Source organism: Euprymna scolopes, chromosome 17 (genome assembly GCF_053919585.1).
Source record: "Euprymna scolopes isolate OS-2025 chromosome 17, ASM5391958v1, whole genome shotgun sequence".
NCBI lineage: Eukaryota > Metazoa > Mollusca > Cephalopoda > Sepiida > Sepiolidae > Euprymna > Euprymna scolopes.
The window spans coordinates 78,270,490-78,531,137 of NC_136498.1; the positions used below are offsets into that span (position 1 = coordinate 78,270,490).

Consider the following 260,648-nt stretch of genomic DNA (forward strand, 5'->3'; position numbering starts at 1 on the left):
CTAATGTTTCTTAATATCTCTGTCATCATTTAGAGATAGTTGCAATAGTTATTGGATATGGTGGACAGTAGAATAAATTCTCATAGTAGTTGTGACCCAACGGGTCACAGATAGGTCTAGTAATAATTGACTAACTACTTTTAGTTTATTAAACCCACAAATGTTGCTTCTTGCCAAATCTGGTGCAATTTTGTCAATTAGTTTTGGAGCCTATGTAAGCAATAGACAGCCAGACAGAAAAATAAATGGTCAATTATATTATAGATTATTATTTCCTTTTTTTTTTTATTGTGTTCGTATTTTGCAGTCTCTTGCCAAGTTAAGTCTTATCTGTAGGGGATTGGCCAACAGTAAATGTTTACTTCAAATGCACCAAGATTTGTAGAATTAACAAAGTTATCCACGCCAACAAATGAGACTATCCTCCACTTTATAATAAAGACTGGTGTGTGTGTGTGTGTGTGTGTGTGTGTGTGTGTGTGTGTGTGTGTGTGTGTGTGTGTGTGTGTGATGAGACGATTCCAAAGTTTTTCCCAATTCTAATGCAATTATCGATTCTCTTCTAAATTTCTGATTCTGATACAGTTATTGATTCCGATTCTGATTCTCTTAGAATTTGTAATTATTAAATTAAAGATTTGTTGTTTTTTTTTTTACATTTTCAAATTACTGTAAAACTCTGTGTAATGTCCACATATATTTTTGCAAACATAAAATATACACTTGAGATGAGGCTTTATGATTTGTGTATTAATTCTTTTTACAGGCTGTTATCCTCATCTTCATAGTTGTTGTTTCGGCCAACTCATCCTCTGGCCTTCTTCATGTGGTTATGCTGAGTCTTGTAACTGCATCACCAGTAATTACTGCCTCTCATAATTGTTGTTAATCACCTGAAGAAGGGCAGAGGATGAGTTGGCTAAAACGTAGTGAAACAACAACAACTATGAAGATGAGGATAACAGTTTATAAAAAAATGAATACACAAATTATGAAACATCATCTCAAAGGATTAAAAAAAATAAAAATAATATATAATACTATTTAGTATGAACTCGACAATGGAAGACAAGAAAAGAACACAAAATTGGATTTATAAGACCATAAAATTCAACCTTTGGAGACCGTGGCACAGTGGATAGAGGCATTGAGTCTTAATGTTTCCAGGTGAGCATTGAAGATAGCGGTTTCAATCCTAGATAAAGCAGGCTAGAGGATTAGTTGACCAAAAACGTGATGAGACAATAACAACAACAACTATGGAAAGCAATAATTACTGGAGATGCAGTAACAAGTGTAGCAGCCGACACCCGCTACATCACAGGCAGGAACTACTTCTCTCAACGAGATGTGAAATCCATTTTCTCCCCAGCTTGTCCAATCACAAGCCAGCTCTCTATCACGTGACAGAGTATATAAAAGACGAAATCTTAAACCATTAATTCTCTTTCTCGCTGTTAAGCCCAGCAGTACACATCGCCGTGAGTACAACAAGCTAACAATGGCTCTCTCCTAACTATCATTTATTTCCACGTGCTGTACCCAAACGAACATTCTTTGTTATGCTAAAGACTACACACACACACACACACACACACACACACACACACACACACACACACACACACCTACGCTTTCTTACCACAAGACACTAACCCTTTGGCCTGTCTCTACTATCGGGCGCACACACCTGCATACGTAAACACACTGAAGTCTTTGCCTTTCTTCCTCTTTTAACCAGTTTCCTTTGTACCAACGCTACTAGCTATAAACACGTGTAAACAGAACTGAACTGTTCTCTTCTTCAACCAGCCGGCATGATATTAATTCTATCTTTACTCAAGAACACTTCAACCTACTAACCTCGCTTATCTCTTCTACTAACGCTTCTAACGAAGATAACAAATAAAGTTTGTTTGTTTATTAATATAGAATGAAACTCCATTGCATTGTCCCTTATTCTATACAAGACTCAATATTCCTATCCCGTTGTGGTTAACAACCTGAAGAAGACTAGAGGATGAGTTGGCTGAAACGTGATGAAACAACAACAACTATGAAGATGAGGATAACAGTCCGCAAAAAGAATGAATATAAAAATTACACTTAGGAAGGAAGGAGTATATTACACAAGTACACCTTACTAAATATATTGTTCAAATGTTTTACTTATAATTGATTGAAAATTGTAAGGCATCTAAAGATTTATTTTGATTTTAAAATAAAGCCGAATCCTTTCTTTTTGATTGTTACCTAGTACTTTGGAAGGATTACAAGACGCGTTGGATCTCGTTACCTCCTTTCTACCAGGAGTTTCCATTTCAAGATTTAACATTCATTTTAGATTTAAAGTACAATATACTTTTTTCTGCCTCAATGTCCATTTCCCCTTATTTTATGTACTTAAAATGTTTTAATAATTTTAAAAACATTAATTTTTCTATGTTTATTGCTTTTAGCAAACAAGATGCAAACCAATATAAACATTTGCTAACATTTTTCCTCTGAGGAGATGAATAAGCATCGAATACTCACGAGTTAAGGAAATAGATTTATTAAATTGTATTCTTTGTTTTCAAACAATAAAAAATTCTATATTTGAAGATTAACCTTTTCAAATCATACAATTTAAATACCTAAAATTTGATTCATTTACTCTATCTTGTATATTGAGCAATTTTATTTAGCTGGGATTGTCTTATATAAAATACTGCCCAGGTGTTGGAGGTGTGTGTTGAGCAAAAAAAAAAAAAAAAATTGGTAGTAGGCAGACAGGCTCGAACCCATATCGCAAAGGAGGAAAAGAATGTGAAAAAAAACGTGAAGTCTTTGCTGTTGACAGCTTTGCAAACCTGAAGTGGCGAAGATTTAAATTAAGGCTAGTCAATCGAAAAATAGGGGATGACTTTCGGCAAAAAAAGCAAACCTTTCCTGTAGAAAAGTGCCCAGTTGAGGGTGGAAGAATTAATGTTTTTAGCCAATTTTTTGATATTTGTCATCCAAAGGGTCAAGCTTCAAAACGATACTGATCTCATGAAAATCCGTCGCCTCTTCGAAAGTTTTAGGCAGACATACAAACATACATACATACAAACATACATACATTTAAACAGAGATGAGATGTATATTATAGATTACATCTAAAAATATTTTGTAAGACCAAAAATTACTGGATTAGCATATCAGTAGATATATTTCATTTCATTATTCTGAAGTATATATATATATATATATATATATATATATATATATATATATATATATATATATATATATATATATATACACACCTGTGTGTGTGTGTGTGTGTGTGTGTGTGTGTGTGTGTGTAAAATATCAATTTTACAAATATCTCCTTTATTTTATTTATTTATTTATTTTCATTTATTTTTAAATTATATTCGCCTTTCTTTAATTAGATTCGCCTGATGAGATGATGAACATCGATGAAACGTAGATCGATCTGCATCGGGATTTTCTGATGTTTATATATATATATATATATATATATATATATATATATATATATATATATATATATATATATACCATAATAATTAAATACCTACAGACACTAGTGTTTCATCCTTTGGGGAATCTTCAGTGCAGGGTGTCACGATTAACACCAGTATATATATATATATATATATATATATATATATATATATATATATATATATATATATATATATATATATATATATATACTTTTTTACTTTTTTAATCACTACTATATATTGGGTACAATATAATAATCAATTGGGAATTGGCTCTAGGATAAATAAATACAAAATCTGCATAAATTAAAATATACATTCAAACATATTTTATGAGTGAGCAACACCAGGTTGATGGATTTAGAGGGAGAGGTCGACCATATAAAACATGGGGTCAGTTAGTTAAGGATGATCTTAGGAAGTTGAGATTCCGATCAATCCTTGTACAAGAGGCCTGGAGAAGAGCCATCATGCAAAACTGTCCAACCAATGTTAGCATGGAAACAACGTTAAACGATGATGCTGGTGATGACTTCTTTCTATGCTGATTGATAAGATTTTTCTTTTTTTCCTTTCTTTTTCTTTATCGACTGATACGTCTTTCTTTTTTCTTTCTTTTTTCATTTTTAAACTGTCCAATTTGAGACATTTTCTCTTTTTCTTATTTTTTCTTTTTACATGGGAGTCACTACTTATCAAGGTCTGAAAGCCACTCGAGGATAGTGAGTGTAGTGTCTGAGACAGCAGCATATTAATAGTTAGTGGTGGAAATAAGGTAGAAATGGATTATTGGAGGGGGGGGGCTCAACAAGAACCTGTTTACATTGGACTTGAAGACGACCATATTGTAGTCAGCTGGAAAGCAGGTCAGCAGAACAGAGTTACACAGGTGGGCAGTTATAGGAAAGAAGCTTTGTTTATGGAATTTTTGTTTAACTTTAGGAACAGATAAAGAGCGGGGGAAACTGTTGATGGTTGTTGCAGCTAGATGAATGTTTTGTGAAAGTTTGGTAAAGGGAGACCATAGATTGGAGCTCAGACGAGCACTTGCTATGAAAATAATGATAAAGCAGAAACAGGCTCGCAACGTCTCTTCTGTGGGAAAAAGGTTGCAGCAAAGATAAAAGGGCATCACCTACTAGGTTTCAAAGCTGGTTTTGAACTTTGTTAAGGCATGATAGGATGATCCAAGCAGCTCCTGCTCAGATAAGGCAACAGCACTCTATTTTAGGACGTATCTGGCTGTCATACAGGTAGAGGATTGCGTCAGGAGTTGGATACCTTCTGGAATGGTAAAATAATGCAATCATTTTTCTGGCAACCTTGGTAAAAAATTTAATTGTCTTTTATTTTACATAACTAATTGAGACATTATTTTGTATGAAAATGAGTATTCATATAGATATTAAGTAAAAGACTCCTAGATGATGCCAAGTAGTTACAGCTAGTGTTAAATACAAATAAATGTCTGAATAAAAAGTTATAGCATCATTGAAGATGTGATATGAACGAATATAAAAAAGTTACTTACTTGTATAAGATACTCTCTTTCTTTCTCTATTCTTTCAACTTACCGTTTCCTCTTTTTTACTTTTTACTTCTTCCTCTGTCTATATTGAGTGAAAAGGAGATAGAGATAAATCATTCACAGCATGGTGTCTCAAAAAAAATATTATTTCACATAAAGGTGTGAACTTCATAATTTCTAGCTAAGAAGAATGATTCCTACTCGTTTGAAACAGATTCTTTCCACACGGCCGATTCTTTTACAAGTGAAGTAGTTTATTCCAATACAAACAGTCACTTGATAATGAAAAGGACAGAGAGAGAGAGACGAAAAGAGAGTTCTTCTGACTGATACGCTCACGCATTGATGCTCTATGGAGATGACAATGACAACAAGCATCTAACAAAAATGGTAGAGACACACACACAAACACAAAATGGTACTCTGAACAAACACATATATACTTCTAATGTCATATCTTCTTCTCAAGATATGACTTTCAAATATTATAGGGAAATGAATTATCTTTTAATCCATTTTCTTAAACATACATCTTCTCACACTCAAACCCAACAAGGCACAACCAAATATAAGGACGAACTTTCAATTCAATTCTCTTTGATACACATGTCTATTTTTTCCTCACTCTAAATAAATATGAGTTTCTTAATGTTAATCATGTTTCTTGTTCTTCTTGCATCATATATTCTATTTACTTTGTATTTCAGAATATTATTTCCTTTATAGTGTTTCCCTCTACCAACATTTAAAAAGGATTACTCGTTACATTTCCTTAAAGTGTACGGTAGTCACCGAGACAACAGCGTATTAATAGTTACTGGTGAAAATCGGGTAGAAATGAATTATTGGGGGGGGGGGGTCAACAAGAACTTGTTTACATTGGACTTGAAGACGACCATATTGTAGTCAGCTGGAAAGCTGTCTTCTCCCTCTACACAACTTGACAGATGGAAAATTATCATACACTCCCGTGCTGTTGATTTCTGACATGATTTGAAAATGTAATCTTCTGTGGCAACATTGACAACCAGGGTTATCTGTCTGATATCCCACATTGGTGTCTCGTCCAAATAAGGATCTACTTAACCAAGCAGTGAGGTGAATTTAGCACTTGCTAAATGGTGACCTATCATCATCATCATCACCCCCCCCCAAAAAAAAGTTGTTTAACATGTAAGAAGGATTTGTGCAAACATGTCTATTTCAACTGTTGTCCTGCGTGTTTGTATGTGTGCGAATTCAGAAGGCATTGTCTGTGTATATCAGTTTGCCTCTGTTTTGTCAGTGAGAGAGTGTGTGTAAGAACTTGTATGTATGTGAGTTCAGTGAGTGTATATATACTGTTATTGTGCCTACAGAAGTTTGTGTGTCTTGTGTCTACCACAACGTTTGTGGCCCAGGAGTCCGAGTCTATTTTTGTGAGGGCCGTTCTCATATATATCAACTATGAAAGAAAACCAGAAAAGAGAGAAAGAAAGCTGCGTGTTTGAGTTTTTATAGTATGCCCAAGATTTGAAATTGAATATTTTTTGTGTCATGATTGGTTGAGAGAGTGTCTCTATGAATTTGCATGTGATTGTTGTCGTTGTGCATTCAGTAGTTCATAAACGTTTCACTATGATCTCGGCCCATAAAGATGAGATGGTGTGAACTTGTTTTTGTGAAGATTGTTCTCATGTGCGTCGACTGTAGAAAAAAAAAATCTAGAAAAGAGAGAGAAAGTTGCGTGTTTGTGTTTTAATATTACGCACAATTTCTGATATCGTGAGTGGTTGAAAGAAATTGCTGATTTAAGCGTTTGTCCAGTTGAGAGTTGATACTTAAAAACAGCATCGCTTAGCACAACTGCCTTGCATAGACTCCATATAATTTCCCAACTTTGTTTTTAGTAAGAAGCATGACATTATGAAGAAAACAAAAAAAAAAAAAAAAAGAAAGAAGAAAAAAGAAAGAAAGAAAACAAGGAAGCCTCCAGAGCTTTAGTGAAACAATAACTTTTGTTAGATGCAGGGGCAGAAATCTGGGACTTACTCTTGTCGGATGTTAGAATATAGAAATGATGTATACTGTTGAGTTCGTATGGACTTGCCTCCCCACCCACGGGGGCAAAGTTAGACACATGGTCCACTTTTAACATGAGGAAAATTCAGCTCCCAAAATGCGGCACTCTGAATTGGAACAAAAATAAAAATTGCCTCAGTCAAGAAGGAATTCTTCTTCATTGATCAAGGAGAGAAAAGACTAAGTGCAGCAGCAGAACAGATACTACACTTCGTTCCAAGCCAAAATGCGTTTCATCTAGAATTTAAAATGATGAAATTTAATAAATCAATTAATTTGAATAAATTCATATAATTATTAATTAAAATATAATCAATTAAAATATATTTAACTATTAACTAGTGTTGCTTTGAAGTCTTTTAATTTGGAAGTCATTTTGGTTTCATTTTTTTTTTTTAATTTTTAACCAAATTATAAATTTTTTAAAAATAGGATATGGAATATTAAATTTAATTATTACAGTTTGGTCTGATCACTAAATTATTAACTGAAGCAATTTGTTCTAAAAATATAATTGTTGGGTATTTTTCACGATAGACGACAAAATGAAAAAGTGGTCAAAAACAAATATATATGAAATAAATGTTACCAAAAGTAAGATTAGTTACTTTTCTACCGACCTAGGTAAGGTTTTTTATTTTAACTTATTTTAAAGCATTTATTTCTTTGAAACACAAGTTGTCTTGAGTCTTAGAACAAGAGTTAGAACAAGAAAAAATATTTGACATTAGGCAGTCATCTGAGGAGTCACAATAATCGCCCAAAATTGGAAATTAAATAAAATATTGGTAGAACATTACATTTGCGCATGATTGGTGATATTTATTGGGTGGGTTTCTATCAGCATTTTGTTTAATTTTTTATTTTGTGTGATCATCAAGACTCTGCATATGATCATCTAATGTCAGCCATTTTTTTCTTGTTCTAACTTTAGACTTGCCTCTTCTTGTGTTTCAAAGTAAATAAACGCTTTAAAATAAGTTAAAACACAAAAACATATGTAGGTAGAAGAGTAATTTATCTTATCTTTAGTGACATTTATTTGTATATATATTTGTTTTTATTTTTAACAATTTTTTTCATTTTATTGTCTATACTGAAAAATGCCCTGACTGTTTGTTAAAGTAAGGTAATGTTTTAATCTCTATTTATCAAATTATTGAATGTAAATATTTTTCAAAACCTTCATAAAGATTTACTAAGCATTTTTAAGCTAGTTTAAATGACAGCTTAAATGTTTTCAAATTCCCTTTTCTTTTCAACTATTAATAAAAGATTAGAATGACTCGTTTATTTCTGAAGGAACCAATACTACATTGGGATTTAATTTTGTAACTAAATTGTTGTTTTTAGTTGAAGTGGCAGAGGTGTATTATAGTTAACAATGCAAAATAGGTGAAAAAACAAAACAAATGATAATTTTACTTTTTTAAACGTGTTTCTAATTTCAGAATCTGTATCAGTCACTACCTTGGATGCTTGTAATAATATGGACGAGTATTTTGAAATAAAAAAGAACTGAAAAACATTTTCAGTAAGTTAAAAATATACAGATCGGTCGAAAATGTAATTTTTATCGTATTGTTGATAGTTATCAGGTGTATTTTTGTTTAATTTTCGATTTTTTAGTTGTTAAAAATACAACATTAAACGAGTAAATTACGGCAGTCATTTTGAATCCCTCCAAAGAAACGATACAAATTTAGAAATTAGAAACTCTTTAAAAAGGTATTCAAACTGAAAAGCTATGCAGGTTTACATTTTGTCATGTTTGGTAAAAGTTATTTGTTGTAAAATTTTTCATCCTTTTTGCGTTGTTAACAATAATGTACCTTTGCTAAGAGGGAATTCTGGAAATACATTTTTCTTGTCAAGAACATGTACCAATGTTCGACAAGATAAACTTAGAAAATATAAAGGATATTATTGCATTTTCCATTTTAATACATAATTAAAAAAATTAAATTATAATTACAAAAATAATAAAAACAACAGCAACAACGATGCATAAGTTATACAGTTGCGAGAAACGCACATATACACAGACAACAATTTTATTAATATACAAAGTTCCTATTTAAAAAATCACTGTTGAAATATTTTCATTGAATGTTAGTGTTAATTTTCAACAAAACTAGTTCTCACCAAGATGATTTTGTTTACAGTGTGTGCGTGTGTGTGTGTGTGTGTGTGTGTGTGTGTGTGTGTGTGTAATGCTTAACTTAATATTTAAAAAGTTGGAAACTTATTTTTTTGTTTTTGTTCGTTTGTTTTTATTTTATTTTGAAGGTGACCAGTGTTTTATTACCAATCTGATCTTCCGTACTTTTCTTGGTTGGGGAGGGGCAACATTTTCCTTTGCATTCGGTCATTTCCGTTGTTCACTGCGCAGGGAGATTTGTTGTGACGTCAGCCGTGAAAGTTTGCTTTAGGAGAAGCGTGTATTATTACTGTCTTATAGTGACGTTATCTTCGATTGTCAGAGGTACGTTTCATTTTTATTTTAAATTAATTTGTATCATGCGGTTATTTTCTGCGAAATGATAAAGCTAATCGTTTGTTAAGACAGTCAGGAATCGAATGGGCCGACTGAGGATTGTCTAATGTGTCAGTGTTTTATTAATATTTATTTACTCTTATTGGGGTCTTCGCTTTTGAACGGCCATGTTTTATAAGTTGGAGGTTTCGGTTTGGATATCTATCTCGTATTTACACATTTCTATGGGAATCCTATGTAGAATTATCTATTTATTTATTTTTTTTTGTTTTAAATTATAATATAGATTTGGTAAAGAAGTTGTTTATTATCGGAATTTGATTTCTGTTTCCGCTGTCTAGTCCTTTGTGGTTTGTGTTAAGGAGTGATATATATGTGTGTATGTATGTATGTGTGTGTGTGTGTGTATATATATATATATATATATATACACTATTAGTCTATAGCTCAGAATATACCAGATAACTTTATTTTAACTTTTTTCGAGCCTTTTTAAAATCTGACTTTATTAATATATATCGTGGTGAGTGAGTCTCACAGAAACGTTTGTCTTATTCCACCGAAGGAATTCTTCAGGTTACATATATATATACACACACACATACCCTTCGGTATTGTTTATTTCACACAAATGAAAAAAACAATTTCGTAGGTTTATCCAATTCAGATTTAAGTTACTTGTCATGAATTTGTAATCTCTAGTTTCTAACAGTAAGAATATTTCCTGATCTAAAATAATTTATTGACAATATATCCGTTAAAAACGCCAACGTATTTACCAAGATAATAATTAACTACAAAATCTTTATATTAATGAAATTGCGTGATAACTTCTCTTGTATCGCTATCCCTCTATTGAATTATTTTTATTTACTATTTATTGAAATAAAAAAAAATAAAACGAAATTTTAAAAAATCCTATTTAGAAAAAAAAATATTTTAGTGTATTCGTAAACAAGTAAGTATTTTAATCTTTTGTTAATAGTTGAAAAAAAAAGTAATTAAATTCGTGATTTTTCGAAATTTGGAAACATGTAAACTGTCGAATACGAAGCAATTTTTGGCTTTAATTTCTACGTTGTTTTGTTAACAGAATGCAAGTTTTGAAAGCTTTTTATAAACGATAATTTTATAAATAGAACTTGAAACACGACCTAAATATAGTTTTCTAGCAACTTAGTTTTTAAATTATATGATAGCTGAATAATGCCGTAATAATAACTTTCACAAAAAAAAAAAAAAAATGGATGAAACAAAAATGCATTTAAGACAACACCCGGGTAACGCCGTATAAATGTAATTAATATGTAATCTTAGCAATAACATTTCTGTATTATTTTTGATAATACTATATAATATATTATTGCTTTTCGATTATAAAAAATGTAAATAATGTTTGAACAGCAAAAAAAAAAAGCAAACAAAAAAAAAAACAATTCTAATTTACTTGCGACGCAATAATTTTTAAGCGTTCGTATCCGTTGGGTCAGTATTTGTTTATATAATTTCTTAACTTTTATATTGATTGATTACCATGATTTTGGAAGAAAATATTTATTTAAAAATGGATGACATCATAAATGATGACTGGTAGTTTTTGAGCGACTTAAAAAAACTAAAGCTCATTTTGTGACGTCGCCCATTTTCTAGTAAATATGCCTATTAATGACATCTTTCCCTTCTATCTTTTAATTATTTACGTCATTCGCTTCCTCTCACTTTTTTGTCTTTTTTTATATAATTTGCCTTTTATTATGTCACCTGGTGTGCACGGTGGAAGTATAACAAACAAGATCCAGTTTTGCTAGTTTACCCAGTGCACTTTCACCGTAGTAGACGATACGTAACCATTCAGTTCGCGTGTTTTTGTTGTTGTTTGTTTGTTTTTTGTTTTTTTTATTAGATTTTCACCCCAAACAAGGCATTTTGCCACTTTGGTGTAGGGAGCTAGGGACATAAGCTACTGGAGTACTATGTAGGGAGTTGGGCAGTAAGATGTTACACTTGAACTTCTGCATGTCAGTACAGTTGGGGAAGCAGGGAGCTGGAGTAGAAAGCTCTCCTACATAGGGATCTCCTCTCCATTGTGTAGGAGTGGTGGGATTTAGCTGCTTGTCGGGTTTGTCGAGGGTATCGTGAGGGCACAAGTGCTTGCAGTTCGTCAGAACATTCACTAAATACTTATAAAATACTTATAGAACAAGCAGAGGGACGCAACATTTCGTCGGTGGGACAGAGGGTGCAGATGAAGATGACAGTTCAGGACCTATCAGTTGTTGTGACAAGAGCATTTAAATCACGTTTATCGAGACAACAACTTGTTGTCTCGATAAACGTCATTTAAATGCTCTCGCCTATCATTTTGTGACGTCATCCAGTGTGCATGATTATCCCCAATCATTTAGTGGATTAAGGCAATATACACGACGAGGAACAAGATAACACGATTTATAAAGTTTAATTAATATAATAGACTATAGAATGGCACGTTCGAATAGTAGACGACTCGTGACCCGAAAAGACATCATTGAGATAAAGGATCCTCCCAATTTGATAGATTTATATTATTTCAATGATCATGTTAAAATGAGTAATGGCATTTCATTCAGATTGTATCCTTTCAGCGTTCCAAATTCCTTTTCAAAAGACTATAAAACTTGTACCTTTTTGTTTTTTTAATTATTATATTTCACTTTAAGATGTACTGGCGAAGTATATATATATATATATATATATATATATATATATATATATATAATGTGTGTGTGTAATCTATACTATCAATTTTTTCCCCAGAGAACTTAGTATTTCGTTTAGTTAACTTTAATGCGAGAAAAGAAAATTGCCCGTTTGAAGGTTTCAAAATTACTTTCGAATTTCGAAGTGTTATGTAAATATAAATCAACCATTTTATATATATATATATATATATATATATATATATATATATATATATATATATATATATATATATATATATATAATGACTGACACATGGTTACGTTGTGATACTTCAAAATTTTAAAGTAATTTTAAACCTTTAAACTGATAAAAAGTACTGTCTAATCCTGAATTCAATGTCAAGTATTCTATTTAGATAAAACGTCACGGTTTTGTGTGCATAAGCCAAAGACGCGTTAATTTTCTCGCGCATTCCTGTCTTACTCAATAATCAATGTTTGTGTTGTAAATATAATTTACATTATAAATTAAAATCTTGTAAAACGAAAATTTAATGCACTTCGCATTTATTTTAACTTAAATCACCTGTCAAATTGGCACTGGAGTTATCTCCCCTTGATTTAGGTTTTGTTTCGTTTTTTTACCTCTCAGATGGCGCTTTCTTGTGAAACGAAATCGCCAGGTTTTTTTCCCCTACGCAATTAAATTAAACTTTAAAAAAAGAAAACCTTCGAACCACATTTTTTATTTATTTATTTATTACTAAACCGTAGAATAAATGGTGCTAATGCACTTACTGATCCGCGCTATTTTTAAATCGTATTTCCAAGTTTAATTAAACTTTTATGATATGTTTTTTTTATTCAATTGTAAGGTAGGTATAAAACACCCTCCCCCTCCCCATGTTAAGAATGGCTTTTTAAATAATAACGTTATCATTTCAGCACGGATCAATAAGTGCATGAGTACCGAATAAATTATAAGTTTATATGTTTGGAATATTTCGCTCGGTTATAATTTTCTTTCGATCACGCAGTATGTTCATATAGACATGAAATCGACATACGAAATACCTACATTGACCAACTAACAACCTGGACCCAATACTAGAGATAAATGAGATTTCATTGATAAACTAAAGGGTGCGTAGCTGAAATCATTGATAAGAATGTTTTTATCTCTGGACATATTAGTTTTCGTAAATAGTAAACAAACGCTATTGATGCGTTTTCAGTTTCATCTGTCTCCGTTTGAGTTTCGCAGATCCATTTACGAAATTAAAGAGATTTATTAGGTCCATAATGCGCCCCAAATAAGAAATAACAGATTATATCAAATGTTTCTTGGCTATCATTTATCATATAAACCATAGATTTTGGGGATTAAAGAAAATTATTGGCACTTGTGGATTTTAACATTTTTTATTTTCATTTTAGGAAAGTTCCGTCCGTAGCGAGGGAAGATTTTACACCCCCCCTCCTTTGCTTACCTAAATTAAGATTGGCTTTCTAAATTTGCACGGGATGTTAAAATGCACAAGTGCCAAATTATTTTGATTACTAAAAGACTAAGTAGTAAAAACTAAATGTAAAAAAAAAATAATTTTCGTAATTGTGAATACAGTACTAAACCCCAACTATCGAAATAATATCGGAATAAATTTGAAGCATCAAATATCCACTAATTCCGTCATATTAAAAAGCTGAGGTAAATCTTTTTAAAATAGAAAGGAAAAATAAAAAAAAATTCTTTAGTCAACTTGATGTTTCTTTACTTTCTGGTAATCTTCGGCACTTCTCTACACTATTAGAATGAAATTTCGGAAATCGTAATACTGAATTTCACAGGTAAACAATATCTATGTATTCCTCGTATTTTTAAGATTATTATATCCAAAAATTACGAAAATCGATGAGGTAGAAAATTATTAAATAAAATAAAAAATAGAATTTGATGAAAAGTAAAACGATCGTAAACACACGGGAGAATTAAAAAGGGAGGTAATTTTCCGTTTCATTTTAACAAAATGGCCGCAATTTTTTGCCTGCTAATACGATTAGTTTATTTATTTTGTTTAATAATTCAGTAATATTCAGGTAATTTCGACTGCATAATTTGGAAGCTACCATTGTAATTTATTAGAATTGACAAAAAAAAAAAAAAAAGAAGTGAAGCATGAATGATCCCCCCGTGAGTGCACAGTGAACGAGGCATAAAAAAAAGACTAAGTTCAGCACACACACACACCCTCTTAACCCCAAAAGTCCACTAGGGCACGTAAAATCTTGGTGAAAATGAAAGAACGGTGCATTTTAGGCCTGAACATATGTAAATTTGAGTTCTGCACCATGCAAAAAGAGAAATGACTAAGTCCATCATTTGCCCCCGCCCCCTTCATTTAGCCCCAAAAGTCCCCAAGACTTTAACATATTTAAATTTGAGTTCAGCACCATACAAAATTGCTAAATATACATACACAGAAAATTTCGGACAAATGTGGTAAAATAGTCCCCAAAACGGAGTGTTTTTATTAGCCCTAAAAGAGCCCCTGGAGCACACCCAAGAATTATCTCGAAGTATAGACAAAGAAAATTATATAGAAATCAGTTAGTTACAACTTTTCAGAAAGTTTTATAAAAATCCAAGGCATCAAATTTTTTTAATAAACGCAAAAGTGTCAGTTTTAGCCATTTTAACCCAAAAGGCACCCCTTGGGGGGACAACCAGAGTTTCCTGGAAAATGCGTTTTGTTAGTTTTTTTACTCATATCATGTTTAATGTTTGTACAAAATTTTAAAAAATTCTAAGCCGTAGCTGAGAAAAGTGTGGACAGACGGACAAGGGTGAATTTACAGGTCCACCCTCCTTTTGTCGGGGAATCAAAAATCAGTAGAAACCATTGTTTTTTTATCTGAAAACTCCATTTATCGACTACAAAATTTCGTCCTAATAATGTAGAAGCGCCTAATCTTTCAATCGTTTATTCCATTTATTAGCTAATATGTTTTTTAATTGCAAAAATCTAGATTTTATGAACTTAGTATTTACTTTCTTTTTATATCGATATAATTTATTGAATTGTAGTGTCTGCATGTTTGTTTGACTCTCAGAGCTTTTAAGCCCCCTATAATCATATATAGGCTGTCTATAAAGTTTGTGTGCACTTTAAAAAATTATAACTTCATTTGTATTTGCAATAGAAATAATCTGTAAAAAAATGTTGTAAAGTTTCATGTTCCTAGTTTTAAGTATAGTTATTGAATAGTTCTTTACAAAATTTACTACGGAAAAAAAAAATTTTCTAAATCAGGAATTTCCTAAAAGATAGATCGAAAGAGGTGGACCATTTTATTGGCCTCTGTGGGGAGAATAGAGAAGGCTTACCGCAAAAAGTGCTCATGTCTGTCTGTCATGCGGACTGAGAAGGAAAAACGAAAAGATTCAAGATGGCGACCGTGGTCTTGTAATACCCACAGTCTCAAACAGTTCTTGAAAAATCACATCTCACACGTTATTTTGAGGTGTGCCCGGGCACCATAAAAGCATGTTGGGGGGCAGGGGGGGAAAGTAGTGTTCAAACCTGTGTAGAGTGAACATCGTCAGACTTTTTTGAAGGCAGTGATATTGTAGTTGGTCAAGAAATAAGCCAGCAGAACAGTGTTCCATTGGCAGGCAGTTCTAAGAAAGAAGCGTTCAGACCTGTGTAGAGTGAACATCGTACGACTCATACTTTTCTGATTCAAGCTATTTTAACTTTTTTATTTCGTCATGGACAGGTTCGACCTAAAACTGATTGTAAAGTTTGATGGCTCCCCTGCCGGCCCCTCCGTAGTCAAGTGGTGGGAAAAGGCCAAGCGTGTCTGCAGTCTATGTCAAATAAAGGATCCAGCACTAGTCATCCCGCTGAGGCTCACCAAATGAGCGTATGCCATCTATCAGCAGCTTGGAGATGAACTTGGCCTGGAGGAGGTTAGACAGGTACTATTCACAGCCTTTGCTATGGACCCCTTTGTTGCTTAGAGGCAGTTCACCAAACGGCAGCTTGGGCCAAATGAGACGGTGGATGTGTATCTGGCGGATTTAAGGAAGCTGGCCGTGCCGTTCGGTTGAGCGAGCGACCAAATATTAGGATGCACCTTTCTGGTCGGACAACACCAGCCAACTGCTGTGAGCATCGTCAAGGATCAGTGAGCTGGGGCTAGACGAGTTGCTGGCCAGAGCTCGGAATATTCTAAAAGATAATGCGGAGCCGGTTTCAGCAGCCGAGGAAGCACCTGCACCATCAACAGAAGATGTGAAGTGTTATAGATGTGGCGGGCCAAACCATTTTTCCAGAGACTGCCAAAGCAGTGTGAAGGATGCGCCTGACTGAGGGATGCGAAGACGTGTGCGTGGCTACCGGTGCAACAAGTTGGGCCACGTAGCAAGAAGTTGTCCGGGAAATGGGTAAGGGGAGTAAGCTATAACCCAGTCTTCTCCCCAGATCGCTGTTAAACAAGGCGCTACCGGCGGTGAGCGTGTGCGTCAATGAGCATGAATGTTTTGCGCTCGTAGACAGCGGATGCACGTAGACTCTCGTGCACAAGGCATGCTGTGATATGTGATACGAGATGAGGCTGCTGGTGGAGGCTCTCTAGCCTCTTGTGGAGTAAGCATCATCCGTGTGAGTATCAGCGATGAGTCCTCAGTAGCTGTGCGAGCCCTGGTTATAGACATGAACTGCTTGGTTACGACCTGCTCCTAGGAGTTGACGCTACTAAAGAATTAGGTGCCGTCTGTATTGACAATGAGGGTAGGGCACGGTTCACTGAAGCAGGTCTCGCTCTGGGCGCAGCCATGGAACTGGAGCAATCTGAATTTCGTGCTGAAATTGCCCAGCGCACAAAGTCTTGGACAGTATCCTGAAAATGGTTAAACGAGCAGCCGCCAGAGAAATTGTACAATAGTGTGCTGGAATATAAGATTTCCCCCCCGGAGCCCGTGCGGAATACAGCAAGTAACTATGGACTTGGATCGATAACGGGTAGCTAGTTCCTTATCTCTAGAAGGAATTGGATCCCTCAAAGTGCCTCATCCTTTTAATGGCGGTTATCCAGCAAAACAAGCAGAAGGTGAGGCCGATGCTCGATTATCAGGAACCGAATGAGCACGTGGAACCTTTTACAACTCGCGCATACGTACGTATGCACTGAAAAATTGAGAGAATGGTGGCAAATGGGATCTAATGTATCTTTATTAGATCTTCGCAAAGCCTATCTTCAAGTGTATGTATACCAATCACTGTGCCACTACCAAGCCATACTTATTAAGGGAAAAAGGTATTGTCTAAGCCGCATGGGGTTTGGACTTAATGTGGTGCCATCAATTATGTAGATGTTGATGCCGTCCTGGCTAAGAATGAGTGTGTACAGCAGGCAGCATCTGCATATATGATGTGTACATGGACGAAGGAATTATGGATGCAGCGCATGTGAAGGAGCATCTCTGCAACTTTGACCTCCTCGGCAAGGAACCGGAAAGGCTACAGGATGGTGCATGGATGCCTGATCTGTATGTCTGGAAAGAGAATGACGTCCTATGTTGGAAACGAGGGAATAAGGTCCCAGACATGCCCCACGTTGCTATGCAGCGAAGCATATTTTATCTGTGGAAAGTTAGTTGAGCACCTCCCTGTGGACAGCTGGCTTCATGTTGCAGTGGCGTTCATCAAATGGAGAGCGTCTGATGTTACCGCTGGGTGTGATGAAATTCATGATGCCCCTCTCAACACTATGGTTGGGGAGGTCCTTACCAGGTGTGTGAGGAAGACCCAGCATGCGGCAGATGGTGCGTCGATGGCCGAGACCTCAGTGTCTGGGTTGATACAAGCTCTCTTGCCACTGACATGTCGTTAGTCCATGATGGGACCATAGTGAAGGATGCTTGCTGGCTACGACCAGAAAAGGACTCCCAGCATATAAACCTGGAAGAGCTCAATGCCTTAATTGAGGGGATAAACTTGGCAATCCTGTGGAAATCGACTACCCTGCGACTATTCACCGATTCCGCCTGCATTCACAAGTGGATTTCAGATACCCTTACCAGGCGAGCCAGGGTGCAAACCAAAGCCATGAGCGAGATGCTCATCCGACAGCAGCTTGACACAATCCTAAGACTGGTACAAGAATACACGTTGTCACTCGAGATGTCCCTTATCAAATCCAGCCTGAACAAAGCAAATTGTTTGACAAGGGTACCCCAAACATAGCTTGATGCCACCAAGAGAGCCATTGAACCCGTACAACTTACCTGCACCACATCCGTGGGCTCCGTTTGATTTAATCGAATCAAAGAAGTCCACCAGCAAAGTAGGAACCCTGGTATCAAACGCACCTTATATTTCGCTAAGTTGGTTGATTCAGGAGTGCAGAAGGCAGACGTCAGGAGAGTGGTCAAAAGCTGTGTGGCAATCCATCGATCCAGCACCCGTTCACTGGGAGAAAGGAAAGCTGGAGGTGAGGGACCACTGGAGCCAGCTGGTGATATATATCACCCACCACAACGGCGAGGATTTCCTGACTCTCATTGACTGCAGCCCATCCAGGTTTGCAATATAGCGGCCACTACACCAGCAAGATACAGCCACCATCATCTGTCAGTTAAACAGTGTTTTCCTTGAACAAGGTCCCCCAACAGAGATACTAACTGACAATGGCACTGCATTCACCAGTGTTCAAAAAGTTTGCTGATGGCTGTGGAGTACACCTGTGGTTCCGATGTGCCCAAGTACCAAGCGGAAATGAGGTCATTGAGCAGAACTACAGGACTGTCAAGACCATTGCAGCCAGAACAGGCTGCACGGTGTCTGAAGAGGTCTACCTGTACAACACCACCCCAAAGGATGATATCTGAACCTCCATGGCACTGGCCGACACATTGTACAGGTATCACATCAGGGTATAAAGGCATAGAGACCAACCCGTTGCCCAAACTGGAAACAAACCAGAGATAGACTGAAGAAAGGGGATGTCGTCTGGATTAAAAACCCATGTGGCAAGTGTACAACAAGGTATGGAATCAGATGTGTCACTAAGGTGATCAGCACACAGGCAGTGCGAGTCGACGGCGTGCCCCATCACGTTAGGGACCTGTGGCTGGCAATGCTGTTGCAACAACCGCTGGACGACACGAGCGAATTATAGTTGGAGATCAGTGAGGCATCACTCTAGTTCACACCAGCTTTATCCGAAAACGACTCAGACATCAGTAGCCTCCCAGGGAACGCAGTTTTTTTCAACCCACAGACTGCGGACGGGAGCGCAAGCAAAGATGAGCTGTGCGCCAGTTCCCCCTCTTCAAAGAAGCACTCGACAGAGGCAACCACCACTTCTATACCATTGCTGTGATCATGAAATCGGGAAGAGTGTGGGGAAAATAGAGACGATTTAACGCAACTTATGCACTTTTGTTACCGAACTGAAATAAAAACGTTATTATTTAGAAAGCCACTCTTAACATGTGGAGGGGAGGGTGTTTTGTAATTATTCTGTACTTTCAACTTAACAATTTAATTTAAAAAAAAAAAAGAAGATATCGTAAAACTTGAATAAAACTTAGAGTACTATTTAAAAAATAGCACTGTAACAAAAGGGCATAAGCACCAAAATAATAATAATGATGGCAATATCATGTTATGGGCCGTGAGCTTTAAAAGGGTCATAGGTTTCCTGATTCAATACCGGGCAATGATGGATCTTCGTACTGTTTATTTATAAAATTCAATATGAAAAAAATTCAATTATTTTTTTACTTAAGTCGGTCGACTTGATTCAAACAAAACCAAATTTAATTTTGTACTTTGAATGAGTGTTTGTTTTCGCCTGTGTCACTACACGGAAATAATATTACAAATCTTAAATGTGTCAAACATTGTTTTGACGATTTGATTGGTAGGTGGGGTTTTCCGGATATCAAACATAACCTGCACAACAACACACCTTTTTTTTATATTTACATTTAATTCTTCTCTCTAAGCATGTCTGGCACCGTTACTACCAGGCCTTCAGCCGAGGATCAAAGTGTATTGTCTATTATGTTCAAGGTTATTTAGGAGGCCACACTATCTTTTTTCATTGAGGGCTTAGTTTATGGCCAACTTCATTAGAATGCTAAGGAATAGCTAATTTTGCCCTCACCCAAAGTGCACCGTTTTGAGGAAGTTGGATTGTCACAAACTAACTTTGCCAAGCTGGTTCGTTTGTTTCAGTTGTTTTATAGTTAAGTTTAATATCTCGTCTATTTATTTCTATTGGTTTTCACTCAAATTTTGAATAACATTGATTGTTGCTCGTCAATTCTGTTTATATTACCCAAAATGGCTGCCATAGAAATTTTATGAGAGGAAAAAAATATTTTGAATGAATCAATTTGATATTTCACTAGAATAAACAGAAATAAACATTAAACCATTTCTTGGAATTTCATATAGTTTGGTTAACGGAAGAAAAATCTAAAACAAAATATGGATCAAATAATTTTTCACCAAATGCAAGAAAAGTTAATATTCTACCGACCTGTATAATTTTAAAGAGTGGAAACTGAATGTTAAGATTTAATATTTCTGTATTTGCTATTGTTACCTAGTCAAATACAAGTAAATTAAAAAAGGCGTTCGATTTTGTTTGGACGTGGCTGCTAATTTCAGATTTAAAAGGTAGTAAAAACAAAATGACTTACCTTACTACTAACTCTAAGTGTCAAGGGGGGAGGGGTAGCCGGAGTTAGGGTTAGTGGTAAAGTAAGTCTTTTAAGAAGTGAAATACCTACACACAGTTATCATTTTGGATTTTTTACTTTTTTCAAATTGTAGCATACAGACAAAATTTTACATTGAAATAAAGTAAATTTTAAAAACTTTTAGATGTTTAAAACAGGTCAGTAGAAAATTTTATTGCATTAGGTAACAGTTATTTGTTGTATGTTTTATTTCCGATTTTCATTCTATTAATCATACTACATGATTAATAATTTCTTTTATTAATTTATAATTAATTATATTGTTGTACGATTTTACCTAGTATTTTTTTATGGAAATTACTCCAAACAAGGCATGAAGCCACTTCATATAAGGAGCTAAAAAAAATTACATCATAGTCAAAAACTAGCACACGATACATGTTAGATGGGTAAACTCCAACACAGAAAACAGAAATTGGACACCTTTTTTTTATCATCACCATCATGGACTTAGTATTTTAGTTAGGTATATTCTATAAAAAATTTTAAAAATCATGAAATATACCTAAAAATTTCATCATTTCTGAGAAATTTAAAGCCATCTATTTGTATTAATTTTAACATTTTTCTGCAGAAAAAAGGCTAAAATTTATGAAAAGTTAAGTTAACAAATTTAATTAGGTTAAAAACTTGATTTAATTCTTAGTGTATTTTTACATTCTTTTGATAATCAAATATTGATAAATAGTTAAATAATTAACCAACTGAAACCAACATTTCTATTAATGACATCAACAAAATTTCAGCTTATTCATTTCAAAACATAACATTCAAAATGGAATTTGTGCCTACATCAGGGACGGGTTTTCATGTGGCACACATCTCCAATGACGACCCTTGAGTGTCCTTATTTATGTTTCCATGTTGCACTTATTCACAGCACTGCTTTTATTTTTGTTCTGTATCGTCCCCAATGGAGTTATTGTCATTAAGCGAATCTCCGAAAAGATTGACAAGATTCTGTCAATTTATTCTTCTGCTAACATTCATATCTGACCCTAATGTTTACAATGTAGAAATGACTAGTTTATTCCGACAAGACAAACGAGGAGGGAAATTTTTCTAATGACTTGCATAAAAATAGAATCACATTTTCCACATACTCAATACTGATGAACAGTTTGCAAGCCCTCTTGATCTTTTCCTGACGACTTTCTTTAGTGCTGCCAGATCAGACTGTCTTGAAGATATTGGCTTCCTGACCTAAATGTTTTTTTTTCTTTTCCTTTTTCAAAACTTAATTATGTCTGCAAAGCCAAAAAGGAAAACAATTTTCCTCTGCAAAACACCCAAAACATGAATAAATATTTAAATAAATAATTTGCATTATAAAATCTTACAAGATTTTATAAATCAAAATGACTTGATTTTGCATTAAGTAACTCGAAAAGGGTTGATATGTCATAAAACATAACAACCAAACAATTTTCCCTGAACACCATATATCTACTGTTCTATTTCCTCTAGGTTCTTCTAATCAATCAACATCTCCAGTAAGAACACATTTAAGTTCAGAGAAACCTCTCCTGTCCGTTTCCATCACAAAGTGTATCGATACTCACTGACTGATGGGATAGCTTCAGATATTTTGTCTCTGAAATTCTTTTGTATTCCATTATCAGAAAAAGTGTGTTCTGTGTTACCTCTGATATGTTTGATTGGTTAATCATTGGTATTGAGTTTTATATTCTCTAAAAAAAAAAAAAATCTAACAGCAACCAAGCAACCAGTCAGTATACACTTCTGAGTGTGGCTCTCGCATTGCTTGTCAAAACCAGTATTTCAATTGCTTTCAACAAAATAGATGCTCTGAAAACAAAGCCGCCTTTTAAAACAGTTGCAAATGAGTTTATAAAAAATACAAAAGTCCTATACAAAAACTGTTAAATCCAGAGTTGGCTTTGTATCTCATGAGATAATAGATATAAGATTCCTATTCCATTGTGAATGATGTAAATATGATGTCCTTAGCATCTGATGGAGCCAAATAGTAAAAATCTTTGTCCGCTCTGCATTGCAACCGCTGACAATGCAGAGCTGACTCAAGCCTTAGCACTTTCAGCTTCAATAACACAAAGTCAAAACTAACTGTTATGTCAATGGGAAACAAAACTCCAATGAATCAGTTATGTCATTCCTAAGCAACTTCAAGACCGAATTAGTTTGCTTGGATGCAAAATTGTATTCCGGAAATAACTGCTGTGGACTCGATCCTTGAGTAGCAAGTGATAGTGAACAATAGATAAAAATGGGAAGAAACTCCTCCCCCTTTTCCCCCATGTAGTTCATATATGTGAGATCAGAAATTCACGTCCTTCACCACCTCAGGTCATATTAATATAACAAAATGAATATACAACTTCCAATTTCTGCAGACTGTCTATATTAATAAAATTGTATGACCACTTGTACGATTTGGCATAATCACATTGACACACCAATTCCCGTTACATCACCAGAGTTAAGCAACGTTGATCCTGGTCAGTACTAACATGGATGACCACTTGGTAATACCAAGTGCTATATGTGTTCTCCGTTTATCTTGGTGTTGTTTCTAGCTATCCTGGGTGTTTCCTTTTCACTAGACTCAAGCAGTACTGACATAGGAGAGGAATAGTTAGGGATTTCACAGTTACATGCACAGCCACTTTTACATGGGCTATCCATTGTTTCCCATGACTGAACAGAGAGCATGAATAATAATGACTTCTCCTTTGTCAGTGTGCATTTGTTTCTTGTGACTTCCAAAATAGCATGGTAACAAAAGTGCGTAAGGTAATATGATGTTATGGGCTGTGCACTTTAAAAGGGTCATAGGTTTCTTGATTCAATACCGGGCAATGATAGATCTTCGTACTGTTTATTTATAAAATTCAATATGAAAAAAATTCAATTATTTTTTTACTTAAGTCGGTCGACTTGATTCAAACAAAACCAAATTTAATTTTGTACTTTGAATGAGTGTTTGTTTTTGCCTGTGTCACTACACGAAAATAATATTACAAATCTTAAATGTGTCAAACATTGTTTTGACGATTTGATTGGTAGGTGGGGTTTTCCGGATATCAAACATAACACGCACAACAATGCACCTTTTTTTATTTAATTTTAAAAAAAAAATCTTTTTTTTATATTTACATTTCATTCTTCTCTCTGAACACATCTGGCATCATTCAGCCAAGGATCAAAGTGTATTGTCTGTTATGTTCAAGGTTATTTAGGAGGCCACACTATCTCTTTCATTGAGGGCTTAGTTTATGGCTAACTTCATTAGAATGCTAAGGAATAGCTAATTTTGCACTCACCCAAAGTGCCCTGTTTTGAGGGAGTTGGATTCTTACAAACTTACATGTTATTTACTATTAATCTATTATTTGTGATTTTATTGATTTTAAATAAAATAGTTAAACAAGTTTTTACAAATACTATTAAAAAACGTATTGAAATGAGACAAGGTAAAAAGTTCACCACAACATAAGAAAACAAATGCCTAATTAATAGGAACTCTTTTCTTTTTGTACATTAGATAATAAATATATGGCCAGCTTCTCCTTCCTTGCATTTGTCATGCAATCAATATTCTATCAGCCTTCTTGCTGATTTGATACTTTTTTTTTTTTTTCTACATAGGAGTCACCACTTATCAAGGCCCAGAGGCACTCAAGGATAAGGGTTAAAGAGTGTACAGTAGTCAATGAGACAATATCATAGTAATCGTTAGTAGTGTAAATTTGGTAAATTGGATTACTTAAGGGGAACAGCTCATCAAGACCTTGCTTGTGTTGAACTTGAAGATGACCATGTTGTAGTCAGCTGCAGTTCTAAGAAAGAAGCTTTGTTCATGGAATCTACATTTAGGTTTAGGCACAGATAAAGATTGGCGGAAAATTAATGATAGTGTTTTCAGCTAGACAAGTGTTTCCCATGAAAGTTTGGTGGAGGGGGGCATAGATTCTAGCTCAGACGAGCATTTGCTATAAAAATAACAATAAAGCAGAGACAGGCTTGCAACGTCTCTTCTGTGTCAAAGAAGTTGCAGGGAAGAGAAAAGGGCATCCCTTACTAGGCTATGAAGTCTATTTGAACTCTGTCAAGTCAGGATAAATAGATGAGTAGCACACCTTTCCTTAGTCGATGAGGTATGGGCGAAGAGACTGACGAGGGTTGATTACACACGGCACTGACGATCTTGATGAAGTCTGAATGTGGCCTCCAAGTTCCATACAAGTTCAGTTCTACTAAAGAATGCTGAGCGTTCTTTTTCACAACATGAGCATGGACAATCAAAATTCTGATGTTGAACTTAATACAGTTGCTGACAGTGTCTTCTATTTATGTCATAATGTGCGCTGTTCAGACTATTCCCACTTGCGCAAAAACTAAAAGGTTCCATTTCAAAATGTATTTGCACAAATAATCACAAACAACTGTAATTTAAACCTGCTCGACATGCATTCCTCTCCCCCCAATAAGTTCGCGAGAAATTTCGAGTGAGTGACGTGAAAAAGAATGCTGTTCACTCTACACTCTGAAACAATAGAGAAGAGGGTTCGTGAGCTTATGTCGTAGGTGATGAGAGGAATATTTACATTAGCTATCTCCCCAGCCTATGGCGAGTTTTTTGCGGGCACAACAAAAAAATTCTGTACAAAAGTCCTCTGGAGCTATATACACTACAATGTTGACTGGTGATGAAATCACTAGTCTTGGTTGCGCCGGGGCCGCAACCTACTCGCTGGTGCAGTTTCTGAAGCACCAGAAGCGTTGTGTGGCATCAGTCAGCTCAAGGCCCTGGGGGCCTTCTTAGCAATTGCATGCATGTTCTTGGGGGTGGTGTTTCCAGCTCCAGCGTTCTTGGGAGTGGTCGCATGTGTGACCGGTATGGAGTTCTCAGGAGTGCCAGAATCTCTAGCTGGGTCAGAAGCATGAGGAGTAGCTGGAAGGATCTTAGAAGGGCTCATGGCACGTCATAAAAATTTTTATCGCCGGACTTACATATGGGACTATCTGTTGGATTACCAGCATGGACTTCTGGCAGGGTGGCAGGAGAATCCTCTGGCGCCCCTGGTAGGGTGCTGACAGAGGCGTCTTCCGGCAGCCTGGTGACTGGTAAGGACTCTATCACGTCTTCGCTAGTTGTGGTCCTGAAAGGCTTGAATTTCCGAAGGTGTTGTCGGTTTCTGAGCGTAAGTCTCTCAGAGCCATCTATCTTGACCACATATTGGTGAAATTGTCTCACCTCCACAACGGTGCCTGTTCGTTCCCAGCGTTTAGGGTGATTTCCAGTTAGGTTTTGAATATACACGTGATCCTCCACGCTTAGAGGGGGCAAAGATCTTGTATGCTCGCTCCACTTTTCATGTTCAAGGGAATGACGTTTTGCTAGTACCTTCTCCATGTTTACGAGCGTTTCAGACCATGTGGGGTGGAGGCAGTACCGACCCATTGGAATCAGGATGGGATCTCTAATGGGTCGTCCGAAAACTATAAGAGCAGGGGATGCCTTCGTCTCTGGGTTGATGGAGTTGCGGTATATTAGCATCGCCCGTGTAAACTTGTCCACATTGATGGACCCGCCTGCTGAGGTGTTATCCATCAGCATTCGTTTGACAGTTTTGACTGCAATTTCTACTCTGCAGTTGGCGTGAGGGTTGGTAACAGAGGTGGGGCGATGGTGGACTCCCCATGATCGGAGGAAATCCTGAGTCTTCCCAGGAGTAAACTGGGGTCCCCCATCGGATGTCAGCTCCTTAGGCACCCCAAAAGTCAAAAAGGCTTCTCTGAGATGCTTGATGAGGCTATCTGCGCTGTTTTCTGCTTGAAATACCATCGGCCAGTTGGAGTACCGGTCGACCATCACAACATAATCATGGTTGTTGTGTGTGAAGTAGTCGCTGGCGATCTTGTGGAATGGGTACTCTGGAGGCGTAGCGTTAAAAGGTGGCTGCATAGCATTAGACATTGCAATCCAATGGCAGTGAGTGCAATTATCCCTGACACGTTGTATGTCGATGCTGATATTAAGTAAACGGAGTCAGCCGCACGGGCACACATGAAGCTGACTCCCTGGTGGGCCGCATGCAGGGCCTCCAATATCTCTTGGCGTAATGTTGCCGGCACAATGATGCGGTTGCCGGCAAGGATCACGCCATCAACGGTGCAAAGGCTGCTGGAGATGCAGTGGTACGGCCGGAGTGCGGTCCTTAGCTGTCGGCAGTCCAAAGGAAATCCGTCATGAATCAGTCGGTGTAATTCCTGTAGGTCTGCGTCCGAAGATGTAGCTTCCTGCACCATGTCCCAGGAAACCACATTAGTGACTGCATAGAGAGTGTTAGACATGGATGCGTGTATCCCATCATCCTCTCCAATATCTGCGGTGTCTTCTGGGCTAGATACATCATCTGCACGGCTGGCGGTGGCTGGTGGGTACCGGGAGGCGGCGTCAGGTCCCAGGTTCTTCTTTCCAAAGATGTGGATGACTTCAAAGTTGTAGGAGAGGGTCTTTTCCTTTAGATTCAACAGACGGCGATTGTCTATCTCCATCAAGGAGCGGTCATTTAGTATCCTGACCAGCAGCTTGTGGTCAGTAGCCACAGTCAAGTCACGGCATCCGAGGATGTAATACCGTGTTTGGTGCAAGGCGTAGGCAACAGCGAGGGCTTCTCCTTCAATTGGTGCATACCTGGATTCTGGCACGTGGGTGAAGCGGCTACCCACCAGGCAGAGCTTCCAGTCCCCCCTTGCAGCACACAGGCGTCCTGGTGGCACAGTCACAATACTTCTGCATCATGAAGTACCCGACGCCGGTGACCGACCAATCGGTTAACAGACAGGTTGGGCGGGATGGCTGGAACAACCTCACTCCTTCCCTTATTTCCTCTATGATCTTGAGCTTAGACTTAGCGAATATTTTGTTCTATTCCTCTGTCCACTGAAATTTGGTGGATGGTTTCAGGAGATGCCAGAACGGCTGCATGCGCTTGGCCATGGAGAATGCATATGCTCCTTGATTGACCAATCCAAACCAAACCCTTGTGCCAGTGATGTCCTTCGAGGTAGGGAAATTCTGAATAGATTTCAGTGACATTAGTGAGCGTGATCTGGAGGCCCGCAAAGACAACAGTCTCGTCGGCGAACTGGAACTTCTTGGGGTTGAGGTTAATCCCATTTCTGGCGCAGAGGTCCAACCACTCGGACGCCTGGAAGAATGATGCCTCAACTGAGTCAGCCCACATGCACGTGTCATCCACGCACTTAACCTTGTTTTTGAAGTTGCCGATAATAGCATCAAATCGCTTGTTGTAGCCATCACCACTAGCAAGGAAGCCCTGTGGTGCAACCTTGTAATGATAACGACCCCATGGGGTTATGAAGGTTGTAATGTGGCGATCTTCCTCTCGGATGGGAACAGAATGGTAACCATTCCAAGCGTCGGTGACGGTCTTCCACGTGTGCTGGAGGACACGATCTGCCAGATGGAAGGGACTCTCCACGTGGTGAGTCTGCCTCACGGACCGTCAATTCTGTGGCTGCAGATCCACTGTTCTTCTAGGGGAGCCATCAGCTTTTGCGGTCACCACCATGTGGGAACACCAGATGGTTGGTGTGTTGGGGCTGACCTTCTCTAGGACGCCGATAGTGACATCTCTCTCAAGGTCATTATACACCTTATCTTGCCAGTGTAGTGGGACCAATGCAGGCTTGTGAATGGCGACTGGCTTTGCATTGGGGTCGATATGGAGCTCCAGCAGTTCACACTTCATCATGGGAAGTGGCTGGTGCTCGCATGTATTAAGCACTGTTGATGAAAAGAAGTCAAGCAGCCATTGCTTCAGAATGGGCACATTTTCATCGGGGGGGGGGGCACAATATCTGTTGGAAGCTTTGTTGGTATAGGTGGTGGTAAATCAGTGCGTTTTGGGCACGAACACTGCCTATTTTCATCTTCCATTGTAGTCAGGGAGTCTTGAAGCCAACTTACTGGCACAGTTGGGAAACTGGCAGGTATGGCTCCTAATACCACTTCACGACAAAGGAAAGCTTTGCTGATTTTCCTAGACACATATAACAACTGCTTTGTTGTTTTTGGTGTGCCAGATACATCAGCTGTGGATACCTCCATGAAGATACCTCTTTCAACCCCTAGATCCTCCTCGATAGCTCCTCGCATGGACAATTTGACGGGGAATATGTCAGTCTTGGTGGTGCCCATCTGATGGGTATGATGGAACTCTAACAACCAGAATCCGCCACCATAGGTATTTCGATTGATGTGGGGTTGAAGGATTTGAGTGGGCAGCCAAGCTTCTTGTGGTCATCTGGTAATGGGGTTAGCTTCACCGTCATCATTGGGTGGGGCTTGGAAGGTCTAGCAACCCATTTGCCTTCATATGCATGATGTTCGATTGGCTTGCAGCTGTTAGTTAAAGGTTGATGAGTCTGGACGGTATAAAGTTGGTTAAATAGAGTGCCAGCTTCGTCATCCCCCATGTGCAAGGCGTTATTACTGTACTTGGGCTTAACCTTACAGCGGGGGTTCTGAGAGCACCACCTGGAAGATCTGTCTCAGTGGCCCCATAACCCGCAGTTCAAGCACTTACTGCAGTTGGTCGCAAAATGGCCTTTTACAGAGCACTTGCTGCATGTTATAGACCAAGCACTGCAGGACTTGACTCTGGAATTCTGGTCGTTCGACTTACCGTGCTGTAGTTCTCCGCAGGTTCAGCACTTGCTCTGCTTGTTGCTGCGAGATGGTTGTGACTGGTAGGGTTTGTCGTTGCCATGACTCATGGCGGCGGTAGTTTTCCCAACGGTTGCCCTGGTGGATTTACCCTGTTCCTTCTGAGCTATATAGGCAACAGTTTCCTCCAGGGTTCGGTCAGAAAGAATCTCTTGATCAGCAATACCATGAATAAGATTATCCCTAATAATCTCACTGCTGTAATTGTAAGTGTGGCCACAGCCCGGTTCCTTACACTTTGCTGTGTACTGGCATAAGGCAGACTGACCCCTGAGAGCATCAAGGAAGGTCCTGATAGGGGTGCCAGGGGCCTGTGTCATCCTGAGTTTGATGCAGTGAACCAGAGTGCTCTCTTCCCTGACTGCCAGTCGCCTTATAACAGCGAGGAGGTCTGCCTCGGTCATTGATGACACATCTTCCTACAAGTCTCTCAAGAGGTCATTCATGAGGTCCTCATCACAGCAGTGAAAGAGGGCCGTGGCACACATAGCATCAGTAATAGCCATGCCGGTCTTATGCATAGACCATTGTCGCTTGAAGGACGACCATTGATCAGGAGTGCTCCCGGCACCAATGGATGGGAACTTAAGCTTAAGCCTGGGAGCTGCTGGTTGTTGGGGGTTGGCTATTGGGGCTGGATGGGCAGTTTGGGCATGAAGATTCATGGAGATAATGAGCACGTTACTGAGGGATTCAGGGGGTTTCTGGGATTTCCAGCCACATCCAGTAACTGGGCAGATGACTTCAACTTTATCGCTTATTATTTATCCAGGTGGAATGAGTTGCTTTCAAAAGCGGCGAGATCCTGACGATGTGTAATCATAGATGAGTAGCACACCTTTCCTTAGTCGATGAGGTATGGGCGAAGAAACTGACGAGGGTTGATTACACATGGCACTGACGATCTTGATGAAGTCTGAATGTGGCCTAAAAGTTCCATACAAGTTCAGTTCCACTAAAGAATGCTGTTCACTCTACACTCTGAAACAATAGAGAAGAGGATTGGTGAGCTTATGCCTTAGGTGATGAGAGGAGACATTTACCTTAGCTAGATAAGCTGCTTCTAGCAACCCCTGCCCAGATGTGGCAACAGTACTCCATCCTTAGATGTACTTGGTTCTTATAGAGGTAGAGAATTGTAATTGTATCAGCAGTGAGATATCTACTCGAACGATAGAACGATCCCACCATTTTTTCAGCAGCCTTGGCAATGGATTTGATGTACGATCAAGAGTAAAGGTCAGACTTAGAAGTTTGTCAAAACATGGAGCCTCCCTGAGACGAGAGCCATTCATTTCAATTGATGGCAGATGGGGATCGGAGCACTGAGGATATAAAGATAAAAGCATGGTTTTAGAAGTATTAAAAGTAACCACTTGGCAAATTTCATTTTTTTAACTTTCACACTTTTGCACTGATTTTCCTCGGATAAAACCCAAATATAAAGTTTTGCAGGAGTTTGAATACCCTATATATTAAGCTTCATGTCTATAGACCAAAACTAACAGAAGAGTTTGGTAAGCAAAATATTTTAAACAAAAATGTATACAGAAAGAGGTTTGTGTTTACTGTAAGTTTTTTATGCAAATATTATGCAAGTATAAATAATGTAGAATATCTGCATGAATATAATTACACATAATAGTTAATTAATAATGATCATCCTGTAAGAAAACCAAAAAAAACTAATAGGAAATTAATTAAAATGAATGTTTAAAAGAATATGCAAATTAGCTGGAACTTTTCCAGATAAATGCAATTCAACGACCATATATAACAATGTTTATTCTTTTTAATAAACAGAAAAGAGGTTCGCCTTTTTTCTTCTTGGCCTTTGGACTAAGATCAGTTTTGATCGATGTAGGGGAAACCTTTCATACCAATTGTCAGTATCCAGTTCCCCCTTGGGGGAGCTGGTCCCCCTCCCCTTCACTCTCCACATTAAAAAACAGCCTTGTGCCTAATTTGCTCAGTAGGGAATCAAATAAATACACAATTGTCACTGTCGGGGGAACTGGTATCCCTCCCCTCACTTTCCACATTCAAAAAAGGCCTTGTGCCTAATTTGCTCAGCGGGGAAGCAAATAAATAAATAAATAGAAAAAAAGGGTTTTAATATGAATATCAATACACAAAAAAATCCTAAATTTATAAGAATATATATATATATATTTGTATCTTATAGGATGCATTTCTAAATTAACTGATTATTATGAAGTTTGGCATAAGAGATTGCAATGTGGATTATAATTAGTTTTATGTAAAGTGACTAAAATTCAGCCGTGTCTCTGATTTAAGCTTAAGCATTAAATTTAAAACCTATTCTAGAATAAAAAATGATGTAATGATTTTGATTAAAATTAAAATAAAGATTCTAAACATAGGTTTAATATCATATCTTGATCTGAATCTTTGTAAAGGGACATAAGTGGTGCAAAAATCGGGAATTGATTTTACCTGTCGTTTACAAAAAGGAATCCATCAGAAATCTGAAAGTTTTGTATTACTGTTATAATTTTTGACTGTTTAAAATATCTCAAACGTCCCCCCTCCCCCAATTTTTTTTTTAAGCTTTGACTCTGACTTTAAAACCTTTCTTTTAGTGGTAATTTATATTATATTCAAGCAACTTTGTGTGTGAGTTCGTTCCTATGGACTTGGAAATGACTGAGCTGATTTTTGAAAAATTTCACACAAAGGTACTTGATGTGTCTGAGAGTATTCTTGCATAGTTTTTTTTTTTTTTTATCAGCATGCATTTGATAAGTATCAATAATCAGAAACATCTGATTAAAGAAAGAAAGTTCGATTTTAACGAAAGTTAACACTTTTATGCAACCTAACATCATAAGTGAATTTGAGAAGTTTTATCATTGCGCAAGCAGAAAGTCCTAGCCTATAAAATCAATCATAAATTCTTTTTTACAAGAAAGGAGCACGTTCAAAATGAATGTTTTTAGAGCACAATTTAACCATGATACTTGACTTTTGCATTTTAAACTTAAAGTGAAACCATTATTTACAAATAATTTTATAAAATCAACAGTAGGCTCTCTACAGTGCAATGTAGACTACAATGTATTGTGGACTAAGTCACTGCAGGGAGGCATGTGAAGCTTTCATTTGGTATGCTGCTGGAGGGAGGTCCCTAATTATAGCAGGCAATTGATCAATTTGAGTAAAAAATTGTCAATTTCACCAATTTCGATGAGAAAAGTTTGGGAAGGTGGAACATTTGTTTATCCTCATTCAATCCTGGACAAGGTCAGATCTCCCTGCTAGAATATATATATATATATATATATATATATATATATATATATATATATGATCTTTCTTTTCAATTTGACACTTTTGTTTTGTTTTGTTGTTGTAATGTTTAGAATAGCTGTCTAAAATCATTTGATATTTACTTGACTTGAACGCTTTGTACTGATTGGATCAAATATTCAATTTTGATTGGTTAAAAACCGATATAGTGAACCAATCAGAAACAATCTCTCCTGGAGTTAGATACCTGTTCATAAATCTTATTTAAGGAAGTGCATCCATGCTTTTCAAGCAGTTTAGCTGATGAGAGGGCCGTATTGCCTAACGAAAATTTGCCACTCTGAACACCAATACTAAATAATACAAACTGTACTTCAACCTGCATACATACTTAGAATAACCTTTTCATAGTCTAAGCTTATATTTTCTTTGTCTTATCTCAAGGACTTTTTTCATTAAGACTCATGAACATTTTAATAAGTTCTTTAATAACACGATTTATTAAAAGATGTGAAGTTTATAAAAGACTTTGTGTCATTTAATTGCGACTAAATGTCTTGTTTTACATTTTTTTTAGTGAAGAGTAATACAAAATCCAGTTGATTCTTTATTTCCTCTTTTTATTTCTAATTACATGCAATAGTTATTCTCTATCGCCTTTAAAACTCCACATTATAATTACATATCCCAACAAGCAGACTTAGACCTATTAGTAAGCTAATTACACTGTCTAAATGTATTATTCCTATAAATTGAAATTTTAATTCAATTGGTCATCTGTTTTTAATGTTTACTAGACCCTCTGAGTTTAGACAGTTCGTCTAGTGTGTGTGTGTGTGTGTGTGTGTGTGTCAACTGGTTCTCATTAGATCACCAAAGTTAAGAAACGTTGAGCCTGGTCTGTACCAGATGGGTGACCATTTGGAAATACCAGGCACTATATGTAGGAGAACCGTGACACCTCTTTGCAAGAATTGCAAAAACCTTATGTCATTGTCTTCTCCTGAATGGGATATACATACGACTGGGGACCGTTTGTGAATTTAATATCCCTATGACACTTGGAAAAAAACAGGTTTAATCTGCCTAGGATGAATGCTGTCTTCTTTATTTATATATATTTCTTGAGTTTATATGAAACTGTATTTTTTAAGTGTATATTCCTTCTAATATGGTACACATCTTTTTACAAATAATAAGCTCCATGAAGATATATTTCGACCTTCAGAGCAAAGTATATTTCATTAACCAAAAAACAGAATCGGTCCAATCATATTTTTGTTAATTATCTTATTTTTAATTATTTTACTTATAGGCAAATGCCTGGGAAAATGTAGGCATCTGTATGTAAGTAAAACAACAAAAAATATAATTAAAAAAAATATAAACAGAAATCATGATTGGACTGTTTTTTTTTTTGTTTTTGTTTTTTGTTTTTTTATTATTGAAATGTAACTTAATAGTGTGTGTGTATATATTGGTTTACATAGACGATCCATGACCCTTTGGATCATGGGTCATTTACTTCTCTGCTTTAAGGGATGACATCAACCTTTTTGTGATTTCAGCATTTATGATGTCATGTCTTCAACCTTTTTTTACTGGATGACATTTCTTTGTGATATTATATAAAGGAGTTGTGTCTGTGTTTTCCAATTCTGTTTTAGAGGATAATATTCTTTTTGTGATATCATGTAATGTACACTGAGACAAAAAAATGTTAACATGCAAATAAGCAACATCCACAAAGTTCCAAAAGTAAATGGTTTCGCACGCCGCGCGCATATGTGTGCGCATGTGTTAGGATTAAATTTCTTTTTTACTTTTGAAATAAAAAAAATGTTGATTTCTGCCTTGATTTGATTTTATCTCCCTTTCTTCCTTTCTCTTATCTTTCTTTTCCTGTTTTTTTTTTCTCTCTTCCTCTCTCATCTTGCCTTATCCACTGTTTCACCTCTCTCTGAAGATGTTAATTTTGCAATACTTTAAACGACTCATAATTAAGGGAGAGTAGAGGAGGTTGAAAAATTGTTTCATCAAGAATGACTTTCTGTCTCCTTTTCTTCTCGTATGTGTACTAGGGTCTTCCTCTTAGTGTTTTGTCTTGATTGTAATATTTTCAACTTTTATTATGCACAAAAAGAAAACGCCTTTCTAATGCACAAAATAAACTTTGAACATTTGTATTGGATTACTTAAGAGGATGGCTCATCAAGAATTTGTTCATGTTGGACTTGAAGATAACCATATTGTAGTCAGTTGGAAAGCAGGAAAACAGAACAGAGTTCTATGGGCATGCAGTTCTAAGAAAGAAGCTTTGTTCATGGAATCTACATTTAGGTTTAGGCACAAATAAAGAGTGGGGGAAATTATTGATAGTGGTTTCAGGTAGACAAGTGTTTTTTGTGAAAGTTTGGTGAGGGGGGGAAACCATAGATTGGAGCTTAGACGAGAACTTGACATGAAAATAACGATAAAGCAAAGACAGGCTCACAACATCTCTTCTGGGGGGAAAAAGGTTGCAGGGAAGAAAAAAAGGCATCCCCTACTAAGGCTACAAAATCTACTTTAAACTCTGTTAAGGCAGGATAAGCTGCTTCTAGCAGCTCCTGCCCAGATGTGGAAACAGTACTCCTTGGATGTACTTGGCTCTTATACAGGTAGAGAATTGCATCAACAGTGAGATATATACTGGAACGGTAGAAGGATCTCACCATTTTTCCAGCAGCTTTGGCAACGATTTGATGTACATGTTCCATCTCAGACTAAGAGTAAAGGTCAAACTTAGAAGCTTGTACAAAACATGGAGCCTCTCCAAGACGAGAGTCATTCATTTCAATTGATGCCAGACAAGGATAAGAGCGTTGATGATGTAAAGATAGAAGCTTGGTTTTAGAGACATTAAAATTAACCAGGCACCTCTTTCCCCATTGCACCACATGATCAAGATCAGAGGAGAGAGAATCAGAGAGAACTTTGAAATGTTGCCATAGATGGTAGTGTCGTCAGCATAAATAACTACAAATGATCTTAGGATGTGATTTGGGAGATCATTGATGTAGATCAGGAAGAGAGTTGGGTCCAGGATGGACTCCTGAGGGACTCCAGCATTAATACTGTGAGCTTCTGATATCTGCTCATCAACCACTACTCTTATGAACCTATCCAGAGAGAAATGATTTAATAATTGAAAAGACATTTCCAACTATACCGTAGCTGGAGATTTTGTGAAGTAGACCTTTTATGCCATATCCTATCAAAGGCTTTTGCTATGTTATGGACAATTGCTCCAGAAAGGAAGCCTCCATTGAGAGATTCGCTAATCCTATGAGATATAACTGTAAGCACATCTGCTGTAGATCTAGCAGAACGGAAACCATAATGCATGCCACTGAGGTTATTTTTGCTGAGGTGGTTGACTACTTCTCTATTTAACACAGATTCTAGCAACTTACTCATGATGCACAGGAGACTGATTGGTCTGTATTAAGAGGGAGATGACCGATCACCTGAATTTTTAAATACAGGACAAACTGATGAGATTTTTTTCAGGGTGTTGGGAAGACAACACTTGAACAGCTTTATAAGTATAGGAGCTAGTTCTGGTTGAAGCTTTTTCAGCATTATAATAGGAATGCCATCAAGGCCAGTTGTTTTACTGAAATCGAAGTTTTTGATTAGCTTGGTAATATTGTGTACTAATATTTGTATGTCGCATAGCATATTTACAGACATAGGAGGAAATACGAGGAGTTGGCAGTCGTGATTCCATAGGGTAGAATTAGCTGCAAAGTTTTGGCAAAGAGTTTGGCTTTGTCCAATGCTAACGAGATTACCTCAGGTTCATTGATGATGGTTGGAATAGAGCACACACTTCAATTCAGGACCCTGTTTGTTATTTGCCAAAATTGGTGGGAACTAAGCCACTGCTCAGCAACTTTGGACTTGACAAACTGAGCATACAACTCTTTCATGCTCTTTATTACTCTTTCACAGTAGTTGCTGGCAGTCCTGACAGCAGTTTTAGTCTCAGTACATTTATTATATTTGAAGCAATGGAAACAGTGATTTCTGTGCGCAATGGCAGCAGCACATTCTGGAGAAAACTACAGCTGGTTGTTAAGGTTTTGCTGGAATTTTGTTGAGGTTATGAAGCGGTCTATACCTACAATTAACCATTTGACATTAGCTTTTTTGTTTTTAGTTTGTGAAATAATGAGAACTCTGTTAAATCTCATTGGCTATTCACTTGCATTTCTTGGATTAAGGGAATATCAGTTTCCGGTATTTTTCGAATGGTTAAAACAAAACAAGATGGCATTAACCCAACAGACATACGACATCGATCATCAGATTATTTACATCACAAAATCCTGTATGTAAACTGGTGGCTTCCTATTTCTGTCTTCTTTCTTTCTTATCCTTCTTCTATATAAAACTCCTAGACACTTACAGGATGATTACAGGACACATTATTGATTGAATAAAGTGTTTTTCTCCTATATAACTTTCACTTCACCAGTTTAAATGCTTCAAAATTACTTTTGATTTTTCTGAAACATACATGCATAACATACTATCAGCAAGGTTTTCGGATTGCTGCCATCGCTTGAGCAGGCTTTTGCCCTTATTAACAGAACGTAATTGGGCATATTAAGAAATATTTCCAAAACCAAATATAAATAATAGTGTTTTTAGAGACTATATACTTTTACAAATTGTGCATAAATAGATATGCCGGATCACATTTAGGCTCTTACCATTTTACACATGCATATTTATGCAGAATACAGACCATGCTGAAATACTAATGCTATTATTTATTGACCCAGTCTTAACATGAGAGGCACTTAACAAGTAAACAATACTTCCATATGCAGTATAAGTACAGTATGTAAAATATGGCACGGTCTGTATTCTGCATACTTACAAAACACATGCTGCGATATAACATCTACACCAATGCATTAAACACTACATCGGTCATGGCCATCATTTTCCAACACGTGACGATTATGACAGGCAGCCAGTGTCTACAAGCAACCGCCTCAATAATAATTGACAGTGCCCGCCACGCCAGGGCCATCAACTAACAGTAATGACCTAAAAAGATCATTATCCCCCAGTTACCGCAGAAAAGTCATAGCCGCTACTAGATGACAGTACACACCACCGGATGATAGTGATCGATACTGTCCGCTGTGCCATGACAGTTGTAAAGACAAGTAACTGCCCTATAACAACAATAATTGCCAATTATGACAACCAGTGGATTTTGTTAGCTAACAGATGCTTTCATTTTGACCATTGCCACCAGTGTCCACAATGTTTTGGAGCTGAGAATGACTACCACTAGCAACCACCGGCATCTATCTGTGTTCTGTTAATATTTTTTTGCTGTTTATCAATAGTCAGTAATTTACACGACTCTCATATGATAATGCACTAGATAATCAAAGGTTTTTTTTGGGGGGAGGGGGGTACTGTAACTGTTCCGGCTTTGTGTCGTATTTCCAATAGGCAACGCCTGTACATGGATCCTGCTAGTTATATATCTATAATATAAAGCTGTGTTTGTCTGTCTGTCTGGTCACGAATAGGCTCCTATATGGTTGACTATTTTAAAAAACTGATTACATATACTGATAGAAGATGTATCGAGACTCAGGAATGGGTATGTTTGATCTGGCAGAACGGTGGTTCATTAAAATTGTGGGATCTGTCTTCACACCTGGTCCACAAAGTATGAAAATAAAAAATTTAAAAATTAAAAAAAAAACGTTTACAAGTGTTTTTGATATAGATGTACATAAGAATACTTTGATAAGTATGTTTTAACTTAAATAGGGTTTGTATGATAAAATTGTGGGGTCTGCGTTCGCGCCTGGCCTCCATAGAATGCAAATAGGCACAAACTTAAATGAAGACTTTTCATATCTATCTGCGTAAGTATACTTTGATAATTATGTTTCAGTTTGAAGAAATATAGTATAATAAAATTATGGGGTGTTCGTTTGCACCTGACCTCCATAGAATGGAAATATGTCACAAAGTTTAACAAGGTTTTTTAATATAGATCCACAGAATATTGTGATAAGTGTTTCAGTGTGAACAGGTATGGTATAATAAATTATGGGGTTTATCTATTTTATTTTTACTTTCATCATATTTTGCTTTGGTTTTGATACCCTCAAATTCGAAGCTATCTCTTTACAACACTTTCTTTTCATAACCTATCATACTTTCATAAATCAGAGTCCATTTTGCTATTTTTGAACCCAGTCAACGATGGGTACTTTTGTTAGTATATATATATATATATATATATATATATATATATATATATAGTATATTTCATCAATTTACAAAGATAAGTTATTAATTTTAGATTGAAAATAATAATAAAAAAACAACTAGTCATGCAGATTTATTATCTGCATAGACTTAATGTCTTTACATGAGACACTGAAAAATTTAAACAATTCACCAATTATTCAACTTTGCAATCGAATCAGTAATCTCTGCAGCATAAAGACAATCATCCTCTGTTGGACATGAGCCATGTGGGCATTTGTGGAAACAAGAAAATGAATAAGACTGAAAAATAATCACTACAACATCTTACATTAACACCCAAATTCAATGTATAGGCCTAAAACCGCAAATTGAAAATATCATAACAAATGAATGGCAAACTCTTTGAAATATCTGCACAAAGAATAAACTGGGGGAAAAAATCCAACCAACGTTTACTGAGAATTATCACAGTTAAAAAAAAAAGAGTGAGAAACCAGAGGGGAACATCTTGCCCCACTCCATATGCGCCATACATGTGTGATGCAATCATGTCTTCTTAAATGAGAACATCCTCTAATCTGTTTGTTTCCATTCTCCATTTATAGTTAAACATTCATTAGTTTTGATGAAATCCGTTCTAGACATTACCAGCTGGGTGGGGAGCTTTTGACTAGGAGCAAAACATATCTGTTCTCATACTGCTCTTCATCTTTTCTGTCCTTGATCAGTAAAGGAGAAATCTTAAGCTGAGGCATTTTGTGTGTCTGAGGAACGGTCTCTACCAAACTCCTCTCAATTTTTGGTTTACAGACTTGAAACTTGATATATAGGGCATTTGGACCCTATTTTGGTTTGATTTTTAGTCTGTAAAAATAGCTGCTAAGGGGTGGAAGTTGAAAAAAGTTGAAACTTGGCAAAAATGGTATTCATCACATGTGCATTTATATAGTTAAATTTTAATGTTTTCTTATCTATCAGATGATAGTTTAGATGGTAATGACTAAGGCTGGAGTGCTAAATATTTTGGTTTTGATTCGAACTGATGGCATCCAAGACATTTTATTTTTTTTAACTTTTGAAATCAGTACTATATATTGGATACAAAATAGTAACCAATAAAAAATTTGCACTATAAATAATGAATACAAAATCTGCATAAATTTAAATATCATATTTAAATATATTTTACGACCGGGCAACATCAGATGGCCTTCTAATATAATATAAAACCCACGAAACTTATTCATGACATTTTTTTTATTTATTAATGATTCATTAGTTCTCAAGGCTAAAGACTAATTGAGGATAAGGGCGAATAAGATGGCTAGATTATCAGTTGAATGATGAAGAATGTTATGAAAGGATTGAAAATGATAAATGGAAACAAAATTTGATTTATTTTTATCAATAACAATAGATCTCCTACTGTTGTCACATGTGAAGTAAATCTTACTGTAAAAACCGAAACGATCGAGATTAAATTTACAAAAAATAAAATAAAATCAGCAAATACATAAGCTAAATTTTATTTAAAAAGCAAATATAAAAATTAAGTTTTACTTAAAAAAAAACAAAAACAAAAAACAAAAAAAACCGACTCCACTCTTGTTTTCCTTGGTCTTTAAATAAAACATCTGTGTATTTGTAGATTTTAGTCACAAAATTCTTAAGAACACGGGAATATTTTTTGTGTCTATTAAAAGTGACAGAAATTCTTTTCTTTTATTTTTTATTATCAGTTATCCAGATTAAGCCTTTTTTACTCATAAAAATGAAATTGCATTCCAGAATTATTCAAATGAGTTGGACACATGCATGTTCATGTTTATCATATAAATGAAGGAAATCTGAACCGCTACTGAATTGAGTAACGAAGATTCCAGCATTCTCTACCTCCATCTCAGACTTAGGGTTAGTGTTGGGGTTAATGAAAAGCATATTTCTATCTTTACCATAAGATAAATTTTAGAGAATTGTCAATGTATAAGCGGTGACTAATTTGTTTACACTTTAAAAATGAACAATTTTGAAAATGAATTTTCTAATTGAGTTTTATTTTTAAAAAGTAAATATTTTAATATTTTGAAAGAAACGGTTTTTTATTTATTTACATTATTTTTAATAAATTGACATAAAATAGGAACATTGAACAGGTTTTTAAGATTTGCTCTCTTCAACATTTTCTTGGAACTTGTGATGAAAGAATGGCCAAGTTTGCACTCAACACTAGCTCTAATATCTTCTGCTGATGACACCACACTCCTCATCACTTTTCTTGTATAAGTTGAAGCCTCTTGTAAGAAATGGAGTATGAAAGTGAACTCGTCCAAATGTAAAATCTTTTTTCTCACTTGAATATAATATCTCAATACACAAAATGATTGAAAAAAAATTTTGTTTTTCATCTGAGCAAAAGAATTAACAGAAGAATAGGAATAATAACTTCTGCAATTAAATGTCTAAAAGAAAAGATCTGGAGTAGGAAGGGCATATCAACATCTTTGCAGTTAAGATTTTATAAATCACTGATAATTTCTATTGCTTCATATGGAAGTGAAACATGGACTATATGGACGGAATATTTGTTTCTGAGAGTAACTTTGCAAGATAGACTAAGAAATACAGATGTCAGAAAGAGACTGAATATTGTCAAATCCATCAATAATGTTGTTCAAAAATAATAAAAAGTGATTAACATGGTTTGAACATGTTTCTTTGGCTACCAGACTCTAGCTATATCAAGAAAATTTCTCTGAAAAAGACCAAAGACTTTAACAAATTGTGGAAATAACAGGAAGTAAGATGAAAGAACATGTAAATACTAGAATTAGATAAATTTAAGTTTTCAATAAGTTTTGTGTAATCTGTTTAATGAAATCAGTTATGAGATATTTACTGTATTTATAGAAACTGCTGGATGAAAGGCTAGTGTAAGAAAATACTTATGGATACAATACTATTATTTGTAATAATCACTCCTTGTAAACAAGAATGCTTAGTTAGAAGCTCATTATTGTGGCATTTGGGATATATGTGTGTGTGTGTGTATGTATGTATATATATATATATATATATATATATATATATATATATATATATATATATAGTGGTGGAACGGTTAATTGGAATCGTTAATCATAAGAATCGTGTATTTTGGGGGGAATCGGAATCGCATTGTTAAAAAATACCTTAGATTTCTGATTCTTTCATTTCGATTCTCTTATATTTTTATGTTGAACTGTTTGTTTGAAGTGAGATTAATGCTGTCAAAAATTTATGATAAAAACGTCATAGAATTTTTCATAACAAGAATTTTATTAACTATTTAAAGGTAATCTTTATTTATCTTAAAGAGTTTTCTTATTCCGTCACATATATAGTCACTGTCTGTCTGTTTTGAAACTTCGAGGCCCATTATTAGTAATATGTTTGCACTGTTGCAGAACTTTAGGGGTTGTGAGGTAACATTGTTTTCATTTGTGAATGAAGTTTATTTATGTATAAAACAGCCTAACTATGTCAAGTCCATGAAAAAGTTGATGAATATTTAACCCTTAGAGAAAAAAATATTTTAAAGTGCTCTCATTGTGAGTTAATCATGTTAAGAATCGGTGGTTTTTCCAACTGGTGACTAAAAAAAAAAAAAAAAAAGTGGGAGTACTTCTCCACTTTATCGCCGAAACTGGAGACGCCATTTTATTTTGCGCACCTGTTCGTGAAATCCCAGGGAGAAATCAGTATTTTAAACTATGGCCGAAGCATGAAATAAATAACAAAATTAAACTAGATAAGGATTTTTCGGTTTCATTTAAATTAATTTGTTGTTGACCTTTCAAAGTTGCTTTAATTAAAAAAAATGTTTCATTAAAATTAATTTGTTAAAAAAAAAAAAACATTTTATAAAAATCCAATGTTGCTTCCATTACAAAATTGTTTTATTAAAATTATATTTTCTTAGGCAAACTTTTCAATAAGTGTCAATATTTTGATAAATTTTTTATTTTCTTGGTTTTCAAATGGCGCTCACCCAGTTTAGACAATTATGAATGTCATTTTCATTTTCTGTTTTTAATCATATATATATATATATATATATATATTAGCAAAAGTACCCGTCATTGACTGGGTTCAAAACCAGCCTACAGAAAATGGACTCTGATTTATGAAAGTATGATAGGTTATGAAAAGGAAGGGTTGTAAAGAGATAGCTTCGAATTTGGGGGTATCAAAACCAAAGCAAAATATGATGAAAATAGGATAAACCCCATAATTTATTATACCATACCTGTTCACACTGAAACACTTATCACAATATTCTGTGGATCTATATTAAAAAACCTTGTTAAACTTTGTGACATATTTCCATTCTATGGAGGTCAGGTGCAAACGAACACCCCATAATTTTATTATACTATATTTCTTCAAACTGAAACATAATTGTCAAAGTATACTTACACAGATAGATATGAAAAGTCTTCATTTAAGTTTGTGCCTATTTGCATTCTATGGAGGCCAGGCGCAAACGCAGACCCCACAATTTTATTATACCATCCCTATTTAAGTTAAAACGTACTTATCAAAGTATTATGTATATGTATATCAAAAACACTTGTAAACTTTTTTTTAAATTTTTTATTTCCATACTTTGTGGAATAGGCGCTACGCAGACCCCACAATTTTAATGAATCATCATTATGCCAGATCAAGCATACCCATTCCTGTGTCTTGATACATCTTCTATCATTATATGTAATCAGTTTTTTAAAATAGTCAACCATATAGGAGCCTATTCGTAACCAGACAGACACACAGACGTTCAACTTTATATTATAGATATATATGTGTGTTTCATGAAAAACTTTCCCGTTTTCATTAATTAAATCGAAACATTTCCAATTAAAGAATTACAGATATATGTTCTCTTTCACTTTCTTTATTAGTGAAGCTGAGATAAGTAGGTCCCGCAGACGAGCCTTGTTCTGGCATTCAGAAAATTTAGGTTAACAACCGGTGAAGCTACCAAAAAGTAACCCTTTTGAATGAAGATGGAAATAAACAATATTTTTAAAATTAATTTCTTAATTTTACTTAAAAACAAAATGTAAACATATATAAAAATATTTTAGAAAATAATTTCTTAATTTTAAATAAAAATTGATTGTAAAGAATTTAAAACAAAAAATATTGAAAAATATTGCATAGTGTTTACATAGCTGGTTCTTTGGGATAATAGGGGCTCCTAAAACCTCCCTTCCAAAACAAAAAAAAGCTTTAGTGTTTTTACTATTTACACTAATATATATATATATATATATATATATATATATATATATATATATATATATATATATATAATTATAAAACTCAAATGACTTGGTAACGAGTAATGTAACCCACTTTCTGGTTTACGACATCCGGTTGCGCATGCGTGCATAAACATTAACCCATAACCATGTAAACAAATAAACACAAATCGCTTCTTTTGCAGATTTTGACCTGCACACTGAAATATTAACGTTATTATTTTGAAATTATTATTAACATGGGAAGAGTGGAGGTGTTTTTCAACTATTCTTTATTGCAACTATACTGTCGCTATTTTCTTACAACTAAACAACTTTAACCCATTGACAAATATAAGAACAATTGTAGTAAAGCCAAAACTACTACTACTACTACTATCTATCCATCCCTTTTCCTTCCTTCCTTCCCTCCTTCATTTTTTGTTTACATTTCTAGATACAAAATAGTTGTGTGAGAACGGTGAATTTGTTGACACATTTACTAATCTGTTTCAATATTAGTTTTTACTGCTAAATGACTTTTGTCGGCGTTTAACTCGTAGGAAAATAATGTTTAATTTTCGGAAAAATAGGTAACTTTACACGAATAGGGAGGATTGTTTTTTTCATGTTTGAGTGATCCGTCCGTGATTTTTCATTTTAATATACTTTCATAGAAATGTTTCTGTTATGTCAAAAAAAAACTATTTTCTTTACATCACAAGTGTCACGCTCATACACAAATTCCATAGCTAATATAACATACTGACCCAACGGGTCACAGGTAGTCTAGTATATATATATATATATATATATATATATATATATATATATTTGTAAAATTAGTGGGAGAAAAAAGCCCATTGGCACCAAATCCAACATGGCTGAAGAGCATCGATAGAGGACAGTCACATACTGTTTCAGCTTTGTTGGATTTATTCTGAACTTCTATAATGCACATGTATATATTATATATATCACGTGTGTTGTTTTGAAAAACCGCACATTAGGTGAAGTGCAACCTGACCTACAAAAAATGCCTGAGCAGCCACATCGGCATTCCTCTGTAAGAATGCTTCAGGCAATTTAAATAAACTAACCCATTCTCAGAAGGCATATAAAGTCTGGGAGGGCAAACCTAGAACTGAACAAAATCTTATCTCAACCCAACAGCAACAAGGCCTATATTGACCTGATTGTCAAAGACGTATATCCTGACTGGTTAAAATTTGCGAATCGTGTCTGTTTGCATGTCAGCAAGTAAACTGGATGATGTCACGAGTAGCAAATGACCTAAATAAAGGTTGAATGGTGAAAAGTAATGTGAGATGGCGTAAAAAATTAGGAGAAAAAGGAAAGAGCAGAAAAGCAAAGCAATATACATTTACTTGAAAATGAATGACATCACAAAATGAGCAAAAGTTGTATATTTTTTTTTATGTTACCATAATCACCCTCTCACAAAAAGGAGAATGCAATCTCTGGGAAGATGGTATTCTGATCACAGAACAGATATAACACTATTCCCTCAAAAGGAGGATAATTTCATAACAGAAGATATACTGCATTACCTTCCCTGAATTAAGCAATGAAAAGAGAGTATGTTTATTGTATTGAGCATTAGTACAATTCATAGAAGTGATAGTAGAGTTCAACTTCAAACAGCTAAATCTGCATTACCAACAGATATAAAACATTGATGATTTAGTGCTTGCCTGTGGTGGAAGGTTTACTTAAGTTGGAAACTGAGGAATTCTATGGAAAGTAAAGGTGTGAGAGTGAATGCTACCAAGACTAAAGTGATGATCATTAGTTTAGATGTTGGAAAGTCTTCAGAAAAGATAGTTTCCTTGAAAAAAAAAAACTCACATTAATTACATTTTCTTTTGAGGAAAAACAGATACTGTTACTCATAGAGGCAGCAATTTTGAAAATGGTTGGTCTATAAAAGATTTTTGCACACAATTTTTTTTATTATGTTATGTATCCACATAAAATTTTGTAAGGAGTAATATTTATCAATTTTCAGTATTCACAGCATAATCACGTTGACACACCGGTTCCCGCTAGATCACCAAAGTTAAGCAACATTGAACCTGGTCAGTACTAAATGGGTGACCATTTGGGACTTTCAGGTCCTGTATGTGCTCTCCGCTTATCTCGGCATTGTTTCCAGTGGTCCTGGTCTTCTCCTTGCCACCAGACTCAAACAGTGCCGATTCAGGAGAGGTGTGGTTGGGGGATTGCGCAACCCTTGCCTCACAATTACACGCGCTACTGCCCCTAAGGGGGATCCCTTGTCTTTCAAGACTGAATGGAAGCATGGGGCACATGAGTAGAGACAGGATATATATGGCAATTAAGCTATGCAAAAAATTCTTTGTAGCTTAATTGCCATATATATTTTCAGAACTTATACACAGCGGTAGGTTGTAATAATGAAAAAAGCAACACTTTAATCATTAAACAGTTAATAAATTGTTTTCTTAACTATTTACATCAGCTGAAGTATCTGTTGAAAGATTATAGTTTTAAACTTAAAAATGTATTTTTCTTTATACAAAGTGTATCAAAAAGTATGCAGCCCTTTAGCATAAAAACAAATTTTTGTATATTTCACACATTTGATTTAATCAACTTCATAATAGTCCCCCTGAGAGTTCATACACTTTTCCCGGTGGTTCTGCCTTCTGGAATTCTACGGAGGTCCCATGTTGGTTTACTTATAATTTCTTCTCACAACTCTAATCACTTCCATTTCAGTGTGGGGAAGAATCAAAAATCACACATTGCTGAGTAGTTGTTGAACAAGATCTTTGTTCTTGACAAGAAAGCTTGCATTCTGTAGATGAGCGACCACATCATGAATTTCTTAATTCTTCACCACCTACATGTGTAGCAGATTTTAGTGTTGAGAAGTTGAAAGATTTGAAAATCAGAAACCTGCACAAAGTTAACTCAAGTAAAATTCATCAATTCCCGCAAAAGATAAAAATGATGAAGCAGCAAAACTGAAAACTGTCAAAAGTATATTAGCTGAAAAATTTAAAATAAAAAAAATAAAGTCAAATGTGTAAAGTAAAATTTCATTTTTTCCAAAAATATAATTTAATAAACAGTTTTTAAATATTTTATTTTTAATATTTTTTAAAGTTATTTTACCAGTTCAATATATTTCATAGTTTTTGCACCCTTAAATACAACCCTTTGCTGTGGCTGAACAAACCAAACCTGTGACAATATACATTCACATTATACCCTCTGCATAATCGCATTGGTGTTTGCTCAGAAATGTACCGGTGATCTCCTTTCACATTGTGTTCTGCAGTCCTGCCTCAAAATTTTTTGAATGGACATGTGTCAGTCACATTTTCGGAGTTCTGTATTGGTTAACTATCGTGATGTTCCTAATTAACTTAGAAGCCTCTATCTATTGCTAACGCTTTTATGACTATGGCTTAAAAAAGATCATATTGTAAATCTTCATTTTTAGTTTGTTACTAGCAGCTCAGCCCAGCTTTGATTGGGCTCTATGTACTGTTCATAACTTTATGTGTATATATATATTAAAAAGTTTGACTTATGTCCAGGTAACCTACATCTAAAATTTCAACTGTTTAGACCCAAAATTGGCAGAAGATTTTGGTAAAATCTGCAAAAGTCAACTCTTCAACTTTGACCTCTTGGCAACCAAATTTTCGTCCAAAAACTGATTAAAAAACTTACTGTATGTCTGAATACCCTTTATCTAAAATTTCAAATGTTTAGACCCAAAATTGACTGAGATTGCAAAGGTCAAATATTTTGAACTTTAACCCCTTGGCAACCAAATTTTTGGCCCAAAACCGATTAAAAAGCTTTCCCTATGTCTAAATACACTTTATGTAAAATTTCAAATGTTTAGACCAAAAATTGGCTGAATAATTTGGTAGAGATTGCAGAGATCAAATTTTTTAAAAATTTGACCCCAATTTTGTCCCCTTAACATTTGTTTTGGGCTCAAATCAAATTAAAAAGTTTGATCCATGTCCAAGTAACCTACATCTAAAATTTCAAGTGTTTAGATCCAAAATTGGCAAAGGACTTTGGTAGAGTTTTCAAAGGTCAAATCGTTTAAATTTGACCCCTTCACAGCCAAATTTCTGTCTGAAAACCAATTTAAAAGATTTCCCCAAATCGCAATACCCCTTATGTCAAATCTTGAGTCTGTAGACTAAAGAATTATGTAAAATTTGAAACTCGTATATCTTCTATCTTTCAAACGTTGTATTAGTAAAGCAGTGAACAACACTAATTTTCCCCTCCCCCAGTTGAACACTTAACCAGTTTATCTTTACTGTGTTTTTCCTTGATGTTGCCAGATTCAAGAACAAGAATTCATCTGGTCTAATGGAGTATCCAACTAAATGTTGTTACTTGAGATAACATCACTAGATGCACCATTCCTCGTATGAGCGAGTGTATAGTTGTGTCAAGAGTATTTTGGGATTCGAAAACCTTATTTCTAAAAGTGAACTTTAATTTTCTAAAGAGCGCATAATGGAAAAGTCCAGAATTGATATACTAATTTCTTTCAGTTATCTAAAAATGTATCAAAGTTTTGAATAAAAAAGATGAACAGTAAAATTAATAGAATCTTGGTCACTGAAATTTAACCAAATATTCTCTCACTCTTTCATATATAATCACTATCCTCTACCTTTAGATGAGTAGCACATCTTTCCTTAGTCGATGCGGTATGGGCAAAGAGACTGACAAGGGTTGATTACACACGGCACTGACGATCTTGATGAAGTCTGTGGCCTCCAAGTTCCATACAAGTTTAGTTCCACTAAAGAATGCTGTTCACTCTACACTCTGAAACAATAGAGAAGAGGGTTGGTGAGCTTATGTCCTAGGTGATGAGAGGAGACATTTACATGAGCTAACCCTAACCAATGATCTGTTAGTATTTGTTATTATCATATTCAATGTAATTTTATTCTGAATATTTGATCAGTTTACTTGTAGGTTGAAGTATCATGTCAGTTTATCCTAATAAAAGCTAAAGATACTAAAGGATAGTATCTAGTGGGAATTCAAACTCCAATGTCTGAAAAATTGATAGAAATCTCACGAGTTTATCAAAATCTTGGGTACAATACGTAAATTACAAAATTTGTAAAATTAAAAAGAAATTATATCTGTTTAATGTAGATGAGAACCTTCAGCTAAATTCTTCCATGCGTTTTTTAGGTGATTATGTGTGAACACTTTTTTAAAAAAAACTATTCTTTTAGAATTTCAAATGGGGGATTATTTTCACATATAAATTTAACATAAAATGATCCCCTATTTCTGGCGATTCTAACTTTTTAAGTCAGTTAACTAATTTTTTTATCTCTAACCCTAAGTCCAACTGGTAAAGTTATTCAACCACACAAAATTGCTTTAGAAAATAAAATATACGGAATTTATCTCCAGTAGCAAAAAGAAAATGAATTGGTTAACAGTTCTGTCCTAAAACGTTATAATGGTCTGGAAATGGAGTAAGAAAATTTTCAAAATAGAATTAATGCTAAAGTGTAATATCTGCTTTGAGACTATATTTTATCTTTTTTGTCCTTGGTCAGTGAAGGAGAGATCCTTCTAGACTGAGACAATTTTTATTTTTATCACAATTTTTGGGAAGCTGGATTATCTCAACATTAAAAACTTACCGTGTGTCTAACTCTCACAAGGGGTCAATTCAAACACAACAAAGCAACAGCAGATTCAATAGTGAAAGAACAAAAACAACAAATATCTTATACCAAACGTAGTAGAATTTAATTATCTACCGACATATATACTTTTAACTTGCTGAAATTGTTTTAAAATTTTCTTTATTTCAATCTTTTTAAATTGTCTGTATAACACACTGGAACTAAATGGCCGCTTGTTGCTTAAGTGTTAGTTGCTTCATTCCTGAAAAATTGTAAAAACTATAACTACCATGAACCCTAAATTCTTAATCCTAACCTACTAACGAATAAAATAGTTTTATAACTGTTAGAATGAGACTTCTTTCGAACTAGTTTGTTACTGTAAAATTAAAAGAAAAGAGTTAATGTTAGAACATTAATAAAACAACTTTATTGATCAACTTTGTTAAAAGGCTAGGATTAAGAAAGGGTTAGTATCAAAGGAAGTTCATTTGTAGAGGCAGTCTTGTAGGAAGGCGTTCTGTATTAAAGTCCATGTGCAGCGGAACCCATGTTGGCTTGTTTGTCTTTTTGTCGCCCCAGGGCCAAAAGGTTCGAGCGAAGTTGCACCCCCAATAGAGGAGTGCATTGTCAGGCAATGGCTAGGAAAAAAGAGGGAAAAAATGCAATGGATTTAACCTATTATATATTTAGTCATGTGATCAACTCGCCTGAGAGATGACCTCTGATTAGGCAATCCAGAAAGGAAGTTGACCACTACAACCAATCAACAATGAAATCTTATGCTGCAAGTATTTACTTTTGCTGCTACAATACATTTACTTATGTGGTTTACTGTTTTGTCTCTTTGTCCACAGTCCACTGTTTTCCTGGGTTTTGTAATGTAGTTAGTTCTAATGGCAATGTTCTGTGTACCTGTCAGTAGCGATTTCATTTCTCTGTTCATGTGTCCTTTCCATAGCCTTATCTAAATGTTTTTGTGATTCTCTTTTCTTGTCTATGTAGTTTTTCTCTTCCTACTTTTCTTGTCTTTTTGTTTCTGGTTTTATAGTTTCCTGTATTGTTCAATTTGATGGTGTCTTGCTGTGGTGATCAATCTTTCTGCGTTTATGTATTTTTTCAAATCGTTTTTATTTTTTGTGTGTGTCTTCCAGATAGTCTTCTACACTTCTTCTTCCTTCGTTCCTTTTCACATAGAGGTTGTCAGTATCATCTTTCAGATGTAATACATTTTGCATAGTCATTAGTTTCCTTGTCTTCTAATCAAGATGTTCAAGTTCTTTAGTCCAGCGTATGAATGGTCCAGAGTATTTATTAGTGCTACCCAGATATTTATTTCTTTATTTCTACTATATAGTTTTGTTTCTAAGAGTTTTCTTGCTTTTTCTCTGATATTCTTTTCCAATTTTCTCTTTCATTTCTGTTAATTTGATGGTGCCTATTTTCAGAACTCGCAAATATTTGCAGGCATCATGTTCACCAAGGACCCCTCACCTCCTCTTGCTCATGCAGTTTCATGCCTTCCAATGTCTCTAGTTTTCTCTTTTTCATCTCTAGCACATTTTATTATTATACTAAATGCGAATTAATCTTTTCCTAAGGCTTTTTTTCCTATATATTCAATCTTACAACACTCATGTTAAAATATTTGTCAATTTTGGGATTGAGTTATGTTTGAAAACATTTCCATTTTGATCGTTTTAATTAGCCATAATTTGCAAATAATTATTTTCTGTAACCCATCTCTTACTATTTTTTTTATTCATCACTTTCACCCTCTCTCAATATATGTTGTGATTAACCCCTTCCACCTCCCTGCTTTAATTCTATACGTCATTTATTACTCACTTCCATAACTTTCTCTTAACAACTAGCAGGACCCATTAACCGACATTGCCTGGTGGAAGCATACTCTCTTTGTAAAAAATTAAAGTGTGGTTGTTGCTGTTGCCCAACCCCAACCTTCTCATGTTAAGAATGGCTATCAGAATAGACACCCCATTTTGTTAGGGGGGGTATCAAAATGTTTGCTACAAATTTAACCTTGATAATCATTGTCAGGATACCCACCTGCAAATATTATAAACCAACAAAAAAATTAGGGGGTGGCTGTGTTGGTTGGATAGAATTAGATTTGTTCATATATACAAATCTGGTGGCCATTGATTTAAAGTGCATAATACAGGTCTTACAAAACTACTTGTATCTGCCAAATATAAATTAGATTTTCTTAAACAGCATAGGTGAAAACCTACAAAAGTCGTCATTTTAAAGAAAAATGTGGAGGTGGAACTCAGGTAAAAATTTACCTATAAAAAAAACAAAAACAAAGGTAATGTATGTGCAGTGTCGATACAGAGTCTGGAAAAGTAAAGTAAACAAAATACTCCACAGAAAGTATAAGTTATCTAAAATAAAGCATAATGACTATCAGAATAAACACCCCATTTTGTTGGGGGGGATGGGGTGTCAAAATATTTGCCCCAAATTTAACCTTGATAATCGTTGTCTGGATACCCACCCGCAAATACTATAAACTAACAAAAAAATTGGAGGGTGGCAGTGTAAAAGAAAAAAAAATAGCATTGTGTAAGGTTCACTAAGCTGCTCTGGAATCAAAAAATAAACAATGGTACCTATACATATTTTTTATTTATTTTTGTTTTTCAGAGTTTGTTTTTGTTTCAGGGTGGGGGAGATAGTGGCGTGTTGTTAATGTGTGCATAGGTAAGTGTAAGGTTATCAGTATATAATTTTCTGTTTATGAGCGGTTATGTTTGTATTTGGCCTTTTTATTTTTTGAAATGAGTTTTTCTTTTAGAGAGTGCCGCCATATTTGAAAAGTTCCGGAGCATTCGTTTATGTATTAAGAGGTAGATTCCAAAATAATTGAATTGTCAGCTCTCAGCATATGAGAAAGGGCAATATTTGAGAAGGGAGAATTTATTATTTTGGAATCTGGAAATAGAAAGATTATGTTATGTCTATGAGTATGATCCAATTACAAATGGTACAAGCACAATATCTGTAGAATGTGTATATTTCCTCCCTGTTTTCACTGGGGTCGGTAGGACTTAATATTTAGGGGAGAAAAATAGGAACTATTTCCTCTACAGATGCTGGTGTTGCTCCTAGGATGAAATGTAGGATTTTAGTATAACGACTGAATGTGTCTAAAATGTTGTTCTAAAGTTACATACGATAGTGGCGAATAGTCTGGACATAATAAATTTGTATGTGGCATCTGTTGTTGCAAACCTACGGTACTTTGTCCAGTGGGGAATTTCTGCAATCAAAATATTATATATGGAGATTAAAAAAAAAAGTAAAAATATTGGAATAGTTTATTGTAAACAAGAAGTAATATCATCACAGTCAGCAATAATTATTTAACTCCTGGTAGAAAAAAGAGAAAGAGCAAGCGAGCAAGCAAGCAAACAGAAAGAGGCTAATTTTAATATAATTGTAACTCTCACTCCCTCACCTGTGAATTGGGTAGTGTGCTGAAAAAGTCAAACTTATATATATATATATATAAGTATATTATGAGTATATTATTTAAAAAAAAAGAAAGAAAAAAAAGATAGACAACTTTGACTCCAAGCACCTGTAAAAATTAGCACCTCTGCATATACAGCTGTATATAAATCATACACCTGTATATGCAGAGGTGTTAATTAGTTTGGAAACCGCAGTGGTTGAAGTTTATCTTCATGTCCAATCCACTGATTTAGAAAGCGATTGTTCAAATAACTTTTAACAATTAAAACATAATGACAGGTTGCACCATTTTTGAAACATTGTGAAACTTGAAAATTTTGTGTAGAACAGTTTGATCATTATTCTCTATGAAATTTCATTTTTAATTTTATCAAGGTAGGTAATTCATGTACACTATATCATCTGCATATTCGGTTTAACATCTGTTTTACATCCAGGCATGTGTTGGGTGGCTTTTTGAAATTGCTTATCAAACTAATCAATCTCAAACCAGTTTTTTTTTTTATTTATCCCTCTTTATTTCTTCTTCCCATGTTTTCTATGGCCTTCTGTGAACTGAACCGGCCACCTTAGTCATTCTACATCTAACTCGAGCACATTCTTTCAATATGACCAAGCCAACAAAGTCTCCTGCTATGCACACATCTCTCTATATTGTCCAGATTTAATCTTCTTCAAGTTCATCAGATTTAAGCCTGTATTATAATTCACATTACACATCCATCATATCATCCTCATATCATTTCTTTCCATGTAAAAGCATGTCCTCAACTTTCATTGGCCAAGTTTCACTTCCATTCATCATTATATTGCATACACATGCCTGATAGATAGTGGTAACACTGCTGGTTAGTAATGACTAGGGCTATGACAACAGCATATTCTTTTCATTGTTTTGACTCTCCAGTATATATCCGACACAGACAACTGAGAACCACATCACTCTATATAAAAGCATATAAGATATCAACGGATACACACTCGAGAGTCAAAGCAATGAAAAGAATATGCTGTCGTCCTAGCCTTAGTAAAGACCCAAGTTTTCTAAACTCACTCCATCCACACCTAATTCTTTTAGTCACACAAGTACAAGTACCTGCTCCTTTTCGTGATATGTTATTTAAATTTCATTTTATCATAAATTGTTTTCATTCAAATTTTAAACTGCTACTTTTGTTCAGTTTTTAAAACTTATTTTCTTATAAATTATGAATGATTTTTATCTTCTGAAAATACTTATTTATTCAAAAGAGTTTGTATAGTTAATCTTCTTAAAATCTATTGTATCGTTTCATTCAAGGTGAAGTATTTTGTTATAATCTTTTTTTTTATCATCATTGTTGTTCTTTCTGCCAATAATTAACATTTTTATCTGTTATCTCAACAGTCACTTTGTCATATATGTCAAACTGGATCAATAAGTCTGCAGTTGATGGATCTATCAATCATATTCTTATATAAAATCTTTTGCGCCATAAATACTTTGTCAATTGCACTCACTGAAGCCTTGATGGTTGAATTTTGTCTGTTTTTTTTTTTTGTTTTTTTTTTTTTAAGTGCATTTGTATGAATAAGCCTGGTATGAGTTTTTAGACAGCTTGATTCTATTGTTGGTGTTTATTTCCCTCAAATCTTTCAGATATTTATAGGAGGCACAATATGAAGATTATCAATGTTTATAAGTTTAAGTGGTGCTATAGAACCAACAGGATTCGAACTTGGCACACCCAGCTTATCAGTCTGTCATTATCCACTTGATCTTTGCTGTCAAGCCTACTGCATAACTTTCATGAGTACTTTTAGCAAAGGTATGAACCCATCTATCATCACCTCCGTTGTATAGGATAAATCAGATTCTAAATCAGTGGTTCTCAACCCATTCTAGTCATAACTCACTCAGTGGTTATTGCTTATGGTACAGTCATGATAACTTGAGTTCTTATTCTTCACTTCTCACTCGTCCCTCAACTTAATCAATCTAAGTAGCATGGATAATACTACAGCATCAAAACACTAATTTCAGTTGTAAATCAAAAAAATAATATTATTATTTGGATTAGTTCAATAAATTATTTTTTCAATATATGCAATAAAATATTTTATTAGTGAACAGATGTACAATTAAATGTGACCATTGTAAAAGAATAATTTTTTAAAAAAGCAAAGAAAAATTGAAAGACAATAGTTGATATCAAACGTTTGGATGTATTCAATCTAAATCTTATTTTGGTTGAGGCCGCTTTCAGTCGAATGCAATGGTTTTATGGTCTCTTTGTGTCAACTTGCTTTCTTATTCTCTCCATTTGCCTTTCAGCTTAATAAACTTAAAGAAATACTCTGTATAATACTTTGGCATGAAAATATTAACTTTAATTGTAAATCAAAGAATAATATTTGGATAAATATTTTATTTGAATGAATTCGTTTACCTAATATATGCAATGAAAGATTTTATTAACAAATGTGACAATTACAGAAAATTAACAAATTACAAAAAAAAAAGTGGGAACAAATTAATGAAAACATACCATAAAGAAAAGAAATTTCAAATTTTAAAACATTTCAAAGCAAAAGCAACCATCTTGTAGATCAAAAATTACAAAATAGGATATAGTAATTAATATTTAACTTAAATTGGATATTTTAAGTTTGAGTTATAGAATGCTAACAATATTTTGTGTGCCTCCTTATTTTTTTTTATAGCTGTTTGGCTGAATTTTATCCCCCCCCTCTCTCTCTCTCTCTCTCTCTCTCTCTCTCTCTCTCTCTCTCTCTCTCTCATTTTATCTTTTTTCCTTTGTCTTTTTCTCTCTGTCTTATCTTTTTCCTTTTATGACAATTATCAATGAAAATTGAAAATGTTAATTTTGCTGTGAGGTCTAAGACTTCAAATGATTCATGAAATAGGGAGAGAGCAGAAGTGATACATAATTTTTATTTTATTAAAAAGATAGCAAGTGGTGGTTTGTAAAATATATTTAAATAATTTTAATTCATGAAGATTTCGTATTATTACAGAGCTAATTCTCTATTGAATATTATATTGTGCCTAATATATAGTAATGATTTCAAAAGTTTAAAAAAAAAAAAATGACTTGAGTGCCATGAGCTAGAATGGAAACCAAAACATTTGGCGCACCAGTTGCATCACCAATTAATGTAGCTATCGAGAGATAGGTAAGAAAGATTTTAATATTAAACAACTTGAAGAAATGAATTGAATTTGAGCAAAGTAAAAATATGTCATCAAATTGAAATGAACATTTTGTATTTCAATTTGCTGATTTGTACATATTATTCATCCATCCAAACAAAGATTTTACTTGTTATAAATTGTCCTTGGTATATGATTACTATTTCCTGTTAATTTCTGTGTTATGTAACCAGTAGTTTAAGGGTTTAGTGGTTAAATATTTACTCACAGACAGACAAACACACATGTACACTCAATGTTTTTTTTCTTGAATTTTTAAATTTTATTTTTTGGATTTTTGCACTGCTATTTTTCACACATACATGCTGTGACAGTCCCTTCCTTCCCCAAGTTGGGAAATTTATCTCAATTTCAACTTCTTTTCACTTTGGTTACTCACATCTCTTATGGAAATCTTTCATATTTTTTTTAATCTAAATATGCGAAGCTCAATTAAAACATAAAGCAACAAATAAGTATTAACTCTGTTACTGCTATTATTGCTGCTATTGCTAGGTATGTAAATCATTATTTTTGTATTCAATTTTAAAATTTAATATTTTTACTTTGAAAAATCAGTATTACAATTTAGAATTTTTAGAAAGTTTTATTCATAGGATGTTTTATTTGAATAAATTAATTTTAACATTGGTTAGGAAACTCATACTTAAATTTAAATTGGTCCTGGATATGACCTTAAACTATATCCAATGGTGAGGCCCCCAGCTTGCGGGCTTTGGATAGTGTGGCGCCACCCTTTAATTGGCATTGCTCCCAGGTCCACTCTGACCCGGAGTGGTAGTACCTGTTAGGGTCCCAACTATGGATTAAATAGAAACCGACTTGAAAACAACAAATATATTCTATAAAAACATTTTTCTTAAATCTTTGGATTCGGCATTAAATAACCTGAAAAGGGTTGATATGCCGTAAAACAAAAACAACCAACTTAAATTTAAATTATTGTCCACTTAGGTCTTTTTTTTTTTTTTTTTTTTTGTAACAATATTTCAATATTTCATAATTTGTTGAATAGAACATAATATTCAACATTATGATGTATTAATCTTTTATTAAACTAAATGTATGGCTTTTAAAATGTTCAAGAAAAATAAAATTAATTTCATGAAAAAAAGAATTTTTTTATTTTTATTTTTTTAGAATCCTTTGAGATGAGGCTTCATAATTTGTGTATTTATTTTTTTGCAAACTGCTATTCTCATCTTCATAGTTGATTTTGTTTCACCATGTTTCGGCCAACTAATCATCTAGCTTTCAGGCGATTAGCTACAATGGCATAGGAATGCTGAATCTTGTAACTTATCTCCAGTAATTACTGCTTTCCATAGTTGTTGTCTCATCACATTTTTGGCCAACTAATCCTCTGGCCTGCTTGGGTAGGATTGAACTGCTACCTTCAGACAATCTTCATCTGGAACCAGTGACTCAATGCCTCTATCCACTGTGCCACGGGCCCTGAAAGCTAGTGGATGAATTGGTCGAAATGTGAAACAACTATGGAAATAAGGATAACATTCCACAAAAGAATGAATACATACAAGAAAAGATTTATTCACAAAAGTTAGAACATTTTTTAAAAACTGACATAAATAGTGAATTTTAAATTTTATAAGATATTTTAATTTATATCAAAATATTCCTGATGCTAAACTGAATTAGAAAATGTATAGTTTTAATCAACCAGCATAGTTTATAGTGCAGAAAGATGAATATAGTGAAATTCTGTTCAATTTCGACTTGTTTATTTTGTTTACTTATTTTTTCCTCTGAGCTCATCAACTCTAAGCCCGTCTTTAAAACTCACACTACACGTTCATCATGTCATTTTCATATTATTTCTCTCCATGCAATGTATGTCCTCAACCCCTGCTGGACAGGTTTCACTTCCATACATCATTACACTGCGTACACATGCCTGATAGACTCTTTCCTTGATAGACAGTTATAACACTCTATTTATTAATAATGGCAGAAGTTCTCTGAACCTACTCCATCCACTCGCAATCATACAAACACCTGTTCCTGTTTGTGCTTTAGTAATATCACCAAAGTAAAAAAAACTTTAAACAATCTCAATAGTTTTGCCATAAAAAAAATGATTTCTCCACATTTCGGTTCACATCCATTTCCATTGTCTTACACTTTTTGAACACACTCACTGGTTATCATCTCTACGTCTACAAAGTATTTTATTGCATTTCTTGTGCACCCAGTGCTTACATGTACCACACAAAATGACTTGCACCTTATATCTCTCTATACTCTTACAAAAAGCAATCATTAAATGCCTTTTCATATTTCTATATTATTTTATTTATTTTTTCAGTGTTGAAAGTTGGACTTCATCACTTATTAGTAGATAATGCCACTATTTGGAAAGTCTCCCAAAAGTCCACAGGAGTTGGTAAAAAGCCTAAAAGATGCGGTTGTATCGTTATCAAAGGAATCTGGAAGAGGTGATAAGAAATCAGATAAAGTAAGTTCAAACTTTTTTTTTTTTTTTTTTCAACAATTTTCATTTGAAGATGCTGTAAAACAAAATGTCTGTACTTATTTCTAGAAAACACAAATCTGACGCTTTTTTTTATCATAGTAACCTATGATTTAATTAAAAACACATGAGAATTTAATTTTTAATTGAACTCTCACAATGTGTTTTTAGTGAAATCATAAATTGCTATGATTAAGATGTACGAATGTTACAATCGGGACAAAAAGTTTGTTACCAATTCCATCATGTTATATATCACATGATAATGGAATTGGTAACAAACTTATATATGTGGTGTTGCAGAAAAATCCAGAGCTATATCAAGATCACCGCTGACTTGGGCTGTCGTAAGTTGATAATCTGCTGAACAATTAAGGACATTGACTACTCTCAAGGTGATGACTTTGCTGAACAAGCTCAAACACAAGTCCACCAGATTCTTCTAATCAAACAACAAGCGCATCTACATAGACATTGAGGAGGGTCTCCATTGTGAAGCATATAGTCTTTATTGTCATTTTCAGCGAAGGGTGTGATGGTGGTATGATGCGTTTGTCCTTTTTTCAAAAGAACTTGAGAATCCTTGCTAAAATCTATCATGTGCTGACGGGCATGGTGAAGACCTGGATGGATAAGATCAATACCGGATGCTCCTACGTTTTCCAGCAGGACTCTTCTCCTACACACAAAATCAGACAATTAAGGCATGGCTGTTTAACAATTTTTGTCACCGCTGATCATCGGACTTGTTATGGCTCTTCTCACTTGACTGCAACTCCCTAGACTATTTTTTATGAGGCAAAGACCAAACATGGCCACAACATATTTGACTCTCTGAAAACTGCATTCATGGAGGTATTCACCACTACAGAAAAAGACATAGTTGCCAAAGTGTGTCACTCATTTAAAAATTACTGTCTATGAAAAAATAACACTGCAGTTAATTTTTTTTTTCTCCATCAAACTTGGATCAGTTTCAGGACTTATTCTGGCAATTTTACCTCATTAACGTGCCTTTAGCTGCGATCATGTCCTCAAAGCAGATATTAAACCGACCATAGGTCAGATTATGTGTCATCAACAAAGTTCTCTGAAAGTAGGGTCTTGCTGTGCAGATGCCAAGCCTTGTTGCTGTGTGTATGGCCCACTTGCAGCTACATAGTCAATGCAGAGTTTCAGAACCCAGAAGAAATGGGTGGCAAAACTCTGGTTATCACTAGAAATGTTGTCTGCATGACTTTGAGCACAGGTTTGGACAAGACAAGAAGCCACCTGTTGTTCTAAGAGTTTATCTTTTGTTCTTGGAAAAAGTTTTTCTTGTTGTAAAAGAACCAGTTTGTATTTATCCATTATGCCATGGATCCTTGCAACTTTGAGTTTGATAGAAAGATCCTCAAGTTCGACAAAGTAAACCTGTAGAAGGTTGGACGTGACATTAGCTGAAACGTTATGAGAATAACATTCAAAATAAGAACAGTTTCAATAATCCAAATAATACTAAATTTATCTTGCTGGATTTTCAAAATCAGATCCAGTTGATATATAAAACTTTGCTTCTGATAAATCAATTTTAATTTGTTATTGTTGTACAATGTTATTGGCTATATGATACAATTTATTTCAAAAGTGACTATGTAAAGTTATGAATGTAACAACGCTAAAGACCATAATTGTATCAGTGGAAGCTTCGTCTGCATGATTTTGGGCATGCTTTTGAATGAGGCAGCAAGCCACTTGTTTTTCTGGGAATTGATCTTCTGATCTTAGCAGAAAATTTATTGTTGGGGAGGAACCACAGCATACCTGGTGTCCAGATGTTTCAACCTGATCAGTGTTTTTGTATAATTCAGTCACTTTTCTGCCATGCGTATGAAATCTAACACATTTCTGCATGCACCATCAGCCTAACAAGCTTTTCATCTACATCTTTCTCTCTTGCAATCGCTGCATTGATTAGCTGAGTTCATTGTCGATGATCTCATTAACTCCAGTGTGCTGATGGTGTAAGGTTGTCAATCATGAATCTTTCTCTTTGATATTGTTTTATAATCCAATCTTGAATCTTTGTTGAATTCCTTTGACCTTTTCCACAATCCTCCTGCTGATGCTAAAGAAGTCTAAAATCTTGTGTTTTTGGCTTAAATTCCAAAGAGAACTCTGTGGTATCTTTCGCAAGTTCCAGTCTCTGTCCCTTTCTTTTTTTTTTTTTTTTTTTTTTTTAACAAACAAGTCCCCACGTATCACCTGGAAGCCACTCAAAGATAAGGGTTAATGAGTAGTCAAGGGAACCATGTCATAGAAATCGTTTGTAGTGGAAATTTGGTAAATTAGATTACATAAGGGGATAGCTCTTCAAGAATTTCTTTACGTTGTACTTGAAGACAACCATATTGTAGTCAGTTGGAAAGTAGGAATATGGAACAGCTCAACAGTCATACAGTTCTTAGAAAGAAGCTTTGTTCATGGAATCTATGTTTAGGTTTAGGCACAGATAACGAGTGGGGGAAATTATTGATAGTGGTTTCAGCTAGGCAAGTGGTTTTCGTGAAATCCCCCATCCTCCCTACTCTCCTGACCTTGCACCCTCTGACTTTCACCTCTTCCCAGCCATGATGTTGATTTTGCACGGAAAGCATTTCCCAGATGATGCCGCCTTGATTTCTGAAGTCACGTTGTGGTTGGAGGACCAACCTGGGGTTTTCTACAAAAACGGTCTCCAGAGCTGCATCAAACGATGGGAGAAATGCATAACTCTTGGCGGTTCCTATGTAGAGAAAGACTAATAACTGTGCCAAGTTTCGTTGTTCTACTGCTATTGGAAGTGGGTCAGGTGCATTACTTATTGCACACCCCTCATAGAAGCTTGTCAAAGCATGCAGCCTCCCCAAGATGAGAACCATTCATTTTGATTGATGCCAGACGGGGATCAGTGTTGATGATGTAAAGATAGAAGCTTGGTTTTAGATGCATTAAAATTAACCGGCCACCTCTTTCCCCATTGTACCATGTGATCAAGATCAAAGGAAAGAGAATCAGAGAGAACTTGGTCGTTTACGGCCTTTGAAGTGTTGTCATAGGCAGTAGTGTCGTCAGCATAAATGTGTACAAATGATCTTAGGATGTGATTTGGGAGATCATTTATGTAGATCAGGAAGATAGTTTTTTTTTGTTTTTTTATACATAGGCATCGCCACTTATCAAGGCCAAGAGGCCACTCGAGGATAAGGGTTAAAGAGTGTACAGTAGAGATTGGACAATATAGTAATTGTTAGTGATGGAAATTCGGTAAATTTGTTAACAAGTAGAACGGCTCATCAAGAACTTGTTTACGTTAGACTTGTAGACAACCATATTGTAGTCAGCTGGAAAGCAGGAAAACAGAAGACAATTCCACAGGCGTGCAGTTCTAAGAAAGAAGCTTTGTTCATGGAATCTACATTTAGGTTTAGGCACAGATAAAGTTTGGGGGGAATTATTGATAGCGTTTTCAGCTAGACAAGTGTTTCTTGTGAAAGTTTGGCGAGGGGGGACTATAGATTGAATCTCAGTCTAACACTTTCCATGAAAATAACGATACAGCAGAGACAAACCTGCAACTTCTCTTCTGTGAGATAGAGGTTGCAGGGAAGAGAAAAGGACATCTCCTACAAGGCTACAAAGTCTATTTTGAACTCTATCAAGGCAGGATAAGTCCTTTCTAGCAGCTCCTGCCCAAATGTGGCAACAGTATTCCATCCTTGGACGTACCTGGCTCTTATATAGATAGAGAATTGCATCAGCAGTGAGATATCTACTGGATCGATAGAAGGATCCCACCACTTTTCCAGCAGCCTTGGCAACAGATTTGATGTACGTGTTCCATTCAAGATCAGGAGTAAAGGTCAAGTCCAGAAGCTTGTCAAAACTTGAGGCCTCCCCAAGACGAGAGCCATTCATTTCAATTGATGCCAGATGGGGATCAGAACGTTGATGATGTAAAGATAAAAGCTTGGTTTTAGATGCATTAAAAGTAACCAGCCACTCCTTCCCCCATTATACCATATGCTCAAGATCAGAGGAGAGATAATCGGAGAGAACTTGGTCGTTTACTGTCTTAGATGTGCTACCATAGATAGTAGTGTCATCAGCATAAATGTCTACGAATGATGTAAGGATGTGATTTGAAAGAATGATTAATATAAATCAGGAAAAGAGTTGGGCACAGGATGGACCCCTGAGGGACTCCAGCATTAATACTGTGAGCTTCTGATTTTTGCCCATCAACTACTACTCTTATGAACCTATCAGAGAAAAAAATGATTTAATAATTCCAAGATGGCGATCTTCAACGTGCTGTCATAAAAACGTGTTTTCCGCTGTAAAAAAAAAACTACTTGATCAAATTAAGTGTATTGGGGATATAACCTTTTTTTTCAATATTTTCATTTTTTAATGTCTTTATCAAACTGTACAAGTGCCGAATTTTACATAGTACTTTATCCAGTACAATAATGGTCCTGGATATGACCTTAAACTATATCCAGTGGTGAGGCCCCATCTTGCGGGCTTTGGGTAGTGGTGTGGAGCCACCCTTTAATTGGCATTGCTCCCAGGTCCACTCTGACCCGGAGTGGTAGTACGTGTTAGGGTCCCAACTACGGGTTAAATAGAAACCGACTTGAAAACAACAAATATATTCTATAAAAAAAATTTTCTTAAATCTTTGGATTCGGCATTAAATAACCTGAAAAGGGTTGATATGCCATAAAACAAAAGCAACCAACTTAAATTTAAATTATTGTCCACTTGGGTCTTTTTTTTTTTTTTTTTTTTTTTTTTTGTAACAATATTTCAATATTTCATAATTTGTTGAATAGAACATAATATTCAACATTATGATGTATTAATCTTTTATTAAACTAAAAGTATGGCTTTTAAAATGTTCAAGAAAAATAAAATTAATTTCATGAAAAAAAAAATGTTTTTATTTTTATTTTTTTAAAACCCTTTGAGATGAGGCTTCATAAATTGAAAACAACAAATATATTCTATTAAAAAAACTTTCTTCAAAATCTTTGGATTCGGCATTAAATAACCTGAAAAGGGTTGATATACCGTAAAACAACCAACCAACCAGTACAATAACAGGTTCTGTTCAAAATTGTGTGCAGATTTCCGAATTTGACAGAAAGATTTTCGAGTTTCACCAGAGACACACCTGAAAAAGTTTGGAGATTACAACAGGCGAAACGTTTTGTGAATCACACTTAAGATGAAAACAGTGTGTGAATAATTCAAAGAAATTCTGTTTTAATTGTTCTAATTAGCCGTCATTTATAATTAACTGAATAATTTACTCCTCTATCTCTTAGCTATCTTTGTATTTTTCTTGCCATCTCCCACTCTATGTTGATTTAACCATTCTAACGTTTCTTAATGTCTTTGTGAACATTGAGAGAAAGAGTGATGTATGTCAAATAGATACTTCTATATAATAAGAATAGTAATTCTTCTATGTAATTATAAGGGTAATATAAAGAGACTTGTTAATTTTTTAGTGATGAAGAATGTCCAAAGATATTCTGTTTCATTTTTCTTTCAGTCAGAGTTCTCAGAAATCAAGGGGCCTTATACCTGGTGCTAACACTTGAACTCTACAGAGTGGAACGATAAAGAAAAAACTACAGCTTTCTTCTAAAGCTTTTATTGAAAAAATCAATATAGGTAGTTTGATTATGTAGCCGCCTTCAGCCTCAGTCACCGCCTCCATATGGGTCTGGAACTGGGAGCATGCCTTTTCCAAAAGTGCTAGTGGGAGCTCGTGCATGGCGATAATCAAGCTGGCTTTGGTCATGTGGGAGGTCATGTTGGTGATTTTCTCGACTTATGACCAAACGAAGTAGCCACAACGGGTTCGGATCAGGAGAGGAGAGGGAGTGCAGTAAGAGAAGCGTATAAAGTTGTAGCACTTATTCTGAAGCCAAGCCTGGGTTTCTTTGGACTTGTGGGCCGGCACCAAGTCCTGCTGCCACACATAGGGTCTGCCAACGGCCACCTGATTGCATCAGGGGGTCACCACACTCTTCAGCACATCCCAGTACACTTTGGTATTTTCAATCCAACTTTGAAAATGTGAGGTGGCATGATGTGGCCTTCACTTGAAACCAAACCAAAGACCATAACTGTGGCTGGAAGCTTTTTTCATCACTCTGGGCACATCTGTTATTTGTGGCAATCCAGCAACGTATTTTAGGGGTGCTGGCAATGGTCCTGTTGACATAACTTGGATCAGTAGAGAGCATGAGTTGTACAGTGACGCATCTCCGATCTCACTCGTTGAACATTGTCACTTTCAGACATGATAGAAGGCTCCTATCGCTCTTAGGATTTGTACACAACTGGCCAACTAATAGATGGTCTGCAGCAAAAAGAAAACCAGTTTTCATCAAACGAAAATGGAATCCTGTCGTCTTTTCTAGGGTGACAATTTTATCGTTCCACTCTATATGAGATACACAGATATTCGAATATTCCATTAACATTCTTTATCTCTCAAACACTGAGTTTGTAAAGTTTGTAACATAATTTTCCTCTCCCAGCTGACCATTTAAATATGTTATTGTATATATTTCTTGTAGTCTCTTGATCTTACTGGATTCCAGAACAAAAATTCATCCAATCTGGTAGAGTATCAAGCTTTGTGCTATTGTGTAGCTAATATTATTTGAAGAAAGTGTACCATTCCTCATAAAAGCCAATGTTGGTTAATCATATCGAGGAAATCATTTTTTTGCTGCAAATACTCTTATTTTAAATATTTAGCCCAGGTTTGCTTTCAGGGAAAAGTATCCTCATGCCAGGTTGTTCTGAAAAAACCATACAAAGAGACTTTAGATACCTGAGGATAGTGTCTAATAGGCATTCAAGTTCTCTTTGAATTTTCAAATGAAATCAAAGTATCAATAGTGCTGGTGATCACACATATTTTTTTCTAAATAACTGGTCACACGTATTTAAAAAAAAAAAAAAAAAAAGCTGGTTTTGCTAGTTCATCACTTAAAGTTTGCTACTTGAAGTACTTGCAACATTAATTTAAAATAAACGTTTTTAACTTTATCATGAACACATCTTTCATTTATTTGGTTGGTTGTTTTTGTTTTACGGCATATCAACCCTTTTCAGGTCATTTAATGCTGAATCCAGTTATTTTGAAGAAAACTTTTTTAATAGAATATATTTTTTCAAGTCAGTTTCAATTTAACCCATAGTTGGGACTCTAACACGTACCTCCACTCTGGGTCAGAGTGGATCTGGGAGCAATGGCAATTAAAGGGTGGATCCACAGTCTCCAAATCCCGCAAGCTGGGGCCTCACCATCGGATATAGTTTAAGGTCATATCCAAGACCGTTTTCCATTTAGATAAATATTTGAGTAACTATATATGGGCTAAGATCAAAGTGTAGTATCTGTTTTTCAGATGCTGCACTTCAATTTCTTGTTCTTTCTCAGTGGAGGAGCAGTCCTTCATGACTGAGACAATTTTTATTTTTGTTCTTTTTCTCCACGTTAAAAAACGACCCTGGTGTCTAACTCTTTCCCGTGGGGAGGCATTGTAAACAGGAACTATAAAAGAGAAGAAAATAAAGAAGAAATCAATTTGCCTTTTCACTTGAAATTTAGAAATAGATTGCAACATTTTGAAAATCAAGTTAGTTCCTTTCAAGAAAGGAACATTTGAACATACATGACTATTGAACAAAACAATATTGCAGAACAACTATTATATTAAAATCAGAACAATAATGATATTTAATTAATAAAATCTGTTTTTCAAAATCAGTATGCAAATTAGTTAACCTTGCTGCTGATATCACATATACATAAGCAGTATATATATATAAAAAAAAAAAAGATGTATCCATTTTGTAAAGTTTATTTCATTTGAAATAGGGTGTTTTGATTTTACTATGAGCAGAGAAATGGGCACAATTTTGACATTTATTCATTTAGATGTTCATTTTATTTTATTTTTTTTATTCAACTTTCACCCCAAACAAGGCACAGTGCCACTTTGAAGTAAGGGGCTACTATCAGGGACATAAGTTGCAGGGATATTAAGGGAGATGAGCAGCAAGATGTCTGTTCACATTACACTTGAACTTCTGCATGTCAGTACAGTTGGGAAAGCAGAATCCCGGAAGGAGGTTCCAAAGTCTAGCAGTTCTGCGGAAGAAACTATTGGAGCAGAAGGCTTTTTCACGCCTAGGGATCTCTACTGTGTAGGGGTGGGATTTAGTTGCTTGTCAGGTTTGTCGGAGGTATTTATTTCAAGGGGATACAAGTGCTAGTAGTTCGTAAGAGCATTCACCATTAAAATACTTGTAGAACAGGCAGAGGGATGCAGCATTTTGTCGATGGAACAGAGGCTGAAGGTTAGATCACAGTTCAGGACCTATCATGTTCGCAACTTTCTTTTGAACCCTGTCTAGGATTGAGAGACTAGTAGCAAATGCACCAGCCCATATGTGAGAATAGTACTTCATACATGGGGGAATGGTGGCCTTATAGAGGTACAGGATACTTTCAGGCATAAGTAGCTTTCTAGCACAGTCGGGAGAGCCCACCTTCTTCGCAGCAGCCTTGGCAATGCTCTCAATGTATCTGTTCCAGTTCATGTTCCCTGTGAATGTTAGACCAAGGAGTTTAAAGGAAATACTTTCAGGTAATATGTTTTGGGCCATTTCTATTGGTGGTAAAAAGGGTTTCTTGTAATTATTGAAGGAAACAAGCCTAGGCTTGGCAGCATTGAATGTGACCATCCATTTTTGTTCCCATTCCACTACAGATTGAAGGTTTTCCGCTAGTGTTTCTGCCATTTCCTTAGATATGTGTTTATTTGTTTTCCCCTCGTGCCTGTTATAGAGAGTGGTGTCATCAGCAAATATAACCATCTCAGAAACAATTTAATTCATTTATGAATGTTAGGAATAATAAAAGTCCAAGGATAGACCCCTGCGGTACTCCCACATTTATATCATGTTGTTTAGATGTACGAATGTCGAGGATTTTTCTCTTACTTACTTAAAAAGTCTCGAGTTGTAAACCATGTTTAGTTTCAGAACAGTTTCCGATGGTTAGTTGTCCTATACTAGCCATGGAGGTGACTGGTTCTCAGACAGTTCTTGAGTTGGAAGCCACAGAGCAAAAGATTCTTCCCGTGTTGACACAAAGAAAACATGCGAAGTTGCTACAGAAAAGGTTTAATTTTTATGGAGCAATTCTGGTTTCTGATTGGTTGGTAGCAGAACGTGAATTAATTTGATTTGTCAGTTCCTAGCAGCATCATTTATAAATAGAATCTCCCCACCATACCCCCATTATGAGTCAAAAATATTGCAACAAGAAGGATTAAATTATGTTATGTATTCTCCCAGTGATTCCATATGATCTGATTTTCTTGAGAAGACCATCGTGCCATACCCTGTCATAAGCCTTAGATATATCTAGGACTACCGTTCTACCCTCCCCCGCTTTGCCAGTGAATTTAGAGATTACAGTTTGGATATCTGCTGTGGCTCATGCTTGCCTAAGTCCATATTGTTGGTCGGTCAGAAGTTTAGCAGCTGATTAATTATAGACTCAAATATTTTTTGGCAAAAAGTGTGGAGGGGGGCTAATGGGGTGATAATTTAATGGGTCAGTTCTTTCGCCAGAATTCTTGAAAACTGGTACCACAGAAGCAGTTTTCCAGAAGAGAGATGCTGATCTAAGAAATCTATGTCTAGTAATAATGTATATATATTATTATACAGTGTTGATTTTAAAGATGGACATGATTTTTATAAGGCTCCATGAATTCAATTTTTTAATATTTGTTTTGAATGACTAAATTCAATTTTTTTTTTAAGTGATACAAAATCTTTGTCATTAAGTGATGATGGTGTTAATGTTCTATTTTCAAACTGTTTATCACCACTGACACCACAGATTTTTAGAGTATAAATGACTTAAAAAAAAAAGAAAGAAAGAAAAATGTTTATGCTCTTTAAAATCACAATGCTATATATATATATATATATATATATATATATATATATATACATACTAACAAGGAGGTGCCCAGTGTTGCCCAGTTGTAAAAAAAAAATTGTGACTGGATGTTGATCGGTTGTAAAAAAAAAAAAAATGTGACACTGGGGATGGGGGCATTGCCCAGTCATTAAACAAAATTGTGAGGGGGGGGTGCATAAAATGCACTTAAATATGATAATTTATGACAGCAGGGTTGGGGGGGTGGTCATCAGCCAGAAGCAAAACCGAAAGTAAAATTTTGTAAGCATAAAAAAACAGATGCGTACAACGTGCGAACTTACAAAGCATAAGAACCATAAACGAGCATCCTATCCATCGGACTAAGATTCTAACGATGCTATCACATTGTAAATTTATCTACTTAAAAAGAAAGAAACTCGTGTTTGTGTATGTGTGTTAAGGATTCAGCGTCGTAGCAAAGATTTTTACATGACCCTCCCTTTAAATAAAACAACATTTCTACATGAAATAATTGACTGTTTTATTCTAATTTTTTTTTATATTATTCAAGCCAGAGCATGTATTTGAATTCCCAACTCCATAGCCATAGAGTATCCATTTTCAAATCAATCTTTATTTTATAATAAAAAGTGTTTGGAATGAGGGAATAATTTAATTAATTTTCTAATAAAATATAAGTTTTGTTCTTTTTCCAAAATATTTTTAGGCATGGTGTTGAATTTAAAAAAAGAGAAGGTGGGGCAACAAAACCCATTGCTAATGTCTCCAGAAAAAAAAAAATGGTGCCAGGTGTTGTTGCCAGTAGTTGTGGTGTGGAAGTTGATCTTACTGTTGATTATTTTTCCAGTTATTTAGTCAGCATTTTAACATTTTCAAGAAATTTCTTTCTCTATAAAAAATGGACGTTAGTCATTTATATAATATATTATTATATATTTTATATAATTTAAATAATATATTTATTTATAATTTATAATTTAAATGATATATTTTATATAATTTAAATAATATATTTATTTATAATTTAAATGATATATTTTATATAATTTAAATGATATATTTTATATAATTTATATAATATATTTTATATAATTTATATAATATATTTTATATTATTTAAATTATTCAGACTACTATCACTTCACTTCAAAATAAAATTCTATTTTTTAATGCAATTACATGTGAACACTATATAAAAATTGGCAGAAAGATGAAAATATCTCAAGTGAAGACCGTAATTTACCGTATATGTGCTTCCGGGTTGCACAACCACTGCATTTATATTTGCCCTCTATCGCCCCCACAACAGCGGAGTTGCTCTCTTTAAGAGCATATCTGAGAAAATTGACCACATCCTGTCTGCTCATCCTTCGGCTAACATCCACATTTGTGGTGACTTCAATGTCCGCAATGGACTCGAACAAGACAGATGATGATGGGAGGTTGTCATGATTTCGCCATTGCCTATGACCTCACCCAGATTGTTCACAAACCCACCCGTGTGCCTGATATTTCCGGTCAGTACGCTAGCCTTCTAGACCTTTTCCTCACAACTTCCCCTAAGCTATGTTCATGTTCCGTTCTCCTCTGGGATCTTCCGACCACTCGGTTGTATCAGTTAAGATAAAAATGAAATGCAATAAGTCTTCACACGTACCTCTCCACCATACCGTATATCAATACTCTATGGCTGACTGGGATAGCTTCCGTACATTTATATCTGATCTACCCCTGCATTCCATGTTTAAAAAGGATGTGTCCTCCATAATATCAGACCTGACCTAATGGTTAATTATAGGCATAGACCGATTCATTCCATCCAAAAAATTCCAACAAAAACCTAACAGTCAGCCATGGTTCTCCCCAGAATATGCTGCTGCCATCACACACAGAAATCACTTTTTCCATAGCTACCAACGTAGTAGATGTACTGAGACTAAAGCTGCTTTCAGGACTGCCAGCAACCACTGTGAAAGAGTAATAAAAAATGCAAGAGAGCTATATGTTCAATCCGTTAAATCCAAAGTAGCTGAGCAGCGGCTTGGTTCCCACCAGTTCTGGCAAATAGCAAACCGGATCCTGAACAGAAGCATGCATTCTATCCCAACCATCATCAATGGACCTGAGATCATCTTGTCAGCATCAGATAAGGCCAAACTATTTGCTAAGAACTTTGCAGCTAATTCTACCCTATGTGACGAAAGCCATCAACTTCCCATATTTCCCGCTGTAACAGACAACATGCTATGCAACATACAAATATCTGTGCGTGAGGTCGCCAAGCTAATCAAGAACCTTGATTCCAGTAAAGCAACTGGCCCTGACAGCATTCCATTTATAGTGCTGAAAAAGCTCCAACCAGAAATTGCCCCCATACTTACAAAACTGTTTAAGTATTGCCTTAAGGAGAAGTGCTTCCCAACACCCTGGAAAACCTCATCAGTATGCCCTGTATTTAAGAATTCAGGTGATAAGTCGTCTCCCTCTCAGTACAGACCAATAAGTCTTCTGTGTGTCATGAGTAAGTTGCTGGAATCCATATTAAATAGAGAAGTAGTCAACCACCTCAGCAGAAATAAGCTTCTTCTTGACAGGTAATATGGTTTCCATTCTGCCAGATCTACAGCAGATGTGCTAACGGTTATATCTGATAGGATTAGTGAATCTCTTAACAAAGGCTTCCTCTCTAGGACAATTGCTCTTGACATATCAAAAGCCTTCGATAAGGTATGGCAGAAGGGCCTACTTCACAAAATTTCCAGTTACGGTATAACTGGAAATGTTTTCTCAATCATTAAATCATTTCTCTCTGATAGGCTCATAAGAGTAGTGGTTGATGGGCAAAAATCAGAGGCCCTCAGTATTAATGCTGGAGTCCCTCAGGGGTCCATACTGGGCCCAATTCTCTTCTTGATCTACATCAATGATCTCCTAAAACAGATACTTAAATCATTCGTTGACATCTATGCTGATGACACAACATTCTATGGCAACACATCAAAGGCCGTAAATGACAAAGTTCTCTCTGATTATCTCTCCTCTGATCTCGAGCGCATGGTACAGTGGAGGAAGAGGTGGCTGGTTACTTTTAATGCATCTAAAACCAAGCTCCTATCTTTATTTCATCAATGCTCTGATCCCCATCTGGCATCAATACAAATAGATGGCTCTCGTCTAGGGAAAGCCCCATGTTTTGATAAACTTCTGGGCTTGACCTTTACTCCTGACCTGAAATGGAACACGTACATCAAGTCTGTTGCCAAGGATGCTGGAAAAATGGTAGACTCCTACCGCTCCTGAAGATATCTCACTGCTGATGCAATTCTCTATCTATATAAAAGCCAAGTATGTCCAAGGATGGAGTACTGCTGCCACATCTGGGCAGGAGCTGCTAAAAACAGCCTATCCTGCCTTGACAGTGTACAAAATAGGCTTTGTGGCTTAGTGGGTGATGCCCTTTACTCTTCCCTGCAACCTCTCTCCTACAGGAGAGACGTTGTGAGCCTGTCTTCGTTTTATCATTACTTCCATGGCAAGTGCTTGTCTGAGCTCCAATCCTCGCCAATCTTTCACGAAAAACACCTGTCTAGCTGAAACCACTGTCAAAAATTTTCTCCACTCTTTATCTGTGCCAAAATGTAGATTCCATGAACAAAGCTTCTTTCTTAGAAATGCACGCCTGTGGAACTCTGTCCGTTTGCCTGTTTCCCACTTGACTACAACCTGGATATCTTCAAATCCAACATAAACAAATTCCTGATGAACCGCCCCCTTAAGTAACACACTTTATCAAATCTCAACACTAACGTACTGTACACGCAATAACCCTTATCCCCGAGTGGCTTCTGGGCCTTGATAAGTGGTGACCACCTTGTAAAAAGAAAAATCAACCCTAAAACAATTACTTTAAAATTTAGGGTAGAGGATCAGTTTCATATATAAGTTTAACATAAATGGTTCATTTCCAGTCCACTCTAAATTTTTTAGGTTGTCAATCAAATTTCTTTTACCTCTAACCTTAACTCCAACTATTATTCTTATAAGACTACAAAGTTGTATGCCCCCCCCCCCAAAAAAAAAACTTGCTGAATTTATCTCCTATAGCAAAAATTTGTTTTGTTTAATTGCCTTAAAATGCTAGAATGGCTCGGAAATGGGGTTCATTTTACGTTAAATTTATATGTGAAACTGACACCCCCACTTAAAATTCGAAAAAATATTTTTGCCAAGTTTTTCAAGATGTAATTGCGTAAAAAAGTAGAATCCCATTGGGGATCTGATTTAACAGAGGGTGTTAATCTACAATAATACCATAATAATAATGATGATACTTATAAGTTGTTGAAAAGTAAAATTATCTATTTCTAAAAAGAAAAAATTTCAAAATTTTACTGTATATTAAAATAAAAGTTAAAATACAAAGCAAAAATTAATTTAAAAAAAAAAAAGTTAGTAATTAATTTTTAATCCATAAAAAATTATATTTTTTAACATCTAGACAGATCTTTGTTGACAAATTTTCATTGTTTTCAATGAAAGTTTTTTTCAGTCTGTATTGTTTTCGATGAAAGTTTTTTTTCAGTCTGTACTTGTTTTCTTGTTAGTGTAAGGAAAATGTAACAACTGAACTGCCAAACGGTTTCAATATTAACAACCGAGAATCATTTTTATTATTAGTCTTTAATTTTATTGTCTTCTGTTGTCTTTATAGTTATAAATATTTTGTTTTACAACCAGTGGAAACTTAAAAATCTAACCATCAAAATCAAAGTATGGAAACTTAGAATCAAAGGAGAATTGACCCCAAAGTGTGTTCTTACACAAAGCCATAAAAATCTTTAAATTTATACTTAATTCAGCTCTATAGGAAGCCTTTCAAAACGTCCAAAGTTTTTTGGCTTTGTTTCACACTTTTTGGCTACCTCTTGTAATGTTTGCCAACGTTAAGGGACCAGATAAAAACCCACCATATAAAAAAAAAATGAAACTGGTAAAAGCTAATAAATGAATAAAAAAAATTTGTATGTTTTACTTTTAACTTAATTATCATCAATATTTGTCAGTATTTTTCTTGATAAAAATGTTCTTTTTAATTTTTAAACATTTTTCTGAACCTTGTAATTCAATTGCATTCTTTTTTAACTTGCAAATTTATGCATTTTTTTTTTTTAACTCCAGTAAAATAAATTAATGTCATATTTTGATGTTATAATTAATTTTTAGTTTAAAAACAGTAAATATTTATTGTTTTATCATTAGTGCCATCAATCGAAAATTTATTTTATAAAAAAAATAATCAAGATTCGTTTTTGGAATCAGAAATTAGGTTCAAATTATTCTGAATCCAATACCCCCAAACGTTCTGATATTTTCAAATTTTCAATGCGCATTAACAGTCTCAACACTTAAAAATAATCTTATGCAAAACATAGTTTTGACATAAAATGATCAACAACAGTTGACCGTCTGTAAAACCTAGCAGACAATTATGCCTTTAAATAATCATGTTTCAAAGTCAAAGTATAATTTCATTAATAAAATGTATTATTAAAATATAAGCATGTATTAAAAAAATGATTTGTTATTATAAAGAAATAAAATGCCTGGATTCAAGCCAGCTCATAAGGCATGCAATGGTGCCGATTTGGATATTTGTTTGTCAACGTTTTTGTTGTTGCCAATTAAATGTGATTCTTCATTCCAAGCAAAACTGGCAAACTATCAATAGTCTGTCGACTTCTGTTGTTGTTGTTGTTCGCCTTTTTAAAGGTTTATAAACAACAGATTATCTCGACTGACTCACCTTGTGGTTAATTTGATGAGAAAAGTTTCACAGTGAAATGCTTGTAATTGGCTCAATAATCTTTTATTAATAACATTGTCCGACCACTTCTCGTATGTCGGGGGGGGGGGTCTCATGACTATGTAACTTACACATTATTTACAATTAGTCGATTCTCTATTTAAATAAAAAAATTGTGATAGCGTAGCGTAAAGTATTAAAAACTTTTAAAATTCTGTTTAAAAAATAATTTAATCTACTGAAATGAGATGAGGTATTAAGTTCATTATTAACAGAGAGATAGAGAGAACAAATGCCTAATTCGTGCCCATTCTCTTCTAGCACATCACAAAAAGTATCTGGTCAGGTTCCCTCTCCTTGCATTTATCATATAATCATATCTCTCTTCATTGGTCTGCTTGCTAATGTGGCTCTTAGCTTCTGTCTTTTTTAAGCGAGGTATACTTATATGTTTATGTATCCAGGATTCACTCCTAAACTAATTAAGTAATAATTATGAATTTTGGAAGACAGTTGTTAGGTACAAGGGGCCTAAATGTGAGCTAGATTTGGTTTTATGGAAGGTGGGTAAAAAGGAGGTTGGAAACTTTTTGTGAAAATTCAGAGTTTTGAGAAATCTTAACAATTCTAGAAATCAATAAATATTCTACAATTTTCAGTTCCATTTGAAGTATTTTATTTAAAAATTCAAATATTTCAGATTTGTATTGAATTTGATTCATGGTCATTAGGCTCTAAGCAAGATTCCCTAAATTTGAATTTTTTTCTTGAGACTCGATTAGTTTAAACCTTAAATTTTAGATATTTTTTTTAATCAAATTAATGCAATGAATTTTGATCATAATTGGGAAATTTTATTTTTTATTTACAAAAAAAGAATCTCTCAAAATCTGAAAGTTTTGTGTTATTGTTATAATTTTTTACTGTTAAATTTTCTATAATCAAATTATTGTAACGGATTTTGATTATAATTGAAATAAAGATTCTACATATAAGATTTAGTCTGAGTATATTTTTATTTTAATCACCATAAAGAGACCTGTTCAAGTAATTAATTTTACCTGTCCTGAGACGTGTATTCTAGTTCTTTATAAATCTAAGAGTTAAAACAGAAAGCAAATGTATTTATGTGATTGGGAAAAATAAAAGGTGAAACAAAAATACATCTAAAAATATTTCTCAAGCAACAGCGGGTACATAAAGCCAATTTTGAATATCTTAGATGTTCATATATGTCAGTTGTTTTGACCAAAATAAAAATGACGCTTGTATTTCTGTACAAATTATATCTGCTTCGAAAACACTGTTGAGTGGGTCAACCAAAATGTGTGAACATATAACAAAGAATTTCTATCTCTCTCTCATTTCGGGGGGTGGGGGGTTCTAGGAATGTTAATGATCCTCGTCAGATTGATAGACTTATTAACTCGTTTCATTTTCCTCTATGACCATTCTTTCCCTTTGCTAATTTAGCAAATATTTCTCTTTTTGATGACATAATGTTCGCATATCATGTTTTCCTTTTTTTCTTTTTTTATGATGACCTATGAAAATTCCACAGATTATTTCTAATTCTATATTTGTATTGATCACTACTTATATTTTAAAGATGAACTATTCATTGTTTGCGCTTCTATTAGTAAATATTATTTGGGCTGGGTACTTTTTGATCATGCATTATATTTCAAGAGAGGACAGAACAGATTAGCATTGGGGGGGGGGGCGATTAATTAAAAATTAACAAAATTCTAACTTTTTATAGTGTCAGAAAAGTTTGAGCCTAATTTCTGATTCCAAAAACGATTCTTTTAGTTTGTTTTTTTTGATAACTTATATTTTCTGGAACAAATGATAAATATACAAATATTGATTTTAAGACTGAAATCTAGATATCATAACAGTGAAATTAGGTTAAAAAAATCCCACTAGAAAATGGTATGGGTTTTTACAGTAATCCAAAAATTATATGTATATGTATAAAAGGCTATATGTCTGTCTCCATATTTTTAAGCTCTATCTCTTCAAAACTAAAAGTCACAGAGCGGCACTAGGGGCCTCAAATGATTGGATTTTTCATACACTGTTCTTTCATGGGTTTTTAGCAAGTCAAAATAGATTTTCAGGGGTCAAAAATGGGTCAAAATTGAAAAAATCTGTATACATTTTGTACATTCATCTTAGTTTATTTTTAATTTTTATCAGTTTATATACGTGTCACGTTGCTACAATGGTAATGTCACCAGCCTTGAATGCTACAGTTTTGCTATGGGTTTTGGTTCTAGCTAATGGCACCCAAATACTTTTTTTTTTTTTAAACTTGAAATCACAACTATATAATAATATATACAAAATCTGGACAAATTAAAATATCATTGCATATTTTCCCCTGCTAGTATATATATATATATATATATATATATATATATATATATATATATATATATATATATATATATACACTTGTGCCCGATATTATTCATAACCCCTCTTGAAAATTGAGTTTATTAGGTGTAACTTTGTAAGAATTTATTGTTTACGTCCATATTGATACATATTCTTAATAAACCTCTTCTGATCATTTTCGTCATTTTAAAATCTCGGGATACTTGTAATAAAAGAAATATACAGCTATTTATAAAATCTGCAATGTTCAAAAATAATCATACCCCCTTATTTTTCAGTATTAATCGAGTTTCTGACTGTTTGTTTCCTGTTTGATTCTTATTTTGAATGCTTTTATACAACCTTTGATTAATTTCATTTCGTTTTTTGCATTTTTCAGAAATTAAAATGATATCAACTGAAAACCAAAAAAAGAATAAAAATTATTAGAATGGGGAAGAAAAAAGAGCTTAGTAATGATCTTAGGACTAAAATTGTAAATTCACATAAGGATGGTTTAGGTTACAAGTCAATTTCCAAGAAATTTGAGGTCCCTACAGCAACAGTACAGAGCATCATCAAAAAATTCCAGAGCCACCACACAACAAACAACTTGATTGGTAGAGGAAGGAAAAGGAAACTGTCTGCTAGAGCCACCAGGAATATTGTAAGAAGTGTTAATGCAAATCCAACCACCACTACTAAGGACATTTTAGAAAATCTTGAGTCTTCTGGCATAAAAATATCAAGGCAAACATTACAAAGGACTCTGCATGAAAATGGTCTGAAAGGAAGAAGACCAAGAAGGACTCCATTGCACACCGGAAAACGCCTTGCAGCACGTCTAAAGTTTGCTAGGACCCATGTGAATTCTCCAGAGTCCGTTTTCTCAAGTATTTTGTGGACTGACGAAAAAAAAAATTGAATTGTTTGGCCATATGGATGCTTCTTACGTTTGGAGGAAGAAAGGAGAAGCTTACAACCCAAAGAACACCATACCCACGGTGAAACATGGTGGTGGTAGCCTAATGTTTTGGGGCTCCGTTTCGGCTAGTGGTCCAGGTAGTTTGGTCAAGATAGATGGAACCATGAAGAAGGAGCAATATTTGGAGATACTCCAGGAAAACATTAGACAGGATGCGGAGAAGCTCCATTTAGGACCAAACTGGGTCCTTCAACAGGATAATGATCCAAAACATACTGCCAAAATAGCCAAGAAATGGTTTGAGGATAATCACATTAATGTTTTGGAATGGCCTAGCCAGAGTCCTGACCTGAACCCTATCGAAAACCTCTGGCACATATTGAAAACTGAGGTTAAAAAGCGGAAACCTAGAAATTTGAGGGATTAAGAGAACTACTGCATTGAAGAATGGTCAAAAATCAGTGTTGATGCTTGTAAAAACCTTGTTGATAAATATCCAAAACGGTTACAGGCAGTTATTAAGAATAAAGGGCATGCTATTGACTATTAGTAAGAGAGGTATGAATAATTTTGAACTAGTGCCATTATTGTTTTTCTTAGTATAATGCTTCAAACTTGCATAATTTATTTATTTGTTGAGTTTAAATTAAATGCTTATGCTTGATTTATTGTTTGAAATCCCTTTAATATTGTCTATCTTCTGGTTTGAGCAATATTCTTATAGAAATCTCAAAGATCCGAGGGGTATGAATAATATCGGGCACAAGTGTATATATATATCAAAATAAGGTGAAATGGATCACAGATTTTTGAATCTATGGTATCAAGTCTTACAAAATATTTTTAGGAGGTAATATTTTTATATAAGATAATCTCAGTCAAATAAGAATTGCTCAGTATACTAGATAGAGCAAAATAAAATTTATAGTTTTTTATATTTAAATTTCATTCAGAAAAATATCATTTTTCAAAGCAAAAAATTTATTATTTGAACAAAGAATACCATTCCAAGTACACAATTCAAATTTAAATTGTATTCTTTGTTCAAATAAATAATTTTTTGTTTTGAAAAAAATTATATTTTTCTGAATGAAATTAAAACATAAAAAAACTATAAATTTGAAATTAATGGAATCAAGAAATTTAGAACAGAATTGGTAATTGTATCAGAATGGGTGAAGGGGGCGTATTGGGAGCATCCTATCATTAAAAAGATATTATAACACTTTAATCCTTGCTCGAAAGTCACAGTACCAAGCATATTTTATCACATCAGAATTCTATTTTTTACATTATATTAGATTTTGGAACAATTAATTTTAAAATGAATAACATTCTTCATTTTTGACACTTAGCCACAAAAAATAATCAGCAATTGCTTTTTATATTTCATCTTTGTTAATAGGATGATCTCTTTTTTTTTAAATAGTTGTAGAAAGTGATAAGATGCATAGAAATAAAGGTAAATGTAACAAAATTAGTTATTGGTTGTGTAAAAGTAAGCGTAAAAATAGTTTAAACAAGAAAATGGAATTTCCCATGTGAAATCAAATTAGAAGTTAGGCTGACGTGTAGCAGAAGTTACGTCATGGGATGAAGTATATGGTAGAGAAACTTTTAAGAGTTCCTGGCTCTTGGTAGTTAGATATTAAAGTGATCAGACATCTTTTTTAAGACTTTCACCAGGGTTTGGTCAGGAGTTCATGTGGATCTGTTGTTAAGGACTATTAAAAATCAACTGAATCAGAAAAAAATAATGGAGTTATTTGTTGTGCTTTTTTTGCTTTTTTTTTTTTTTTGCTTCCATTATTCCAGCAACAAAGAGAATGATGGAAAAAAGATGAATAGCTCTGTGATTGTTACTGTCACTATTACTGGGAAATGTCACTATCCATTGGGCCAACAACTCATGTGTCTGTTACAGTATTATACATTATACATGCATTTATTAAAAAAAAGTTGTGGATTTTTTTCCCCCCTACGTTAACTTTTATATATTTTATGATGTTATTGTGTTATAGTATACAATCTGTTGCTTTGTATGGCTTCAGATGCTGGCTGTCAACAAAGGAAGCAGAAAGAAGACTTAGTTAACGGGACAAAAATGTTATGTTTGATCTCCAGTCTAACTAGACTTGATCATACTCGAAATGTCAATATTTGTTATTGTTACGACAATGTCGGACTAAAATAAAGGAAAAGCATAGATGTTGGTATGAGAATGTTGGATATTTTACACTAAAATCTCAAGACAGATTTCATCCTAAGCAAGTTTTTGACTGAGTATGGTAGAGGGAGAAATTTGGTACGAACCCCGCTGTGCTGGATAAACACAAAATGATATTGTTTTAAATTTTAAACTCAAATAAAAAACACCAAATGCTATTTATGTCTGTCATTGACAATGGCTCGGTAGTTCATAGTTCAAGCAACATATTTGTATGTTACTTTTTATTTAAGTCTAAAAACATTTGTGTAACTCAAGGTTAAAAATTAAATTAAAATGGCTTCTTTTTTTTTTAATATATAATAGCATAACAACTGGAAATAGTCCCATCCGGTTAAGAATGTGTTTAACAGTCGGCAACGAATTGTGAAAATTAGTTGCCCATCTATTTGACACATATGAAAAGTGATTTCTTTCATTGAAAATTTTGAATTTTATTTTTAATACAAATTTTTTTTTATTACTAGTGGGGGGAGGGGATTATTTTAATTCATACAGATTTCATGTTTATTATTACAGAACCAATTCTATATTGAATATTATATTGTACCTAATATATAGTACTAATTTCAAAAGTTTTTTTTTTTTGAAAAATTACTTGAGTGGCATCAGTTAGAATCGAAACCAAAACATTTAGTGCTCCAGACATGTTCTCTACTACTTGAGCTATTGATAGATAAGAAAGATTTAAAATTAAACCACTTCAAGCTGTGAATTAATTTGTGCGTGCGCAAAAGTAATAAAAATATGTTGGCAAGTTGAAATGAACATTTTGCATCTCAACTTGCCAACATAGTTCTGTACATGTTATTCATCCATCCAAACAAAGATTTTACTCATTATAAACCATCCTTGGTGTGCGATTACTATTTCCTGTTAATTTCAATGTTATGTGACCAGTAGTTTAAGAGTTTATTGGTTGAATATTTTCACATACACACGCATACACCTACTGTTTTATTTATATAGATAATTGGAATGTTTTCTTCTTGCTCAAAAGAAATATTTTTAACAAAGCTCTTCTCTATGTTAAGTATGGCTTTTAAATGATATTGTTTAGAAAGCCATTCTTAATATGGAGGGGAGGCTTATTAACTATTCTATACCTTCACTTAACTGTTTAAAAAACAAAAGGAAGCATGCTTTTATCCAAAAATAAGAATAGTTAACGGGGCCTCGGGTGAGAAGTTTTGCACTTCACAGCGTTCTGCTGAACACATAAGAAAGCTAGAAGTGGACATTTTTTAGTGTTATTCCATTAAACCATTTTTCTTTGTTTTATATTGTTTGAAGTTAAATTAAATCGATTAATATGATCACCAGAAAGCCTCACAACAAAAAGTTGTGTACATTGCCAAGTGTAACTCTGTAATAACTAAGTTCAGTGACATTGACCCCAAAAGTAACATTGTCTATAAAGAGGCAAAACAAATGCAAAAGGAAGACTCAAGATGCTAAGAGTGGGAAACGCATTAAGTTTTGTCTAGATAACATAGGGTTATTCCAGCCCAATTCATCCAGCCCCGACACACCCCCTCTTGGATTTTTTTCATATTTACACCATACAAACTTTGGGTTAAAACTAAGAGAAATCTGCAATTTCAGCCCAGTTGGATTTCAGGAACATATTTTTTTTCACAGTTGGTTTCGGCCTGGAAATCAAAAATTGCTATCTCATGACGTAGAATTTTCGACCCCCGGCGTTTTACAAAATTTGCATTTTTGTTGCAAAAAATAAAGCTCTGGAGCTAAATATTCACACATATAAGGTTTTGAGGGCAAGGAATCCAAAAATCATGGTTAGAAAGATGGCAAATGAGAGGAAGTACCTTATTTTTACCATTTTAGGTGGTGCCGCAGCACTTTTTTAGAGCTTGTTTGGGGCGATATTTTATTGAGAAAAAAACATAACTGTGGTGCTTTGCCAGACTTCTCCTTTGGATTTTTAAAGTGACAATGGGTTGGAAATTACAAAAATCAAATAAAACCTTTCGGCATATTTGACATTTCCAGACACTAAAGCCTCAAAATTGGCATTTTTATAAAAATTTAAGGATTTTTTGGTGAATTTGGCAACAATCTAATCTTAAGTTATGATCAATATCTAGAGCTGAAAAAAGACTTGGATCGACCCATTATAGCCCATTTTCATAATATAATGTCAAATTACATCATATAAAAGGATATGGACCCCTACTTCACAGTCAAAATGGACAAAAAATACCCATACCCTCAGATTTGGCTGTAATTTGCTGTGCAGATAGACAATATAGAAACTAAGAAATCCTGAAAATTTGAGCATCTAATTCCAAGCGGTTTCCGATTTAGAGCATTTTTTGTTTTCGTTTTTGCTGCATAATGTGGCGCCCGGGATAAATTTTGTGATGTCATTTCTTTGAATATTTTCTGATTGAAAGATCCTATGGCTCTGAAAATTTGCACAGGTAAGTATTTTGACCCAAGGAATCCAAAAATGGCATCAGATTTGCTAAAAAGTGAATCCTTATAGAGATATTAAGGGTTTTTGGATTTTTTACCCACATGCCCCAAAATCCAATAAAAAAGGGTGTGGCTGATATGGTAATGCATTTTTTTTTTCATATATTTTTTCTAGACACAATAAATTACCGCTGGACCAAAAATGTTAAAAAGTTCTTGTTCCGTTCACTCACAGTTTCTGTTGAAAGTCAGGTCTATTTTCGATGATAATGAAAAATATTCCCTTCCCTATTAGATGTAATAATTAATTTAGACATTTGCTAAACTGACATCATACCTTAATTTTGGAATAAATTTGCAAGTAAGCCAGATACTAAAAAGTTCTGATAACAATTTCAACAATTTCACAGGCCTACAGTCTTCAAAATTAATTGATAAGGGTTGAAAACACCAAGTTATGATAAAAGTATGCTATTTTTTTAATAAGAAACTAGTAATAGGATGGTAAAAATCTTAAACTTCAACAGATCTCATTATGCATCATTTCAGATGACCTTGAGCATGACACCTGTTTTGTGCATGAACTGCAAAGAATGGTGATGTTGTACATCAAAGAGAAATTTCCCTGGATCAAGAGTGTAGAGTACTTCAGCGATGGCTGTGCTGCCCAATATAAAAACTTCAAAGCATTTATTAACCTTTGCCATCACTCATCAGATTTTGGAATTGATGCAACTTGGGCATTTTTTGCAACTAGCCATGGCAAATCACCCTGTGATGGAATTGGTGGGGCTGTCAAACGCAAAGTTCTCCGTGCCAGCTTGCAAAGGCCAATAAAAGACCAAATACTCACTTTTCATGCTGTTGCAGACTTTTGCAGATCATCGATCACTGGTATCATGTTTCTAAAGATCGACAAAGAAGACATGGTTTCAGTTCGAGAGAAACTTCAAATGAGATATAAACTGGGAGATACTGTGCCTGGTACAAGGAGCTGTCACTATTTCAAACCAACTTCTCAGTTTACTATTCAGGGCAAGCAACTGAGTGCTGACACAACGATCTTTATCGACCATTCTTTCCTGGACATGCCTACGCCGCTAGATGAAACTCTGGAGTTGCTCAAATGCAATGACTACATTACTTGCATTTTTGATGGGTATTGGTGGTTAGCATTGATTGAGAGTGTCAACAGGGAAGAGAAAGATCTTACTTGCAAATTCCTGCATCCACATGGACCATCACATCAATTCCACTGGCCAACTAATAGGGATAGAGGCTATATTCCACTAAGCAAGGTCGTTATGAGAGTGCAGACCCCAAGTATTTCAGTGAATGGTAGAACATATTTCATCACCAAGGAGGAGAAAAATAAGACTCAGAACTATTTTGACAGATTAAGTCGATAGTTGGAGTTATAACAAATGTCTGTTTTATATTTGTTTGACAGTTTTTCTTATGATAAACTAGATTATGCATCAGTCTTTTATTTTCGACTATTTTTTTGTCCATTTTGACTGTGAAGTAGGGGTCCATATCCTTTTATATGATGTAATTTGACATTATATTATGAAAATGGGCTATAATGGGTCGATCCAAGTCTTTTTTCAGCTCTAGATATTGATCATAACTTAAGATTAGATTGTTGCCAAATTCACCAAAAAATCCTTAAATTTTTATAAAAATGCCAATTTTGAGGCTTTAGTGTCTGGAAATGTCAAATATGCCGAAAGGTTTTATTTGATTTTTGTAATTTCCAACCCATTGTCACTTTAAAAATCCAAAGGAGAAGTCTGGCAAAGCACCACAGTTATGTTTTTTTCTCAATAAAATATCGCCCCAAACAAGCTCTAAAAAAGTGCTGCGGCACCACCTAAAATGGTAAAAATAAGGTACTTCCTCTCATTTGCCATCTTTCTAACCATGATTTTTGGATTCCTTGCCCTCAAAACCTTATATGTGTGAATATTTAGCTCCAGAGCTTTATTTTTTGCAACAAAAATGCAAATTTTGTAAAACGCCGGGAGTCGAAAATTCTACGTCATGAGATAGCAATTTTTGATTTCCAGGCCGAAACCAACTGTGAAAAAAAATATGTTCCTGAAATCCAACTGGGCTGAAATTGTAGATTTCTCTTAGTTTTAACCCAAAGTTTGTATGGTGTAAATATGAAAAAAATCCAAGAGGGGGTGTGTCGGGGCTGGATGAATTGGGCTGGAATAACCCCATAGTCAAGCAAAGAGCTTGGCAACGTTGCTTAATGTGCATTCCCCTAGAACTCTAACCATTTAACAATAGAACAACCAATGCAGAGCCCAGCACTACACCTCAGCCAAAGCATGATAGAAAATGCTTTAGACAAAATGAAGAGTGGCAAAGATGCAGGACTTTCTGAAATAGTCTTTGAAATGTTGAAAGCATCTGGTAGGGTAAGCATTCTAATCCTGTCAGACAAAGCAAACGCTGTCATAAGAGAAGAGTGTGTGCCTGAGATGAGTTACATTGTTAATTGCTATAAATGGAAACAGCATGCATGAGTACATAGTAATTATAGAGGCTTGGAGCCTCTAAAACAGCAATGAAAGTTGTTGTTCTATGTGTCCAGAAGAGTATTGAACGCTGTGCAATACAATCTAATGTACTTATCCTAGATCTGCAAAATGTAATGATTTGAAGGATAGGTTAGCTCTGAAACCCCAACATTAAGTGTACAAGATATCTGGAACAGGTGTGGCCTATTGAGAACTAGATTATAACACTCTGGAAGTTGTCAACTCTGTTACCTAGGAGATATACTGAGGACAGGGTGTGGATGTGAATGATGTACGGTTACAAGAGAAAAGGTAGAAGTATTGTTAGTTGTTGTCTCTGTTAACCATACCCTTCTGTGTCTGGGGTAAATTGTATAACATTTATGTTAAAAACATTGTGATATATAGCAACGAATGCTGAGTCCTTACCCAGTCCTCTCTCACCCCACTGCAGCACAATGGCAGAAACATGTAAACTTTGGCCAAATCCAACACCTTAGGTTGGACTATTTTTTTTAAAGCAATACATTTATCCAGTAAAGGGGTTAAGGAGGAATTATGTTGGTAAAAGGTCATGTAGCGCTTTCGTCCTTCTGGATAAACTGTTGCAGAAGCATGGATGCCTACAATCTCAAAAAGGAAAACTTGGAAACAAATGATTGGACAAGACTATACAGATTGGAATTTGAGGACAGTCGGCATGCTGAAACTTGGAGAATGAGTTTGCAAAATATCTAAAAACGTCTGACTTGCTGACTTGGGAAAAGTGACATTAAATGAGTAGAAAGAGATCATTGACAATAGATAACATGAATTACATCTACATTTGTTCAGTAAACAAAAATTTACATTAACATTTTTTTAGTAGCAAGATTTTTTTAATTTCAAGCAAGATATTTTAAATTTCTACATGTTGGTACACTTGGGAAAAACAGTCATCATCATCACGAGACCAATAAGGTTTTTGATAGTCTCTCATCACATAGTTATTGGTGACTTGCCAAAAAACTAAGGTGTTGGGCGCCATTCCTGATCTATCTGATGGAACTGTTATCACCTGTACATGATTTGATAAAGCAATACTTCTTAATTAGCACTATGCAGGTACAACTCACTTGAGCGCAACGCACTATGCTTTGCTAGTGCATCTGGTCGCATACCTCTTCCATGGAAGATCTCCACTATACAAGTGCAAACGTGATCAAAGTTATCTATCGTCCAATTTCTCTGATCTCTTAGCAAGGTCATGGAGCACATTGTGAACAAGTGCTTAACTTCTCAACCATCTGTCTCAATTCAGTTTTCTAAAATTGCACTCTTCTGTGGAACAAGCAACCTGTCTTTATCAGCATTTGACTACAAAACATGAGGCTAAGAAATGCACAATTTCAGCATTTTTATATCTTACCATCACATTTGGAACTGTTCCTTATTCGAGCCTGCGGCCCTGTCGGTGGAGCATTAGAATACACCGACTGCCCCCCTGCAGAGGGTAAAAGTCCCCCAATGGGGGTCCTGGATATGCCCTTAAACTATATCCAGTGGTGAGGCCCCAGCTTGCGGGCTTTGGGGAGTGTGGAGCCACTCTTTAATTACCATTGTTCCCAGGTCCACTCTGACCCAGGGTGGTAGTACCTGTTAGGGTTCCAACTATGGGTTGAATAGAAACTGACTTGAAAACAACAAATATATTCTATTAAAAATTTTTTCTTCCGAATCTTTGGATTCGGCATTAAATAACCCGAAAAGGGTTGATATGCCATAAAACAAAAACAACCAACCAACCAATCATTCGAGCCTGCAACAGAAACTACCCTCATTTGGCGTCCAAAACACGCTCTTTTCTTGGATCTGCAACTGTTTGTCTGATTGGCTGCAGAGAACTTTGGTCGCTAGTTGTTTTGGATGAGCTTCCTGCCTCAGTTGAGGTGCCACGGGGAAGTGTTATTGCGCCAATGTTATTTTTGTGTTCCCAAACTCTTATGTTGATGACACAAATTTCTGTTTCACACCCAGACCCTTACATAGTCTCAGTATACCTGTAGTTGCTGCTTGTTTTTGTATCTGAGTGGGCAAGAGAATGTGGTATGCTGTTCAACCCAGCAAAAACAATTGCGCTATTGTCTTCTAGATGCCTCTTTCCTGTCCTTATCCATGGAATTTGATTTCAAGATACATTTATGCCATTCTCAAAATGTCATAATTATCTGGGACTAATAATATCTAGCAACCTCAAGTTTGACGAACACTTGTCTTATATATCCAATATGGTTAATAGGGAACTTTACATGTTGCATATCCTAAGCTACCAAATTTCTCATGAATGGCATTTGCTGACTTGGCTTTACAAGGCATATGGGTCCCTAGTGTTTGCCAAAATTGGCAGGGTGTTCTCTGATTCTTTTGACCATCTACAGCATTGTGCCATCTTCTATATATATAAAAGCGAATATATATATGTATGTGTGTTTGTGTGTCCGCTAAAAACTTTCGACATGCAGAACAAAAATTTACAAACTTGGTATCATATTGAAGCCCCATCCTTTGCCCGAAAAATTGGCCAAAAACGTTCATTTTTTCACCCCGAAATCGACAATTTTCGACAAGGAGGGGGGGGTCAACAAAAACGGTCCTCTCATAACGACGACCGGTTCTACGCATGCGTCAGATTATGTCATGACCTGATTTACTTTAAATAGTTGAAGAACTGACTAAATTTCATGTACGTTGTGTTAGCTTAGTTGGTTAGCGCGTTGGGTCATTATCTAAACGTTTTGGGTTCGAATCATGGTGTGAGATGTCTTCTTTTTTTCGATTTTTTAAATTTAAATATTGAACCAGTGTTGTATAAGCCATTTTTCATGTAACGTTCGTTTTTCTGTTTTTTTTTTGTTTTTTTTTTTTACTTCACTTATCCACCCCTGACCACACACTCAAAAACACCCGGGTACCCACCAATTTTTTAAATTTTAATATCGAAACAGGCTTATTTAAGCCATTTTTCACATGTTTTTTTTTAACGTTCGTTTTTCTGTTTTCTTTTTTGTTTTTGTTTTTTCGATTTTTACATTTAACATCATTTGTTTGCCTTATGTTAGTTTTTTTTGGTTTTTTTTCGATGTTTTGATCTCCTCCCCCCCGTTTTAACGTTCGTTTTTCTGTTTTCTTTTTTTACTTCACTTATAACAAACAAATCTGGTCATTGACCTCATTAAAAACAACTGCTGAATAGCTATTGCTTACGTCGTCGTCGTCGTAACGCTCCACAAAATCTTAACTCTACGACTTCCATGTGGGCACCTGTCAATTTTGTTCTTACTTAAATAAATTCAAACATCTTTCAGTAACTCATTCTGGCTGGCCGAACGGTTCATGTTTTTTTCACATTTTATATTTTATTTTCAAACTTCGCCTAAGGGCTTAGGGTCCGATCCTACCCGGTTTCTTTTTTATTTAAGAGCACACACACCTCGAAACACCCAGGCAACGCCGGGTACCCCCGCTAGTCAAATATATACTACATATTCTCTGCTACCACCCTGTTCCCTTTGGAGTGTATGATGTGTTTCGATAAGAATTGCTGTCTACTCACTGGAATATGACAGTTGCATCAGTTGCTTACAGATTATTTCATGGTTTTTGCCCCACCGTGATGCTTAAATACGGCTGAACAAACCAAACCTGTGACGATATACAATCACATTAGATCCACTGCATAATCACACTGGTGTTTGTTCAGAGATGTAATGACAATCTCATTTTGCATTGTGTTCCGCAGTTCTGGACGTATTGCCTCAGAACTATGTGAATGAACATGTGTAACAGCACGGGTGTGTGTATGCAAATGCATGTGAAATAACATCATGGTAAAAAAAAAAAGAAAAAGACTATAAAAAGGAAAGAGAGAGCACATTAGAGAAGACGATCACGTTCGAGAAGTCAGAGAGAGGGAGCACAATCACAGTTTATTTGGGGAAAGTACCAGGAAATAAATGTTCTTGTTATAACACAAAAAAGGGTTACTAAGTTTTATGCATTACCTAATTAGCTAAGTGTAGACTCTGTTTATTGTTAATGGTTTTTATGACCATGGCTTAATAAAAAAAATGTTTTTTTGAAAAGTGTGGGACTTATTAGGCTATAAACTTATTTTTGCATTTGAGAGAGATTAGGGGTTGGTGCACCAGCCTAAATATGGTAACAATACTCCATGCATGGGTAAATCGTGGCTTTATAGAAATATAGGACATTGGCATGTGTGAGACATTTTCTAGCCCAATAGAAGGAGTCCACCTTCTTGTCAGCAGATTTGTCAGTATCTTCTATGTATTTCTTCCCATTCATATTATCTGAATTTTAGGCTGAGGAGTTTAAATGTTGGACTTTCATAAAAAAGGGGTTATAAGCCATGGCAGTTGATGGTTGGAAAGGTTTCGTATTATTGTTAAACAAAAAAAAAGCTTTGTGTTTGAAACATTAAACATAACCATTCATTTTACATCCCATTTTTCTGCAGACTGATGGTCAATTTCTAAGGATTCAACAATTATCTTGGGTGTGTGTGTTTGATTTGCTCACATGTCGGAAATAGAGCATGATGTTATCAACAAATCTCAACTCAATTGCATGAAAGAGGTCACTTATGAAAATCAGGAATAATTATCGAGTTCTGGGACACATTTGCATTAATGTGATGTTGTTTAGATATACAGCCAACAAAGACAATATGGATCTTTTTACTAAGAACCAGATTATATTAAGTACTTGTACATTAATACTGTACAAATGAATTTTCTTGAAGACCTTCATGCCAGACTATATCAAAGACTTTGAATATATCAAGCGCTATTGTCTTCGCTTCATGTGCCTTTCGCAGTGCATGATATGTTATTTATTTACTCTCCAGGAGACTAGACACAAAGTCAGGTATGGCTTTAAAAATTCAACACACTAAGAAAACTCTAGCTTACAAAAAATGCCTGGGCAATCGGCATTCTCAGGTAGAGGTGCTTCAGGTGATTAGCAATAAACTAATCCCTTTTCAAAGAGAAGTTAAGACCTACGAAAGTGAACATCTCTTAAAACTGAATAAACCCTACCTCAGTCCGGCAGCAACAAAACCATTGTCAACCCGATTGTCAAAGACGTATCTCTGACTGGTACAAACGACACCTACTCATCTGTGGGAGGTAATCATAGGAATGATATGTCGATGTTGTTGGTCAGAAAGAAGTTTACCATTTTTGAAGTGGTAGATCATCACTAGGGCTATGACAACAGCATATTCTTTTCATGGTATTGACTCTCAAATATATATCCGATAAGACACAATTAATCAACCGAGGAGCACATCACTCTATATAAAAGCATATAAGATACCAACAGATACACACTCGAGAGTCAAAACACTGAAAAGAATATGCTGTTGTTCTAGCCCTAATTATCACTAGATTGATTAATCAGTTAAGCATTTTAGCAAAGTTCAAGAGGACACTTTACGGGTCAGTTCTTTCACTAGAGTCCTTTAAAACTGGTACTAGATTATTTTTAAGTTTAATGAAGGGTGTTAGATGATAGAAGTATTTTACGTGTTCAAGACTCTTGGACAGATACTTAATTGCAATGACATCTGTAAATTTCTAATTTTAAAATACGGCATTAAATGAATTTAAAAACTTTTCATGTTTTTCACGTGAAACATTACATGCTATATAAGATAACTTCCCGTTTGACAACAAACGCCACTCACATTGTTTCTATGGTTTTCTTATCTTTCATCTTCTCTTCTGTAACCATGTTATCATTGTCTCTCTCACAGGCGCCAAACGAGGTTGGGGGGGGGGGACACACTGGTTCACAAGTGTAAAAAATAAAATAGAACAAAAAACAAAGTCAGACACATTCTGCAATTATCAGTTGCACTGTGTGTATGTATGACATCATTGACCCTCTACATGCTAAGGTCCACAGCTCTGTCATCTGCCAAAGCTGTGTTCGTTAGCTGACATCAGCTCGTCTGGACCTGCTCCAGACCACAACTTGCATTTTGCTGTCTCCAACTGTCTTCAAACTGTTGCAAACTCAACACTATCCATAAACTGTCCCAAACCTCATTGCCACTCCCAAAACTCTAAATATATTCACCTCTATTGTCCGGTCCTTTTGATTCCCTTACTGTCACACCTTGATCAGCAGTACTATTTGTCTACCTTGGTGAATTACTTTCTATACCTTTGTTCTGCTGATAAACTTGTTTACTATTTTCTTTTTTATTTTATTTTATTTTATTTTTGTTTTTGTAATACTTGAGGGGGGGCATCGTTAATATCACAGCAGTATGTAATTTTAAAATTTGTCGGTTAAGTAATATTTTAGAAGATGATAATTGGGTAGATATCAGATATAAATTGACAATTTTGCTTTAATGTCTCATTATTGTTAAATCTGCATTAACCTTTGTTTTCTCTTTATATTGCAGGCTTCAGAAGAAGTATCAAAAAATCTGAGTTCAATTCGCACAATGTTATATGGAAGTGGGGACCAAGAACCTCACACTGAGCTTGTGGCTCAATTGGCACAGGAGATTTATAACTCTAATATGTTATACCTTCTTATTCACAATCTCAATAAAGTAGACTTTGAGGTAAGTCACTTGTATACTCTTGGATGTTTCGCATTCATTCTCTACTTTTATCCGTCATGTCTTTAATTTTGTTATTCTTTTCTTGCTAACAGTTTGTTCATTTTATTTTTAGTTCACAAATTGTGTGATTTTTTTTTTTTTGTTTTTGTTTTTTTGGTTTTTTTTTGAAAAGTAAAAAACAAAAGAAAGCTTCTCCAATAAAAGTTGCATTTCATACTTTTAATCAAAGATGGTTTCTTGTTAGATGACCAAAGTTAAGAAATGAGTGACCATTTGGGAATACCAGACTTTGTACACCCTGTCAGTGGGGCCACAAATTTGCCAGCTACAACCTCATGTAGAGAGGTACCACACACCTCCTTTCCAAGACTGGTGCTACCAGATCAGGCCGTCTAGTGGCGTCCTGGGATGAAATGCACCTACATTAAACTTCTGTTTTTGTTTTCTATTCTCTTTTGTAAAACTTAATTATATTCTGCAAAAACAAAACCAACAGCTCCCTTCCCCCTTTTCACTTCCCCTCCTTTTTTTTTTTTCCTTCCCTACTTCCCAACTCCGTTGGTGGAGCATTAGAATACACCGACTGTCCCCCTGCAGAGAATAAAAGCCTCTCAAAGGGGTCACCTGTTGGCCGTGGGTGGCAACCCGTAATGATTCTGAAAAGGATCCTGGTGGCTGAGCAACTGATATCTAGGGAAATTAAAGATATCAGTTGCAACACTCCACTTTGGCGTCATACAAGGCTAGACGGGTGGTCGGAGGGGCCCGATCCGATCAATCGGCTAGTTACGTCAAGCCCTAACACATCTTCTACTTTTCTATCAATTTCCTCTAAACTGTAACAAATACAGTTTTATCCTGTACCACTATAAACTATATACATATTTTCCCCTCTTTTCCATGTGTTAGAAGGCGGTGGCTAGGGTCAAATGTGCCAAATGATTAAAGTCATGACATGGCTGTATAGTGCCGGAAGTTACCACAAATGACTTGGATTGTGTAACTAAAGGATTATGTATGCTCATGGCTCCCATTTGGAACATGTATACTGTTTATGTAGTCCTGGCATGACAAGGCGAATGGGTTTCCCCCTTAACATGCCCCAATATTGGACTCCGAGGTGGGTGGGGAGCATAAACAATGAATTTAATATATATATATATATATATATATATATATGGACAAGTATAAAAACTCCAAGCGCCAACATGTCGACTCGGATAGTTCAGATAATGAACTACATCAAACATCCTCAAAATCTATTGTATTGGAATCCACCAAAGAAACCAAAATAACTGACTTATCACCGTTAATTATACATAAAGTTATATCGGCATATATTACCCAAAAAAATGTAAAAACTTTAAAAAATAAAACCCTACTGGTGGAAGTGGAAAGAGAAAAACATGCCACTTTTCTCCTAGGAATGAAAACTTTCCACAACATAAATATCAAAACTTATCCACACAAGAATCTGAATACATCCAAAGGTGTAGTAAAATCGAAAGACCTATCAATGTGCACTACTGAAGAGATAACAAAAGAACTTAAAAACCAAGCAGTAATAAACGTTAAAAGAATTACAATAAAAAAAGAGAATCTGACTATACATACGAACACTTACATTATGCAGTTCGATAGACCCACTATCGCAAAAGAAATCAAAATTGGGTTCAACGTTGAAAAAGTTGAACCCTTTATACCAAACCCACTTCGGTGCTTTAAATGCTAGAAGTTTGGGCACCATGAGGATGCATGTAGGGGGCGAGCAGTGTGCGGCAGATGTGGCCAGAGAGATCTAGACCACACTGTCAATAACTGCAATCTTGATTGCAAATGTTCAAATTGTGGAGAAAACCATCCTGCTTATGCTAAAGTATGCAGAAATGAAAAGAAAAGAAATGGAAGAAAGAAAAGGAAGTAGTGTCAATAAAACATATCAAAAACATCTCCTTCCTCGAAGCCAGAAAAATAGTAGATGGATACATGAAGGAAAAGACATACTCTCAAGTCACCTCAAGTTGTATATCATCCAACATCACTAACCAAGACTCCAAATACAAAATACTAATAAACAAATTGTTACAATTGGGACCAAATGACTGGCCCAAATTTATAAATGAAATCAAACCAAACATATCATCAAAAATTAATCATCCCATTAAATCATCAACTAATGTTACCAATAAAACAAATTCTCAACCAAAATCAGAACATTCAAGAAAACAAAGTCAATCAAAAGAAAGACCACAAAAATCACCAGTACGTTGTGCAGATGCTGAAAAAGACGAAACTAAGGAAAAAAAAAATCAGTTAAAAGACAACACAGGTCACCAATACGTCTTCCCCGTGGTGAAAAAAAACACACTTGAAAACAAAAAGAAAATACATCTGCCAAAAAAACAAAATAATATAAAGAAATTACCACAAACAGAAGCTACTACTACTACTATTACTACTACAACTACTACTACTACTACTACTACAAATAGATTTACGGAATTAGAAGACATGGAAACTGAAGTTACTCCCCAAACCAAAAAACAAATCCTCATGAATTACAAGAAAATCCAATGGAACTGCCGTGGATTGAAGGCAAATTACAATGAAATTTTATTGTTGCAAACCAAATTTAATCCTTTCGTTATTTATCTCCAAGAAACCTTCCTTAAGAATGAGGACAATTTGAATATAAAACATCAACAATATAACTACATTCATAATACAGGACTTAATAATACTGTAACCCTTTTCCCCCTCCCATTGCAAAACCCAATCATATTCTGCAAGGCAGAGAACAAAAATGACAAAATCCACTATAAAACAACCAAATCAAAAGCTACGAAATAACGATTGAAAATACAAGGATCTTGAAGAATAAAAATCTCATAAAATAACTGGATACAACATCGAATACTATTCCCAAAATAACTGGATTCGGCATTAAATAACCCACAAAGGGTTGATATGCTGTTAAAAAAAAAAAAAAAAATCCTCTCCAAGAATGGGACATCTCTTGGTTGTGGGTAGCGACCCATGATGACTTAGGATGTGATCCTGATGGCTGCTCCATTCTTCCATTTCGGCTCTTACTTTTGCTGGTCATGCTTTATGCCTTAAGTTTATCTCAAACTGTGTTATTTGATCTGATTCTTCAAAACTTTCAAAATTTTGTTTCTCCTTTTTATCTTTCTCCCCGAATCAGTACTAGAAGGCTGTGGCTGAGAAACAATCATGTTAGAACAAAGAAAATTACGAATCCTATTCTCACTGTGGAATTTCCTTCTAAGAGTAATCTGATGCCACCAGATCAGCTTGTCTGAAAATATCAGTTTCCTGAACTAAAATGCACCAAACATTGATGCTGTTTTTTTTTCTCTTTGCGAAACTCAATCATGTTCTGCAAAGTCAGAAGAACACTTTTTCTCTAGAAAATAACCCAACTAAACAGCATGAGTAAATATTTGGAGGTATAAAGAACTTGAAGCATAAAAACTTTTTTCCTAAATCACTGGATTCAGCATTAAATAACCTGAAAAGGGTTGATATGCCATAAAACAAATCCAACCAAATCAAACAAATCGATGAGCAATATATTCTGAGAATATAAATATTAGGTTGACAAGAAAGTTCTTGCAGAATTTTTAATTTTGATTTCAAATGAAATATTTTCAAATAAGTTTTCGTTATAATACATTTATTTTATATATCATTTTAAAGAGCGTTTTTCATTCTATAAAAACTGCACTAACCCTATGTGGGTTGAACCGGCTTACTCCAAAGGAGGAAGTTGATGGGAATATGAAATTCACAAACAGTTCTCAGTCGTATGTTTTTAGCTGAAATATGTTCATCTGAAATTAAAAGTTAAAAACCGCAAGAACTTTATCAACCTAATAATTACCCTACCTATATAATTATATTTGATAACTTTATTCAGCATTAAATAACTCTTAGATGGTTGATATGCCATAAGCCAAACCAGACTTTGTCTATGAAAAGATACAACAACAATACCTTCTCGCAAAAAATAAATGTTGTCAAACTGTGGACTGTGGTTGAGAACTGAAAAAAGTGGTTACCCTCTATAAAATGGCAAACATTTTCAATATGAAAAACAAAGAGTCGTAGTACACAACATATTAGATGAGATGAGCAAGAATACAGTAGCGGTCATTATTTAAAGAATGGAAACAAGATATAAATCTGTGTATTACTTAAAAAGCAATACATGATTAGCAATTAAATTTTTACAGAATAATGATTAGAGTGTAATGCATAAATATTATACAATATTACAAAATTTTACAAAATAGTCATCTTTAAAATAAAGATTAAATTGGAACAAAGGAAATAAATTACTAGACAAAAGTTAAGGAACAATCTTGTTAATACTTGATCGTTAGCAAAATATTAATAAAATTAAAGTTTTGGTAAACATCATTTTTTCAATGACTTCTCTGCATTGGTGACCACATGACCTAATTAATTTCTTGTAAAATCAGCAGTAATTCTCTCTCATTCATCTTTTGATAACTCCCATATGTGATTCTGGTTTTACAGGTTTCTTTTTCAAGCCTTTTTTCCGATTATCTTCTAAACATTTCCTATTGGATGGAGGTCGGGATTCTGGGCTGGTCGCTTCATTAGAACAATTTTTTGTCATAACCTAAGCGATAAGATGTATTGTCCTGCATAAAAATAAGAGATTCACAAAGGTTATGGTGTAATCTTGGTACCACATGCTATTGAAGAAGGCTTTTGATAGTCATGTATGTGAGTAATAGGACAAACTCTTGCAGATAGAATGATTCCAGACACCATCACACTACCACCATCAAACTTAAGTTTTCTTGACACATTGAGAAAACAGTTTTTTGCCTGTTCTTATGGCATATGTAAGTTTTACTCTCAAAATCAAATATATTAAACTTGAACTCTTCACTGAAATAAATTGTATCCCATGTTCCCTTGCATACTCCAGGCATGACCTTGAAGTTGGAATACGGGAATGCAATCCTGCATTATTTAACCTGCAAGCAACTGTTTTCCTTGAAATCTTGTCTGTCTCTTCATTAAATTTACAAACAATTAATGTAGCAATTTCAAAATGGCTTTTTGTAGATATTTTAACAATTTTTTTAATCTTTTCTTTGCAATGTTTATGCTTTTGCATCTAACATTTTATCAATTTCCTACCCGTTAATTACATAGTATGAACAATACCAGAAATGTCTAAAATGTAATTTCTCCTTAATAGTTAAACGATATGTTGAATTTCTTCAAAAGAGAGTATTTTGCATGTAGAATTTGCCAAATTGCTGAAAAATAAATGATAAATGAACTTTTACTTATTGAAAAGTTCCATAGAGTTTTTTTGATAATGTAAATAAAAAGTTTTTGCAAATTATTAACACCATTCCTTAACTTTTTTGTCTGGTAGCTTATTTCCTTCATTCCATTTATCTCTTTTCTTTTTTTTTTAAACTATTATGTAAAATTTTATAACTGTCAATGCTTAAACTCTAATCTTTATTTGGTAAAATTTAATTGCTAATCATGCATTAATTTTAAAGTATTACATAGATTTATCTCTTCATTGTTTCCATTTCTTATATTATGGCTGCTACTGTAGATTTAAAATAAGTTAATTTAAAATTAAAATGTTGAGAAAAGCTTTCTTATAAGATTAATAATTATTAAAATTTTAATTTTCCAATCAAAATTGTTTTTAAATTCAATTTTTAAAAATCCTCAAAAAATCATGAATTATTTCCTTTGTTTTGATTAACAAATAAAAACAAAACTATGTAAATAATTTGTTAAATTATACTGGTCAAAAACAAATTTGTTGTTTGCATTTTTTCAGCTGATTCAGGACAAATCTGATGTGCTGAATCTAAAAATCACATTGGTTTATCTCAATCGGGTTAAATTTTTTAGCTATGGCCATATATTTTTGTATGCATGTGTGGAGCATTTTAGAAGAAATTAGTGGAGGTAGAATGTCATGTTTTGATTGGAAATGCCAAGAATTATTCAGGTTCAATAGTTCTGGGCGATTATGTTGAAAAGGGATCAGTTGAAAACCTCAAAATCTTATTGATAGCTTGCAAAGAAAAGAGCATCATTAACAATCCTCTGATGGATAGACAGAATACTCTCCACCACTGCACATCAAACTCGGCTTAATCAAGCAGTTCATCAAGGCTTTAGACAAGGATGGTGACTGCTTCACTTATTGTGCCAGGATTTTCCAGGATTACCCATGGGGATGTTGAAAACTGGCATCTTTGACGGTCCTCAGACCCAGCAGCTCATCAGAGATCCAAAATTTGAAACTCAATGATCAAAGTGGAACTGGAAGCGTGGAAGACATTTGTTCTGATAGTGAAGAATTTTCTTGGCAACAATAAGGCCAGAAACTACGCAAAACTTGCCAACAACATGCTGACTTCTTTCAGAAACCTTAGCTGCAACATGAGCGTCAATATGCATTACCTATTTTCACATATGGACCGGTTCCCTGAGTGATGAGCAAGGGGAGAGATTACATCAGGACCTGAAAGAGATGGAGACCAGGTATCAGGGTTGCTGAGACACAGTCATGATGGCCAACTACTATTGAAATCTGAAGATAGACCTCTCTGCTGTTGAGCATTCCAAGAGTTTGAAGAAACGAAAGTTTAAGCCCTGAAGCTTAAATAATGGTGAAGCAACATGCGATTGACGTTTACTTTTATCAATGCCCACCATTCAGTTTACAGTAATCGAGTTTCTATCAGCTAATCAATATATGTTGTTGGCAAAATATTTGTGTTGACGAAAATCAGTTGATAATACCACAAAAATGTAATCGATTTTTTTTTCCAAATCAACTTAGCACAAAAACCTGATCTGAAGGCAACAAATTGATTCAATAGTGCAAAAAATACTGTAATCAATTGTAGAAAGCTAGACAACATTCAAAAAGTAAAAAACTGTTGAGCAGTGTTATATGTGCTTGCTTTAAAAAAAGAAATAAAAATAAAATCTTATTAAAAGTGATTTAGAGTTAAGATGATTTTTTTTTTTGTTTTTGGTAATTTTTTTTTTATAGCTAACTTGATTTTATTTTTTATTTTAAGGGTCGAAAAGATGTTGTTGCCATCTTCAACAACTTATTGCGGAGACAGATAGGTTCCAGGACACCCACAGTGGAACATATTTGCACGCATCAAGAAATTTTATTTGAACTAATGAAGGGGTAAGAATTTATACTATATTTTTAGCGGCACTATCGAGTACAGATTTACAAAATTCCAATGTTGCTGTTAGGTAGTTTTACAATAACGATCATTATTTATTGACGCAAATAAATGCAAAAGTTTTTTTTTACTTTTATCATTCCTTTTAAAAGTTGTTACTGTTATTTGAAGCAATTATACAACACAGTATTTTGAAATACTGATGAACAATCCAAAGAATTATTTATATGAATAATTAGAATAACTATTTTTTAAACAGTTCATATTAAATATTAATGTTTGCTGTTATATATTCATAATCTTATTGATATATATATATATCTGCAATAGGTTTGTAACCGCAATAAAATAATTTAAGAATAGAATAAATAACTTAATGAAAAAAAAGCTTTTCTTCTAACATTAGAATTCTTACCAGCAGCCAAAAGAGAAAAGGAAAGGGAACAGGTAACTGGCTAATTGGCCGTCTTACTCACTTTCTCTTTCTCTCCTTCCCCTCTCTTGCTCTTTCCTGTTAATAATGCCATATTTTTCTCAGGTGAATTAATTACATTTTTTTGGTTTCATTAGGAACTTATATAAAAGATTAATAAATTTTAATCAACATTACCAAGATGTTAATATTTATCTATTTTTATAAATGTGAAATTTTTATGTGTTCGTAAGAAACTTATGAAATATTTATTACTAGCAGTTCAGCCCGGCTTTGCTCGGACCCTATGTACTGTTCATAAATTTGCTTGCATATATATATATATATATATATATATATATATATATATATATATATATATATATATTAAAGTTTGACTCGTGTCCAGGTAACCTACATCTAAAATTTCAAGTCTTTAGATCCAAAATTGGCGGAGTTTGGTAGAGTCTACACAGGTCAACTCTTTCAATGTTGATCTCTTGGCAGCCAAATTTTCGCCCAAAACTGATTAAAAAGCTTGCTGCATGTCTGAATACCCTTTATGTAAAATTTCAAATGTTTAGACTCAAAATTGGCTAAATAGTTTGCTAGAGACTGCAATAGTCAAATCTTTTGAACTTTGACCCCTTGGCAAGCAAACTTTTGGCCAAAAACCGATTAAAAAGCTTGCCCTATGTCTGAATACACTTTATGTAAAATTTCAAATGTTTAGACCAAAAATTGGCTGAGTAGAGACCACAGAGGTCAATTTTTTAAAAACTTTGACCCCTTAACATTGATTGTTTTAGGCTCAAATCAAGTTAAAAAGTTTGATCCATGTCCAGGTAACTTACATCTAAAATTTCAAGTGCTTAAATCCAAAACTAGTGGTGGAGTTTGGTAGAGTTTTCAAAGTCAAATCGTTGAACTTTGACCCCTTGACAGCCAAATTTCTGGCCGAAAACCGATTAAAAAGATTTTCCTAAATCTCAATATCCCTTATGTCAAATCTCAAGTCTGTAGACTGAAAATTGACAGAGTAGTTTAGTAGGGAAATGTACACACACAGACACACAATTTCACTTTTATAGATATATAGCTTTAAAATTTGGATTTCAAGTACTGAACATTGCAAAACGATATCAAGCTGGTTTTACCAGCTAGTATTTATTATATTTATTATCTAGTATATATTCTCATTGGTGTTTACTCCAATAAATTGTTTTCTTTCCAGAAGGGTGCCTATATATTGTATAATAAGAGATTTTTAGTCTTTTGATTTTTTTGAACTTTAAAAGATTTCCATTTCTTTAAATCAATTTTTTTCTACATCATATCCTTTTTATTCCGAGAGGGAGGGGGTGGGAATCTTCAACTTTTTTTTTTCCCTCTCCAAGGAGCACATATCTGTCTTTAAGCTGTCTGGTGAATTTCCACTATTCAGAGAAACATGTGTAAGACATACATATGAATAAAATACTATGAGTGTAAAATAAGTACATCTTTTGGTTTTGGAATGATAGCTAATGATATATATGTAAGATTATAGTCATCTAACACACTTCCTAACTTCCGGCATGGCTGCTACCGGAAATGGTTACAAGGCAAATCAGTTCCTTTGCTTTTTTCTCTCGCGTCTATATCTCCTCTGTGCATGTACTCTTTTTTAATTACGTTTTTCTGATTGTTTAATCATTGAAATTACGTTTTTCTGATCATTTAATCATTGAAAAGTTTTTTAGTCTTGAAATAAGTTTTTTTTTAGAATTATTGAAAACACTTTTTAAAATCTTTTGGGAATATTATGTATTGGATAAAATTTTTATGATGCTTGAAATTTTGTTATTTTGATTTTAATTTTTTCATTTGTTATTTTGATTTCAATAATTTTATTTTTATTCTTTCATAAACATATTTATTATATAAATTCAAATAAAAAAGCTTATTTTTAACATTAAAAAAATAACATTTTTATAATTTTATAAACATATTTCTTATAAAATTTCAAATAAAAATTTCTTAATTTTGTTAATAAAAGTGCAAATAAAGGCTAACTGTGTTATTTTTATTTGTATAATTTTGTTTATTTTTATTACATACTTTTCACTAATGTCTTTTTCTTATATCTTATTTCAATAAATCACTTCACAAAAGAAATACTGAAGAACAATAAAAGTGAAGGAACTGATTTGCCTTGTCATCACTTCCAGTAGCAGCCACACAGGAAGTTAGGAAGTACATTAGCTAACTATAACCATATATAATATAGTCAACCAGACGGCTGTTTCATTGTATCATGATGCTATAGTATGACACAACAAGTGTATCCATGCTAAGATTCAAAACTCCAGCACCAGATCAAATCTAATTGTATTGTCAAGCACTAACCAACTTGCTACTAACACAAGAGAACTCTATTCTTTATAAAAGAATATTGTACCATTCATTTACTCCTTTCTTCCATTTTATTATGTATATCAAATTGATGAATGCTTAATTTCTTTTTATCAGCTATGAACAACAAGAGGTTGCACTTAACTGTGGTATGATGTTGAGAGAATGTTGCCGTTACGAAGCCCTTGCCAAAATAATGCTTTATTCTGAAGAATTCCATAACTTTTTTAATTATGTCGAAGTTTCAACTTTCGACATCGCTTCAGATGCCTTTTCGACTTTTAAGGTAAGAAAAATTTCCTACTAATAACGATTAATAAAGTTGAGAATAAAAATTTGATTTTTAAAATCTTCTTTATAACAAGATTCAACAAAAAAAAAAAGGAAAATGCTGTCGGGCAATCATAGCAGTTTGTAGTTGAGCTTAGTGTTAGGTTGTTTAAAAAATATCTAATGGAAAAGTATGGTGATCAGAAAAAAAAAATCTGTGGATTATGAGCATTGAGGTAAGGTTATGTTATGGTTCTTAAGAAGAGAAAGAAAAAAGTAATTATTTTCAATTTTTCAGAAGTTCAAATTAAAATCATTATCATATTCGCTTGAACATCTGTTTTACATGTTAACTTTTTGAAATTGATTTCCAAACGAATCTATATCTGCTTTTTTTTCGTCCATTCTTATCACCTCCTTACATGTTTTCCTTACACTTCCTCTGTGAACTGAACCTGCTACCTCAACTGTTTTACAACAACTAGCCCAACAACTCTCATCCATCATCATCATCATCATCATCATCATAACATGGTAGTCTTCTCGCAGATCTCTCTACACTTTCCAGATTTCATCTTCCTATGAGGTCATTAGATCTAAGTTTGTCTTTACGACTCGCATTACAAATCCTTTGTATCATTTTCATATTTCTCTCCATGCAACGCCTGTCCCCAACCCTCACTGACCTGGTTTTGTCTTAGAATTAAAAATAATTATATACTGAGAAATGTAAAGTAGTATTGGTGACTTTTAATTTTGCAAACAATAGTGATAGGATGATATCAATATCTTTTCCAAATTCTGATACAATTACTGAATCTGTTTTGAATTTAAATTCCGATTATTTTTTTTTTTCAAATTTCTAAGTATTTAATTGTAAATTTATTTTTTTTTTGGTTTACTGTAAAGAGTCGTGTAATATATGCATATATTTTCACAACCGTAAAACTACACCTGTGGATGGGTAGAGGTGATCTGTAAATTTTATTTTTACTGGCAGTTTAAAATTAGTAAATATTTATCTTATCATTAGTACCAACAACTAAAATAAAGTTTTACACAAAATAAAATATTTTTATGATTGATCACACCACTAATAAAAACAAATTACTTTGTGAAATTGTGAAACACATTTGAAAAAGCTAATTCTAATATTTTATGTTAATGTAAAGAATACATTTTAATGTGGAAAATTCTTTTTAATGTTTAAAAATATAACATTGCTTTTAAAGGTTTATCTTTGCAGACATCAAGAAAAATTAACTCCTGCTATGATTTTAAAAAAGTTTTTTTTTTTTTTTTTTTTTTTTTTTAATATTTTTCCTATGGAATTAATTTTTACTTTTGATTTTCATTTTTTCCAGGAATTACTTACAAAACACAAAATGTTATGCGCTGACTTTTTGGAGAATAATTATGATAAAGTATTCCATTCCTATCAGTTGCTCCTAAATTCTGAGAATTATGTTACAAGAAGACAAGCGTTAAAGGTGAGTATTGGGAGGAGAGGAGGGGGGGAGCATTTTTTTTTTTTTTTTTGCACTTGTCATGATTGTGTCATCTGTTTTAACACTCCACTTAATAAATTCCAGGCCTGTCATATAGTTCATGCGATTAATAAAAGAAAACAATCAAGTTTATAAGTTCATTTATAATCTTCAAATAACATGTCAAAATGTGAATCCAATCAAATTATTAGTTTACAAATTACAATTATTTAAGTAAAGCTACTGTTGCAAATTTTCAAAACAATGGAAAAAAAAAAAAAATTTTGTGTATTGATAAAGCGTTGCTTTCTGATGGGGAAAACTACTGTTCAAGCAAAGCAATGGCTTGCTATGTGTTATTGAAAGTTGATAAAAAACGTGTCAATAAATCAAAGCATTATTTGCAACTGTTTCAACTAAAAAAGAGTTTTTGCATGAATATGTTAAAGTGGATGAAACAGTGATCCAGCACACTTCTAGAATTTGTCATTGAGCTGAAGAAGATAACTCCATTTTACTAAGAGATCTGTTTATTTTTTTCATACAAGAATTTGGGACGCTAAAAGGTATGCAACTTTGAGGAATTGTAAAAAAAAGAAGGATGCAAATACTTTTTTTAAAACAAAGGATGAAAACATTACAAAAGAATTTTATTAAAGAAAACTACAATCAGACTACTTTTCATTTTTTACTATTAATGTATTTGGAGGAAGAAATCACCCAACATGGACAACAGTGAAAAAGAAAATGGATGATGCACAGTATCACAATGATGGCAAAGCCACATGAATTGTGCTTCAAATTGATTTTGCATCCAACTTTTACAGACCTCAGGAATGTTCTAGGGAAAAGATTCGTCTCCAATGAAGAAGTGATATTGGAAACTGAGTTATTGTTAGAGAAGCATTGGAATTAGTGTATCACCCTAGTAAGAGATGATGTTAATGAGTAAAGTTTTATTATTAAAACATTTGGAGTTGATTTTTCAGCTGATTATTTATATAATGATGGCCATCTTGATTAATAGTGTAGCCATTATCAAGAAATGCTAGACATTTTTACATTTTTGTAATATTTTTGGAACAAAATAACTAAAAGATGACATGAAGAAAATGCAGAAACTGATGAGAGTAAATAGTTGCCGGGCAACCAAAGAAGCACATTTCATCCTTGTTTATCCTAATGCAATATTTGACCTTTGATTTCTTCATTGATTTCTACTTTCAACTGGTTAAACAATATTTGCTTGAAATCATCCAAAATTACATCATATTAAATTTTGATTAATTATTATTTTTTTTTTTTTTCATGTAAAAACTCGGAAGTGTAGGGTCTTCAGGATAAATTTTATAATTTTTTTTATTACTTTCAGAAACACTTGAAGTGTTTAATAGTGGTAAACTATGATAGCTGTTTCTGTGTACTATTAGTGAGTTTGAGTGCTGGAGACCATGGGCGATTGGAAAACACTGGAATATTGAAAGTAACTGATTGGCATCATGATTTGTCATGAGCTGATAATGGTGATATGAAAGCTATGGCAATTAGGCAGGATCAAAGCAGACATTCTGACTGTATCCGCACAACAAAATCTGTAGCAAAAATATAAAAGAGCGACAAAATCCAGAGAAGGCAATGTGTATATTGGGAATAGAGATGGGCATTAAAGTAGTGACTATTTATGAAGAAAGTGCCAAACAAGAATCTTTGTTATTCCTCATACAAGAGTTGCAAGGGCCAACTGTTCACCATCAAGGTTCAAGAGGCTTTATGAAAAGCAAGAAACTAAGGATTCAGAAGACACAATTCAGATAGAGATATTGAGTTGCCGTCTACTGTTATCAAGTGTTGGGTGAAAAGAGTGGCTGCAAGAAGACCATACATCTAGCAAAACTCTGCTCTGTATCATGCTTTCAGGAAAACCCAGAAGTGACTGAAAACTTTGATGACTTTACCAGTCGCAAGATCTGCACTCTCCTCCATCAACTCATCTGATGGATTAATTATAAATCAGACTCTGCTGAGAAAGACACCAATTATACCACTTGCAACGCCAAGGATAAAACTGGTGTTCAAGCGTGTCTCAAAAGATACCATCAAGGCCATGTGCTCCATGTCCTGAAGGCCAGAGTGGAGGCTTCATTAAATGCATTATATCACTGTATTCTGCCGATATATCCTCTAAGAGATGCACATTGAATTTTGACAATACATCAGTTATTGGCCAACATATGACGTTTCTTCTTTCCTTCTTTGTTAAATTTATCTTGAATGCCTTTTATAATTTCAAGATTGTTTCTACTTTTTATTTTTCCTTTTTAGTTATTGGGAGAATTGTTGTTAGATCGACACAATTTTACTATTATGACTCGTTACATCACGAATCCAGATAACCTCAAGTTGATGATGAATATGTTACGTGAAAAAAGCCGCAATATACAGTTTGAAGCATTTCATGTTTTCAAAGTAAGTTTGAATTTTTTGATACTTTGATAGAATTTTCAACAATTTTTTTTTTTTTTTTTTTTTTTTCATTTCATTTGGTTCACATCAAACAAAACATACTGCTACTGAAGTATAAAGGGCTACTGATAATAGTTATAGAAGCCAATCTGGGTTTGGAAGTTGAGCAGATAAATATTTGTTCATATTACATTTAAATTTCTGCATGTTGGTATTGTGAGAGAAAGAAGGGAATTCCAAAGGCAAGCAGTCCAAAGAAAGAAGCTATTAGAGTAAAAAATCTTCTGACATCTAGGAACCTCTGCAGTGAAGGGGTGGGATTTTTTTACAAGTTAAGCAGGTTGGGTAATTATATTAAATATAAAAAAAAAATTTTATTTAAATAATCTGGGCGATAGGGGTCAAATAATTTCATTAGAAGAAAAGTATTAGCCAATTAAAATATTTCGGAATTAACTGTATGTATCCTTGTAACTTTGTATAGCACTAAAACAAGCCATTTGTAACATTCGATAAGAAAAACCCCATCAGTCCCTACCAGATGGTTTGTAATCTTGATTGAAACCAACTGAGCCTCTCATTAACATGTAAGTATGTCTCTGAGCAGTGGTGGCAGCAGTAGTCATTGTAGTGGAGATGGCGATATAGCAGTAGACAGTGATATTCAGCTTTTTTTCTGTCATGATGATAGTAGTTATCATCTTTTTTTCATTGTAGTTGTAATAATATAATTTCATAATCATGTAAATGTATGATCACATTGACACACCAGTTTCTGTTGAATTATTGAAGTTAAGTGGTGGTGGTGGTGGTCGTCAGTATTAAAATTGATAATCATTTGAAAATATCAGGTGTTGTAGTTTGGCCTTGTTTCTAGTCATCCTGAACATCTCCTTGCCATTGGATATAAGGAGTGCCAATTCAGGAGAGAGTTGGTTTGGGATTGCGCAACCCTGGCTGCACAATAACATGCACTGTAACCCTTACAGTGGTTATCTATTATCTCTTAAGACTGTATGGAGGTTATGATGGATGGTGAATAATGTAACAATTACAAAACACCAACAATATGCTTTGTTCCAAGAGGTGTCCGAAACCAAGCAGCTCATGTGCCAAAAAAACTTTGCCATACTCTTCACCACATCTCACTTTGTACATTGTGTCTGCAATGTAACTTCCTGTAAACATCGCTCTAACCTCAAACAGAAAATTTCTTTTTCTTGTTCTAATCTTACATGTGTAACCTGACGAAGACTCCAAAGAGTGTTCACAAGTACGTAAGTGCAGTTCTAGGTAGTTCTGATTTTGGAACACTCAAAAAAAAATTCAGCCACTTGGCCTTGATCGTCTTTACGATGACAGATTTTGATGCGCGATTCTAGTTATTCCTTTTCCACAAGTGGTCCACAAGTAAAAGAAAAAAAAAACAAAGGAAAACAATTCAAAGTTTCCAGGGAAATAAGTGTGGCGCACACCACACGCTGTGTTTCTTTTAGATCCGCAGATCATAGCCTGTTCTTGGCGCTAGGGTAGATGCCTTTTCCGTTCGCTGTCTCCTGTAAAAAAATAACTTAAGTGGACTGTTCAGCTTAAAAGTTAAGTTAAAAATCCTGTAGACAATAAATTAAAACTCCAGTCGTTTGTTCTTGTTTTTACAAGAATTATATTATCACATAAAACTTCTAACTACAATGTTTTGGTATTATACAGTGAAATTAAATTCAAAATACATTTTTCCAACAACGCAAATATTTACAGTTGAATGTTACAATTAATTAAAAAAAAAAGAAAGAAAAAAATCTATCTGCGACAAACAATTTGTTTCTTCTTTTTCTCTCTCTATCTTTTTCTCTCTTAGTGTCCCTATTGCTTGGTGGTCAGTGAGAGTGAGAGTTAGCGGGCAGTGTGGGGGAGGAGGTATTGGCAGCTGGGAGCAGACTCTGCCAAAATTTGCTTATCCCAGTGTTTTTTATATCGGGTGCCGCCAATCAGTAATCACTACGTAATAATCCATTCGTCATCGATTGGTCACTGCCAGATTATGGAATCATGCAATTTTCTAACGCCAATTCTGGTCCTTGACCTCAAAGGTTATCCCAACTTTCAGTGAACCCAAAACAATAAATCACTACCATTCTCTTGAATTACATGATTTGATTAGCGAAACAATATTGGTATGAAAATATTATCAACCTCAAATCCACTTAGCTGCAGTTATTTTTCCTTGTTTTGGTTTGAATCATTAACCAAACAAATGAAGTCAGCAAGGCAATCGGAATTACCCGGGATTGTTCACAAAATGAAAATTCTAAGTTAGCATTATTATAACTATTACTACTGTAAAATCTGACCATCAAGGTGGTTGAGTCACACATGGAAATTTCTATTTTTAAACTTATTTCTACACCCGTGTCCATATCTTGCTACATTCTTCTATGTTTTCATCGTCAGCCACTTGTGTGGAATAACCAAATCTTTCAAAAAAACTGTTTGATGTTATTGAAGCAAACTATTACAAATGTGCTGCATAAAAAACAAACAAATCTATGTTTTCTATTTATGACCAATCAATTTTGGCATAACAAAGACACGACTACGGGCTGCTGATTCTCTATTCAAACAACCTCGGTCTATTATTCAAGGAAACTTTGATTTTTATCATCATTCAGGCGATCTGGGTTCATATCACAAATATTTTCTTTTACGTTATGTAAATTTATTATTGTGTTAAAAAATTCAAATTTAAAAGCAAAAAGCCACTAGTAAAATTTAATCCAAACATTTTTGTAAATTATTTTTTTTCTCAAGCTTAAGAGGGAATACTTAAAAAAAAATCAAGAGTTTATCTTTGATAAATCTATATAATTATAAAACTCAAACGACCTTGTAACCCAACATCCGGTTTACGACTTTCGGTTGCGCATGCGTATATAAACAAATAATCAACGCGACAATAAAATGTATTGTTTTACTGTGTACATTTTCAAGCGTCGCAATTGTTTTTTTTGTTTTTTTTCACATTTAAATTATCCAAATAAACAATTGTTAATACTTTCTGCAATTTTTTTACATTGTTCATTTCCATATTACGTTTAAGTTATTTTAACGCAATTTTCTTACAAATAAATCTACTTTAACCCGTTGACAACCATAAGAGCATTTTACAATGGCGATTTACCCACCGCCTTCCTTTTTCTAAATTTATTCTCCATTTTTTAATACACCTTTCTTAAAAACATTCATACATTTTCTTCTACACTACCAACATAAATAAATAACCCCGAAAATGTTTTTTTTTAAATTTGTGTTACAAATAAATAATCAATGCAACAATTAAACGTATTGTTTTACTGTGTACGTTTTCAGCGTCCCAATTGTTTTTGTTTTTTTCGCGTTAAATTAAGATATATCAAAATTTGAATTTAAGTATTATGGTATCTGTTCAGTGCAAATTTACCTACAAGTATGGCAAACCACTTATAAATTCAATAGCTGTAATTTTATTTTTCAAAAATAAACAATTATAAACAGAATGACTCATAGAATATTCTTTTTTCATTTTAATATATTTTCATAGAAATGTTTCTGTTGTGTCACAAAAAACTATTTTCTTTACGTCACAAGTGTCACGCTCATACATTAATTCCATAGCTAATATAACATACTGACTCACCGGGTCATGGGTAGTCTAGTATCTTTTTAGGTATTGACCTAAAAAAATATGTGGCAAAAATAAACTCTCATCTAAAAGTTGTGACTAAATCCGTTTTATTTATTTCAATAATACTGCAAGAAATATTTCCGATACTTTGCACTGATGCTGTTCTATGAAACAATGAGAACATGGCTGTGAATTTAATAAAAGTTAATTTTTCAATTCACATCTGAAGAATTCTGTAGCTGAAATATGAGGATAGAACTTTGAAAGATTTAAAAATATGTTTATGAACGATTTGAAATTTTAGAAATGTGAATGCCTAAAAAAAAAAATAAACAAAAAATGTTTTAAATGTTCAATATTAAAATTAATTTGGAGAATATTTTAAATTTTCAGTATATGCTTCCAAAACACAGCTTCCATGAAAGTGTTCATTTTCAATTTGGTATTGTGTGTTTTGTACAAATTAAAAAGATCAGTTATTTTTGCAGGAAAAATTTTTCCAAATGTCCTCTAATAATTTTCTTTCTAAATATGATGTATTGCCTTTTAAACCTTCTCTTTAGTTTGTAAAATTATATTGAAAAGATTTATTTCTTTGATTAGAGGTTCATCATTCCTTCCAAGTCCTTAAAAAATTATCAACTCTGTTTTTACCCATTTTTAGGTTTCATTATTCGATTTGGTTATTAATATTGTATGAAATTCTTTAGAAGCAAAGTTGCCTAAAATGCAATCATTTTTATTGTTATTCTCATACAATTTTATAAAAAAGAAGTTTTGTTTTTATGAAAATCTAATTTCTATTGCAAATTGTAAGTTTTTCTTCACAAATTACATAATTTGTCAAATGTGAAAAAAATTTTAAAAAATATATTTTAGTGCTTTTTAAATTTATATTAAAAAACAAAAATAAAGGAAAATTTGTATAGTATGAGGTACATATGTGATGAAAAGAAAATATCATACACCAAAAATCAGGTAAATTGATCAAGTAGTTTTATTTTTATAAAATAATTTTTAAGCAATTAATGGGAATTCATAGGCATTACAACAGAAATCTTGCAAGTTAGAATTATGTTGTTATCTCCCTTTTTCCTTGAAACTTGTCAAAATAGCATTACGAGACAGTTGCTCCTTGGATAGCCATAAATAACATTTGATTTTCTTATTTAAAACGAACATTACTTGATTGATTTTTATGATTTTTGGAATATGATATTTTCTTTCCATCTCTGGTACGTACGTCATACAGATTTTTCTTTATTTTTATTTTTTATATAGGAGGAATACAGGACAATCACTAGTATTTTAAATATTGAAAATCAAAATTAATATCTTGTTTCCTTTCCCCGTTTCAGGTTTTTGTGGCAAATCCAAACAAACCGAAAGCGATTCTTGACATTTTACTCCGGAATAAGGAGAAACTTGTGGATTTCCTAACCAAGTTTCATACAGATCGATCTGAGGATGAACAATTCAACGACGAGAAAGCCTATTTGATAAAGCAAATAAAAGAATTGAAAGCTGCTGAAGGTTCTTAACAGGAGCTCACAAACACACTGATTACAGTGGGTGGGGCACTGGATTCTATAGAAAAATGCTGAATGACCGGACATGATGACCACTGTTCTTTTAAACTTGTCAGCTGTACGAGAGAGAAAGCGAGAAGATGCTTAGCTGATCTCAAGATAACAGATTTTTTTGCCTGTCATTTGAATAAAATTTAAATAATTTTAAAAAAATTAACAAAAAAAATACCTAATAAATGAAATAAATAAAAACCAACCTTGGGATAGAGGTCTTGGGTAAAAGTGGTCTATTCCAGTATTGTCCAGTCTATTTGTAGAATTAAAGAGTACGTCTTTTGAGATGTATGTCCTTAGTGTAACGGTGAATGAAAGTTGTGTGGTTGTTGAAAAAATGATGGAATTGTGTGTGTGTGTGCGCGCATGTATGTGATTGTATATGCATATATTTAAATATAAATATATCTCTGTATTTATATATGAATACATATACGTGAGAAAACTTTGGTCTATATGTGGTCATCTTTAAAAAGAAATCGATCCCAGGTTCAGTTAAAGATAATCTCAGCAAAGTTCAGGGTTTTAAAAGACTTTTCATAAAGGCAAGCTTTCTTACTAATCTAATGAGAGTAATAATTAAAAAAAAACTTCTTCAAATTGAATTGTGGTAGATCTTCCCCAAAACAATATAGATATTTTTTTTTGTTTATTTTATTTATTTTATTTTTTTGTTATGCTTGCTAAGTAAGCTTTATTTTTGAAAAGTAAGATGCTAAAATAGGTAAGTTATTTATTTATTTTTTTAATTATTTCAGCTTGCACACCCACCCACACCTGATTTCTCACAACATGGTGCTCTTATTCCTTTCGACTCTGAATCATTTTTTTTTTTTTTTACGGATGCCATAGGGATTAATAATTTTAAGTTTCCTTTAATTTATAAATAAGCACAATTTTTTTTTTTTTTTTTTTTTGAAAACATTTGACAGTCAAATTTTCAAAATTAAAATGAACAAATTTACTTGGAATGTTTTTAGCTCAGACCTTAACTTGTTAATGAATAAATGTTACTATTAGCGACAAATTATTTTTAAGGAAACCTGGTTTGTACATTAGTCAAAAACAATATTGCTTCTATTAAAAAAAAGTTTAATATAAGTTATGAGCATTTCAAGTTTCATAATTATTGGTTGTGAGTAAATAAGGTGTCAGACATTTTGTTTATTGACAGGAAGTAATGAACCAAACACTTGATTATTTACAATCAATAGTTAGAAAACTTAAAATGTTTATACCTCCAATTAAATTTTTTTTTTACTAATCTTCCAATTGTATTTTGTTTAAAATAATTTTTGTTGCCAATAGTAATTATTACCTAATAATGCTCTGTATCTTGAGTCCTTTCTCTTATTATAAAGTTTTGTTTTTTTTGTTTTTTTAGAAGTCTATTTTATAATACAACGATGTTTTTAAAGTAACAATTGAACTAGAATAAGTTCGGCTGTCTACAAAATATATATTCAATTAACTTTTCAATTTTTTAAATAAATACCAATATTTTTTAAGCTTCTTGTCACCTTTGATTTCTATTTATTTTTAATTATTTCTTTTGCAATCTTTTTTTTTTTTTAGATTCCAAGTTATTAATTTCTCTCTTTTTAATCTCAATAATAAGGCAGGTTTTAAGATTACAAACTAATTTATTTTAATGTTTTTTTTTTTAATGAAATTTGAATGATTTTCAAATGTATGGATTTTATTAGCTCTGCAATCTTTGGAGAAATATCAATTCTCTAGTAATCAAATGGTTTTGTTTGTCCCCCCTCCCCTTTCCTATGCATTCCAATGGACACAATGTTGATGTGTGCCTTTTTATGTCATGTTCTTGCAAACAATTTTTTGTTCTTTATCATTCATAGGAATTTTCTCTTAGAAAAGTCGAGATACTTTTAAAAGTTCATGTTTTATTTATTTATTTTTTTTGTTTTTTTACTCATGAAATCAGGTGTGGAATTTTATTTATTTAAAAAGAAAAACAAATATTTTTATTGCTGTCTTTATAGACTAAATTCACCAGCTTACATTAATTGAAAACAAAAAATTGTTTAAAGTTTGAAATGGAAAATTATAGGTAGATAAAGCCAAACATTTCATAAAGTTACTGTATCTTGTTTTATTTTTTGTTTATTCCAGTTAAATTTGTTAGTTTAGAAGATTTAGGCAATTCTACTTTTGTTAATCATCTTACAAAAACCCTTGTCACCCATCCCCTCCCAGAATGCTGTTTCAGATCTGTGATTTAAAAATAGACAAAATATTTTAAAAACCTGCATTTAACGTTTTTTTTACTTATCATTTATTATTATTTCTAATAACTTTTGCTTTGCATATAATTTTCACTTTATTTCTATCAAATGTAAAATCTTTTATAATTTTTTTTTGTTTTGTTTTTTGTTACACTTGATTCTTCTGGACACGCAACACAACTACCCCACCCCCACTCCCCTTTCATAATGAATTCTGTTTCTGTAATTTATTTTTTCAAATTGATGACTCAAAACTCTTAAGTTAATCCAAAATGATTTATCCTGATGCCAATATTTTCTGCTGTTATTTTCCAACTTCGATAAATAGAGATTGCTAACAATTCGACACAGAGTTTTATGAAATGTTAAACAAATTTTCAGAAAAAGAAAAGAGAATACGTTAAATCCAATTCTTGAGAAAAAATCCTCATCAAAACCTTTTAGAATGCACCTTGTTCTACTTGCATTTGCAAGATCTGCCTTGGAAAATGTGAAATTTTAAAATAAAATATGCTTTATTCTAATCGACAAATATTCAGTGTTATTTCTTCCATTCGAAATGAAATCTTAATGGGGACAGTATCTTGCTTGTTTCAGATAATTTTTTTTTTTAAAATAACCTTATTTAAATGTCAGATTTTGAAAGTTATTTGAAGTATTATTTTCACATTAAAAACAATGTTTGTATAAAAAAAAAAGTAAATTGCTTGAAGTGCTGCTGGTAAATAAGTAGACAGGTATTTATGGAGGCTGACTGCGATGCAGAAACATTGTATGACTGGCGTGCTTTGTCATCCATAAAAGACAGGTTTAATCAAAGTTGGTAGAATGCATTTTAACACTCGAAGGGATAAGATCATTGAGCAACAGAAGTCAGTATTGGAAATGGTATTGTCAGATGAAGTTCCAGTGGCGAACATCTTGCTTCCGAGATCAGTATTAAAAACGGTAAAATGTATGGTAGTTTGCTCAAAGTATTGTTGTAAATAAATGTATAGGTATTTATGAATGATGTTTGCAATGTAGAAACAGCCAGATCTGTAAAAAGATATTTTTCAAACAAATAATTGAAGACAATATATGCAGTATTTTGGATTCTTGTCCAGAATTCCCCCTATAAAAAAATCTATATGATGTATGCACTCATGGCAGAACAAAAATGTTATATTCCAAAAATTATATAAATTGATCAAGCAGTTTTATTTTTAACTAAGAAAATCAAATTTTATGAGTAAGCAAAAAGGAACTGTCTCACATCACTATTTTGAAGCAAGGACAGATAACTCTACAATAATTCAAACTTACAAGATTAGCCTTATAATGCCTACAATTTTCCATGGATTGTTTTAAATTATCTAAAAATTATTTTCTTTATAAAAATAAAACTTGATCAATTTATGTGATTTTTGGGATACAATTTTTTAATTCCACCATGGGTTCGTACATCATAAAGATTTTGTTTTTTAAAATAGGCAGAATTCTGGACAATCAACAAATTTTCTTTAAAAAAAATTGTCTGTTTATTTTTCAATAAATATTTTCACGTGTTAGCAATGTCTGCATATATGAATTAAACCACATTTTTAGAGAAAACATCTTTTAATAGATAGCCATTCGATGTTATAACCAGAAACTAATTATCTACGGGGTTAAAATATAGGAAGATACGAGGGGTGTGCAATAAGTAATGCCCCTGACCCACTTCCCATAATAGTAGAGCAACGAAACTTGGCACAATTATTAGTCTTTCTCTACATAGGAACCACCCAGAGTTATACATTTCTCCCATCGTTTGATGCAGCTCTGGAGACCGTTTTTGTAGAACACCCCAGGTTGGTCCTCCAACCACAACGTGACTTCAGAAATCAAGGCGGCATCATCTGGGAAATGCTTTCCGTTCAAAAACAACTTCATGGCTGGGAAGAGGTGAAAGTCAGAGGGTGCAAGGTCAGTTGATGGGGGAAGATTTTATAACCACACACCCGTGCTTCTGATCTGGCGAGTTGTGAACCAGAGCGTTGTCCTGTAGGAGGAGGGTACCTTTGCTGATCTTGCCCCGCCTCTTGATTTTGATAGCTTCCCTTAATTTCCTCAAAAGTGAAGCATAATAGGCTCCTGTAATTGTGGTACCCTTTGCCAGGAAATCTGTCATCACTACTCCGTCCTGGTCCCAGAAGACTCTGAGCATGACCTTGTCAGCGGAGGGCTGCACCCTTGCCTTCTTTGGAGGTGGTGAGTCCAAGTGTTTCCACTGCATTGACTGGGCTTTGGTCTCTGGATCATAGTGATGGAACCAGGTTTCATCCTGTGTAATCAGTCTTTTGAAAAACTTTGACTCATCTTCTTGGCACATCTCCAAATTTATCCTCGAGCACTTAACGCGTTTTTGCTTCTGGAATAGTGTGAGCAACCTGGGAATCCATCTGGCAGACACCTTATGAATATGCAAATGGTCATGAATGATAGTTTCCACAGACCCTGTACTAATCTTGACATCTTGGGCTATTTGGCGAATAATTATGCGCCGATCTCCCAAAATGGCAGCCTCAACTTGACAGACAGATGCCTCATCAATGGCAGAAGTGGGGCAAACAGGTCTGGGAGCTGTTTCCACAGACTTCCGGCCATGTTTGAATTCCCGATGCCAGCGTTTAACAAGGTCATATGATGGGAAATTATCACCATAAGTTTCTTTCATTTCATCAAAAGTCTCTTGTGGTGTGCGTCCTTTCAAATACAAAAACCGGATCACTGCTCGACATTCAACAGGCTCCATTTCACACCTGACTCAGTTAAAAAACCTGTAAAACAGAAACCACAATTAGTTCAGAGCTATAATTTGCCACATAACCTGTAGAGATATAAATCATTGCACATGCAAAATTTCAGTTAGATCAGACAACTAGAAGTGGGTCAGGAGCATTACTTATTGCATTACTTATTGCATTACTTATTGCATTACTTATTGCATTACTTATTGCACGCCCCTCGTAGACTCAGTTGGGATTTGAACGTGTGCACCATCTTACCACTTGACTTAATGGTTGAATAGTTAGTCAGAAATCAAGTGTTGAATCTCAATTTTTGTTTGTGTATTTTTCTGTTTCATCTTCGTTTATATAATATAGAACGCGTTTAAAAAAAATATGTAAATGAATAAATATGAAAGTTTATTTTTTTATTTATCACATCTATATTATCATCAAAATGGTTCACTGTTATTCAAACACAGTCTTTGGAAATACTAGCAGAGAGACCCAACATTGTCTGGGTTCGAATGATGATCAATTAATGTTTCACAACTCCATATTTTTATTGTTATCAAAATCAGTAAAAATGCCTATTTTTCAATCAAATCAATTGCCTGCTCGTTTGAAGCCCATCGTGGTGCACCAGGAAAAGGCTTCAAGTGCCTCTCCGCACTGACTTAGTCCACACTACATTGTAGTTTGCATTGCATTGTGGAGAACCTACTGTTGATTTTATAAAATTATTTTATATATACAATGACTTGAATTAAAGTTTAAAATGCAAAAGTCAAGTATCATGCTTCAATTGTGATCCAAACAGAAATATTTATTTCAAATGCATCTCTGTCATATCAAAGAACCTGATGTTGATTTTTCTATGTCGGGCCTTTTGGCTTGTGTGGAAATAAAACTTCTCAAATTCACTTGTGATGTTAAGCTCTGTAAGGTGTTAACTTTGGTCAAAATTATCTGTTCCTTCTTTCATTGGATTATTTCGATTATTGATACTTAATGAAAACATTCTGATACAAAACCTTTCTAAGAACACTGCCGGGCACATAAAATATCTTTGTGTGAAATTTCATAAAAATCGGCTTAGCCGTTTTTGAGTCCATAGGGAACGAACTCAGATATATTCACCGACAAAGTTCCTTTTATATAATAGATATGTATGATAAAAAGTTTATATTCCAAATTTCAAAATGTTTTCATCTTACCGTTTTTTTTTTTTCAGCATATTAAAATGTTCAATTCTCGACAGCACCTGTTTCATAGTGCAGAAATAATCATATAATTATCATGTCAATTTTTTAATATTTTCTGCCCTGACTAATCAAAAGAATAAGAACTCATTAACGTTAAGAAGAAAAAAAAAAAAAAGAATTCGGGCAGGGTTACTTCAATTTGAAAAAATCTGAAGAGTAGTTGCATTGTTTTTATATTTATACTATTAATATATATATATATATATATATATAAATATATGTATGTGTGTGTGTGTTTCAACGTGTTTTTTAACATGTTTTATTAACTACTTGTTCTTATTATAAGCTCTATTTCCTATTTGGTTTTATCGAGCTTTTACATCTGGCTGAGATTACTTTATAAATATTAACTCTTCAATATTTATAATATACTTTAGTTTTGCCATCTTAGATTATTATGGTAAACTTAACTGTAATTCTTATTTCATTATATATATATTAGAGAGAGAGAGAGAGAGAGAGAAAGCGCAAAGACCCAAACACAGCTATTAATATGCCTACTTTGTATAACTATTTTTTAAACGGTTAATAATAACTTAATGTTTAATGTTATTCATTTGTAAGTTTATATGTATGTAATAGTTTTTATATTAACAATAATTAAAATGAATTAATAAAAAATTATAAAAATTTTTCTTAAAATGTAATTTTCAGATAAACAATTGAAATAAAAAAAGTATTTTTTTTTTAATTATATTAGACTAGCCTGGGTACCCAGCGTTGCCCACGTGTTTGGATGATGTGTTGAGCAAAAAAAAAAAAAAAAAAAAAAGTGGTAGTAGGTAGGCAGGCTCGAAACCGTTACATGAAGGAGGAAAAGAATGTGAAAAAATTAATGTGATGTCTTTGTCATTGCGTCCATCACAAAACCAGAAGTGGTGAAGGTTTAAATTAAGGCCAGTCAATTGAAAAGAGGGGATGACTTTCCAAAATATCGGCGAAAAAAAAGTGACTCTCTTTGTTGAAAAGTGCCCAGTAGAGGGTGAAGGAATTAATGTTTTTGGCCAATTTTTCGATATTTGTCGTCCAAAGGGTCGAGCTTCAAAATGATACTGATCTTGTGAAAATCCATCGCCTGTCAAGTTTTAGGCAAACATACATACATTTAAACAGACAGGAAAGATTTATAATGTCGATGATATTCAAAAAGAATACAGCTAGATTAATAGTAGCAGGTTTCTTTTTTCTTGCATTATAATTTTCAATTTTCTTATCAGTTTATTCAAGCTGGGGATGGGGCATTCACCCGCTATCTCGTGTATTCCAATTGAGAGATCTTTTTAAGATTCTAACCATCCTTTTAATTGCAACTGTTTTAATCTATCTTGCACTTGGCTCACCAGGTATATTTATCAGGTAGTTTTTGAAATTCTTTTTCATGACACCAGTTGCTCCTATGATAGAGATCTTCCTAAGATTCCAGTTTCTTTTCATGTCGTACATAAAACCTTGTTTTTTCGTTATCTTTTCCTTCTCAGCTCTGTTTAACCCAGCACTATTGGAGACACTAACTTCTACTAAGGTTGCTTCTTTCTCCTTTTTGTCTCATACTACTAATATCAAGTTTAATAGATCTGTTTTCAAGGTACATAACTGTATGAATTGCATAGTCATAGTGGATGGTGTATCACTTATTTCCAACTGTTCTTTCTGGTAAACATGTTCGATATTCAACTTTTTACAGATCGTCCAGTGGGGATATTTACACACTCCATTGTGTCGCATCATATAGTAGCCGTCCCCCAGCAGACTCTGACAGTTGGATGTCAGGTGACTCACACTCTCTACTTCTGTGTAGCAGAACCTGCACTTGTCATTGCCAAGACCACTCATCTTTTTAAAAGCATTGATTATTAAACCTTGATCTTGGAGAGTCATTATGATTGTATATTTAGCCAGTCTATAGAACTTTCTTTTCCTATATATAGTAGAACCCCGGGATACAGCATTAATCCGTTCCAGGGTTGGTGAAATCACTGTATTGGCAGGGTCTAAGCAAAATTTTACACTGCATATTAAAACTCAGTAACAAAATACAGTACAGTATATAATCAAATAACATTATAAATAACACTGTAAGGCAGGGAAAATACTGTAATCAGGTCCGGAAAAACATTGTATTCCACATTGTAACCTGAAAAAAACATATCCTGGGGTTCTACTGTAGTTCTGAGTGAATTCGCCCATTGGCACACTGTTGGCTCATTTTTACAGCTTTTTGCAATGTATTTTTGGTGACTCTTTTGGGCTATTTCCATAGATTTGTTTTTTTGATTGTCTTATTTGTAAGACAGTCTTGTCAGAGATGTTTGATCATTTTGATAATGGAGGTTATTCGGCTCATGTTTCAATATGTTGATGTACCATTTTGAGATTTGGATTTTAGGAATTCATTAGATATTGCCCGGTGCTCACAAACGATGCTGATGGTCAGTTTCTTAGTGACTCATACTTCCTGCTCCTCTGGGCAGATACAGCTTAGGCAAACAGATATATATGTGTACATGTTAAATTATATAAGCATCAGAAAAAATGCGCATTGATCTATAATTTCAATGATACTCCTTGAGGCGACGATTGAAACGTGGATTAATTTGTGTTGCATTTTTTTAGGTTTATATAATTTAACATATAATAGCTCTACATATGTATTGAGTACTTGTGAAAAAAATTTCTTTTTTAGTTCAGTACATTTGAACTAATATAGAAATAATAGTAACTGTTCAAAACCGCTTATATATCACTAAAAATAAAGACCTTACATTTAAAGTGATAAAAATTGTGTATAAAGTCTGACAAAGTCCGTAGTTCATTGGTAAGACACTGGACTGCTGATAGTGCGGTTGTGAGTTCAATCTTATTTTGATGATTGATGAAGAGTCGACCCAGAATGGATAAAATTTTATGCACGTGAAAATATTTAAAAGGTATTTTTTTAAATTTAGTTTTTTAATACTTTTTAAATATTTATTTTAATACTTATATATATATATATATATATATATATCGCTCGACTGCCTGGTAGCTCTTGCTAAAACCAACTGCCCGTTTCAAACGTTTAACTCCTTCTTTGACTCTTGGGTCGCTTCATTTCTGACTGGCTTTTGTTGTTGGCAGTCATTGTTCAACCACTCAGAGGTTGATCACTTGAGACATCCACCAGATGACTGTCTCCATTATCTGTAGATAACCCTGAACATTGTTTTGCTTACAAATGTTGTGTAGCTGGGGTCATATTTAAGACGATGGGTACATATATACGATGGTGATGAAGGAGAGAGAGAGAAGACATTTATACATTTTACTGTTCTGTGGATTCTTATAACATTAGCGAGGAGAGAGGGTGATCAGCTCACAGGAGGGAAGAATCATTACTTGGAAGGGAAGAGGGGACACATTGCTTGGAAGGGTTTTATACAAAGTTCATTAAAGATGATTACACATTTACCTTCAATTGTTGAATGAGGACACGAAGACAACAGTTACAAAAATCGATGATGTTCTTTATTCCATTTTGACCGGTCGAAATGATGATTATGTCAGGAATTCACGTTGGTTCTACATAGTTAAACTTCTACCCCTTCGCCTCTGAAGGGACCCTCCTTTGACCATGTCAGTTCTTTCCGACCAACTCTGCTGACTGCTCGAACCTGTCTCTTCGACTGACTCCTAATCTGCTAATCCTAGCTCCTATATTGAGAAATTCCCTTTCTGCTATGACATCATATGTATAGCTGTAAACGTGATCGACTCACGTGGCTTAAATATACGTGGCTCGGTACATGTTCCCAAAACACACTTCTGCAGACAAAGAATTCTCACTAACCTATTTTTCAATATTTTTAAATTGTATTGTTCATTATTTTTTTTAGCTGACCTTTTTAAATTCAATTTCCATAAAAGAATGAACAATTCAATTCTTTTTACAAACAAAAAATATCTAAACTATTTTATATGAAATTTAACAATAGCCAAATTCTAACATTCCATTTTCTGAAGCTATCTTTGAACCTTGCTCACAAAGTTCGAGTCTCGGCTTATCCTAATCTCATTTTCCATTTATCTAAAGTTCTTCTTACTTAGAGGAAAAGGGGACAGCCTTTTTTTCCTGTAACACAAGGACCGATCCCAACAAGACTCTTTCCATTCAGTGAGGGTCTTATTTTCTTCTAAGAAAATATCTTTTTGGGTGGTCTCTGACCAGGGGTATTTTAAGCTGTGTCCCCTTCCTTTAGCCAAGCATCTAACAACTGCAATGTCTGCCATTTGTATGCACCCGCAAAACATGCTACGCAGCACATTTGTACTAATTATTATTTCAAACACTATTTTTAAGATGTAAAAAGTTCTAATAAGACTTCATTATTGCACTTGGATTCTGGCTTCAATGTTTAGACTAGTGTTTGGATGACTAACAAAAAAGAAATTAGAATTTTGGTGGGTATTGGAATCGGAAGAATAGGATTTTTATGATTCTAAAAACAAGTCTTTTAATTTTCTTTTTTTTTTTTTTTTTTTTTTGTTTCAAACTTAATTTTCTACTGTTTTACCAGTAAAACTAAAATTTATATTCATCTAAAACAAAAATCACAAAATTAGGTAAAAATGGCAGGAGTGAATGAATGAAGAACAAAGATGCAAATCTCATGAGTTTATCCAAAATCTTGGCAATAATATATTAAGGGAAAACTTCAAGTTTGTCAAATTAATATAAAAAAAAGCATATTTAATTTTCAAACTAAATAAGCATTCACTGTTATTTAACAAAAAAAAAATTTTCTTTGATTTTATAATCAGAATTTAAAACAAAATCAGTAATTGTATCAGAGTTAAGAAAACTTAGAATCACCACATCATTAGTTCAACCATGGATATTGGAAGGCAAAAAAAACAAAACGGAAAGATTAAAAATGTGATGAACTCGCTTATTTTGATCTGTTGCATTCTATTGTTTTCTTTATAAACATCAAAGATAGGAAAGTCGGCTATTCAAGTTCTATCATTTGCCCGGTCGTAAAATATGCTTAAATATGACATTTTAATTTATCCAGATTTTGTATATATTATCATAGTCGTGATTTCAAAAGTAAAAAAAAAAAAAAGTATTTGGGTACCATCAGCCAGAAACAAAACCGAAAACAACTGAAGCATTCAAACCTGGTAACATTACCACTGTACTAATGTGAGACGCATATGAACTGATTAAAAATAAACTAAGATGAATGTACAAGATGAATAACGATTCTTTCAATTTTGACCTCTTAAAAATTATTTTAACTGTCTAAAGACCCATAAAAGAACAGGCCATAAAAAATCTGATCATTCGAGGCTCCTAGCGCCGTTCTGTGACTTTTAGTTTCGAAAGAGATAGAGTTTGAAAATATAGAGTTAGACAGACATAGTGAGTTTTATAAATTAGATCATAGTTTGGTGTGTGGGCTGCAGTTGTTTGAGAAATAGTTAGCATTAAATATGATTTTTATCTAAAAAAAGAGCGTGTGCGCAAACCGAAGATCAGGTTTTATTCATGAAAGTACCCAGAAATAAATGTTATTTCAATGGAAAAAAGCGAGTTGAGTTTTTTGTCTTGGTCTCCTTTGCAATGGAGTTTACGTACTGGGTTCCGAATGTCTGCATGTTAACACATGTGTAAACGTGTGTTAACATGTTATCTCCATTTTAATCTTATATACTAAGAAATTACAACCAGACATAAGAAATCAAAACCAAATAACAGATACAAAGTGTGTTCTCACACACACGCGTGGATATCTTTTAATTTCACAATTTATACCTAATTCAACTCAAGACCGATCGTTTGAAAATGTCTCAAGTTTTTTTTCACACTTTTTGGCCATCCCTTGTAAGGTTTGCCAATTCTGGCTGAGGGACAACATCTAACCGTATAACAAAGAAAACAGGGTTCATACAGGTTTTCAATGTCCATTTTCAAGAACTTTTCAAGGTGCTTCAAAGTTTTTGAAAATCTTCTCCAGACAAAATTCAAGTTTTCAAAATAAAATTTAGGGTTTGTTTTACAATCTACAGCAATTTGAAAAAGTGGTCAAAACTCAAATATACAAATATTACAATGGCCAACAATAGTTACGTTGCAACATACTTGCATCATAAGTAGTTTTCAATGCTTTTTATTTCATCTCAAATATTTAACTCTTTTTACAGCTTTTAATTTATAACCAAGATGGCTGCTGTCTTGTCCAGGATTTTTCAAGGTAATAATAGAAATAAGGCCTTTTCAAGGCAAAAAAAAAAAAAAAAAAATCAAAATTCAAGGATTTTTCAAGTTTGTACAAACCCTGGACAAAAGCCGAAAAGCATAAAATAATATTTAAAAACACTTTTTTATATTTTACTTTTAATTTAATTATCAATGATATTTAACAGTATTTTCCTTAGCAAAAATGTTTTATTTAATTTTTAAACATTTTTTGCAAGCTTGCAACTCAATTGCATTCTTTATTATTACGTAGTGAATTCAGACAAAGTCTCACTTTTTTTGTTTTTTATGAAAATTTATATCCTATTTCCATGTTATTACGATCGAAAGATTTTAAACTTACTGATAGTTTAAAAACAATATTAGTATGAGCAATAGAAAATTAAGTTTAAGTTGAAAAGAATCGTTTTGAAATAAGAAATTAGGCTCAAATTTTCCCGATACTAATACAAAGTTCCGATTTTTCCAATTCCTAATTAATCATCTCAATACCTAATTATTTACATATGTATGCGTTTCATCCTTGTGAAATCATCCGTGATAACTGTTTAAACCAGTCACACAATTTGAACCCCAGAACAAAATTCATCTTTAACTCCAATTTCGAACATTCCAACCAAAGACGCTAATTCCAATGCTTACACGTGATGAGAAATAAATCCTATTTATACCAAGCAGGCATGCAACCATAGTCAGGCATCATAATTTGTTTTTTTTATTGCAATTTCACCCCAAACAAGGCACATTGCCACTTTGCTGTAGGGGGCTACTATCAGGACATAAGCTACAGAGGTACTATGTGGGGAGTTGGGCAGCAAGATGTCGGTTCACTTTATACTTGAACTTCTGCATGTCAGTACAGTTGGGGAAGCAGGAACTCGGAAGGGAATTCCAAAGTCCAGCAGTTCTGGGGAAGAAACTACTGAAGTAGAAGGCTCTCTTACATCTAGGGATCTCAACTGTGAAGGCGTGGGATTTTGCTGCTTGTCAGGGGTACTTACGTCGAGGGGGCACAAGTGCTTGTAGTTCGTCAGAGCATTCACCATTGAAATACTTGTAGAACAGGCAGAGGGATGCTACAATTTGTACTTATGGCTTAGATTTGTATTATTTCTCATAAAGGGCCTCACCGAAAGGGGGCTACATTAAAAATACACATACCTAACTTTATAAATATAGCAATAGCCTTTATTAGTCTTAACTATAAAGACATTTAAACTATTAAGATTTTTTTTCTTCCTTTTTTTTAAATATCATTTGAGAAAAAGGAGACATTATGTTAGGGTGACAAATGTCTGGTGAATACGACAAATTATGGATAAACAATATCACAATGTTTCTTAACAAAAAACAAATAAAACATTATTTGGATTTTTCAAGCTATTGTTCTCATCTTGATTGTTAATTTCAAGGCACAATGAATAGAGTATTTAATAAAATTCAGTTGTAAGTTACACTCTTCTGGAGGTTGAAGGTTCAGTTCTTGGTGTGGGTAACAATGAAAATACAATTGCGAATTATTTATGTTGGAATGAAAAAATGCTACCCCCGCAGATTAACTAAAAGGTTCCATTCAAAATTCTGCTGCAGATTCTCCAAATTTAACAAGGTACACCTGAAGAAGGTCGAGGTTACATGATTGAAATGCTGTGAGAATAACACTCAAGATAAGAACAGTCGTTTGCATAATACGAATAATCAATCATCATCTAAAAAAATTTAGCAACTCAAATAAAACATAATTGCAAATTTCAATGTCAGTAAATTTTATTGTTTTTTAATAAACGAGTAAATAAATAAATCAATCAGTATCATTTCAAGAAGTTTGTGGCTAAAGAAGGCATCAGTTTTTGTCACTTTCCAACACCATTAATTAAGATAGGCTTTTTGGAATCCATGGAACTTCCTTTGGAAAGATGTGAAACACCTGAAATGTGCTGTTCATAAATGGCTTTGCCCGAAGAGAGTTTTTTGTAATGTTCGTTAAAATCTAAACGATAACAAAGATACTGTAACTTATGGCCCATAAACTTACTGATGTCAAGCAAATTCAAAAACATTTGTACCATGTTCTGAAAAGAAAGTAGAAAAAATAAATAAATAAAATAAAATAAAACATATATATATATACATATATATGATGATTGCAACGTCTTGTCAGACGAGTGCCACTCCCTCAGACACTTAAAGTCCATGAGCCCAAAAATGACTTCCATCACCACAGGACCATTTTAATGGACAAATGCCTGAGGGAGTATCTATACACAGATGATGTTACAGAGTCTTAGCTTTGTACGGCAGCTAAGTCTCTCTCTCGGTTCAAAATGTTGAGATCCAGCAACAAGCAAGAGCAAGATAGCCAGCAACAAGTTAAACTGCAGACCAGCTTAATGTAGATACTGGTCTCCCGCTTTATGGTTTTTTAAATCAGAGATTTGCTTCTCCTAGGAAGGTTGCCTTCACCACGGCTTACGGGAGCCCTCTCCACCCCAACACACACATACATACACACAAACACATATATATATATATCGAAGTAATGAAATCAAAAGGATGTAGTGTTTACCTGATATACGCAATGGTAAACTTCAATCTAATATAAATACCAGTGTTTATATATAGATTAATTTAATCCCAACCAAAAAAAAAAAAAACCTCAATACACAATATAGAGTAGAGCTTATTATAAGAGAAAGAAAATTAAAACTGAAAGTTGAAATTTACAATCAAAATTTATTGTTTGACTGAATACTCCCAAAAAATAATTTACAAAGTCCTTATTTCACAGAGTTTCAAACTATGCTATTGTTCTCATCAGAGGGCAGAAAGAAATCAGCAAATTATTTCTTTCTGTCCTCTGATGAGAAGAATAGCATGCATAGCATTCTTTGAAACTCCGCGGAATAAGGACTTTGTAAATTGTTTTTTGGAATATTCAGCCGAACAGTAAATTTTGATTGTAAATTTCAACTTACACTTTTAATTTTCTTTCTCTTATATATATATATATATATATATATATATATATATATATATGTATGAGAGAGGAGAGAGACAGAAGTCTGTTGTAGTTTGAAGATTATGACAATGTAGTTTTGAAGAAAAGCACTGTTGAATATGAGAAAAGGTTAAAAAAAAAATATCAATATTGAAAGATTTCAATAATTTTCAATTATAACTTATTTATTTAGCAATAAAATGTGCCGAACTAGGATGATATTGAGATGTTATGTTCTTTCAATTTTCGAAGTATCTTCAGAAAAAAGAATATGTACATTCACTCAGTGGAAGCATGTTATGGCCAAAGCTGAAAGTAGTAGGACAGAGGCTCTTAAATTATTGTAAAAATGCATTTATGTTTGATATTATTGTAAAAATGCATTTATGTTTGATATTATTAAATTATTGTAAAAATGCATTTATGTTTGATATTATTGTAAAAATGCATTTATGTTTGATATTATTGTAAAAATGCATTTATGTTTGATATTATTAAATTATTGTAAAAATGCATTTATGTTTGATATTATTGTAAAAATGCATTTATGTTTGATATTATTAAATTATTGTCATAATATTTTACCAGTATTTATTATACTATTATGTGTTTCACTTAGATATAATTATTTAATTATTATGCAAATATGCATAAGCATATTTCCTTCTCTTTCATTTTATTAAGTAAGATCTACACATATTTCAAAGGTAAAGTAATAAAAAACAGATTTATCTCCATATTAGTCAAATAAAAGAAATTCATGTGTGGGTGTGTTTCTTGTATTAATGTAACTTTGATAATTACACATTAAATTTATATTTTTTTAGATTAACTGTACCTGAGGCACCTCAAACTGAACAATGCCAAAAAGGACACATTTTTGTTTTGACACCAAAGTTTTGTATTTCTGATTAAATCATAAACAAACAATACATTTATAATTTTGATTTCATATATTTTTGATTATTGAAAAAGGCTTTATTTACAAAAAGTTTTACTAATAAAAAAATACATCATTCTACTATCAAGCTAGTTTTGTTATATGCACATTTTTAATTAACAAAAAATAAGTTTTTGTTTTGTAAAGTTTGGAGAAAAAACATGAAAAATATATAATTTTATTTCCAAACTTTTACTAAGCAAAATGTATAAGTAAATGGAACAAAAACAAATAAAAATAAAAACAAAAAAACTTACAAATAAAAAAATATTTTTTTAAAGTTTTATTAAGAGATTAGAAAATATTTTTTTAAAGTTTTACTAATAAACTAAAAAATATTTACAAAAAGTTTTACTAATAAACTAAAAAATATTTACAAAAAGTTTTACTAATAAATTAAAAATATTTTAAAAAACCGTTTTACTAATAGACTAAAAAATTAGGCTTTTCATTTAAACCAGAAGCATCTCATTTGCATATGAGGTGACAAGATTGTCAGCATGTAAAGAGAAGCAGCAGCCATTTTTTTTTCTTTTTTTTTATTCTTTTTGTTTGCACCGGACACGACAAGCTGCTGAAAAAACCAGCTTGTTTCAAATTTTGAAGGCATTTAATCAGTTATCAATTTTATTCAATAATCACTTATTGTTTCCAATGATCTTACCGTATTAGTCTTCATCACAGTAAATAAGTACAACACAAGGGTTGATTATCAAGTTATCAAAACTATTCAAATAACTATCTATTCATATAAAATATGATATAATAATCAAATTCCAGTGAAGACCGAACATCTCATTTGCATATGAGAAAATTCGATTAAACCTAGAACCCCATCTTCCAACGTAGACCCCTACTACCAGGTCTCCTTCTCCAACATCAGGGGTTTACGTTCCAACCTTCCAGAGGTTGAAACCCAATTACAGGAGACGAAACCGGACATATTATTTCTAAGTGAAACTGGAATAGGGCCGACCACTTCCCTAGATGAGTTCATTATTAACGGATACTCAAATTTAACAGCTAAATCTGACCCCCAAGATCGCCATGGGCATGGAATATGTGCCTACATTAAGGATGGCTTCCTGTGTGGCAGGGATATCTCTAGAGAAGATCCTAATTTACCCTATATGTGCTTCAGGGTTGCACTTGTTAACACCACTGCATTTATATTTGCCCTCTATAGGCCCCACAACAGCGGAGTTACTATCTTTAAGAGCATATCTGAGAAAATAGACCACATACTGTCTTCACATCCCTCGGCTAACATCCACATCTGTGGTGACTTCAACGTCCATAACGTGGAATGGCTGACCCATTCAAATAAGACAGATGATGAGGGGAGGTTTTGTCATGATTTTGCCATTGCTTATGACCTCACTCAGATTGTTCGCAAACCCACCCGTGTGCCCGATACACCCGGTCAATATGCAAGCCTCTTAGACCTTTTTCTCACAACTTCTCCTGAGCTATGTTCATGTTCCGTTCATTCTCCTCTAGGATCCTCTGACCACTTCGTCGTATCAGTTACGATAAAAATGAAATGTAAAAAGCCCCCAGACGTAAAAGGAAGTGTCCTCTATAGTATCAGATCTGACCGAATGGTTAATTGTAGGCATAGACCAATTCATACCATCTAAAAAATTCCAACAAAAACCTAACAGCCAGCCATGGTTCTCCCCAGAATGTGCTGCTGCTATCGCGCACAGAAATCACTTTTTCCATAACTACCAACGTAATAGATGCACTGAGACTAAAGCTGCTTTCAGGTCTGCCAGCAACCACTGTAAAAGAGTAATAAAAAATGCAAGAGAGCTATATGCCCAGTCTGTTAAATCCAAGGTAGCTGATCAGCAGCTTGGATCCCACCAGTTTTGGCAAATAACAAATAGGATCCTGAACAGAAGTGTGCGTTCTATCCCAACCATTATCAATGGACCAGAGGTCATCTCGTCAGCGTCAGACAAGGCCAAACTATTTGCAAAGAACTTTGCAGCTAATTCTACCCTATGCGATGAAGGCCATCAACTCCCCATATTTCCTTGTATAACACAGAACACGCTAGGTAACATACAAATATCCGTGCATGAGGTTGCCAAGCTAATAAAAAACCTAGATTCCAGTAAAGCAACTGGCCCTGATGGCATCCCAATTATAGTGTTAAAAAAGCTTCAACCAGAACTTGCTCCCATACTTACGAAACTATTTAAGCGCTGCCTTAAGGAGAAGTGCTTTCCGACTCCCTGGAAGACCTCATCAGTTTGCCCTGTATTTAAGAATTCAGGTGATAAGTCATCTCCCTCTCAGTACAGACCAATAATTCTCCTGTGTGTTATGAGTAAGTTGCTGGAATCCATATTAAATAGAGAAATAGTTAACCACCTCAGCAGGAATAACCTTCTTAGTGACACACAATATGGTTTCCGCTCTGCAAGATCTACCGCAGATGTGCTGACGGTTATATCCCACAGGATTAGTGAATCTCTTTACAAAGGCTTCCTTTCTAGGGCAATTGCTCTTGACATATCAAAGGCCTTCGACAAGGTATGGCATAAGATTTCAAGCTACGGTATAATTGGAAATGTTTTCTCAATCATTAAATCATTTCTCTCCGATAGGCTCATAAGAGTAGTGGTAGATGGACAAAAATCAGAGGCCTGCAATATAAATGCTGGAGTCCCTCAGGGGTCAATCCTGGGCCCAACTCTCTTCCTGATCTACATCAATGACCTCCCTAAACACATACTTAAATCATTCGTTGACATCTATGCTGATGACACGACCATCTACGGCAACACATCAAAGGCTGTAAATGACAAAGCTCTCTCTGATTCTCTCTCCTCTGATCTCGAGCGCGTGGTTCAGTGGGGGAAGATGTGGCTGGTTTCCTTTAATGCATCCAAAACCAAACTCCTATCCTTGCATCATCAACGCTCTGATCCCCAGCTGGCATCAATTGTGATGGATGGCTCTCGTCTGGGTGAGGCTCAGTGTTTAGACAAGCTTCTGGGTTTGACCTTTACTCCTGATCTTAAATGGAACACGTACATCAAGTCTGTTGCCAAGGTCGCTGGAAAGATGGTGGGATCCTTCTACCGCTCCACAAGATATCTCACTACTGATGCAATTCTCTATCTATATAAAAGCCAAGTACGTCCAAGGATGGAATACTGTTGCCATATCTGGGCAGGAGCTGCTAAAAACAGCCTATCCTGCCTTGACAGAGTACAAAATAGACTTTGTGGTTTAGTGGGGGATGCCCTCTTCTCTACCCTGCAACCTCTCTCCCACAGAAGGGACGTTGCGAGCCTGTCCTTGTTTTATCGTTATTTCCATGGCAGATGCTCGTCTGAACTCCAATCTCTGGTCCCCCCTCGCCAATCTTTCAAGAAAAACACCCGTCTAGCGTAATCCACTGTGAAAAATTTCCCCCACTCTATATCTGTGCCTAAATCAAAACGCGGATTCCATGAACAAAGCTTCTTTCTTAGAACTGCACGCCTGTGGAACTCTGTTCCGTCTGCCTGCTTCCCTCCGGACTACAACTTGGATATGTTCAAGTCCAATGTTAACAAATTCCTAATGAACCGCCCCCTTAAGTAAACACTTCAGCAAATCTCCACACTAATGTAATGTACTTGCAATAACCCTTATCCCTGAGTGGCTTCCGGGCCTTGATAAGTGGTGATCACTGTGTAAAAAAAAAAAAAAAAAAAAAAAGCATATAAAGAGAAGTAGCCGCCATTTTTTTTTCTTTTCTTTATTCTTTTTGTTTGCATTGAATAATACAGGCTGCACAACATTTTTTAAGGCATTTAATCACAGTGTCAACTGATCTAGTTAAATCCATGTATGTTATGACACTCTCTTAATAATTGGATTAGATTTTCCTTGCCTGTGACTCTTGTTGCAGAAGCATGATCTTTCTATTTTTGGTTTGTGCTAATCACATTTATTTGCATTTGGTCTGTTATTTTTTGTTACATGAAATAAGAACAGCCAACATTTGCAGGATGTTAACCAGATCGCTCATGTTGGCAATCAAAAGAACCCTTGCCAATCATGATGTCTAGAGTTTTATTTTGTGCCATAAAAATAATTGTTTAATTTTGTTTAAATTTAATTTCAATGCTTTTCTTAGTGTATGTAGTAACACTAGCATCAGGCTTACACATTATACATATTAGATTTTTATAATAAAGTTTCAATGGATTATACATTTCAAACATCCTGTATGTCAGCTAGAACGTTCACTTTGTTAGCAAACAACTCTGTCTCATGATATTCTCACATCTACATGTGGATTATTATTTAATTTCCACAATTGCAAACTATAAACCTCGCATGATTTCAAAATTAAGTAGATGTAAATATTTTGTTTTCCGGTTTACTTTTAAGAAAAACAGTTAAAATCAAATCTCAAAATTGTTTACCTGATAAGTATTAGCAAGCACAAGAAACTCTGCCTTTATTGAAGCAATTTTCTCACAGAAATTATGACGTCGAGCCATTTCAGTGTCTTCTTCATTTGCACTTAGACCCCACTGACCCTAGAAAAGAAGAGTTGTTTTTGCAGTAATCATAACGAGTAAAAAATTTTAAGACAAAAGGTAAAAGAAAAGAAACGCCCCCCCCCTTAAAAAAATTATATTTTTTAGATTTGCTTTTTCATTTTTTTAATTACTAAAGATTAAGGATTAAATAACAAGATTATTAAAATATTTTTTTTTTTTTTATTTTATTTACAAAGCAGATTCTGTTATTTAACTCTAGCAAAATGGATTTCAAGTTTTCCCCTTTTTTTTTGTTTTTCTTTATGAAAGTCAGCATTTATCAAAGTCAAAAACCACTTGAGGATAAGAGTTGTCAGTTGAATGATGATGGATATTATGAGAGGATTGAAAATAATAAATGGAATGAACAAAGTTTGATTACTTATCGAGGTGGCTTACAACAAGTATTTATTGACATTGGATTTGAAGATGACCATGTTGTAGTCTGTGTAGTTTTTGATCTGTATAACACATTTCTTTTAATGAGAAAAAAAACCCTCTTCATTTCATAATTGCAAAAATATTAAAATAAATTCATCATTAGAAAATAAAACATCCTTTTCTCTTCTGTTCATTCAATGCCACCTTTTTTCTTGTTCATGGATCAGACATTTTCTGATATTACACAAGCTCACTCTCTCGTTTCCACGGTTCAGCAGTTTCCAGGTTCAACTCTGTGTAATCTTATCTAATCACTTGCTTCCAAGTTTTCCCTGGCCAGCCAACATTCCTGCAATTTAAGGCATCCATGTTTTTTTTAGCGTCTTATCCAGGAGGATAAACATTCCACATGACCATACCAACATCAACAGATTCATCGTTGACATCAACAGATTCATCGTTGGCATCAACCGGTTCATCGTTGGCATCAACCGGTTCATCGTTGGCATCAACCGAGTCATCGTTGGCATCAACCGAGTCATCGTTGGCATCAACCGAGTCATCGTTGGCATCAACCGAGTCATCGTTGGCATCAACCGGTTCATCGTTGGCATCAACCAGTTCATCGTTGGCATCAACCAATTCATCGTTAGCATCAATCAATTCATCGTTAGTATAAACCTCTATGTTGAGAAAATGTAGTATTTTGAATTTGTTTGATTTATAAAACTAGAATTAAATAGAAAACTCATCCCAGAAAGAGTGAAATTAATTCTATAAACAGAATAAAGTTGTGAATCACTTTTATGCTTCCTAACAAACATTAAAATAAAAATATGATATTAAACCTTTTAGCTAAAATCATTATTACAAATTTGATCAAAATCACATATTCTGATTCGAGAAAATGTCTCAAATTTAAGGTTTAAGCTTAGCGATTCTTAAGAAGGAACTGAAATTCAGGAAATCTTGCTTTATTGATATTTGATGAATATGGCTCCAATTTAATGCAAATTTGATATGTTTTAATTTTCAAATGGGAGCTTGTGCCTCTAATATGCTTTAAAAATCTTTCAAAATGATAAAAACTAAAATATTGAGAATATCTACTAATTGATGCCTTATACTGTTAAAATTTTTAAAAAATCAGAGGTATCTAAATTTTCCTATAGGGTTTTCACCCCATTGCATAACCTAAACTAAATATAGCCCACAGTATTCACTTTTATTCGGCACCCGGTACTTGTACCGGGCTGTTCACTGAAGGGTGGTGTCTGCTTAGATGCTGCATTAAAATTAATTGTCCTTAGTCAATGGAGGGGGAAACCCTTCTATACTAAGGCAATTTTATTTTTGCAGAATGCCCCTTTTGAGGGGAGCTGGTTATCTCCCACATTAAACCGACCATGTGTCACATTTTGTTTCGTGGGAAACAAATAAATAACCAGTATTCACTTTTACGTCAAGCAGCATTATTCAAAAATTGATAATGATCAGTTAATAAGTTTAGGCGTGAATCCTATACATATAAATATATAAACATATACACATACTTTAGAGATATCATCTTGAATTTAAAGAAACTTTATTATTTTTTTTTTATTGCCTTTTCACCCCAAACAAGGCACAATGCGACTTTGTTATAGAGGACATAATTTGAAGGATACTATGTAGGGATTTTTCTGTTTTTTACAAGGGAATCACCACTTATCAAGGTCTAAAGTTCACTTGAGGATAGGGATTAATGAATGTAATGTGGTAGTGTAGTAATTATTAATGGTGTAGATTGGGTACAATTTTATTATTTAAAGACACGGTTAAACAAGAACTTGTTTACTTTAAACTTGAAGTTGGTGAGGACGTAGGTCAATGGAACTGTTCTACAGGCAAGCAGTTCTAGGAAAGCTGTGTTCAGATTTAAGCAAAAATAGAGAGTTGGGGGAAACTCTTGATTGTGGTTGTGGATGGTCGAGTGTTTTTTTTTTTTTTGTAAAAGTTTAGCAAGTGGGGGGAGGGGGACCACAGATAGAAGCTCAAACAAGCATGTAAAATTAATTTAATTTTATTTACATAGATTTTTTTTCTCAAAAACTAATTTATTTGCAATGTTGCTTATGATTTTTTTGCTTTGCAATAAAACTATTATTTTATTCACAAGAAATCAATGGGTTTATTAATTAACTTCCTAGCAGTAAGATGTCTGTTCACATTATACTTGAACTTCTGCATGTCAGTACAGTCAAGGAAATAGGGACCTGGAAGGGAATTCCAAAGTCTGGCAAGCTAAGAGTAGAAGGCTTTCTGGCATTTAGGGATCTCTACTGTGTAGGGGTGGAATTTATCTGCTTGTCTGGTTTATCAGGGGTATTCCCACTTTTAACAAAAAAAAAAAAAAAATAATCCCTCAATACAGCTTTGAGAAAGCCAGGGCGAAACTGGTCAGCTGACTCCCCACTTTTTTTCTCTTCTCCTCTTCACCCAGTTTAAAGACATTTTTAATCATGAATTATAAAAGTCTTCCCTTCATAGTTGGGATATATATATATATATATACACACACACACACACACACACACACACAATTAAATGTTTGTAATGAATTTTAAAATAAATAGAAATTGTGAAAAAAATACCTGCTTCGTTTTTTCTTCCTTCATTCTCACAAACTGAATTCGGTTTTCTTTCTCCAAATTGCTACATTTATACAAATTATCCAAGTTGGATTGGAACTGGATGATCAAATCAAAGATGGCTCGCAACTGCTTGGAAATATTCTTTAGAAAAAAGAAAATTCAAACAAAAACATCAAATGACTTTCAGAAAAGAAAATTTTCTTTTCTGGAGAGAAATCTGGATATGGCAGTCACTCTAAAACGATTGCAGAAAAGAAATTCAATTTTGCTTTAAGATGTTTTTTTTTAAATTTATTTTACTTCCACTTGTTTATAGTTCAACAGGAAGCCATTTGTGGGTATCTTTTATATTAAAATTTTTTTCCTTTTTTCTATGAATTTTTGATTTTTTTCAAATCAAATTTTTATTTTCTAAGATGTGTTAAGATTAATATTAACATCTCAATTTTTGAAGAAAAAAAAAGCAGCATAAGAAAAAATGTCTTTAAGCTGTCATTAACTTGCATTTGTAACTCGAGGTCGTGTTTACAATAGCCATGTTTTTTTTTTTAATTTGCTTATCAATTTGTTTAAAGCTGGGGATGAAAAATCCTACTGGATGCCACAAACATTCACCCGCTGTCTCATATATTCCAACCGAGAGGTCTTTTAAAGATTCTAACTGTCCCTTTGCAATTAGTTCACCAGGTATATTTGCCAGGTATATTTTGAAATTCTTTTTCATGAATCCAGTTGCTCTTATGATTACTGGAATGATGGAGATCTTCCTAAGATTCCAATTTCTTGGTATTTTGTTATTTTTTCCCTCTTAGCCCTATTTAACCCAGCATCATTGGAGATACTAACTTCTACCAAGGTTGTTATTTCTCCTCCTTGTCACATATTACTATGTCCGTCTTCAAGGTACATAGCTGTAGGAATTGCAAAGTCAAAGTCCATAGTGTAATGTTACATATCAATAAATGCTAGGTTCCCACTAATTCAGTCTTTCTGAGGAATGAGAAAGCTACGATTTGGTAGATTTATGGTGTATCTTGATGACAAACTTAGTTCTGGCCCCCTGCTATTGAGGTTCAAAGTGCCCAGACTAGAGTTAGCTCAATATCACAACCATTTGCAGTGGTACAGACGTTAAACAAAGCTATGAATGGATAAATAGATGTATACATATCTCAGTTGAAAAAGAAAGGCCAAAGAAGACTTGGAGCAACTTAGTCAAAAATGACCTCAAGTCCTGGCACATTAAAACCAAGATAAATGATAGAACTTTATGAAGAAAATCATTTGTATCGACAAACATGCAACTCACATCTAAAACGATGCGTTAATTGACGAAAGAATAAAAGAACAGTTTTTGTCCAGTGATGACATTTTTTTGTCATGAAAATGTATCCAAGATTTACCCATCCACAGTTTGCTGCTGATAACATTTATCTTGGATGGATACTAAAAGATATACAAACTCTGGCACAATCCTCTACCTGTATAAGAGCCAGATACATCATATAATAGAATACTGCAGTTAGATCTGAGGAGGTGTCATACAGAGCATCCATTCTGGCCTTGATGATGCACAAAGCTGACTTCACAATTTAGTAGAGAAACGGACTTCACAATCTGTATGAAACGGGTCGCAGAGAATACTCTGCAGCCCGTTTCATACAGAAATGATACTACTAACCTCTATTGCATCGTTATGTTCATAGTAGGTGTGGTAAGTACTTGACTGATCTCCAATCCTCAACACTCACAGCAAAAACATATCTAACTGTAACCACAACAAAAACCTTTCTTTTCTCTCTGTGTACAAAGAAAAAACAAGCACTTCCATGAACAAAGTTTACTTCTTAGAACATCTAATCTGTGGTACAAAATGCTACAAGACTGCTTCCCAACAGACTACAACATGGTCATCTTCAAGTTCAATATTAACAAATACTTCTTGAGCCATCCTCTAATCAAATTCTGTCAATTCAACACATTGTTTCCAATCCTCTTGTGGTACTGTTTATTGTTCAACTGGCAATCTCTTTAATCCTTATATCCTAGTGGCTCCCAGGCCTTGATCAACAATAACTCATTAATAAAAAAAATATACACACACACTCATTATATTTTGAAGCCCTGCTGAATAATCCCATTTTCACTAAGAAATCTACAATCATGCTTTCAAGTATACACAGTCAAAAAACAGGGAATATTCTACTCTAAGAAAGGAGTGAGAGGAATCCTACTAACCTGAAATTATTATTTTGTTAAGAATTAGTCACCATAATACCACATTTACTCAAGAAATTTTACTCTGAAACTACTGAACTGATCTGGCTGAAATTTTGTATGGAGCTTTGCCATGATAAGGTGCACCGAATTTATGGTATCCACTTGATGCATAACTAGAGGTTAATAGGGATTAACATTTAATGCAAAAATGAGCACAAATTTAACCATATTCAGCCATCAATTTGTCATGAAGCACTCATTCTATATTACTGGGCTACAACGTTTGCCTGTTTTTAACAAGCAAAAAGTCTAGTTTGATACTTATTGAAAAGGAATATTATTAACACTAAATTATACAGATTGATTTAGAAAATACTAGGAAATTTCTAGAATCAAGCTAATAAATACTTATTCAATACATTAAAATTGACAGAGTGATAAAAACAAGAAAAAAATATCTGTAAATGAACATAGAACACATTTTAAAATCACAAATGATTAATGGTATGATTTACAAAAAAAAAAAAATAATACTTACATAAGATTCATCATCCAATAAACATTCAGTTGTAATTTCAACTAGAAATGAACCATGAGCGATGATTATATCATTTAAATCTTTGGATTTTTTTACTTCCGTTACCAGTTTATCCCACGAACACTCCAAAACCTATAAATTTAATTGACATAATCATAAACAGAGAATAAAATTAATTGAAAAAAAATTAATCATAATATTTTTCAAAAATCATTTCATTAAAAATAATTTAGCCAATCAGAAATCTTGTATTTCTTTAATGAAAATAATTAATAGTAAAATATTAGCATCTAAGATTTGTTCATGTTTACGTCTCTTTAATCTTAATCTGTGCTTGCATCCAGACTTTATGAAATAGACAGCATCCCAGTCTCATTTGCTATAAAAATATACAAAGTTTACAAAGAATTAAAATAGAAATTAAAAAAGGAAATCTTCAAGGATTGTATGTTCCTTGAAAATAAAGAATGAGTTCTACATAAACGAGAGGAAAAAAAAGAAGAGAAAAAAGATGCAAAAAAAAATGTCGGAAAAAAAGATAAAAATGAAAAATAAAAGATAAAAATAGATGAGACAAAGGAAAAAAGAAAGGAAGAAGGAAAAATAAAAAAGAAAAGAATAAAAAAGCAGGAAAAAAATGAATGAAGAAAGAAATATATTATGCGAAAAAAGGGTAAAGAAAAAGGATAGCATACCTCAAAATTGATGTAATATTGCAGTTGGCTAATAAACTGGACCATTTTGGAACAAAGAACATGGCAAAGATGCAATACTCCATTTAATTCTGGAAAAATCAAAGCAATATATATTTTTAAATCTATTTTCGCAAATCAACAAATATTAAAGTTGCATCTAGTGTTTTATTTTAGATTCTAAAATGTTAATATTGGAAGATAAGTAAAATACTTCTATTTCTAGTTTTATTGTCTGCTTAAAGTCAGATTAGATGCAATCTATTTCACCTTTTCTTGATTCTTGTTGAGATTCTGCTTTTATGATTGGAAAGCTAAAGATGGCGTTGCAGTGTTCTGACTTTCCTTTCTTTATTGTTGCTATAGATAAACAGAAAGATAATAAGCAATCTAAAAATATTTAATAAACTTCAGTATTTGGGGCAAACTTTTTTTTCAAAGTCTTTTCACCAAATGCCCACACTGTTGAATGCAGAATAAATAAATATAAAACATGTCAATAACACCAATAAAGATGAATCCAGCTAAAAAGCTAAATGAAAAATTTGATTAAAAAAATTGATAAGGAAAAATATTAAATTAAGCCCAATAATAACATTTATCTTCATTAAGAAAATTAATTCATTAAAACATTGAAGCAGATAGCTGGCATTTGTTTACCCAAATCTATCTACTTGTCGAGACGAAGTAGGTTCATTTCACAGTCAGATTTCGGCGCGGTTTGCTTGATCTGTGTTGGTTAATAGAAATTCTTGTGTGCAGGGCGTTTGCTCAGTTGGTAGAGTGCTTGCCTTGCATGCAAGAGGCTCGGGTTTTGAATCCTGAGTTTGGATGTGTCTAACTGATGAGCCCAAATGAGGGCGAAACTCGAGTCTTGGACTTCCGGTTCTTTGACTGTCATGGTTCTTGTGGGCTGCGACATTGTTTGGCTGTGGAATTTATTATAACCAAATCTATCTATATATCTATAAAAGTGAACGTGTCTGTCTGTCTGTCTGTGTACATTTCCCTATGCAATAACTCTGGTAATTTTTAGTCTACAGACTCGAAATTTGATATACAGGGTACTGAGATTTGGGAAAATCGATGTGATCGGTTTTCGGCCAGAAATTTGGCTGTTAAGGGGTCAAAGTTCAACGATTTGACCTTTGAGAACTCTACCAAACTCCTCCGACAATTTTGGGTCTAAACACTTGAAATTGTAGATATAGGTTTCTTGGATATGGATCTAACTTAATAACTTGGTTTGAGCCCAAAACAATAAATGTTAAGGGGGTCATAATAGTGGTCAAATTAAAAAAATTGACTGTTTTTTTTTTGGGGGGGGGGTTGCTCAGCATACATCTCCAAACACCCGGGCAACGCTGGGCCGAAATGCTAGTATATAAAAGTGAATGTGTCTGTGTGTGTGTACATTTCCCTACACAATAACTCTGTCAATTTTAAGTCTACAGACTCGAAATTTGATATACAGGATACTGAGATTTGGGAAAATCTTTGTGCTCGGTTTTCGGCCAGACATTTGGTTCTTAGGGGTCAAAGTTCAATGATTTGACCTTTGAGAACTACCAAACTCCTCTGACAATTTTGGGTCTAAACACTTAAAATTTTAGATATAGGTCCCTTGGACATGGATCTAACTTAATAACTTGATTTGAGCCCCAAACAATAAATGTTAAGGGGTCATAATAGAGGTTAAAGTTAAAAAAATTGACCGCTTTTCTTTTTTTTTTTTTTTTTTTGCTCAACATACACCTCCAACGCCGGGCTGAAATGCTAGTCTTTAACAAAAGCACTGCAAAGTTTCACAGCATAGTTGTCTGAAGTTGTCAAATTTGTTTCAATGGGTTTGATTTGCTTTTTCAGCAATTTCAATTGTTTGGCTGGAAATCCAATCTTTGTTTTTTTTTTTTTGCTTAGTGGCTTCAAGCATCTCAGACATAACAGATTGGAGGTTATATTTGATAGATTGCCACAGCTCACCTGAAGTAGCATCTTCAGATATTAATCTGAAGATGCTACTTCAGGTGAGGTACTGAGAGATAGTTGAATTGATCAGATAATTTTATACAGAATGTATTATCACTTTGTTTAATTTTCAGTTTTAAAATATCGTACCCGAAAAGCTTAGCATGCAACTTGATGGCCTTGAAATGAAGATGTACTTTTGCCCATTCTCCAAACTGATCGGAACTAATTTTACTATCAGTTTCTGTGCCTCAAAACACTCTACAATTCAAGACAATGACCAGTGACATTTAACAAAAAAGTGGTTGATTTGCTGAGTACAAAGTACGAGTGTCACTGTGGATTTTGAAAACACGCGCTGGATATCATCATTTGACTTGATACAGAAAAGTTAATAAGTCTTTCACTATGAATAAATTGGTCTCCAATGGCAAATTTTTTTTTTTTTTTTTTTATTACAATTACATTTTCACCCCAAACAAGGCACATTGCCACTCAGGTGTAGGGGGCTACTATCAGGGTCAGCAACTACTGGGGCACTATGTTGGGATTTGGGCAGCAAGATGTCGGTTCACGTTGCACTTGAACTTTTGCATGTCAGTACAGTTAGGGAAGCAGGATCCTGGAATGGAATTCCAGAGTCTAGCGGTTCTGGGGAAGAAACTACTGGAGTAGAAAGATCTTTTACATCTAGGGATCTCTACGGTGTGGGGGTGGGATTTAGCTGCCTGTCGGGTTTGTCAAGGGTGTCTGCGTCATGGGGGCACAAGTGTCTGCAGTTCGTCAGAGCATTCACCATTAAAATACTTGTAGAACAAGCAGAGGGATGCAACGTTTCGTCAATGGGACAGAGGATGAAGCTTAGATGCCAGTTCAGGGCCTATCAGATTGGCGACTCTTTTTTTAACCTTGTCTAGGAGCGAGAGACTAGTAGTAGACGCACCAGCCCAGATGTGACAACAATACTCCATACATGGGCGAATGGTGGCCTTATAGAGATACAGGATACTTTCAGGTGTCAGTAGTTTTCTAGCACGGTAGAGAGAGCCTACCTTCTTTGCAGCGGCCCTGGCAATGTTTTCAATATAATTGTTCCAGCTCATGTTTCCTGTGAACGTTAGGCCAAGGAGTTTGAAAGATGTACTCTCAGACAGGGAGTCACTGGCCATTGCTATTGGTGGCAGAGAAGGAAACCAGTTTAGTCTTGGCAGCATTGAATATGACCATCCATTTATGTCCGGATTTCACTACAGATTGGAGGTCATCCTCTAGTGTTTTTGCCATTTCTTTAGTTATGTGTTCATTTGTTTTCCTGTCATGCCTGTTATAGAGTGTAGTGTCATCAGCATATAAACCCATCTCAGAGGCAATTTTGTCAGGGAGGTCATTTATGAATATTAGGAACAACAGAGGTCCAAGGATAGACCCTTGGGGCACTCCCGCATTTATATCTCACTGTTTAGATGTTCGACCGTCGAGGACAACCTGGATTTTTTTCTTATCTAAGAAGGATTTAATTATGCTAAGTATTCTACCAGTGATACCGTATGATTTAATTTTCCTGAGGAGACCCTTGTGTCATACCCTGTCAAAAGCCTTAAATATATCTAGAGCTACCGCTCTGCCCTCTCCCGCTTTGTCCAGTGAATGGTAATATACATTCAGAGATTACAGTGAGGATGTCAGCTGTGGAACGGGCTTGTCTAAATCTATATTGTTTGTCAGTCAGAAGTTTAGCATCTGTAAGGTGCCGGACTAGAGCATGGTTAATTATGGTCTCAAATATTTTGGCGAAAAGTGGGAGGAGGCTAATGGGGCGATAATTTGATGGGTCAATTCTTTCGCCAGAATTCTTGAATATTGGTACCACAGAAGCGGTTTTCCAACAGCCCGGAAAGCATGATTCATTAAGGCATTTGTTGTAGAGTTTGGAGAGAACTGGAGCTACTTCGGCTGAGCACTTTTTTAATAGCACAGCTGGGACGAGATCAGGTCCACATGCTTTTAAAGTGTCAAGATTTTTTATGATAGCATATACCTGAGCAGGGGTGATTTTTAGATCATCTAGCGTGGCGTCTGTCCGCAAAGGAAAGTCAGGTAGGGGGTGGTTGGAAGGGTCCAGTGTGGAGCTCGAGGCAAACCGGCTGGCAAGCATATTAGCTTTTTTGGTTGCTGAGCAAACAACTTTGTGATTGTTGGTTAGTGGGGGAATTGTTGATTGCCCATTATTTACTACACTGTTATAGATTTTCCAGAAGTCACGAGTTCCTAAGTTTTGTGCTTCGATGCGTTTTTTAGTGGTTTCAGTAAATTCTCTCTTAGCTGTCGCTATTTCTTTCTTAACGTTATTTCTAGCTTCTATGTATTTCTGTTTGTTTGAACTGGACTTATGTCGGTTAAATCTGCGGTATGCATGCTGCCTTTGAGCAATGGCAGTTGCGCAAGTCGAAGTAAACCATTGGGGAGAGTGGGGCTTACTATAAAATTTCCGCATGGGAACATGTGCTTCCATTGCTGTTTTGAACCATTCAGTGGTCTCATTTGCGCACTGTTCGGCAGGAAGAGAAAAAATATTTCCCCATGGGGCATCTCTGATAAGATCTCTGATGGCTTCCCAGTCAGCCTTTTTATAATATCTCGTTGTTTTGAGCACTGGCTCTTCAGTTTTGGGTCTAGAGTTTAGGGCGATTTCGACCATTATCACTGCATGATCAGCGTTCCCGAGTGGGCTGTTAGCATTTGTTGTACAATCATCGGGAACTGTGGTCAGAAACAGATCTAGAAGTGATGCTTGTTGTTCTTGCTGATCAGGGAAACGGGTTGGAAACTAAACCATTTGTGATAGGGAGTGAGATATAGAGAAGCTATGTGTTGTGCTGCCCGCTGCATCTGTGTGAGTAGAGAATCCAAGCCAGTTTTTGTGGTGAACATTAAAGTCATCAAATACATGGACTTGGGCACTAGTGTCGAGGGAGAGTGCTGTGTCTATGCTGTCAGAGACTTTGTTTATTATGGTGCAGTCCTGGGTCGAGGGAAAGCAGTAGAGAAAATAAAAGTAGCTAATGTTGTGTTGTATGTTTAGTCTAAAGCACATAAAGGCTTGATCGTCCGTTTCTAGGTTTGTTTCTCTAGTCAGGGGGAGGGTATTACGAATGTAGACTCCAAGTCCGTGCATATGTCTGTCAGAGTCCTTACGGCAGAGTGGGAGATAGCCACAGGCATGTTAAAGTAGTTAGAGGGGATGGAGGAGTGTAGGTTAGTCTCGCTTAATGCTAAGATATCCGGGGTATTTGTTAGGAGAAATGCTTCAACATCAGCTAAATTAGTTCTAAGCCCACGGATGTTAGTGAATGCAAGCCTCAAGGGAGGAGGCAAGTTGAATTTGTTTGTCCCTAGGCCTGGTTTAAGCTTATTTTTTGATTTTAGTGTCATCATGTTTTTAAAGAGTTTCAGTTAGGTGAGGGGGAGCTGAACAAGAGGTTATGCAGGATATCAGACATGCAACACAAGTAGACCAATTGGCTGACCTTTCTTCAACTAGGACTGTGGCCTCGGGAAAGCCCATCGGGGATGAGTGCAGGGTTCCTTTCCATGCGCGACATGGCACTACAAACAACCGGATATTATACAACTGTTGATGGAGCAGCCGCTCTAAGCGCTAATAAAGAGTTAGGGCTCCTATACTACCAGTCGGAAACAGCAGCCAGGATCTGTCAATCCGGTACCCTCAGCCCATCAGAAGAAGATCACCCAATCTAATTGCACAGGCATGCGTGGTACTCAAGCACTCCCAAGTGCCCAGTTATGAGGGGCGGGTTGTGTCAGGAGTGGGAGAACGGCATTCAATGCCCTAGACAAGAAACAAGATCTACCACTAAGTGTTTTGTCGATTCACCTGTGATAGTGTCTCTGCGCCTGACTAATAGGCAAATTGTCCAAAAACATGACTATTGCTGTCATCTGTGCCTGTGCAGGCATTGCAATAATTAGAAGATCACTTGATAGTACGGTCAACAGTAGCCTACAAGTTGTTGTAGAAATAGTTTTAATGTTGATTGATAGGGTTAAGGGTGGGAGCATAGACTGCAATGACAGACATTGAGAACTGGATCTTTCACATGGATACGGGTCAGGGAAAAATTGGTTACCAAATGAGGAGTGATGTATTGGTATGACTATTAAGATCAAAGACAACTATATTAAGACCAGATTACTCAGTCGGACCACTACACTACAGGTGGCATAAAGTGTCATACTATCAGACTTTGATTTTACAACGGTCTGTATCTGGAAATTTGACTTCTTAGAGGTAGACTATGCCGATGTTGTATCTGAAGAGGTAGTAAATTGTTAGCGCTTGCATTTCTTCCTGCATCAACGTTCTCACATTTCAATTTAGGCAAAGAAATAGTTCTACGTTTGCGTATTAGACACTCACATTATTCAGTTAGCGAGCATGTCAGTTTCTGCGAGTATTATATCAGAATTTGTCATATGTTGTGAGAAAAGGATAGAGGAATGTATGGAAAATATTGGGAGTAGTAAATTCATTAACGGTGTCAAGACGCATGTCTCTTTATTGGGACGATTCGTTTGTCAGAGATTATTCACAGTTGCAAGAATAAGACACTTTCAAGTTACATCTTAGTTATCACCTGAGTCTTTATTAGCTAAGTTGTGATCCTAACACTGTAGTACAGCTGGGTGTCAGACCAACTTACCTTGGATAGTCCTACCAGGAACTGCAGTTCACAACAGCTTAGCTCTGACACTACTCATTCACCCACCACTACTACCATCACGGTGAAGAGAAGGTTACATTTTAGAGAAATTATTCTAGACCAAGACGGTTTTTATTTTTTTCTCAACCCACTTTTGGAGGTTGCATTTTAGAGAGAATCCTTCTCAATGTGATTAATTTTTATTTTTTGTCTCAACCAAATTTTCCCCACATTAAAAGAAAACTTTGTGTCTAACTGTACTTGTGGGGAGCAAGCAAATAGGGATACAAGAATTGACTTTTTTAACAGAGTCACCAAAATGTAATTCAACCAAAAACATTTCTATTTATTTCATTTAAAATGTTTTGTTTTTTTTTTCAGAATTTGTTCAGCTTTTATATACGACTAGCTGGATTCTCAGAGTTTCCCCGGTTGTAAATTACGCTTAAATATATTTTAATTTATTCAGATTTTTGCATTTATTATTATAGTCAATTCTTTATCAGTTATCGTATATTATACCCAATATATATAATAGTGATTTCAAAAGCCCAAAAAAGTAAAAAAACACTTCAGTCTTAGCGTTACCATTTGAACTATCATCAGATAGATAAGAGTTAAAAATGAACCGATTATAGCCTAGAAATGTGTATTTGCATATGCATACAAGAGCACTTAGAGTCGACTTAGAACTTCCAAGTTTCATTTTTTTTTCAATTTTGACCCTTAACAGCTATTTTAACCAGCTAAAAACGCATAAAAACAGTCCAGAAAAAATGCCATTATTTGACCCATCTTGCATCACTCTGTGACCTTACGTCTCAGATGAGATGCAGCTTGAAAATATGTAGACAGACACACAGATATAATGAGTTCTAGAAATTAGATTAAATGTTGAGCGTGAGTCTATAAAAAGTTGTAAACGTCCAATCTAGCTAAGAAAAATGAAATAAAAATAAAGTTCCGGGGCAAAAAAAAAACAAACTTTTTATCAACATTTAATGAAATCATTTTCTCTTCATACCCTCTCTCTGTCTTTTACCTGGTATAACTTACCTGGCAACTGTCGATAGCTTTTAGCATTTGATAGTAGATCCTTCCAGACTGTTGCTAAAATGTATTCCATCCGTTTAGCTCGCCATAGAAAATTGAATGTTCTTAAATACATTATGACACATTTATCATAAAATACCTGAAAAAATTACAAAATATTTTAAAATTAAACAAGATTCAATTTTCAAATCTAGTGAGCAGAATATTTTTTTTAAAATCTCTCTTTCATATAAATGTATGCGTGTACAAATACAAAATGTGATCAACACCATTTTCAAAACTGAGAAATCATCACTATAAAAAGAAAATATTTTTCAAAATAAAAGTCATAAATAATTCTTTTAAACATGGAAAGTTAGTATGAAATTGTAAATATTTATTCAGAAAGAAAGTAAGAGAAGAGCGAGTGAAATAGAGAGAAAAGTGAGAAAGGAAAAAGAGAGAAAAAAGAAAAGAAAGAGAAAAAAGAGAGAAAAAAGAGAGAACAGAGAGAAACAAAAAAAGAATTGAACTGAACCACTTTTGCAAACTAAAACTTAAGTTAGAGTTGGGTCCCACTAGTATATATATCTATATATCTATAAAAGTGAAATTGTGTGTCTGTGTGTGTACACTTCCCTATTAAATAACTGTCAATTTTCAGTCTACAGACTCGAGATTTGACATAAGGATTATTGAGATTTGGGAAAATCTTTTTAATTGGTTTTCGGCCAGAAATTTGGCTGTTAAGGGGTCAAAGTTCAACAATTTGACCTTTAAGAATTCTACCAAACTCCTCCAAAAATTTTGGATTTAAGCACTTGAAATTTTAGATGTAAGTTACCTGGACATGGATCAAACTTTTAAACTTGATTTGAGCCCAAAACAATCAATGTTAAAGGATCAAAGTTTTTAAAAAATTGACCTCTGTGGTCTCTACTCAGCCAATTTTTGGTCTAAACATTTGAAATTTTACATAAAGTGTATTCAGACATGGGCCAAACTTTTTAATCGGTTTTTAGCCAAAAATTTGACCTTTGTAGTCTCTAGCAAACTATTCAGCAAGGTTTTTAATCAGTTTTGGGGCGGACATTTGGCTGCTAAGAGGTCAAAGTTGAAAGAGTTGACCTTTGCAGAATCTACCAAACTCCTCCGCCAATTTTGGGTCTAAACACTTGAAATTTTAGATGTAGATTACCTGGACATGAGTCAAACTTTTTAATATATATATATATATATATACATATGTACATAAAGTTATGACCAGTACATAGGGCCAGAGCATAGCTGGGCTGAACTGCTAGTATACATATATATATAGAGATAGATAGATATTTTATATATATATGCTTGTGAAATAATATATTAGGAGTATATTATTTTTTTTATTTCAGTATTTACTTTCATTCTCAACATGAACAGAGCTTTAAATAATAGTATGCAAATATTCCATTCTCAACATTAATAGCGCTTTACATAGTAGTATGCAAATATACTCATGACAAAACCGTTTGTGTTATCGCTATTATATAAAACCGTTTGTGTTATCTCTATTATATAAAACCGTTTGTGTTAAAAGGAACTTTGTGTGTGTGAGAGTTTGTTCTCTATGGATTCAAAAACAGCTGGGCTGATTTTTATGAAATGAAAACTTGTCTACAACAGTTATTGCAAATAATACATTTTTTTATAAGTGCCCATCAACACGATAATAACGACTGAAAACATCTGTCTGTATCAGTAATAAAAGTGTGATTCTTATATTTATCCTTTGTTACTAGAGAAAATATTTTGTCAACCAATTAAGTTGAACCAAAACTTCTCATGTCGTGCCTCACAATGTCCATTCTTTCTGAAGTTTAGTTGGATAAAAAGACAGTCCAAGCTTCAAACTTTTCAATAATGATGTCATAATCACAACGCTTTCTCTCTCGCATTCCTCAATATATAAAAATACGAAAATGCAATTTACTCACCGTTTTTATTGGTCCATCAACATGATAATAAAGACTGAAAACATCCCAGCCTGTATCGCCAACAGAATCCTAAAAAAATAAAAATTCCACAAGTTATTGTTATTAGCAATACGCACACTCGAGGTAAGATGACAATAACACTAGAGGAACAAAGGTAAAAATTAATTCTCTGAACAGTTTTACATCACTGTTATGTCCCCTTATGGAGATTCAATCTAGATATAATGTTATTAAATACAAATATAATGTTATTAAATACAAATATAATGTTATTAAATTCAGATATAATGTTATTAAATACAAATATAATGTTATTAAATACAAATATAATGTTATTAAATTCAGATATGATGTTATTAAATACAAATATAATGTTATTAAATACAAATATAATGTTATTAAATACAAATATAATATTATTAAATACAAATACAATGTTATTAAATACAAATATAATGTTATTAAATACAAATATAATATTAAAATGCTTATTACAATTTTGATTAAAATCTATTACATGATTTGGATTCTAGAAAATGCCTCAAATTTGGGCCTTAAGTTTAAAGGATTTTAAGACGAAACTAAAATTCAGAAAATCCTCTCTAATCAATATGAATCAAATTTAATGCAAATCTGAACTATTTAAATTTTCTATATAGTGCCTATATTATGTCTCCTAAAAACCCTCTAAAATACTGTAAAGAAATTGAAATTTGGAGATTATTTAATAATATCATATCTATTGCTAAAATTTCACAAATATCAGAGATATCCAAATTTCCATGAATTTTATCAAAATAAATGTCACTAAGTTTTAGTATTATATAAATAAATATTAGCTTTAAGCTTGAGAAATTATTTATGCAATGTTTTTTTTATGGTATTATGTAAATTTATGCAAATTTATGAAACGGATATTGACTTTAAAAAATTATTTGGACTTGAGTGAAATTTGAACTCGGATATCTGATAAATATATAAGAAAACTCTGAGTAAAGCATCTTTGTGAATTGCAAAAAGAAAAAGATATTCATTTTTCAGTGTTTTGATGGTCTGACATTGTAAAAACTACCGCCTTAATAATGTGTAATCTGCCTATTCCTACTTTGTCAACCCATCAGATGTTTCTATATGCGTGCCAACAAACTCCAAAACACTGTAACTTTTTAATAGTATATAGATTCTTATGTTATATAGTTATTATTATTATTATTAGACGATACCACTTGTGCGCGTATGTTACGTGAGTTCTTATTAGTAATGATATGAGTCTTAGTGAGAGTTCTTGTCTTATTACATATGATGTTGTATCTTAGAGAGAGAGATGTGTATGTAATGACATTTTATAACACAGACATATAATAACAATACAATTTACCTTTTTGTAGAAATCACAAACACAAAGATGAGCTTTATCCAAAACACATGATGGATTTATTTAATATGACCGGTCGGGATTTCCTCATTAAGAACTCAAAGTTTCACATCTTAGTTTCTGAAGTGACGTCTCGCTTCAGACGTCCGCCTGTCTCTGTCTCCCCTGACTGTCTCTCTGACTGTCTCTGACTCTCTCTACGACCAACTAACTCCCACCTCCTATATTGAGAACTCCATGCATCCCGGCCACGTGAGCAAAATTCACGTGTCTCAACATGCGCGACTTTGCACGTTTTCGACATTGATTTCCCAATAACCTATTTTTCTTGTGTTGTTTCCACAAAGGAATTTAACCTACATATCTAATTTATTTAACCATATTTTATTATCCACATTCTTTTAACAATTGAATAGTTTATTTATTATTTATTTCATCCGAATTAACAATTTACTGGACATTCCATTTAAACCTATTGTTCTTTAAAACTTATGTCCAGGGTTCGATTTCTGCTTTCTCTTATTTCCATTTTAACTAATCTCTCTATTTTTATACTTACATGAACAGGGGACAGCCCTTATCATGTAACACTTAGATGCTCATTCAAAATTCCCCCATATTAAAAACAAAGAATATATGCATGGTCTATGTACCCATCATGGAAAGAAAATATCATATTCCAAAAATCAAATAAATAGATCAAGTAGTTTTATTTTAAAATGAAAAAAAATGGCTAACCAAGGTGTGACTGTCTTGTAACGCCATTTTGAAAACAGGCTGAAAAGAACAAGAGAGATAATTCCAAACAATTCAAACATGCAAGACTTTAGAAAGCAAGTTTTAACAGAGAGGGAGATGGGACACAAGAAAAATTCAAACTTGCTTAAAAATGATTTTCTTTATAAAAATAAAACTACTTGATCAATTTACGTGATTTTTGGAATATGATATTTTTGTTTTGTCATTATACAGAATTTTCTTTATTTTTATTTTTTTAATACAAGGATAATTCTGAACAAGTACCGATTCTTATATTTGTTTATATTATACTAAAACACTGATAATCTTGCTTGATTGTTTGCATATTGAATGTTTTAGATGAGAGGAAGGGCAAATGAAGTTGTTAGAATAGGAAAATAAGAGTAATAATAGTAGTAGTAGCAGAAATATAAGAAAAAAGTAGGACAAAAGAATTACTTGAATAAAGAAGAAAAAGAAAACACTAAAATAGAAGTAGTAGCAGCAAACAAAATATTTATGCATATAAATATGTGTGGTAGGAGAAAGAGTGTAACAGGTGCAAGCACGTGTTAACAATATGTGCAAGAGCAGGAGGCAGATTGTTAATAACTCTGACTCACTCCTTTTGGAATTGCCCTGACTTTTACTGTGATGACCGTCTTCAGTAATGGAATTGTTTAGGAATTGTTTTGATATGATAGACATTATCTTTGAGACAACCCCACAGATAAAAATCTGAGAGGGTTGGAGTTAAAAAATTCCACCCATAAAATCATTAATAAAATTTCACAATCCTTTCTGCAGTCATGAATGTCGAATAGTCTTAGTTTTATCGTCATTCAATGTTAAACACATTTGCATTAAATATGCAGAATTATTAATAACTCTGGCACACTCCTCTCTTGACATTTCTCTGATGGTTTTCTTCAGTCCAAGAATAGCATGGGGATTGTCTTGATAACCATTATCTTTGAGATAATCCTACAGATAAAAATCTAGGGAATAAGGTTATGGTTCAGTGAGTTTAAAGCTCATTCAGGATCACACCTCCTACCAAGGAGGTAATTACCATAGTGCCCTTGCATATCACTGAATGGTGATAAAACAAAGATTATTCGTTAGTAACAGCATAAGTTCTCTAAACTCACTCCATCTACCTGGAGTTTTTGCAATCACACTAACTTTTTCTCGAATGCTATCACTTCAAGTAGTGACAACACCATTGACCAACTTTAAAATTTTCATTATCCAATTACACTTTCTCCACATTCTCATTAATTACTATTGTCTTACACCTCTTTTATGCAACAAACATTATTTCCTAATTTACAAGAGATTGCAAATATGCAGTAAAAACTAATGAATAAATGTTGACCCCCTTAAAAAAGGCCACCCACGAAATCATCAACAAAAATTCACAATCCTTTCTGCAGTCATTAATATCCAATAGTCTTAGTTTTATCATCATTCAATGCTAAACACATTTGAATTAAATATGCAGAATTATTAATAATTTTAACACACTCGTTTCTTCACATTGCTCTGATGGTTCCCTTCAGTCCAAGAATAGTTTCAGAATTGTTTTGATAGAGATTATCTTTGAAATAATCCTACAGATAAAAATCCAGGGAAGGATTAATATTTGGTGAGTGCGGAGCCTATTCAGATAACATTTCCTACTGATGAGACAATCATCAAAGTGTCCTTGCATATCATTAAATGTTAATAAAACAAAGACTACTGGACATTCTTGATTGAAGCTTGGTAAACAAGTCAGAAAGTTTATTGAATCCAAATATGGTTACATTGCAGTAAGGATTGTGAATTTTATTAACGATTTCAAAGGTGGTATATTTGAGGGGATCATCTTGTATTTTAAATGAAAATTGTTGCCATCATTTATGAATGTTACCCAGTGTGTGTGTGTGTGTGTGTGAGGGGGGGGCACCACAATTGTTTGGGACTGTATATCTTACATCATTCAAATAAACTTTTTGTTACTTGTGAGTTATCTGCTATTTCTTTTTTCATTTTTTTCACAAACGTGATGCGATAATCACCTTTGTCATTGTGTTACAATAAAAAAAAAAACATTAGTACTTGATGTAAATCAGTTAAGTTCTGTGTATTTGTTTGCATGTGACACAGTTACGTAGCATAGAAAAGGGAATTCCACATGTTATCCATCGTTAGCTGTCTGGTCACATTGGTTCCCAGCAAATTTTATTTTCAGCCTGATCTACTCTCACATGGTTTCAACTTCCAATCTCTCTGATCTCTTTCAAGGAACTTCCAAGCCCCAACTGTTTCAAACTAGAAAACTCAACTATACAAAAGCAAGACTGCCCATAAACTGTCCCTAAACTCACTGCCACTCCTAAAACTGTCGATAAACTAAACTTAAATATACTGACCTCTATTTTCTGATCCTTTATTCCCATCACTGCCACACCTTGATTAGCAATCCTATTTCAGTTTTCTTTTGTGTACCTTGGTGAACAACTTCCTCTCTATTGTCTTCCTACTAACCTCACTTCTGCTGATAAACTTCTTTCCTTTTTTTTTTTGTTATATCTTTTTTTTTTCTACCTTTTTTTTTGGGGGGGGGGATGAGCAGAACGCCAATAGTATCATACGAATATGAATATGTTATATTGGGATTTTTGTGTTAACAATTATTATTACAAGTTTAAGTAAAAACAAATAAGTAGTTTGTATTTTTAATTGAGATTTAAAATCAATTTTTCAAATTTTTTCTTCATTTTACCATTTTCTTTTACAAAACTACATCTGTTAAAATATTATTTCATTAAAACACCAACACAAACCCCAAGTCCAGGTTGGTGGTCCAGAATGCTGAGATTTGAGTAGAAACAATAAATCTAGCCTCACTTATAATTCAGAGGTGTAGTGCAGATCCTTCCGTTTCACTTGATGTAAAGATAGTATTCCAATCAAAATAGTTGCCATAAAAATTTGGAAGTTATGAAATTTTGAATTGCTTAAAAAAATAAAAAGAGTGGCAACTGTTACATAATCCTAAAAATAGATTATGTGGTTTAAAGAGAAGGTTTTGAATTTAACTTATTTGGCAGACGAAGAATACATCTAGCCTTTTTTTTTGTTGTTGTTTAAAGTGTAGCCGAAGCAAAAGGAGAGAAAGAGAGGGTGTAGGAAAAAAGAGAGGAGGAAAGAGTTGAATGAAACGTTCAACGGATATTAACATGTCCCACCCCTTCAGTATGAGAGCTAGTTGACAGGTTTCGGGTTTCTTAGTGCCAAAAAGTGAACAAAGAAGGGGAAAGAAAAGACAAGTGAAATATGGATGGAAACGGAGAAGAGAGAGAAAGGAGGAAGAAGAAAAACAAAGAACATTTTTTTTATAGTACACACTTCTGAAAAACCGTCATGGCAAACAGACAATGAAACCCTGCGTCGGGTTATCGTTGATAATAGGCGAGTACAGACACTCATCGATCTAAAACTAAACAGGAAACTGATTTACAATGGACTAAGAATTTGAACAGAATAATCTGAAATAAAAAGGAATGACTTACGAACTTTATAAATCAACATACGAGTTCTCAGAACCAAACGCCCAAAATAAAGAAAAAAAAAAGAAAGAGACCTTAAAATGACAGATTGCTGAGGAAGCCTCACAAAAAAAGAAAATATGAACTGTAAGTCCTCTCTCTATACACCTCTTCGTGCAATGTATCGGCGATCCGTTTATTTTGCCATTTTTATTGTTTTTTTTATTAATGTATTTTCCGTCAGCATAAGACTCTCTTCATGATTTGGGTTTTTTTTTTGTCGTTTGATTTAAATTTTTACTCCCCTTTCCTTAGCCTATTATTTTCTTTGTAATAAAGTTGATTTAAAATTTAAGCATTGCCTCTGTTTTGTGCCTATTTTATTTTATTCCACTGGTCTAAGAAAGGTATTCCCTTCCCCTCTTGTTCGATATACCGCATGCATTCGAATCTGAGGACCAAAACAAATTTATTTCCTTTTGTTACATAATACTCCTTCGTCATGCCTCACGGAGGGGCATTCGTAACACACAGATATCCAAGAAATATCAAATATTGTTTTTAAAAATGCATTAAAAAATATTTACCTTCATCATTTTAACATCCAATCGATCTAAGATATCACTGTCATCAAACTGAGCATTTGTAGCTCGTATTGCAGCTTCCAGAATTCCAGTGAGATTATGAGGGTACAAAGTATTTGCAGGTTTGGCTAATTCTTTGCTGTTAATGACAAAATTAAAACCATGAATTAATAAAATATTATAACAAGGCCACTTTTCAAACCTTATATTTTCATACAGCTAAGCAAAACATTTGTTATAATCGTTAAACCAGGAGACTAGGGTTCAATTCTCAGTAGAAGTTATATCAAAAACTAAAATAATTGATATCTCCTTGCTAAAAAAACACTTAGCATTACAAGAGTAAATCAAGCAATCCAAAGAAAGGAGTGGTTTCCTCCCCTATATCTCTGTGTAGTAGCCAATGAAAAGGAAGCCTTCTATGTGCTCCTGACTATAGTCAACCACTTTACAACCTCCAAAATCAATAATCAAACAATTGGAAACAATACAATGAAACTAGAAAAAGATTTTTTTAAATCATTAATACTTACTGAAGCAAAGTCATTAAATGCGTGATGAAATCTCCTTGACCGAAAAGAAGATATCGACGAAGAGCCTGTTTTAAATTAAAAAAAATAAAATTAGTGTTAAAGTTCCACACTTATGATGCCATTGTAAAACTAATCCATTCAGCCAACACTTATATACTCATGCCTCCATTAAAAGTTTAAGTGGATTTCAAATGATGCATCCATCAACAAATACAAAAATAAATGAAAAAGAAAACTGATCACAATTTGCAATTCTCTTTTTGAAGAAAAGATTCATCTACAAAAATCAGATATGAAATATATTAATAACTATTAACATCTGAGTTATTTTTGTTTGCAAATTTTTTACATGAAGATTGATAATGTATATTGTTTGGATTATTTGGACTTCTATTCTAATATTGTTTGTTATTTTTACATTTCAGACAATGTAACTTCCAATCATCTTTTGATGCATCTTTTCAAAACATGAAAATCTATATAGAATTTCGAATTGAACTTTTGGTGCAACTTTACTATAGGGAGTCAAAGTAAGTCTTTGACAGAATGCATTTCAGAGAAAAATATTATTACGTACTTACGAGTCATGCCGAAATTAGTAAAATTTTCCAAAATAAAAAAAAAATGGTCCAGTTGAAAATAACTATAAGTAAAAACAAAATTTTTTGAAGTTGCGATTTTTCATTGTAAGTTAACCCTTTAGAAGATCCAAATCGGGGAGAAATAACTGCATTCCATCTTACAAGTTGCTTTGCACAGAATCTAATGACCCTATCTTTCAGGTCGGTCATCTTGCTTTTTCTCGATCTACTGCACGCTTTTTTCCAAAAATCAGCTCTAGCACATCTTCTACTAGACCATTTTTCATAATATTTGGAATTTATACTAATTTTCACATGACACTTAAGTACGTAATAATGTTTTTCCTTGAAATGACTTTGAATATACGATTGGGTCGACCGACATACTATAATAAAGTTGCACTGAACTTTTTATTGGTGCTTGTCCAGAATCTCCCCCGTCTCCATGAAAAAACAAATATAACAAGCCATGTGTACGTGGTCCGCCTCTTGTGCTACATGTGAGATGACACCACAAAAAATAGTAAAAAAATTATGAATGTGAGAAGTGTGAAGGGCCAATGTTGCCTTCACATTTTCACCAAGTTTCAGAAAAATCTAATGGATGAAGCAAAAGTTATGGGGTAAAAAGTGTCATTTTTTTTTTTTTTTGCAATTTTGGGGCATTTGTGACCCCTTTTAAGCTCCTGGGAACACCAAATCTCAGTTAAAACGGACAAACGATGCAGTTTCACACCTTAAAACATGTATATTTGAATTCAGCACCATGGAAAACTACTATATAGATATACATATCAAGTTCTTGAGTAATATGAAAAAAGAGCTCTAAAAAAGCATGTTTTTTTTTTGTCCTAAAAGTCCCAGGGGATGCGAACCAGAATTTTGCTAGGGTCACCCATATTGAATTTATATTAAGAACAATAGCCTCCACATTTTGGCCAAGTTTCAGGAAAATCTAATGGATGAATCAAACGCTATGGGGCAAAAAGTGTAATTTTTTACCATTTTGAGCTCCTGGGGATGCCGAATCCCAGTGTAAATGGATAATGGTGCAGTTTCAGGCCATAACACGTATATTTGAGTTGATCATCATGAATAACCGCTATATAGGCAGACATATCAAGTTTTTTTTTTTTGAGAAATATAAAAAATGAGCCACAAAAAAAAAAAAAAAAAAAAAAAAAAAAAGGGTGTTTTTAGCATTGAAAGTCCCCGGGAACGTGGGCCAAAATTTTGTCAGAGTCACCCATATTCCACATTTTGGTCAAGTTTAAAAAAAATCTAATGGATGGATCAAAAGTTATCAGGCAAAATGTGTTATTTGGGCTATTTTGAGGAATTTTTTACCTCTTTTGAGCCCCTGGGGGCACAACAGGAATTATTTTTTAAATATTTTTTTACTGTGCACATCTATTTAATGAAATACAATTTGTGGCAAAATTTCCGGAAAAAGTAATGGACGGTTATCTGGCAATCGTCTGGAATAATGAACGCACGACGGAAGCCACTGAAAACATAAGTCCCTCTCTGATAAATCGGGGAACCAAAATAAAAATCTGTATCTGAATATCCCCATGACAGAAAAATAATAACGTAAACCAAAAATCGTGTGAACTGATCAAGTAGTTTTATTTTTAAATAAGAAAATCAAATTTTAAGCGATGATTTTGTGGCACCATCTTAAAAACAATCTGAATCAACAAGGGGGATAACTCCAAATAAAGATTTTAACAAAGCCAACACGGGGAGTAAGGAGGAGAGGGGCACCAGAAAAACTCCCATTTCTCCATAAAAATAAAACTACTTGATCAATTTACATGATTTTTGGTGTACAATTTTTTCTTTCCATCATGCCACAAACACCATACAGATTTTTCTGTAGGTTTGTTTTTTAATATAGGAGGAATTCTGGACAAAAACCAAATTGTCTATAATATTTACTAAAATATGCCTGAAGAAAATATGCCTAAAATATATGCTTAAAAAAATGTTCATATACCTTTAAATGGTCCATGAATTTGTATTTGGTATGCATACAATCAAGCAATCTTAAACTCGTTTCAATATACACTTTATCGATCATCTGTTGAAAAGTTGAGTTGGTGTTCTGGGTAAACATGGATTCAGCTGAGAAAAAGATGTATAAAAAAAAAATGGAAAGAAAACAATAAAAACATTTTTTTTATTTATTAATGAGTCACCACTTATAAAGATTAAAAAAACACTGGTGGATAACGTTCAATGAGAAAGATAATTTTTTTAACAAGGAAGTCATCTCTTATCAAGGACCAAAGGCCACTCAAGAATAAAGAGTAATGAGTGTCAGGAGGTTTGTAAGACGACACTAATGATGAGTAATGGTGGGAATTGGGTAGAATTTGATTATTTAATAGGCAGGTTCAACAAGAATTTGTTTATATTGGACTTGAAAATGATTATGTTATAGTCAGCTGGGAAGCAGACCAGTGGAATAGAGTTCCACAGGTGGGATTTAGTTTTAGGCACAGATTAAGAATGGGGGAAATTTTTGATAATGGTTGAAGTAGATGAGTGTTTGTCGTAAATGTTTTGCAAGGGGGGGGGGCGACCATAGATTGAAGTTCAGTCGACCTATCAGTTGAATTGTGATTAATACTATGAGAGGATTGGAAATAATGAATGAAATGAATAAAATTTGGTGACTTATGCGGAAGGTTTATGACAAGTGTTTATTTACATTAAATTTGAAGATACTCATTTAAAGCTCTTTTTTCAATCAATTTAGTTTTGAAAAAAAAATAATAGCTGATCTCACCTTGTTTGATATCAATTTCTTGCACAGCTTGAAGACCTTTTGTTGGTCTTCGATCATGACAGACATGATGAAGGAATTTGATAGACTTTCCAGCATTCAGAATCTGGAGAAATTAAATGACAATGAAAAAGATTTTATTTATATATATATATATATATATATATATATATATATATATATATATATATATATTCAGAATTTAATATATTAGAAATAAAATTTTTAAAATCTATATTTTTCTTTACATATTTTTAGAAATGAATTTATCAAAGACTTTGAACATCTGTAATGGCACATTCATTGGAGGAGGTTATCGAAGGAGAAGAAGGCTCACAAAAAGAATTATATATAAATTGAAAGAAAAAAAATTATTATTTCAGATGGTATCAGAAAATATATTTGCTTGTTTGTAAATCTTCCTTTTCAACTATCTTTTCAATTCAACTCTTAAAAAAACATTGGGATTCTTGTGTATTATCAGTAAATATTAAAAATAATGCATTTTAAATAAAAGCACTATTATGTAATTACGTGTCATGTCGAAATTAAAAACAAATTCTCAAAATTACAAAAAAAAAAAACAGTAGAAAAATAATTACAAGAAAAAATAAAATTTATTCAATTACATAGTTTTATATCAGTTTCTTTTTGCAGACATTTTTGTAAGACAAACTGACTTGTCTCCCTTTGTTTTCAATTAACTTTCGTTATTTTACATTAGAAAATGACAGAATATACAATAATGTTTTTTTTTTGGTAAAAAATAGATCTACTCATCTTTTATAATTTTTTAAATTTTATTTACACATTTCAACATGACATGTAATTACGTGACAGTGCTTTTATTTCAAATATATTCTTTTGATATCCAATTCTAACACACAAGCATCAAACACTGCACACAAATTTACACTATAAATAGAATAGCAATTTACAGATGAAATTCTGTTAATATTTTATCCGAGAGTTTCCCCGCAAATTATTTTTTTTTAACCATTATTTCTGAATTCATCTAATTCCATCTTTTAAGAACAGCAGTACTGTAAAATGATTTTAATATTTAACACTATTGCTCTGCTTAATCTGATCCAGCTTGTTCCCAAACAAATAAATATATTGGCTAATAGATTTTGTTTTTGATATATGGACAAAAACCTTCCCTGACACAATAGTTAGAAATGTCACTATTTAGAAAGGTTCAGTTAAGTCATCTCTCATTGAGAGTATTGTGATCCTTATTTCTGTGGGATGATATTTATCTCTTACTCACGATGTGACACAAGGGTCGGAAAGTAAATTTGAAGAGCCAGCATCCTAGAGAAAGACCATTCTAGCCTGCAAAAATACCTGGGCAAAGCCTGGAACTACTCAGGACCAAAACCATACCTGAACAATCAACAAAGGAAAGTCATCTTAACAATGGTCTATACTCTGTTGGCTTTATTGTTGAGGGAAAACATCCAAGACAATAAACATTAATCTGTGATGTTAATCTGAAAAAAAAGCCCCCAAAAACCTGTTGTTTATTGTGTCAGTTTTATGATTTTCTCCAAATCAGTGCACTGTTCTTCATATAATTTTGCATGAAGTCATATGACCATGAATGCAGAAAACAGGCTCAGCCAGATTCAAAAGATGGAAAGAAATCTAATTGTCAAATTGTAACATTAACATCGCTGACATGAACAGGCATGTCTCCAACATGTGATCTCATTCCAACTACTTTCAATGTGCAAATATATTCCTATAGAAAATTAAAATAAATGTAATCAAGCTTTGACAGAAAACTAGGCTACAGCACAGACAAAAAAGAATTACAAAGTAAAATATTCATAATGAATTCATGTATGAATTATTTTTCTAAAATATTTTAACTTTTAGAATAAGTTATAAGATTTATTTTTACATGGTTCAGATCAGTAAATTACTAACGAATAAGTAGTAATATACCTTTTCAGCCTGTTCTGTACTAATGAAAGAAGGAATCATAGCAGTACGTAGCATGTATTTACTCCGCCATAAGTCAACATCAGCTTTAGGATCACAAGCAACAAAAAACTGAAAAGACAGAAACAGAATTAGAAAAATGAGATGTAGTTTGCTTGAAGCATTGTGTGAGATAGATATGTAGAAGAGATTTAGAAGGCTATCACAATGTGAGGAATGAATGTAGTTGGTGTTGAGGAAGAAGGACGAAACAAGTGACAATTTGCAAATCAATATATATATATTTTTATTCAACTGTGTTAAGTATCAATGTCTTACTTGAAGAGGTCTACTGTGTGTGACACTTTCTATAATATATATCAAATGGTGGATGTAACAGATCTATTCAAAGCATGCTGGATGGAAGAATTAGAAATCAGAAACAGAATAAGAAAAGACGGAAACAGAATAAGAATGTGACAGTGTCGTTGGATGTAACAGTAATGATGATGATGATGACGATGGTGATGGTGGTGATGATGGTGATGGTGATGATGATGATGATGATGATGGTGGTGGTGGTGGTGGTGGTGGTGGTGAAAAAAAAGAGCATTGTTAAGAAAGGTTGTTATGGTATTGATTTAATACACACACGATTGCGGATTTTTTTTTTTTTTTTTTTTACATTTTCACCCAACACTTGAACTTCTGCATGTCAGTACAGTTGGGGAAGCAGGGACCTGGAATGGAATTCCAGAGTCTAGCGGTTCTGAAAAAGAAACTACTGGAGTAGAAATCTTTTACATCTAGGGATCTCTACTGTGTGGGGGTAGGATTTATCTGCCTGTCGGGTTTGTCAAGGGTGTTTATGTCGTGGGGGCACAAGTGTCTGTAGTTCGCCAGAGCATTCACCAATAAAATACTTGTAGAACAAGCAGAGGGATGCAACATTTCGTCAATGGGACAGAGGCTGAAGCTTAGATGCCAGTTCAGGGCCTATCAGATTGACGACTCTCTTTTGAACCTTGTCTAAGAGCGAGAGACTAGTAGCAGATGCACCAGCCCAAATATGACAGCAATACTCCATACATGGGCGAATGGTGGCCTTATAGAGGTACAGGATACTTTCGGGTGTTAGTAGTTTTCTAGCACAGTAGAGAGAGCCTACCTTTTTCGCAGCGGCCCTGGCGATGCTTTCAATGTAATTGTTCCAACTCATGTTTCCTGTGAACGTTAGGCCAAGCAGTTTGAAAGATAAAGAGTCTTTGGCCATTGCTATTGGTGGCAGAGAAGGTTTCTTGTAATTATTGAAGGAAATCAGTTTAGTCTTGGCAGCATTGAATGTGACCATCCATTTTTGTCCCCATTCCACTACAGATTGGAGGTCATCCTCTAGTGTTTTTGCCATTTCTTTATATATGTGTTCATTTGTTTTCCTGTCGTGCCTTTTATAGAGTGTGGTGTTATCAGCATATATACCCATCTCAGAAGCAATTTTGTCGGGAGGTCATTTATGAATATTAGGAACAATAGAGGTCCAAGGATAGACCCTTGAGGCACTCCCGCATTTATATCATATTGTTTAGATGTATGACCGTCGAGGACAACCTGGATTTTTTTCTCTTACCTAAGAAGGATTTAATTATGTTAAGTATTCTACCAGTGATACCGTATGATCTAATTTTCCTGAGGAGACCCTCATGCCATACCCTGCCAAAAGCGTTAGATATATCTAGAGCTACTGCTCTGCCCTCCACCGCTTTGTCCAGTGAATGGTATATACATTCAGAGATTACAGTGAGAATGTTTGCTGTGGAATGTGCTTGTCTAAATCCATATTGTATGTCAGTCAGAAGTTTAGCATCTGTAAGGTGATGGGCTAGAGCATGGTTAATTATGGTCTCAAATATTTTGGCAAAAAGTGGGAGGAGGCTAATGGGGTGATAATTTGATGGGTCAGTTCTTTGGCCAGAATTCTTGAATACTGGTACAACAGAAGCAGTTTTCCAACAGCCCGGAAAGCATGATTCATTAAAGCATTTGTTGTAGAGTTTGGAGAGAACTGGAGCTACTTCGGCTGAGCACTTTTTTAATAGCACAGCTGGGATGAGATCGGGTCCACATGCTTTTGAAGTGTCAAGGTTTTTTATGATAGCATGCACCTGAGCAGGGGTGATTTTTAGATCATCTAGCGTGGCATCTGTCCACAAAGGAAAGTCAGGTAGGGGATGGTTGAAAGGGTCCAGTGTGGAGTTTGACTGGCAAGTATGTTAGCCTTCTCGGTTGCTGAGCAAACAACCTCATGATTGTTGGTTAGTGGGGGAATTGTTGATTGCCCATTATTTACTACACTGTTGTTGATTTTCCAGAAGTCTCGAGTTCCTAATTTTTGTGCTTCGATGTGTTTTTTAGTTGTTCCAGTAAATTCTCTCTTAGCTGTCGCTATTTCTTTCTTAACGTTACTTCTAGCTTCTATATACTTCTGTTTGTTTGAACTGGACTTATGTCGGTTAAATCTGCGGTATGCATGCTGCCTTTGAGCAATGGCAGTTGCGCAAGTAGAAGAACCCATTGAGGAGAGTGGGGCTTGCTTTAAAATTTCCGCATGGGAACATGTGCTTCAATCGACGTTTTGAACCATTCAGTGGTCTCATTTGCGCACTGTTCAGCAGGAAGAGAAAAAATATTTCGCCATGGGGCATCTCTGATAAGATCTCTTATGGCTTCCCAGTCAGCCTTTTTATAATATCTCGTTGTTTTGAGTACTGGCGCTTCAGTTTTGGGTCTAGAGTTTAGGGCGATTTCGACCATTATCATTGCATGATCAGCGTTCCTGAGTGGGCTGTCAGCATTTGTTATACAATCATCGGGAACTGTGGTCAGAAACAGATCTAGAAGTGATGCGTGTTGTTCTTGCTGGTCAGGGAAACGGGTTGGAAACGTAACCATTTGTGATAGAGAGTGAGATATAGAGAAGCTATGTGTTGTGCTGCCCGCTGCATCTGTGTAAGTAGAGAATCCAAGCCAGTTTTTGTGGTGGACATTAAAGTAACCAAATACATGTACTTGTGTGCTAGTGTCGAGGGAGAGTGCTGTGTCTATGCTGTCAGAGACTTTGTTTATTATGGTGCAGTCCTGGGTCGAGGGAGAGCGGTAGAGAAAATAAAAGTAGCTAACATTATATTGCATGTTTAGTCTAAAGCACATAAAGGCTTGATCGTCCGATTCTAGGTTTGTTTCTCTAGTCAAGGGGAGAGTGTTACGAATGTAGACTCCAAGTCCGTGCATATGTCTGTTAGTCCTTATGGCTGAGTGGGAGATATCCAGGCATGTTAAAGTAGTTAGAGGGGATGGAGGAGTGTAGGTTAGTCTCACTTAGTACTAAGATATCCGGGGTATTTGTTAGGAGAAATGCTTCAACATCAGCTAAATTAGTTCTAAGCCCACGGATGTTCGTGAATGCAAGCCTCAAGGGAGAAGGCAAGTTGGATTTGTTTGACCCTAAGCCTGGTTTGAGCTTATTTTTTGATTGTACTGTCATCATGTTTTTAAAGAGTTTCAGTTAGGTAAGGAGGAGCTGAACAAGAGGTTATGCAGGGCAGCAGATATGTAACACAAGTAGACCATCAGCTGACCTTTCTTCAACTAGGACTGTCACCTCAGGAAAGCCCATCGAGGATGAGTGCAGGGTCCCTTTCCATGCGCAAAATGGCACTACAAACATCCTGATATTATACAACTGTTGATGGAGCAGCCGTTATAAGCGCTACAAAAGTGTTAGGGCTCCTGTACTACCATCCGGAAACAGCAGCCAGTACCTTCAACCCATCAGAAGAAGGTCAACCCAATCTAATTGCACAGGCGTATGTGGTACTCAAGAACTCCCAAGTGCCCAGTTTTAAGGGGTGGGATTTGTTGGGGTGGGGAAAACGGCGTTCATTGCCCTAGACAAGAAACAAGATCTCCCACTGAGTGTTTCATCAAAACTCTGTGATAACGTCTCTGATCCTGACTAAATAGACAAAGAAGGAGTATGGAAGCTGGGCGATAGACAGAGCCTATCTACTCCTTAAGCAGTTTAGGTTTGCAGACCGGTAATTTGTTTGAGTCACCAGCTCTAGGAAGGTTATCATCCAAGACTGGAGAGGCCTCTTTCCCCTTAGGTTTAGTTTTCCTTCTCCTACACGGATGATCTGGGAAGATCTACTGAGTCCATCAGCCCTGAGAGGGTTTGCTCCGCGCCTGGGTCCTAATCCAGGTATTTCTGCGACCCTGCATGGTTAGTTAATGTTACAGGGTTAGTTTGTAGAGGTTATATATCTACTGAATAGTTACACTCCTCAAAGTGATTTTAGGGACATTGCTATTTCATTGTTACTAAAAAAAGCTCATGCAGTGGAAGCAACTATGTGAGCAGGCTCGTTAGAAAGGCATTAGTGTGGATAGGATGAATTGATAAAGAAGAAATCTCTTTTTTTCCCTGATAATTGGGGATGACACCCAGCAGCCATTAAAAACATGCTAGCTGAAAAAGTTTGCATCTTGGATTATAAAAATATCTCCAAAAATGTCAGAAATGGCGCCTTTTGGTAATTTAACAAGTTTCACTCAATGCTACCTTTGTTAAGAAACAGTTAACCGAATTCCTTGTTGTTGCTGAATTTGCATGGTGGTCACACGATCACACACAGATCAGATGTTATGAGTTTCTTTGGATAAAAAATACAAGAGAGTGGATACGAATTTAAGTGGCCATTAATTGTTGTTTGGGCTTAAGAGAGAAGGAAATTTGGTTATCCCAAAAGATAATAAATTGATTTATTTTTTTATTTATACAAAATGGCATTTGAGAAAACTCTTGATTATGCAAATGTGACTCAAGAGGAAAAGGGGCCTTTCTACGTAAGTGATAGTGAAAGGTAGAGACCTAATAGAGGGTGAAGGCAATGGAGCCCTTCTGTTGAGAGTGGCAGTCAGAGATACAGATTTGAAGAAGAAGAAAAGGAAATTTTTTTTCAGAAAGTGAAAATTTAAAAAAAAAAACTGCTTGAGATTGGTTTACTAATAATTGTGAAATAAAATTCTGTGGATTGGGAGGCGGAGTCAAGCCCACCTGATCCTCAATATTATGAAAGGCAAAAATAGCCCCAAGAACACACTCTGCCTGACTACCAGAGGACCTACACTAGAGAAAAAAAACAAAACCTTTGACTTAAGTCTCACTCAGTTTCAAGTCACTGAATCCACACTGGGAAGAGACAAGCCCCCAGACTTAGGGTTGACTGCCCCAACTTTACTAATACAAGCCGTCAATCCCCAAGCATTTGCAGCTTGAGTCAGAAACTCGGTTGGAATGAGATCAGAGTTTTGTAACTTTCAGTGAATAATTATCCTTCAAGCCCAACTATCGACTTGTTATATTTTTCTTCTTTTGGCTTGAAATGACCTCTACTTTCCAGTGACGTCGGCTTCAGAGACCATGGTAGAATGGATTGTACACTATCAAAAGCAACGTGAGGAGAGTAGCAATCTGTTCGACCAGGACCTTCATCAAAGTAATAGCCCAGAGCTAGCGACCAAACAAGACCCAGAGCAGACAAATCTGGTGACATCACTTGCTGGATGTCGTTGGAGAGAAAGGGGTACGGAAAAGACAGAAACAGGATTAGAAAAGATGGAAACAGAATTAGAAAATAGTGTTGTATTGAAGGCTATTACAATGCATGGTTAACTTGAACAAATAACCCAGTAAATTCTGGCATCATCTGATGAAGAGATCATATTTTTTAAATATTAAGACAAATGTGACTAAATATAAAAAGAAATATATACTACAGGTAACACACTATCATCTTTGTTGTCATCTTCTTTTATCCATATAATTGTGTGTTCTTATATTTTGTATTTATCGTCCAACACATTTTAATACATTAAAGAATGCACACAATGTATCAAGCAAAGTATACTAATCTCTGAATTAGAAAAATAAAAACAAATTAGAAAAGATAAAAACAAATTAGAAAAGATAAAAACAAATTAGAAAAGATAAAAACAAATTAGAAAAGATAAATATCATCTTGAAAAAGGTGTAAGGAAATCAATGTCTTTAAATATACAAAAACTATAAAAAGCCATTTTCAATCAAACTGATGAAGCACAATACAAGTACATTAACAAATCACAAAAAGAAAACTTACTTCTCCCATAGGATCATTTTCAAGATCACCATCATAAATCCACCGTAAAAGAGTAACATATATTGGATGCACAACCTGCAAAATAAAATAAAAATTCAATACCGATTTACTTTGAGTAATAGTAGTAGTAGTAAAAGTGTTAAAGTGAGAAAGTATAATGGTTTTTAAAGGAAAAATAACTGATCAAAGCATTTTATTTAAGACTAGTTTTAAATTTTTATTTGTACATTTTTAAAAAGTTAGGGTAGACGACTTTTATATTCTTCAATTGAAAATGAGTTATCGTCTTGCTGAATTTTATTTTTAAGTTAAATTCATTTAAAATGTTTCATATTAGCAGTCATCTGGGCCAGAGTATGTCATTTTTAAAATAAATTGTAGCGGTGTACATTATCATACTGCTAATAACATGTTACAACAATAACAAATGAAAATTGGCATCAGAAGTAAAGTTGGATTTGTCAGTTTAAATACTGTTTGAGTGTGAACTTTGAAAATCTAGCAAGATAACTATGTTAGGCTCAATTAAAAATGTTATAACTATAAATAAAACACCAATTTAATTGTTGTTCTAAGCATCACTTCTTTTTATAGAAGAGAAAAAAATAAGAAGCCATCTTTATAGTTTATGATGTAATCATATACAGTGTAATGTACATATTTTATGAAAACATATTCAGTGTTAAATAAAATCAAATAAAAATCGTTGAATGCTTGAAAAGTAATTTTATGTAAATCGTGAATGTAAAATGGAATTTCTGTTCATAGGTAACTAGCAGGGTTGCCCGGGTCATATAAAACAAAGAAAATGAAGTTGCGTATGACTACACATACTAAATGATTTTTGTTTTAATTATTTTTACTGTGCAATGATTTATATCAGTTTCCCAACTTCATATGCAACTGTTTGGCATTCCAGCTCTGAGTGTTTGGATAAATTACAGAAATGTATCTGTGATTTGATTAGCCTCCACATTTTCTTTTTTACTGCAACCTCTCACAGATGTGATGTTGCTAGTCTCAGTCTTTTCTAAAAATACTATTATTGCATGTGTTCCTCAGAATTGTCTAATCTATTCCCTACTTCTTTTGTTTCGGCTATTTTGACTCATTGGTCTAGAAGTCTTCATCAATTCACTGTTTTTATACCTCATTGTAAGACAGCTTCCTATTCCAGCAGCTTATTTCCAAGGACTGCAAGGTTGTGGAACTCTCTTTCTGCTCACTGTTTTCCTTCTACCTACAGCCTTAGTCTTTTCAAGACCATTAAGACGTCTCCTGTCTACATTAATCAGCTTCTTACATCAAGTGGATTCATGCCTTGTCTTGAGCGATTTCCATAAAAAAAAATCTTGTAGGTATAAGTAATAGGTACAACTAATGAGGACTTCATTTCGACCAGACAATCCTGAGGGATGATATTCATGAACACTGTGCAGAAGTCTGATCAAAACAATGATACAATGACAGCCTAACACTGATGTTTAAGATCAAGGTTCCATGCCAATGTTAAGGGAGTCTGATCAACCGATAGTGATAGTAGTAGAGATGCAATGCCATAATTAAAAAATAATTTTTGTAAAAAGATATCAAATTAAAATGATAGATTACTCACCATATTGAGGATATGTTGCAGCATTTGTTTTCGATATGGATCACCATGTTGCATACAAGAATAAATTGTAGAAGCTAATGCTCCCCCTCTTTCATCTACAAATTTAAAAAAAAAAAAAAAATGATTTTCTACTTAATATGAATCTGCATTTATTTTCATGCTTGTTCAGAATTCCTCCTACAGTAGAACCCCGGGATATGGCATTAAAAATTAGTAACAAAATACAGTACAGCATATAATATACATGCATATAATAAAATAACATTATAAATAACACCGTAAGGCAGGGCAAATACCGTAACCAAGGGCCAGAAAAACATTGTATTCCACATCATAACCTGAAAAAAAAAACATATCCTAGAGTTCTACTATATATTAAAAAAACAAAGAAAAATTTGTATGATGTACATACCCGTGATGAAAAAGAAATATTGTATTCCAAAAATCATGTAAATTGATCAAGAAGCTTATTTTTAAATTAGAAAATCAAATTTTATGGCTAACCAAGGAGCGACTATTTTGCAATGCTATTTTAAAAGAAACAAGGGAGACAACATAATTCAAATTTGAATATTATTTTTGTTATACTACCTATGAATTCTCATTAATCAATTGAAATTATTTTATTTATAAAAATAAACCTACTTGATCAATTTATACGAGTTTTGGTAAATTTTCTACAAGATACATAGATTATTCAGATTTTTCTTTTGTTTTTAAATACAGGGGAAATTCTGGATAAAAACAAAATTGTAAGTACATTAATTAAAAAAGTGACAATCATGTTATTCATTTAAAAAATTGAAACATTGAAACAATAAATATTCTTTCTTTCTATTGTTTACAATGTCAGCTAAATATTTAACTAACATTTTTTTACAATAGGAAGAAAGAATGTTTAAATTTTTAAAACTTTCAATAAATAAAAGACATTTACTTCAAGAATATTTAGCTGACAACGGCAATTATTTTTATAGAAGAAACATCTTTTTATCTTAATATTATTAATCCTTCCATAGATTTATTATTTCAAGAGAATTATTATAATCAGCAATAAATTATGCAGCAGCAATATTTTTTATTAAATGCTTATATCATTTCGATGTAAAAAGAAATTTTGGTAGGCTTCCTAATAATAAGGAAAAACTTCAACATTTAAAAAATTTAAAAAAGAAAAAATATTATTAAGAAAAAAAAATTGGTGCTTGTGCATTATAATTTGATATATAAAAAATAAAAAAAATGTATTTAAGTAAAAACACTATTACGTAATTAAAATGTTAAAATTAATAAAAATTGCAAAAATTACGAAAAATGACAGTAGAAGATCTGCCAGAACTATTTTTTACAAAAAGACTTTATTATCAATCCATCATTTTCTAATTTGATTTGTAGTGAAAGTTAACAAGAGAGATAAATCAGATTGTTATATAGAATTGGCAGCAATAGACAAACCAGGGTTTCCCAAAGTGGGCTCCAGGGAATCCTGGTGCCTCGTGAGTGAGGCTGAGGAGTTCTGTAAGGCCTTTCTTAAAAATACTTAATATGGAAAAATTAAATGGCTGCAGACATTTAATTATTGAACACTTTTACTGGAAAGAGATATGATATATAATTACAGATGCAAAGAGTTTCAGGGTTCAGGATGGTTCATGAAAAAGTAAATAACAAAATAAATTAATAAAAAAATACAACAATTTTTGTTTAATCAAAAACAAAAAATTGTTGTAAACATGAACATATAGTAAAATCACGAACAAGAACAACTAATGAACTAGTATGAGGTAAAATTTGAAATTAATGTTTTTCATATTTATTTTAGAAATTATCTTGTTAGTGCTCAGGGGCTCCATGGTGACTTGAAGTTTGGGAAACCCTGGATTAAACTGGTAAATCCGCATTATTTGATCAATTTTATTTTTTCTTGTAATCATTTTTCTACTCGATCATTTTTGTATTTTTATTTTGACATAGCATTTAATTACATAATAGTTTTTACTTAAAATGCATTTTTTTGATATCTAATGATAATGCACAAGCACCAAAAATTCACTCCTAAGAATCATAAAGACAAATATATTTACCTTTGCAAACATCAACAAGTGATGCTAAGACCTTTAATCGAAGTAAAGGATCGGCGGTCCATACCGACATTCGACACAATGTCAGGTGACCATATTCACCTAGAATACCCTTTTCCTCTTGATGCAACTATGATACAAAGAAATGTTTAACATGAAGATTAATATCCAAGTCATACACGGTTTTATTTCCTTAATTTTACTTGTGTAATTGTAAAGCAGGAATAATAAACATTTCTTACGAAAATGACAGATGGTAATAAAAGTTATGTCAGTTTTTTAAGTCTCAATCTCTATATTAATAAAATTACAAGAACTTCATGTGTGTATGTGTTTACTGTGTCAATGTAGCTTTGATGGTGCTTGTCCAGGACTCCCCCCCCCCTCCATACTAAAAAAAACAAAATTAAAACAGTATGATGTATGAATCTGGGATAAAACAAAAGTATCATATTCTAAAAATCACGTAAATTTATCAAGTAGTTTTATTTTCATAAAGAAAATCTTTTTGAAACAATTAATGGAAATTCGTAAGTATTGAAAGCAGGATGGAAATTGTAGTTATAGTCAGCTAACATACTTCCTAAGTTCTGGTGTGGCTGCTATCAAAAGCGGTGACAATTAGTCCCTTTCGCTTTTTTCTCTCACACCTATATCTTCCCTGTGCATGTACTCTTTTTCTTATTACGTTTTTCCAACCTTTTTTTCTTATTTAATAATTGAAATTAGTCCTTTTTTTTTTTAGAATTATGAAAACACTTTTAAAAATCTTTTTAAACTATTTTGGGAATATTATGTATTCGATATGTTTTTTTTATGATGTTTGAAATTTTATTTTGATTTCAATAATTTTATTTTTATACTTTCATAAACATATATTTATTATATAAATTCAAATAAAAAAATTATTAAAAAAAAAACAACTTATTTTTATAATTGCCTAAACATATTTCTTATAAAATTTCAGTGCAACTTTACTATCGTGTGAATTCAAAAAAATGCATTTCACAGAAAAGCATTATTACGTACTTACGTGTAATGCCGAAATTAATATAAATTCCAACAATTATGAAAAATGGTCCAGTAGATTAATAATTATAAGTAAAACCAGAATTTGCAAAAGTTATCTCACTGTAAATTAACCCTTAAGAAGAACGAAATCAGGGGAGATAACTGCATTCTACAGATGATAATGATTTTCAGGTCGGCCATCTTGCTTTTTTTCAATAATACTGCACACTTTTTCGTGAAAATCAGCTCTAGCACATCTTCTGCTGGATCATTTTTCATAATCTTTTTTAATTTATACTAATTTTGACATGACATGTAAGTGCGTAATAATGTTTTTTTTTTAAATGCTTTTGTTCAAAATTACACGATTGGGCCAGACAACACATTAAAGTTGCACCAAAATTTTAAATAAAATAAAACCTTATTTTTAATTTTGTTATTAAAAGAGACTAATTGTGTTATTTTTATCTGTATAATTTTGTTAATTTTTATTTCAATAAATCGCTTCACAATAGAAATACTGAAGAACACTAAAAGTGAAGGAACTGATTTGCCTTGTCACCGCTTCTGGTAGCAGTCACGTCAGAAGTTAGAAAGTATGTTAGCTGACTATAATCGAAAGTGCATTATTATCCTCAAAGAGTAAAACCAACACAAAGTCAAGTATCTGCAGAATGTCTTCTTGGTTCCTCCTCTTCTCTTTTCTCTCTCCCAACAATCGAACACAGCATATAATAACAAAACTCTAAAGCACGTCTGACAGCACTGACTTCTGCCAACAGTCTGCCCCTCCTCTTAACAACACAGGCTTTTTATATCGCAAAATCGTTCACCTCTATTTGCATATTCTTCTAACTCACGTGATCACTACTCTATAAATAAGAGTCTTGACCATTTCTTTTCTTTCTTTTTATTTATTTTTGGTGACCGACCCGCACGTGGTCTATCCAGGTAAGTCACGCATTTCTCCACACTCCCCCCTGATCTCATGATCACAAACAGGACATGCGGGCAATCGTCGTTGGCGGGTACTCCTTCGAAGAAGCACTTCCTCATTGCTGTTTTCTTCATTACCACCATCATTACTACCAGTCTGTTCCATTATCCCGTCTCGTGGTTCCATAGGCGGTGTCTCACAATCAGGGCAGGGGGGCAGTATCCGTCTTTGTCGGGTACTTCTCCGAAGAATCGGAGGCGTCATCTCCTCGGTATGCTCCATCATCCCTTCTCGCTGGGTTTCGCAATCACGGGGGGTGGGCAGTATTCGTCTCTGTCGAGTATTTCGATGAGGCATTACTTCCTTGTGTCCATCGCTCTCCTCACTATTGTCATCAGTATGTCCCATCATTCCCTCATCTGGTTCTGTTGGTGGTGTTTCTATGCTCACCTGAAGGGGCAGTAAGTGATCAGGATCATCTCTGAACGGTGTGTGATCCTCCTCATCGTCCTCAGAATCAGAAGAGGTATAACAAGGGCGGATATCTTTTACGTGACGTGGTATGCCACCAATCAACATGGTCTGAGGACTTATGATTTCATCTATTTTTCCCCGGAAAAATTTCGTAGTGCACCCAGCATTTGGGGGTTTTATCCAAACAAGGTCTCCCACCTGATATGGTGTATTGACAACACTCACCACTGATGGTATGGCATCAACTCCTTTCACACGCTGTTCATATTGGTAAATCCCATTGGCTGGTGCAGTTGCTGGTGTTGCATTGTCCTTGGGTGTTATATTATACCAGTACACAGCTTCTGGAATAGAGCACTGCGTCCTGGCTGCAATTCTTTTGATGGTGCGGTGACACCGTTCTGCTATACCATTACCCTCGGGATAATATGCACACCGATAATGCATTTTAATCCCCCATTCGTGCACGAATTTCTGAAATTCTTGACATCGAAATGTGGCGGCATTATCAGTCAGAATTTCAATCGGGGCACCACGTTCAAAAAAGACGGCTCTCAACTGTTGTATAATGCTGGCTGCATCCTGTCGTGTCAACAGGCGCCATATTGTGAAACGCGTCGGGCCACAATCCGTCATGGTCAAAAAATGTTTGCCCCCATAATGTGTTATGTCCATCCCTACTCGCTGCCAGTTGCCCTCCACCTCGAGCTTCCCTTTTTGCCATTGGGATGGTGCCGGATCAATTCTCTGACACTCTTCACACGAACGTATGGCTGCTTTCACTGATGCTTTTGTAGTTGCAGGGCATACTCTTCGGACAAAATATGCAGTCCTCTGAATTCCAGGATGTCCAATCTGCTGGTGTATCATACGGATCTGGTCAGGTGTTAATTGATCCGTTACAGTCGCGCATGTTTGTTGTTGAAGATCGGATCCCTGCCTCATTGCATCGATCCACCTCTTTGGTACTCGAGTCAAGCTATCAGCCAAATTCTGCATCGACGAGACTAACGTAATGTCTACCTGCAAGCTGTATTCGTCAACTAGACGCTTAATTATTGCTAGTCTCCTTCGTACTAGCATTTCACTTGCAGCTCTAGTCTTAACTCGAGCCTTTCCAGTCAAGGTGTCGGTTAACCAATGGTAAACACACAATGAGTCAGTGTGGAGATGCACAACATTAGTCTGCCATTGCAATGCGAGATTAAGACCTTTTAACGTGGCATCAAGTTCTGCCAAATTTATATGTTGGGCATCATTTTTCGGACGAAGCCAGCATGCATCTTCCACAACAACACCTAGTTGCTCCAACACGACACCTGTAGCCAACGAACTTGCGTCAACCCATGCATTTAGTTCGTTTCCAGACACTTGCCACTCACCCCGGGCAGGGTCATTCCTATGCACTCTGGACAACATTTCAGCCATCATTTGTTGGAGAGAATCATCATCCGCAACATCGTCCCATCCTTTTGTTACTGTAGTCACTCGTCTTTTCACCACTCCTGTTGCCGATCGGAGCCATCCACAGACAGGTAGATGTCCTACCAATTTACCACAGATAGAAAACACAGTACGTCTTGTTAATACATTGGGTAACTTTGGAAGTGGGCTCCCTCGTTTCCATCGCAACGTATTGCCCTCCTCCCAGACCTCGAGGCCTAGCACGGGCACTCCATCCTTTAGGCGCTTAGGGTCTTTGCTTATTAACCCAAACGCTTTCAGTTTTATTCGAACTGCATCCGCAGACATTATGTCCTCATTAACATAGATGTCATCTATGTAGGCTGAAGCAGCTTTTGCTGTGGTCTCATCCTGCATCAAAACAGTTTTAATAATGGTTGTCATAATCAAGGGTGCTACGTTTAGGCCAAAACCCAAACGTGTCAAACAATATAGTTTTCCCTTGAGTAGTACTGTCTGAAACGGCCATAATGACTCATGGACACGTATCTGCAGGTAGGCCCTCTTTAGATCCAGAAGTGCTACATTGCTCCCTTTTGACGCCACTCTCTCAGTTTAGCAGCGCACACATCTGCGTTTCCGGTAAACGCATCAACATGCCGATTCAACTCTCGGTAATCCATTACGGGACGAATTTTTTCTTTGGTAGGTTGTTCAACAGCCATGAGCGGAATTAATCCCTTGGGTGGTCCCAGACGTTCCTGTGGGTATGGTATTAACCAACCGTTGTCAATCCACATCTGAAGTTCTTCTTCATATGCGGCCCTATTCTTGGTAGAAACTGCATACTCTGGAATCGTGTTGCACAGCCGATCTGGTTCCTGGCCCATGGCCCATTTCCACTTTGCAGTCCACACCCTTTCGTTGTCATCAAATGTAGCACAGAAGTCCTTTTCTTCAATCGACATGGCTGCACAGACGTCTTTCCCTTCTCCAAGCCTGATACCTCTAGCTGCTGTGATTGTAACGCCTCCTAGTGCTTGTATTGCATCAATTCCAAGCAACATGTCGTAGCCAAGGGGTTTCTCCTGCATCACCAGAACGTCAACTTTAGCTGTGTCACCCTTCTCAGTGCAGATTGTGACTGTCCCTTCACCACAACATACCCGTGATAAGCCATTGATGGTCATAACGCCAACTGGGTTCCTCCGCCACACCGGACAGCAATGGGCACTAACTATAGACCGGGAACACCCCGTGTCTATAAGTGCTGAACACTGCACATCATCAAGTTTAACGCTAATGACAGGCAATCCTGTGTTTATTGGTTGGCAGGGGGCAAGGGTAGCGATAGTACCTTGCCCCCAACTTCGTTTCCCGAACAGTTGCGAGATATGTGCCCAAACTTATTGCAGCGATAGCATTGCACTGGTCTCTTTGATTGTGGATATACACCTCTCCTATCACTCCGGCACTCTTTAGCAAAATGATTGGCCTCCCCACATTTATAGCACACTGGGGTGGCATGCTTATTACTATCTGGAAGAGAGTCCACATTGCCTCCATGTCGAAAACGAGCTGCTGCTGCAATTGGTTCCTGTTCCTTACAGATGTTTCGAGCTCGGGCCAATAACTCATCAGTTGACAATTCATCGATTCTTGATGATGCCCGCAACAGTTTACTGACCTCCTCGGGTAGGCCTACCAAAAAAGCACAGCTTAATATTTTATCGTTGACCCCACCAAACGGTACAGATAATTTTCGCAGGTCGGCTAGGTACACGTCGACTGTTTCCTTGGGTTGAAGTGTCCGGCTCGTGAACTGTTGCCACGCAACAAATGGATCTGTACCAAACGCTGTATACAGGCTCTGCTTGATTTCATCCCAGTCTGGTTCATCCCCGAGTTGTTGGTAGACTGCATAGGCCCCTCCGGTTAGCCTCAAAGGGATAACTGTGGCTGGTTCTTTAATTTTGCACAGTTTACAGATTTTCTCTGCCTTTTCAATCCATTCAACGACAGCCGGTCCAGTGGTAGATCCGTCGAACTCGGGTATTAAGCGAATGTCAAATCTGTCCATTGTTAGTAACCGCACACCAAGCGCCGAAATAGCTTAAAACCAACACAAAGTCAAGTATCTGCAGAATGTCTTCTTGGTTCCTCCTCTTCTCTTTTCTCTCTCCCAACAATCGAACACAGCATATAATAACAAAACTCTAAAGCACGTCTGACAGCACTGACTTCTGCCAACAGTCTGCCCCTCCTCTTAACAACACAGGCTTTTTATATCGCAAAATCGTTCACCTCTATTTGCATATTCTTCTAACTCACGTGATCACTACTCTATAAATAAGAGTCTTGACCATTTCTTTTCTTTCTTTTTATTTATTTTTGGTGACCGACCCGCACGTGGTCTATCCAGGTAAGTCACGCATTTCTCCACAATATAGTTCGTTGTTTGGAATAAAAATAAATCATCTGTGATACTAGTCTCATTACTTTTCAGAAACATCTTGTAGTAAATTCAATGAGAATGTTATTGTCTTACCTGACTCTCTAACACTGCTATTAATCTATAATATTCTGTGAGTTGTTGGTGAAGGGCTGCACAAAAACTCTGAAAGAAGAAAAACACAAAAGTAAATTAATAAATGGAGACACATGATATAACTGTTAACAACGTTGGTTTCCCCAACAGTCATAAATTCAAATGTAATGTGAACAAACATCTTGCTGACAAATTACTCACTCAATTTGCTCCCCTATAAATCTGATCCACTACACCAGTAAATCATTACACTTCCGTGGCAATATGCTTTCTTTAGGGTTAATAAAAAATATTTTTAAACCTGTTCTAAGCAATAGTGTTCAATTCTTACTTCAGTCGAAAATGAAAAATAACAAACCAACACTTATTTGTATCATAAAAAATATGCAGAATGAAAACAGCCTACCTTCATGAATTAAATAAAAGGATTCAGTTTGAATTAACAAAGATTCCCGAGTTTAAAAAGATGCACCTGAAGAAGGTCAGAGGTTACATCAGCCTATGGTTTGATTTGTTTTATGGCATATTAACCATCTATGTTATTTAATGCTGAATGAAGTTGTCAAATATAATCATATAGGTAGGGTAATAATTTATATTCTTAAAATATATTCCTCTTAGAATACACTGCTTTAAGAAAACATTACTCATTGAATTAAATTATTCTGAAAATAGAATTTTACTTGGAGAAAAAGAATTACTCTCAGAAAACACCACTCCAACAAAACATTGGTAATTTTCTTTATTCTCAACACAACTGACCCTCAGCCTTCTAGGATCTTTTGAGTTGAAACTTTTTGTAATCACTAAAAATGGGTTGGAATACACAAATTGAAAGAAAAAAGTTATTTTATTTAGAATGCAAAATATTGACTCCTGTAAATAGGACACTGGGTACAAAATGAAATGGAAGAAGCTATACATTCAAGATAAAATTTACATATTAAGGAGTAAATCAGTTCACATAGAATTACACTGCACTTTTGACAATCTAATAAGAAAAAAGAAGAATTCAAGACTAAGCTAACACAGCCATACACAGCTAACCCTCAACATACGGCCAGGCGCAGCCAGCGCTCAACACACGGCCAGGCACAGCCATACACAGCCAACCCTCAACACATGGTCAGACGCAGCCAGCCCTAAACACATGCCCAGATGCAGCCAGCCTTCGATACACGGCTAAACACAATCAGCCCTCGACATACAGCCAAACACAGCCAGCCGGCAATATACAGGTACAAAACTGGCACTCCGTACACAGTTAGATACAACTAGCCCTTCACATTCTTCTTGACTTTCAAACATAAAAAAATTATAATTATTTCCCCCATAAAATGATGGCTTCAATTTTCAAAAAATCTGACTGGAGTCATAATTCGATCCTCTGCCTAACACAACAATGACAATTTTCAAAACATTTGACTCAAACTGGAATTTAATTTTCTCCATAACTTGACAGCACTATTTCTCAAAAGTGCAACTTCTGAATCATAATTTAATCTCTCCATATCATGATGGCAACAATTTACAAAAATCTGACTGAAATCCTTACCTAAAATTCTCCTTAATTCTCCATAACACGACAACAATAAATTTTAAAAATCAGACTTTTGAATTGTAATTTAATCTTTTCCATCTCAAACGGTCTGGCTCGTTTTTGTATAAATAATTCTCCAGAACATGCCAACTATAAAAAATCAAACTTTCATCTAAACGCATCAACTTTCCATTTCTTGCCAAAAATATCTTGTAATCTAATAAGAAAAAAAAATGCTGACATTCGCACAACTTCTTAAATTCGACCAGTTCCCTTTGCAATAAACACTTGACTTCTTCTTCTACCAATTCATTCTTCTTAAAACAACTAATTCATTCATATGCAATAATTTGCATTTATATTTTAAACCACAAGTTAGTCGTTTACTATTGCAAGACTCATAAGAATCATTAAACAAATTTTAATCAATTTCACAAGAATTTTTAAGAGGGTTCCAACAACTCAAGTTGATCAATATAGATGAATTTTATCCTTTCTTCAGAGTAAGCAGTACTATTACATCTTATAGATTATTAAAAATAAATTATTTAGTGTCTTATTTATGGAGCAGTTGGACCTAATGGGTTAAAATTGTAAAGTCTATAAAACTGATCATATTCCTTTCTTGGCACTGCTCTGATTTGGGATGTGACAATCCTGTTTAATTCAGGAATAATTTGAGGATTTTTTTGATAGACCATTAAGATGAACCTCACAGAGTTTAAGACCCAGCAAGTGTGAAGTTCATTCCGGATCACATCTGCTACTGATGCTTGTATCATGAAGAAATGATGACCTCGACTTGTTGGTTAAAACAAAACTTTAATGAGTTTGTATTTATTTTAATTAATCAACTCATATAAATGATATTGACAACTTGCACGTTTGTTCAATCTTAGTCTTTGTCATGATATAATGTGGGAAGTGACAGTGATCTAGTGGTTAACAACACAGTCCCAAGTTCAAATCCAGTTTGTTCCACAAAAATCACTTTCACTTAGGATGTCACATGGTTCCTCCCGTAATCTCCAATGTCTTTATAGAAATAATTCTGACTAGAAAAATATCAAGGAAATCAATGCCAGCAATAGAATCTTCGGTTTCATACAATATGATAATGATGTTGGTACAGTGCAATGCAGAGGAAGTGTTGCCAACTATTTTAAACCTCTATTTCATACATCCTGCTCAACTTGGTTGCCATTAATTTATCTTTACAAAAATATTTCTTAACTTCATTGATGATGTAAAAACTTGATTCCTACTTTCACATTCTCCATTCATAAAACTTGATCCTTTGACCTTGACAAATAGTCACTGGCTATGATTGACTTTGAACGTTCAAAGCATCCCCTTCCCCTTTACACAACATTTCTATGCATATGAAAGTGTAATATTTTCTTATGTGTAAATCATAACCAAAATTGTTTTGAGTGTTAAAATAATTTTAAATCTACAGAACAGCTTCACACATTTAAGACAAAAAGTCACAATGGATATAGTTATACTTAATATTATTTAACAGTTTGCATAGGAACAAAATACAGTTTGAAAAATGTAAATAAAATTCAACAACTATTACCTGTTCAACAAGCCCAACAGCTTTGAGTTGACGACAACTTTCGATGTAATGTTTGATTTTGTTGTGCAACCAACCACATTCTGCTAACTTGCTCACACGTTGACATATGGCTTTCGGAATTCCAGACTAAAATGATAAGAAAACATATTTTTAAAATTTTCTACCAAAAATATTAATTTCGCTTGTTAAGTGAGAAAAAAAACCATTATCATATTTAATGTTTGTTTTAGATTGCTTTTAGAAATCAACTTCAAAAATAACCTATTGCTACCTAGGTTTTAATCTCTCTTTCTACAAAATCTTTTCTTATCACTTACTCACATATTTTCCTTCACCTTCCCCTACCAGCTGGACTTGCTACTTCAACTGTTCTATCCGAACAAAAGCATTTCTATCTAATCTTTAAATGTGATCAATTGCAACACATAGATGAATTCAAAAGTAATTGTAAATAAATGAATTAGCAGGGAGACGGTTGAGATCTATGATGAAATATTTAGAATTTGATCTCTATACTCTGTCAGAAATATTTAACAAGTTTAATATAAATCAAATCAGGATTCCCTCCCATGTTGTAAGTTCATGTTTTTACTCTTTTTCTCAACCATATATGTCAATCATATCATTCCAGTAATTGTAAAAGCAACTAGACTCATGAAAAAGAATTTCAAAAACTACCTAGCATGTATACCTGGTGAACCAAGTGCAAGACAGATTCAAACAATTATACTCAAAGGGATGGTTAGAATCTTAAGAAGAGCTCTCGGTTGGAATATATAAGAAAGCAGTTTGCATCCAGTAGCTTGTTTGGCATCCAGTAGCTTAAACAAATTGATAAAAAAAAAAAAAAACGAGATTTTTTTTTAACATTAATATGAGATTAATGATTAAAGGATGTAATAGCCAAATAGGGAGAATATGTTTGATTTAACGACCCTTCAACCATTACAAGGTCATCCCAGGTAAAACATTTGTGAATTGGAGAAGGGGGGGGGAATCAGTCAGTTTTTACAATGTTTCTTTTTTTGTGAAAATGATTTTAAAGTGTGGAATTTGACTAATCATAATGTAGAAGTGATTTTGATTTTCAGATTTTGGTATGTTTTCTTATTGTTGCTTTTAGATTGTTTAAGATACTATTTTCAACCATTTTTTTTAATGTAAAAAAAAAAAAAAAATTTCTGAAGTTTATATTTATCATGTTGTTGAGCAAAAGTTATCACTTTGAATTTATTCGCAGCCAATGCTAGAACACTTACCTGTTTGTAATGCCATTCTGCCCATAGGTGGAAAATTCAGAACTAAATTCCTATCTGACCAGCATAGTCTTTAAAGATACCTGATGCTGTGTTTGTTAGATTCCTTCCTAATTGAGTCACAATCACTCTCAGAAACAAACTACTATTTACTTCTTTTTTGTCCTCATAGCATGTCACTACTGGAAGCACAATATATGTAATGTTGACATATTCAACCTGGCAGGGTTCTAAAGTATAGAATGCACAAGAAAAAATAAGCTGCAAAGAAAAAAGAATACTAACCTGAGGACTAATTCTATATGAATCAGAGTATGGATCGAATTTGATCCATTTACCTTCAATTCCTTGAAATACATACACCAAATCTTTCAATAATTCAGATTCAGAAATTTCATATGGCACTAAAAATAAAGAAAAACAAACATGATGGTGAAGTAGTCATAAATTTATTATTTTCTGAAAAAAAAAATCTCCTTTCAAATAAAATCATTCTATATTTTAAGAAACAGTAATTAAAAGTTTTGTTGTTTTTAGGAATATGCAAAACCTCCACAGAACATAAAATAAAAATTATTGCTTTAAATAATTAATGGTATTTTCAAATACGAAACATGCCTTTATAATACCAGTCCACATACTGAACATTTATTGTTGAGAAAAAATTAAAAAATTTATATATATATATATATATATATATATATATATATATATATAAAGGCCTTCTTTCAGTATTAAGAGACCACGGATACTTCCTGTAAGTGGAAGAAGCAAGGTTTTCACAATCTCTCAACTGCACATCCTCTGAACTTACTTTGCTTTAAATTCATTACTATTGGAAAGAATGAGATTAACAGAAAAAGACTAGTGTTATTTCAGTTTTCCTTTGCCTAGACTAGGTGCATAACCAAGGATCGAGAGTCTAGTCTACCCTACTATTTAATCCATAGTTGCAAGAAAGAGATATGGTGTCATACATTTTGGAAAGAGTATTAGATAAATTGATGCCGCAGCCACAGCATGCCAAGATCAAAGTTTGCGTCTATAATTTTTACACCACACGTGTAGAGTTTAAAAAAATGGCTATACCAAAAAATATAAATCAAGTAACACATGCAATTCTTAATATTTTGTCTTTATTGTGAAACAATCTTTTAACAATGGAAATGCAATATTAAAAATCTTAGCATATGAGTTAATGTGAGTTTATTATTTCAATATACCCACGTTTTCTATTCAGCTTTACTTTTGATGGATGTTATGCGAACGTTATCTCCGTATAGATAAAAATAAAAAATGTTTTACTTAAAAGTTGAAATGGATTATTGATAAAAGGTAGGTAATAAATACTCAAATTCATAAAATCTTATTGTTTCTTTTTCATTATGAGAATGAAATTCGAAATACTGAATTCCAAGTAAAACCAATGGTATCTACTCAATTGTCATATATTATAATTGAATATATCCAAAAATTATAAAAAACGATCCGGTAGAAAATTAATTATAAAAGAAAACAGTTTTCGAAAACAATTGAGTTTTGCTATATTGGCTTAAGATTTTCAAAGTTTTCAGAAAATAATTACCTCCCTTGCTATGATTCAAACTCTCAAGTTTATTTTTTAGCAAAATTTAATTTTCATTAATTGTCTTCGAAAACTATTTTCATTAATAATTTTTCACCTTATCATTTTTTGTAATTTTTGGTTATTTTCATTACTGTGGCATGACAATTAAGCAGATAGCATTAATTTTACTTGAAATTCAATATTACGGTTTTCGAATTTCGCTCATATAACAAAGAAGCAACATTTGGGCTTAACCTTTACTCCTGATTTGAAATGGAACACATACATCAAATCCATTGCCAAGGTTGCTGGAAAAATGGTGGGATCCTGCTATCAATCCAGTAGATATATCACTGCTGATGCAATTCTCTACTTATATAAGAGCCAGGTACATCCAAGGATGGAGTACTGTTGCCACATCTGGGCAGGACCTGTTAGAAAGGACTTGTCCTGCCTTGATAGAGTTCAAAATAAACTTTGTAGCCTAGTAGAGGATACCCTTTTCTCTTCCCTGCAACCTCTTTCTCACAGAAGAGATGCTGCGAGTCTGTTTCTACTTTATTGTTGTTTTCATGACAAGTGCTCGTCTGAGCTCCAATCTATCGTCCCCCCTCACCAAATTTTCATGAGAAACACTCGTCTAGTTGAAAACACTATCAATAATTTCCCACACTCTTTATCTATGTCTAAACCTAAACATAGATTCCATGAACAAAGTTTCTTTCTTAAAACTGCACGCCTGTGGAACTGTTTTCCGTTTGCCTGCTTTCCAGCTGACTACAATATGATTGTCTTCAAGTCCAACGTAAACAAGCTCTTGACGAGCCGGTCCACTTAAGTTAACAAATTTACCGAATTTCCATTACTAACGATTACTATATTGTCCAATTGACTACTTCACACTCTTTAACCCTTATCCTCGAGTGGCCTCTGGGCCTTGATAAGTGGTGATGCCTATGTAAAAAAAAAAAAACAAAACATGTATTTATCTAAAGAATATCAGTATCTTAATATTGGAAAAAGAAAAAAAGGGAAGAGTGAACTTTAAAAATTTCAACAAAAAATGTCTGACCCCTGGATAAAAGAAAAGTTATGATGAATGAAGAGATGGAAAGAGAATGAAAAATTGAAAAGTAAAAAAAAAAAAAAAAAAATGTTCCATACTATTATTTTCTTTCTCAACGAGGATTCTTTGCTCCATTGATGATGACCTCATCAAGGTTTTTGGTTTTATTGCACATTGTGAAGTTTCAGTAGCTGAAAAATCGAAAGGTTTAAAATAGGTTTAAATAAAGAGAGAGAGAGAATAGAGACAGTTTTAATTCAAAACTTTTTTCAGTAAACAATATTTTTCAACAAAGATGTAAATCAGGTATGTCAAACTCGGTTTCTCAAGAACTATGGAAATCAATTTGTGTTGTAAGTAGTCGCACATGACCAATTGAAGAAGTTTAATAAAAACTAATGCAGAATATTTTTCAGAATATTTAGAGATATATGAGGTGCCTTCAATAAGTTTCCAGACTTTTCTCATATGGGCACTTTTATTAATAGTACACACATGAAACTTTAGTTCTCCTTCGAAGTAATCTCCTCCAACTGCAATGCACTTTCTGTACCATTCCAGCAACTTCAGGAAGACCCCATGGAAATCCTCTCATGTGAGCGTGTCAACGACCTTCATCAAAGCCTCTTTCATCTCCTCAATTGTCTCATAACGACAGCCTCTAAGGTTTTCTTTGAGCTTAAGAAATAGCAAAAGTCATAGGGAGCAAATAGAGAAGGTAAGGATCTGAATTGATCAGTTCGACCACCTCCTTACTGTCATGACAACGTCTTTCTTTCTGATCTTCTCTAAGCACCCTTGGGACAAACTTTGTGCAAATCCTTCGCATCTTCAGTTCCTCATGAGTAATTGTGTGTACAGTTCACACACTGACATCAAACTGTGCACTTATTGTCTCTATAGGCACACGACGATCCTTATCCATGAAATTTTTTATTTGGCCAATCAACTCCGATGTTCTGACTGCCTTACTCCTCCCACACCTCTCACAGACTTCCTACCTTCCTTGAATCTCTTATGCCACTCAAAAACTAATATCTGATTCAGGCAAGATGGTCCAAAAGTAGTCTGAAGCATTCCATACATTTCTCTGGCATGTTTTCCAAGTTTAAAACAGAATTTTATTGCATATCATTCTTCTAAAGTGTCCTCAGATCCAAATTGCATTTTTGAAATTCACCAGCTGTGACAATCAGGCTTCAGTAGAGTGTATTCTAATTCCTGCTCTAGCTGTTTATTTGAACCGGAAATTATAAAATTGGTCAGTCATCTCATAAGATGTATAGCAATAACATACTGAATTTTTAAGAGTCTACAACAATTTTAAATGCCTGTACAAAAATGTTTGGAAACTTATTGAAGACACTTTGTAAATATGTACATGAATGATTTAGATACATTTACAAATGCAAAATAAAGGAGTTAAACAAAAAATAATAAAATTTTCAACAGCAAAGATTTGTATTCAAATGCCACAAATACATTTTGAAATTGATAAAATGTGATATATCGTTTTTAAGTGTAAAGAAATTATTTTTGAATAAAGAGATGTACACCATTTTCTAATGAACACTGCATGTTTATCCAACTTAAAACTCATAATTTTGGCATTTCAATGATAAAAAGTATCCTTTATAAAAGCCATAAATGTACGTGCAAAGGGCCATATGTAACCCATAAGCCATATGCTTGATATAAATGACAAACATCTCTTCAATTAGATTTCTTTTTCCTTTTCTTAAAAATTAAACTCTAGAGAAAAAATTAATTTTATTTCAGTGCCAGGAGAGAACTTGAATGTCTATTGGACATGGAAAGAACTTGAATGTCTATTAGACACTATCCTCGGGTTTCGAAGGTCTCTCTGTACAGGGGTTTGTCAGGGACCTGGCATGAGGATATTTTTCCATACAAGTAAACCCTGACTAAATATTCAAAATTACGTGGTTCAAATAATATCTGCTTAGTATGATTAGCCAACACTATCCTTTACGAGGAATGGTGCACTTTCTCCAAGTTAGGTTACCTTAAGTAACAGCACAAAGCTGGATACTCCATCAAACAAGATTAATTCTTGTCCTGAAATCCAATAAGACCAATAGACCACAAGAAAGATATAATATAATATATTTAAATGGTCAATTGTGGAAAGGAAAATTATGTTCCCAACTTCTGTACTAACTCGGTGTTTGAGAGGTAAAGAAGAATTTACTGGACTATTCAAATATCTATGTATCTCATATAAAAATTAAGTGTTAGCCCCCAAGAAGGGGGCTCCTTGATTTCTGAAAACTTCTACTGAAGTAAAACAAAACAATTCATATTTTAGCATCCTTTGAAATCAGAGACTTGAGCCTGATCATTCATAGACATTTATGCTGACGACACTACCATCTATGGCAACACTTAAATAACCACTCACATTACACATCTCATTCTCATATTTTTTTTTTCCATACAATATATGTCCTCATGTTTCACCTCCAGGGATCATCACACTGTATATATACCTGATAGATTTTTCCCTTGGTGGAACCAAGACAGCAATAATCCATCGCACATTTCAGTTTTGTTCCAAGAAAACAATCAAATTATGAGAGATGCTTGAAGTTTAAACTGTGATTATAACAATCAAATGAATAAAATTATGGAACTAGAAATAACTTTCAACAAAGATCACATAATATTCATTCAAATATATTTGATAAAATCGCAATACTAACCAGTTATTTGAGTTGGTCCCAGCCCAGAAGTATAGCTATGGCTCTTAACCATGAAACCAGTTTCTGATGGTTCACTAGGTAATTTTCTAATCAGAAAGAAAAAAAAAAAAAAAAAATCAATGGAATTGGTGAAAATAAATCATCTGATAAAAGCATGAGGCAGAGATTCAGGATAGAAACTGGGTTGTTTTATAATTTTATTTTTTCATTCTTTCTTTTTCAAAATACTTCAGATTATTATTGTATTAATGCTGGAGTCCCACAGGGGTTCAACTTGGGCCCTACTCTCTTCCTGGTCTACATCAAGGATCTCCCAAATCACATCATAAGATCATTTGTAGACATTTATGCTGACAACACTACCAAAGGCTGTAAATGATCAAGTTCTCTCTGATTCTCTCTCCTCTGATCTTGATCACATGGCGCAATGGGGAAACAAGTGGCTGGTTAATTTTAATGTATCTAAAATGAAGCTTCCATATTTACATCATCAACGCTCTGATTTCTGTCTGGCACCAATTGAAATGAATGGCTCTCGTCTTGGGGAGGCTCCATGTTTTGACAAGCTTCTAGATCTGACCTTTACTCCTGAGCTGAGATGGAACATGTACATCAAATCCGTTGCGAAGGCCGCTAGAAAAATCTCACTGCGGATACAATTCTCTAACTGTATAAGAGCCAAGTACGTCCAAGGATGAAGTACTGTTGCCACATCTAGGCAAGAGTTGTTAGAAGCAGCTTATCCTGCCTTGATAGAGTTCAAAATAGTCTTCGTAGACTAGTGGGGGGATGTCTTTTTCTCTTCCCTGGAACCTTTTTCTCATAGAAAAGACATTGCGAGCCTGTCTCTGCTTTATTATTTTCATGACAAGTGTTCATCTGAGCTCCAATCTATGGTCCCCCTAGACAAACTTTCACGAAAACCACTTGTCTAGCTGAAACCATTATCAATAATTTCCCACACTCTTTATCTGTGCCTAAACCTAAACGTAGATTCCATGAACAAAGTTTCTTTTTTAGAACTGCACACCTCTGGAACTCTGTTTCGTTTGCCTGCTTTCGAGCTGACTACAATATGGTTGTCTTCAAGTCCAATGTGAAAAAGTTCTTGATGAGCCATCCTCTTAAGTAATCCAATTTACCAAATTCCCACTACATTCATTAACCCTTGTACTCAAGTGGCCTCTGGGCCTTGATAAGTGGTGACTCCTTTGTAAAACAAACAAAAAAGATTACCACATTTATTTAGAGGATGATTATGGCAAAAAAAGAATTCTTTCACAAATTAATTTTTTTTCATGCAACAAGGGAGGGGGTGGAGTAGTGGAAGGGTCTTTGCTTTTATATCTTTATTGTAAAATGAACACTTACTTTATGGCCGGTGTAACAAGGATTCATCATTTAGAAGACAGAATGCTGTTCCCACTGTCTTTATGCAAAAATTAGATATTTCAGTTATGCTAACTAGAAAGTAGGCATCCCTATTTACTTGTCTTCCTACGAGGTTAGAGTTAGATACAACACCAGATTTTAATGTTGGGAAAATCTAACTCCCCAAAAAGGGGCACTCTAGATCGGAACAAAAATAAAAAATTGCCATAGTCTAAAGAATTTTTATTTTTGTTCAAGTCTAGTAAATAAAGTAGGTGCCCATATGAACGCTCACCTTGCCACAGTTGATAAAAATAAATAACTTTATTTATTATTCCATGATAGAACTCTAAATATGATAATCAACAATAATCTGCAGTCTTTTATGCATAAAAAAAAATTTTTATTCTGAATTTCCACCAATTGTAAAAATTATAACATTTACATGGAATGTAAAAAAAAATTTTTTTTTTTAAATCTAATGACATATGAACAAGCTGTATTTACCCAGCGTTGAGCAGAATGTACTGAAGTAATTTTAGTTTTTTAGTAATTTTTTTATTTGCACATTTTTAAAATCAATTAAAAATATGAATTATCCACTTTTGCTGATTTTTTTAGGATATTATTTAAAAATGTTTTGTATTAGCAGTCGTCTAAGTAATTCTTAAAATAAATTGTAGCAATGTATATTATTATATTGTCAATAACATGGTACATCAATATCAAATAAAAATTTGCTAGTCAAAAGTAAAATTTGATTTATCAACTTAAATGTAATTTGGGTCTGACTTCAGAAATCTGACAAACACATTTTTTGGATGTCAATTTAATATCATTTAGTTTTTAATCAGACTATTGTCTTTATTAATATTGATATGTTTTGACTATATTTTGTTTTTCTTCACGTGTATTGTTGTTCATTAACAATGTTTTTTCCCCAGGATTAAAGTATGTCTGGTTTTGAGTATTTGTGTAGGTTGATATTTATATTACATAAATTTATTGAAATAAATACATTTTTTTTACATAATGTATGAGAAATATAATACAAGCTTGAGAATTAGGGTTCAACATAACAAAATATGTTTATATTAAAACTCATGCTTTTCTTCTTGGCCAACACATAAAAAAATTATTTTTGAACCACAAAGTGGCATGAAAATTATGATGATCTGAAATATAGAAAAAAACGGTGAAATTTTTAAATAATCTTAAAATAGGACCATGAGAGAAAAAAAAGAGAAAAAAAAAAAGAAAAAAAAAGTGAATGGAAGTAAAAAACCTGGAAATGTATTATAGCAGAGTAGCAAGGTTACTCCGCATTGCCCGGGAGCAAGAGTGTAACATATTCTTATTGAAACTGCTATCCCTCTCTCTCTGTTTACTCTTCCTCTATCTAGCCCATTCTTCTCCATCCAGCCCATTCCTCCCTCTGGATATACACACATTCTTTATATTACTCAGTGAATGAGTCAGCATAAGGGAAATAACTCCTTGCAAAAAAATAAGTTACTTTCCTTTGGTTGTTATCTCTATCTCTACTATTATATAGAAGGAACTGTGTGTGTGTGTGTGTGTGTGTGTGTGTGTGTGTGTGTGTGTGTGTGTGTGTGTGTGTGTGTGTGTGTGTGTGTGTGTGTGTGAGTTCATTTCTCATGAACTTGAAAAATTCTTTTCAATTTTTTTTTCAAACAGCTGGGTTAATTTTTATGAAATTTCATACAAAGGTACTTTGTGTGCCTGGCAGTGTTCTTAGATAGGTTTTGTATCGGAAGGTCTTCAACAAGTATCGCTAATTAAAATAATCCGATGAAAGAATGGAACACATGATTTTCACTAAAGTTAACACCTTACACAGCTTAACATCACAAGTGCATTTGAGAAGTTTTACACTACACAAGTCGAAAGACCCAACATATAAAATTAACAGTAGGTTGGTTGATATGACAAGAGCGCGTTCAAAATGAATGTTTCTATTTAAAGCACAATTGCACCATGATACTTGATTTTTTCATTTTAAACATAAATTCAAGCCATTATCATTGCACAAGCAGTAAGGTCAAGCATATAACATCAACAGTAGGTTTTTTGATATGACAGGGGCATGTTTGAAATGAATGTTTCTGTTAAGAGCACAACGGAAACATTTTAAACTTTTATTCAAGCCATCTATATATATAAAAGCGAAAATGTGTGTATGTATGTATGTATGTTCGCTTTTTGTGTATGTCTACAAAAGGCTTTTTTGGCCATGATTCTCGGTTGGCTCGCTCCTTAAAACTTTTTATATGCTGTCTAAATAATATCTACGACTAAGGAACTCTGGTCGCAGCTATCTTTAATTTACCCGACTTTTACAAGCTATTTTCAAGATAGTTTTTGATCGCCGCATAGCGGGGAAAACAGAAACTGGCTTCTAGCGCAAAACTAGGTCAAACATCACACGACTTAACGTTGTCGCACCTGTTAATTTTGCTTTATAAACGTCAACTTAACACACTTATCAACTCATCTATTCCCGTGGTCGAAATGGTTAGGTCGCAGGGTTTTTTTTCCATTTCCTTTCCACCTCCGCGTCAAAGGTTCGGGGTGCAAGCCTACCTTTCTACTAAAACTTTTTTTTTCTTTTACACCCCCAAACACTCGGCCAACGTTTTTTTTTTTTAAACGGGGTTGTTTTGATCTACCCCCCCCCCAACACACACACCTCCAAACACCCGGGCAACGCTAGTCTATATATATATAAAAGGCAAATGCGCGCACACATTTTTTGTATGTCTCGAAAAGGCTTTTTTCGCCGACGGTCCTGGGAGGGGGGTTACTATAACTTAGAACTGTTTATATAGCCCATAGATAATAATATCTACGATTTGGGAATGCGAGTCGCGTCTAGATTTATTTACAGTGACTTTTACAAAATTATTGCTCTTTTGGCTCCTCACGTGTCAATTCGGCTTTTTCGTATAAAAAGCGAAACCAATTCAAACACAACATTGTTCTCGGCTTTCGTGCCGAAACGTCCAGAAAGCAATCAGTTTAATCAATGTGGACTTTCTCCTTATATCAGACAATTGCTATTCGATTTGGACAATGGGGAGCTGCTTTCCCCCCTTCCCACCATGATTGGGGGGAAGCAAAAACTAAAAATACTGCCACGTCATCGTAACGATCCCGCAATGACCTAATTTAGCGTCTTCCTGTCAATCAAACCTCTTTCACTCGCCTTATAAGCCTTAACTTAACACGCTAATCAATTACTCTCACTCGTGGTCGAGACGGTTAAGTAGTTGGCTTTTGTTTCCACCTCCGCATCAAGGCTTCTGGGTTCAATCCCGTCTCCTGACCAAAACTATTTTTTTTTTCTTTTACACCTTTAAACACCCGGGCAACGTTTTTTTTATTACTTCGCTTATTCTTTAGTTTACCCCCCCCCTCCCCCTTATACACACAGGTTCGATCCGACAGGTTTATTTATGCCATTTTTTTTTCGTTTTGTTTTTTCCGGTTTTTTTAACATCGTCTTTTTTATAATATTTAAGCAGGGTTATTACTTACCCCCCCCCCCCATACACACAACTACAAACACCCGGGCAACGCTGGGTACTCCCCACTAGTCTATATATATAAAAAGCAAAATGTGAGTGTGTGTGTGTTTGTCTGTCTCACAAAAACTTTCGACACGGGCCACGGATTTTCACCAGATAGGTATCATTTTAAAGCTGCAACCTTCGCCCGACAAATATCGAAAAATTTGGCAAAAACATTCATTCCTTCATCCTTAACGGCTCTCTTTTTTACAGGAAGGGGTGAAAAAAAAAAATGGTATCTTCATGACAAGATGGCTTTACGCATGTGTCAATACGTGCAAAAGATGTTGTACATTGAATTTGTTTTAAATGTTATAAAAACCAACCTACTTTCATCCACGCGTCTATAGCACGATGATAGCATCATTATCTAAAGATTTCAGGTTCAATCTCAGTTATCAGATATACTTTTTTCCTCGATTTTTAAACATTTAATATTGAAACAAGGTTATTTATACCATTTTTTTTTCTTTTCGCCGTGTTTTTTTGTTTTGTTTTCCTTTTTTTGGGGTTTTTGTTTATCTGATTGTTTTAAACAAGTTTTACGCCCGTTCGCTGTTTTATTTGTTTTTTCCGATTTTTTTAAAAAGTTTAAACAGGGTTATTAATTCGCTTATTCTTTGACCCCTCCCCCTACATACACACCTCCAAACACCCGGGCAACGCCGTCCTTTTTTGGGGGGGGGAGGGGGTTTGTTTTTCCAATTTTTTAGAAGAAGTTTTACGTTCGTAGCTGTTTTTTTTTGTTTGGGTTTTTCCGATTTTTTAAGAAGTTCTTTACCCGCCCCCTACACACACACCTCCAAACATCCGGGCAACACCAGGTACCCTCGCTAATTATATATAAAAAAATAATTTTATAAAATCAACAATAGGTTCTCTACAGTGGGAATTCTAGGCACTGTCTGTGCTCTCCATTTATCTCGGCATTTGTTTCCGGTCGTCCTGTATTTTACTTGCCAACAAAAATTTCACACGCAGGCAACCCTTCGTGGGTATCCTTAGTCTGTCCAAGACTGAAGGAGCCTGTTTTTTTTTTTTGTGAAGCTTCCTTCTGGTGCATCCGATGGGTCCCCAACTAGAGCAGACAATCAATTTGATTGAAAAATTGGCGAGTTCACTGATTTTGATGACAATAAAGAATATGGGAATTTGAAATATTCATTGATCATCATTTGATCCCAGGTAACGTGTCTCCCTGGCTAGTATCAAATAGTTGAAAAATAATTCCCAAACAAAATTTAGAATCAAAGGAATATTTTTTTTTCTAAATTTTCAACAAGAAACAGCAGTTTCTGTCTAAAATACAACACCGATCAGTTGTTCACAACGGGAATCAACAAGAGCTCCTCACTAGATATTACACTTGAAAGTTTAAGAAATATTTGTTCAGATATTATGAAATGAGGAAGAGTGAAAAAAAAATGAAGAATGATTCTTACCTATATTGTAGATCTGGTGAAACGATGTCAGATGGGATACTGCTAAAACCACTGCTGGCAGATACTGACTGAGGTAGAGTATTAGCACTCCCGCTGCCTCGTGGCTCCACAATCATTTGAGAAAGATAGTTTGGGTCAGTCGTGACAGGAGTTGAAGTGTAAAAATCAAACGTGGAACCAAATAGTTTACTGGAAGGCTAGTACAGTGAACAAATAAAATGGGAAAAAAAAAACATCAACAGCGAATCATTTGACTTAGGGAATTTGGGTTGTGAAATCAGTAAAATAAGAAAACATGAAAATAATGTTCTGCTTCAAATTTTTTTAAATAAGGATTAATAATTTGCATTATAATTATTATTATGTGAAATCACATAGATAAGGATTAATAATTTGCATTATAATTATTATTATGTGAAATCACATAGATAAGGATTAATAATTTGCATTATAATTATTATTATGTGAAATCACATAGATAAGGATTAATAATTTGCATTATAATTATTATTATGTGAAATCACATAGATAAGGATTAATAATTTGCATTATAATTATTATTATGTGAAATCACATAGATAAGGATTAATAATTTGCATTATAATTATTATTATGTGAAATCACATAGATAAGGATTAATAATTTGCATTATAATTATTATTATGTGAAATCACATAGATAAGGATTAATAATTTGCATTATAATTATTATTATGTGAAATCAGTAAAATAAGAAAACATGAAAATAATGTTCTGCTTCAAATTTTTTTAGATAAGGATTAATAATTTGCATTATAATTATTATTCAAACTACTATTCTCCCACAATACAAACAATCATTCCTCATCTCAAAAATTTTAAACTAAAATACTATTCTCACCTTGGATGTTTTTCTCAAAATGTATCAGCCACATAGACATATGGCACAACAATTATGAAGTAAAAAGCAGTTCTATGTGATAATCTTCTGAAGGTTGATTAATTTTTTTTATATCCTGATTTTAATAGATTGTTTATCAGACTCTTAAAGGAAATACATTCTACTAAAATAGTAAGACAGGAGAGGCAGTAGAACTACAGACCCCACCTCTTACTTTTCTATTGGGTCCGAGGCACTTGTACAGTTTAATCAAGACATTAAAAAATGAAAATATTGAAAAAAGGTTATATTATACGTCTCTGTTTTGGACTGAAGATCTCCGAAAAAAAAAATTTACTTAATTTGATTGAGTAGTTTTTTTTTTTTAAGCAGAAAAATATGTTTTTATGACAGCGCGTTGAAGGTAGCCATTTGGAATTTTTTGAACACGCCACAGGGAGATCATTCAGTTTAAAGTGCCGACACCCCCCCTCTTTAATACTAGGTTTTCTTCCTAAAAATAAAACCTTTTGCTCGATATAATAAATTGTTTTTTAACTGTAAAAAAAAAAAAAAAAACTACTTGATGAAATTAAGTGAATTCTTTTTTCAGAGAACTTCATTTCATAACGGATACATACAATTTAAACTTTTTTTTTTCAATATTTTCATTTGTTAATGTCTTGATTGTACAAGTACCAATATTCTTCAAGACTACTCGATAGGTCTATTTTTTAGATATTTGTTTTATAAATATTAGACAAAAAAAAGTTTTGTTATTCAATCTCTAACCAAGCTCCATACCATCCACCCCTCGGTATCCTTCGAAGCCATTTATGCCTAAAAATTTCCAAGTCGGATGTATTTTACAGAAAGAGATAGCCACACGATCTATTTGGTGGTCTTATATTTCTGAATTTTGAGATACAGATTGGTTATTTGTATTATTTGGATTACTGTTCTCATCTTGAGTGTCATTTTCACAACGTTTTGGTCGATGTAAACTCCAACCTCCTTCAAGAGTCTCTTGTCAAATTTGAGAATGTTTGTCAAACTTGGGAATCTAGACGGAATTTCGAATGGAACCCTTTATTTACTTCATAGAGGCAGCATGCTCTCATTCTGTCAGCCATGACTGTGGTGCAGTGGTTATAGTATTTCGAAAATTCAATTGTAAAAGTGATATTCTCCTGAAGTTGAAGATTCAATTCTCAGTGTAGGTGATCAAAAAATACAACTACGACTAATTTAGGAACTTTATCCAGTCATGGCTGACAGAACGAGAGCATGCTACCTCTGAAGTAAATATAAGGTTCCGTTTGAAATTCTGTCTAGATTCCAGAGTTCAATAAGATACACCTAAAGAAGGTTAGAGGTTACATCAAGCGAAACATTGTGAAAATGACACTCAAGATGAGAACAGTAGTTCGAAGAATCCAAATAATATGAATAGGTAATGGTCATTTAAAAAAGTGTTTCTTTTATGAATGTGCTTTTACAAATCTTATTTTCTCAATTATGTTTTTATCTTTAACTTTCAAAAAAAATTTTAACTTTATCAACCCCAGCTCATTTTTCTCTTTGTTTTATGTTATTTAATAATACTTCTTGACTTTCAATTTCATTATTTGCTGTCTTTGGTGAACTACATTTTGAATGTTACTCCTGGAATACAAAGGCATTTGATTGTCATTTTCACCATTTCTTTTACAGGCTTTAGATATACTATATGCAGTGTGTATGTATGTTTGTGTGTGTGTGTATATATATATATATATATATATATATATATATATATATATATACACACACACACATACACAGTGCAATCTTTACAACCACCAAATTTTCAGAAAAGAGTAAATTACACTGTCAGATTTCTGGAAACTACAAGAGATGACAATGAGTTTATTCACAAGTTTATCATGAGAGATGAGGTTCATTTCCATTTGAATGGACATGTCAATAAGTAGAATACCAGATTTTTGGATACCAAAATTCATGCCCAAGTTCAAGTGAGTCCAATGTATCCAGTTAAAGTCACACTTGTGGTATATCCTTAAAAAGTGTTATTTGGCCCTTCTTTGAAAATGCAAATGAAAAAGCTGTGACTGTAACTACTGAGAGATATAGATATGATAGTGAATTTTGTCCAACCTCAGTTAGCAAACATGCTAGGGTATCGGTAAAGATGAAGCAACTGCACATACAGCTAGAACCACAATGCACTTGTTAACTGTGATGTTTCAGGATCAAAAAATCTCTTGAAATTCCGATTTTGAATGGTCTTCACATTCACCTGATTTGACAGCATCAGACTTTTGACTTTGAGGATATCTTAAAGACAAAATGTATGCAAATAAGCCTTGAACTAACCAAGAACTTAAGGCAAACATACGACAGGAAATTTTTTCCTTACAACCTCCTATGTTAAGAACTGTCATAGAGAATAGCTTAGAAAGTCCAACATAAACAAATAATTAATGAACCGTCCCCTTAAGTAATCCAATCTACCAAATCTCCATTAATAACGATTACTATGATATTATCCCATTGATTACTGTACACTCAATAACCCTTATCTTTGAGTGGCCTCTGGGCCTTGTTAAGTGGTAACTCTTATGTAAAAAAAAAAGAGCTCAACTTTGCAAAGCCAAGAATGGAGGCTACTTAACAGACATTATCTTTCGTAATTAAGTCAAAACAAATTTCCACACTCTAAACTGTGTAAAAAAAAGAATAAATTAAATAGTCATTTAAAAAGTTGTTTCATTTTCAAACTGTAAAGTGACTTATGGACCACCCTGTATATATATAGTATTCTGGTGCTGTTGTTGTGGGTAAGCATCATTCATTCATTTCATATGAATCAAGTGATTATTGTTGGTATTCATTTTCTCTGATATCTTTCTAGTTTGAATTCTTTCTAGAAAGACATTGGGTAGGGAACACATGAAGGTTGCCAACATCCCTAAATGAAAGTGGTGTTTCTTTGGAACAAACTGGATTCAAACTGCTAATACTGTTATCAAAAGTATATTCATTATCATTTTGCGACCACTGTCAAGAGTTCGGTAAACTTGATAATCATTTCATATGGGTGTTAATATGTTCAGTAAACTTGATAATCATTTCATATGGGTGTTAATATGTTCGGTAAACTTGATAATCATTTCATATGGGTGTTAATATGTGCACATGCCACCACTATACACATACTGGAAATCAGGACTGACCTGACCTGACCTTCCACTTATATACAATGCATTAGTAGTCTCAAATGGTCACTCATCTGGTACTGATCAGGTTCAGCTTGCTCAACTCCAGTGATCTGATAAGAACCGGTATGTCAACGTGATTGTGCCAAATACTATTAAGAGTTCAGTTAAATATTATTGGTGCTTTTATTTACAGAAATAAATTTTCTCCTAAAGTTAATAGGATAGTAAGTTGGGATTTTCTTTAAAAATTTATTTTAAAAATCTGCTTCCCTGCCAGAAGAAAATATGCTGACATAATTTTCTCAGTCAAACCTTTATATTTCTGAAAGAATATTTAACCTTTTTGCCACATTTTCCCTTCTTCTCTTTCCTTATATGTTTGTATTTAATAATAACACATCTTTTGCTCTTTGTATTTAATAATAACACATCTTTTGCACTTTGTATTTAATAATAACACATCTTTAGCACTTTGTATTTAATAATAACACATCTTTAGCACTTTGTATTTAATAATAACACATCTTTAGCACTTTGTATTTAATAATAACACATCTTTTGCACTTTGTATTTAATAATAACACATCTTTTGCACTTTGTATTTAATAATGACACATCTTTTGCACTTTGTATTTAATAATAACACATCTTTTGCACTTTGTATTTAATAATGACACATCTTTTACACTTTGTATTTAATAATAACACATCTTTTACACTTTGTATTTAATAATGACACATCTTTTGCACTTTGTATTTAATAATAACACATCTTTTACACTTTGTATTTAATAATAACACATCTTTTGCACTTTGTATTTAATAATGACACATCTTTTACACTTTGTGTTATTATTAAATAACACATCTTTTACACTTTGTATTTAATAATAACATCTTTTGCACTTTGCATTTAATAATAACACATCTTTTACACTTTCTTTTTAATAATAACACATCTTTTGCACTTTGTATTAATAACACATCTTTTACACTTTGTATTTAATAATGACACATCTTTTACACTTTGTATTTAATAATAACACATCTTTTGCACTTTGTATTTAATAATAACACATCTTTTACACTTTGTATTTAATAATGACACATCTTTTGCACTTTGTATTTAATAATAACATCTTTTGTACTTTGCATTTAATAATAACACATCTTTTACACTTTGTATTTAATAATAAACCATCTTTTACACTTTGTATTTAATAATAACACATCTTTTGCACTTTGTATTTAATAATAACACATCTTTTGCACTTTGTATTTAATAATAACACATCTTTTGCACTTTGTATTTAATAATAACACATCTTTTGCACTTTGTATTTAATAATAACACATCTTTTACACTTTTTATTTAATAATAACACATTTTTACACCTTGTATTTAATAATAACACATCTTTTACACTTTGTATTTAATAATAACACATCTTTTACACTTTGTATTTAATAATAACACATCTTTTACACTTTGTATTTAATAAAAACACATCTTTTACACTTTGTATTTAATAATAACACATCTTTTACACTTTTTATTTAATAATAACACATCTTTTACACTTTGTATTTAATAATAACACATCTTTTACACTTTGTGTTTAATAATAACACATCTTTTGCACTTTGTATTTAATAATAACACATCTTTTGCACTCTCCTGTCTTAATTTTTCATTATTCATTTCTTTGTTCTACATTTTTTCATGATTTGTTAATTACTTCCTGAGTAGTAGTATGCAATATGAAATCGGAATAAGGATACAACAATAGATTGACAAATATGCCTACACTTTGCAATTATAAAAGTCAAACATCAATTTTCTTAATTGTAACAATTATATTATCAAGAATAAAATAATAAATACCACATTATTTCTCACAGAGTCGCTTTCTTTTAGTCGATATAAAAAGGTTAATATGGCTCCTTTCTGATGAATGGCTTTCTGAAATAAAATAGAGCATACATTTTATATTTCAATTAGTAAAGAGATACATTTATGCGATAAAGAATTTTAGGTTATAGTCAGCTAACATACTTCCTAACTTCCGGCGTGGTTTCTACCAGAAGCAGTAACAAGGCAAATCCGTTTCTTTGCTTTTTTCTTTCACACCTGTGCATGTACTCTGTTTTATTACGTTTTTCCGATTATTCTTTTTTTATTCAATAATAATTGAAAAGTGTTTTCCCTCTTATTTTAATTAAGAATTATTAAAATTAGTTTGGTTATTTTTAGGAATTATTGAAAACACTTTGTGCTCTGTTTTTTTTAAATTATTGAAAATACTTTTAAAAATCTTTTTAGGCGATTTTAGGAAATATTATGTATTGGATACAGTTATTTTTATGATGTTTGAAATTTTGTTATTTTGATTTCAACAATTTTATTTGTTATTTTGATTTCAATAATTTTATTTTCATACTTTCATAAACATATATTTTTTATATAAATTCAAATAAAAAACTTATTTTTAAAATTCATAAAGAAAAAACATTTTTATAATTTCATAAACATATTCCTTATGAAATTTCAAATAAAAAAAATTTATTTATAATTTTGTTATTAAAAGTGCAAATAAAAACTAGGTGTGTTATTTTTATCTGTAAAATATTGTAAATTTTTCAATAATGTCCTTTTCTTATATCTTATTTCAATAAATCACTTCACAAAAGAAATACTGAAGAACAATAAAAGTGAAGGAACTGATTTGCCTTGTCATCACTTCCAGTAGCAGCCACACAGGAAGTTAGAATGTACATTAGCTGACTATAACCGAATTTTACAGGAAATATTTCAATATCAACAAGAATCCATAAAGAAATATTTAATGATTAACAATATAATCAAATATTTAGTTTCATTTGGTTGTTTTGTTTTACAGCATATCAACCCTTTTTGGGATATTTAATGCCAAATCCAAAAGTTTTGATGCTTCAAGATTTTTATAGGTTCAAATATTTATTCATTGTGTTTGGTTTGGTTGTTTTGTAGAGGAAAATTATTGTTCTTGTTGTTGGCTTGGAAAGTCAGGCAGCCAATATCTTCAAACAGCTTGATCTGGTAGCACTAGCTCGAATATTTGATGCTTAAAAATAATCCATAACAAAATACTTACATTGTTTTGCAATTTTCTATAAGAATCTGCAAACTGAGCAGCCTCCTTCTCTTTATTATGGCGAGCAACTATATAAGAAAAAAAAGAAAAAAAAAGAAAAGAAAAATTATTTTTAACAAAATACGAAAAGTTTTTCTAAATTCAAAAATATGTAATAATCCATTAGAATTAAATAAAACAATGTAACACCATCATTTCAAAAGTTACAGTAGAAAAAAAATCTTATCTATAGTTGATGCATTGGCTGTTCTGACATGATGAATATTTATAATTTAATTTTCATTTGGCATAGCTAGTGAAAATAGAGCAACTGAAAATTGATTTTAATTTTTTCTGCTAAAATGCTAAAAGTTAAATTACATTTGAATTTGTTATTTATAATTCATAACTTTATGATACATGGCTAAGACCTGAATTTTCAGTGATGATTTAGTAAAGTTTATGTGGTGTCAGCTAGGATCCTAGTTTCTACAAACTATGCACCCTAGTAATCTTAAATAGTAATAAAAAAAATTTTTTAATTGCTTAATACTATAATTTGAAATGAATGACTTCAAATTTTTAACAAAATAAGGGAAAAAATAAATATGATCATGCTACGAATCAAACTCATGACTTTTGCCTTTTTGAATTAGCTTATTACTAGGGATAGAAATTATTTCTACTAAGCTAATGTTAATAATTAGATAATTTTTATACAACACTAGTATTATTTTTATACAAGTTGTACTTACCTAGCATTGCTCAGTAACATTCTTTTTTTTTATTGAAAGAAAGTTTGTTTGTTTTTTGTTCCAAAATATAGAGATTTTCTTTTTAAAATAATTTTGAAAGTTAAATTTTATTATTAAAGTATCATTGGTTGCTAGATTATTAATTGAATCAAAATGTTATCAAATTATAAATGTTTGTTGGAGGCTGTGGGTGAAACAAATCATAAAAAAAATTAACAATGACTGGCCAAAGGTTTTCAAGATTTACCTCCCTTTTGTTACAATTTGAACTTTCCATTTTTTTTTTTTTTTTTGCAAAACTCAATTTTCTTTAATTGGCTTCAAAAACTATTTTCAGTAATAATTAATTTTCAATCTTATTGTTTTTCGTAATTTTTGGATATGTTCATTACTGTGACATAACAATTTAGTAGATACCATAGGTTCCACTTGAAATTCAATATTTCATCTGTTGAATTTCTGAAAAAACATCAGTCATTGTCTAAAATTGCCTCAATACTAAAAAAACAAAAAGAAAAATCTGTATATTGTACATACCAAATAAATATTGTCCACGAAAAATCACATAAATTGATCAAATAGTTTTATTTTTTAGAAAGAAAATAATTTTAAAGCAAACGGGAGTTTTTCTAATGCCTTGCTCTTTTCTTGTTAGGAATGGTTTTCTAAAATCTTGCAAGTTTGAATTATCTGAAGTTATCTCCCTTCTTCCTTCAGTCTGTTTTCAAGATGGTATCACAAGATTATCTCTCGTAGTTTAGGCATAAATTTTGATTGTTTTTTTATGTAAAAATAAAACTAGTTGATCAATTTACATAATTTTTGGTGTACAGTAATTTCTTTCCATTATGGGCATGTACATCATAAAGATTTTTCCTTTTCTTTGTTTTTTAATACAGAGAAATTCTGGAAAAGCACCAAAGCATGTGTTATGTAACAATGAAATCTATTATGAAATCACGAGTATACATTTCAATTTCAGCCTTGATACATGATACCATGTAGATTCACAATTACCATACGAAAAGAAATATGCGAAGAAACTTTAAGTCTTTACACAACTTAGATAAAAAAAAAATTAGATTGTTAACAAATAAAAGTATTTTATTATATATGTCTTTACAAATATTAGAAAATTCCTGTTTGTAGAGAGGATAGAGTTGTGACTTTCTTAAGAAATATACTAACATCTTCACTATAATAAAATAAGCTTTATTTAATGTACATAGTAAATTAATGACCGTTTTCGTATTTTCATATTATTATTCAGACTTCAAAACAAAAAAAAAAAAAAAAAACTAACGTAAGGCAAACGAACGATGTTAAATGTAAAAATCGAAAAAACAAAAACAAAAAAGAAAACAGAAAAACGAATGTTAAAACTACCCCCCCTCCCAAAAAAAAAACATGTGAAAAATGGCTTAAATAAGACTGTTTCGGTATTAAAATTTAAAAAATCGGTGGGTACCCGGGTGTTTTTGGGTGTGTGTGGTCGGTCGGGGGTGGGGTTGTTAATGGAAATCTAAGAATAAGCGAAGTAAAAAAAAAAACAGAAAAACGAACGTTACGTGAAAAATGGCTTAAATAACACTGCTTCAATATTAAAATTTAAAAAATCAAAAAAAAAAAAATCTCACACCACGATTCGAACCCAAAACGTTTAGATAATGAACCAACACTCTAACCAACTGAGCTAACACGACGTACATGAAATTGTGTCAGTTCTTCAAATATTTAAACTAAATCAGGTCATGACATCATCTGACGCATGCGTAGAACCGATCTTGTCAAGAGAGGACAGTTTTTGTTGACCCCCCTCCTCCCTGTAGAAAATTGTTTATTTCAGGGTGAAAAAGTAACGTTTTTGGCCAATTTTTGGATATTTTTCGGCCGAAGGATGGAGCTTCAATATGACACCAAGTTTGTTAATTTTTGTTCTGTCTGTCAAAAGTTTTTAGCGGACACGATGATGATTGCAACGTCTTGTCAGACGAGAGCCACTCCCTCAGTCACTAAAAGTCCATGTGCCCGAATATGACTTTTTAGCCCTGCCAGCGACTTGCACACCCTCAAGCAGACAGGACACTGAAAACGCTCACTGATTTGTATGAGACTAACAGCAGCGGAACCTGTATTATCGTGGGCTTTCATGTGATTAACAAAACCTGCCTTCGACAACAGAGCCCGATCACACACCTTACAGATCCAGAGATCTCCATGGTTGGGCGGCAAGGTTTGACATTTCCTACATGCTCTCTTAAGCTTCTCTCGGTCTATTTTGGCTGCTTCATAGTGTTCTGTACCCCTGTATATCAGTGTCCTCCACTGCTTGCGATCATACGCTAGGGACTCCCAACTGTCAACAGGGATATGAAAGCTCACCAGACTCTCCTTGATGCTATCACGAAAACGTTTTTTGGGCTTGTGCTGGGGTCTTTTTCCAAGAAAGAGCTCACCATAGAACAATTGTTTTGGGAGACGATAGTCTTCAAACCGGATGAGATGACCCGCTCAACGCAACTGGTTCTTAATAACAATGGTAGCAATACTGGTTGTTTTGACCTTTTTTAAGACATATGTATCAGGGACAAAGCTATACCACTTTAAACCAAGAATGTGTCTAAGGCAGTGCTGATGGAACCTCTCAAGCAATTCTATATGTGACCGGTACAAGGTCCAAGTTTCAGATGCGTAGAGTAGGGATGGTACTACACATGCTTGATTTACTGAAATTTTAGTTGTCAGAGTCAAATCACCGTCAGACCAGACTCTATCTTGTAACCTTCCAAAAGCATTAGATGCCTTGCTGATTCTCTGTCTTATTTCCGCATTAAGAGTGCCATCATTTGATAAGGCACTCCCAAGGTAGACAAAATTTTTTACGACTTCAAGCGCTTTCCACAAACGAAGATATCAGGTTCCACATACAGATCATTGGGAGCGGGAGTGTACATGACTTTAGTTTTCTTAATGCTAACTGTCAGTCCTAAGCAGGTACAAGCATTTGTAAAGAGATCCATCACTAGTTGCATATCTACTGGGGAGTGTGTTACCAGGTCAGCATCATCAGCATACAACAGGTCCCTAACAAGTCCATCACTAACAAGTGTTTTGGCTTGGAATCTTCTGAGGTTGAACACCTTTCCAGTCGTTCGGAATCTAATATAAACACCCATATCACAATCGTGGAAACCATACCAGAGCACAGCAGTCAAATAGAGCGAAAACAATGTTGGTGCAGCTATAACACCCTGCTTCACACCATTATCAATGGGGAATTCTTCCGAAAGCTGACCATTGAAGTTGACGCGACCTTTCATACTATGATGAAGTTGCTTGAACTTGTCTGTAAAAGCAGGTGTACAGCCAAATTTTTCCAGCACTTTCCAGAAAGCCTCACGGTTGACTGTGTCAAACGCCTTGGTTAAGTCCACAAACACCTGGCAAAGAGGCATATGCTGTTCAATACATTTTTCCAAGAGCTGTCTAGCAGAAAACACCATATCCACAGTTCCTCGCCCACCTCTAAAACCAGACTGGGATTCCGGAAGGATATTAGGACATACATACTTTTCCAATCGGTTTAGCAAGAGCCGTGCAAATACCTTTCCAACCGCACTCAGCAACGAGATACCTCGATAATTTCCACAATCAGATCTTGTACCCTTTTCTTTGTACAACATAACCAAGATGGCATCTACCCAATCTTGGGCAACCGGGTCACTCTGCCATACTGACAGTATCAAAGAGTGGACCACACAATGTACATTGACACCACCATGTATCAGCAGCTCAACAGGGATGCCATCCAGCCCAGGGGCTTTGTTTGAGTTTATCTGTTTTATGCAGTCAACTGTTTCCACAAGAGTCGGTTCAAAATCAAGTTCCGGACAAAAGGAACATTGAGGGATACTTTCTATTGCAGCAACATCAACATTGGATGGGTTATGAAAAAGATCATGAAAGTGTTCATGCCATCGATGCTTAATTTCATCTGAGGTTTTCAGCAAGGTTTTCCCGTCCTTCGCCAGGAGTGGTGTAGTTGAAGAGGATTTCGGACCATAAGCCTGATGAAGCAAAGTGTAGAATGTCTTGACATCTCTATGATCGTAGGCAGTCTGTATCTCCCTGGAGAGATTAGACCACCATTTGTTTTTTATTTGGAGTACACAACACTGAACCTCACTCCGAACAGAAGAAAAGTGGGCAGCGAGTGCTGGCTCGTTCAGAGGTGAAGAGTTGAGACGTTTCAAATAAGCTTTCCGCTTTCTATCAATTTGAGGCTTAATTTGATCGAAAACCAATCTCTATGTCTGGGAACCTTCAATCCAAGAACTTCAACACCTTTTTGGTATATTGTATCTCTTACTGTCTCCCAGTCACAATCTGAGTAATCCACCTGGTTGAAAGCAGATTTCAAGGAACTTCGTACGACTGGATCCTTCAATTTGGAAACATCAATACGTTTAGGTACTTTGACACCATTGAAACAGCTTTTTTTGCGAACTGTAATTCTCAGTTTAGCTCTGATCATTAAATGATCAGTACCACAGTCAGCACCACGCATTACTCTAACTTTGCAAAAATTTCCAAAATCACCACGTCTACACAGTATGTAATCAAGCAAATGGCCATGTTTAGATTGGGGATGGAACCAGGTCTCCTTGTGTTTCTGGTGGGAAAAAGTGTTGGTGATAACAAGATTTAGTTCACTGCAGAGATGGAGAAGCAGCATACCATTTGAATTGACTCTAGCAATGCCATATGGACCCAATGGAGACCAAGTCTCATTGTCTGATCCAACCCGTGCATTGAAGTCACCAAGAACCACCAAACTCTCAGCGCTTGGCAAACCGGTGATAACAGATCTAAGCATATGATAAAAGGAAGTAATATTGTCTTCAGGTGAAGTAAGAGTCGGCGCATAGACAGAAAGAACATTCATATAACGACCAGCAGCAAGGGGCATTCTCAATGTCATTGAACGGTCATTTATGGCTACTGGCTGTTCGATCTTGTCAATTAAGGAGTTCTTAACTGCAAAACCAACACCAGCCTCACGCCTCTCCTTTTCAGCTCTACCAGACCAGAAGATCGTGTAGCCCGACTCGCGCTCAACCAGTTGATCCTCACCTGCGAAACGTGTCTCAGAGAGTGCAGCAATGTCTATATTGTATCTTTGCAATTCCTTAGTCAAAATTGCAGTCTTCCGTTCTAGTTTTTTACCATTGTCAATAAGTGTTCTCACATTCCAGCAACAGAGCTGGAGTGGGTGTCGTTTAGCATAATATCTTCTGTTCCTGTTTATATGGACAGACATCGCCAATAGGACTTTTCTTTCTTTTCATTTTTTTTTTTTTTTTTTGACAAATGTCTGAGGAAGTATCTGTACAAAGATGTTATTCCAGAGATTTAGCTTTGTACGACAGCTAGTCTCTCTCTCGGTTCAAAATGTTGATATCCAGCAACAAGCAGGAGCAAGATAGCCAGCAACAAATCAAACTGCAGACCAGCTTAATGCGGGTACTGGTCTTCCGCTTTGTTTTTTAGATCAGAGATTTGCTTCTCCTAGAGAGGCTTCCTTCACCATGGCTTTCTGGAGCCCTCTCCACCCCAGATAAAACAAATCCCACGCATGCAACATGTTTGTTTTCTTTGTTATTTCTTTTATTTTTATCTATTTTTATTTTTATCTTTTATTTTTAAAATTGAGAGAAGCGTTTAAAAAAAAAAAAAATGGTATAATTCCTCAATGGTCATGACGATAGTGATGATGTTACAATTCAATGAATACACACGATAATGAACATGAAAATAAATCCACAGATGCAAAATGTAAAACAAAGCAGTCATGAATCTCGATGTTTTTGTTGCTGTTATTTTTTTTTAAATTGAGAGAAGCGTTTTAAAAAAACGGTATGATTCCTCAATGGTCATGACGATAGTGATGATGTTACAATTCAATGAATACACACGATAATAAACATGAAAAGAAATCCACAGATGCAAAACGTAAAACAAAGCAGTCATGAATCTCCTAAATTTTAGCGGACACACATACATACATACATAAACACATTTTCACTTTTATATATATAGACTAGTGGGGGAGTACCCGGCGTTGCCTGGGTGTTTTTAGGTGTGTGTATGGGAGGGATAAGTAATAACCCTGAAACAATGTTAAAAAAATCGGAAAAACCAAATCAAAAAAAAAAAAAAAAAAACACAGAAAAAAAAAAAACGCTGTGTGTATAGGGGGGGGGGGCGAAGTAAACTAAAGAATAAGCGAAGTAAAAAAAATAAAGAAACGTTGCCCGCGTGTCTAAAGATGTAAAAGAAAAAAAAAATAGTTTTTGTCGTGAGGATGGATTGAACCCGGAACGCGGAGCTGAAACTAACTCCAACCACTTAACTGTCTAGACTAAGACTAAGAGGAATTGATTATAGCGTTAAAATAAAGGTTATAAAGCGAGTGAAAGAGGTTTGATTGACAGATAGCCACTAAATGAGGTCATCACGGTAGCGTTACGAGATGACGTAGCAGTCGTTTCCTGTCTAGACATCTCTCTCTATCAGTCTCTCTGTCTCTCTCTCTCTCACTTCGTCTTCCTTACTCTAAAGACTGGAAAATGGCGTCTGGCTGTTTTTATTTTTAAAAACTTCGATTGTTAATATTTTTTGTAAGCATATTTTTTTTTTTACTTCACATGTTTGCCTTGTTATTTTTCGTTTAACTATTGTATCTAACTATTTTGAATGTGCTAATAACTTTGGTAACGTTGCCATAGCGTAGAAGTTCATAGTTTAGCTTTAATTAATTTTTTTTTACCAATAACAACATTTTTAAATTGTAAATTCAGACTGCCATTAGAGCTTGCTGACGTCAAGATCACGTGACATGACTCAGCGGGTTTTAAATACAAGTTGACCCAAAATAAACGGCCGCGTGTATACTTTATGTAGAAGAGTTGACGCCCGTATGTTTTGGGGCAGTTATAAATCGATTTAAAAATATGTAATGTTTAACATTAAAATGTCACTTTTTTGCCCCCCCCCCCTGCAGAAAATTGATCAGTTGACGCACTTCTGATGGTCATTTTGGGCCAATTTTTCGATATTTGTCATCCGGAAGGTGGGGCTTTCATATGAGACCAAGTTTGTGAATTTTTGTTCCATCGGTTGAAAGTTTTTTAGCAGACACACAAACATACATACACACAAACACACATACATTTTCGCTTTTATATATATAGATTAATATATATTGTGTATTATATTTTATATTTCATTTTATAATATTTCAAGTACTATTTTTTTTTTTTTTTTTTTTTTTTTTTTTTTTTACAAAGGCATCACCACATTATCAAGGCCCAGAGGCCACTCAAGGATAAGGGTTAAAGAGTGTACAGTAGAAGTTGGTCAATATAGTAATCATTAGTAATGAAAATTTGGTAAATTTAATAACTTATATGGAACGGCTCATCAAGAACTTATTTACTTTAGACTTGAACAAAACCATATTGTAGTCAGCCGGAAAGCAGGAAAACGGAAGACAATTCCACAGGCGTGCAGTTCTAAGAAAGAAGCTTTGTTCATGGAATCTACGTTTAGGTTTAGGCACAGATAAAGAGTGGGGGAAATTATTGATAGTGTTTACAGCTAGACGAGTGTTTCTTGTGAAAGTTTGGCGAGGGGGGACCATAGATTGAAGCTCAGTTGAACACTTTCCATGAAAATAACGATACATCAGAGACAAACTCGCAACATCTCTTCTGTGAGATAGAGGTTGCAAGGAGGAGAAAAGGACATCTCCTACGAGGCTACGAAGTCTATTTTGAACTCTATCAAGGCAGGACAAGTTCTTTCTAGCAGCTCCTGCCCAGATGTGGCAACAGTATTCCATCCTTGGACGTACCTGGCTCTTATATAGATAGAGAATAGCATCAGCAGTGAGATATCTACTGGATCGATAGAAAGATCCCACCATTTTTCCAGCGGCCTTGGCAACAGATTTGATATACGTGTTCCATTTAAGATCAGGAGTAATGGTCAAGCCCAGAAGCTTGGCAAAACTTGAGGCCTCCTGAAGACGAGAGCCATTCATTTCAATTGATGACAAATGTGGATTAGAATGTTGATGATGTAAAGAGAGAAGCTTGGTTTTAGATGCATTAAAAGTAACCAGCCACTCCTTTCCCCATTGTACTACGTGCTCAAGATCAGAGGAGAGAGAATTGGAGAGAACTTGCTCGTTTACTGTCTTAGATGTGGTACCATAAATGGTAGTGTCGTCAGCATAAATGTCTACAAATGATGTAAGGATATGATTTGGAAGATCATTAATGTAGATCAGGAAAAGAGTTGGGCCCAGGATGGATCCCTGAGGGACACCGGCATTAATATTGTGAGCTTCTGATTTTTGCCCCTCAACTACTACTCTTATGAATCTATCAGAAAGAAATGATTTAATAATTGAGAAGACTTTTCCAGCTATACCATAGCTAGCGATCTTATGAAGTAAACCTTTATGCCATACCCTATCAAAGGCTTTAGATATGTCAAGAGCAATTGCCCTAGAAAGATTGCCACCGTCGAGAGATTTGCTAATCCTATGCGATATAACTGTAAGGACATCTGCTGTAGATCTAGCAGAACGGAAACCATATTGAGTGTCACTAAGAAGGTTATTTTTGTTGAGATGTTTGATTACTTCTGTATTTAATACAGATTCTAGCAACTTACTCATGACGCACAGGAGACTTATTGGCCTGTACTGAGAGGGGGATGAGCGATCACCTGAATTCTTAAATACAGGGCATACTGATGAGATTTTCCAGGGAGATGGGAAACTATTCTCCTTAAGACAACGTTTAAACAGTTTTGTAAGTATGGGCGCTAGTTCAGGTTGAAGTTTTTTGAGTACTATGATTGGAATACCATCAGGGCCAGTTGCTTTACTGGAATCAAGGTTTTTGATTAGTTTGGCAACATCACGTACAGATATACGTATATCACATAGCGTGTTTTCTGATACAAGAGGAAATATTGGGGGTTGGCGGTCTTGGTCGCAAAGGGTAGAATTAGCTGCAAAGTTCTTGACAAAGAGTTTGGCTTTGTCTGATGCTGACGAGATTACCTCAGATCCATTGATAATAGTTGGGATGGAGCACACGCTTCTGTTCAGGATTCTGTTTGCTATTTGCCAAAACTGGTGGGAACCAAGCCGCTGCTCAGCTACTTTGGACTTAACAGATTGAGCATACAACTTTCTTGCGTTCCTTATTACTTTCTTACAATGGTTGCTGGCAGTCCTGAAAACGGCTTTAGTTTCCATACATCTATTACGTTTGAAGCAGTGGAAAAAGTGATTTCTGTGCGCAATGGCAGCAGCACATTCTGGAGAGAACCATGGCTGGCTGTTAGGTTTTTGCTGAAACTTTTTAGAGGGTATGAAATGGTCAATACCTACAATTAACCATTCAGTTAGGTCTAATACTATAGAGGACACATCCTTTTTAAACATGGAATGCAGAGGTAGATCAGATATAAATGTACGGAAGCTATCCCAGTCAGCCTTAGTGTATCGATATACTGTACGATGAAGAGGTACGTCTGGGGACTTATTACATTTCATTTTTATCTTAATTGATACAACAGAGTGGTCGGAAGATCCAAGAGGCGACAGAACAGAAACTGAACATAGTTCAGGGCAAGTTGTGAGAAAAAGGTCTAGTAGGCTCGCATACTGGCCGTCATTATCGGGCACACGGGTAGGTTCCTGACTTCCGGTAGGTACTATTATTTTATTATAATATTTAATTATATTAATAAATATTTTCATTATATATTATATTTATTAATTATTATGTTTGGTTAATTATATTCTTTTGTGAAAGAAATTGTCATTTCTTCATATTTTAAGAGAAAAAGATGTCCTCAAATGACAATTATAAATGTTAATATACTTACGATGACGTTTGATCTTTTCAGCAACATCAAATTCATTAAAATTTGTCGGAGTATCAAAATGCCTATGAAAGAAAACATTAAACACAGTATGAAGACAAATGTTAAAGTAATAAATAAATAACTGATAAAAATGTTGATATTTTTTGTTTGGGATATTTTTTATCATATATTATTTTTAAAAAACTGTATCCATTAAATCTTGTTTTCTTAAAAAGCAGAAAAGTAAAAATGTTAAATTTACAAAGGTTTGAAAAAAACATGTTAACCTTTTTTTAATTTCATATGCTATAAATGATATATATAATATCTTCACAGTCCCTGCCATAGCTCAGGATTAACACATAAGAAAAAAGATATGCATATATACAACATACAGTATGAATTATTACTTCTTGACACAGACATACAAATAATTTAATATTACTAGAAAGATTTGTGGAAATTCCATAGTTGTATCATTCAGTGGTTGGAATTCCCCCAAAAAGATTATATCGTGTGTAATGGTGGGATTTTTAAGGGATTATCCATTAATATCAAGACTTGTAGGAACTCTACAATCATATTATTTAGTCATTATATATTGCTGCCATGCTTAAAAATGTTTCCATTCTGTGGACGTCCGGTGCCAATGCACACCCAATGATATTACTCTACCAGCTTTGTTCACAGTGAAACATACTTATTCAAGTACCCTGATTAATGTAGTTTCAAAATATATTTAACTAGCTGTACCCGGCCACGCGTTGCTGTGGCTTAGTCTGGTTAACACAAGTATCAGATTGATTTGTATCACGCACACACACATACACACACACACTTTGATAATAGTAAAAAATTGACAGTTTAAAGGCTTCAAAATTACACATAAGGAGATTCTGAAATATTTAAACTGTTAATTTCTGGTTATGATTAAATGGTTAGAGTCAAGCATTATAGTTCACTTTGAAATGTTTCTGCAATTTTCTGGACTCGGCTCTAACATTCGTGCAATCTTTTTCTTTTTTCATAAAACATTCTTTCATTGTCCGATTGTACTAATATTAGTTATTTAATTAACTTGTTTCGCTAACTTGTATCCTTTGCATAAATTGCTTTGGTATTTCAGAGATTCGGCTATAGCATTTGTGTAATAATTTTTTCCATTAAAAAAATAGCATGGTAACCTAAGAACAAAAAAATTTATTTAGCGTATAAAAAAAAGAATTTTAGTCAATCGTACTGAAACACACACACACACAAAAAAAACACGACTGTAAGTGTTATAGAATGAAGAGAAGGAGATGTGTAAATTATATTGAGACACGTTGACCGGAAGTCAGGGTCAGCTGATCGGATTGTGTGTGAGTCACGTGATCAGGTTAGCTGAATCATAGAGATTTGGTTTAGACTTAGAAGAGGACAGACAGCTTTACTGTTGTCTCCTCCCCTTCACTGGGGGGGGGGGGACGCTGACGTGTGTAGAACAGAACCACACAAGCCAGAGTTTCGCTTTCCATCCTTCTGCAAGACATCTGGAAAGTGAAATAAAAAAAAACTATAAAACCAATTCCTTGTCTTGGAGTGAAATGAATTTTCGTCCCCAAAAACAGGTACCAGGTCTCCCCTCCAGATGTTTCCAGATGGACCAACATCGACCACGCAGAAGGTATGTCCAAAAATACATGACATGTCACACACCCACACACACCCAAAAGCATATGAACATATGTAATAGAAAGACATTTAGACGATCACAGACGGCCCCCTTTATTAGAGATGACTACGCAACATAATTACATGTAAATACGATACTAAAAGACAGCATGGTAACATAAGTGCATAAGAACAATTAACATCTACGATGTATTTAACATAAAATAAAAAGAATTTTGGGCTTATAAACATCTACGATTTATTTAAACAAAAAAGAGTTATATAGTGTTAAAAAAAGAATTTTATTCAATCACACACACATACATACACTAAAACAAAAACACAACTATAAGAACTTGTAAATACAATGCTCAAAAACAGCACGGAAACATAAGTGCATAAAAAAGTATCCATCTACGATGTATTCAATGTAAAATAAAGAAATTTTGGCTTAAGAACATGTGGAGAAGTGATGCCATGTTTGAACGTTAGGAAATGTTTGTTTGTTCAAAAGAATTAGATTCCCGAATGTGAAGATGTTCAGCGCTCAGCCAATCAGAAAGGACAGATTTTGGAAAAGGAGCCATTATTATTTTTGAAAAGGAATGGGGAAGATTATGGTATGTCTATGAGTTTATGATCCAGTTACGAAGAGTGAAAGCACCATATCTGTATAAGGTGTGTATTTCCTCCTGGTGTTGACTTGTGGTGGTAGGAGTACTTGATATTTAGAAGGAAAAATTGGAACTACTTCCTTTTAAGATGTTGCAATTGTGATGGTGTTGCTCCTAGGGTGCAATGTAGCATTTTATCATAATGACTACATGTATCTAAAATGGCGTTCTATAGTTATATAAGATAGTGACTAATAGTCTAGACATTATAAATTTATATGTGGCATCTGTTGTTGCAAACCTACAGTACTTTGGTCCAAAAGGGAATTTCTGCAATCAAAATATTATACATGGAGATTATGCAAGTGTCTATCTAAATCCTTTTTATGAGTTTGTGACGTATTTTCATTCCATGGATGCCTGACACTATTATTGTACCATCAATTCTGTATATAAACAAAAAGTTATTCATATATGGAGGGAAGGATGCATACTTTCCTTCCCCAAGAAGGGTGACCTAAGCATACCAAGCAACTACAGAGGAATAACACTCACTCCAATTGCAGCAAAAATCTACAATGCCATGCTTCTCAACCGTATTCAACCAAAGATCGAAGAAGTGCTCAGGAAGAACCAAAATGGATTTAGAAAGAATCGCTCTACTTACTGTTAGGAGACTAATTGAAGGAGTCAAAGCCAAAAACATTGAGGCAGTCATGATCTTTGTAGATTTCTCCAAAGCATTTGACTCCGTACATAGAGGAAAAATGGCCAACATATTAAAAGAATATGGCATTCCAAATGAAGTCATTAATGCTATCATGATGCTATATGAGCACACTCAAGCAATGGTCAGGTCGCCAGATGGGGACACTGAATTTTTCGACACCCGCACCGGGGTTCTACAAGGAGATACTCTAGCCCCTTTTCTTTTCATTGTCTGTATTGACTTTGTACTTCGCACCTTTGTTGATATACACAACACGCTAGGCTTCACCCTAAATAAATCCAGAAACAGACGTCATCAATCAGCACACATAACTGATGCAGATTACGCAGACGATATTGCACAAACACTGTTACATAAGCTAGAAAAGTCTGCAAATGACATTGGTCTCCACATTAATGCGGATAAGACAAAGTTTATGACTTTCAATGTGAAAGGAGAGATCAGGGCTCTGGTTTGATCAACACTGAAAGAAGTAGCTGAGTTTACTTATCTGGGCAGCAACATAGTTTCCACAGAGAGAGATATCGGAATTCGCATCTCAAAAGCATGAGCCACATTGGATGGGCTGCGTTCAGTATGGACTTCGGGACTAATTAACAAACTGAAAAGGCAGTTCTTCAAGGCAGTGATAGAGTGCCCTTGTTTACAGTGCTACAACCTGGACACTCACCAAAAGATTGGAAAGAAAACTAGATGGCACATACACCCGTACGCTACGAACAGTATTAAATATATCTTGGCAAAATCATCCCACGAAGCAGCAACTTTATGGCAACATACCTGCCATATCTAATACCATCAGAGAAAGACGCCTACAATTTGCTGGTCAGTGTCTGAGGAGCAAGCATGAATTGGTGAGTGATGTATTGCTATGGACTCCACGACACGGACGCACAAGCAAAGGACAACCTAGATCCACGTACATTCAGCAAATAGCACACGACGCCAACTGTGAACCTGAAGATCTGAGGCAACTGATGGAAGACAGGAAACTCTGGAGAGGAAGAGTTACATTGGTCCGGGCAATGAGCCCGTCATGATGATGATGATGATGACAGAACAGAATTATTTAAAAAAAATTAAAAAAAAAAAATTTTTCCTTCTCTAAAAATTAGGCACAAGGCCAACAAAAGTGTGGTGAATTGGAGGTTGTTATTCATTATTTGTCAAAACTGATCATAGCCGCAAAGGTCAAGAAAGCATATTTTGATTTGAGTTTCATACAAGGTGACGGTAGCTCATTGGTTAATGAGACGGACTGACAACCTGGGTGTGCCAAGAATTCCACAAAAACGCTTTCATTTAGGAATGTTGGCAACCTTCACATGATCCCTCCCATAAATACCTGATTTCTTTCTAGAAAGAATTTTTAACAGAAAGACTATGGGGGCACAAATGCCAACAAAATCATCATGAATAATGCTCAACAACAACAATAACATTAGATGAAATTTTTTATTGATTGAATGATTGATTGGTTTTATGGCATATCAACCTATGTGGTCATTTAATGCCGGAGTCTTTTTTTTTTTTTAACTTTTTTTATTGGGAGGGGGGGGAATGACTTTTTCAGCCTTTCCTCCCTTTTTTTATAAAATTGAACTAAGAAATTAAATGTTGTATTTATACATGGATGTGTATATTTGGATGACTTTAAATTTCCTTAAATTTTCTTATATAAATTTACTTTCCTTAGGTATGCTAGAATATTTGCTGAGTTGACCTTTTCAAAAAGGTCTTCCATATTGCTTTCTGTATAATATAATTTTCTAGTTGGGGCAAGGTCATCACACCCAACTAGGATATGTTTTACTGTGAGTGTCTCCTGGCATGGGATGCACTCTGGCGCCGATTCTCCATTTAGTATATAAGAATGAGTAAAGTTGGTGTGCCCTATGCGCAGCCGAGTCAGTATCACATCTTCTCGGCGTGATCTCTTGATATCCGGACATCGTTCCTTAAGTTCAGGTTTGATTGAGTATAATTTGTTGCCCTCTTGCTGACTCCACCGCAGTTGCCATTTTTCCTGTATGTATGCTTTTATCTGGGGTCTAAGATCAGTATGTGGAATCTTAAAATTGTCAGTTGGAAGGTGAGAAGATCTTTTTGCAGCTGTATCTGCCCTGTCATTGCCTTTGATCCCCACATGGCTGGGGATCCAGACAAGAATAATGTTTTTAGTAGTTGAAAGGATATTGATTTTTTCTATTAATTTTGTTGTTAGTGGATTTTCTTGTTTTTGATTTTGTATAGATAATAGGACTGATAGAGAATCTGTGAGAATGATGAAGTTTTTGGTGGTTTCCTCTGAAATTATGTTGAGTGCTAGATCGATAGCTATAGTCTCTGCAGTGAATATAGATGCTTCATTTTGAAGATTTCTCTTCATTGTGGTCTTATGGTACGTTGCTGCACATCCAGTGTGATTGTTGCTTTTAGACCCGTCTGTGTAGATAAAGGTGTAGTCTGAATATTGTAATTTTAAATGTTGAAGTTCGTCGTGGTATTCAATAGGGTTTGTGGTAGATTTGGACTTTTTGTTTAAGTTGAGTTTTATTTCAACTTGTTTCATGGTCCATGGGGGTGTTTTAGGCAGTATGAAGTTGTGAATGCTGGAGATTGGAATTTTCGATTCTTCAATGCTTTCCTTCATTCGGAGCCCGAACGTTTTGATAGTTTTTCTTCTCATGTTAAAGAGTTCTTCATATTTAGGATAGAAGGTACATTGGTATGCAGGGTTGTTTGGGCAAGACTTCAGTTTCAGTAAATATTGAAGGGCTAACTTTTCTCGCCTTAGATCTAGTGGGGGTTCGTGTGTTTCCGTGTATAGACTGTTCACGGGGGAAGTTCTGTATGCTCCTAGGGCCAATCTTAGGCCAGTATGGTGAATAGGGTCTAGGCTTTTTATATATGATGTTCAGGTTGATCCATATATGAAACAACCGTAGTCTAGCTTTGAGCGGACTAGTGCTCTGTAAAGTTTAAGGAGTGTTTCCCTGTCTGCACCCCAATCGGTATGTGCTACCACTCTCAAAAGATTTACAGCTTTGTTACATTTTTTTTTCAGATAGTTTATGTGTGGGATGAATGTTAACTTTTTGTCAAATAAAATCCCTAAGAATTTGTACTGGTCAGTAACTGGTATGGGCATTCCTTCCATGGTTAGGACAGGATCATTATGCATGTTCTTTAGTTTGCAGAAATGCATGCATTTCGTTTTTCTTTTGGAGAATCTAAATCCATTCTCTTCCGTCCATCTCATTACTTTGTTTAAGCACAATCGAAGCTTCCTTTCTATTATAGATATATATCTAGATCTACAGCATATTAGGAAGTCATCCACATATAGGGAGCAATCTACCCCAGGGTTAAGGTTTTTTACAATGTTGTTAATTCGGATACTGAACAGGGTCACTGACAGTATACTCCCTTGAAGTACTCCATTCTCTTGTTCTTTCAAGTCCGAGAGAGCTGTGCCAACCTTTATTCTGAACCGTCTATTTTTTTAAAAATTTTCAATAAAAATTGGCATTCTGCCTTTTAGTCCAAGCGCCTTCAGATCCCTTGTAACACCGTACTTCCACACAGTATCGTAGGCTTTTTCCATGTCAAAAAACACTGCTGTTAAATGTTCTTTCCTTACAAAGGCTTCTCTGATGAAGGTTTCAAGTCTGACTATGTGGTCTATTGAACTTCGGTTTTTCCTGAATCCTGTTTGAAATTCTGTAATAAGATTCTCTGTTTCCAGGAACCAGATTAGTCTTTTGTTTATAATCCTTTCCATGGTTTTACAAATGCAGCTTGTTAGAGCTATTGGCCTAAAATTCAATGGATCTGAGACGTTACTTGATTGGGATTGGATGTTTGAGTTTTCAGATTTGGGGATTGGTATTATTGTGGCCTCTTTCCAGGTCTCGGGTACATTTCCACTGGACCATATAATATTGAAAATTTCAAGTAGGTATTTCATTGAGGCTTCTGGAAGTTTTTTGAGGATTTCATATGGAATTTCATCGGGCCCTGTAGCTGTGTCATGGGATTTGGTTAGCGATTCTTTTAATTCAGGCAAGGTAAGAGGTTGGTTGTATTTTTCAGTATTTTGTGATTTAAATAGAATTTTCTTTTTCTCTTCCTTTTCTCTAATCTTTTTGAATTTCTCTGTTTGTCTGTCACATGATGAAATTTTTGATAAATTATCTGCCAGGTTATTGGAAATGTCTTTTTGATCGGTGTATATTTTGTTGCCTTTAGAGATGTGGGATATTGGTGTACTACTACACTTTCCTTCTATTTTCCTCATCATGTTCCAAACTGTTTTCGCCTTGGTATTCACATTAATTTTGGATATATAATTTCTCCAGGTTGTTCTTTTAGATTCCTTTATGATTCGTCTGGCTTTTGCTCTGTTGTTTTTGAAGAAATCCAGATTTTCGCTTGTTGGATACTTTTCGAATTTTCTCAAGGCAGCTCGTCGAGCTCTGATTGCTTTTCTGCATTCTTTTGTGAACCAAGGTTTGTTGTGATTGTTGGTTTTGGTTGTTTTCGGTATGGTATTATTTGCTATGTTTGTGAGTGTTTTAATGAAGTAGTTCAAATGGTCATCTTCATCATTCTTTTCGATAATTAATTGGTTTTTGCACTATTCCTGGAAGTCTTCCCAATCCGCTTTATGTAGGTTCCATTTGGGTGTTTTTTGTTCAGTGCTAGTACTTAGACTTTCCAGGATGATTGGGAAATGATCACTCCCACAGGTGTCATTGTGTACTTTCCAGTCATAGTCCATATATATGGAAGGATCACATAAGGTAAGGTCAATGGCGGTGAAAGTACCTGTTGCTGGGTACATATAGGTGTAGTTTTGATTATTAAGGAGGCATAGATTATTTTTATTTATTATGTTTTCTATTTCTTTTCCTTTTTTATTTGTTTCTTTACTTCCCCATATTACATTGTGACTGTTGAGATCTCCTAGTAGAAAAAAGGGTTTAGGGAGTTGTTTTATTAATTGAGTTATCTCAGTTTCATTGATTGTATCTTTTGGAGGGATGTATATTGAGCAAAGTGTTATAGTTCTATGTAGAGTCACTGAAACTGCAATTGCTTGCAAGTTTGTGTTTATATTTATTTGTCTTTGAGGGACTTCATTCTTCACAAGTATTGATGTGCCTCCAGAAGCTCTGTCCGTATCTTTATTTATGTAGTTGTAAGATGTGTAGTGTTTTATGTTGATGGTATTATTTTCTTTCAGAAAGGTCTCCTGTAGACAGACAAGTGCTGGGCTCATATTTGTTATTAATAATGTGAGTTCATTTTGGTTTGCTTTTATCCCTCTGATATTCCATTGTAATATTTTGTTCATCATTTGGAATTGTGTTCAACTTCCCTCGTCTCCAATCCCTCAAATCTATTTTCTGTCGGAGTCCCTGTTCGAGATATAGATCGGGATCTTTCTTTTCCTGTTTTTGTTTGTTTTTTTTTTTTGTCTGGGGGGATTTTTGATTCTTTTCTGGCTTGTGATGTGTTTGATGGTTGTTCGGTTGTTTTTGTAGAAATGGTTTGTGGTTTTGTTTCTTTTTGTGGTTCAGTAGTGTCTTTACTTAATATTATCCTTGGATTGGTTGCAGACATTGCACTATTCATTTTCCTCATTTCTTCTAATAGTTCTTTCATTTCCTTTATTAGTTTGTTTAGGACATCAATTTTCTTGTCAGTTGTATCCGTTACATGTATATGACCATTTTGATTGTTGATTGGATTAGTTTTTTTTGTTGCATCTGCATATGTTTTAGTTTCGATGATTTTCCTGGCCTCTGGGTAGGATATATTCTTTATATGTTTTAGTTTGGTCACTTCTTTTTCTCTTTTCCATATTTCGCAATATCTAGAGCCAGCGCCATGGTTTCCCAGGCAGTTGGCACACTTGAAATCTTTTCTGCAGTCAATGTGTGGGCCACTTTCTCCACATCTTCCACACACTGGTAATCGTGTGCACCGATCTTGATGGTGTCCAAACTTCTGGCACTTGAAGCATTGGAGGGGGTTTGGAATATAAATTTCTACATTTATTTTCATATATCCGACTTTCACTTCTTTGGGTATGGTGAGGGAATCGAAAGTTAGTATATATGTATTGGTATCGATTTTCTCACCGTTTTTTTTAATTTGAACTCTGCGAACATCTAACACATTCTGTTTCTGTAAGTTTGTCCGGATTTCCTCCAAGGGACAAAGTGCAAGTTCGTGGCTTTTCACTACTCCTTTGCAGGTATTTAGGGTTGGATGTCTGTAGCATTTGACTTTGATGTTTTCAAATAATTTTAGTTTCAATATTTCTTTAGTTTGTTCTTCGTTATGGGTTTCTATTAGTAGGCTGCCGTTAAATTGTTTTTTAATAGACTTTGGTTTTAGAGTTTTAAGATTTTTTTCAATTGTAAAAGGTGATAGTTTGCTCAAAGGAGTTTCCTCCATTGATTCTATTACTACGAATGTTGAGTTCTTTGGTTTTATCGTCTCTTCGTCAGAGCTACTGATGTCAGAGACATCAGAGTGGGTTCTCTTTGGGTGGTTGGGTGGTTTTTGGGAGGAATAAGCCATATATTTTGTTTTCTTTTTTCGTCATCTTTGTTCCCCACCCACCTCGGAGTCCTATTTGGGAAGAGCCTGGGGGGAAACCCATTCGCCCAGCCTCTACAGGGATACAATGATGATATAACCGACTTTGGTGGTATCATAATGATTATCTGTTCTCTCTTGATATTGCTATGGGATCTGTAGCAATCCTGAGGGGTTTACAGCCTCGTCATCGATATTCACACCTAATCGATTGACCCTCAGCCACCGCTTTCCATCATATATTAGGGAGTAGAGTTATTTGTGGGAGAGGGGGGATGTGTTGTATTAGTAGTGGGTTTTTGGAATGGGCAATATATGGTGGGGCTTGGCGTGACTGGCCGATTGGTCGGATCGGGCCTCTCCGACCGCTCGTCTAATCGAAGTAAGGGCCAAAGTAATGTGTTGCGGTGCCTAAACTTCTATGTATCCTGGTTTAGGTTCGCTCAATCACCAGGACCACGTCCTAAGACTTTACGGGTAGCAACCCACGGCTAACTGGTTGCCCCATTGAGGGATTTTTACCCTCTGCAGGGGGACAGTCGGTTTGTTCTCATGCCCTACCGACAGGGCAAAAAAATAAATAAATAAATAGATAATTTAATAGAATATATTTGTTTTCTTTTTCTTTCTTTTTTTGTTGTTTCTTTTCCTTTTTAAAATCTGTTTCTATTTAACCCATAGTTGGGACCCTAACAGGTACTACCACTCCGGGTCAGGGTGGACCTGGGAGCAATGGCAATTAAGAGGTGGCTCCACACTCCCCAAGCCCGTAAGCTGGACCTCACCATCGGATGTAGTTTAAGGTCATATCCAGGACCGGGAGTAAGGTAGGAAAAAATAAGGGGGGAATAGGCTGTTGTTTTTGTTTTTGGTTTTGCAGAACATAATTAAGTTTTACAAAAAAGATCAGAAAACAAAAAAACGTCAATGTAGGTGCATTTCGTCTCAGGAAGCCACAGGGCAGCCTGATCTGGTAGCACCAGGAAATTTTTTAAATTACTTTTTTTAAATGTATCTTCTAAGATTGTGTGATCCTATTTAAAAAAAAAAAAACGGGGAGGGGGGATCAAGGGTAATGATGTATGTACAAACATGATATTGTCTTTACATATTATTATATAGATATCTTCAAAAGTTTTTTCCTATTTTTACTGAAGAACACGATCATGTCTTAAATTTAAAGTTGTTTTCCCGTTATTTTCTCTGCCAATTGGCACCCTCCAGACCAGAGAGAACTACTAGCAGTATAGATGCATTGATATCTCGGTTTTTATCAAATCAGATATGCAGTTTGAAGTGAGAAGTTTCCTGTTTTTGTTGCTGCAATGTTATATGGCTTTATTCGTCATTTGTAGCAAAAATCATGTCTTAAATGTTTAATCCTCAGGCTATGCTGGCTGTTAATTTTTTAACACCTAGTTTTCTATTACAAACTGCAACAATGGTGTCTTCAAGGACTGTAGAATTCTTTTTTGCCTTAACTGCATTAATCAATGAATGAAACCCATGTTTGAATGTTTGTGTTGTTTTTTGATAAAAAAATTATTTTTCAAAGACCATAGACTTGATTTTATGTGATGTGAAAAAATTCACATTCATCGTAGGCAATGTGTGTGAAAATACCATCGTAGGCCAGGGGTTAAATTGCGAGATACTTTTCTTTATCTGTTATTAGTTTCAGAGTTCTGTTGATTTGTAGACATACATTTGGTTTTCAAATAGTTTATTTTCAAACTTTTTTCAGATACATTTAAATTTCAGAGATAAAGAAATAAATTAGAAATGGAAGATTTCACAGGTCAGACATTTTAAAATTTCTGGAGTGCTTTTATACTTACATGCTAATTATCTTGATCGCATGCTGATAATAAGGCAAGATTTCATCTGGAATATAATAAAAATTAGTGGATAATTAGTGTGTTATGAAAAATAAACTTTAAAAATACATATATATATTAATTCATGGTCAATAAAAAACAGTTTCCAAATATTTTAACATCAATATAATACAAAAATGATTGCCAAGAATTTATAGATGAAAAATTTGGTCACCTTAATAAATAATTTAGATAAAATAAATAGAGAAGTTCAAAAACTACCAGTCAAATATACCTGGTGAACCAAATGCAAGAGAAATACAACCAATTGCACTTAAAGGAACAGTTAGAATCTTAAAAAGATTTCAGTTCGAATGTATGAGATAGTGAGTAAATGTCTGGCATCAAGCTAGAACAAATAAGAAAATTGAAAAAAATTAAAAAATAAATAGAACGCCATGGATACAAACCCCCAACATTTATACACCTATATAGACATGAAAGAAGTATCATTCCACAAAAAAAAATTCATACATGTTTAAAGATTCTGTTTCTTTCACTGACAGCTAGCACTCAGAGCCATATAAAGCAGCAGTAAAAGTTTGAAATATCAATATTTTATATTAATTGATATTTACTTTTGTGTTTCAGGTATAAATATATCTAATATATCACATTTTAAGTACGATACCTGAGGAAGCATTAGAAGTGTCAGTTTCAGAGAAGCCACGTTATTGGTGAACTTAATCATTATCAAATCGCTGTAAACCACAAGATTCCACTAACCATTGTCAACTCATCAGCAAGGGAAAATAATCAATATTACCTTGCTTAGATCTATCAGAACTCTCTAACAGGTTTTCATTATTAATAATAATAAAATATTTACTTCTTTCATGTTTGCATATGAATTTGAAGGAATTTGTTGCAGAATGCTTAGATTAGTGATAATTCCAATATTTTTTATCAATTCCAATACAATTATAGATTCTGATTCTTTTTAAATCTCTAAATATTTAGCTAGAGAGTTGTTGCTGTTATTTGTCTTAATTTCTGGATTATTGTAGAAAACTCGTAATATGTTCATATATTTTTGTAAATGTAAAAATACACTAAGGATGGGGTGGGTATAGATTTTAGCTTTATTGGTAGTTTATAATCAAGAAAAATTTATCACTTTATCAGCAATAGTAAATAAAGTAAAAAAAAAAAAAATTAAAAGAATCATTTTTAGCAACGGAAAATAAGCACAAACTTTTCCAATTCAGATACCAATCCAAATACCCCAAAAGTTCAGATGTTCCTTATTCACGATTCCGAGTAATTGTTCCATGTTAGATATTTGATGGATAATTTAGCAGAGAAGCCAACAAACAACTATATGAAAAATAAATATAAAAAATAAATGTTACCTTAGCCAATAAAAGTTAATTTTATACCTACCTGTCTCATTTGTTTTGGTTTTCAAGTAGTTTTTATTGCTCTTTATTTAATCTAAAAAATTCAGTTGTTCTGAGTGGATTTGAAAAAAAAAAAAAAAAAAAAAAAAAATGGTGACATCTCTTTTGGAAAAAAAACAAAAAAAACTCGTTTTAAATTCAAGGTTTATAGGTGCTTTGAATTTTTTTAGTATTTTTTTTTTTACGAGAGTGCCCAGCGTACTATAAACACCCCAACCTCCCTATGTTAAGAACAGCTTAAGGAATAAACACCCCAACCTCCCCATGTTAAGAACGGCTTTAGGAATAAACACCTCCCAACCTTGAAAGCCTTTCTTAACATGGGGAGGTTGGGGTGTTTATAGTATGCTGGGTACTCAAAAAAATACCAAAAAATTATAAACGAGCCTTCTTGCATCTTCCAAATAAGATGTCGCTATTTTCTTTTTTTTACAAATCCACTCAGAACAACTGAATTTTGGGGATTAAATAAAGAGCAATGAAAACTACTTGAAAACCAAAACAAATGAGCCAGGTCGGTATAAAATTAACTTTTATTGGTTACGATAACATTTATTTCTTGTATATATATTTTTTCGTATAGTTGTTTTGGCTTCTTTGCTAAATTACCATTTGATGTACAGAAAATAAAATCATAAGACAACATCACATGCACATGTATTTCTCATTAACTTTGATAATTACACATTGTATTACTTTTTTTTTTTTTTAGGTGCTTATTTAAACCTAGTTTAAAAAACTAAATTGCAGAAAAAATCTTTATGAAGTATGTACCCATCATGGAACTAAAATGTCATATTCCAAAAGTCACATAAATTGATCAAATATTTTTTTTATATAGAAAATGTTTTAATGATTTTTAGCAACTTTACTAGTTGCCTACATGCCAGTAGAGACCTGTGATCGGATATGGTCCCCTGTGCAGAATGTATGGCTCTACTGATACATTGTGCTTGTAACATATTGGCTCTACTCATACATTGTGCTTTCAGCATTGGCTCTACTCATACAGTGTGCTTGCAACATATGAATAAAAATATACAGGGTGTTCCAAAAGTCTTGGGCACATTAAGCAGATATGAGGACTTGAAATGTGCCCAAGACTTTTGGAACACCCTGTATAAAAGGATATGTCAGGCATGTAATTTATGGCCTCTATGACAGTCTGGTTCAAGATCAGATCACTTTGCAATGTACTCAAGTGAGGCACACAGATGGCAAAAATGACAAAACATGTGTACAACTAGGTGTATCAGAATTTTGGGGGAATTTTTGACACCCCTAACAGAAAACTGTGAATAAAATATAAAAAAACTTGTAATTTCTCTTTTTAAAGTGGGTTGTTTATTTTCTATATTGAATATATTTCCAAAATAAACTTTTTTTTTTTTTTTTTTTTTTTTTTTTTTTTACAAAGGCATCACCACATTATCAAGGCCCAGAGGCCACTCAAGGATAAGGGTTAAAGAGTGTACAGTAGAAGTTGGTCAATATAGTAATCATTAGTAATGAAAATTTGGTAAATTTAATAACTTATATGGAACGGCTCATCAAGAACTTATTTACCTTAGACTTGAACACAACCATATTGTAGTCAGCCGGAAAGCAGGAAAACGGAAGACAATTCCACAGGCGTGCAGTTCTAAGAAAGAAGCTTTGTTCATGGAATCTATGTTTAGGTTTAGGCACAGATAAAGAGTGGGGGGAAATTATTGATAGTGTTTACAGCTAGACGAGTGTTTCTTGTGAAAGTTTGGCGAGGGGGGACCATAGATTGAAGCTCAGTTGAACACTTTCCATGAAAATAACGATACATCAGAGACAAACTCGCAACATCTCTTCTGTGAGATAGAGGTAGTAAGGAGGAGAAAAGGACATCTCCTACGAGGCTACGAAGTCTATTTTGAACTCTATCAAGGCAGGACAAGTCCTTTCTAGCAGCTCCTGCCCAGATGTGGCAACAGTATTCCATCCTTGGACGTACCTGGCTCTTATATAGATAGAGAATAGCATCAGCAGTGAGATATCTACTGGATCGATAGAAAGATCCCACCATTTTTCCAGCGGCCTTGGCAACAGATTTGATATACGTGCTCCATTTAAGATCAGGAGTAATGGTCAAGCCCAGAAGCTTGTCAAAACTTGAGGCCTCCTGAAGACGAGAGCCATTCATTTCAATTGATGACAAATGTGGATTAAAATGTTGATGATGTAAAGAGAGAAGCTTGGTTTTAGATGCATTAAAAGTAACCAGCCACTCCTTTCCCCATTGTACTACATGCTCAAGATCAGAGGAGAGAGAATTGGAGAGTACTTGCTCGTTTACTGTCTTAGATGTGGTACCATAAATGGTAGTGCCGTCAGCATAAATGTCTACAAATGATGTAAGGATATGATTTGGAAGATCATTAATGTAGATCAGGAAAAGAGTTGGGCCCAGGATGGATCCCTGAGGGACACCGGCATTAATACTGTGAGCTTCTGATTTTTGCCCCTCAACTACTACTCTTATGAACCTATCAGAAAGAAATGATTTAATAATTGAGAAGACTTTTCCAGCTATACCATAGCTAGCGATCTTATGAAGTAAACCTTTATGCCATACCCTATCAAAGGCTTTAGATATGTCAAGAGCAATTGCCCTAGAAAGATTGCCACCGTCGAGAGATTTGCTAATCCTATGCGATATAACTGTAAGGACATCTGCTGTAGATCTAGCAGAACGGAAACCATATTGAGTGTCACTAAGAAGGTTATTTTTGTTGAGATGTTTGATTACTTCTGTATTTAACACAGATTCTAGCAACTTACTCATGACGCACAGGAGACTTATTGGCCTGTACTGAGAGGGGGATGAGCGATCACCTGAATTCTTAAATACAGGGCATACTGATGAGATTTTCCAGGGAGATGGGAAACTATTCTCCTTAAGACAACGTTTAAACAGTTTTGTAAGTATGGGCGCTAGTTCAGGTTGAAGTTTTTTGAGTACTATAATTGGAATACCATCAGGGCCAGTTGCTTTACTGGAATCAAGGTTTTTGATTAGCTTGGCAACATCACGTACAGATATACGTATATCACATAGCGTGTTTTCTGATACAGGAGGAAATATTGGGGGTTGGCGGTCTTGGTCGCAAAGGGTAGAATTAGCTGCAAAGTTCTTGACAAAGAGTTTGGCTTTGTCTGATGCTGACGAGATTACCTCAGGTCCATTGATAATAGTTGGGATGGAGCACACGCTTCTGTTCAGGATTCTGTTTGCTATTTGCCAAAACTGGTGGGAACCAAGCCGCTGCTCAGCTACTTTGGACTTAACAGATTGAGCATACAACTCTCTTGCGTTCCTTATTACTTTCTTACAATGGTTGCTGGCAGTCCTGAAAACGGCTTTAGTTTCCATACATCTATTACGTTTGAAGCAGTGGAAAAAGTGATTTCTGTGCGCAATGGCAGCAGCACATTCTGGAGAGAACCATGGCTGGCTGTTAGGTTTTTGCTGAAACTTTTTAGAGGGTATGAAATGGTCAATACCTACAATTAACCATTCAGTTAGGTCTAATACTATAGAGGACACATCCTTTTTAAACATGGAATGCAGAGGTAGATCAGATATAAATGTACGGAAGCTATCCCAGTCAGCCTTAGTGTATCGATATACTGTACGATGAAGTGGTACGTCTGGGGACTTATTACATTTCATTTTTATCTTAATTGATACAACAGAGTGGTCGGAAGATCCAAGAGGCGACAGAACAGAAACTGAACATAGTTCACGGCAAGTTGTGAGAAAAAGGTCTAGTAGGCTCGCATACTGGCCGTCATTATCGGGCACACGGGTAGGTTCCTGAACAATCTGAGTGAGGTCATAGGCAATGGAGAAATTATGACAGAACCTCCCCTCATCATCGGTCTTGTTTGAGTGGGTCAACCATTCGACGTTGTGAACATTGAAGTCTCCACATACGTGAATGTTAGCTGAAGGATAAGTAGAAAGGACTTGGTCAATTTTCTCAGATATGCTTTGAAAGATAGTAACTCCGCTGTTGTGGGGGCGATAGAGAGTAAATATAAATGCAGTAGTGTGAGCTAAAGCAACCCGGAAGCACATATAGGGTAAGTTAGGATCTTCCCTGGAGATGTCCCTCCCACATGGAAAGCTATCTTTAATATAGGCACATATTCCATGCCCATGGCGATCTTGGGGGTCAGATTTAGAAGTTAAGTTAGAGTATCCTGTAATTGCAAACTCATCTAGGGAAATAGCCTGTCCAATGCCAGTTTCACTTAAAAATAAAAGGTCTGGTTTAGTCTCCTGTAATTGGGTTTCAACCTCTGGAAGGTTAGAACGTAGACCCCTGATGTTGGAGAAGGAGACATGGTAGTAGGGGTCTACGTTGGAAGTTGGAGAACCGGGTTTAATCGTGTATTTTTTCTTGAAACTTGTCATGATGAAATTTTGGAATTTGTGGACTAGGTCGACAGATTTACTTAGAGCAGGACAGAGAGGGGAAACTAAGAGAGAAAAAGAAACGAAGAATTTTTTTTTTTTTTTTTTGTACCACATGATAAGGTAAAGCCGTAACAATTACCCACTAGTATGGCATCGAGAGGCCCCACCAGAAGCTACTGCATGGTCCAGATTCCATTCACCAAATGGCAATACAGCAGCCCCAGTACTTTGCACCTGCTGATAGGACAGCCTCCTTAGTGGTTAATCCAAGGTTCGGGTCCCTGACTATCAGGCGGATAACGTCAGCCCAGACAAAACGTTTACCTCCAGCACCCTTACTAGTGACATGGCTACAAGGATAGACATAGAAACAGAAAATTTCCACCAACTCTGCCAACTGTTCGCGCAAAAATACTGCCAACCTAGAAAACAGCTTTTTCTTCTCCCTTTGTCAGAAAAATCACTCATTTAAAAAATGAGGACTGAGGGACAAATAAGAAGAAGCGAGAGTAACAGGAGCTGCCGATAACGCATCCACAATGCGTTTTCTACTCTCCATTAAAAAAAAAAAAATAAATAAATAAATAAAAAATAACTATTAAGTATTGTACTTAATAAAAGTCCAACGGACCTGTTTAAGGGAAAGTATGGTGATAGATTCCCCTCCCACGAACTAAAAATGAGTACAATTAGGTAATCTATTTTTGCAATCAACTCGGTAGATAAATAAACATTTATGGACGAGAGAAAAAAAAAAAAAAAAAAAAAAAGAAGCTAGCATTTAATACAACAGAAATATATAAATTAAATACTGAAATAAAATGTAGTTATTAATATTTGAATCTTAAAATAAAAAGTGCGAATTAGTAGAGAAAAAAATCACTTATCACAACAACGCATTCCGTCTCCAAACTAGTGAAGAATTTAACTTTTAATAGCGTTCAACTATTAAAGTTGTTTAAAAAATAATACAAATATTATTTTTTATTTTTTAAAAAACAGTGTTTACAAAGTGCTAGAGCGCGTTCAACCAGCCATTTTTTTTTACGTATGAAATCAATTGAATTTTACGAGTGAAATTTTTTTAAATTTTTAAACTTTAAAAATCTATCAAAATTTTTCTATTGGTTCAATTTTTATGATATTTTCAGGGTCAATGTGAAATTTTATGCTCTTTCCAATAAACCGAATATAATATTTTAGACAAACATTTATTTTTAAATCTTATAAGTGAAGATGTGCTTTTTTTCATCTACAGAGGCCCAAAAATACTAATTTTGGTTAACAGCATGCAATAAAAAGAGATATTAATTATGGCGTTTATAACTCACCATAAGATAATCACAAAAAAAACCCATAGATTTGTCTCCCTTTATTTGAACAGTCAAAAAATGAGTTTGCGTCTTTTTTTTTTTTAATCTTGTTTAAAAAAGTATTTTATTTAAAAAGCACATAGAATAATATAAGTATAAATATGGATAAATTCTTAACAATGAACAATTGAAATACACATTGAATAGAATTTTTTGTAGGTAAGTGATTTTTTGGAATTTATATATATTTTTTATAATCGAAGTAAGTAAAATTTTGTTGATTTTCTTTAAAAAAAAAAAACGATTTTAAAAAACAAATATTGCATAATTTGCTATTAAATTTGTTATTTTTGTTAAATTTGGTCTTTGCTCCTTTAATCGAAAAAAAATTAGGGTTTGAATTACATTTTTCAAGTAGTTATAAGCTTTGAAATATAGTAAGTCGATTTATTCAAGTTCATATATGGCATTTTTAATGGCCGATTCTGATACACCTAGTGTACAACCAAAAATTGATACAGTGGAACGATAAAATTTTTTCCCTAAAAGAAAACAACACCAGTTTTATTTGAAACTTTTATTGAAGAAATCAATTCAGGTAACTTGATTATGTAGTAGAGCTGACATCTATTCAATGTAGCCGCCTTCAGCCTCAATCACCACCTTGATACGAGTCCAGAACTGGGAGCATGCCTTTTCCATAAACACCGGCAGAAGCTGGGTAAATACTTGGCAGATGGTGACGATCGGGCTGGTTTTGATGTTGTGGGAGGTCATGTTGGTGATATTCTCAACGTATGACCAAACAAAGTAATTCAGTATGTTCAAGTCGGGGGCGGAAGAGGGGAAGCAGTAAGAAAAGAGTACAAAGTCGTAGCATTCTTTCTGAAGCCAAGTATGAGTCTCTTTGGACTTGTGAGCCGTTGCTGAGTTCTGCTGCCACACCCAGGGTCTGCCAGGGACCACCTGATTGCACCAGGAGATCACCACACTCTTACATACCCAGGTACACTTTGGTGTTAGCTTTCAAGCCGACGTCCCTGTTATTCGTGGCAATCTAGCGATGGTTCTGGCTGTTTATGCACCTGGTCCTGGCAGAAGTTTTTTTTTGTCTGAAAAGAATCAGAGCATGTTTGGCTTTTTGGGATGCTTCAGTTTGTTGAGCAACCTGATAGACTTGATTAACCTGAGGTTTTTTATGTTCTCAGTCAAGATCTGGCTTGTCTGGCGTCTGTAGGACCCACACTTCAAGTCCTCCTTCACATGCATTCACAGTTGTGTATGAGATGCTTAAATCTCTGGCAATCTGTTGAATAAGCCGCCGGTGATTTTCATCAATGATTTCCTGGACCCTTTTCTGGGTCTTCCTGGCGGTGTCCTTGGCTTTTGCTCCACGAGCTCCAAAGGGTTATCAATGCAGGTTTGTGACCACAAGCGTTGAACCGTCTGGATTTGCATTTTGATGGTGCTAGTAATGGTTCTGTTGTCATAACTTGGATCAGTAGAGAGCATGAGTTGTACAGCGGCACATCTCCGATCTCGCTCATTGAACATTGTGTCACGTTCAGCCATAATAGAAGACTCCTATCGCTCTTGGGATTTGTACAATAGAATATTTGGGCATTTGTTATTGTAACAGAATAAAATGAGGTGATAAACCAAATATGCAACAAATGAATGTGGTACTTGTACAGTTTAATCAAGTCATTAAAAAATGAAAATATCGAAAAAAGGCTATATTGTACATATCCGTTCTGAACTGAAAATCTCCGGAAAAAAATTTCAATTAATTTGATCGAAAAAAAATTTTTTACAGTGGAAAAACACGTTTTTATGACAGCACGTTGAAGGTAGATATCTTGGATTTTTTCTTAATTTTTGTTTGGAGTTTGCAAACGCCACGGGAGATAACTCCAGTTAAAGCGCCGACACTTTCTCCCCATCCTAGCTTTTATTCCAAAAAATAGAACCTTTTGTTCTGTATCATAACAAATTGTTTGTTTTTTTTTCGCTGTAAAACGGGTACACATAGATTCGAAACAGTTGTCAAAAAACAAATATATAACAAATAAATGTTATCAAAGGAATGATAAGTTACTTTTCTACCAAACTGGATATATTTTTCGTGTTTTTATTCAATGTAACATATTGATTCAGCTCGAAAAACATACAGTGTTTACCGATGTCGGCGATGTATTAGAAAATCCAAGATGGCGTCTGATTCTCTCTTTAACACGGTAAGTTTGGGAAAAGGTGTTATAAATAAAAAACTATACAAAATACTATTAAAAACCCGCCGAATATATGTCAACTTATGTCACGGTAACATATATTGAGCAAGTTTTTAACAGTATTTTATCCAGTTTTTTATTTATAACACCTTTTCCCAAACTTAGCGTGTTAAAGAGAGAATCAGGCGCCATCTTGGATTTTCCAATACATCGGTAAACACTGTATGTTTTTCGAGCTGAATAAACATGTTACATTGAATGAAAACACGAAAAATATATCCAGTTTGGTAGAAAAGTAACTTATCTTGCCTTTGATAACATTTATTTTTTTTTACAACTTTTTTGAATCTATGTCACGTGTACAGTAATACAAACCCATTTAAACTTTTTTCGATATTTTCAATTTTTAATGTCTTGATTAAACTGTACAAGGATTAAGCGTAACTTAAGTTGCCTTTGGTAACATTTATTTGTTGCGTTTTTATTTTTCATCCCTTTTTCGCTGTTAGATGCAGTAACAAATGCTTTAATATTAAAATAGAAAAGTATGAACGAGTTATCGTTCTTCCTTAGCAAGCTCCTTCTCAACTTGTTTACAAAAATAGCAACTATATTTTCCTGGACGACATTTCACTTCAGCGTTTCGTTTTACGCATACGATGAAACTAAACTCACATTTAGGGTTTTTAATGCTTTGCTGTTGTTACTTTTTCTATAAATTAAAGTTTAAAAAAAAAAAAAAAAAAAAAAAACAGTTGTTTCAGGGTAATGCCTAAATCGATTCCACTTTAAATAATTTAGGTGACTGAAATAGGATTTAATCAAAACTTTGTCTCAGAAAAGTTTTCAAGTTGTTTTAATCAAGTTTACCATTTAGGAACTTGACTTTCTTTTCAAGCTTTTAATTTTATATGTTAGTCCTTTTTTATTTTCCATGTATTATTTTTAATATATACGCATAAAAATACAAGTTTTGGCGATTTAATTAACTTTTTAACGAGCAATCGAGTGAGGAGTGAGAAGCATAAAAAAAAACAAATATCGGCAACAGATCAACTTAGTTTCGAACACACATAATAATAACAATAACAATACAATTACCTTCCGCACAGCCAGTAACAAGTCGACATAATTTTTGGAGGGCAACCGATACAGAACTCCCGTTATTTGGATTCGACATGTTTGCAAATAATGCTAGAATTGAATTCTAAAAAAACATCGTAAATAAAAAAAATAATGTGCGAATCTAGTTTGCCGCCTTCGTAAACATCGTTCGTTACGTACACTTCCGTTGAATCTTCGGCAATTTCCGACTATTTTCGGTTCTTGGGGTTTATTTTTGTTAAAAAATTAAATAATGACTAACTAATTAATTATATAACGATACTTAAATTAATTGTCTTTTTTAATATTCACTAAGTGATAATAAGAGCCGTTTATTTATTAATCAGTGGAATTTTATTTCATAGGATATTCATTTCCCTTAAAAGTGACGTCATTTAATCTTGGCAGTCGTAAAAACTTTTTGAAACAATTAATGTTAAAAATCAATAATAAAATTAAACAAAACAGATTACTAATTTAAAAAAAAAAAAAACAGAATCGGCTTCATTACTGCCAATATTGCCTCGGCAAAATCCGGTAACTAGTTACGACAACTGTCGAAAACAGGCCACATAAAATTAAACCCGTCTTCTTAGACACTGATTTATCACTATACTACATTTTTTTTTTTTTTTTTTTTTACTCATATATTTACACTGTTGCATAATGTTTTGTTTTGTTTTATATTGTTGCTTTGGTAAAATTTTACTTTAATGCCCGTCTCACGTTCTTAAAGAAAAAAATATTTTTTTTGTAGATTTCAGTGTGCTGAAAAAGAATATGAAAACCGTTTCCGTCGGAAATTTACCGTTTGCATGGTATGAACCCCGGAATGTTGGAAGTACGCGCGGAAACATAATCTTTTATTTATTTATGTTTGGGTTCTTACTTAGAATTTAACATTGATTTACGTACTCGTCACGGAACGAAGATATTCCAAAAATTGATTAAGTACTTTTATTTTTAACTAAGAAAATCAAATTTTATGAGTAAGCAAAACGGAACTAGCTTCGGGATGTCTTGAAAAAAAAATGAGGGCAGATAAGTCTACAATAATTTAAACTTAGGTACTTGTGCACGTTTGCCACGGTGCTGAAATAACGCACTTATTGATCCGTGCTGAAATAATAACGTTAGTATTTAAAAAGCCATTCTTAACATGGGGAGGGGAGGCTGTTTTGTACCTATTCTGTAAACCTTACAATTGAATAATAAAAAAAATATAATAAAACTTTAATTAAACTTGGAAATACGATTTAAAAAATAGCGCGGATCAATAAGTGCATTAGCACCATAACTGGTAAATGGCGGACGTTGTCGAGCCTGGCCCCTCTAACTTCACAATTTTCCGTCTTTTTTGTTTTGTTTTTTTAACTCCTTTTTGTTATTATTATCGATTACAAACTAAGGTTTCATTTTATAAAAAATTTTTTTGGTAAATTATAGCGATACGGCACGCTACAACAGAACACCACTCTAATTTGTTGTTTTTAGAGGTAATCGAGGTCGCTGACAACTACTCTGATAATCAAACCGGTCACAAATTTACCGTTTGCATGGTATTAACCCCTGAACCCAGGGACTATTTTCCGCCATTTTACAGCTTCCGTTTACGCTACACGCGAGCACGCGGCAACATAAACGACGGCTGTTGGATGTGCCTTCACGTATCAAACTGTCTTATTGGCACGTTACAAGGTGTATCAGAATTTTTGTAGGAATTTTTGACACCCCGAACACAAAACTGCGAATAAAATATAAAAATCTCGTAATTTCTCTGTTAAACGTGGGTTGTTTATTTTCTTTATGGATTATACTGCCAAAATAAACTATTAAAGTTGTTTTAAAAGTAATATTTTTTTTTAAACAGTAATGAATTTTTTGAACTCAATATTTTTCAATTTTTAAACTTTAAACATCTATCAAAATTTTTCTATTGATTCTATTTTTACGATATTTTCAGGGTCAATGTGAAATTTTATGTTCTTTCCAATAAACCGAATATAATATTTTAGACAAACGTTTTTTTTTAATTCACGCCCCCCCCCCATTTTCAAGTGTCTATTAAAAAGTAAACGATTAATTTACTCACCGAAAAGTAAATAATTAATTTACTCACAAATTGAAGAGAAAAGGTTAATAAATAATATATTCAAATTTAAAACAAAAAAAAAAAAACGTAGTGTTTTTTAGAATTTTACCTGTCAAGTTTGAAGTTTAAAACCTTTTTTTTTAAACCACGTTATTTGTTTTTTCTTTTTTTTTTTAATGGAACCTTGGTCCTTGCTCCTTTAACTGAAAAATAAATTAGGGCTTGAATTACATTTTTCGAGTAGTTATAAGCTTGGAAAGACAGGGGGTCGAATAATTCACGCCTCTCATTTTGAAATGTCTATTAAAAAGTAAATAATTAATTTATGTACCAAAGTCTTATATATCACAAATTGAAGAGAAAAGGTCAATAAATAATATATTCAAATTTAAAACAACAAGTTCAGAATAAAATCACGACTTTCTTTTAATGGCTAACTTCAAAAAAAAATGTTTTGAACGCTACTAACTGAATTTCTTTCAATGCAGTTTGCAATTTGGAGACGGAATTGTTTTTGTTGAGATAAGTGATTTCAATCATGCTTTTTATTTTAGATTTAAAATATTAACAACTCCATTTTATTTCAGTATTTAATTTGTGTATTTCTGTTTTATTAAATGCTAGCTTTTTTCTAGTCCAATACCGGTTTCCATCTTATCTAGAAATTACTTATAACGGCACCAACTTACTTTCGGAAGAACCCCCCCCCCACCATCAGCCTTTTCTTTTATGTCGTAAGCTTCTTAAAACGTTACTAGCTTAAGTCAGAATAAAATCACGACTTTCTTTTAACGGCTAACTTCAAAAAAAAATGTTTTGAACGCTACTAACTGAATTTCTTTCAATGCAGTTTGCAATTTGGAGACGGAATTGTTTTTGTTGAGATAAGTGATTTCAATCATGCTTTTTATTTTAGATTTAAAATATTAACAACTCCATTTTATTTCAGTATTTAATTTGTGTATTTCTGTTTTATTAAATGCTAGCTTTTTTCTAGTCCAATACCGGCTTCCATCTTATCTAGAAATTACTTATAACGGCACCAACTTACTTTCGGAAGAACCCCCCCCCCACCATCAGCCTTTTCTTTTATGTCGTAAGCTTCTTAAAACGTTACTAGCTTAAGTTCAGAATAAAATCACGACTTTCTTTTAACGGCTAACTTCAAAAAAAAATGTTTTGAACGCTACTAACTGAATTTCTTTCAATGCAGTTTGCAGTTTGGAGACGGAATTGTTTTTGTTGAGATAAGTGATTTCAATCATGCTTTTTATTTTAGATTTAAAATATTAACAACTCCATTTTATTTCAGTATTTAATTTGTGCATTTCTGTTTTATTAAATGCTAGCTTTTTTCTAGTCCAATACCGGCTTCCATCTTATCTAGAAATTACTTATAACGGCACCAACTTACTTTCGGAAGAACCCCCCCCCACCCACCATCATCCTTTTCTTTTATGTCGTAAGCTTCTTAAAACGTTACTAGCTTAAGTTCAGAATAAAATCACGACTTTCTTTTAACGGCTAACTTCAAAAAAAAATGTTTTGAACGCTACTAACTGAATTTCTTTCAATGCAGTTTGCAATTTGGAGACGGAATTGTTTTTGTTGAGATAAGTGATTTCAATCATGCTTTTTATTTTAGATTTAAAATATTAACAACTCCATTTTATTTCAGTATTTAATTTGTGTATTTCTGTTTTATTAAATGCTAGCTTTTTTCTAGTCCAATACCGGCTTCCATCTTATCTAGAAATTACTTATAACGGCACCAACTTACTTTCGGAAGAACCCCCACCCCCACCCCACCATCATCCTTTTCTTTTATGTCGTAAGCTTCTTAAAACGTTACTAGCTTAAGTTCAGAATAAAATCACGACTTTCTTTTAACGGCTAACTTCAAAAAAAAATGTTTTGCACACTACTAACTGAATTTCTTTCAATGCAGTTTGCAATTTGGAGACGGAATTGTTTTTGTTGAGATAAGTGATTTCAATCATGCTTTTTATTTTAGATTTAAAATATTAACAACTCCATTTTATTTCAGTATTTAATTTGTGTATTTCTGTTTTATTAAATGCTAGCTTTTTTTTTTTTTTTTTTTTTTTTTTTTTTCCCTCGAACATATGTTTATTTATCTACCGAGTTGATAGCAAAAATTACGAATTATACTCATTTTTAGTTCGTGTGAGGGGAAGGAATCTATCACCATACTTTCCCTTAAACACGTCTGTTGGACTTTTAATCAGTACAATACTTAATAGTTTTTTTTTTTTTTTTTTTTTTTTTTTTAATGGAGAGTAGAAAACGCATTGTGGATGCGTTATCGGCAGCTCCTGTTACTCTCGCTTCTTCTTTTTTGTCCCTCAGTCCTCGTTTTTTAAATGAGTGATTTTTCGGACAAAGGGAGAAGAAAAAGCTGTTTTCTAGGTTGGCAGTATTTTTGCGAACAGTTTGCTGAGATGGCGGAAATTTTCTGTTTCTATGTCTATCCTTGTAGCCATGTCACTAGTAAGGGTGCTGGAGGTAAACGTTTTGTCTGGGCTGACGTTATCCGCCTGATAGTCAGGGACCCGAACCTTGGATTAACCACTAAGGAGGCCGTCCTATCAGCAGGTGCAAAGTACTGGGGCTGCTGTATTGCCATTTGGTGAATGGATTCTGGACCATGCAGTAACTTCTGGTGGGGCCTCTCGATGCCATACTAGTGGGTAATTGTTACGGCTTTACCTTATCATTAGCTACAAATAAAAAAAAATTCTTCGTTTCTTTTTCTCTCTTAATTTCCCCTCTCTGTCCTGCTCTAAGTAAATCTGTCGACCTAGTCCACAAATTCCAAAATTTCATCATGACAAGTTTCAAGAAAAAATACACGATTAAACCCGGTTCTCCAACTTCCAACGTAGACCCCTACTACCATGTCTCCTTCTCCAACATCAGGGGTCTACGTTCTAACCTTCCAGAGGTTGAAACCCAATTACAGGAGACTAAACCAGACCTTTTATTTTTAAGTGAAACTGGCATTGGACAGGCTATTTCCCTAGATGAGTTTGCAATTTCAGGATACTCTAACTTAACTTCTAAAACTGACCCCCAAGATCGCCATGGGCATGGAATATGTGCCTATATTAAAGATAGCTTTCCATGTGGGAGGGACATCTCCAGGGAAGATCCTAACTTACCCTATATGTGCTTCCGGGTTGCTTTAGCTCACACTACTGCATTTATATTTACTCTCTATCGCCCCCACAACAGCGGAGTTACTATCTTTCAAAGCATATCTGAGAAAATTGACCAAGTCCTTTCTACTTATCCTTCAGCTAACATTCACGTATGTGGAGACTTCAATGTTCACAACGTCGAATGGTTGACCCACTCAAACAAGACCGATGATGAGGGGAGGTTCTGTCATGATTTCTCCATTGCCTATGACCTCACTCAGATTGTTCAGGAACCTACCCGTGTGCCCGATAATGACGGCCAGTATGCGAGCCTACTAGACCTTTTTCTCACAACTTGCCCTGAACTATGTTCAGTTTCTGTTCTGTCGCCTCTTGGATCTTCCGACCACTCTGTTGTATCAATCAAGATAAAAATGAAATGTAATAAGTCCCCAGACGTATCTCTTCATCGTACAGTATATCGATACACTAAGGCTGACTGGGATAGCTTCCGTACATTTATATCTGATCTACCTCTGCATTCCATGTTTAAAAAGGATGTGTCCTCTATAGTATTAGACCTAACTGAATGGTTAATTGTAGGTATTGACCATTTCATACCCTCTAAAAAGTTTCAGCAAAAACCTAACAGCCAGCCATGGTTCTCTCCAGAATGTGCTGCTGCCATTGCGCACAGAAATCACTTTTTCCACTGCTTCAAACGTAATAGATGTATGGAAACTAAAGCCGTTTTCAGGACTGCCAGCAACCATTGTAAGAAAGTAATAAGGAACGCAAGAGTGTTGTATGCTCAATCTGTTAAGTCCAAAGTAGCTGAGCAGCGGCTTGGTTCCCACCAGTTTTGGCAAATAGCAAACAGAATCCTGAACAGAAGCGTGTGCTCCATCCCAACTATTATCAATGGACCTGAGGTAATCTCGTCAGCATCAGACAAAGCCAAACTCTTTGTCAAGAACTTTGCAGCTAATTCTACCCTTTGCGACCAAGACCGCCAACCCCCAATATTTCCTCCTGTATCAGAAAACACGCTATGTGATATACGTATATCTGTATGTGATGTTGCGAAGCTAATCAAAAACCTTGATTCGAGTAAAGCAACTGGCCCTGACGGTATTCCAATTATAGTACTCAAAAAACTTCAACCTGAATTAGCGCCCATACTTACAAAACTGTTTAAACGTTGTCTTAAGGAGAATAGTTTCCCATCTCCGTGGAAAATCTCATCAGTATGCCCTGTATTTAAGAATTCAGGTGATCGCTCATCCCCCTCTCAGTACAGGCCAATAAGTCTCCTGTGCGTCATGAGTAAGTTGCTAGAATCTGTGTTAAATACAGAAGTAATCAAACATCTCAACAAAAATAACCTTCTTAGTGACACTCAATATGGTTTCCGTTCTGCTAGATCTACAGCAGATGTCCTTACAGTTATATCGCATAGGATTAGCAAATCTCTCGACGGTGGCAATCTTTCTAGGGCAATTGCTCTTGACATATCTAAAGCCTTTGATAGGGTGTGGCATAAAGGTTTACTTCATAAGATCGCTAGCTATGGTATAGCTGGAAAAGTCTTCTCAATTATTAAATCATTTCTTTCTGATAGGTTCATAAGAGTAGTAGTTGAGGGGCAAAAATCAGAAGCTCACAGTATTAATGCCGGTGTCCCTCAGGGATCCATCCTGGGCCCAACTCTTTTCCTGATCTACATTAATGATCTTCCAAATCATATCCTTACATCATTTGTAGACATTTATGCTGACGACACTACCATTTATGGTAGCACATCTAAGACAGTAAATGACCAAGTTCTCTCCAATTCTCTCTCCTCTGATCTTGAGCACGTAGTACAATGGGGAAAGGAGTGGCTGGTTACTTTTAATGCATCTAAAACCAAGCTTCTCTCTTTACATCATCAACATTCTAATTCACATTTGTCATCAATTGAAATGAATGGCTCTCGTCTTCAGGAGGCCTCAAGTTTTGACAAGCTTCTGGGCTTGACCATTACTCCTGATCTTAAATGGAACACGTATATCAAATCTGTTGCCAAGGCCGCTGGAAAAATGGTGGGATCTTTCTATCGATCCAGTAGATATCTCACTGCTGATGCTATTCTCTACCTATATAAGAGCCAGGTACGTCCAAGGATGGAATACTGTTGCCACATCTGGGCAGGAGCTGCTAGAAAGGACTTGTCCTGCCTTGATAGAGTTCAAAATAGACTTCGTAGCCTCGTAGGAGATGTCCTTTTCTCCTCCTTGCAACCTCTATCTCACAGAAGAGATGTTGCGAGTTTGTCTCTGATGTATCGTTATTTTCATGGAAAGTGTTCAACTGAGCTTCAATCTATGGTCCCCCCTCGCCAAACTTTCACAAGAAACACTCGTCTAGCTGTAAACACTATCAATAATTTCCCCCACTCTTTATCTGTGCCTAAACCTAAACGTAGATTCCATGAACAAAGCTTCTTTCTTAGAACTGCACGCCTGTGGAATTGTCTTCCGTTTTCCTGCTTTCCGGCTGACTACAATATGGTTGTGTTCAAGTCTAAAGTAAATAAGTTCTTGATGAGCCGTTCCATATAAGTTATTAAATTTACCAAATTTTCATTACTAATGATTACTATATTGACCAATTTCTACTGTACACTCTTTAACCCTTATCCTTGAGTGGCCTCTGGGCCTTGATAATGTGGTGACGCCTTTGTAAAAAAAAAAAAAAAAAAAAAAAAAGTGCTGTTTTTTAGAAATTTACCTGTAAAGTCCGAAGTTTAAAACCTTTAAAAAAAAAAAAAACACGTTTTTTTTTGTTTTTTTTAATGAAACCTTGTTCCTTGCTCCTTTAATTGAAAAAAAAATTAGGGCTTGAATTACATTTTTCGAGGAGTTATAAGCTTGGAAAGATGGGGTGGAATTATTCACTATTTTCATGAAATTTCTGACACACCTAGCGCGTTACTTACGGAATAACAGTTAATTAAACTGCAAAAGCACCTGTTAAACCACGCAATTCTATAATTGACCTCCACTCCCTCCAAAAAAAACGAAAAACATAAAAATGTTTGGTGCTTTTTTGTAAACCGCTCGCGAAAACTTTGTTTAAAATACATTAAAAAAAAGCTGGTGACTCAAACAAATTCACCGGTTTGCAAACCTAAATTGCTTAAGGAGTAGATAGGCTCTGTCTATCGCCCGGCTTCCATACTCCTTCTTTGCCTATTAGTCAAGCGCAGAGACACTATCTCAGTGATTCGACAGAAACACCCAGCGGTAGATCTTGTTTCCTGGCTAGGGCAATGAACGCCGTTCTTCCCCATTCCCAGCATGCCCCACCCCTATAACTGAACATTTGGGAGTGCTTGAGTATAAGATATGCCTGAGCGGTTAGATTGGGTTGACCTTCTTCTAAAGGGTTGAGGGTACCGGATTGACAGTTCCTGGCTGCTGTTCCCGACTGGTAGTACAGGAGCCCTAACTCTTTGGTAGCGCTTAGAGCGGCTGCTCCATCAACAGTTGAATAATATCGGGTTGTTTGCAGTGCCATGACGCGCATGGAAAGGGACCCTGCACTCATCCCCGGTGGGCTTTCCTGAGGCCACAATCCTAATTGGAGAAAGGTCAGCTGATGGTCTACTTGTGATGCATGTCTGAAGCTCCGCATAACCTCTTGTTTAGCTCCCCCTTACCGAAACTCTTAAAAAAAAAATATGACGACAGTACAATCTAAAAATAAGCTTAAACCAGGATTAGGGACAAACAAATTCAACTTGCCTCCTCCCTTGAGGCTCTCATTCACAAATATCCGTGGGCTTAGAACTAACTTAGCTGATGTTGAAGCATTTCTCTTAACAAATACCCCGGATATCTTAGCACTAAGTGAGACTAACCTACACTCCTCCATTCCCTCTAACCACTTTAACATGCCTGGATATCTCCCACTCTGCCGTAAGGACTCTGACAGACATATGCACGGACTTGGAGTTTACATTCGTAATACCCTTCCCTTGACTAGAGAAACAAACCTAGAAACAGATGATCAAGCCTTTATGTGCTTTAGACTAAACGTGCAACACAGTATTAGCTACTATTATTTTCTCTACCGCTCTCCCTCGACTCAGGACTGCTCCATAATAAACAAAGTATCTGACAGCATAGACACGGCACTGTCCCTCGACACTAGCGCACAAATACATGTGTTTGGTGACTTTAATGTCCACCACAAAAACTGGCTTGGATTCTCTACTCACACAGATGCAGCGGGCAGCACAACCCATAGCTTCGCGATATCTCACTCCCTATCACAAATTGTTACGTTTCCAACCCATTTCCCTGACCAGGAAGAACAACACGCATCACTTCTAGATCTGTTTTTGACCACAGTTCCCGATGACTGCATAGCGAAGGCCCACAGCCCACTCGGGAACGCTGATCATGCAGTGATAATGGTTGAAATCGCCCTAAACTCTAGTCCCAAAACTGAAGAGCCAGTGCTCAAAACAACGAGATATTATAATAAGGCTGACTGGGAAGCCATCAGGGAACTAATTAGAGATGCTCCATGGAAAAATATTTTCTCTCTCCCTGCTGAACAGTGTGCAAACGAGACCACTGACTGGTTCAAAACTGCAATCGAAGCGCATGTTCCCATGCGGAAATTTTATAGTAAGCCCCACTCTCCCCAATGGTTTACGTCGACTTGTGCAACTGCCATTACTCAAAAGCAGCATGCATACCGTAGGTTTAACCGACATAAGTCCAGTTCAAACAGACTGAAGTATATAGAAGCTAGAAATAACGTTAAGAAAGAAATAGCGACAGCTAAGAGAGAATTTACGGAAACCACTAAAAAGCGCATCGAAGCACAAAAACTAGGAACTCGAGACTTCTGGAAAATCTACAACAGTGTAGTAAATAATGGGCAATCAACAATTCCCCCACTAACCAACAATCACGAGGTTGTCTCCTCAGCAACCGACAAGGCTAACATGCTTGCCAGTCGGTTTGCCTCAAACTCCACACTGGACCCTTCCAACCACCCCCTACCTGACTTTCCTATGCGGACAGACGCCACACTAGACGATCTGAAAACCACCCCTGCTCAGGTGCATGCTATCATAAAAAACCTTGACACCTCAAAAGCATGTGGACCCGATCTTATCCCAGCTGTGCTATTAAAAAAGTGCTCAGCCGAAGTAGCTCCAGTTCTCTCCAAACTCTACAACAAATGTCTTAATGAAGCTTGCTTTCCGGGCTGTTGGAAAACTGCTTCTGTTGTACCAGTATTCAAGAATTCTGGCGAAAGGACAGACCCATCAAATTATCGCCCCATTAGCCTCCTCCCACTTTTTGCCAAAATATTTGAGACCATAATTAACCATGCTCTAGTCCATCATCTTACAGATGCTAAACTACTGACTGACAAACAATATGGATTTAGACAAGCCCGTTCCACAGCAGACATCCTCACCGTGATCTCTGAACGTATATACCAATCACTGGACAAAGCGGGGGAAGGCAGAGCGGTAGCTCTAAATATATCTAAGGCTTTTGACAGGGTATGGCATGAGGGTCTCCTCAGGAAGATTAGATCTTACGGTATCACTGGTAGAATACTTAACATAATTAAATCCTTCTTAGATAAGAGAAAAATCCAGGTAGTCCTCGACGGTCGCACATCTAAACAATATGATATAAATGCGGGAGTGCCCCAGGGTTCTATCCTTGGACCTCTATTGTTCCTGATATTCATAAATGACCTCCCCGACAACATTGCCTCTGAGATGGGTATATATGCTGATGACACTACACTCTATGGCAGACACGACAGGAAGACGAATGAACACATTTCTAAAGAAATGGCAGAAACACTAGAGGAAGACCTCCAATCTGTAGTGGAATGGGGACAAAAGTGGTTGGTCGCGTTCAATGCTGCCAAGACTAAACTAGTTTCATTCAATAATTACAAGAAACCCTCTCTACCACCAATAGCAATGGCCAACGACCCTTTATCTGAGAGTCCATCTTTCAAACTCCTTGGCCTAACGTTCACAGGAAACATGAGTTGGAACAATTACATTGAAGGCATTGCCAGGGCCGCTGCAAGAAAGGTAGGCTCTCTCTACCGTGCTAGAAAACTACTAACACCCGAAAGTATCCTGTACCTCTATAAGGCCACCATTCGCCCATGTATGGAGTATTGCTGCCACATCTGGGCTGGTGCATCTGCTACTAGTCTCTCGCTCCTTGACAAGGTTCAAAAGAGAGTCGCAAATCTGATAGGCCCTGAACTGGCATCTAAGCTTCAGCCTCTGTCCCATCGACGAAATGTTGCATCCCTCTGCCTGTTCTACAAGTATTTTAGTGGTGAATGCTCTGATGAACTGCAATCACTTGTGCCCCCACGACGCGAGCACCCTCGACAAACCCGACAGGCTACTAGATCCCACCCCCACACTGTAGAGGTCCCTAGATGTAAAAGATCTTTTTACTCCAATAGTTTCTTCCCCAGAACCGCAAGACTCTGGAATTCCATTCCAGGTCCCTGCTTCCCCAACAGTACTGACGTGCAGAAGTTCAAGTGTAACGTGAACCGACACCTTGCTGCCCAAATCCCTACATAGTACCCCAGTAGTTGTTGCCCCTGATAGTAGCCCCCTACACCAAAGTGGCAATTTGCCTTGTTTGGGGTGAAAATGTAATAAAAAAAAAAAAAAAAAAAAAAAAAAATACTATAATGTATTTTTGGTGCTAGTGCAGAGAGTGATCCGCGCTATTTTTTTAAATCGTATTTCCAAGTTTAATTAAAGTTTTTTGATATGTTTTTTTATTCAATTGTAAGGTCGAAGTATAGAATAGGTACAAAACACCCTCCCCTCCTCATGTTAAGAATGGCTTTTTAAATAATAACGTTATTATTTTTTTTTTTTTACATAGGCATCACCACATTATCAAGGCCAAGAGGCCACTCAAGGATAAGGGTTAAAGAGTGTACAGTAGAAATTGGACAATATAGTAATCATTAGTAATGAAAATTTGGTAAATTTGATAACTTATATGGAACGACTCATCAAGAACTTATTTACGTTAGACTTGAAGACAACCATATTGTAGTCAGCCGGAAAGCAGGAAAACGGAAGACAATTCCACAGGCGTGCAGTTCTAAGAAAGAAGCTTTGTTCATGGAATCTACGTTTAGGTTTAGGCACAGATAAAGAGTGGGGGAAATTATTGATAGTGTTTACAGCTAGACGAGTGTTTCTTGTGAAAGTTTGGCGAGGGGGGACCATAGATTGAAGCTCAGTCGAACACTTTCCATGAAAATAACGATACATCAGAGACAAACTTGCAACATCTCTTCTGTGAGATAGAGGTTGCAAGGAAGAGAAAAGAACATCTCCTACGAAGCTACAAAGTCTATTTTGAATTCTATCAAGGCAGGCCAAGTCCTTTCTAGCAGCTCCTGCCCAGATACGTCCGGATCACTCTCTGCACTAGTACCGTATTTTTTATTTTTTTTTTTTAATTTTGTTTTAGACAACATTTTCTTCGAATTTTAAATTGTTCACCAATGAAAACAAAAATGTGAAAATTCTATGGGTGGAGCTAAGATAAGTAGGTCCACCCATAGAATTTTCAAATTCTGTTTTTTTATGCTCTTTAGTGTATAATGGGACTGGTGAATATATTATACATATCCCCCAGTCGTACAAAATAGGAAAAATGAATTGTCTTGAGGAAGAAACGAACGTGTTAAATTGAATTAAACGAACTAGAATTTATTTCATGAAGAAACAAATGAAAGAAAAGGGTACAGCACATGTTTAGTTTGGCGTGCGTCTCTCGCTGTTAACTGGTGAGAGAGAAAGTCTATTGTTTGGAGAGAGAGAAAGAGAGAAAGTCAATCCAGGCCATGGAGATAATAAGGTGTACGTACTGTCTGTTGACTCTTGTCCTACACACATAGTAGCAGGTGATGTGAGGCACGTGCGCCCCGAAAGGGAGCGGATGGTCCGTCGACCGCTCAGCTTGGGAGATGAGTCGAAAAGAGAAGGAAACAGCTCAGGTCTCTTGCTTTTATAGTTGTTTCCGGTGGTCTTTTGCGCATGTGTGGATTTCCTTCAAAGGGGAAGTAACATTGTCCATGTGTGCGTACATGTGCGCATATGTGTGCGTACATGTGTGTGTACGTTAGCGTGTGTGTATGCACATGAATATGAATGTATGTACATGAACGTGAATATATGTACGCGTGTGTATGTGTGCACGTATGTGTATGACAAGAAACGTGGTTTGAAATGTGAACGTGTGTTTTTGTATGAGACTAGAAAAGGCTCGCACAAATGAAACCATTGGCCGCCATTTTTTTTTTTTTGTAATGAAAGAGCGTAAAAAAGGCCAAATTTTACCTTAAAAAGGCCAATCTGTCAAACCTTAGAAAGGCCAAATTTTAAAAGCAATACAGCGGCCTTGAATATCGTACATTTAATTTAATAAAAAATTATGAAAACATAATAAAAAGGAATTTTGTTTTCTTATTTTATTTCAGCCTTTGGGTCTAATAATGTGTTTTTTATAAAAATAAATAGTTTTTATAATTTTTTGTTTGTCAAATAATTTATGCCGCTAAACCTTTTTTACCCTTTTTTTTTCAATTATTGTTTGATAATTTAATTTTTAATATATTCTTGTTGTGCGGACAGTTATTTCCTTTTGTAAATTGCCGATGATGATTGGAAGCAAGACAAATGCAGCAATGATAAAGAAAAATAACAAACACAGACGTTTAGTGCATCGTAAATGTACAGGTGCTTCACGCAAAAGGTTGACGAGGAGTATCTGTTCTAGTTAATTCTCTAAGATTGGTTGTTGAACTTGAACGTCACTGTAGTTTGAGACAGTTTGGTAGGTCTTGCCAATTGAGATTGGTAGGATATGGACATTGCACTGAGGTTAAATTAGACCATGCTGAAGATCAAGTTATCTGCAAAGAGCAGAATGAAGCTATAGTTTTTTTAGTTTAAGCAGTGCCAGTGAGATGTTTGCGCAGTGCCACTACTTCCGTTTATGTGTTCAGTATACAAGTATATCAATAGAAGCTAAGTATCAACTCAAGAAACAAATAAGTATACAAAAAGATATTTTATGTTTGTAAACTCAATTGCCCATTAACAATGTATATATAAAAAAAAGTCTGTAAATGAGGTTTATCATGAAATTGAGTTCATGAGAATATGTTCAACAAAGTCTGAGTAGAAAGATGTGTACGTGTCTGTGCGTGATTAGAAAAAAAGTCTTATGTACCAGCATTGTGTGCTTGTGTGTGAGCACATGCATGTTGTCTTTATAGCAACCAGCAGACTGAGGAGGTTTGTGGCTGATGTGTCATCAGTTGGAGCCGGAAGAAAAAGAGAATGAATTTTGCCCATGCAGCAGTTGTTATAATCACCAAATAGCCATGCTGTCTGGTGTTAAAGAGGAGATAACTTGGGTCAGAAAACGCCCTTTGGTGGTGAGTCTGTAACTATTCATAAAGGCAGATAATGCTACACTTTTTGAATTGCAATAAAAATAGCAAGTTTGTAGAAAGTGAGTTGCCCTGAAAAAACTCTTTGGTTCGTGTAAGATTGTAGAAAGTGAGTTGCCTTTAAAATGGGAGATTTGTTTGCACAAAACAAACATTTATTTGATGAATTGCCCTGAAAAGGGTAGGTTTGATCTTGGGATGAAAATGTTAATGTCTTGGGCGGACAAGAAGTTAATGGTCAGATTCAGGTTGATCGTACCACAAGAAATAGTTAATTCTCTGATAACTAGTTTATTATTATTTTCATTTATTTGTCTTTGTATTTTATGCTGAAGTTAGACGTTCCGTGAATGACTTGACTATATCTGAAATCAAACAAGTTAGCCAATTAAGGATCGAATGTTATTAATTAATTATTATTCCATGATAATGTAAATTGGCATACTTAATATCTTAGACTAATTTATTTCTTCATTGCCTTTTGATTTGATTTCAAAATGATGCATTTAAATGGAAATCAACAAAAGTGAAAGTTCATAATATTATAATTCGTCACAACAAAGAAATGGCGACTTGTAAAGCAGGCCACAGTTTTATTTGGAGACTATATTTATTTATTTATTTGGAAGGGGTGACTTGGTTGTAGCCTTAGTCTACAAATACAACTGTCAATGAGGAATTCTTTTCATTTTCTTTTTAGAAAAATAGTATAAAGTAGATATTCAGCATGCCCATATGAAGTACAATACGCAAATATGAATAAAATGTTTGCATTAAATGCAACAATTTACAAAAAACAGTTATATTGTCCACATAATTAATATTTTTTTTAAATAAACTAGAAAACAATAATTAAAAGTATATAAAAACAAAATAATCTAAAAACAATGTTATGTGTAAAAAAAAAAAAAGGGTGTTTATCTTTACTATTTTTTGATTTTTGTTTCAGGAACCTGAATTTAATTTTGGGTGATCGCTTTTCGGCTGTTGTCATAACTCGTTACTGAATTTTACTAAGTCAGTATTGGTAGCCATGGGTGCTGATCTCTATAAATACCCAAATAAAATTTAAACCATCATTTTTGTATCAAACGAAGTATATAAATTAAAGTAGAGGTAGTTCAAATGCATGTCTTATTTAAGATCTACCATCTTTACCATTGAACAGGACCTTTGGATTTTCATTCCCTCAACTGATTTATTGAATCTTTCATGCTAGATTGATTTATGGGCCTTTTTTAGTGGAGTTACAGTTAGGGCAGATTATACAGTCATTTTTTTTTTTTTTGCACACTTCTTCCTATACTGTCCAAAATTAATCTTCCTCTGATGCCATCAGATATAAGTTTGTCTTTTTCTGCATTAATCTTAACTCGGTTAGTTTGTAAAGAGGGAAGTTGATATGACTTAATGATGAGATGGAAGATAGCCATTTTGTTCAGTCAGCCATGTCTACATTCATCTGGCTGTTGGCTTGAAAGGAAGAAGAAAATAGGGTTTACCAGGGTGCCATATAAAAATAACAACCTCTTCTCTACAATAAAGTCAATTTTAACAGGAACACTGGAATGTGAGCATGTAAGGCAAGTTTGCTTGACAAGCTGGCATATACGACATAATCAGGTTGGCACATCAGTTCTTATTAGATAACTAAAGTTAAGCAACATTAAGGCAGGTCAATATCAGATAGGTTACCATTTGAGAATACCAGGTGCTGCATGTAGAAGAACGTTGACACCTCCCTGCAAGAACTGCAAAACATAATGTCATCATCTCTCCTGATGGGGATATAAAAGTGACTGGGGACTGCTTGTGAATTTGATATTCTCATGAAACTTTCTCCATGGAAAAAGCCGATGCTATCTGTCTGGGGGTGAATGCTGCTTCAGAAAAAGGTATGCATTAGACTAAAAATGTAATTTTGTCAAAGTTGCTCTCAAGTGTCAATTTATATCTTGCCTCTCGCAATTCCTGACATGAGATGAGAGAGGCAATACAACGTCCTGTAGGATCTGCATCTCAAACTGAATTGTAATTGCCTGGGTAGAAATTAAGAAAAACCGCATGTGCAGAAGTGTTCAAGTTGCTGATGTATTTCAATGCAAGTTTGAACAAGTTTTTACTACACAAGAGATTGTGTGTACATGCAAAAGGAAATAAGTAAATGAATATGCAACTGCTACACATTCATAATATATTCATACAAGTAATACCTTTGACAGTGATATTTTAGTCTATAAAAAAAAAGGTATATTATTTTAATAGATCAATTCACCTGTCTTCAAAATAACCTCATTCAATAGTACCCAGAAATATTGGAATCACTAGATACAAATCAATCACTGGAGACTCAATTTGGCAGGAAAAGGAGAAAACTCTATTTCACTCTCTGGGTAATGCTACAAAGAAATAAGCAGTTATGTTGGATTGAAAAAGGAGACATTTTTTTTGCTTGAGAGTCAGTTTTATTTTGGACGCCGCATCATCTGTGTGCTTTGGACTGTTGTTGTTTATCTTTGTCATTGGTGAAAAAGAGAAAGAATTAAATAATTTCTGTGACTGAAATAGGAATTAATTATTCAAATATATCTTTCACTCTGTTTACAAGAAAAGCCTTAGTAAACAAATGTGGATAACTATCCATGTGATTGGTAAACAACTTAGACAAGTGGACATTTAATTTATTAAATCGCAAACACACTTTTATTTGTAAGACATTCCTTTATAATATAACTAGCAGGGAGACACAAGGTTGACCGGGACTGAATGAGGATCAACCAATGTTTCACCATTCTATATTTTATTGTCATCAAAATCGGTAAAATTTCTCATTTTTCAATTCTCTCTGCAGTTACTCATTCCACACTGTATACAACCTATTATTGACTTAAATTATTTTTATATAATAGCATGAATTCAAGTTTAAAATGAAAATATCAAGTATCATGGTTCAATTGTGCTCTAAGATACATTCATTTTCTGCCATATCAAAGAACCTACTGTTGATTTTCATATGTTGGACCTTTCTGCTTGTGCGGTAATAAAACTTCTCAAATGCACTTGTGATGTTAGACTGTATAAGGCGTTAACTTTGGTCAAGATCGCCTGTTCTTGCTTTCATCGAATTTTTTTGATTATCAATTCTTATTGAAAATATTCTGATACAAAATCCATCTAAAAACACTGCCAGGCACATAAAGTACATTTGTGTTCATTTTTTTTTAAATCTGCATTGCCATTTAGGAGTCCATATGGAAGTCTCTCTCTCTCTCACACACACATATGGAGACAAAGTTCTTTTTATATAATAGTAGAAGATAGATTTTTAATACCAAACGTCAGGTCAGATGATTTGCTGAAAACACAACACTTGCCCAGCATGAAGATTATCCTAAGGATGAATGGATTACGCTGGAACATTAATCCTCTTGGATAAAACATTGCAGAAGGAGAGCATGTCCTAAGTCACAAATAGGCTAGCCAGTCAAGAAAAATAGCAATCAGAAAAAAATCGCACAGAGTGAAGTTTGGAGATAGCTGACTCATTAAGTTGCGAGAAGTGGAGAGATTTAATAGGGAGCTTTACGTGTTGCATATCCTGAACTACCAAATTCCTCATAAATAGCATTTGCTGACTAGGCTTTACAAGGCAATCATTCTGTCCCAGTGTGGAATATGGGTCTCTAGTGTTTGCAAGGTGTCCTCTGATTCTCTTGAACATCTACAGCGTCATGTCATCAGATGTATACTACATATTCCCTGTCGTGACCCTGTTCCCTCTGGAGTATATGATCTGCTTGGATTAAATCTGCTGTCTACTTGCTGGAATGTAGCAGTTGCTTCCGTTGCCTACAAATTATTTCATAGATCTTGCTCCACTGCAAAGCTTAAATATCGTCTGTGGCTGAACAGACCAAACCTGCAATGATATACATTAACATTAATCATATTAGTGTTTACTCAGAGATATACGCGTGATCTCCTTTCGTATTGTGTTCTGCAGTTTTGAATGTGCTGCCTCAGAATTGTGTGAATGAACATGCATCACTCACATTTTCGGAGTTCTGTATTGTCTAAACATCTAACCTCTTAACAAGGGAAAAGTCACAAATAGAAAAAAGAAAAAGAAAAATAGTAGATTTCATTAATCTGTCTTATGTCTTGTTCATTACAGATGAATTTGGAGCAAGCATCTTGGTATGATTGAGATATAGACGGTGGCCTTTCATCTTTCAATCTATAATGACTAAAGTTAACAAGTAAAATTAAGAATGGATGCTTTGCGAGAGGAAAACTGAAAAAAGTGAAAACATGACATGCTTAATGGAACACAACATATTTTATACTCTAAAGAATCAAAGATATTAAATTTCACCCTCAAAATATTTTTTACAAACTCATCACTCCACCACAGATTAAAATGATATCTGAAATTTTTGGAGGAAGACCTACTGAGTGTACTGTAACAATTCTTAAATCCGGTATTTGTTTGAAGTAAGAAATCATTGAATTGGCTAATAATTTCCAATAGTCAATAGTTCTAAGCTCAATTTTTTCTGGGGCTTATTTCATTTTTACAGGTGGAGGTAATGCCTAGAGGTCATCAGATCCAAGTTCGTCTTCAAGACAGAAATTAAATATTTATTGTATCATTATCATATCATTTCTTTTAATACAACAGATATTCTCAAGCCTCATTGGTCAGGTTTTACTTCCTTGCATCATCATACTGCATACACATGCCTAACAGCCTTTTCCCACGGAATAATGTTACAAAAAGGATAATTTTTAAAAAAGTGTTGAATTTATATACATATACTCTCACATGGACAGTTTGTCAAAGATGAGCATAAGATCGATATACAATAAATAAAAAAGTAAAAATTGAATATATCATTACTAACTTAAAATTATACACTAATGTATTTAATATAATTCATAAAGAATAAAGAAGCTATCAAAATCAAAAGTCAGGGTCAACAAATAAATGCCTGAGTAATGTATAAGTATGAGAGGTGTTCAATAAATAATGTCCTACTTCCAATTATCTGATCTAGCTGAAATTTTTTATATGCAATGATTGAGTTATGATTGAGATATGGCCAAAAATCTGTGGAAACAGTTCCCAAACCTGGTTATCCCCCTCCTGCCATTGATGAGGCATCTGTCAGTCAAGTTGAGACTACCACTCTGGAAGATTAATGTGGGACTTCTTGCCAAATATCCCCAGAGATCAAGATTAGTATAGGATTTGTGGAAACTATCATTTATGACCATTTAAATATGTATAAATTGTCTGCCAGATGCACTCCCAGGTTGGCGACACCTTTTCAGAAGCAACAACGCATTCAGTGCTTGAGGATTAATTTGGAAATATTCCAAAGAAAATGAGACAAAGTTTTTTAAAAGACTGATTACATAAAATGAAATCTGGGTCTATCACTATGATCCAGAGATAAAGTCCAGTCAATGTAGTAAAAACATTTAGACTTACCGCCTTTATGGCAAAGTCATGTTCAGACTTCTGACACCAGGGCAGAGTAGTGATGACAGATTTTCTTGCAAACGAGTATCACAATCACAGAGACTTTTATACTTCACTTTTGCGGAAAAGCTATCAAAATCAAAAGTCAGGGTAAGATCAAGAAATGTATCCTTTCTGCAAGCCACACTCCGGTCCGCAATGCACATATCGCCAGACAAAAAGCAATTCTCTCTCATCCTCCTACTCTTCTGATCTTGCATCTTCTGACTTTCATATCTTCTTAGTCATGAAGTTCTTTTTGAAAGGAAAGTGTTTCCCAGATGATGTAACCTTGATTTCCAAAGTCATGTCATGATTGGAAGTCATGGTGTTCTATAAAAACGGTCTCCAGAGTTGCATTAAATGATGGAAGCAATGTTTAACTCTCGGTGGTTCCTATGTAGAGAAAGACTAACAACTGAGCCAAGTTTCGTTGCTCTACTGCTATGAGAAGTGGGTCAGGGGCGTTGAACATCTCACGTAAATATGACTGATATGATTTTGATTCTACAATTTATGGCTTAGGTTAAGAGGAGGTGTTAAGAAGAAATTGAAATTCAGAAAATCTTACTTCATTATCGTGTCATGACTGGATCAAATTCAATGCAAATCTGATATATTTGAATGTTTAAACGGGAAGTCAAGTGAATATTATGATCTCTAAACACTTTTAAGAACTGATTATTACTTAGCATTTAAACCAAGAAATGCAAATATTAGAAAGAGGCTTAGATCCATCGACACCGTTATTTGAAAAAAAGTGACTAATATGATTTAAAAAAAAAAAAAAAAAAAAAAAAAAGTTTCCCGGTTATCAGACTCCAGCTATTTAAAGTAAGCATATTAATATTTCATTCAAGCAGACGATTGACAACGAGATGGGTTGAAACTAACATGCTGCTTCTGACAACTGACAACAAAAATTAGCCTACGGTCATAAGTGGTACAATTTTGTTTCCAAGCATGTAACAAAGCTCTCTTGAAGTATGCACTTAAGTAAAATATTTATTTTTTTAAATATCCTGTTTATCTACTGTACATCTCTATTCAGTCTCCTCCGTCTCTATTCTCTTATGTAAAAACAAATAAAATATATCCTCATAGAAGTTTATCCTGCTACATTAATCTGGAGAAATTATGGAGAAGTTCATCACCCTACTCCTCAAAAGATATTTTGGTGTAGTCATACTGACTTTCTCTCACTCCATCTCATATATAGAGCTAGTATAAGTTAATTGTTCATTCTATTCATCATTCAACTGACAATCTGTATTATTAACTAAATTATAATTGAGAAGTAGTGATTCATTAGAGTTTAAAAAAAAAAAAAAATTGAAGCAGCAGACAAGTTAAAAAAACAAACTTAGTTGAAATGTAATTATATTAAATGAAGACGTGTTCTCACAAAGTTTTTTTTTAAATTAATTTTCTGTCATTGTCATTCATTTTTTGTTTTGTTTTTTGCTTGCTAATAAATCTTTCATTGCATATATTGAATAAATGAGTTTATTCAAATATTCTTTGATTTAGAACTGGCATTAGTATTTCATACCACAGTACAGGGTGAGTCACAGAAAACCAGTGTTTTTAATAAATAACAACAAACTAAATGGCATCTTAATCATGTTTAAAGACTACCTTCCTCAAGGAAAGCAAGGAGCATTCTAAAAATATCCGTTTCCCATGACTCATCCTGTATTATCCAAACACTTCTCTAGATGTAGGAGAGATAACTTCTATTGACATGAATTGATCATAGTGAACAATCAGTGAATTGAATGAGATCACAATCTGAATATGGTTGAGAAACTTTTCTACCGGACTATTTTAACCATCATTTTTTATCTTATCAAACAAACTTATAAACTAAAAAAGTACTCGTCCCAGGAAGGGAGTCAAGTTAATTCCCTGAACAGAACAGTTTTGCACCACTATGATATTGCCTTTATGAGTATTAAAATGAAAATATAATGATACTAAACCTTAAGTCTAGCATCTTTATTCCTATTTTGTAAATCTAGGACATGATTTTGATTCTAAAAAATTCAACAATTTAATTGAAATTCAGAAAATCTTATTTTATTTGTATGTCATGAAAATGGATGAAATTCAGTGCAAATCTGATATATTTGTATTTTCTGTACTTGTGGAGATTTGGAACTGGATGTATCTAAGCTCAGAACATGACATCAAGTGCTCAGATTTGCCAGTTAGCTGATGTAAGACGCCAATCAGTTAATCACAATGCATAGCAACAAGCAGATGACTTTTGGATAAATATTGGAAGAAAAAAAAAAATAAATAAAATAAAACTAGATGTTACATAGAAAGCATGAAGACTAACAGCATTATGGATTTATCAATGGTAGACAAACAACAGTAGACACCCAAAGTAGTTTTTTTCTTTTTTGTCAAAATAAAAAAACTAATCAGATTCTCAAAGTAATTGCATTACATGTGGTGTTAAATGTATCATTGAAAAGAGAGGCTCCATAAATGATGGATGTGGCTGGAGGTGCACAAACCTTTTAAAATTTTCTTGACAAAAAAATAAAAAATTTTGAAAAAATACTTGAAAATAAAAATAAAAAAAACATTTGCTTCTTTGAACCTTATTAAAAACCTTTCAAAGACAAAAGAAAATACGTAAGTTGTTTTGAAAAAAAAACAAAAAAAAACTTCACATTCTCAAAAGTGAAAACAAAAAATACAAAAATGTTTTATGGAAAACATTTTTATGTGGGAGTGGGGGGGGTTACTACAAGGTGGTCGCTAGAAAAGCGGGAAATTTGAAGGTCAGCTTAGATCATGAGCTTGGAATGATATCTCACAAATTACCCTTCAAAACGCCACACAAGCTTGGATTTCTAGGTAAAGACTCTGCAGTGAAGTGCACGGACGACATTTTGAGTATCTATGAGTATAATATAACATTTGTCTTTGAAAAACTTTTTAAAAGTTTTTCTTTGTAAAAATAAATCATTGTTTGATAAATTTCCAGCTTTTCTAGCGACCACCCTGTAGTATACCCCCCACTCCCACATAAAAAATGTTTTCCATAAAACATTAAATGAATAATAAAGTTAGAATAGGTCCCCCCCCCCCATTTCTGTTCCATACTGTTAAGATTTAATCAAAAGCAACACTTGGCATAACCTGGCGGTGGATGTCATATTTTCGAAGGGATGATTAGATACATCCAGTTCAAAATCTGCACAAGTACCAAATTTTCAAATGGAAGGTTGAACCAATATTATGTTTCCTAAACACCTTTAAACTGAAATTTGTGGAATATTAATTGATATCTAATGCCAATTGTTGAAATATATAAATATTATAAAAAAAAAAAAAAATAAATAAATAAAAAAAAATCAAAATCAAAAAGGTCTGAATTTTCTTGAAAAAAGCTTCCGCTTCGGTCACTCCCCTGGAAAAACTAAAAATAGCCCACATTCACATTTGGATTGAGTGAAAGCGATGTATGCAATATTTAATTTTATTTTTAATGTACATCAAAAGTTTGAGCAGTACTTAACTGTTTAAAATCAATTTAGTCTGCTTGAAAACTGAATTGAACAAAATGATCCCCTTTTTTTGGTTATGCTGAACCACTCAATCATAATTCCTGTAAAAGAAAAATGTCGAGACAATAATACATTTTATATCCATCTTTATAATTTCTTCCAATAAATAATTTATTTTAAAATGTTTATGTACATTTAAAACTATCTAACTGGGCAGAATATATTGTTCAACTGTCATTTTTTTCCAATTCACCTTCACCAAACATTGTACATTTTTTTTTTTTTTTTTTTTTTTTTACACATTATTGTCTACTTATACTAATTTTTTTCTTTTTTCATATATAGCACTATCCATTTTTGTCATGCTTAGCACACAAGAGGAAAGAAGAAAGAAAGTTGCTTGTGACAAAGTGTTGTATGACCTCTCTTTCCTCATCTATCTGTTCATGCCTCAGTAAAAAGAAACAGAAGGTAAATTTTGTTGCAAGGTGTAATTGCTTTACCTTCACTTTCTGTGTCTAATGTTAAGCTTGGTTGCTCCCAATAAATTCTCGACTTGTTTATTAATGTTATTAAGAGTATTAGGAAGGATTAATTTATAGTTTTTTTTATTACTTTGTTTCAAATTTAATCTCATGATAGCATTGTTTTGAAATTCTTTACTTATTCGCGTTGTGATTCAAGCATAACATAAGCGAATATCATCTTTATATTTTTTTAAAAATAAAGTAAAGTATTGTTTTTGAGGTTTATGTATATCAAACAAATACAGATCCCACAATATCATAAAAATACCTAATTTAAATCAATAAATAAATAAATTATTGAGTGAGAAAGGATACTATACTACATACCATCCATCAGGTCAAAACGACTATTTAGCTTCAATTTGAAAATTGATAAACTGTTAAATTCTTGCATAACTAGTTTTTTTTTAATATTATAATTATATAAAAATATTAGGTGGATGAAAAAGTTCTTGCAGAATTTATAATTTTGATTTCAAATGATGTATTTTCAAATAAGTTATCGTTATAATACCTTCACTTTACATATCATTTTAAAGAGTGTTTTTCACTATCTAATCATTTAAATTACAATTGTTTTAAAACAATTCTTTTCAGAATGTTGAATAAAAGATGGAAAAAAAGCAAATTTGCACAATTTTCTTATTTCAGTTCAAGCTAGGCTGAAATGCTGAAATAGCTCACAATATCAACGAAGCATTTGGCCCAAGAACTACTACTGAGCACACAGCACAATGTTGGTTTAAGAAATTTTGTGGCGGGGATGAGTCTTAAAGATGATGAGCGTAGTGATCAGCCATCGGATGTTGACAACGATCAATTAAGAGCCTTAGTCAAAGCCAATCTATGCATAACTGTTTGAGAACTTGCTTCAGAATTAGACATAATGTATACAATGATTTCCAACCAAGGCAAGGCATCAGAAACTTCAACAACACCTAGTATTAGTCAACAGTAAAGGCCCAATTCTCAAAGATGGATGATCAGCAAGGACTGGAAAGAAAAAAAGAGGCTTATTGCATTGCTTCTAAATAAAATCACGTATTGCATTGTTCATCAGGAAGCTTTGTAAGCAAAGAAAAAAAACAAAAAAAAACACTAAATTTTGAGAACATGGCAGAGGTTGTGAAAACAATGGATTTCAAGGAGTAAATTACTGCCAGTTTCAAAAATTTTTTTAAACAAATTGAAGAGTGCGGCAACCTTACATATTTTTCAAACATTCGATGGCTTACCTGTGGAAAAGATTTTCACCTACAAGGCACACAACAGGTTGTCAAGTAAGCTTCTGTAATGAACATCACAATTCACATGAACACTGAATCTTTAGCTTCAAGGAAAGTACAAGATTGTATTTGAGATGTTTGGTCAGATTTCTGCTTTGGGTAGAAAACTGACTACAGGGATTACAGTTTCAAAAAGAGAACTAATTACATTTTCCCAATCTTCAAAATCACAAGATACTAGACATCCTTGTTAGCTCTATTAAAGATTTGAGAAACAAGTTTCTCATTTGGCATACTTCTGAAAACCTAAAACTCAAATAGTTATTTGATACTTTCCTTATGAAATAGATGTGAGGAAAGTAGGAGAATATTAGTTGGAGTTAATTGACTTACAATGTGACTAATCTTTAAAATCAAAGTTTCATTTAGAATCAAAAATTTAATCAAAGTTTCATACTGAATTCTACAAGAAATATATTGACCAAAGGAAAATATAAAAACATAATGGCTAATATGAAAATTAATTCTTTATATAAGTACATGATTGTGAACAACCTTTTTCCAAAATGAAATATACTAAAAGTCATTTGAGAATAAACTTGCACGATAACAGGCTGGATAAAATTTTGCTCCTGGCATAGACAAATATTTCGCCTGATGTAGGAAAGTTATTATATAATAGAAACAAGTGTTTTATTAAATCAAACTTTTTTCAACTCTTTCGTTTGTAGCAAAGTTGCTTTTTTTGGTTAATTGGTAGGAATTGTTTTTTGTTATTCATGTAAAAATACAAAAAAATAATTTGCTATTTTTGTTAAGTGTTTGTAGATTTTTCTTTTTTTTTTTTGCTGACATAACAGATTTAAATACATTATATACATATATTATTATTACAAAATAAATAGACAAAATAAATGTCGGTTTATTTTGTAATAATGTGTTGTTTTGGCTTCAAACGTATATGATACATATTTTATTTTATTCAAACTCAACCAGGAAACAAAAATCTTAACATTATATATTATTTTTTTGCCTATCCATAAAAATTTATTTATATATTTAATAACATAGCTATTCACCATAACACTATCTGGTAGAATAATCAACACAAGATAGAATACAAACACCAAAAGATGTGAACATTTGAAGCTCTCAGCCTCATGTATCAGTTAGGGAATCGACCCACAGTGTTAGTTAAGTTATAATAAAAGTATATTTGGAAAGACAAAAATGTTGGTCATTTTTGTATATAAACATGTATTCCAGTTTGCTTACTCACAGCCTGGCAGACACAGCATCAACAAAGAGCCCATTGTATTGAGACAATGCTTTCTTATACCAAAGTAGACAGGAATTACCAATCAGCTACTCAAGTTCTGGACCAGAATTTCACCGGATCAGCTACTAAAGTTCTGAACCAGAGCTGCACCAATACCAAAGTTTTACCTTAGCACAAGTGTAGAAGGATTGGCAAAGCAACCAGTCAGAACGCATATGACCATTGTGGCATCAGATTACATTTAGTGCA

At 34.3% G+C, this 260,648-nt stretch overlaps 3 protein-coding genes and 1 long non-coding RNA gene across 5 annotated transcripts; 1 reads left to right on the forward strand and 3 right to left on the reverse strand.

Annotated features, from left to right (window-relative positions):
• Window positions 1–4,645: 4,645 nt before the first annotated feature.
• On the reverse strand, window positions 4,646–11,137 carry LOC145296818 (uncharacterized). The gene is made up of 3 exons (XR_013870028.1): window positions 11,031–11,137; window positions 5,029–5,107; window positions 4,646–4,781 (listed from the first exon to the last, which is right to left on the reverse strand). It is a non-coding gene; the product is annotated as an uncharacterized LOC145296818 (long non-coding RNA).
• On the forward strand, window positions 9,454–112,253 carry LOC145296817 (protein Mo25-like). 2 transcript variants are annotated; one of them, XM_080142902.1, is made up of 8 exons: window positions 9,454–9,571; window positions 59,355–59,504; window positions 92,338–92,502; window positions 99,630–99,748; window positions 102,673–102,841; window positions 104,190–104,315; window positions 106,635–106,778; window positions 111,795–112,253. In XM_080142902.1, the coding sequence occupies exons 2-8, from the start codon at window positions 59,391–59,393 to the stop codon at window positions 111,975–111,977; spliced, it is 1,020 nt and encodes a 339-aa protein (XP_079999028.1). In that variant the 5' UTR covers window positions 9,454–9,571; window positions 59,355–59,390; the 3' UTR covers window positions 111,978–112,253. The 2 variants fall into 2 exon arrangements, with proteins under 2 accessions (XP_079999028.1, XP_079999029.1); XM_080142903.1 differs by lacking the exon at window positions 9,454–9,571 and adding an exon at window positions 52,990–53,040.
• Window positions 25,998–26,897, reverse strand: LOC145297016 (uncharacterized). The gene has a single exon (XM_080143238.1). It carries the CDS (start codon window positions 26,895–26,897, stop codon window positions 25,998–26,000), a length of 900 nt encoding a protein of 299 aa, XP_079999364.1.
• A 14,017-nt stretch (window positions 112,254–126,270) lies between the features above and the next one.
• Window positions 126,271–233,721, reverse strand: LOC145296816 (gamma-tubulin complex component 3 homolog). Its single transcript, XM_080142901.1, has 26 exons — window positions 233,524–233,721; window positions 222,987–223,032; window positions 211,561–211,622; window positions 200,858–200,925; window positions 199,609–199,686; window positions 193,645–193,841; window positions 187,242–187,327; window positions 184,617–184,709; window positions 182,171–182,289; window positions 180,630–180,755; window positions 177,508–177,576; window positions 171,137–171,263; window positions 169,053–169,147; window positions 167,438–167,512; window positions 161,265–161,372; window positions 159,315–159,417; window positions 158,520–158,647; window positions 155,940–156,004; window positions 155,410–155,545; window positions 149,174–149,242; window positions 147,222–147,357; window positions 139,480–139,568; window positions 138,785–138,916; window positions 136,027–136,167; window positions 132,893–133,009; window positions 126,271–126,593 (listed from the first exon to the last, which is right to left on the reverse strand). Exons 1-26 carry the CDS (start codon window positions 233,600–233,602, stop codon window positions 126,375–126,377), a joined length of 2,763 nt encoding a protein of 920 aa, XP_079999027.1. The 5' UTR covers window positions 233,603–233,721; the 3' UTR covers window positions 126,271–126,374.
• Window positions 233,722–260,648: the final 26,927 nt, after the last annotated feature.

Bases quoted from the DNA above. Each gene is read 5' to 3' on its own strand.
- LOC145296817 (XM_080142902.1), top strand. From the start codon at position 59,391: ATGCCACTATTTGGAAAGTCTCCCAAAAGTCCACAGGAGTTGGTAAAA. The intron at 92,503-99,629 runs GTAAGTCACTTG...TTTTATTTTAAG, and splicing joins TCAATAAAGTAGACTTTGAG to GGTCGAAAAGATGTTGTTGC. The intron at 106,779-111,794 runs GTAAGTTTGAAT...TCCCCGTTTCAG, and splicing joins AAGCATTTCATGTTTTCAAA to GTTTTTGTGGCAAATCCAAA.
- LOC145297016 (XM_080143238.1), bottom strand. From the start codon at position 26,897: ATGGTCGACCGGTACTCCAACTGGCCGATGGTATTTCAAGCAGAAAAC.
- LOC145296816 (XM_080142901.1), bottom strand. From the start codon at position 233,602: ATGTCGAATCCAAATAACGGGAGTTCTGTATCGGTTGCCCTCCAAAAA. The intron at 156,005-158,519 runs GTATATGAACAT...AATTTAAAACAG, and splicing joins AATTCATGGACCATTTAAAG to GCTCTTCGTCGATATCTTCT. The intron at 126,594-132,892 runs GTAAACAATTTT...CTTTCTTTTCAG, and splicing joins TGCTTGCTAATACTTATCAG to AACATGGTACAAATGTTTTT.